At 41.7% G+C, this 243,793-nt stretch overlaps 3 protein-coding genes and 1 pseudogene across 25 annotated transcripts; 1 reads left to right on the forward strand and 3 right to left on the reverse strand.

The window, feature by feature from the left end:
• The first annotated feature begins 47,974 nt into the window (after positions 1 to 47,974).
• Positions 47,975 to 243,273, forward strand: ZDHHC13 (zinc finger DHHC-type palmitoyltransferase 13). 20 transcript variants are annotated; one of them, XM_063783900.1, is made up of 23 exons: positions 47,988 to 48,148; positions 73,815 to 73,960; positions 77,007 to 77,129; positions 78,418 to 78,495; positions 79,998 to 80,142; positions 81,538 to 81,602; positions 82,985 to 83,147; positions 83,386 to 83,511; positions 86,622 to 86,755; positions 89,768 to 89,868; positions 94,131 to 94,255; positions 95,129 to 95,191; positions 95,880 to 95,973; positions 97,127 to 97,210; positions 101,221 to 101,378; positions 103,539 to 103,636; positions 116,491 to 116,602; positions 183,058 to 183,104; positions 211,679 to 211,867; positions 221,970 to 222,133; positions 231,197 to 231,280; positions 238,224 to 238,395; positions 241,485 to 243,273. In XM_063783900.1, coding segments are annotated over exons 1-20 (2,079 nt in total). In that variant the 5' UTR covers positions 47,988 to 48,121; the 3' UTR covers positions 221,971 to 222,133; positions 231,197 to 231,280; positions 238,224 to 238,395; positions 241,485 to 243,273. The 20 variants fall into 20 exon arrangements, with proteins under 20 accessions (XP_063639979.1, XP_508324.4, XP_054518131.2 ...); XM_063783906.1 differs by having other exon boundaries at positions 47,993 to 48,148; positions 73,820 to 73,960; XM_063783901.1 differs by lacking the exon at positions 231,197 to 231,280.
• On the reverse strand, positions 113,214 to 132,783 carry CSRP3 (cysteine and glycine rich protein 3). Its single transcript, XM_009460060.3, has 6 exons — positions 132,675 to 132,783; positions 123,134 to 123,273; positions 118,933 to 119,101; positions 117,020 to 117,152; positions 115,756 to 115,849; positions 113,214 to 113,547 (listed from the first exon to the last, which is right to left on the reverse strand). The coding sequence occupies exons 2-6, from the start codon at positions 123,243 to 123,245 to the stop codon at positions 113,471 to 113,473; spliced, it is 585 nt and encodes a 194-aa protein (XP_009458335.1). The 5' UTR covers positions 123,246 to 123,273; positions 132,675 to 132,783; the 3' UTR covers positions 113,214 to 113,470.
• E2F8 (E2F transcription factor 8) lies at positions 154,894 to 172,525 on the reverse strand. 4 transcript variants are annotated; one of them, XM_508325.7, is made up of 13 exons: positions 172,315 to 172,525; positions 170,928 to 171,051; positions 168,675 to 168,953; positions 168,136 to 168,292; positions 165,554 to 165,868; positions 165,170 to 165,331; positions 163,046 to 163,183; positions 161,443 to 161,646; positions 161,053 to 161,140; positions 160,266 to 160,800; positions 156,555 to 156,687; positions 156,044 to 156,438; positions 154,894 to 155,663 (listed from the first exon to the last, which is right to left on the reverse strand). In XM_508325.7, the coding sequence occupies exons 2-13, from the start codon at positions 170,940 to 170,942 to the stop codon at positions 155,481 to 155,483; spliced, it is 2,604 nt and encodes an 867-aa protein (XP_508325.2). In that variant the 5' UTR covers positions 170,943 to 171,051; positions 172,315 to 172,525; the 3' UTR covers positions 154,894 to 155,480. The 4 variants fall into 4 exon arrangements, with proteins under 4 accessions (XP_508325.2, XP_063639969.1, XP_001173623.1 ...); XM_063783899.1 differs by having other exon boundaries at positions 163,046 to 163,108; positions 172,315 to 172,519; XM_001173623.7 differs by lacking the exon at positions 172,315 to 172,525 and adding an exon at positions 171,369 to 171,838.
• Positions 204,662 to 205,754, reverse strand: LOC466466 (proliferating cell nuclear antigen-like; annotated as a pseudogene).
• Positions 243,274 to 243,793: the final 520 nt, after the last annotated feature.

Consider the following 243,793-nt stretch of genomic DNA (forward strand, 5'->3'; position numbering starts at 1 on the left):
GTAGTTTTGATTTGCATTTCTCTGATGATTAGTGATTTTGAGCACTTTTTTCATATACCTGTTGTCTATTCCTATGTATTCTTTTAAGAGACGTCTATTTAGCTCTTTTGCTCATTTTTAAATTGGATTGTTGGTGGGTTTTTTTGTTTGGTTGGTTGGTTTTTGCTTTTGAGTTGTTTGAGTTCCTTGTATATTCCAGATAGTAATCCCTTGTTGAATAAATATTTTGCAAATGTTTTCTCCCATTCTGCTAGTTGTCTCTTCACTCTGATGATTGTTTCTTTCACTGTGCATGAATTTTTTAGTTTGATACAATCCTATTTGTCTAGTTTTGCTTTTGATCCATGTGCTTTTGAGGTCCTCTTCACAAAGTCTTTGCCCACACCAATGTTCTGATACAATGTTTTTGTTTTCTTCCAATAGTTTCATAGTTTAAGGTCTTATATTTGAGTCATTAATCCATTCAGAGTTGACTTTTGTATATAAGAGATAGGGATCTAGTTTAATTCTACTGCATGTGGATATGCAGTGTTTCCAGCACCATACTATGAGTATTTGTTCACTTAATGGTGTCCCATAAGTCTTATAGGCTTTCTTCACTATTTTTCATTCTTTTTTTTTCTCAGACTGGATAATTTCAAATGATCTGTCTTTGAATTTAGAGTTCTTTCTTCTGCTTGATCAAGTCTATTGTTGAATCTCTCTATTGTATTATTTATTTTATTCATTGAATTCTTCAGCTTCAGGGTTTGTTTATTTTTTTAAAAAATCCACCTTTTGTTAAATTTCTCATTCATATCATGAATTGTTTTCCTGATTTTGTTAAATTGTCTATCTGTATTTTTTGTATCTCATTGAGTTTCCTTAAAATCATTATTTTGAACTCCTTTTCCAGAAATTTTTAAATTTCATTTTTTAGCAGAGTCTGTTACTAGAGAGTTATTGTATTCCTTTAGTGGTGTCATATTTCCTTGCTTGTTTATGTTTCTTCTGTCTCTGCATGATGTTTCTTGTATCTGTGCATCTGATGGAACATTTACCTCTTCCAGACTTTCTAGAATCATCTTTGCAGAGAAAGACTTTCACCTGCAGTTTGCTCTTAGTGTGCTGGTTGGTGAGGACAACTCTGTTTTTGGGTAAGTTGAGTGATATAATCTCTATGCAGCTTCCTCAGCTGTATTCATTGTTGGCTCACTGAATAACTGTGGGTGCCTCAATGACTTAGGTTGTAGAAGTTTGTGGCGGTGGCAGTAGTGGTGGAGGTTGTTAAAGTCTTCATGAGCGAGGGCTTTTGGGGTCCTCTTATTCTTATTTCCCCCACAGTGTGGAGACTTAGCTGAGAAAATCCTTCTTGGTATCAGGTCGGACATGGCCTACATGCAGCTGCAGTGGTACTAGGTTCCAGGTGAAGGTGCTTAGAGCATTTGTGGGGCTGGGGTCCTAGGCTCAGTGTATCACAAACCTATTGTGGCACTTGGATCTTGTGGTGCAGGTTTGCTGTCTGTGTTTATTGGATGTAGGTTGTCCAGCAAGCCATGATCTGGGACTCTGAGGCACCTTTAGCAGTTTGGGCTCAGGGGCTGGGTTGTAGCTGCAATTCTACTTCTAGGGGCCAGGGCAAAGAACTGGTCTGACTCAGGAGAAGGAGTGCTCTGGAGGTTTGGGCCTGGGGAGCAGAATATGGCTGCAATTCGGGAACCTGAGCCAATAGGGCTTGGTGGCAACTCAGGTGTCAGGGATGAGGAACCATGTGGTGACTCCAGACCTTGGAGATTGGTGGGGTGTATTTTAGACTCTGTGAGGCCAGGTACAATGGCAGCAAGGACCCTGAAATGTCAGAGCACAACTGTTGTCTTGGCCCTGGGGGGCAAGGAGCAGCACAGCAAAGACTCCGCTTCCTGGGGAGTGAAGTCTGACACTTAACTTTTTGCAATACTCATTGTGTGAACTTTAAGAAGCTCCTTAACTTTCCTGGATCTCTATTCCTCATTCCTAAAATAGGACTAATCCTGTAGTTCTCCAAGGGTGTTTTGAGGGTCAACTGGTTAACTTTTGCATGCTTCATAAATGACGGTATTGGTTAGTCCTGAGTCTTCTGCATAATAACTGGTTGATATTGAATAAGCTATTTTCTCTCTCAGAGCCCCAATTTTGAAATCTGTTAAATACGTATAAGATATGCCTCATAGAAATATCAAATTAAATTGTAAATTAAACAATATAAAGCAACTGGTACAATGCTTAGCTTATAGATGCTTGATAAATAGTACCTGTTATTCTAATTCAAATTTCACTGCCAAGTTTTGAGTTAAATTTAGAATTTCAACTTCATCAAAATTTTACTGTTATATATTTAATGAGGAATTTTTTAAGGGATTCTGAAGCAGGGAGCACAAAGAGCAAGCTCTTAACATTTTGGCTTCTGGTTGCTGAAATATTTAATATCACATCAGATTGTGAAGGGATAGAAAAGAAATGTAATGTTACCACATTACGCCACTAGGTGGTAGTCAAGGATCATTGCTTTGTTAGTATGAGGTAACCCTTGACTGGCCAGCAGGGGGCCCATGTCAATGACATTGCTGGAAAAAGTTTGGGATCTCAAGCCGACCTGTGTGCCTGCACCACGTGCGTGGTGTGTGTGCCTGCGCGCAAGAGGGAATGGGGAGGGAGGGTGAGGACAGAGGGAGGGAACAGGAAGATGAATCCAAGTGAGACGAATGCCCTGTGAAGTTTGGGAACCGGTCTCTACTCACTGTCTACTTACCCACGCCAATTTTCTTTTGTTTTTCTTTTCTTTTTTTTTTTGACAAAGTTTCCCCCTGCACCCAGGCTGAAGTGCAGTGGCAGGATCATAGCTCGCATCTCCAAACTCCCGGGCTCAAGCCGTCCTCCCACCCCAGCCTCCCGAGTAGCCAAGATTATCCATCCCAATTTAAAGTAGAGCAATGAAGGGGACCCATGTAATTTTTGCAATCTGAGCATTCATGGATGGCAGCATGTACAGCAGCTCCTGCAAGTGTCTATTAATCAACCACTGAAATGCTGGTCTCAAATCCTGATCTACTAAGTCTGTGAATCCAGGTTAGGACTACTAATTTAATCTTACTGTCATGTTGCTTAACCTCACTAGTCAGTCCTTGGCTTCCTCATCAGTAAGATGGCTGTTGTGAGGTATTCAAGGTGCACACGTGAGTGCTTAGCACATGCTTAAAGCCGTGTGACATCAGAATGTGCCCTCTGTCATCGTCAGGACCATCTTTATTATTTCACCGACTTTCCCAGTCTTCCACAGGGTTTGTGAAGCTTGCTCCTAAAATCCCAATCCCCAAGGCCAGCAGGGTCTGAAACTGCTCAGCACGTGTCTGCCACGTTAGGCTTTGGGGCAGGGCAATAGCCTGAGGACAGCAGATGGAAGCACTGGGCAAAGACACGGTGCCTGCACCTGCTGCTATGCGATGGAGGGAGGGATGCCCCAGGTTCCCTTCTGTTCCTGCTCCTCTGTTAGAGCGGATACCTCATGTGAACATGGGCTGGAGACTGGATAGCCCTATAGAGATGGAAAGGGTTATTACCTCTGGTATAATTCTGTCATTTGTTGGGAAACAAAAGAGTAAGACTTACTGCCCATTAGGTCTCAGTAACAACAACTGATCTCCATGTCTTTCTGACGTTCAGGGAGCCCCAGTGACCTTCACGTCACCCTCTTCTCCCCAGGTTCCTTCAGGCCTGGCTGCCATCTGGCAAGTCCTGCCCGTCTGGTTTTCCCAGGCTTCCCTCTGCCAGTGTTTGGCCAGGGCGGGCCAGGGAGAGGCTGTAGGGACCAACTGCCAGGGGTGGGCAGGGTGTGTCTGACCCCACGGTGGAGGGTTGGGCAGCCAGGGAGGAGGGCATAGTGTGGAGGTCTGCGTCAGTGAAGACTTGGGTGCAGTGAAGGCCTATAGCTCAGGAGGCTGAGGGCAACTCCCTGAAGGTTGGGCTGGTCCCAGGCTTTGCTTGTTGGATGGAGGAGACCTGTGGGGCCTCTGTGTCAAACCAGCTCCTGTGTCCAGCCCAACTTTAGAAAATCAGTGTGGGGGAGCCAAGCTTACCCCAATCCACAGATAACTGCACAGTTTGGAGTTATGCTTTGAGAGAGTGAAGGGAAGGGCTTGTCGGGGCAGGATGTGTTCCAGAATATAAGGATCCGAACAGTGCGAGCCGTTTCTCACATCCCTCTCAAGTGCTAACCTACTCAGCCTCCAAGCCCATGCTCCGCAGGCCTCTGTGCTCTGCACTCCTCTCTCCTCTTTGCCTTCTGTAGTCCCCTTTACCTGTTAGGCCCCAGAAGGCTCCTGTTTTGGGGTGTAACCCAGGTCCTAGGGCACTCCCCTCATCTGAACTATGTAGCTGCTGCGCCTGTCTCCTCTGCTCCTCTAGGCTGAAAGCTCCCTGAGAGCAGGGCCTATGTTATTCATTCATGGATTCACTCATCCATTTCGTCAATGAATATTGATTGTGCACTCCTTGCTACTTGATAGGCCTTGTTTTAGGTGCTGGAACTGGCACACTGGGCGAGGTCTGAAATTCAGCTCCTGACTCCTGGCCCAGTGCTCTTCCCAACAGATTCCCATCCCCACCTACCTCACCCAGAGCCCAGCCTCCTGGATGTAGGTCAGGGAAACAGTGCCCAGAGCACCACCTTCCCCTTAGGGCCCTGATAGGATATTGCCTGCAGCATTTTCCAGCAGGCACAAAGGGCTGAGAGGTACATCTCTGCAATTTCCTTCTTCCCCTAGGACTTTCTGGGAACCACAGGGATATGCACTACCCTTTCCTTCCTTTTGCAGGGTGGCGACAGGGACCAGGGCCACACTCACTGGGCCTAGGGGCAACCCTGGTTCAGACACTCCAGGCTACATGACCACAGATGACTCCTGTAACCCCTTTAAGCCTTGGTTTCCTCATCTCTAAAAAGGTGATAGTGATACAGGAACTAGAAAGAAATTATTTAGGCAGATAGTGAGGGTAAGAGAGTCCTCAGTAAGGTTTCCTTTTAATAAAAAGCAGCCCCTAACTTGTTTCTTTTCTAAGAAAAAGCAACCTGAAAAATCAAGCTGCAAGCATAGATAAGCAAGCTAAAAGCTCACATAGGTAAATACTGGCAGCTGTGGCAATAGAAAAGGGATATCTGGAAGCCAGGTATATTCAACACGGAGGTTCCCTCTTCCCTTTCCTTTGTCACCACATGTGCAGTAAAAAGCAGGCAACATGGCACTGGCCAGGTAGAGACCCCATCTGCATAATAAAAGAATAGGGTGGGATGACCAGCTTCTTTGCATGCTATGCAAACAGCACACCTGGTTTGACCAATCTCTCATGCCCTGTGTCAATCAGACACTGCCTCCTCAAGCTTGTCTATAAAATGCCTCCATGCATTTCACCGTGGAACTGGAAGACACATTCCGGAGCCCCTCTCTCTGCAGGAGAGAGTTTTTGTCTTTTCTCTTTCTTTCACCTATTAAACCTCTGCTCTTAAACTCACTCCTCGTTTGTGTCCATGTCCTCGATTTCCTTGGAATGAGGCAATGAACCTCGGGTATTGCCCCAGACCAATGGCACCACTTTGATACCAAGAGTATCTTCTCCCTAAGGTGTTTTGAGAATTCTTTGATTCTGTGCCTTCAATAAATGGTAGCTCCTGTCCTCCCTGCCCCCACCCCACAAGCCTGAGGACTGAAGTCAACTCCCGTCCATGGCAAATCAGGCTCCAGCTTAGCAGACTCGGAGCTACAGGAAGCCCCGTCTCCCTCTTCTAGTGCTCAGCCCTAGCGAGAGTAACAACAATAATAATAGTTATTATAACAATGTTGATTTTTTTGATAGCACTTGCTTTCTGTCAGGCACTGTTGTAAGCACTTTACATTTATTAACTCATTTACTCTTTGGTACAATCATATGAAGTGGTATCATTATCATCCCTCTTCTTCAGATGATGAAACCTAGAGAGGTTAAGCAACTTGCCCAAGATCACACAGCTGATAAGTAGCCATTAGAAATGAAGAGACATGGTCGGGCACGGTGGTTCATGCCTGTAATCCCAGCACTTTGGAAGGCCAAGGCAGGCGGATCACCTGAGGTCAGGAGTTTGAGACCAGCCTGGCCAACGTGGTGAAACCCCATTTCTACTAAAAATACAAAAATTAGCCGGGCATGGTGGCACATGCCTGTAATCCCAGCTACTCAGGAGGCTGAGGCAGGAGAATCGCTTGAACCTGGCAGGTGGAGGCTGCAGTGAGCTGAGATCGCACCATTGCACTCCAGCCTAGGTGACAGAGCAAAACTCTGTCTCAAAAAAACCAAACAGAAATCAAGAGACATTCTGGACAGCAGTCAGGCTACATTTGCCTATAGTTGGTTGCCACATCAATGGCCAAGGTAAAAAGGTGAGTTGAGAATATACGAACTGGGTCACAAATGATGTGAACACAGCTAAGAACTTTCCCAGGACACCTGGACACCAGGCCTCTGCCGACTCACCCTCTTTTTGTGCCCACTGAGTTGTGCTGCCTGGCACCTGAAAGGGCACATCAATGTTCTGGAGAAGGAAAAGGGTGGCAGGAGAGTAACTGGTCTCTGCTCCCTCCTTGGGGCACACAGGGCTTCCAGAAATTCTTGCAAATGTGCCTGAGCCCACATAGGTGCTCTGAAGTAAAAACCAGAGAGCTCACTCACACCCCAGAAGTGTTCCCAATTACATTCCCCCATGAAAATTTTCTCTAATACATTTAACTCTACCCACCCCCCAAACTGCTGATGGCAATTTAAAATATTATTTTCCATTCTGCCTCTGTTCTCATTTGTAGAACAGGGGAAGCCAGAGAAACATGGGCTGAGGGAAAATTCACGAGGACTTAGCCACCTGGGAGGTGTTTCTCAAGAGCTGCCAGCGTCGTTGGCTCAGCCAGGGCTCTTGGCAAGATGGAGACAGAGCCAGGAGGGCAGGGCTCACGTCTGCTGTGTCTTGCTTCATTCTTAAGTTCTGTGTAAGAGTCCATTTGGAAACAGCTTCTGTGCTAAAAACAGAATTTGAGGGCTGTTGGGCTAGATAATTCCTAGATTCCATCTTGACTGCTACCTCCTAGGGCTCATTCATTCATTCCTCAAATATCACGCAAATACCAGGAGCTCTGCAGGCACTGAGGATCCAGCAGTGAATAAGAGTTACGGTCTCTGCCCTCATGGACCTCAAATACAATGTGAAAAAAGATGAAAAGTAAGAAAATAATGGATAAATGGAATAATGACACGTTATCATAGCTGCCATGAAGGAAATCAATAGGACAAGGTGATGGAGAGTCACTTGGGGGCTCCTTTGGATAGAGTGGTCAAGGAAGGATTCCCTGAGAAGTTTGAGCTGAGCCCAGGAGGATGAAAAGGAACCAGATTTGTCAAAAACCAAGGCAAAAACGTTCCTGGTGTAGGGAACTGCGAGTGCAAGTGTCCTGAAGCAGGAAAGAGATTAGAGTTTACTGTGGCTGGAGCAGAGGGAGGGAGAAGTCAGACCTAAGGGGAGGTTTATTGTAAGTACAAAGCCATTGGAGAGTTCTAAGCAAGGAAGAGGCACCATCTGATATTCTCATTACATTAAACAGATCACTTTTCTGTGGAGAGGAGAATGCCTTGCAAGGGACAAGGAGATCCACTAGGAAGCTATTGCAGAAGAGGGTGATAACTAGGGCTGGGGATGGCCATGGGGATGAGGAAAGTGGATGGTTTGAGGCAGAGCCAACTGGATTTGCTGAAGAACTGGCTGTGGGAGGTGGGTGCAGGGGTGAGAATTAAGTTTCCTGAAAGTGTGAAACAGACCCCGTTTTCCTACTTGGTTGATATGCCTGCTCCCAGAGGTGCCTCACCCTCCATCCTCACTCACTGGAATACTTCTGTTTGCTTTTGCCACTTGTCACACTGGCTTCTCTGTGCTCGACACCCCATACTCATTCCTACCTGAAGGCCTTGGCACTGCCTGGGCTGGTTGCCCTGAACTTCCCGTGGTTGGTAACTTCTTGACACTTGGGGCTCAGCTCAGCCATCTCCTCTCCCCTGCCCCAGCTGGCCTTTGTTGAACACACAACTTGTAGCCTGACCCACACCCTCCTCTACTCACTCTATTACATTACCCTGTTTTATGCTCTTTACTTTCATGATCTGGAAAGATCTTGTTCATTTATCTGCTTGGGATTTTCCCCATCTGCTTCCACTAGAATGTAAATTCCATGGGCAGGCAGCCCCTTGTCTGTCTCATTCAGCAGCTCTGAAGGGCAAGGCTGGCTGGGGGTGGCCCTGCAGTGCTAGGCCTCCTCCACAAGAGGGCGCCCACAAAGTTTCTTTTCTGCTTTTGTCTAGAAAATCTCTACCGGAGTAAAATGAACAGAAAACAGACTCAAATTGCACACTTTACCTAGCTGGGTACACATGCTCTCATTTTTTTTTTTTAATAGGTTTTTAATGTTTTGTTTGAGAGTTTAAAACATGTTTTTCTGTGGAACTTCAGATGTTACCCTGAGACAGGGGAAGGGGGGAATCATAGGGACTCCGTTCCCGTCGGGTACCTCTCCATCCTGTGCTATGCTTAGGCTGGCTTTTGCCCGAAAGAACCTGTACTTACGCCTCCACTAACTGTAGCCAGTGATCTCCAAACAATTGGGACATAAATTAACATTTCCTTGATCCTAAGACCGTACTTGGCAATGACCCACAGATTTCTCAACCAACTGGGTAACTCTGAGAAGGTTTCAGTTCAGTTTGATGAAAACAGGTGAGGGTTTAACCTATGTAATAATAAAGAACAGACAGTGCTGGTTGGTTATTCATCATTGCTCTAATTGGAGGTAGCTTGAATTAGTGGAAAGAGCACTGGGAGATGCCAGATGTGGGTGTGAGTCTTCTTTTGAGTCTTGGCTCTGTCCATTTCTAGCTGAATGACTATAACTCTGTGAACCTGTCTCCTTCATTTGTGAGGATGACCAAGCTTTCATAGACATAAAAGGTATTTTGTAAAGAAGCATGTAGATGGTGGTGGTAGCACGTAGCGTGTTTATAATAATTGCTGCTAGCACAGTCATATTTGAGACCCCCTCACACTTGGACTGAAGGTGCCCCATGAAATGTGGAGTTGAGAGGGGAGCTGAGGAGTGTCTGAATGTGTCACCTAGATAAGGAGGAGGGCCAGAAGTTGGTGCCTGGAACTGGGAAAGGAATCCAGGGAATCCCAGAGCTAGGAAAAGCAGCACAAGAGGAATGGGTCAGGCAAAAGGATGATTCTGGAAGAATATTTATGACTGTTTCCTGCTGCTGGCACAGGATGCATTTAATAGCTGGGGGTGGACTGGACATTTTCTAAATTTTTGTCTAATAGGAAGTGTGTTGGCTTTCATAGAGGAAGCTTGAGATACTTCTTCATCATTGATAGGCACTTGGATTATTTTTCAAATCTGCCTGGTCATTTTTATATTCTTTTGTTCTTGACTCATTTTTTATTCTTTCTTTCTTGAATTAGTGGAAAGAGCACTGGACCATGCCAGAAGATGTGGGTGTGAGTCTTCTTATGAGTCTTTCTTTAATATGTTTATTTAAACATATTAAACATAATTTTTCTATAGTCTATATGTATCCCAATATCTGAAGTCTTTGTGGGCCTGGTTCTATAATTTGCTGTTTCTGCTGCCACTGATTCATGGTGGTCTGTTTCCTTGCACACATCGTTTTGATTGTGAGCCCCTAGTTTTTGGAATCTTATGATAATTCTATAAGACTTGGCTTGAGGGTGCGTTTCTGTAGGGAAGATTCCTGATTGCTTCTGTCAGGCATCAGGACATACTGATAACAGAACAGAGTCCACTTTATTTTTTTCTTTTTCAAGGTCCACTTAAATTCAATTGATCATCTTGAGGGTTTTAAGACCATGTGTAAATTAGTGTCATTTCAGAATCCCTAGTTATGCAATGGTCAGCCAGTAGCACTGAAACCTCAGGGCACTATTTTCTCCCCCAACTACCGTAAATCAAGGTGGACACAGACACTTTTCCTTGCTGCTTAGTTATACTGTGCAGGTTTTATGTTTCGTTTGTTTTATTTTTCATCAATCATCCTTTTTCTCAGAGAGTATAGCTGTTTCTGAGTCCTGGGTTTATTCAGAGGGCTCTCTAATTTGACTCCCTGCACTGCATGGATATAAGGATTAGTGCAGAGTCACCCCTTCATTCCTAGTAAAGTCCTGTGTGTAACAGGTCTAGGCCACCAGACTGTACAGAATTCCCCGGAGTGTGTGATAGTTTCTTCCCATGTATTCACTTGGGTCTGACTTTACTTCTGGCCTTAGGTTCCTCTTCCTTTATATGTTAGATCCTCACAACAATCCCCAAAGGTATTTGTTTTAAAGATAAGTACACTAAGGATCAGAGATGTTAAGCAAATTTCCCAAAGTCACAAAGCTAATGAGTTGTTAAGCTGAGATTTGAATTCAAGCCTTCTGATGCCTCAAGCTGTGTATTTTCAGCTACATCCATCTCTTTAACTTGGAGGACTTAGTCTTGGGAAGGGCTGTCTCAGGGTTGACGCAGGTGGTGGAGAGGGCTATACATGGCCCTGTGGCTCCAGAGGATGGACCCTTGAGCAGTGGGTGAGAATTACACAGAGATAAATGGAGGCTGGAGATCTGGAGCAGCTTCCAGCAAGTGTCTGACAATGAGAGGGAGTGAGTTCCCCATCGCTAGGGGTGTAAGATGACCATCTCTTCAAAAAACCCCTGCCTGGGGTGGCTGCAGAGAGCAACTTCTGAATGTCCTTTGGCTCTGATAGCATTAGCCACTGTCATTCTCTTGGTCAGCCCTGGACATCCCTGGAGAGGATGACTCAGCCGTCCGTTTTAAACAGGGTAGTTCAGAAGAATACATTCCTGGTTATTCAAGTTTCTAGGGAGTCCTTGGGAAAGGCTCGGTTGATGAGGAAATCGTTGGGGGGTGATTAACAACTCTTGGATCAGCTCCTTCCTCCTTTGCCAGCCTCACTCAGCAGCCTTTCATAGGGGCCTGTTTTCTTCTAAACACACAGAATGAAAGAATGTGACACATCAGGTTTTAATCTTGGGTCTCAGCCCAGAAAAAAAATTTGAAACCTGAAACAAGTGAAACCCATTAATTTACAATTAAATTTCAAAGGGCTGTTCCCCCAAAATGCCAGCTTCCAACCAAATAATTTGAGCTCAGAGCTGTAAATTATGTGATGTGTTTTGTCCCCAGCCTGCGAAGTATGCTGGATTAGTAGCCCAGCCTGGGGCTTCCAGCTATCTCCTCCTTCAGACTGAAAGTCTAAACTATGAATGGTACCAGTAATGATTCCCATTTGTACAGAAGTTGCAATTGACAGAGCACTTCCATGTTACTCACATTTGAGCCTCCAAAGACTCCATGTGGGATAAGGCATTACATAGATGAGGAACACAAGTCTTGGGGAGATGGAAACGTTGAGGGACTTGAGCAAGACACACGGTTTCTAAGGAGCAGATCCAGGACCTGAATCCGGATTTCTTGATTCTCTTTTCAGAGAAGATAATTTAACTACTTTCATCAGTGCAGCCTCCTCAGAATAATTAAATCTTATACAGGAGAAGAGTTTAATTTTTATAACTGGAAACAAAAATGCTTCAATAGATCCTCTTAGGCTACAACCATTCCCAATATCCCTCCATTACTCCTCCCCTGTATCCCAGCAGAAAACCCTTTTAGGGCTCCACTGTGGTTATAACAATGTGCATTCCTCTTCTCACAAGTGACGACAGTGTCACGTGGTGGCTGAGCACACAGGGCCAAGTCCTGCCTCCTCTTCAGCTGTGGCCTTGGACAAGTTAGCTAACCAACCTGAAGCTCAACTTCACACTGCTGACCTTGAGGGGATGTGGTGATGACTAAATGACATAAAGTACTGGAGAGCTTAGCACAGTCTGCAGCATGTAAGTGCCCCATAAATGCAGATTGAACATAGCTATACAAAACAAGGACTGTAGGTCAAACCCCAGGACTGCAAAGACTCCATTCATTCCAGCAGCTTTGACTGAACACGTGCTTTGTGCCAGATGCTTCCGTGTCATTACTCATTGACTCCTCACAGCAACCCTATGAGGCAGGTGTTATTATTCCCATTATACACATGGGGATATTGAGGCTTACTTGCCAGCTACTTTGCTTTCATCTGTGTCAGAGCTGGGATTTGAATTCAACTCTGTGTGACTTTTGTTCCAATACTCTACTGTGCAGTATGCAGAGATTTGGATAGAGTACACTATAGATTAGGAGTGGTGACAGGAACCCCTAAATTGGGGTGTCTAGGGACTGGACCTGAGCTGTGGCTCTCCCACACTTGCTCTGCAGCTTTAAGCCAGACACATCAGTTCTCTGGGTCTTGGTGGCTTCATCTGTAATCCAAAGAGGTTGGAAAGATCATCTCAAAGATCCTTTTCAGCTCTGGCCTGCTAAGAAGCTCCTCAGATTTCAGAAAAGACTCACGGATATGATGCTGGAACAGAGGAAGCATATCAGTGGCCCCTGAAATTTCAAATCAGTTTTGTCTTTTGAACTCTGAGTTTCTGCATGAATTCAGAATCTGCCAGAGGAAAACTCTCTAATTATCCTACGGGGATTAGCCCAGCTAGTAATTATCCATATTATTTTTAATTGCATTTTATAAGGTACCTTTCATCCAAGATCTCAAAGGGCTTCTCAAATATTCATTAGCTGAGCCCCACCTCCTCCCTGTGTGGATATGAAAGACAGAGACTGATTTTAATGTCAGAAAGAAGATGTGGCAGGGAGAGAAAAAGGGACTGAGATCCTGGGAGTAATTTTACCTCTGAGTTTAAAGGAGAGAAGAGCAGAAATATGCCAGAGAAATGCTCACCTTTGGAAGGAGTTCATGGGATATTTGGTCAAGAGCAGATGGGTCAGGAAATGTTCCTCCTTTTTAAAAAATCAACTTCTGCCAGGCATGGTGGCTTACACCTGTAATCTCAGCACTTTGGGAGGCTGAGGCGGGAGGAATGCTTGAGCCCAAGAGTTCATGCGATCAACTTGAACTCCTGTTTTGTTTTGTTTTGTAGAGATGGGGTCTCACTATGTCCTAGGCAACATAGGGAGACCCCATCTCTACAAAACAAAACAAAACAGAAACAAAAACAAAAACAAAAAATTAGCCAGATGTGGTGGCATGTGCCTATAGTCCCAGTTATTTGAGAGGCTGAGGTGGAAGGATCACTTGAGTCCAGGAGTTGGAGGCTGCTGTGAGCCATGTTGGTGCCACTGCACTCCAGCCTGGGCAACAGAGTAAGACCCTGACAAAAACAAAACAAAACGAAAAACCAAAAAGAAACAAACAAAAAAAACCTTCTGTCTGTAAGTGCTTAAGAGAGGGTCATTCGGTTTATTGCAGTTCAATTCCATTGGATCATTGGCTTTATTTCACTTTAGACTTATTCATCATCAGCTGTCCTTTGAGCAGTCAGCAGCATTCAGACCTGTGCTACATAATGTGAAGGATGTAAGTGAAGCAAGATTGCAGATTTGGGCACATTGGTTTAAGCAGCAAAGGCCATAGGAACCTCCCAGGAGAGCCGTGATAGGCTTCCTTAAATGAATGGCTGAAGCCAAGGCCAAGATGTTCAGCATGTGGCCAATGGTTGCCACAATACTTCCCTGGCAGTAGGTAGAGAAAAAGTAAATCTGGGCACATATGCTAAGTCCAGCAACCTGGCTGACAAATGACATCAAAAGATCATTTTGAGTAGCTCATTATGGGGCCACTCCTCTCCTTCACTCCCAACTCCCCTCCACCAAGGAGTTACGGTACTGTTACTAAGTTCCCATCATTCTTGTTCCAATGAGTGGATAGAGGATGTCACTGTGGAGTCTGAGAAGCTTCACTCGGGTTGGATGAGGAGCCAGCAGTCTTCTCAGCTGGTCCATGAGTTCCTGAAAGACAGGACTCTGCCTACGTACTCACCATTCTTTCCTCAGCACACTAGCTGGGTGCAAAAGGGTGGATGTTCAGAACATATTTGCTGGCTAAAGGAAGGGATCACGAAGCTGCCACCCTATTTCTTGCCTTGCAACGTGGTCTGAAACAGCCAGAGGAGGATCCTTTCCTTCCTCAGCTTGGAGATGTCTAGATCCAGAGGACAGCCAGGGCCACACAGCTCCAGTGACTTCAGAAGCCAAAGATGGAAGCCATTGCTAAACTAGGTCCCAATGACCCAGTGACTGAGGGCCCCAGGTGAGGTGGTGTGGAAGGCAAGGCAGGTGCTGTGAGGTAGCAAAGAGGAAGACTGTCCTGGATACTGGGTCCTTTAGCAGGAAGGTTGGGACCAGTGGGGTAGGACTTTCAACTATTTCACTGTTGGGGGCACTAAGGGCCCTAGTTCCCTTGTTGGTGCTCTTGGGATAAAATGGCCTAGAGGGATGTGGGTGACAGAAAGATGCGTCATGGTCTTGCCCCTGAAAAGCCAGTGGTTTTATTTTGGAGATTAGACTCACACAGAGAGCAGTTAGAGCACAATGCAAGAAGGATACTTGTCTCTGACTAAACTGGGAGTTCCCTGTGTGGAGAGAGAGGGTCTTATTCATTGCAGTATTTCTTGTTGGGCCTGACAAAGGCCTGCGCACTTTTTCTGCTCCAAATTCACCTAATGGTTAGTTGTCAGGTTGCATGGCCTGAAAAGTTAAGTGGCATAAGTCAGAAAAGGGAGGAACGTGGAGGCCAAATGCTGGCGAAGGCTTGGAGAAGGAGGAAGAGCCACAGATGGGTGCTGAATAAGGGACAAGTGAAAAGCATAAGCCCCACTTTGTCAAAGAGCTTTCACATCACAAGAAATCTATGCAGTGAGGACAGCCATGGGAGGGGGCTGAGAGGTTCCAAGTGGCAAAGGAACTGCCTTGTAGTCACCCAGCAAGAGGACTTCCAAGGTTTTTGCCTGCCCAGCATCCATTTCTTTCTCTTCTGGGAATGCCACCCTGTCTTCACTCTGAGTCCATGCATTTCATTGTACAAGACGTCATCTCTGGACTTTGTGGGTGTGTCCAGGGCAGACCTGACCAGTTGGAGAACTGTACCTTCTTTGCCACAGGATTTGTTCAGGGATGAGCAAATGACTCAAGCTGGGCCAATGAGAACCCTCTCAAGAACTTTTTCTAGAACTCTTGGGGGAAAGACACTCGTTTGGAGGTTGCAAAGCTGGAATAATGTAAGGCTGGAGGTGCTGATGGTAAATCTGGCCACTGGATGGGGAAAGACTAGGTAAGGATGATGTTAACATGAAAGAAACCAGAGCTGCAAGACAAAGACTCATGATAATTTTTCAGATATATTAATCAATACATTTCTTTTTTATTTCCCTGTTTGCCACTTTAAGTTTCTGTCACTTGTAACTGAAAAAATCTTTGCTCATATGCTTAGCTGATAAATGATGTTGCAGACCAGATCCTGGGTCTCCTAGTTCTTTGTCAAGCTCCCTCCTGATGATTTTACCCATTCATCATCCATCCATCCATCCATCCATCCATCTTTCGTCCACTCATCCCTCCATCCTAGTCATCCATCCATTTACTAAATTATCCTTCCACTTATCCATCCTTCCGTTTATTCATTCATCATCCATGCATCCAACTCATATACATTTAATGTATATAGAAGTTGCTCAATGCACATTTTTGAATGAATTAATGAATAATTTGTCATGATTTATTTAATGGCAAAGATATGTCTACCTGCCTTTTAATCCTATGTAGAAATTGGTCGACAAAGGGTAAACCAAGTTATAAACTCAGAACTTGGAACTCTGTCAGGAAATAAGTCCCCCAAGGCAATACTGAATTTCATCAATGTCATCAGCACACAGCCAGACATGAGCCTTTCTTTGCCAAACATGATTTGGTCATGCTGATGCTGCAGCCCAAATGGGAGGGTCTGGAATGTCACTGACAAACATGTGGGTTTTCCTCTTGGAGGCGATGCTCATACCGTGAGCTGTCTAGTGACATGAGTAAGAATTGCCAAGAAGGACTTACTACCTATTTTGCTCTTTGTACCTCAGTGGCCACATTAGGCACAGAGCTGTCCAAGAACCACAGAGATGAGTGCCAACTCTTTCAGGATGACTCTGTAACACTTCAGTCAGAGCATGTAGAAATAAAGCAGTCACCTATTTCAAACTCCTGTGTTTCCAAGGAAAACTGCAACTCCCAGAGAAAAAGGGATATGACCAAGGGCACAAAAAGAATTACAAGGAGAGACTAGATCTGAACTCCTGACTTCCAAGCTGGTGCTTTTCCTACTACGCCACTCTCCATCCTTGGACCATGTTCCCAAACAGGTGGAGTACATCTCAAAGGGCTCGTTTCCTCTTTGGAAATGTGGAAATGTGGTCCAGGGTAAGCTGCAGGCACTAGACTATATTTCCTTTTTTTTTTTTTTTTTTTTGAGGTGGAGTCTCGCTCTGTCGCCCCAGGCTGGAGTGCAGTGGTGCGACCTTGGCTCACTGCAAGCTCCGCCTCCTGGGTTCACGCCATTCTCCTGCCTCAGCCTCACAAGTAGCTGGGACTACAGGCACCCGCCACCACGCCTGGCTAATTCTTTTTGTATTTTTAGTAGAGGCGGGGTTTCACCGTGTTAGCCAGGATGGTCTCGATCTCCTGACCTCGTGATCCACCCGTCTTGGCCTCCCAAAGTGCTGGGATTACAGGCGTGAGCCACCACTAGACTATATTTCAAAGATGTTCTTCACATTGCTGTCATCTGCTTGTGAACCACATGCCACAGTAAGGATGCATGAACATCACGGTCACAGGATTCATAAGATGGGACCTCAAGAGCCACCCTTCCCAACTTCTTTCTGATGTTTGGATGTCCTCTACAGCACCCAGTGGTCTGCTTGTCAGATTTATAGGTGGCAGAGACAAGGGGGAAAAGAACTGTGCTCTTGGTCCCCTTTCTCTCCTGACTCCTCCAGGACATAAATCCATCAGTTGCCTCCTCTCTCCCTCTTAAAATTTCTGCCTTTTCCTCCTTCAATCTTTCCTCTTGGTTAACAAATATTTTGGGTCTCCTCTTCTTTTTCACTTTATTTTATTTATTTAAATTTTCAATTCAGAGGTACACACGCAGGTTTGTTACATATATACATTGCGTGATGCTGAGGTTTGGGCCTCTAATGATCTCATTGCCCAAGTAGCAAACATAATACCTGATAGGTAGTTTTTCAATCCTTATTTCTCTTTCTCCCTTCCCCCTTTTGGTATCCCCAGTGTCTACTGTTTCCATATTTGTGCCTGTGTGTACCCAATGTTTAGCTCCCACTTATAAATGAGAACATGCATTATTTGGTTTTCTGTTTCTGTGATAATTCACTTAGGATAATGACCTCCAACTGCATCCATGTTGCTGCAAAAGACATGATGTTATTCTTTTTTATGGGCTGTATAGTATTTCAGGTGTGTATGTACCAAATTTTCTTTATCCAATTCACCATTGATGGGCACCTGGGTTGATTCCATGTCTTTGCTATTGTGAAGAGTACTGTGATAAACATACAGGTCTCCTCTTAAAGAAAATAAATTGATAAACAATAATTCTTTTGATTTTGCCATGTGCCCAGTTACCTTCTTATCACTCTCATTTTTTCCAACAAATTTTTTGAAATAGTCATTTCTGCCTGTTGTCCCTTCCTTATGATCTACCTGTTCCTAAACTTTTGGTATCTTCTTTTCTCTCAGGGGTCACTAATGACCTCCCCAACATGAAATCTTTTTGACATTTTTGGGTGTGTGTGTGAGACAGAGTCTCACGGTCGCCCATCTTGTGAGATCTATGTGTGATCTCGGCTCACTGCAACTTCAGCCTCCCGTGTTCAAGCAATTCTCCTAACTCAGATTCCCAAGTAGTTAGGATTACAGGCGTGTGCCACCATGCCCAGCTATTTTTTATATTCTCAGTAGAAACAGGCTTTCACCATGTTGTCCAGGCTGGTCTCGAACTCCTGACCTCAAGTGATCCGCCCTCCTCGGCCTCCCAAAATGCTGGGATTACAGGTGTAAGCCACTGCGCCCAGCCCTTTTTATCTCTTTTTAGCCTTAAATTTTCTTGTTGCCTTGGTATCATTTCCGATGTTGATCACCCAGTACTCAATCTCCCTTGATAGGTGGTTACCCCCATTCTCTTTCTTTGCCTTGGGCTTTGCTTCTGATTACATCTCTGTGTTCGCTTCCTTGGATCATTTGTTTTAAGTCTCTTCCAGAGACCCTGTCCATCCATTGATAGATTTGTCCATTCCATTCTTAATTGAGCATGAGGTACTGTGCCAGGAACTGGAGATTTAGAGTGAATCACACATCATTCTTGACCTCAGTGAGCTTACCTTCTATTGACAGAGACAGCTAAGTTCATCTCAACACCATGTGATGCTATATGCTGGACCAGTTACTTCATAGATTCAAAGAAATGCAGAAATGGGAGCTAAAAGGGACATAAAGATCTTTAATCCAGGTCTCAATTTTACAGAAGAGGAAATTGAGGCACAGAGAGAGGGCATCAGTCACCTGTGGGCCTACAAAGAATTGGTGAGGAGGTAAGAAAAGACCTGAAGTCTCTTCAAATAAATTCTTCAGAGAATGGCCAATGATTACTTTTCTAGTGAAATAAGACGGTATTGGGATGCAAAAAAGTATCTGGAGTTTGCTGTGAGTTACAAATACATTTCACTGAGTTCTTTCTGTAACCAAAGACCCACCATTGGACCCGTGTCTTTCTCCAAATACTCCAGCAAGAGGTCATGTGGTAGAGATCCCAGAATTGGGCCTTTTTTATCGAAAGGAAGAGAAACAATACTTACTCAACACGTAATCTGGGCAAGGAAATTAAGGCCCTAAAGTTAGGTGACTCACATCAATTTTAAAGCAAAACCAGGACTGGAACTCAGATTTCCTGTTCCTTGCCTCCTGTTCCTTTCATGAGGTCAAGAGCCACAAGCTGACTGTGTGAGCTGGAATGCTGGGCTACCATCTGCCCAGGGAAGAGGCTGTGAGCCTACTGAGTTTGGCAGCCCCCTTGAAGACCCTTTGTGTGCATTTGGATAAGAAACTGTGCCAATCTTTACCCCTAGACAGAGCCAGTGTCATGGACATGCAACCTGTGATGTTGCATGGGACCCCATGCTTAGAAGGACCCTGTGGTTGGCTTAATGTTGCCATCTTAAAATTCTTGATGATTTGTAAAAAATGAGGTCCTGCAAATTATGTAGCCATTTTTGCTCCCAGATTCTAGCTTTTATTATTGCCACTCAAAGCACTTCCCAGGTCTTACATCTGAGTAGTTCAATCCTCTCTGCCCATATCACTGTAGGAAGGGCTATTGGAAAGATCACCTGAAAGTGAGTTAATGCTAGGCCAGCCAGGTGCCTGTCTAGATGCCCTGGACTACTTCCTGGAAGGGTTTTTGCCTCCCTATGTTACCGGAAAGGGGTCTCAATCCAGACCCCAAGAGAAGGTTCTTGGATCTTGCACAAGAAAAAATTTGAGGTGAATCCATAAAGTGAAAGCAAGTTTATTAAGGAAGTAAAGGAATAGACAATGGCTACTCCATAGGCAGAGTAGTGGCAGAGGCCACTCAGCTGCTTGTACTTATTGTTACTTCTTGATTATATGCTAAACAAGGGGTGGATTATTTATGAGTTTTCCAGGAAAGGGGTGGGCAATTCCCGGAACTGAGGGTTCCCCCCCTTTTTAGACCATAGGGTAACCTCCTGAAATTGCCATGGCATTTGTAAACTGTCATGGCACTGGTGGCAGCGTCTTTTAGCATGCTAATTAGCATATAATGAGCAGTGAGGACAACCAGAGGTCACTTTTATCGCCATCTTTGTTTTGGTGCATTTTGGCTGGCTTCTTTACTTCATCCTGTTATATCAGCAAGGTCTTTATGAGCTGTATCCCGTGATAACCTGCTGTGTGATCCTGTGACAGTGAATGCCTTAACCTCCTGGAAGTGCAGCCCAGTAGGTCTCAGCCTTATTTTACCCAGTCTCTATTCAAAATGGAGTCACTCTAGTTCAAACGTTTCTGACACCTAGACGTTATGAAACTCTGGATCATGGTGTAGAGTGTAGAATTCATCTATCTAGCTTCACCAGACCCAAAAACCAAGCCATCTATCACTTCACTCCTTTTCTTTGGTTCAAGAGCTCTTGGTGGCTCTCAGCCTATAGGACAGTCCAGGCTCCAAAGCTAGTGTTCCAATATGGTTTCAATCTACCTTTGCAGCATTTTCTCTCAATGCTCGCATATAGTCTCTTCTCTGACCACAGTGTCTTCTTTTCTTTTCCCAGGTCCATCTTAGACATTGTGACCTCTGCACAAGGAAAAAGCTTTCCTTTTCCATTCTGGCTCACCATCCCCATCTTTCTCACCAGCTGATATTCCTCCTGTCCTTCAAGGCCCTACTGTGTTCTCATTTCCTCTGGAAAGGGCCTTCTGTGACCACCCCTTCTATATCCTCTCTCCCAACAAGACTGCACACTTATTGAAGACAGAGCCAGTGTCCCATCTTCGTACCTGCCCCTTCAAACCACACATCCAGCAATGGTCAGTGAATAGTTTCTGTGCCTTCTCACTGGAGGGGAAAAGCAAGAACCCCATTTCCTGATGAGGCTTGATTACATGCTTCCAGACCCAGCTCACCTGCTGTTGGAGGGTGAGTCAGGGAGGGCCTTGTCTGACCTGTTTCCCCAGCTAAGACTCTGGGATCACGCCTGTCTCCATTGCTGAGGGGACAGTGGGGGATGTTGGTTGGCTGAAACATTCAGAGAAGGGAGGCAGGTTCCCTAACAAGGCCGAAAATATGTGTGGACGATAGGGATAGAATTTCCAGCCTCCAGGAAGGATGATTACTGTTCTCTGGCTGACCAGATTTTATCCAGTTTGGACACCACATAATTACATTAAAATTAGGAGGTAGAAGGGGTATCAGGAAGAGGAGAGAGAGGGAAGTCATGCTAAATGGGAAGTGGCTACAGGAACTTGGAGTTAGCAAGCTGGAGAAAAGAAAGTTTGAGAGAAGGGAGAATCCTTTAATGTCTTAGACAAGGTGATCCATGTCTTTAAGACTGTTGAAGCCTGCCTGGACTAGCAGAGGTGGACAGTTTTGTGTGGTCTGTCAGGGCCAAAGTTGGTCCAAGGCAGCAAAGTTACAGGAAACAGAGTTCTGCTCAAGCAGGACTGTCAAACCTGGAAGAGTAACAAGAAGGAAGGAATGAGCTGGCCCTTCCTCATTAGGAATGTCCAAGTGAAGGTTCCAACCACAATGGTTCCTGCAACACAGCCCTCAATTCTGTTTCTCTGCATGATTCTCTCACTCCATTTCTCAAAGCCATCTTTAAAACTGTGTCTTCCGGCCGGGCGCGGTGGCTCACGCCTGTAATCCCAGCACTTTGGGAGGCCGAGGCGGGCGGATCACGAGGTCAGGAGATCGAGACCATCCTGGCTAACACGGTGAAACCCCGTCTCTACTAAAAATACAAAAAATTAGCCGGGCGTGGTAGCGGGCGCCTGTAGTCCCAGCTACTCGGGAGGCTGAGGCAGGAGAATGGCGTGAACCCGGGAGGCGGAGCTTGCAGTGAGCCGAAATCGCGCCACTGCACTCCAGCCTGGGCGACAGAGCGAGACTCCGTCTCAAAAAAAAAAAAAAAAAAAAAACAACAACTGTGTCTTCCTCCTTAAGCCTCAGATTCTACCCCAGTGTAAATGCATCAACGATGTTCCACTGCCACGGCCCCCATTCTGGTTCTGTCATCTCTGGCAACAGTCTCCAGCAGTCTAACCAGTGCTCCAGCCTGCCACCTAGAATCCCACCAATCTGCCTCTATGCTTCCAGAATGAGATTTCTAAAATACATATCTGGATCAGTTACACACCTGCTCAAAGCCTCCAGTGGATTCTGGATGTCCTTAGTAAGTGGGTGAATCCTTACAGTGACCTTCAAGGTCCTTCATAGCCTGACCTGGCCAGCCTATCCTATCCCGTTTTCCCTTACACCTTACACACCAGCAATACTGGAGACTCTAGATCCCATGCCCACCATGCTCACACTCCCCTCTGAGCCTACATGTGCTGTTTCTCCCTGCCTGGAAGACTATTTTCTTACCACTCCCCCGACCCCACCCACTCCACTCCACCTAGCTCTTTGCTATTTATCTATTAGGTCTTAAGTTCAGTGACACTTCTTCTGGGAAGCATTCCTGGATTCCCGAAGTCTGGGTTATGTGTCCCTGCAGTATATTCCCTCAGCAACCTATCACTAACTTTTGGCGCGCAGTATTATATGTGCCCATATTATTACCTGTACTCCACACTTCCTCTCCCACTAGAGGGCAGGGACCATGTCTTTTTGTTCACTCTCATCTTCATTGCCTAGTTTCTGACACATAGTAACTACTCAAAATATATTTGTTGAATAAAAGATTGTTCTTTGCAGAGAGGCTGTATAAGTGACTCCTGCTTTGGGCCCTTTCCACCTCCGGGTCCCTGAGGCTGTAAGACACATCTTTTCCTACCTTAAATGATATGTTACCATGTGTAACAGGAATTTCCCATGTTCACTTCCTGCTTCAGAGATTCACTCCAGGCTATGATGCAAGGGGCAGTAGGAGCTTCCTTGAGGATCCAGTATGAACAGTGTTTGGTTGAACAACATGATTACAGAAGAAAGACTCACTGGTGAAATGTTTGGTTTCCATAGCATGAAGCTCATTCTAGATACACATGGGAGGGTAATTAATTTCCTGCAAGGGGCTGGACAGACATCCTGCATCCCTGTATGTTATCTTACTTCTGTGATTCCTATAGAACCTGGTGTTACCTCATTTGGCAGAAACAACAGACAGATCATCAACAGCCAACAAAATATCTACCCCTCACACTTTGTACATGAACTCAAAATAGATCACAGATCTAAATGTAAAATGTAAAACTATAAAATCTTTAGAGGAGAACATGGGTGAAAATGTTTGTGATCTCATGTTAAGAGAAGAGTTCTTAGACATGGCACTAAGAGAACAATCCAAAAAGTAAAAAAAAAAAAAAAAAAAAAAAAAAATGAATTCACTGAACTAAAAACATTTGCTCTGTGAGTCAGTTAAGAGAATGAAATGAAAAGTACCAACTGAGAGAAAATATTTGCAAATTACATATCTGACAAAGGACTTGTTTTCAGAAGAAATAATTCTGTAAACTCAACAAACAATCTAATTAGAAAACAAACAGAAGACTTGGACACTTCACTAGAAAAGTGGCTATAGTTCTTCTGTATATAGTGGCTGCCACTGTACACAGATGGCAAAATAAACACATGAAAGGTGCTCAACATCACTAGTTTTTGTGGAAAACTAGTTATGATGCTACACACCTATTAAAATCACCAAAATAAAAAATACTAATAAAACAAATGCTGTCAAGAATGCAGAAACTGGATCTTGTAAAGGTTTTTGGTAGGCATGTAAAATGGTACAATCACTGTGGAAATCTGTCTGGCAATTTCTTTAAAAGTTAAACATATAAGTACTACTAGGTTGCCAAAGTAATTGCAGTTTTGCATTAAAAGTAATGGCAAAACCGCAATTATTTTTGCACCAGGCTAATATATGACCCATCAAGCAAAATCCTGAACATTTATGTTCACACAAAAACCTTTATACAAATGTTCATAGCTGCCTTATTTGTAATAACCAGAAACTGGAAACGAGCCAGGCATCCTCCAATGGGTGAAGGTTAAACAAACTGTGGTACATCCATTCCATAGAATGGTAGCCAGCAGTAAAAAGGGAATGAATTACTGATACAATGAAACAAGTTGGATGGATCCTAAGAATATTATGCTGAGTGAAAAAAGCCAATCTCAAAAAATTAGATATTAAAAAGATTTCATTTATAAGAGAGTCTCAAAATGACAAAATTATGGAGATGGAAAAGAGATAAGGGGTTGTCAGGGGTGTGGGAAAGGGAAGAGGGCTGTGACTCTAAAGGGGCAGCATCAGAGAGATCCTTTGTGGTGATGAACAGTTCTGTGTCTTGACTACGGTGGTGGCTCTACCAACCTATACATGTGCAAATACACAAAACACATGAGTGCATGCAGCAGCTGGTGAAACTGTATTGTGCCAATTGATCGGTGATGCATTACAGGTATGTAAGATGTCATCATTGCAGGTAGTAGGGTGATGGGTCCATGGGACTTCTCTATACTGTTTTTATAATTTCTTGTGAGCATAAAATTATTTTAAAATAAGACCTTTAAAAGGTAGTCTGGGATAGAGGCAGTGAAGGAAGCTCTTATATATTTAACTTGTGCTAGGTGTCTTAAGTGTGTTCATTTATTCAGTGCACTTATTGAGTGCCTTCTGTATACAGTGCTATGCCTAGGAATACAAAAGTAAACAAAAGGTTACCACCTTTTTGATATTTATAGTCTATCTCAAAAAGGTTAAGTAGCTTGTCGAAAATCACACACTGGTAAGTGATGAAGTTGAATTCAAACCTGCACAAAGCTAATGCTACCTCTAGCATTCAAGTACCATGTGGCCCTATAGCCCTCGTCCCCCTGTTCTCTTTGAGCCCCTGTTAACTCCATGTCCCCAGAATGTCCTAGAGCAATTAGTAATCCTTTTTCTAAGGCCAAGATTTTGACCCTGTCAGAGTTTTTGTTTGAGTTTTGTTTTTTTCTGTCAGATTGTCCCAGCCTTTTTGTCACTGAAACAGAAAGTTTCAGGGAAAGGCATTGGAACAAGAAGTGATTTTTGGCCAGGCACCGTGACATGAACCTGTAGCCCCAGCTACTTGGGAGGCTGAAGCAGGAAGATCTCTTTTGCCTAAGAGTTTGAGTCCAGCCTAGGCAACATGGCAAGACCCCTTCTCTAAAAAACAACAACAAAGGCCTGATTTTTGTTTCCATTTGTTTCTTTACATAAGACTTTGGACAGCTTTATTAAAATTTTAAAATTACTTATTATAGTTAAGAGTTGGTTTTCACAAATATTTCTATTGTTAAGTCAAGAATGAATACTTATTTTGAAGTTTCCATGAAAAGAAAGTTATATTTGTAAAACATAAAGACATTCTTGGCATCTCGCTGCAACCTCTGTGGAATGAGAGTAATTAGAGGTACTCAGAAGTGTTCCTTTTCGTTTTATATCCTGGTTGTGGTCTGTCTGACTCATGGTCCCCACAGCTTGTGCTGTCAACTGGGAAGTGTCTATCTCTCCTCCCTGGAGAGTTAACCTGCTCCAGTCCCATACCCTCTTCCCGCAGTAATTAAGTGTGTTGCAATGTCTATGTGCAGATGTCATCTGACCCTCAGGATGGGGTGGAACCAGGGAGCCAAACTCATGATCACTATTAGGATGTGGAACAAAATAATCCAAACAGTGCCAGTCATCAAGGAAAGACAGACAGGGCTTCCCCAGAGCACCCTTAAAGCATCAGCACACCATTCCTTTAATCCTGAAGTTTCTCTTTCTGTTTTCCCTTCCCCAGATGGCAATGGCTTTGTGTTTTCTGATTATAAAAGTAATAGACACACTTATTTTCTTAAAGCATATAAAGTTATAGAAAAGAGTAAAAATCAACCAGAATCTCACTATATCCTTCCAGATATATCACTATATCTTTCCCTTTTCCAGACCTATATCATATCTGTAAGTACAGAGGACAATATTTAGCAGGTTAAACAAAAAGTTAGTTAAAATAAGAAATGATGATAATAATAAAATATATGTGTACTTTAATGTTTTATTTTAACGTTATGTCAGTGGTTTAATATACTCTAATATAGACAGTCTGCTGAAGGGAGTTCACCTTTGTATTTCTTACAAAGATATCATTATATTTTGTTTTCAAGTTCTTGTTTTGGCTTCTTTGAATAAGAAAGAGAACTTAAAAACATTTGTGAAGCAACTCTGAGAGGGGAACCTTGAATTTTTATTATGTCACCCCCTTCCTTTTTAGCCACCTTACCTACTACCCACAAGACAATAGCTATTGAATTTAGTTCTTCAAAACATTCAACTTAGTTTTTTATAGCTTTTTTTGGTCTTATCTCCTTTTTCAGTGTACATAATATTTAACTATGTAATTACAGTAGCAAGTAAATTGGCATGAGGAGAACTTCATAGAGAACTATGCAACTGACACCTGGTAAGCACACGAGCTCCCTGCTGGGAGCAAAAGAGGGTAGGTGTGAAAGCTCACAGCCTTCCCTCCAGAGCCTTCCATGGGCCTAAGCATCAGGCTTTCCAGATGGAAGGGAGAAGGCTGACTCAACTGGGGAGTCAACTAAGTGGTTGGAGGTCAATTAGGAGAGTTCACACTCTATATAAATACATATACACTCAAAATAATTTATTTACAAAAGGTGGGATTGCATGTTACATGTAACCCATTTTTGTTTATTATGTTATTGACATAACCATAACTATAACTGACATAATCACTTTAAATGATTGCATATTGTGTGAATATGGCATCTTTACCTAGTCTCCAACTAAGATCTGTTAGACTTTTTGTTTTGTTTTGTGCTTGTTTGCATTTTTATATACTTGTTGGATTATTTCCTCAGGATAAATTCCTAGTAGTGGAGTTGCTGCATTAAAAGTTATTCATGTTACTGCCAGGCGCAGTGGCTCATGCCTGTAATCCCAGCACTTTGGGAGGCTGAGGCTGGTGGATCACTTGAGATCAGGAGTTTGGGACCAGCCTGGCCAACATGGTGAAACCCCGTCTCTACTAAACATACAAAAATTATCCAGGCGTGGTGGTGTATGCCTGTAACTCCAGCTACTCAGGAGGCTGAGGCAGGAGAATCAGTTGAACCCGGGGGGTGGAGGTAGCAGCGAGCCGAGATCGTGCCACTGCATTCCAGCCTGGGCAACAGAGCAAGACCCTGTCTCAAACAACAAAAAAGAAGTTAAATATGGTATTAAGATTATTGTTGCACATTGCTACCAATTCCCCAAGAAAATGTGTCCCAATTTACATACCTCTAGTAAAAAAAAACCCCAAATTTTCCTATTGACCTCATGGCTGTTCCCCTCTTTGCCCAGCTTCCTGGTGAGTAATAAGGACTCTCCAGTGGAAAAAGTTTGGAGGGTAAGATGAGCCCCCCTGCCTCCCCACAGAGGTGCCAAATGGGATGAACAGTGCCACTTAAATGGTAAACCCTTTAGAGACAGAAAATACTGGGAGTGGGGTAGGAGTGGAGTGAGACTACCTCTTTCTTTCCTGGAATCTCAGTGCAGCACGGTGTGGCAGAGAGGGCCAAGGATGAGATTCAAAGAGACCTGGTTGTGATGGATGGCTCTGTCATTTATATATAAATGACCTTCAGGCAAGTCATTTAACTTCTTGGAGCCTCAGTTTCTTCATCTATAAATACAGTTATCCTCTCTTAGAGCATTTATCCCAGTTGGCCTCACATTACAGTGATACATGTTCTAGCCTGACCATCAGCATGGAATTGCTGTCTTAATATGGGGAAGAAGCTGACCTTGGACTTTGTTCTTACAACTTGGGTCTTGTCTAGTTCCTAACAACAAGTCCTTGCTTGCTATTACAGTTTGGGTTTCTGCATTGTACTTGACAATCACATTGCCCAAATTGTCCTATCAAATGGGTCTAGAAACACAGCTGGAGACTGGGGTAGAAGGTGAGGGAAATGGAGAGAATTGTGCCCTAGTATGAAGGTACTATGTTGACAAGATGGTGGTTAAAACTGTGATGGAAAAGCATTGAAGCACGCCCTACGAAAGCATGACTGAGACACAGAGGCGTTAATCAAAGGGTAGAGCCTCTCAAAAGTGCATCTTCCTCCACACATGATAACTTCTTTGATCATGCAGTCTCAATTCACACTGCATTCTCTGAATGCCAGTTGGTTCCTTGCTGCATCAGTGATGTTCCCCTGTAAGCCCACAACGTCCAATCTTATCTATCTTCTTTGGTCCCTATCCCTTAGAAACTTGTGCATCAGTGGAAGTCATCTTCCTGATCTCTCAAAAATCTGGAATTTGAGGGAGTGGTTCCTGCACACTTTCTGCCTGGCCTTCCCCAGCTCCCTTCAGTATCCTTTTTCCAAATATGATAACACTAGAGCAGGCAACAAGTCTGAGACCTAGTGAATGTCCAGTCAAGGGATGGGATGTCATCAAATATTTTTAGTAGTCATCAAATATTTCCACTGATTCTCTTGAGGTGAGGAGGATACTGTCCATTGCCTGCACAATATCTTTTGCATCTCCCTTTCTTCAATTTCCATAGATAGTGGCTAGAGACCCCATGTCATTCACGAAGTAGTTCCTTACCCCATCTCTAGAGGATGACTCTTGATTGATCGAAACCAATCACAGTACCCTCATGCCCTTTGGCCATTCAGGTAAATGACCCAGTTCTGACCAATGAAACACAAGAAGTATATGTAGGGAACAGGGGAAGAAGGCCAAGTCTCCAAGACTTTCCCCCTCCCATGAAAACCAACACACGTATGGCATAACAAAAATAAAGAACCTGCATCCCTGATGGCATAGTTGAGCATGCCCAGTGTGAGCCAACACAGCAATACCAGCTCAAAACACTTCAGGTCATACTTTTTGTAACTTGCAACCAAATGCATTCTCAATCAATACATGTGGTCTCCCTCCCTTCACTGCAGAAGGATGATCCAGTCAATAGCCTTGTTCACCTCCCCATGGGGAGATGAGCAAAGAGCCTAAACTCTCTTTTCAAACATTGCACTCTCCAAAAGCCAACCCCATCCTCGATCCCAGGCTTCCTCTTATCTTGTGTGTATTTGGGGTGGTGATGGCAGGATAAGAGATGATGCTGGTTCTGCTTGCCTGGTCCCTCTCAATCAATCCTGCAGGAGTGGGGAACGGTTGGCTTCTTAGAAAATGGGACACCTGAAGGTTTCTATTCTCAACAAGGTTTTACTAGCTAATTCCAGATAAACCAGAATGGCTTCACTTTATATTTCACCTCCTACTCAAAAGGTCATACTTTTAACACGTTCACTATCACTGGCCCTATGGAACATCCACCTCTCCAGGGTTCTCCCCATGAAGTTGGAATGTGGCTTTGCCCCAGCATGGTACCAGTCATACTCTTGCTCTTCCACCAATGGCAGGGAAAGAACAAGTGATGAACACCTGCTCTGTACCCAGCATGGTCCTAGAAACATTATACATACCATTTTTACCTTGCACTTAAGAGCAAGAGCTATGACAACAGACAGACCTGAGTTCGAAGCCCTGATCTTTTTATGTGACCTTGGGAAAGTCATGTGACCTCTCTGAGCCCCTTTTCCTCATCTGTAAAAGGAGGATAATAATACCTGACCAATAGGATTGCTGAGGGGTTAAATAAGTTGTGTGTGCCTAGGACAATTCTGTTATGTATGTTGATTGTTATCATTATGATCATTCCAACACAACCTGCCTGATCTTGAACTCAAGCCTGCAAACACTCCTTCCTTCCTAGACCAACTGCTAGACTTTCACACATGCTGCTGGGCTCCCTGCCTGGTCCCAGCCCCCTCTGTCCTGCCTAGGTGTGCCTCTGGTTTGACAATACCATCTCTTTCAACAAAAGCAATTCCTTTAAAATAACAACTCTTGTTAACTTGGGCACTTATTAGATGTGAGGTACTATGCTGAACATTATACATGTATTATCCCTACTAATCATCCTAGAAAGCAGGTATTAGCATTCTCATTTTCCAGGTTAAAAAAAAAATGGCTCAGTGAGATTTAGCAGCTTTCCCAAGGTCACACAGCTGGCATGTGAATGAGCTGGGATTTTAACTAGTCTGTGTGCAACAAAGCCTGTGTTTTTTAGTCATTGCCTACAACCCCGAGAGGCAGAAGGGGCAAACGTTCTACTCCCTTCTCATTTCACAGAGAAGGAAGCTGAGTCTCAGAACATGTCAAGATCACACAGCTGGTCTGTAGGAGGACCACGCCTGCAACCAGATCCCAGTAAAAGCAGCCAAGCCAGAGTCATTTCAGGCACCAAAAGGTTGAGGGAGTATCTTCTGACTTCAAAGGCAGGAAGGAAAAGAGGAGACACTTTGAAATCTGGGAGGGGAATTTATAGTATTCACTTAGAGTCTTTTTGGCCAGAGTCCATAAAATATCTGTGGAGACAGGGATGGAGTTGTCCCTGTTCCTATCCTAAGTTGTCCCTGTTCCTGCACATGCATTTGAAATGCATATGTAAAGTGTACTGAGGTTTAGAGTTGGGAAATGCACTTCCTATCAGGGAAGACTTCCTAGAGGGATGCATTTTCAATAATCCTCAAAGGATCAATACAAAATTGAACAGGCAGAGTTGAGGGTGCCTGGATACCTGGCAAGTGTATAGTCCTGACATCAGGCCGACACATACTAGATGGTTATTATGAGCAAGGCAAGACAGTAGTGCACCGTTTACATGCTTAGTGATGTGATTTTTAAGCTGTCCTTAATGTTTAAGTTGTGTTTGCTTATGTTATATTATTGGGTGAATAAAGGGAAGAATTATCATCTAGCAGGGGTGTCCAAGGGAGAGAATACAGTTATGGGTTCTTAGTTTCTGTTTCTGGTTGAGTCAGTAAAGCCCCTTCCTCAGTCCTCTTTTCTGCTTATCACTAGACACAGAAAATAAAAACTATGGCTTCAGGCTGCTAAAAGCCTAAAACAAAACAAAAACAACAACAACAACAACAACAATGACGACAACAACAACAAAATAAGGTGGGTTGGACAAGCTTGATAGAGTTCAGACCTATGCTCGCTCACCACCCTGAACTTGACCTTCGCAATCTCCTTGCAATAGAAGCCCTCTAACTTTCTAAGCAGAGGTTTCCAAGACAGTCTCCCCATGAATTCGTGTTGGGAACATAACTTCTTTATTTAGTCATCTGCTTTAGGATTCATAAAGTGTTTTCCATCCATTATGTCATTTGATCCTTACACTGTCCTTAAGAGATAGGTGTGCATGGACTATTCTTATTTACAAATGAGGAGACTAAGAGTTCAATATAGGGGTGTCAAATAGGGTTAAATTCACAATTACTTCCTGAAACATTATATTAAGTATTCTGGGGTCAAGTCCAGGGGTTTAGCAAAAGCTAGTACTGTGGCCAATTAGCAATGTCTTCCTCGGGCACAGAAAAGGAGGATAATGGCACACACTCTGGCAAGTTAAGGGACTCAGTTCTCTGATTCCCTGCCCAGGGTCTTTTTCTCGCTGCATGTTCCTCTCAGAAGGCTTGTGGGAGGAGGCACAGGTATGTAGATCAAGGTGAGGAAATGGCACAGAGTAAATGCTCAGTGTGGTGGAGTGAAAAATGGCCCTCCAAAATACATCCATGTTTTTATCCTAGAATCTGAGCATTGCTTTATATGGCAAAAGAAAGGGGATAAGTCTTTGCGGATGTGGTTAAATTAAGATTCTTGAGGTGGGGAGATGATTCTGGATTATCCAAGTGGGCCCTAAACACAATCATGTGTATACATAGAAGAAGGAGGCAGAGAGGGATTTCACACACAGAGAAGCTGATTTGATTTGAAGATGGAGCAGAGAGATTTGGAGATGCATCCATAAGCTAAGGAATACTGACAGCCACTAACTAAAAGTAGGAAAAGACAAGGAACAGAGTTACCCCAGAGCTTTTGGCGGGTGCACAACCCTGCTGACACCTTGATCTTGGCCCAGTGCTACTGATATCTGACTTCTAGATGCCAGAGCTGTGAGGGAATATATTTCTGTTGTTTTAAGTTACCAACTTTGTGGTTATTTATTATAGCAGCCACAAGAAACTAACACACTCAGTAAATATTAATTTTCCCTCCTTTCACAATCTTTCTGAGTTCCGTAAAACACACACTCATACACAAACACGTTGTATTAAGCCGTTCTTGCATTGCTACAAAGAAATACCTAAGACTGGGTAATTTACAAAGAAAAGGGGTTTAATTGGCTTATAGTTCTGCAGGCTGTATAGGAAGCTGGCATCTGCCTGGCTTCTAGTGAGACCTCAGGAAGCTTACAGTCATGACATAGGGCAAAGGGGGAGCAGGCATATTGCACAGCAAAAACAGGAGCAAGCAAGAGAGTGGGGCGGGGTGCATACACTTATAAATAACCAGATCTTGCGAAAACTCACTCAACACCAAGAAGACAGCATCAAGCCATGAAGAATCTGCCCCCATGACCCAAACACCTTCCATCAGGCCCCATCTCCAGCATTGGGGATTCCAATTCAACACGAGATTTGGGTGAGGACAAATATCTAAACTCTATCACACGTTATATAACAAATAATATGTATTTCCATATATATTCCATTAACAATAGGAAAAACCTCTATGATGAGTTGAAATGTTTTAAGTAGAAACAAATGCTTACTAAGAATGTGCTTAGATGCTTGCTACATGAAGCTGTTTACTCTATGTGGGTACTAATTAAGAATCAGTCTGTCTGCTCCATTTTCTACAAGTACAGTTATTTGTCCGATGCTTTCTTCAGTCCATTTTCAAGCCCACAGATAGAATAGCAGCATCATGAACAAATGTGAGCCTTTCATTCTAAGAGAAAGGCTTTGCCTCCACAACCTGGAGGAGGTTTTTTGTTTGTTCATTTGCTTGTTTTCATTTTGAAGGTGTCAGGGCTGCAGTTTTCTTCCTCTAGGAAGAAGCTGGTAAATAAGCAGAAGTTTAGTGTGCCATAAAATTAGTACACAGGCAGAACAGTCCAAGGCCAACAAACTGAAAGCAATAAATCATGTAATCTCAGCTCATTACCTATGGAGCCTGAGTTAGAAAAGAAAATCCATTATGAAAATGACATTCTTAATAATGAAATCTTATTCATGGATGGATGGATGTTGGGGAAGCTGTGAAATGTGGCTTCGGAGAGGTTTGGAATGTTAATATCTGAGGATTCAGGAGATGGATGTTGTAGATAATCACAATGTAAATATTAGAATGTGAGTCACTGGGCCACTTGAAAAAAAATATTCTACATACACGTTACTCAGTAGAAAACACCTGTTGCAAGAAGTCACAGAAGACATGGAGCTGTCAGAAAAAAAATCATTGTCAGAAGAGCTTCAGTGAAGATTTTTACCAGTCTAGACATGCTTGGTAGCTGGTAGTTCTTGGTGCTTTATTTGGACTGGAGGAGATTTTAAAATCTATTTAACCCAACTCTTCCCCACCCCCCATGCCACTTCACAGATGAAGAGCCTGAGGCTCAGAGAACCTCAGTTCAGCAGTGTGTAATGAATTAGTGTGTGGTAGAAACTTTACTCCTGGGCCCATGCCTCTTCCCATTCACCATGCTGCCTCCTAGGACACCCCTCAACACACACACACACACACAGACGCGCGCACACACACACACACACACACACACCTGCTCACCTTGTCAGAGCCAGTATGGGCCTTATCTCCAGCCTTCCTTGTGTACTTGCTGAATCAAGTTAATCTATAACAGGTGTTTATTGTGTGGAATTGAGAATCTAGCCACTTTACGCTTGGCTGGATAAGAAAAAAGTGCTATTTAGAATGTGTTTATCTGGTTTATTAGACTCTACCCACTACTCTTGGGAAACAAGATTCAAGTTGAATTGGGGCACCAGGACATCTGGAAATGAGAGGACTTCAATAGTCCTTTGGTTGAACCAAGTCTTTTCTGGTCTAATGTAACTTCAAATCACTCTTGTCTTTATATACAGAAACCCTAAAGGAACCTCACTTGAACTGAAGCATCACACACCTTCATTACTACCTCAACCTCAACATGATCAAACTCCTCAATCCTAAGTAAATGCAATATTATATCCAACACGTGGGTGGGTATCCTGTTTTTGAGACAGGGTGACTTATTTCAGTAGCTGCAAAGTCCTGAAAACAATGATGGCTACTGTTTCAGTGTGGTTCTGGCAAGTCCTGGGGTAAGTACAGCTGATGAAGTCCCTCAGATGGGTACAGAGCAAGTGCTTAGCAAGGATCTCATGTAATCAAATCAACAACTGGGGGGGCAGTATCTCAGCAAGTGGTCACCAGTGTCCTCCCTGCACTAGATGGTGGGCCTGGTGATGATGCTTATAGTGGAGAGCCTCTACCTTGCTGCAGCTCCAGACTCCCCAGTAAATGATCAAATGGTAGAGGAAGAATGAGCAGCATTAATGAATATTTATTTGTTGATTCATTCATTCAACCAATCCTCCTGGGAATTCTCCTTTCTCCTGGCTTTGTGTTTTTTTGTGGAGGGAGTTTGAAGTAACACTTCTCTCCACTCTCTACTTCCCCCTCCCCCTCTCCACTCTCTACCTACCCCTCCCTCACCCCAAAAAGAGGAGAAAAGACTTATAAAAGAGTTTGGAAGACAAGCTTTCATACTCAAATGAGCCTGCTGTTTTTACCTCTGAGATCTGCCTACTTTTGCTCCATTCCACGCACTCGCACACTCAGATGCTTACAGTGGTCCAAGACTGCCAGAAATTGTGATTGGGCAAGTCTCTAATTAAGGGGGTGAAGTATCAGAAGCCTATTGGCTAAAAGACCTAAGACCCTTCCCTGATATCAGTTTTCATCACTAATGAAGCTGGTATTTTTATCTCTTTGTGTCTGACTTTTGTGTGTGTGTATCCTAATGGGTTCTGAACTTGGATGGAGAAAAGAAGATATTATTTATTGACCCCCACAACTCTGAAAACAATGAAGCATATGCTTCATGTATGAACTGTGCAAGAACAAACATCAGATTGAGTAGGACAGGATCCCATATTTCCATCTGTCACTGGGGGACGAAGAAAAATAGGGTGACCATCTCGCTTTGGTTTTAGCATTGAAAGTCTGGTGTCCCAGCCAGGTGTAGCAGCTCACGCCTGTAATCCTAGCACTTTGGGAAGTTGAGACGGGTGGATTGTCTGAGCCCAGGAGTTTGACACCAGCCTGGCCAACATGGAGAAACCCCATCTCTACTAAAAATACAAAAAATTAGCTAGGCATGGTGGCGTGTGCCTATAATCCCAGCTACTCGGGAGGCTGAGGCACGAGAATTGCTTGAATCCAGGAGGCGGAGATTGCGCCACTGCACTCCAGCCTGGATGCCAGAGTGAGACTCTGTCTCCAACAAACAAACAAACAAGAACAACAACCAAAAAAAAAAAAAAAAAAATCAAGAAAGTTTGGTGTCCCAGGATACCCCTCAGTTTCAGGAAAACTGTGATAGTTGGCCACCTACAAGGTAAAGAGTTCATTACAGAAAAATGCAACAATGTAATAAAGGAGCATGCAGAACCCTAAAGGGGGAACAAAGAAGGAACTCATGACTTCTTGGAGAGATCAGGGAAGCTTCCAGAGGAAGTGCTATTTGCCAGGGCAGGATGTGGGGGTGTAAGTGGGAGAATTGGATTGAGTAGAACTAGTTACTACCCTGGCTAGCTCTCTGGTATACCCAGGAGGTAAAGTTCAAAGAAGGTGGCCACTTTTTTTTAAGGTCACATGGTGAGTTAGCCAACCTGGAAACGAAATCCACAGTGCTAATTCCTTAAGCCAAGCCCTATAACTCTCAAGTTTTCTAATTAAAGAAATTCCTTCTAATTTGTCAGTGGATGATGAAGAAATCATACTTTATTCCTGTTATTCCTTCCAGGAGTATCTCTGACGCCCTGGAATTAAAATACCATAGCCTTGAAAAAACAGAAAAAAGAAATTCCCGATAGTCAAAGTATGTGTATAACCTGCCCAGGGACTGACTGGTACAGATGCATGAAGCTCACCTCCTTTGCCTCAAGAAATGGCAAACTCTATGGTGCAGTTTACAATCCAGAGCTTCCAGTGGCATCAGGCCGAGAGGATTTGGCCTGAAATCACATCCCTTTTTTTTTGGTTTTTCCCCCTTTCCTGTATTAGTCATGAGTCTACAGAAAAACAGAACCAACAGGAAAGACAACAGATGTATTTTCAGAAATTTGTTCATGCAATTGTCAGGACTGGCAAGTCTGAAAGCCATAGGGTAAGTCAGTGGGCTGGAGGCTGAATATTCGAGTAAGAGTTGATGTTGCAGTCTTGAATATGAATGCTGGAATTTCTATGGTGCCCTCTGAAGGCAGAATTCATTTTTCTCTGGGAAACCTCAGCCTTTGCTGTTAAGGCGGTTGGCTGATTGGATAAGACCCATCCACACCATATAAAGTAATCTGCTTCACTTTAAGTCGACTGGTTTTAAACATTGACTAAGTCTCAACTAGTGTTTGACCAGGCAGCTGGTCACCATAATCTAGCCAAAGTGACATAAAATTAACCATCCCATTTCCTCACTTCCTAGAAGGTGTTCCTGAGAGCACTTCCTTAATAAGGCGTTTGCATAATAATCCTCTTCTGGTGCTCAGCTTCTAGGGAGTCTGCACTGAGACAAATGGTGCTTGGTATCCTTGTTTGTACCTTGCTTGCCTATAGGCTTGCTTTTGTATTATCTCTCATTCTCTCTAGAAGCAAGTCATTGGGGAGTGGATTTTTGTCTGTCTTGCTTACTACTATTCCTCCAGTCCCTAGAATGAGACCTAGCACATTGCACATGGGCTGTCTTTTGCCTGATTGCTCTCAAATTTCATTTCCACTGCTTTGTTCTGCTATGGGTTTAAAGAGGCTTGGACACTGGAATTACATTCCCTGGATTCTCTTGCCAACCGGCTTTCAGATAGAAAGCCAGTGAGGCCTTCTATAAGCCTAATAAGGCACTGATGGGAAACCGGAAGACGAGAGGAAGAGAGAAGAGGCTCTTTTCCTGCTTCGGACTTCTGTTAGCAACCTTCCAACAGGCACGGAGAACAACGGGTGTTTTGGGCACTTTTAGCACCCACTAATGGAGCTACTTCCTCAGAGCCTAGGCAGCTCTCCAATCAACGTGCACAGTGCCCACCATGGTCTTGGCACCAGCCACCTGTGGTCAAAGCACCAGCCCAGGCCTCCCCGTCTCCTGGGTTCTAGATCTGGTAACAACACCTCTACTCTTTTGTTCCCACAACCTTAGGAATGGAAGCTTCTCTTGGCAGTTACTAAGCTCTGAGTCCATTTAAAATCGCTCTTTGCTCTCTCAACCCTTCCAACACTGTGTAAGCACTTTCTTATGTTAAATTCCCTCATTTAAAATATCTAGAGAGATATGTGTTCTCATGACTGGACCCTGTGAACCCTGGCTGATATTTAGGCCCTCAATAAATACTTGTTGAATATGCAAAATTTAGCCCCAAGTTTATATTCTTAGAATTCATAGTTCAAAAGAAAGAAACTTGGCTTTTGCAGCATCAATAGATCAAATTATATGAAAGTACTCTTATTGGCCCTGTTTTGGGCACATGCTCCCCCCCACCTCACCCCGACAATCCCCCTGGGCAAAATGATGGTGTACCTTGATTGGTCAGGCCTGGCTCAGGGACTCAGCCCTATGGCTCATAGCAGGCAGGATACTGAAATTGACAATCCCACCTAAACCACTTAGGGTAAGGGAGAGGCACTTCCCCAGTGGAAGATGGGCAGACAAAAAAGAAATTTTCCTACCACAATGAACTTATAGTCTTGGGGGATATGATTTCAAAATTGTCCTAATATAATGTGGTAAAGCACCAGGTGTTCTGGGAGCAGGGGGGAGCATTTATTCTACAAAGTCCTTTCATATACATGAAACAATTTGTTCCTCACAATGCCAACCACTATGAAGTTGGCATCCTCATCCTCACTATATAGAATCTTTGGCCTCCTATGATCTGTCTCTTTTCTTTTTGACTTCAAGTCCCTCTTTGTCAAGCTCCCTTAGCCAGGCCACCCCACCCTCAGCTTTCTTTTCATTCCCAGATATCTCAACCTCATTCCTTTTTTTAATGTAGAATTCTTCTGACTTGATGGCAAATAAGTTGTCCTTGGTCCCATAACAATATTGGCACCTATCACTATACAAAACACCCACCCTAAGGCAAACACCATACCATATGCTTTACACACATTCTCTCATTTAGTCTTCTTAACAGCCTTACAAAATAGTAGTAGAATTGCAGAAAGATTGTGTGACTTAGCCAAGGCTACTTGGCAAGAGCTGGGATATAAAGCTAGCTCTGTCTGGCTCCCACAACAGCAGCATTTCCTCCACTTGGTTCCACACCAACTGAGGGATGGTTGAAAGAGCTGGGGATGTTTAATCAGGGGGACAACACACTTAGGGGTACCATTATCCATTCAAGTATCTAATGGGCGGTGAAGTAGAAGAGAGAATTCACTGGAATTTTTGTGGCGCCATAACCAAGGAAAAAGGACCGATTATAAACATAAAAGTGAGGGATACTTGGCCGGGCGCGGTGCCTCACGCCTGTAATCCCAGCACTTTGGGAGGCCGAGGCAGGCGGATCACGAGATCAGGAGATCGAGACCATCCTGGCTAACACGGTGAAATGCCGTCTCTACTAAAAATACAAAAAAATTTAGCCGGGGGTGGTGGCGGGCGCCTGTAGTCCCAGCTACTTGGGAGGCTGAGGCAGGAGAATGGCGTGAACCCGGGAGGCGGAGCTTGCCGTGAGCTGAAATCGCACCACTGTACTCCAGCCTGGGAGACAGCGAGACTCCGTCTCAAAAAAAAAAAAAAAAAAAAGTGAGGGATACTTCTGTCCAATGTAACCAGTATGATAGAAGGTAGTGAGTATCCCACCACTGTGGGTATTCAAGGAGATAGTGCCAACAGCTTTTAAGGGATGTGGGAGAGTGAGAGAACTCTGACTCGGGGAGCATATTGGGTAGAGGATTTCTAAAGATCCTGCAACTATGAAATTACTCCTTGTTTTCTGCTAACCCCATTTCCTCAAGTTAGAATCCTTGCAAGTCTGACTCAAGATTCTGGATCAATTCCAGAGGGTAAACTGATTTTTTTTAAGTTAAGCCCTGTCACAGTAGTTCACACCTGTAATCCCAGCACTTTGGGAGGCTGATGTGGGAGGATTGCTTGAGCCCAGGAGTTTGAGACCAGCCTGGGCAACAAAGTGAGATCCCGTCTCTACAAAAAGTTGAAAAATTAGCCAGACATGGTGCCTGTGATCCCAGTTACTCAGGAGGCTAAGGCTGGAGGATCACCTGAGCCCGGGAGGTCAAGGCTACAGCGAGCTGAGACCATGCCACTGCACTCCAGCCTGGGCAACAGAGTGAGACCCTGTCTCAAAGAAAAAAAAAAAGTTAAGCCAAAAGACACGTTGGTTGGAAACAAAACAAAACATGTTGATAATATGAACATACCATAGGGACACGTTGTACATTTTTATGTGTCTTTAAGCATTTTAATCTGTCTCAGACTTTTCCAGAGTTTTTAGTTTCATGTTTATCATTTTAAAAATACTCCATTTTTATCCAATTAAGATGACTGTGCTTGTTTGAAAATAGTTTTACTGATTTTAATATTCTGCCTCAGACTCTTAAGAGAATTACAACAGGAGCTGAGCTTGTGTTCGGCACGTGGGATCAAGCCCTAACAGCACCACTTTGTTTGCCGTATGTGGCCTTGCCCTGCGTGCAGCTCTGAGGCTGAGCTCTTAACATGAAATGGGAAATAGAGCCCTTCCTCCTTCCTCCGAGGTTGTCCTGGGAGAGCTTGGCTGGTGGGAGTGCTGCATGAAAGAAAGGACCCGGCTGAGGCATGAGGTGAAGGGCTGACAAGAGGGCGGTGTGCCCACACTCTGAGAGGCATCTTGGAGGCATTTCCTTCTGTCTCCCTTTACCTCGCCCATGGGTCTATCACTCCAGGCTTTGTGCTAAGGGGAAGATGTGGGACTGTTTCTCTCGTCCTGAGGCAGGAGTCCAACTGTCCAATAGGACAATCTGCTATAAGTGTCCATAGATGTTTGGAATTGGGATCAAACTAACTTGGCCTTGGAGCTGAGGACTCATTTCTTTCTCATCTGTGGCATATGTGGAGCTACTGTTTCCCAAGCTCCATTTTGCAGATGAGGAAACCAAGACCCAGAGAGGTTCCCTGTCTTGCCAGAGGTCAGGCAGCTGGTCATGCTGTGTAAAGACTTGAAAGCTGGGCCTCCTGATGCCCAGCCCGGTGCTCCTTTCACTGCTTGCACAGTTCTTCCTCCATGTGCAACTTCCTGTCAGGCTGGTAGAGGACGAAGCTGAGCCAAGGAAGGGTGGGTTCTTGCCATAGGCCTTCTGTGGGTCTGTAATGTGGCCCAGCTGTGATCACAGCTGGAGGCCTGGCCTCTAGTGCCCTGGATCCAGGTCCCTAGTGACACTGTGTCTTGAACCTCCTTTCTAATTTGCCCCATCCTGGGGACATGCCAGCCTGAGAGCTCTTCCTGTTGGGGTCAGGTGTGGCCCCCACAGCCTTAAGACACTTGAGTTTCTGATACGGCTGGTGTCAGCGCCTGTGCCACGAGCACCACCATTGCTCCTCCAGCTTCCCACAGAAAGGGTAACTGGTGGGCCATCTTTCTCCTGAACCAACTCTGAGTGGGGGCAGGACGTGTGAAATTTGAAAATGAGTCATATGACTAACTGAAATTAGGAGGCACCATGCCCCGATTAACCTCAAATTTAGTGCTTCCTTCCCCGTTCCTACCCAACCATGTCCTAATAATGAGTTTCCTGACAATTTTTATCCCTCACTCAACAAGTATTTATAAAATACCTACCTGTGTATGTTCTGTACTAGGCTCTGGGGATGCAACGATGAACAGAAAGAACCCTTAACTCACAGACAAGCTGGAGGCAGAGGCAGAGGCAGAGGAGTAAACAGGCAGTTACAATATAGCAAGACAAGCACCATGCCAGAATGCTGAGGGGCTGTAGAGGATATCAGTCACCACAGCCCCGGGGATAATGGGACGTTTTGTACAAGGGGTAACATCCGATTCTTCTCCTCCTCCTCTTCCTGCAGAATTCCAATCTATCATTTTATTCAGTGTTCTGCCTCTCCTGCCATCATGCCTATTGCCCTTGCTTGCAACAATCCACATGTCCAGAAATCAGATACATCAGCAACTCGGTAGCCTTGGGAATGATCCCAGTGCCTTCTGCTTGGGAAATCCTGCTTTTGCCATGTTTCACCATCTATGCAAAGCACAATGCAGAATTATTTTATATAGAAACTGAGATGAAAGGTAACCATTTGGCCTCAGATGGTGCCACCTTCTGTATCTTGAACAACTTGCAACACAGCTGGCCAGCTTGGCCCATTACCAGGGACACCACTCTATCACTATAATTAGAGCAGCAGCCAACAAGAGATTAAACCAGCGCTTGTTCTTCCATGAAAGCAGAGCTGAGGGGAATGCAGCTTTTCTCATGAGCACAAGTAATTTAGTGTGTAGGGCAGGCTGGTGATGGAAGGAGAACAATTACTCATTTAATGTCACCTGTTGAAACTAGAAATGAATTTTGGCGAGTGGATCCTTGGTCATTGTATTTCCTGTAAAGTCATGAATATTCCAGAGCTAGGCTCTGGATTAAATTGGTCATGAGGATCAATGTTAAGGCCGAGTCTTCCCTAAGATTTCAGTTTTTCTCAGCTGCCTTTATAACAGCCAACATTTGTAGAGCACTTACTGTACTGCATATCATATACATTTTTTGTTTAACCCTTTTATTGAATCCTCTATGAAGTGGGTACTATTACTATTCCCATTTTATAGATGAGAACATGAAAGCTCAAAGTGGTACAGTCTCTTCCTGGGAAGATGCAGAAAGTGAGCCTCTAAAACCTATGACCTACCTTGATTTCCCCAAGTGTGTGTATTTGAAAATATCTTTGAAAAAGTAGCTGTATGAAGTTTTGAAAGGCCCTGAACCTGTGGCTAGTTCCTGGGCTCTGAACTTAATTTTTGTCAGTGGCGATATTGACAAGGAAACATCGCTGCCCTTGTCATTGAATGTTTTTGGCCTCAGCTCTTCAGTATTCTCTAGCCTGATATTGTCAGCCAATTGCTTAAACTTCCTGAGCCATGTCTACAAAGTGGGATGCTAATCCCTGTTCTGACTACTTCACAAGGCTGTTACAAATCTCAATCTCAGTGGAAGCAAAAGTGTTTTGCAAACTGTGTAGAGACAGAAATGAGATTTTTAAATGCAAGTCAACATTTTTGAGCACTTAGCTTGTGTTAGGAACTGTGCTAGGTGCTAGAAATGCAAATAAAAATGAATGACATATGTTTGTTTACTCATTCAACAACTGAATATTGAGCAGCTCCCATGGGCCACATACCGTGCCATGCACTGGCAATGCATCTGTGTCTGAGACAGGCCCAGGTTCTGTGTTCACGGCTTATGGTATGCAGAGAAGATAAATGTTCTCAACCTGAATGCAGCAAAGTAATAATGTTCCACAGGTGCTGTGATAGCAGCATTTCAAAGTGCTATGGGGCACCTAACAGGGCATCCTAACCTGGTCTAGGAGTCCAGGAAGACCTTCCTTGGGAAGTGATACTTAAATGTCTGCTGTGAGCACAGAGACTATGGGGAGATGGGTATATAAACCAATAAATACAAACTATGATAGCAGGATATAGAAGGTGGAGAAGGGAGTCTTGCCACATCTGTATCAGAGTCAAGGTAGATTTATTACACATTTCTGAGTGTTGCTGTGACAATTTGGACATAGCCATAAAAAATTTCCATAGATGTTTAAATGTATCACTGCAAGAAGATGACTAAGACTCAAAATAGTAACTACTGAAAGTAGTAGGAATACTTCCTGCTTCACCTTCTTCCTCTCTACACCTCCCTTGCATACACACACATGCACACACAGACACACACAGACACACACACACACACACCACCACCACCATATAAATCTGGTTAATCTGGCAAGTAAAATATAAAATGCACACCATGGGCTCCTAACCCAGATAGTAACTGTGGTTCTTAAAATATCTCATGACTAGATCTTGGTGATCTGTATATAAAATGAGTTTTTAACTTTTCACTGTTGAAGTTTTTTCATGAGTAGAAGACAAGCGATTGAGCAAGACTCCTAAGTAATCCCTGTCCATCTCCCAATCCCCAGCCCAGAGCATCTGTGAGTTGGGTTACAGTTAGAAAGCTGAGGCTGCCCAAGGGCTGGCGAGAGAGCCATACGGGGTCAGAAGAGTTATCCTAGCCCTACATTCACTGCTACTTTGGAAAGTGCATTGTTCAAGTCATTTTCCCTCCCTGAGCCTCAGTTTCTCCATGGGTGAATGAAGTTAGGAAAGACCTTTTGAGCTGGTTTTATGACTTTCTGAAGAGGACTCTCTACCCCACCTATCTCCCCAGGCTAAAGTGGGTTTCTGTATTATATTCTTGGCACTTTTCCTGTTTAGTATTTGCCATTGTCTCTATTTCTTTTTATCTATTTATTTATCTCTATCAGTATTTGCCTCCCTCGCACTGAATTCCAGAGGAGCAGAGGCTGTGGTGTCCACTACTTTACGCATATGTTTAGCCTGGACCTGGTGTACGTTCAGAGCTCAATAAACATTCACTACCTAAAGGACAGCAAGCACTCACCCCCCCAGCCCCTCTGGCTTGGTACCACAGAGCATCAGGATTTCCTACCTGGTGTTTGTGAGAAGCCCTCTGCTGCCAGATGTGTGGGGTTTTTGGACATTCCAAAGGGTCATTTTGTTGCCGCCATCAAAGTGATGACAACCACAAGTCCCTGGTTCAAAAACCATCCCTGTCCTTTCCACAGGTATGGAAGAAGGGAGGCCAGAATCAAAAGTTTAGTCAGAACAAAGTCAGCTGATGCTCATATTGTGACAAGGAGGATTAGCAAACCTTAATATGGGATTTTTAAAATCCAATAGTGGTTAAATTTTGTGAAATCAGCACATCTTAGAGTGATTTATGGAATTGAGCTGCCTTTAATGTCATCTTATAAACCATTTTTTTTTTCAACTGGGCTCATTTGTTTCTTCATTTATTTAAAAACCACGTCTTTTTAGCCTTTAGCATGTGCCAGACCTTGTGCAAAACATAATGCAGACAAATGGATGTCCACCAGCAGCCAAGTGGAGGCTGAGTGGAGGAAAGAGGTGGCCAAGTGGAGGAAAGAGGATCTACTTAAGAACTACAAGGCTGACTATAAAAAGTAAATATTTGTGACCCCATTTGATTAAAATCTGTCTCTTACTGCTAGACAGTAGAGTAAGCCCCAGGAAGCCACAAAACAGTTTTCTCTGTCTTTCTCAATACCGAATCCCCAATGCTGAACAGTGCCTGGTCCATAGAAGGAACTCAATATATGTTTGTAGAATGAGAGAAATAGTGTCACCTAAAAGAGACTTAAAAGTGCTGGGGGGACTGGAAAGGTAAAGCTTAGTCTCAGCTGGGAAATGACATGATCAGAGCGGAGAGAACTGTAGAGTTACTGCTTCCAGCCTCTGTTCTCATCCCTATTTTACAAACAAATTAACTGTCATTAGAGAGCGAAAGTGATTTGCCCAGGGTCACACAGTGTAATGAGCTGAATTTTGTCCCCCTTAAATTCATATGTTGAAGTCCTAACCCCCAGTACCTCAGAATGTAACTTTATTTGGAAATAGAGTCTTTAAAGGGGTAATAGTGTTAAAATGGGTCATCAGGGTGGGCTCTGATCCGATATAACTGGTATCTTTATAAACAGAGGAAGTTAAGATATGGCTACACACAAACAAGGAGGCTATGTGAAGACACAGGGAGAAGATGGCCATCTACAAGCCAAGGAGAGAGGCCTCAGAAAAAACCAACCCTGTCAACACCTTCATCTCAGGCTTTTAGTCTCCAGAACTGTGGAACAAATTTCTTTTGTTTAGGCCACTCAGTCTGTGGTACTTTCTTATGGCAGTGCTACCAAACTAATACACACACAAAGTGATGGCAAATCTTGAATTAGAAGTCGGGCCTGCTGAATCTCTATCCTTGGCCCTTGGCATGACAGTACCCAACTGGTACAGTCAATGCCCTCCCCAACACCCACTCCCAAGGATGACAATGGCAATGGTGAGAATAGTTAACATATACATTGTGCCTAGTATGTACCAGACCTTCCTCTAAGTACTTTACATACATTAGCTCACTTAATTCTCTTGACAGCACTGTGAAGTAAGTACTGTACAGTTATTATCTCATTTTTACAGATGAGGAAACCGAAGCACAAGTGACTTCGTAACTTGCCCAAGGGCATGCAGATACTAAGTGCTGGAGCTGGGATTCCGGGTCAGGCAGTGGGCTCCAGGAGCCTGCTTCTTCTACCATCATACTATTCTAGTGGGCTATGTCTACCAGCAAAGGTATTTTCTTTTTCTTTTTTTTTATTATACTTTAAGTTCTAGGGTACATGTGCACAACGTGCAGGTTTGTTACATATGTATACATGTGCCATGTTGGTGCTGCACCCATTAACTCATCATTTACATTAGGTATATCTCCTAATGCTATCCCTCCCCCAGCCCCCCACCCCACAACAGGCCCCAGTGTATGATGTCCCCCTTCCTGTGTCCAAGTGTTCTCATTGTTCAATTCCCACCTATGAGTGAGAACATGCGATGTTTGGTTTTTTGTCCTTGCGATAGTTTGCTGAGAATGATGGTTTCCAGCTTCATCCATGTCCCTACAAAGACATGAACTCATATTTTTTATGGCTGCATAGTATTCCATGGTGTATATGTGCCACATTTTCTTAATCCAGTCTATCCCAGCAAAGGTATTTTCAAAGTTGAGAGGTATTGGTGGCAGTTAGAGGCTATCACTGCGTTTGGCTTCATATAGCCATTAGACATGGATATGCTTAATCTGAAATAGCTCACTGGAAGCATAAAACATGAGCAGAGGGAAACCAGGAGCCTGACTAAGGAGTGGGGTGTTCGGATTTAGTTGCTCCAGAATCTTCCAATGTGTTAGGATATTAGTGCAGAGGCATTGAAACAGATTTTAAGCCTCCCTCAAGTTCAACATCTTCTAAATCAGACTTTGAAAATGAAAGAAACAAACTACTTCAGCCAAAATGCTTGCAGTAAGAAACCTGGGTTTGAATACTCTCTTTACTACTTACTTGCTGAGTGACTTGGGGTTTATGGAATCAGCCTGAACCTCAGTTTCTCCTCCCAGGAGATGAGGAAAATAACACCCATCTCGTGGATGAGACATAATGTATGAAAACACTAGCACAGTGCCAACACATAGTAAGTGATGAATAAATAAACCTTTTTTTTTGAGACAGAGTCTCGCTCTGTCACCCAGGCTGGAGTGTAGTGGCGCGATCTCGGCTCACTGCAAGCTCCGCCTCCCGGGTTCACGCCATTCTCCTGTCTCAGCCTCCCTAGTAGCTGGGACTACAGGCGCCCACAACCACGCCCGGCTATTTGTGTGTGTGTGTGTGTTTTTAGTAGAAACGGGGTTTCACCGTGTTAGCCAGGATGGTCTCGATCTCCTGACCTCGTGATCCACCTGCCTCGGCCTCCCAAAGTGCTGGGATTACAGGTGTGAGCCACCACGCCCGGCCAGAAAGCTCTTATTAGTTAAGCAAAATGACCAAACCCAAACATTCCTTCCTGTATGAATCCTCACCCAATGCCTCATCCTAACTTGTCGGAATTAATTGCTTTTTCCTCTGGCTTTCGGTGGAAGTTGCTTGCACTTCTACTTGTCACTCCATTTGTCCGTGTATTAATGACACGGACATCCTGTACATCCTGTAATGCCTGTACATCCATCCATCCATCATTCATTAAAATTGTGCTGAGCATTTTCCATGTCCCAGTGCTGTGTTAGACACTGGGAGTTCAGAGATGGATCTGACATGGTTCCTATCCTCAAAGGGTTTGGGCTTTTGGGGGCAAGCCAGGGCTGATGTGCCCAAAGGACACAGACACTAAAGCAATAGTAATACATCTACGATTTTATTGTATCATAGCAATATTTTCCATGGAAAACCCAGCACTTTGTTGGATTTCTATTTATTTATTTTATGATTTAGTATTATTTTTATAAAATAAGGAAGTCATAATGTTTTCAGATCGTTTTCAAATTAGCTTCTAAAGGTCTTAATCTGGTTCCACTTGGCAACAGACACATCTAAGGAACCATTACAAAGAACTGTGTTAAGTGCTGGGCTAGAAAAACCCCAGTGTTTACTCGGGGCTGAGGTAGGAGAGCCCCACTGCCCCACTGGAACGCCCCAAGGGAAGGAGCCATCCCTAATGCTTGCTTCATAGACCTTCAAGCTGGACAGGGCTTAAATGCCAGCTCCTCCAGTGCCCTCCACAAAGGGTCGTGGAGGTCAGGGGGGAGGTGCACTTCAAGTGGGAGGCTCTCGCCCACTCCCCCTCTAGCCTGCGCAGTAGAACTCATTTTTTGTTTCATTTGAGGAAACAGAACCTCAGGCGGTAGAGGCGACTTGCCCAAGATCACACAAATGGAGTGGAAAACATTTAAATAGCTAACATCTATTGATTCCTTTTTATATGTAACGCACTGGCTGAGGGGCTTTACATGCGTTTTCTCATTTAATCCTCCTGATAATTCCATGAAGTAGGTACCCTTATTTTCCTCATTTCACAGATGAGAAAATTGAGGTAAAATAAGAGACTTTCACAAGGTCATTTAGCAATTAAGTAGCCAAGTCCAGATTTGCTCTCAATAGATGGTGGTTGACGTTGGAATAACAGTCTGATCCTAACCCTGGACGCACATCTGGGGCCCGTGGCACCTGGGGCAGGGGCGCTCGGTCCTGGGCTGGGGCTGGGGGAGCGACCGGCACGGGCGGGCCGGGGGTGGAGCCTCTGGCGAGCTGTTCACAGCGGGCTTCCCAGGAGGTGAGAAAGTCCCGCCCCTAGCAGATGGAGGGCTGGGATTGGTTCTCCGGGACCGATTGACGGCTCAGGGCACGAGCGGGGACCGCAGCGGCGGAGGTGAGGGCGCCAGCAGGAAGTGGGAGAAGAGGCGACCCAAGGCGGGCTGGCGGGCTGGCGGCAGTCGCTACTTGCCTAGTAGCCTCAGCCGCTGTGGGCTCCTGGGGAGATGGAGGGGCCGGGGCTGGGCTCGCAGGTGAGTGCGGCCGGGCGGTGGCTGTCCTGGGGGCCGGGAGAGCGGCTGCAGCTGTGGAGGAAAGGATGGTGTGGGTGAGAGGCCGCTCGATGAGGGGGTTTCGGGAGCGGCGGGGCCTGGGTCTGGGAAGCGGGAGCCTGGAAACACCACGAACGATGCTGGAAATTCTCTCTGAGGTGACTGGGAAGAAAAGGCGAGGACTGACGGGTGAGGGCCCGAGCCGGCCCCTCCAGCCTCCATCCCTGGCCAGGGCGCCCCCTGGGGCCGGTACCCGGAGCCCGGCGGGGACCTCTGTGGGCCTGGGGAGGGGACTATGGCCCTTCCCGGGAGAGGTGTCAGGTGACACACCTGATTCGGACCCGCCCGTCTTGACGTTGGCCCGGAGTCGGAGCGGTTCTGTTGATTTCTTTTTCAGCCCTGGCGTCTTAGCACCCGCCTTCACCCTACCCAGTCCAGTTTTCGCTCCTGTTTCCGCATCCTTGCTTACTCCTTGAAATAATTAAGGCTGCTTGTTTAGGATGGAGGAAAGGGGCGTGGAGAGGGGAGGTACACCACAGCGATCTGCAAAATCTCAAAGGACAATATTCCGTGGAGGAGGGTTATATAAAAGCCAGACGGAGTTCCAAGGAAGCCAGGCGGGCCAGTCGGAGAAGTTACAGGAGGTAGATGTTGTCTCCAAGAAAACAAGATTTTTGTGCTTTTTGCTTATGGCCCTTTCCTAGTGCCTAGAGTACTGACTAGTATATTGTAGACGTTCACTTAATATTTATTGAATAAATGCAGAATTTCCAGGTTCAGCCAGTTTTAGTGAGTGCATAACCCATGTCAGATGCTTTCATATGCATTATTTTATTCCAGAATTGAAGCATCCTTAAGAAGATATTATCCCCATATACAGATGAGAACGAACACTAAAGCTGTCTTCAGCTGGAATCAGTTAGGCGGTAGATTCTCAGTTTGGGATGATTGGATTACCTGATCTCTAAAAACGTTTTTCCAGTCCCGAGAGTATTCCTCATGCTTTCCCTTTCCCTTCTTTCAGCAAGATCTTGTGTAGGTTTAAGTGAGGTACAAGATGTCTGGGGAAATGTCAAGGTGTGCTTATTGGTTATTCTTGCATTTTAACAGAAAAAAAACAGTTCTCAGGCAGACTGGATTTTACCAAAGGGTGTTGAATCTTCACATGGAAACAGTGCCTCATTCTTTTTCTCAGAGAGGCTCAAAGAAAAGTTGGTAGGAGTAACTATTGTGTCTTAATTACTGCCACTCATTTACAGAAGGCTTCAAGTGCTTAAAGTTCACTCTCTCATGCTGAAGGGAAGATTAGCCTTGTCCCAGTTCCATGGCCTATAGAGAGGGAGAGAATGATTTGGTGGTTGAATTTAGTAGGGAAAGGTAGAGAGATCATTGTCGTTGTTAATAATAATTGCTCTTGTTCACTTTTTCAATAATGTGAAGACCTCACCTCTGTATACTGCTTTGCAGTTTGCAAAATACTTCCCCATTTTTGATCCTCACTATAATCCTATGAGGTGGGGAGAAATGATTATTCTGATTTTAAAAATGAGAACAGAGGCTCAGAAAACTGGAATCACTTGCTACAAGTCAAATAGCTGCTAAGTGATAGAGCCAAGACTTCAGTCGTTCATTCAGCAAATGTGTTTTGAATGTCTGCCAGGCACCGTTTTAGGTGCTGTGATAAATTAGTGAACAAAACAGACAAAAACATTACTGCTCTCATTGAATTTGGTTCTTTTGATTCCAAGATCGGTGCTGTTGGATTTTTGCCAGGATTTGCCTATACAATCAGGTCTGCAGTTTCCTTTCTGACCTCATCTTTTTTTTCTTTTTTCAGACAGAGTCTTGCTCTGTTGCCAGGCTGGAGTGCAGTGGCGCGATCTCGGCTCACTGCAATCTCCGCCTCCCGGGTTCATATGATTCCCCTGCCTCAGCCTCCCGAGTAGCTGGGACTATAGGTGCGGACCACCACACCCTGCTAATTTTTTGTATAGTAAGATGGGGTTTCACCATGTTGGCCAGGATGGTCTCGATCTCCTGACCTTGTGATCCGCCCGCCTCGGCCTCCCAAAGTGCTGGCATTACAGGCGTGAGCCACCGCTCCCAGCCTGACCTCATCTTTTACTGTCTTGCTTGCCCCGGTCATCCCCAGCCACACCAGCCTCAGAGTCTTTCGCACTTACTTCTGGAATGCTCTTTCCTTGTGTGCCCACTTGGCTTATTCCCCCACCTCTTTAAAGTCTTGACACAAATGTCACCTCTGTGTGGCATTCTGTGACCCCGTATTTAAAATTGCAAGCCTTTTCCATCATCAGCACTACCAGCAACACTCCCTGGCCTCCTTCCTTGCTTTAGATTTCTCCTCAGCATTTAACACCATTTAACGTACTTATTGGTCTTGTTTATTGTTTCTTTCTCCTCCACTGAATGTTAGTGCTATAGGGACAGTGATTTTTGTCTGTTATGTTCACTGCTGTGTGCCTGGCATCTGGAACAATGCCTAGCACTGGTGAGTACTCTGTAAATACTTGTCAATGAATGAACTTGGAAACTAAACTCTGGTACTTCTGTTAATGAGAACTTTAATGACATGAGAACTTTTAATGAGTGTCACATATTTCTCTCTCACTCACTCGCTCCTTCTCTCTCACTCTCTTTTTATTCGATAATCTGGCAGGATAATGCCTGTCATTGGAGTTTAAGTGTGGTTTTCTGAATCTTGATTTTGGCTTAAATTAATGCCCACTGTAACTTTAACAATTCTTATATACAATTTAGAAAAATAATCTCATTCATGACGTCTCTGTGTGAGAAGTATTACATGATCCCTCAGAGCTTAAAGATGCCCTAGTTATTTATTGTGTAAGAAACCACCCCAAAACATAGTGGTATAAAACATGCCTTTGTCATGCTCATGGACTCTGTGTGTCAGGGACTTGGAGAGACTGCAGCAGGGTTGGTTTGTTTCTGTTCCACCATGTCTAGAGCCTCAGCTGCAAAGACTCATAAGCTGGAGATGAATTGAGAGCTGGGGCCAGTATCTATGAGTGTCTTCACTTACATCTGGCAGTTAACTTTCAGTAGAGACACCTATACGTGACCTGGACCTCTGCACAGTATAGTGGCTGAGTTCCATTAGTGACCATCTAATGAAAGAGCCAGGAAGAAGAAGCTGCCAGTTTCTAGGGCCTGAGCCTGCAAACTGCCACAGCATCACTTCTGAAATATATTATTAGTGAGGTAGTCACAAAGCTCAGAGTCAAGAGGAAGGGACATAGACCTTTACCTCTTGATGGAGAAGTAGCAAATAATTTTGAGGCTATGTTGTAAAAATTACCACACATGTATTCATATGTCTGTTAGATAATTTTCATAATATCTTGTTCTGCTTTTCACTCTTCTGTGGAGGACAGTGAGCTAGCTACATATCTCTTTCTTGGTATCTCTCTTTTTTCCCTCTTTAAATTTTTTTTCCCTATGTATCTTAATTAAAACAAAAACAAAAACAAAAACCTATTTTATTCTAGTATCTTGAGGTAGTTGTAGACTGGAATCCTAGGAAGACTAGAGGAAGTAAAATGGAATGGAATCATAGAATACTTGGAGCTGGAAGGCTTTTCAGTGAATTACCTAGTTGAGAGATTCTTAAACTGGCATATAGGATAAGCTTCAGGGCGTTAGTGAATATCTTGAAATTAGTGAACATCTTGAAAAGTTAGTTTACATGTGCAGTTGTGCATTTCTCTTAAGTAGAGAGGCCTTAATTTTGGTAACATTTTCAAAAAGGTCCATGATATTTGGAAGGTTTGAGAACCATTTATCTAGTCTAGCCCTTTAACTTTTCCCATGAATTCAAGACTCAAAAATAATAACTTAGTTTCCAAAGGTTCATAGCAAGTTAGCAGAGCCCAGGTGTCAGGGCTCCTGATGCAGTGCATTTTCATTGCTAGTCCAGTCATGATACGATCTTGTTTGATTGTTTGCTGCCACTTGGAGTCCACCCATTCTTTAGGTCAAGGTCTGAGGAGTAGTCTGTATTTTACTCTGCTCTGAAAATGGGGAAGGGAGTATATCCCTAACTAAAATATAAGTTCCTTGAAAACCAAGGACCTTGTCTGTTGTTCATTGCCATATTGCTGTGTCTACAATAGTGCCCAGCACGTAGTAGGCATTCAGTAAATGTCTAGAATGAATGTATTATGGAAGGAACTGTGTCTTATTCATCTTTTATCCCTGATTACCTACTTCTGTGATTTGTATAGGTGTTCTTTATATTTCCCTGAATGAATAATTGATGAAAACTCTTGGGAGTTGGCTGGCATCATGAGAATTTGCTTAGTCTGTTCTGTTACCTTAACATTGTAGGCAGCCATGTAGCAGTTAAGCTTCTTTATCCATGTAGTGTGTTTGTTCATACAGTAAATTCTTTACCAGTTCACAAGTCAATAGTGACTATTGTAATAGCTCACCTTAGGACCATGCAACATGAGACTTAGAAGGAGCTTTATGGGTGTATTGATATGTCCCTTTCACTTTACAAACGTAGAAATGAGCCAAAAATAGAGTAGATTATTCACCACTATCATACAGTCAATGTGGCAGTACCATGAATTTGGTTATTTGGCCCATGTCATCAGTGCAATCAGGAGAGATTAGGCTGAGAGAATACTGTGGAAGCAGGGAATCAATGTGTCTTCTTCCCTATCTTTTGAGACTCAAGGTTACCTGTCTTCTTCTCTGTTGTGTCCTTGCCCTCCTTTTCCTGACCTTGCTTCACAGAAAACTTCACAGAAAATAAAAATTTCAGCTCTCTTCTGTTTGAACATGGGGATAGGAGCTGGCGGCCAATTTCATATTGTCATGGGTCATGTTATTGTAGGATTTGACATGTATTTCTAAATTATATTCATTAACTAATAGCTCAGTGTATGTTCATGGCAAGATTTGAATTAAAGATGGTGGTTATAAATCTGCCTCAATTTAGCCTCTTGACAATTTTGAATTTTTTCCAAGGGGGTACTGACTTGTCAGATTGGATTAGATCATCTTTGTTTATACTTCATGTGTCTGATGAAGAGTTCCTGATCTGCTATTTTCTTATTTGCTTGTGCTTATTATTATTATTATTATTACCTCAATTCATGGCTTCTTTGTGGAAATCAGCTTAAGCTACTTGCTCATTTTGGGAGAGGTAATTTAGTTAAAATTTAACAATATAATTTGAAAATAATCTAATATATATTGTAAAATGCTGAAGGTCCTACTGTCAACTCTCTGTTTGTGGAAGCTTTCTCTGCCCCTAGGTTACCTTGTAAACAGAGTATAAGGAGTGACCTGCTTGGCATATCGATAAATGAGACTGCCGTCGTTAAAAATTAGTAAAGCTTTCCTGCCAGCAGAGGTGTGCTAAAAAGAAAAAATAAATTTGGTAAAGCTTTAAAAACTCAAATTTGTAAATTTTATTTTTCCTTTTTAAGTAAAAAGATAAAAAGTTATTATAATAGAAGCTTTAACATTTTCTCACATTACCTAGTGGGTCACTGCATATATGGCTTTGAGTGTACTTTCCTCACTTTGTAGATGATTGACTTCAAACACAAGCTTTGAATATAGTCATTTTTAGGTTTTAGTTTGATCTGCATGCGGGTAAACCATGACATGAACGGAAGATAACTTCTGTTTTCTAGTTTCTTAAAGTTGCCATTTAATCATATATAATCACATATTGCCTGCTATTATTATTTCACTCTGTCTCTGACATATCTCCCTTATTAGACTTAAATTCCTGGAGGATAGGCACCCATGTCTTATATGCCCTTAGCATAATTGTACATCATAAATACACAGTAATTAATTGCCGACTAAACAAATGTTCTTAATTGTGGATATTCTTCACATTAAAACACGTAAACCTCCTCAACTTTATACATGAAAAATAAAGCTGATGTCCTTAATGCCTTAACATAGTATAAGAAGCAACAAATTTGTATCTAGAATGAGTCAGTTTTCTGTGATGAAAAATCTGTGTATAAACAAAGGGTCAGGGTGGGGTGTGGTGGCTCATGCCTGTAACCCTAGTGCTTTGGGAGGCCAAGACGGAAGGATAACTTGAGGTCAGGAGTTTAAGACCAGTCTGGGCAACATAACGAGACCAGTCTGGGCAACATAACGAGACCTGTCTACAGAAGAATAAAAAAATCAGCAGGGTGTGGTAGTGCTTGCTTATAGTCCTGCCTACTACGGTGGGTCAGGTGGTAGGATCACTTGAGCCCAGCAGATAGGGCTGTAGTGAGATTTGATGGTGCCACTGCACTCCAGCCTGGGTGACAGAGTAATACCCCATCTCAAAAACAAAACAAAAAAGGCTTAATCTTTCTAACCTACAAAGGGAAACAGATATGTGCAATTCATTAGAAAAACAAGTAGACTATGAAAAGGCAATCCACAAAAGAGAAAATATGGAGAGCCAGTATACCTAACAACAACAACAACAACAAACAAAACACTCAGACTCATTAGCAACTAGGGGAGTACAGGTGAAAGATAGGATGCCATTTTTAGCCGTCAACGTGTCAAGGTTGTAAAAAGATTAATAATATTCAGTTCTGGGAAGGTTTGTAGGGAGAAAGAACACGTATATACTTTGCTATTGGGACTGTGAATTGGGGAGAGTATTTGGTCAGAATCTATTTATGTTTAAAATGCACTTTTTTTGACTCAACAGTCCTACTTTGAGGAATCAATCCTATAGAATTAGAATGCCCAGGGTGTTGATTGTGTATAGATTTGAAAGGCTGAAATCAACCTGTGTCTCTAACCAAAGGGGAATGGTTGAATGAATTATGCTAGATCTATATACAATGGAACAATAGTGAAATATTACTGAACTGCAGGACTGTACATGATATATTGTTACATGAGAAAAGCAAGTTGAAGAATAATGTATATAATGTGATCCTATTCTTTGTTCAATAAGTATAAGAAGAAAATGATTAAAAATGTGGATGTATGTATGTATATAGCACAATATTATATATGTTAAAATATATATACATAATGAGGGAAGATGCACCCAATTGTTAATAATGGTTATCTCTGGTGGTACAGTATTGAAGAGGAAAGAGTCCGGATTGTTAACCCTGTATTCACTTCTGTATTGCTAGATCTTTAAAATTAATATGTTATCATTTTATGGTTTTAAAATTCTAGTAAAAATTTTTTATATAAAAATACACTGATTTTTTTGTCAATCTTAGCTGCACTTTTTGTTATAACTGTTACTTATTGAGATTCTAGAAATTTTTAGTATAGTTCAACTCTTTTCCTCAACCCTTGGCCTTCTTCCAATTGAATATAATTACTGTGATATCAGGAAAAGCATCCTAAAGTAATGTTTTTATTTACATTTTTATCTAACTACCTACATGTTTATTTTTAGCTGTGTGTGATTCTGCGTGTATGTGGGGGGGGGGGTACTGATTATTTACCAGATAAATCAGAATTTACCTATTCAGAAAAGCAGGTGGACTGAAGAAGAAAAAGACCGGAATTCAAAAACCACCAAATCAGTAGCTGATTTACCTTTTTTCTCTCTGATTTGCCCCCAGCCTTGACTTGAGCCCTGGAAATAAGCATCAGTGCAGACGAGTGCTCTATGAGAAGCTATCTAGTTAAAGCTCAAGGAGCCGCAAAGGGATTTCCTGGCAGCACAGTCACCAGAAACACTGAGGGAGAACTCTCTGAACAGAGGAATTGTGACCCCAAGACAGTAGTTTTTAGACGTGACACCAAAAGCACAATCCATAAAAGAACAAATTGATAAATTGGACTTTTTTAAAATTTAAAACTTCTGCTCTATGAAACAGACTTTTAAGAGATGGGAAGGTAAGGTACAGACCAGGAGAATATATCTGCAAATCACATATCTGACAAAAGACTTGTATCTAGAATATATAATATAAAGAACTCTCAAAACTTAACAGTAAGAAAACAAACAGCTCAATTAAAAAATGGACAAAAGACTTGAACAGACACTTCACCAGAGAAGATACACAGGTGGCAAATAAGCACGTGAAAAGATGCTCAACTTCATTAGCCGTTAAGGATATGCAAATTAAGACCATGATGAGATGCCCCTATACATCTATTAGACTGACAATCCCAAGTGCTGGTGAGAATGCAGAACAATTGTAACTCTCATAGTTGTTAGTGGCAATGCAAGGTGATATAGCCAGTCTGGAAAATAGTTTAGCAGTTTCTCATAAATTTAAATATACCTAACATATGGCCAAGCAGTCTTATTCTTACAGAAATGAAAGCATGTTCACACAAAAGTTTGTCCACGAATATTTTTAGCAGCTCTATTTATGATTGCCAAAAGCTGGAAAACAACCCACGCAGACTGTTTGGATAGATTATCTGTGATGCACCCATATAGTGGGATACTACACAGCAATAAAAAAGAAGGAATTATTGATAACATACAACAACTTGGATAAATCTCAGCACCATTGTGCTGAGTGGAGGAAGCCCCTCCTAAAAGATTGTGTACTGTATGATTCCATTATATGACATTCTGGGAAAGACAGAATTAATGACAACAGATCAGTGGTTGCCAAGAGTTGGTTGGGGTTACGGGAGGGTATGACTGCAAAGGATGATGGTGGTGGTTACGTGACTCCATACATACATGTGTTAAAATTCATACAGCTGTATACCAAAGTTAATTTTACTGTAAATTAACTTTTTAAAAACAGTGCCCCTTCAAAATAATCCCTTGAGGGATTATGGACTCATTTAAGTAAAACTGAAAATTTTAAAACTTTCTTTTAAAAACTTTTGTTTTAGGTTTGGGGGTACATGTGCAGGTTTGTTATATACACAAACTTGTGTCATGGGGGTTTGTTGTATAGATTATTTCGTTACTCAAGTATTAAGCCTAGTACCCAGTAGTGATTTTTTCTGCTCCTCTCTCTCCTCCCAGCCTCCACCCTCAAGTATACCCCAGTGTCTGTTGTTCCCTTCTTCTTTTTTTCTTTTCTTTTTCTTTTTTTTTTTTTTTTTTTGCAATGGAGTCTTGCTCTGTCACCCAAGCTGGAGTGCAGTGGTGTGATCTTGGCTCACTGCAACCTCTGCCTCCCAGGTTCAAGTGATTCTCCTGCCTCAGCTTCCCAAGTAACTGGAACTACAGGCACAAACCACCACCCTGGCTAATTTTGTTTTGTTTTGTTTTGTTTTTTAGTAGAGACGGGGTTTCACCATGTTGACCAGGCTGTTCCTGAACTCCTTACCTCAAGTGATCCACCCACCTTGGCCTCCCAAAGTGCTGAGATTACAGGCATGAGCCACCATGCCCAGCCTGCTGTTCCTTTCTTTGTGTTCATGAGTTCTCATCATTTAGCTCCCACTTATAAGTGAGAACATGCAGTATTTGGTTTTCTGTTCCTGCATAAGGGTAATAGCCTCCAGCTCCATTTGTATTCCTGCAAAAGACATGATCTCATTCTTTTTTATGGCTGCATAGTATTCCATGGTTTATATGTACTACATTTTCTTTACCCAGTTTGTCATTGATGGGCATTTACATTGATTCCATGTCTTTGCTATTGTGAATAGTGCTACAGTCAACATTCACATACATGTGTCTTTATAGTAGAATGATTTATAGTCCTTTGGGTATATACCCAGTAATGGGATTGCTGGGTTGAATGGTAGTTCTGCTTTTAGCTCGTTGAGGAATCGCCATACTGCTTTCCACAATGAACTAATTTACACTCCCATCAACAGTGTATAAGCATTCCTTTGTCTCTGTAACCTTGCCAGCATCTCTTATTTTTTGACGTTTTAATAATAGCATTCTGACTAGTGTGAAATGGTATCTCATTGTGGTTTTGATTAGCATTTCTCTAATGATCAGTGATGTTGAGCTTTTTTTCATATGCTTGCTGGCTGCATTTATGTCTTCTATTGAAAAGCGTCTGTTCATGTTCTTTACCTACATTTTAATGGGGTTTGTTTTTGTCCTGTAAATTTAAGTTCCTTATAGATGCTGGATATTAGAACTTTGTCAGATGCATAATTTGCAAATATTGTCTCCCATTTTGTAGGATGTCTGTTTACTCTGTTGATAGTTTATTTTACTGTGCAGAAGCTCTTTAGTTTAATTAGATCCCACTTACCAACTTTTGCTTTTGTTGCCATTGCTTTTGGCATCTTTGTTATGAAATCTTTGCCCATTCCTATATCCAGGATGGTATGTCCCAGGTTTTTTTTCTAGGGTTTTTATAGTTTTGGATTTTACATTTAAATCTTTGATCTATCTTGAGTTGATTTTTTATATGGTTTAAGGAAAGGGTCCAGCTTCGATTTTTCTGCATATGGCTAGCCAGTAATCCCAGCACCATTTATTGAATAAGGAGTCTTTTCCCCATTTCTTGTTTTTATCAGCTTTGTTGAAGATCTGATAGTCATAAGTGTGCAGCCTTGTTTCTGGGCTTCCTATTCTATTCCATTCATCTATGTGTCTGTTTTTGTACTGGCATCATGCTGTTTTGGTTACTGTAGTGCTATAGTATCATTTGAAGTCAGGTAGTGTAATTCCTCCAGCTTTGTTCTTTTTGCTTAGGATTGCCTTGGCTATTCAGGCTCTTTTTTGGTTCCATATGAATTTTAAAATATTTTTTTCCTAGTTCTGTGAAGAATGTCTTTGGTAATTTGATAGGGATAACATTAAATCTGTAAATTGCTTTGGGCAGTATGGCCATTTTCATGATATTGATTCTTCCTATCCGGGAGCATGGGATGTCTTTTCATTTGTTTGTGTCTTCTCTGATTTCTTTGAGCAGTATTTTGTAATTCTCATTGTAGAGGTCTTTCACCTCCCTGATTAGCTGTATTCCTAGGTGTTTTATTCTTTTTGTGGCAGTTGTGAATGGGGTTGCCTTCCTGATTTGGCTCTTGGCTTGATAGTTGTTGTATTGGAATGCTAGCGATTTTTGTATGTTGATTTTGTATCCTGAAACTTTGCTGAAGTTGTTTATCTGCTGAAGGAGCTCTTGGGCCAATACTATAGGGTTTTCTAGATATAGAATCATGTTATCTGCAAACAGCGATAGTTTGACTTCCTCTCTTCCTATTTGGATGCCCTTTATTTCTTTCTCTTGCCTGATTGTTCTGGACAGGACTGCCAATACTGTGTTGAATAGAAGTGCTGAGAGCAGGCATCCTTGTCTTGTAAAAACTTTCTTTAAAATTAAAAATTTCTAAAAAATATTTAAAAACTGTCTTTTAAAAATGAAATTTAAGAAACTTTCATTCTTAAAACTTTTTGGAACTCTTGGAGAATTGACTTTGGCACATTATTTCAAATGTCTTCAATTTTTTATTCTCAATTGTGTATTCATCCTTAGAGAATGATTTTCTTTTTAAACTGAAAAGTTCACGGAAATAGGTTTGGTGATAAGGTAGGTGAAAGCTAGATAACTTTATTGATGGTAAAAAGCAAGATGAGATTAAAAAATAATAAGTCAGTTTTCATTTATAGCAATTTTCTAGGTACAGTTATATATCCCACAATGTTTCGATCAACGCCAGACCACACATATGATGTTGATCAGAGCAGTAGTTTATATCATCTAGCCTAAGTGTGTAATATGCTATACTGCCTAGGTCTATGTAAATACACATCGTGATGTTTGCACAAGAATGAAATAGCCTAATGATATGTTTCTCAGAATATATCCTCATTGTTAATGAAAGCATGGCTATATTTGATGTAACCCTCCCACTGAACACACCAAAAAATGCAGGGTACAGTATAAAAGCATTTAAAGTATTTTACCTTTTTGATGCTAGTGTAAACATTTTTTTAAAGATTCCTTAGGATTTTCTATGCATATGATCATGTTTTTGCAAGTAAAAATGGATTTACTTCTTTTCTAATCTGTGTGCATTTTTATTCTTTTTCCTACTTTATTATGCTGTCTGGTACTTTAGTACAGTGTTAATTAGAAGTGGTGATAATGAGCATATTTGCTTTGTTTCCAGTCTTGGAGTAAAAATGGTCTTGTACCATTCAGTGTGATGGTAGCTATAGATTTCTTGTAAATGTTCTTTATTAGATTGAGGAGGTTCCCTTCTTTTCCCTTGTGTTGAAAGATTTTACAAATTTTGTCATATGCTTTACATAAAGAATTTTCATATAAAGAATTTTGTTAAATGCTTTATTCTACTATGATGAATATATATTTTTTACTGTTATATATTTGAATATATATTTTATTCTGTTAATATGAATATTCACCTTATTTATTAATATGGTGGGTTACATTGATTTATTTTGAAATGTTTAAGCTGGGTTTGATGTATAGTCTTTTTTATATATTACTGGATTCACCTTACTAATATTTTGTTTAGGATTTTTGTATCTGTGTTCATGAGGGATACTGGGCCTATAGTTTTCTTTACTTGTAATGTCTTTGTTGGTTTTGGTATGTAGTGATTCTGCCTCATAAAATGAGCTGGGGGCCGGGTGCAGTGGCTCACGCCTGTAATCCCAGCACTTTGGGAGGCCGAGGCGGGCAGAAAACAAGGTCAGGAGATCGAGACCATCCTGGCTAACACGATGAAACCCCGTCTCTACTAAAAATACAAAAAGCCGGATGTGGTGGCACGCATCTGTAGTCCCAGCTGCTCGGGAGGCTGAGGCAGGAGAAGGGTGTGAACCCAGGAGGCAGAGCTTGCAGTGAGCCGAGATCGCGCCACTGCACTCCAGCCTGGGCAACAGAGCGAGACTCCGTCTTAAAAAAAAAAGAGCTGGGAAGCATTCTCTCTTCTGTTTTCTGAAGGAGTTAGTATTATTTCTTCCTTAGATATTTGATAGGCTTAACTAATTAAGTTATATGGGTCTGGAATTTTTTATGAGAAAGATTTTCATTATGAATCAAATTTATTTAATAGATAGTATGTTATTTATTACTTTTAAGATCCATTTTGATAATGTGTGTCTTTTAAGGTGTTTGTATATTTCACTTAAGTTGCTAATTTATTGACATAAAGTTGTTCAAAATATTCCCTTTTTATCCTTTCAAAATTTGTAGGCTTTTGTAGTGATGTCTCTTTTTTAAACCTGATATTCGTCATTGATACTTTTTCATTTTTCTTGATCAAACTGATCAAAGGTTTATCACTTTTATTGACTTATTCTTTCTAGAGAGCCAGATTTCGGCTTCAATGATTTTCTGTATTGTTTCTGTTTTATAGTTAACGAATTCCTTCTATTTTTATATTCTTCTTCTTGTATCCACTTCGAGTTTAATTTTCTTTCTCTAGATTATTAACTTGAAAGCTTAGATAACTTACTGTAGGCCCCCTTTTTTTTGGTCATATAAGCATTTAAAGCTACAAATTCCCTGTAGACACTGCTTAGGCTGCATACTAAGCTCTTTAAAACTGTTGTGCTGTTGCTTTCTGGCTTGCCTTATGTCTGATGAGAAGTCTGAGTGTATTCTTATCTTTGCTTTTTTGAACATATGTGTCTGATTTTTCCAGACTGGTTTTTTTTGTTTTTTTTTTTTTGAAAGGGAATTTCGCTCTGTCGCCCAGGCTGGAGTACAGTGGCGCAATATCGGCTCACTGCAACCTCCGCCTCCTGGGCCCAAGTGATTCTTCTGCCTCAGCCTCCGGAGTAGCTGGGACCACAGGTGCGTGCCACCATGCCCGGCTAATTTTTGTTTGTTTGTTTGTTTAGATGGAGTCTCGCTTTCTCACCCAGGCTGGAGTGCAGTAGCGCGATCTCGGCTCACTGCAAGCTCTGCCTCCTGGCTTCACGCCATTCTCCTGCCTCAGCCTCCCAAATAGCTGGGACTGCAGGCGCCCGCCACAATGCCCGGCTAATTTTTTGTATTTTTAGTAGAGACGGGGTTTCACCATATTGGCCAGGCTGGTCTCGAACTCCTGTACTCGTGAACTGCCCGCCTTGGCCTCCCAAAGCGTCCAGACTGATTTTAAGATCTCTTTATTACTGATTTTTAGTGATTTGATTATGATATGTCTTGGTGTAGGATTTCGGGGCTTATCCTACTTGGGATCCATTAAACTTGTAGTTACTGTGAGTTTATAATTTTCACCAAATTTGGAAGATTTTTGGTATAATTTCTTCAAATATAAAAAAAACTTTTTTCCTTGTCTTCTGGAACTGCAATTATACATCTTCAGTCATCTTCTCTCTGTGCTGCATTTTGGATACTTTTCCTTGTTGTTTCTTCAATTTAAATGGTCTTTTCTTCTATACTGTTTAATCTGCTGTTAATCTAATCTGGTGTAATTTGTATTTTAGAGATTGATTTTTTTTTTTCTCTCTTTTGAGACAGAGTCTCACTCTGGTGCCCAGGCTGGTGTGCAGTGGTGTGATCTTGGCTCACTGCAACTGCCTCCCAGGTTCAAGTGATTCTCCTGCCTCAGTCTCTCGAGCAGCTGGGATTACAGGCATGGGCCACCATGCCCAGCTAATTTTTGTATTTTTAGTAGAGACAAGGTTTCACCACATTGGTCAGGGTGGTCTTGAACTCCTGACCTCAGGTGATCTGCCTGCCTCGGCCTCCCAAAGTGCTGGGATTACAGGGAGATTGACTTTTATCCGCAGATACTCTAACCTGATCTTTTGTCATATCTTCAATTTCTTTGCTCATTTTGTTAATGTTTTCCTTTAAATACTTATACATACTTATATTAGCTGTTTTAATATCTTTTTCAGCTAATTTTGTCATCTTTATAGTTTCAAGATCTGGTTCTTTTCTTCTGGCTATGGATCACATTTTTCTTGCTTCTTGGCATGTTTAGTGAGTTTTGATTTGATAGTGGACTTTGTGAATGCACGTTGATGAGTATCTGGTATTTGTTGCCTGTCTTTAAAGACTATTGGATATTGTTTGGCAGGCGGTAGTTAATGTTGCTCAATTTGAGTCCTTTGAAGTCTGATTTTAGGCTTCTCTAGAGTGGTTCTGGTGTAGTCTTTATTCCAGATATAGTTCAGCCCTACTTCTAAGGTGTGGCCCTCTGACATCTCCACTGAATAACCCAAGGGATCATCAAAGAGTCTCCGCTTTGGCTGATCAGAGTTTGAACATCTTCCTGCTACGTATAAACTCCAGTAATTGTTCAGTTTACAAATCTCCATTTTTTGCCTATCCTTGTCAAGTTTCCCTGTATACATTACTTGTCCTAGTACTCTGCAAAGACTCAATGGGCCTCCTGTACAGATTTTTTGGAGCCTCCTTTTTTCTGGTTGGCTCACTTCTCTCTTGAAATGTGCCCACAATTGCCAGCTATCTCAGCCTCTCTGATGTCAAATTTCTGTCTCCTCAATTTAGCAAGGCTGCTGGGCTCTAAAACAAAGTGTTTTCCTCTCAGTGCCCATGATTGCAAAATTGCTGGGGTGATGGTGGGGCTCACCTTGTGTATTTGTTTTGTTTTTTTTTCTCATATCTTGGCAATCACAGTCTTACTGTTCTCATTGTCCAAAGTCTGAGTACAGGTTACTTCATATATTTTGTTCACTTTTCTAGGTTTCTTTATTATAGCAAGAAAGCAAGAGGTTAAGTGCAATCCTAGTTATCCCATCATGCACAGAAGTAGAAGGCTCTACTTCATTTTTAACTTAACATATAGCCAACAAGGAGTAACCAGAATTTATAAGGGCTACCATTCAAGAAGAAAAAGAGAGAAACCCACTAAAAACACAAAAATGGACAAATTGCTTAAACATGTACTTTATAAAAGAACTCAAAATGGCCAGTAAACATGAAGAAATATACAACTTGATAATTATAGGGAAATACAAATTATTATCACTACAAGATATGTTTACACATTCATCAGATTGGCAAAAGTTATGGAGTCTGATGATACCAAGTATTAGTAAGGATTAGAGCAACAGAAGCACTCATACCCTGCAGGGGAAAGTTTAACTGGTACAACCATTTTGAAGATGAGTTAAGCATATCTTCAAAGCCAACAGTTCCACTTCCAGATATATGCTTTTGAGAATTGTTTACATATATATATGTATATATATATATATATATATATACCCACACACATATATATACACACACACACACACACACATATATATATATATACCCAGAGACATGTACAAGAATACGCATAGCAATATGTTTTTTTATAATAGCCCCAAACTGGGAACAATCCAAATATCCAGCCATAGTAAAATAGATAAATTAATTGTAGTATGTTACTGTATTGGAATGTTATACAGCAATGAAAATGAACCTGTTGTAGCTTTCATAACAACATGGATGAAGCTTGTAAGTCTAATGTTAAGCAAAACAAGTGATAGAGAATACATATGATAGATTCCATTTGTACAAAGATTAAAAAACGTAAAGCTGAACTGTACTTTTTAGGGTTGCATACATTAGAGATAAAACTATAAAGAAAAGCAAAAAGTAATTATAACTGAAGTCAGGAAACTGTTCTTTTAGTGTGGGGATGTGGTGGAGCATAGCATGTGTCCAGGCAGTCTTCTAAGGTGCTGGCCCAGTTCTATATCTTGACTTAGGTGGTGGTTTCATGGAGGTTCATTTTATATTTATTCTTTACTCTTTACGAAAGAAGTCCATACATATATATATATACACATATGTGTTTTATATACTTCAGTCTTTATAATAAATCATAATATTTTCAGATATTCAGAGTTTAAAAATATGAGTCTCTTTTATATGGCTCTGAGGACAGTTTCAGAAAGGAAATTCTGAAAACATTTCAAGGCAATGCTATTGGAATAACTAATAATCTCCTGAGGAGACTATTTTGAAGATATAATTTCTGATACATTTATTTAAAAATCAGCTTTTTAAAAATTGTAGATAGGTAACTAAATTTGCTTATTAAGCACTAATTCAGGTCAGGTGTGGTGGCTTACACCTGTAATCCCAGTACTTTGGGAAGCAGAGGCAAGAGGATCGCTTGAGGCCAGGAGTTCAAGACCAGTCTGGGCAACATAGTAAGACTCTGTCTCTACAAAACTAAAAACTAAAAAATTAGCTGGGTATACCAAAGGATTATAAAACATTCTGCTATAAATACACATGTACACGTATGTTTATTGCAGCACCATTCACAATAGCAAAGACTTGGAACCAACTCAAATGCCCATCAATGATAGACTGGATAAAGAAAATGTGGCACGTATTCACCATGGAATACTATGCAGCCGTAAAAAAGAATGAGTTCATTTCTTTTGTAGGGACATGGATGAAACTGGAAACCATCATTCTCAGCAAAGTAACACAGGAACAGAAAACCAAACACTGCATGTTCTCACTCATAAGTGGGAGCTGAACAGTGAGAATGTATGGACACAGGGAGGGGAACATTACACACTGGGGCCTGTCAGGGGGTGGGGGGCAAGGGGAGGGATAGCATTAGGAGGAATACGTAATGTAGATGACAGGTTGATGGGTGCAGCAAACCACCATGGCACATGTATACCTATGTAACAAACCTGCACATATATCCCAGAACTTAAAGTATAATAAAAAATTAAAAAGAAAAAAAATATTATCTGGGTATGGTGGCATGCGCTGGTAGTCTCAGCTACTTAGGAGGCTGAGGCAGGAGGATTGCTTGAGCCCTGGAATTCGAGGCTGCAGTGAGCTATGATCACACTGCTGCACTCCAGCGTGGGCAACAGAGGAAGACCCCCTCCCAATAAATAAATACATCTTTTAAAAAAGTGGTAGGAGCCAAGATGGCCGAATAGGAACAGCTCCGGTCTATAGCTCCCAGCGCGAGCGAAGCAGAAGACAGGTGATTTCTGCATCTCCATCTGAGGTACCGGGTTCATCTCACTAGGGAGTGCCAGACAGTGGGCACAGGTCAGTGGGTGCGCGCACCGTGTGCGAGCCGAAGCAGGGCGAGGCATTGCCTCACTCGGGAAGCACAAGGGGTCAGGGAGTTCCCTTTCCTAATCAAAGAAAGGGGTGACAGACGGCACCTGGAAAATCAGGTCACTCCCACCCGACGGGCTTAAAAAACGGCACACCAGGAGATTATATCCCGCACCTGGCTCGGAGGGTCCTACACCCACGGAATCTCGCTGGATTGCTAGCACAGCAGTCTGAGATCAAACTGCAAGGCGGCAGCGAGGCTGGGGAGGGGCGCCCGCCATTGCCCAGGCTTGCTTAGGTAAACAAAGCAGCCGGGAAGCTCGAACTGGGTGGAGCCCACCACAGCTCAAGGAGGCCTGCCTGCCTCTGTAGGCTCCACCTCTGGGGGCAGGGCACAGACAAACAAAAAGACAGCAGTAACCTCTGCAGACTTAAATGTCCCTGTCTGACAGCTTTGAAGAGAGCAGTGGTTCTCCCAGCATGCAGCTGGAGATCTGAGAACGGGCAGACTGCCTCCTCAGGTGGGTCCCTGACCCATGACCCTCGAGCAGCCTAACTGGGAGGCACCCCCCAGCAGGGGCAGACTGACACCTCACATGGCCGGGTACTCCAACAGACCTGCAGCTGAGGGTCCTGTCTGTTAGAAGGAAAACTAACAAACAGAAAGGACATCCACACCAAAAACCCATCTGTACATCACCATCATCACAGACCAAAAGTAGATAAAACCACAAAGATGGGGAAAAATCAGAGCAGAAAAACTGGAAACTCTAAAAAGCAGAGCGCCTCTCCTCCTCCAAAGGAACGCAGTTCCTCACCAGCAATGGAACAAAGCTGGATGGAGAATGACTTTGACGAGCTGAGAGAAGAAGGCTTCAGACGATCAAATTACTCCGAGCTACGGGAGGAAATTCAAATCAAAGGCAAAGAAGTTGAATACTTTGAAAAAAGTTTAGAAGAATGTATAATTAGAATAACCAATACAGAGAAGTGCTTAAAGGAGCTGATGGAGCTGAAAACCAAGGCTCGAGAACTACATGAAGAATGCAGAAGCCTCAGGAGCCGATGCGATCAACTGGAAGAAAGGGTATCAGCGATGGAAGATGAAGTGAATGAAATGAAGCGAGAAGGGAAGTTTAGAGAAAAAAGAATAAAAAGAAACAAGCAGAGCCTCCAAGAAGTATGGGACTATGTGAAAAGACTAAATCTATGTCTGATTGGTGTACCGGAAAGTGACGGGGAGAATGGAACCAAGTTGGAAAACACTCTGCAGGCTATTATCCAGGAGAACTTCCCCAATCTAGCAAGGCCAACATTCAGATTCAGGAAATACAGAGAACGCCACAAAGATACTCCTCGAGAAGAGCAACTCCAAGACACATAATTGTCAGATTCACCAAAGTTGAAATGAAGGAAAAAATGTTAAGGGCAGCCAGAGAGAAAGGTCGGGTTACCCACAAAGGGAAGCCCATCAGACTAACAGCGGATCTCTCAGCAGAAACTCTACAAGCCAGAAGAGAGTGGGGGCCAATATTCAACATTCTGAAAGAAAAGAATTTTCAACCCAGAATTTCATATCCAGCCAAACTAAACTTCATAAGTGAAGGAGAAATAAAATACTTTACAGACAAGCAAATGCTGAGAGATTTTGTCACCACCAGGCCTGCCCTAAAAGAGCTCCTGTAGGAAGCACTAAACATGGAAACGAACAACCGATACCAGCTGCTGCAAAATCATGCCAAAATGTAAAGACCATCGAGACTAGAAAGAAACTGCATGAACTAACGAGCAAAATAACCAGCTAACATCATAATGACAGGATCAAATTCACACATAACAATATTAACTTTAAATGTAAATGGACTAAATGCTCCAATTAAAAGACACAGACTGGCAAATTGGATAAAGAGTCAAGACCCATTAGTGTGCTGTATTCAGGAAACCCATCTCACGTGCAGAGACACACATAGGCTCAAAATAAAAGGATGGAGGAAGATCTACCAAGCAAATGGAAAACAAAAAAAGGCAGGGGTTGCAATCCTAGTCTCTGATAAAACAGACTTTGAACCAACAAAGATCAAAAGAGACAAAGAAGGCCATTACATAATGGTAAAGGGATCAATTCAACAAGAAGAGCTAACTATCCTAAATATATATGCACCCAATACAGGAGCACCCAGATTCATAAAGCAAGTCCTGAGCGACCTACAAAGAGACTTAGACTCCCACACATTAATAATGGGAGACTTTAACACCCCGCTGTCAACATTAGACAGATCAAAGAGACAGGAAGTCAACAAGGATACCCAGGAATTGAACTCAGCTCTGCACCAAGCGGACCTAATAGACATCTACAGAACTCTCCACCCCAAATCAACAGAATATACATTTTTTTCAGCACCACACCACACCGATTCCAAAATTGACCACATACTTGGAAGTAAAGCACTCCTCAGCAAATGTGAAAGAACAGAAATTATAACAAACTATCTCTCAGACCACAGTGCAATCAAACTAGAACTCAGGATTAAGAATCTCACTCAAAACCGCTCAACTACATGGAAACTGAACAACCTGCTCCTGAATGACTACTGGGTACATAACGAAATGAAGGCAGAAATAAGATGTTCTTTGAAACCAACGAGAACAAAGACACAACATACCAGAATCTCTGGGACACATTCAAAGTAGTGTGTAGAGGGAAATTTATAGCACTAAATGCCCACAAGTGAAAGCAGGAAAAATCCAAAATTGACACCCTAACATCACAATTAAAAGAACTAGAAAAGCAAGAGCAAACACATTCAAAAGCTAACAGAAGGCAAGAAATAACTAAAATCAGAGCAGAACGGAAGGAAATAGAGACACAAAAAACCCTTCAAAAAATTAATGAATCCAGCAGCTGGTTTTTTGAAAGGATCAACAAAATTGATAGACTGCTAGCAAGACTAATAAAGAAAAAAAGAGAGAAGAATCAAATAGACGCAATAAAAAATGATAAAGGGGATATCACCACCAATCCCACAGAAATACAAACTACCATCAGAGAATACTACAAACACCTCTACGCAAATAAACTAGAAAATCTAGAAGAAATGGATAAATTCCTCGACACATACACTCTCCCAAGACTATAAACTAGGAAGAAGTTGAATCTCTGAATAGACCAATAACAGGAGCTGAAATTGTGGCAATAATCAATAGCTTACCAACCAAAGAGTCCAGGACCAGATGGATTCACAGCCGAATTCTACCAGAGGTACAAGGAGGAACTGGTACCATTCCTTCTGAAACTAATCCAGTCAATAGAAAAAGAGGGAATCCTCCCCAAACTCATTTTATGAAGCCAGCATCATCCTGATACCAAAGCCGGGCAGAGACACAACCAAAAAAGAGAATTTTAGACCAATATCCTTGATGAACATTGATGCAAAAATCCTCAATAAAATACTGGCAAACCAAATCCAGCAGCACATCAAAAAGCTTATCCACCGTGATCAAGTGGGCTTCATCTCTGGGATGCAAGGCTGGTTCAATATACGCAAATCAATAAATGTAATCCAGCATATACACAGAACCAAAGACAAAAACCACATGATTATCTCAATAGATGCAGAAAAGGCCTTTGACAAAATTCAACAATGCTTCATGCTAAAAACTCTCAATAAATTAGGTATTGATGGGACGTATATCAAAATAATAAGAGCTATCTATGACAAACCCACAGCCAATATCATACTGAATGGGCAAAAACTGGAAGCATTCCCTTTGAAAACTGGCACAAGACAGGGATGCCCTCTCTCACCACTCCTATTCAACATAGTGTTGGAAGTTCTGGCCAGGGCAATCAGGCAGGAGAAGGAAATAAAGGGTATTCAATTAGGAAAAAAGGAAGTCAAATTGTCCCTGTTTGCAGACGACATGATTGTATATCTAGAAAACCCCATTGTCTCAGCCCAAAATCTCCTTAAGCTGATAAGCAACTTCAGCAAAGTCTCAGGATACAAAATCAATGTACAAAAATCACAAGCATTCTTATACACCAACAACAGACAAACAGAGAGCCAAATCATAAGTGAACTCCCATTCACAATTGCTTCAAAGAGAGTAAAATACCTAGGAATCCAACTTACAAGGGATGTGAAGGACCTCTTCAAGGAGAACTACAAACCACTGCTCAATGAAATAAAAGAGGATACAAACAAATGGAAGAACATTCCATGCTCATGGGTAGGAAGAATCAATATCGTGAAAATGGCTATACTGCCCAAGGTAATTTACAGATTCAATGCCATCCCCATCAAGCTACCAATGACTTTCTTCAGAGAATTGGAAAAAACTACTTTAAAGTTCATATGGAACCAAAAAAGAGCCTGCATCGCCAAGTCAATCCTAAGCCAAAAGAACAAAGCTGGAGGCATCACACTACCTGACTTCAAACAATACTACAAGGCTACAGTAACCAAACAGCATGGTACTGGTACCAAAACAGAGATATAGATCAATGGAACAGAACAGAGCCCTCAGAAATAACGCCGCATATCTACAACTATCTGATCTTTGACAAACCTGACAAAAACAAGCAATGGGGAAAGGATTCCCTATTTAATAAATGGTGCTGGGAAAACTGGCTAGCCATATGTAGAAAGCTGAAACTGGATCCCTTCCTTACATCTTATACAAAAATCAATTCAAGATGGATTAAAGACTTAAACATTAGACCTAAAACCATAAAAACCCTAGAAGAAAACCTAGGCATTACCATTCAGGACATAGGCATGGGAAAGGACTTCATGTCTAAAACACCAAAAGCAATGGCAACAAAAGCCAAAATTGACAAATGGGATCTAATTAAACTAAAGAGCTTCTGCACAGCAAAAGAAACTACCATCAGAGTGAACAGGCAACCTACAAAATGGGAGAAAATTTTCGCAACCTACTCATCTGACAAAGGGCTAATATCCAGAATCTACAATGAACTCCAACAAATTTACAAGAAAAAAACCACCCCATCAAAAAGTGGGTGAAGGACATGAACAGGCACTTCTCAAAAGAAGACATTTATGCAGCCAAAAGACACATGAAAAAATGCTCACCATCACTGGCCATCAGAAAAATGCAAATCAAAACCACAATGAGATACCATCTCACACCAGTTAGAATGGCAATCATTAAAAAGTCAGGAAACAACAAATGCTGGAGAGGATGTGGAGAAATAGGAACACTTTTAAACTGTTGGTGGAACTGTAAACTAGTTCAATCATTGTGGAAGTCAGTGTGGCGATTCCTCAGGGATCTAGAACTAGAAATACCATTTGACCCAGCCATCCCATTACTGGATATATACCCAAAGGACTATAAATCATGCTGCTATAAAGACACATGCACACGTATGTTTATTGCGGCATTATTCACAATAGCGAAGACTTGGAACCAACCCAAATGTCCAACAATGATAGACTGGATTAAGAAAATGTGGCACATACACACCATGGAATACTATGCAGCCATAAAAAATGATAAGTTCACGTCCTTTGTAGGGACATGGATGAAATCGGAAATCATCATTCTTAGTAAACTATCGCAAGAACAAAAAACCAAACACCGCATATTCTCACTCATAGGTGGGAATTGAACAATGAGAACACATGGACACAGGAAGGGGAACATCATACTCTGGGGACTGTTGTGGGGTGGGGGGAGGGGGGAGGGATAGCATTGGGAGATATACCTAATGCTAGATGATGAGTTAGTGGGTGCAGTGCACCAGCATTGCACATGTATACATATGTAACTAACCTGCACATTGTGCACATGTACCCTAAAACTTAAAAGTATTATAATAATTAAAAAAAAAGAAAAAAAAAGTACTGATTCAGGGAGGTTTCTCTTTAAGGTATCATTTCTTTAGAGAATGCAATATAATATGTTTTATTAAAGTTGATTAATAGGAATCTATTTCTACTTGGAAATCTGAATAGCCTATGAGATTAGAAGATTGGTTATTATGTAAATGAGTAGTCAAAGATATCACTGTGATTAGGGTCACACTGTAGAGTCTTTTCAAAATGTATTTAGAATATATGTAAATAATATGTACATTTGGTATATTTGTGCTTTTAGGAAACAGAAACTTTGATCTTCCCACATCTTTAGCTGAAGGAGTCCTTTTCTCAAGTAAAACTAAGTCTTTGTTTAGGGGTGTTAAAGTGATTTAGTGAGCATCATTTGTGCTAAAGATTTTAACTCCCTCTGCCTGCCTGCTTGTCCACCAAATATTTTAGCAAAGTTGTCAACAAGTGTCAAAATTGATCATCTTAATTGATCATCTACCCATCTGCCCTAGAGGTGATAATGAACCCAAAAGGCTGTAGTAATGGAAAGGAGAAATAAAATGTATTCATAATCCACAGAACGGATAATTGATCTTAGATTTTTGTGGGCTATTTTTTTTTTTTTTTAATATTAGCGAATCCTGTATTGGTTTTCTGCTAAGGTCTAAGCTCAGTGTTTGAGATTAGGAACACTCAAATTAGTTTGAATGACAAATCTGAGATAATTGTTTAAAGAAAAATTGCCATATGCTGCTGCTTCTAATAGGTGATCTGAATGTAACATTTGTTGATTCAGCTAATGGGACTATCTTGGCAGTCATTCTTTTTACCCTCCCAAATTCTGCAGTCACTTCTGTATTAGTTACCCATTACTGCATAACAAATTACCACGCATTTAGTGGGTTAAAACAGCACCTAGTTATTAGCGCTGTGCTTTAACCAACTGAGCTAGCAGGCCACTGCGTAACACCTATTTATTATCTCATGGTTTCTGTTTGTCAGGAGTCTAGGCATGGCTTAGCTGGATCCTCTGCTAAGGGTCTCTCACAGTTGACATCAAGGCTGAGCTTGGGGTCCTCTTTCTAGTTCATTTGGTTATTAGCAGAATTCAGTTTCTTGCTGTTGTATGATCAAAGTCTCATTTTCTTACTGGTTGTCAGCAAGGACTGTTTTCACTCCTGAAGACTGCCCACAGTTCCTTGTTATGTGGCTCTCTCACAGGCCCTCGCATATCATGGCAGCTTACTTTTTCAAGGCCAGCAGAAGAATCTCTTGCTTCAGTTGGCTAAGACAGAGTCTGATATAACATGACCATGGGAGTAATTGTCTCATCACCTTTGCCATATTCCATTGCCCAGAAACAAGTCACGAGTTCTGCCTGTGCTCAAGAGGAAGGAATTATATGAGAACTTGATTAATTGGGGGGTTCGAGGATATTCTTAGGGTATGTCCACCACAACTCCAAAAAGTAGAGGCCTGGCAAACTTCTTACCAAGTCAGTAGCAATGGTCCTCTGCCCACTACAAGTAACAAGGTCCATCTGTGCCTTTTCAGATGACCTTTGTTTTATGAACAAAATATGTAATTTGGATTTTTTGTAATAGTAAGCATCTTTTCTACTGAACAGAATTAAGATAAAGAAAATCTTCCTTAGGATACACTTTTTTTTTCTTTTTTTTTTGAGACAGAGTCTCACTCTGTCACCCAGGCTGGAATGCAATGGTGTGATCTCAGCTTACTACAACCTCCGCCTCCTGGGTTCAAGTCATTCTCAGGATACACTTCTAAAACTCCAAAAAATGTAATTTATTAATATAGATATTGTTGATAGTAGCAAATGCTTCATTATGTAATTGAGTGTGACATTAATTCATGCTTTGTCAAATGACTCTTACTCTTCAGTGCAGGAATCACAGCCATGGCCCCCACCCTCCAGGATTTGGTCGATATGGCATCTGTGCACATGAAAACAAAGAACTTGCCAATGCAAGAGAAGCTCTTCCTCTTATAGAGGACTCTAGTAACTGTGACATTGTCAAAGCTACTCAGTAAGTCTTCCAAATGCTTTGGTTTATCCTTATGTTCTCTAGAATTAATAGTAATGTATGTGTAGTTCATGGAGCTTCATATGTTTACCTCTCTTAACTTTGTAATAGTAGTTAACACCAGCACCAGTATATTTGTCATACCAACACCACAGTACTTAGTACAGTGTACCTGAGCTGTTTATGTACCAGGACGTCCCATTAGATTGTAGGCAGCTTCTTAGCAAAAGCATGTCTTCATCTTTGTAGCTCCAGTGCTTTTGCACAGTTCCTTCTTGTGTAAGGTACCCAATAAATGTTCCTTGAATGAATGGATGATTTTAAATGACACTAAGCCAAACTCTTTATTTGAAACACAAGTCTAAGTCTTTTAAAATATACTACAACCTGAATAGGTAGATGGAATGAAAAATACCGACTTACACGTTTATAGATATTTTTAAAAATCATTTATTTCTTGAGTACTTTCCATGTGCTTGTTGTGCTGGATTAACTAGAAGAAATACGGTAAGGTAAGGTGGAAATATGTTCTCTGACCACTTGAAACACATAGTGTGTTGTTTTGCTTGCACTGGATATGGAAGTACATTTTGAAAGTTTCCCCTTAAGATCTCCATATGTGGGTATTTGCATTAAGTCAATTATTTCCAACATTTTCACCTTCATGGATCTTGTTGATTATTAAAATCTATCACACCTCTTGACATTGAGCAAATTTTGAAGTATTTTGTTCATCAGACTACATCAAGTATTAATCCATTTTTGTAGTAATCAAACATAAATCTGCCCAGCAGATTGCCCATCAAATAAAAATCATGCCAATCTAATCAGCCTGAGGGGAACTAATGTTACCATACTAACTTGATATAATTTCTTTCAGAAGCAAAGATGTTTGGAGATTAATTAGCCTGTTTGGCCTTGATATGGACTAATGTATTGTCTATGTTAATTAAAAAATATATTGACAATTATTTGAGTATTCTAATTACCAATTTATATTAACTCTAGAGGCCTTGGGAACCACTCTTTTAGGTGAATGTTATTTGATATTGTTTATATTTTATTTGTACAAAGATGAGCGTATTCTTAAGGTAAATATTTGCTTTAATTAGGATGGAAACATTTAAATCTTTCCCTGTTGCCCATAAAACTCTTAAGATAAATGTCAGAAATTAGGCTCTTTTTAGAGGGAATCTCAGTAAAAACTCACATTTTATGTCTTTCCTAAAATTTTCTTCAGGTCCTGGAACTTCTCAAGTGGTTGTCGGGAGACCTGTAGGTAGTATCTGGGAAGGGCATAGAGAGCTATGGAGTGTGTGTGTGTGTGTTTTCTAAACCAGCAAAACCTGAATGTATATTCTTATTATGTTTCTAAAACAAAGGGAGTATTTATTTTCCAGTAAAATGTTAAAGTTGACATTTAAAAGATGGAGAGTGTAAATGTATGTGTGTCATTTTCAAAAATTTACTCTTTTAAAAATGCCAAAAAGACACACACACGCACACACACACACACGCGTATTTTGGTAAGGCAGAAATTATTCTAATTTACAGTGTGAGAAACAGACAATTCTGCCATTTGGTTTGTTTTTTGATCCTTGCGGGCTTATTGAAACTTTCAGGTAGTTTTAAGTAGAAATAAGTTTTAAAGAAAGTGCTAAAGGATCAGTTGGGACTTCATAGAAATATTGCTAATAGGCCGGGTGTGGTGGCTCACGCCTGTAATCCCAGCACTTTGGGAGGCCGAGGTGGGCAGATTACCTGAGGTCAGGACTTCGAGACCAGCCTGGCTAACGTGGTGAAACCTATTAAAAATACAAAAATTAGCCTGGTGTCGTGGCACACGCCTGTAATCCCAGCTACCTGGGAGGCCGAGGCAGGAGAATCGCTTCAACCTGGGAGACAGAGGTTGAAGTGAGCTGAGATTGCGCCACTGCACTCCAGCCTGGGTGACAAAGCAAGACTCCATCTCAAAAAAAAAAAAAAAGAAATATTGCTAATAAATGATTTACCTCTTTATTCTCTATGAAATATGTCTTTTTAATGCTATAATTTCTCTATGAAATACCTCTTTTTAATGCTATACTATTTAACTGATTAACTAGTAGTTAAATCTCTCTCAAGCCCATCATTTCTTTTCTATTCCTATTGCTTCTCTCTTACTTTAGGCTCTCATTGTCTCTCACCTCTATTTATTGCAATAATCTCTAAATTGGTATTTCACTCTCTGTCCTCACCCTGCTCTAAGCAGCTTCCATACTGCCTCCAATGTGATCTTTCTTAAAACTCAAAGTCTGAGTGCTTTCCTCTTTAAAACCCTTTATTGGTTTCCCATTGAACTGTACATAAAGCTAAACTTCATAGCATAGCACAGAAGGCCCATGTGATCTTTGCCTATTGCGTCTGACCTCATGTCTCACCATTCCCTCTCATGCTTTATGCTTTAGCAATGTTAAATTGCTTTTATTTCTCTGAACATCCATGTCGTTTCACATTGCTGATTTTTGTACATGCTGCTTCCTCTGCCTGAAATACCTTTTGTCAACCTATAAAATATAGCTTAGTTTCATCTCCTTCAGGAAGGGCTAATCATTTGTTCCTCTGCTATACCTATATTCTTTCCATATTTCGTTGTGGAATTTATCCCATTCTAAGTTTGCTTTTAGTCTTTATCCCTTATTGTGAGATTATTGCATGGGCTTGGTTTGATTCAGGGGTAAGATTATTGTCAGGAATTGGCACCAGGTGTTTCTGGCACATAGTGGAGATCAGATGAAACTTATTGAAGGAAGGCAATGTAAGTTTAAAGTTTACTTAAGAAAGTCAAGTTCAACTCCAAAGAGATTAATCTGATCAGTACATAAACCAGGTTTCCTTTTGCTGTTTGGCTTTATACTGTGTCCTGTCTATGCATGTCTTTGTTAATTATTATATTTCTGTGTTGACTGAAAGGCAGTTTGGCTAGTGAAAAGATATAGTAAAGTGAAGAAATTTTGATATTTGAAATGATTTTAATTGTATCAATTATGCTTTTTTTTTCTTACTTGAGATACGGAATTTTTGAACGATGTAAAGAGTTGGTAGAAGCAGGATATGATGTCAGGCAACCAGATAAAGAAAATGTGTCGCTTCTTCATTGGGCTGCTATTAACAACAGACTGGATCTTGTAAAGTAAGATGGGATATATGTGTTAATTGTGTATTTATAATTTTAGACCTCTCCTTCATTTATCTTTTTCTTTAAGTATGGGTATTGAACCATGTGTAATCCTCGTGTAAAAGAACACCCGAAACTTTTTCTGCCACACACGTTGGTTATTATAAAGTTGAAAAGGACCTTAGAGACCATGCCTGGTTGATCCAAAAGGGAAAATTAGAGATAAAGCCAAGGGGGCCAATCATAAAGTTTAGAAAGTAAAAGTGAACATTTTTTAAAAAAGGAAAAGTATAATAAACTTTTTCAGAAGAGAATGGGAAGTCTCATCTAGTTTAGAAGAAGCATTGAAATATTTTACATTTTAATACCACGAAGAACAGATAGGAGATTTAACCTTTTAAAAAAACTAAATATAGAATATACTTTTAAGTGGGCATGTATTGGATTGTATAAAATATTTCCCCTTCATGAAGCACTACTGCCTACCCATTGTTTCTTTTAAACAGCTTAACGTGTAAAATGTACATGTGTATGTGAATGTGTGTATATTTTGTGTTATAGGATTAGATATTTAAAATCCTCAAAGTTTAAGAAATTTATTAAGGTTTAAAATGTTCTAACACACATGAATACTCACAGGCAAACTCCTCTTCTGTGGAAATAAACTGGCATGGTATTTAGATAATATGATGTATGAAGCTCAACTTTGAAGTAATGAGACTAATTCCTATAAACCATAGAAGAAAATCAGTCTCATTACCTTATATGTCCACCTTATACAGTGCCTCTCATCTCTGTACCCTAAATACAGGGCAAAACACTCAAAATGTCTAACTTTTCCAAAAGGATTTTAAATTAATTCTTTACTACTTACTTTTAAAATTCATTCCCACATAGTAATTCTACTTTTAAACTGTTGAAGGTGACATAACTTTACCTTTCTCCTTCCAGTCAAGTAAGAATATCTGTTTGATCCTAAACCTTTTGAATATAAACAATTTCAAGAGTGCTGCGGTAGTTAGACTATGCAGAGAGTAGTTATGATGTATTTGATATGTAAGTTATAATGGAATGCTAATTACAGCAGGACTAATTATTTACATCCTAAGGATGTTTCATCAGGGATTTGTCTGATTCAGCCATGTGAACCTTTCATATTTCTATAGATCTGGGTGTTTTAGGGATTATTACTATCATAATTTGTTCTCCAACATATTTATTACTATGAAAAAATTAGTATTTTCTTTCTCAATATGAAGCTTAAGTTTCAAATCTTATTTTCATTTGTGTCTGCTTTTAACAGGTTTTATATTTCAAAAGGTGCTGTTGTAGATCAGTTGGGTGGAGATTTAAATTCAACTCCTCTTCACTGGGCCATCCGGTAAGGTTTCTTTGAACGCTGAAATTAAATAGCCACATGTAGCTAGTGGTCACCATATAAAAAATCAGTTATAGACGATTTGAAAGGCTGTCTTTTCTTTTTTTCCCCCCCTTTATTTAAAAATAAATTTCAGCTTTAAAGAGTTTGCAGAAAGGATGTTTTCGATATTTAATTTAGGGCTTCATTATGATTATCCAACTCAAATATGTGTTTTATAGTTTCTTTTTTGTAATTAGAATAAATAATTTTCATACTTGGTAACATAAATAAAAATAGTAGTTCAGTGAACTGCAAACTCAGTCAGTTCAGGCTTATGACAGATGTCTATTTAGAAATTTACGATTTTATTTCAGAGGTGAGTTTCCTCTTAAATGTGAAGTATATCTCTATATCTTAGGGCCAAATGAGTCAACTCTTTTAAAAGTTGTTGCAGGATTAACAAGAAATTTTGAGTAGATCAACTTAGAACATTTATATTGTGTGGTCACTCTCCTTTTTTCTCTATTGTATATTGGCCATCTGAAACTGAAGTTAATAAGTCTTGAATACTTATCAGTTTCTTTTATTAATTTAAACTCCACTCTTGGTGGTTGGTGGGGTTGACAGGAATCTGAAACTGAAGTGAATAATTGTTCATGTAAGTCAAGGAGTTGAATCTTTTCTCCATAGCTAAGAGTTTTGAAACTCTAGGGTTACTTCATGCCCTTTAAGCTACTGAGGTACAGTACTTTACATGAAAAATGAACCATAGTCAAGCATAAGAAAAGCATATGAACATATAGCTCTTAATATTATCGCAGTAAACCCATAGTTTATGAATATTATATTTCTGTATATCTGGCTTATGATTTTTTGATTTTAAAATGACAGTGACATCTAAGTGTCTTAGAATCTTCATTGTTACCATGTCATAAAGAATTATTATTCACGTATGGTAATGTGTGAAGGTCAGGTTTAAGGTAGATTGGGAAGTTATCAAGTTTATCACTTGCACTCAAGAATGATTATCCAGGCCGGGTGCAGTGGCTCATGCCTGTAATCCCAGCACTTTGGGAGGCCCAGGCAGGCAGATCATGAGGTCAGGAGATCGAGACCATCCTGGCTAACACAATGAAACCCCATCTCTACTAAAAATACAAAAAATTAGGTGGGCATGGTGGCATGCGCCTGTAGTCCCCGCTGAGGCAGGAGAACCACTTGAACCTGGGAGGCAGATGTTGCAGTGAGCTGAGATCGTGCCACTGCACTCCAGCCTGGGTCACAGAGCGAGACTCTGTCTCAAAAAAAACAAAAAACAACGAGAATGATTATCCATATAGTTCTAAGTTTGCAGCATCTAAGTTAAAAACGTTTGGACAATCACCATTGTTTCAAAAATCTTACTGTTAGGAAATATTTTTTATATGTAACCAAAATCCCTCATGTCTTAGGAATATCAGTCTCTTCCTGACTTTTTGCTTTTTCTGCATGCTACAGAATGGCTTTTTGTCTTCTATTTGCAGACAAGGACATTTACCTATGGTCATATTATTACTCCAGCGTGGTGCAGACCCCACTCTTATTGATGGAGAGGGATTCAGCAGCATCCACCTGGCAGTATTGTTTCAACACATGCCTATTATAGCATATCTCATCTCAAAGGGACAGGTATGTTCTGAAATGTGTCTTATACTCCAGTTTTTATCATCTGAAGAGGTTGGGGAAATTATTAGTAGTAGTCTCTTCTCATTTTTAAAGTGGAGGTTAATGGATATCCAGATATTCAGATATTAGCCTCAGTACGTTTAGCTATTGAATACTGCTTTTCAGCTTCATTGGAGGGAAAAGGACAGGTCATTTAGCTCAGTAACGTATAATAGATGTTTCTGAAACTTGTAAGCTGGTAATAGTTTTTCTTATGAACCCAGTAATTTGCAGAGTTTCTCAAAAACATGACTTCAAAGCCTGTATTTTTCTTCTAGTTGGATATAAAAATGGTAGTCAAATCACTAAATTAACCCATCATTTGCTTTCATTATTTGAGCCAAAATGGGAGGCCAATTTGAATGTATGTTTCTTATTGTTCTCTAAAGTAATTCCATGAAAATTGACTTGCCTTGAGAGGCACAGGTTAAATTATAGGTTATTGTAAGTTTCACTGTCAATTATACTTGCCTGGAATATGTTTTCTGGTAGCAAAGTAGTTTATGTATTAGCAGACTTGCCTGTAAAAGGCATGAAAACGTGTTTGCACAAATGCTGTTGGAATGATTGTGCTCCCTTTAGATAAGCACTTTCTCTCAGACTTAGCTGATTGAAGTAGAATTATAACCTCCTAGGTTTCATTGTTGGAAAAATATAAATATATGAGGAAGAGTCCTGTCTGCTTCTCTTTGGGTGCCTTCCCAAGTCCTGTTCCTCCAAGGCCCATAAGAATCTTCAGAAGCTGAAACTGTTTTTCTTTGGCTTAGCTGAAACCATTGCTGTATACCTTAAACCTAGACCTGTCTTATTAAAAGGATTGTATCCTCATGGAAATATGATTTCCTTTTTTTTCCTGTGTTCCAGAAAATAGAAAGGAAATTTTCATATTTTACTATTTAAAACTTAATATGATAAGTCCAGAAAGACAAGTTGCCTCAGAAGATAGGGAGTTCACTATTTACTGGAAGTGTTTGAGTAGATACTGAATGACTTTGTATAAGAAATGATAATGCGAATTAATGTGTCAACTAAGGTCTCAACTAGGTGACTTTTAAGGTCTCTACCATCTCTTGTATTTGATGGTAGCTATCAACATTTTACTCTTTCCCTTAACTGTGTTCACATCATATAACACTTTACATTATATATTCAGATTTTCTTTTTAAAAATATTTTGTGGAAATCCATGGGTTTTTACCCTATGGAAGTGAGCAAAACATTCTTTTTATCAAATGATATTTGAGCCCCTTATGTAGAAATAATGGTAGTATTGAATGTATTAAAGAGATATTTCTATTAAGAGAACAAATAGACTTTTGAGTGTATTTACAGTTATGCTAATTGTCTTCTTTTTGAATAGAGTGTGAATATGACAGATGTAAATGGGCAGACACCTCTCATGTTATCAGCTCACAAAGTAATTGGGTGAGTTTAATTTAGTCCGCTCAATCTCATTCTTGGTTCCAACTATTTCTTTTCTGTGTATGTAATTTTAAGTATCTGTGTCTATGTGAGATGATAGTACATTGAAGAAAATAAGATTTTTCACACTGAGACTGTGATGATCGACTTTTAAGGTAGTTATAGTTAGAAAAGCAGCCTTGAAATACATTTTCTCTTTTCTGATAGCTTTGGCAAAAAGTTTGAAAGCTACTAATAAGAAAAAAATTTCCTTACCTAACAAATAGATATACCTTGAAATATACTTGTTAACATAACTTATATTTCTTCCTTTGGCTTTAAAAAAAAATGGCTATAATTTTAAATGTTCTCATAATTTGAAATCTAAGTGATAAATCTGCTTTCTGGAAAATATTAAATTTTGAGATTCTCTGACATCATTCTTGACTACTTTGAAAATATCATTAACTGAAAAGAGTCTGTATGTTCAGATCAGGCACTTACATATTCAAGTTTTTCTGTGTATTTATTTCTATAAACACATGATTAATGACCACTGTATAGTTCAACTTCTGGTATTTATCTAAGCAGATACTTGCGACAGTTCTCACTTTAGCAGTTTGTTTCTATGTTGTATTGAATCTCTGATTTTGCTTGTACTTAGGACTTCTGTTCTAGGAACTGTGTTAGTTCTAATGCTATTTCCTTTTTGTTCATGGAATGGTAGGACTGGAGGTAGAATTTTATTAAAAAGCATTTTCTCTTCTTTGCTGGTAAATCTGAAGTCAGGTATAATCTCTATAAAGATATTGATGGAATAAATAAAGTAGAATATTGTTTTATTAAAAGAATCTCTTCAGTGGTCATGAAGGAAGGAAAGGTATTGGTAAAGTAAAAATATTTTACTGAATTCTGTCTTCTAGTCCGTAACTTTCTAAGATATACAAATATTTTAGGACATAATTTATACCTCCTTTATTTAACAGTTGATTTGATGGAGAGTATGAAGTTAGCTCCTCAACTAAGACATACATTTAGTCTTTAATTGAATAATTGAATAAATAGCATAGCATTTAATATTGGCTAAAGTTAAATCTATATTCAAAGAAAAGTGTTAGCCAATAGAACAACAATATGAAAGGAAAAGTTTGAAAAACAAAAGCAGTTATTCCACTGCATTGTTAAAATTATCTATCTATATAGCAGGTCATCATTTAATAGATGTCTTTTTTTTTAATCTCCTATTAGTACCTAGAATAGAACTCAGTACAAAGAAGTTTCTCAGTTCTGAATACTTAACTGAATGGTTAATTGATGGCATTATCTTAAAAGATTCATAATTTGCATTTACTCCTTAAGTCATCATCTCTGTTAATGCCTCTTGGTATTTTATTATTTTGAGACAGGCCAGAACCAACTGGATTTCTTTTAAAGTTTAATCCTTCTCTCAATGTGGTTGATAAAATACACCAAAACACTCCACTTCACTGGGCAGTTGCAGCAGGAAATGTTAATGCAGTTGATAAGCTTTTGGAAGCTGGTTCTAGCCTGGATATCCAGAATGTTAAGGTATGGCCAGGTATTTATCTCCCTTAGTTTACTATATCTTGAGTTAGAAGATTGATAAATTAACGTAAAGATAAGCTATATATTTGTTTTCAGTTACCCCAAGATAGATATAAATGATAATAGCTGGCTATCCTTGGAATAATGTGTTGAGTCTATGATTCTGGTGTGTTTAAAAAAAGTTTAGCACTCATAATATATTAAAAATACTTTTAAACTTTTTACCCCACTCTTTTTTAAGGGAGAAACACCTCTTGATATGGCTCTACAAAACAAAAATCAGCTCATTATTCATATGCTAAAAACAGAAGCCAAAATGAGAGCCAACCAAAAGTTCAAACTTTGGAGGTGGCTGCAGAAATGCGAGGTATTTTCATATGGGGTCTTTTCTATGGGATAGATGACTTTTTTTGTTCATTTGGTTTTGTTTATTAAGGCATCAGAGGAAACCAGAGAGTTGGCTTTTTGCTGCATTATATCTTCTGACTATATCTTTCCCCTGCATCCTATTACCCAAAGTTGGAAATTTGGCACTTTCGTTGGCTATTTATTGTTGGTCCTCAACTAGATGCTCTAAAACTGCTTGTTACCTTATGAATATCATTGTGTACTTCCACATTTATTTAATGAATGTATTGAAATGCAAAAGGTTTTGATTTTTAGAGACACAATGGGAAAAACACCTTGTTGCAAGGAGTTTTATAGAAGCTTGTAGGAATAGTTTATTCCTTACTAAAATTTTATTTCTCGAAAAGAAAATAATAACATTTACAATGTTTCCTTAGAATCATAAGGACTTTAAAAATGATGGTGTTGAAAACTTTAGGCATATGATATCACTTCATGAAAGAAAACACTGGAATTTTGAGAGATTAAATCCAAATTTTATTCATTTTTTTAGCTTAGCAATTCTGAGTGGTGTTCCTCTAAACTTTAAAATGAACTGAATAATGGAAAACGTTAGAAACTTCAAGTTATTCTCATGAATGGCTAAGAAAATCTAAGTCATAGAAGTGAATACTATTTAAATTGTTAAAATGGAATATTGGATTGATTCCACTGTTTCTATTGTTTTCAAATATGATACCATCATCTTATTAATAATAATTAGTAATTGTACTTTCAGAGTGATTCTAAATTAACAGACACTGTATTCTTATGTAGAGGATCATCATGAATGCTACACTGCTTTTGCATTAGGCATGTGGAGTGGGGAGAGAAAGAAATAGTGGTTATTCCTCAGTCTCCTTTGCCAGCTCCTCCACTTCTCCCCCATCTCTTGTTGGTAGGGTGCCCCAGGATTTTGTTATTGAGCTTCCTTGCTATCTATTCATTCCCTAAATGCCATCTATATGTTGATAACTCCCATATTTGTCTCTCTAGTCTAGACCTTTCCATGCTCATATATCCAATTACCTACTTTACTCATCCGCTTTGATGTCTAATAGACATCTCCTGATACCCTCCCCACCCTTCCCCTGACTAAGCCAAGCCTTCCCCATCTCAGTAGCTGGTAACTCCAGCATTCCTCTGTCTTCGCCTTTTTTTTTTTTTTTTGTCATACCACATATGCAGTCCATTAGAAAGACGGGTTAACTAGTTCAGCCTTCAGTTTATGTCCAGAATCTGACCCCTTCTTACCACTCTACCACTGCCATGCTGGTTCAGCAGATGAATCTTCTAAAATGTAAGTCAGGTCATGTCACTTATCAGCTCACATTCCTATGATGTCTCCTCATTTCTCCCAGAGTAAAAGCAAAGTCTTTATGATGGCCTATAGGGCCCTTTGTCATCCAGGTTTTTATATACTATAAAATTCACTTAGTATATTTATTTGTCTATCTTCCCCAGCTAGAATTTAAGTGAGAAAAAGATCTTAAATTCATTGATGTGTCCCAAGTGCCTAGAATAGTACCTTGCATATAATATGCCCTCAAGTATTTGTTGAATGAATAGGGCAGCTTGTCTGTAAGAGTGTTATATCTAGGATTTAGAATTTTGAGATCCGTATTTAATTCTTATCTCTGTTCTGAGATTATGTTGCTAGGAGATTCTAAATTTACATTAAAAAAAATCTAAACTAGCCCATTTTGTGTCATCATGCCAATTGGAATAGGAAACATTTTAAAGATTTAATGTCATTTGAAATTATCCACTCCTAGATATGGCTTAGAGAGGTGAAAATGGAAGAAGAAGGAAGGAAGCCCTGCTTGCTTTCAAGGTCTCATATCTTGTCATTAAAGACTGCATTGCACAAACATGGGGCCCAGCTTCAATTCAGTCAGACTGTTGTTTCATAGAAGTTTCATTCTTTTAACTTTGCCAAAATAAACCTGAATTAGTAGCATCATGAGGATATATTTCAATCTTTGATCTCCATGTGACATTTGACACTGAGAACATCCCCCTTCTCAAAACTCTCTTCCCTGGATTCCCTGAAACCTTTCTTTCTGCCGGTTCTCATCCTGCCTTTCTGGTCAGTTGTTCTTGGTTATTTTTGGTGACTTTGCTTTTTTCCCCTTAAATGTTTGTTTTGGCTAAGATTCTGCCCCCTTTCTACCTGCACACAGTCTTTGGGATGTTATTCACTCACGGCTTTACCACCTATGTACTGATAAATTTCAAGTCTTCCAGAATGCTAGACCTACTTTTGACTGCCAGCTGGTTGTCTCCTAGATGTCCATAGGCATTTAAAATTCTACGTTCTCCAAACATAGCTCATCTTTTCTGCAGACCTGTTGCATCTGACCTTCTGCATTAGGGATGGCATGGTGCAGTGCCCAGGTTGGAGCTCTTATAGTTCCCTCATTGAGTCTTTTGTATTAATTTCTATGTAGTCCCTTGAGCTTGCTTTATGCTTTCCAATATAGAATACTGTTTGCAAGAAGTTATTTTGAAAAATCTTAGCTCTCATTAACAGTTTTCTAGAAGACCACCATTTCTTGTAGAGAAGAAAACAAAACAAAATATGTTTAAGTAACATTTTATAAAATGTAGGGCTTTTAAAAGGTTGTTTCCCACTTTGGGAGGCCGAGGCAGGTGGATCGCCTGAGGTCAGAAGTTCAAGACCAGCCTGGTCAACACAGTGAAACCCCGTCTCTACTAAATATACAAAAATTAGCCAGGCATGGTGGTGGGTGCTTGTAATCCCAGCTACTTGGGAGGCTGAGCCAGGAGAATCGCTTGAACCCGGGAGACAGAGGTTGCAGTGAGCCGAGATCGCACCATTGTGCTCCAGCCTGGGCAACAAGAATGAAACTTCATCTCAAAAAAAAAAAAAAAAAGATTGTTTCCAAGATGTACAATCTCTCAAACCTCAAATTTATCAATCAGCAATTTTAGAGGAAAACTTTGTGTTAGCTTTGTTGTTGTATTAATTGTTATTATATACTTTGGAAGTAGTTCTTATATTGCACTATTATTAGATACTTAAAAGGTAAAATCCATAAAGTTCTAAAATTCTGCATCTCTTAATAGCTCTTCCTGCTGCTGATGCTTTCTGTGATTACCATGTGGGCTGTTGGATACATATTGGACTTCAATTCAGATTCTTGGCTTTTAAAAGGATGTCTTCTAGTAACACTGTTTTTTCTGACATCTTTGTTTCCAAGGTGTGTATGTTAATTTTTGCAAGGCTGGTTATTGTGTTTCTGATTTTATTTCTTATTTCTGTTGTTGGTTAGCTGGAGTCACAGATTTTTATCATGCTGTAAATATTACTTACCATATAACAGCATCCTGCGGGTGGTTGGGAGGAAAGGGCTCTGGTAGCATATTATTTGGCTGAAAGCAAATTGCTCAACCCAGTAACTTGGTTGACTTGACAATTGGTGGAAAATAAATATCCTGGGTCACGTTTTAATTGTTATTTTTGGTGAATGATGGGGAGACTTTTGTAATCATTTCATAATTATTCAAGATTTTGTAATCATCTTGAAGCATTTTTGCTCATTTTTCAGAAATTGTTTCCTTTTTCTAAATTTATTTTAAGCTAGTTATTTTTGCTGTCAGTCATTTTTAGTTGAGTTAAATTGTGAGAGGTTATAAAATAGTAAATATGGTATGGTTTTATTTTTAGGACAATATTTATACATGATTATATATAGTTAATGGTTAAGAGTCAGACTGCTTGAATTCAAGTCAAGCTTTACCACATGACAGTCTGACATTGAACAAGTTGCTATAAAATGAGGGTTAACTGTTGTGATAATGCCTGCCTCATGGTTAACACATGTAAACATATAGAGCTATAGCTGACACATAGTACTCAATAATCATATCACCCCCCATCTCTTCTTCTCTCTTTCCTTTCTCAATCAAATGGCATCCAGTTCCTCAAATGAATATGGGTGTCATGCTTGGATTACTGTCATCCTCTCCTCACCTCCCATGTCCAACCCATTACCAAGTGTTCCCTACCTGCCTGTCTGCATCTCCACAACTCGCATCCTAGACCAAATCTCCTCACTGGTCTCTTGACTTCTTATCCCCCTGGAGTTTACCCCCACTTAGCAATCAAGGGAGTCTTTTAAAAAGCAGATAAGTTCTTTCTTTTCTCCCTGCTTAAAGCCCTCTAGTAACTTTTTTCTTGTACTCAGAACAAAATCCAGACTCCTTGCCTATGGGGTATTATGTGATTCATTCCCTCCCCAGCGACTTCCTCTCTTCCCCTTCTCCTCATTGCACTGTACCTTCTTTCTCACACATCAGGCTCATTCCCACCTGGGGCCTTGGCCCTTGCTTGGGTCTTTGTCTGAAGTGTTGTGACACCTTATCTTTTCATAGTTGGATATGTCATTCAGGCCTCAGTTCAGCTGTCATCTGCTTAGTGAGGCCGTTCCTGACTGACGCTGCTGCATCCCTGTTTTATTTTCTTGTAGCACTTAATCACTTTCCTGCAATGTAAAGCCCATAAAAGCAGGAAACTTGTCTCTGCTGTTAAACATTTTCATTCACTGAATGAAATAAAAATGTAATGATGATGATCCATAGAAAAGAATCTAAAAGGAAATACAGGGTTGCTCTTTGCAGATTATGATTATGAGTATTCCTCTGTCTTTCTGTCGCTTGCCAGCATTCTCTGGCATAAGCATGCCCTGCTTTTGTCATAAGAGCAAATGAAGTATTAGAGGAATCTTACTACTGTATCACCCAAGAGCAGGACAATTGGCTGGAAATGAATTAGAATTTAAATGTAATGTGAAAACTCAAATTTCTGAAAAATAGCAAAATGCCTAAAATTGTCTGCTATTCAGACAACTTGTAACTTAGAGATATTTATTCACTTTCCACTAATTGGATTAACTTGGGCTCTAAATAAATTTTAAGCCAAATCACCAGGGATCAGAGTCATCACTCCTTTTTTAGAGAGGAAGCAAGGGCTGGTAATATCTACTCCCCTAGGATAGGAACATTTGAGATTATGTTTGGTTATTCGTTTATTGTAGTTGAAGCCTACAGTATAAAAATGGACACAATTCAAATGTGAGTCAAATGCATATGACAACTTTATTCATACATCCCTTATTTCTCATAATCCTCTATAGGGTCCCAATTTCATGGAGGAAAGCAACAGTACACTACTATTGTTACAGGGCAGTTGCTTATTGATCTGGGCTGTTAACCTGACACCTGTCAGGAGTGGACATGTAGTGGTAGCAGGCTCTTGTAAATTAGTAGTTCATTGCATTACCTAATTGGTCAAATGCATTTTTTGCTGCAAGATCTCCGACAGACCATACCCTGGAGGTTGCAAGGGTTTCATTTGGCCTATTTTGGCAGCATGTTGACCATCTAAAGTTTGGATTCTTTAGTTCTTCTCAAATATGAACTTACCATTATTATGGTTATGATCCTGGTAGCTAATTTTTTTAACCCTTCATACCTACTGTTAATCATTGTTTTTTCCTGGAATAAATTTTAAAATATATTCAGGTAAACTATATTCATGCATAAGATGACTGTAGTGAGTATTTAGTGTAAAAGACATTTTCTTTTGAAACTGCAGTATTTTGTATAAATTACATGTGAACCTCAAGTTGCCTGTGACCCAAGTGAGATTGTTAGTGTTCTGAATACTAGTATCTTTTTTAGCCTTTGTGTATCTTTTTATATGAAGTGTCTGCTTCTCAAGCTGATTATAGGATGAATGTGCTTAAGGTTGTGTGCATCAGTATGCTTAACAAATATCATTTTAGTCTCTGGAAGAAAGCTTGCTAAATGTAAAGGCGAATCTCAAGTATATAAATTTTTGCATTATAGTGTATTTAAAAATATATGCCAAAAAAGAAATAAAAATATATATCTCAGTAGAAATACAAAAGATTCATTGAAAACATATATTAAATCGTTGTGAATTAAATATTGTATGAGTTGGTTAGAAGAACTAGAACATACACTTCTTGAGAGTCGTTGTGCTTTAGTTTTCTCCTGTGTAAAATGGGGGGATGATGTTGCATAACTCTATTACCACATGGAAAGTGACACATAGTAAGCTCTCAGTATGTGAAAGCTATTACTGTTGCTGCTGGTATTATTATTACTACCATTATTATTTAGGGAAATTTAGAACTAAAATTAATACAAGTCATACTAATAACTTATATTTATCTTTTTTCTTTTAGGTTCTTGGTTGGGTATAAGAACCTTGTATACTTACCAACAGCCTTTCTGCTAAGTTCTGTTTTTTGGATATTTATGACTTGGTTCATCTTATTTTTTCCTGATATCCTTTAAGCATCAATTTTGATGCGTATCTCATTTTGCCTTTAAAAGAGTAATGTTATTGTTAGGAATTTAGGTATTGGAAAAGGCCCAGGGAATGCAACTTATATTTGCATTCATTTAATGGTTCTGGATGAAGATGTTTAATGTTGAAAATCTACTTGATTCTAAAAGTAGTCTCAGAGTACATTATGGAAACAGTAAGTATCTAGTATTTATTACTCATAGGAGGGGAACAGTAGAATGTATTATTGTTTTACTTGTACCATAATTTGTTGGATTGTCTTGAGATTCCTTCAAGGTCAGATGGTTCTCGTAATTTGGTCAGCAGTTATAGTTAATTAATACATTTTCTGAGTACTAAGATGGACTGCATGAAAGGGATATTGGGGAAAATATGGCTTCCTCAGTAATGGTAAGTGTTAGTGATATTATCTAAGGCAATGATTCTCAATCCACGGTGAAAATAAATTTACTTTGCCACTCAACATATATGTAAAACAAAGACTGTACTCCTAATATATGCTTTACTCTATGGTGTTATTTCATCCCATTTCCTTTTTAAAAAATTTTAATCATGGCCCATTTAATTCTTTCATGACCCACTAATGAATAGCAGCCTGAGATTAAAACAAAAACAAACAAACAAAAAAACTCATCCAAGGAATAGGTTTATTACTTAAGGATCAGGGCCCAGGACCAAGTCCAGCTTAGGGGTGTGTTGTTCTCTTAGTGTTGGCCAAGTCCTGTCACCTAGAAATGGAGAGAGGGGTTACTTGGGCTCTAACCATTTGTGACTTCAGGTAGGTGGAAGGCATTTTCAATCTTCCCACCTCTTGCCGGACTCCCTTCTCCCCTTCCAAGGACCCTGGGAAGCCCTGATGGCCTTGCTTTGCTTATGGAGTAGGAGAAGAAGGAATGTTGTAGATAGAAATATGCCTTTCAGTGTATTCATTTAAACTTCCACATGACTTCTCTTTCTGGTAATAGCATTTCCGAAAAGAAAGAACAGAATGTTTATGAGAGACATGCATAAACTGAATTCAAGAATATTTTTTCCATAGGAATAAATGTGAAATGAGATGGCCATAGGAGTTCTCAAAGTACATATGTCCACATCCATTATAGCATGTTTTTCCTTTATGCTCCTTTTTATTTCTGAGCATTATCTGTAATTTAATTTTTCAGATTTCTTTAAATGAATGGCACAGCATACATTGGGGCCATTTGGCTTTTTTCAAAAGATTTTATTATCTCTTCTTTGTCTCATAATTACCGATTTGGTGGCAGTTTTTTAAGCACTAGCCTTATTACCACCACTTAATGAAGGCGTGGATGATATTATTATTATGATAGAAAAATACATGATTTTATAAGTAGTCATGAGTGCATCAAATAACAGCACAGGATACAACAAAATCACTTGCAGAAGACTTAACGCTCATAAATTCTAGGGTAATTGACATGATACTGAGGAAGGAAAGATAGCTGATATTTTTGTTTACCAATCCATATGGCAGTGGAATAAAACAGTTTTAAAAATGTGTTTTTTGATAAATTTTTAAAATTTGAGAAACATGTCAGATTTTGCACAAATATTGAATTATTTCAAATTTGTAGAATCAAAGTCATAAATGGTTACAGCCCAAGTAACCCCTCTCCCCATTTCTAGGTGACAGGACTTGGCCACCACTAAGAGAACAACACACCCCTAAGCTGGACTTGGTCCTGGGCCCTGATCCTTAAGTAATAAACCTATTTCTTGGATGAGTTTTTTTTGTTTGTTTTTGTTTTAATCTCAGACTGCTATTCATCAGTGGGTCGTGAAAGAATTAAATGGGCCGTGATTAAAATTAACAAAAGAGAACTGATTTCCGTAGATAGACAGAATCTTAAGATGTTGGAATGAAGAAGATGGATGATTTTATTTGCTTGTACAACCTAAAGCCCTTTGTTCTAGGCAACCATATGAACCTGCTACTTGTGAGGGCATATAAGTCAGTAGGTGGCATACTTCACCATCAGAACAATGTTCTTCAAACTAAATTTTAAATCTTGGAACTGCCTTGTGGATGAACTGAGATGCCGCCCTGGGTTTAGGCTAGCTTTGTCTCAGGCTGCCGTCTGGATTGAATAAGGGCATCTGCTTCCGCAGATACTGGCCTATTAGGGGAAGACATTCTGGGGCACTATGGAAGAAGACAAAACGATTTTGAGTTTTAGCTCTTTTCAGACTAGTTATGCACCATTGGGGCAAGGTACATAATTTCACCAAGCCTTAGTTTTTCTGTAAATTGGAGATAACAGAAACAAGCTCATGGTGTGGCTGCAAGGATTACTATAAAGTGCTCACCACAGTCCCCGTGGCAAAATTGGCATTCTATAAATATACCTAATATTTTATTATTAATTATTCTTATGAATAAAATTGATGTGGAAGGCTGCATGTTTAAACTAATTTCAAGGGCAATTCTAGGTTGGCTTCTCAGATGATCAGTTTCTTTTGGTACCTTTTATAAGTTCAGCAAGTAATGTCTGGCTTGTACGAGGGGGGATTGAGTACAATAAAACAGAACCTTATTGATGAGTTTGAAAGTAAAATTCAAACTCAGGAGAGAAATGGTGAATCACTGAATATAACATTTGTGATATTGGCTGTAACTAACTGAGTTAAGTTTAAGAGGGATAAATACATGTAAAGTCCCATACTGAGTTTCAGAAAATCAGTTATACAAGTGCATGTTATGGTGAGCTATGACATAGCTTCTGGTCAAGTGCAAAGGAACGAGGAGCTGTGACTAAATGCTCAGTGTGGCTAGTGATGCAGCTGTCAAGAAAGCAAGTATATTCTCACATAGTATTACAAGGATTTGAGTGTCCAAGCAAAAGACAACAGCAGCTTCTCTGTCCTCTACACTGGTGTTTGCTCTGTTTTGAATTATATCCTTTTAAAAGAGAGAATGACAAATGGGAGCATGAACAGAGGAACATGACCAGGAAAATGTTATATAAGGACAGTGTTGCTATTTATCTTGGGGGTATGATCACAGTCTTCCAATTTCAAGTGTTTGGAAGTCTATCATTTGGAAGCCAATGCACTATGTAGAATGGGCACTCAATAAAAATGTATTGAACCAATGAGGGGATAAGCTTATGTAGGTTAGATCTAAAAGACAGCTACAGTGCAGATCTAAAGGATCTAATGAATGAAAATCAGTTGGTTGAAGTTATAGAAAGGCACATTTTAGCTCCATATTGAGAGACTTAACTGCAAAAGTGTTACCAGCTTACTGGGAAGGCTGTGTGTCTATAAACTATAGTCCACATCTGAGTGCCATAGATAAAGCATTCTTAAATTCAGGGAAGGGAGAGGATGATTCTCTCCAGGGAATCAGAAAAGATTCCAAGGAAGGAGGGAAAATATAAGTTAGGTTTTAATCGCAGTTAAGACTTGGACACCCTAAAAGTGTGGTTTTAGAAGAAAATGAGGGGAAGTAAGGGACATTTTAGGTCAGTGAACCACACAGGCAAGAGCACCAAAGCAAGGAGTGTCTTCAGCTTCTATGTGAGGTGATAGGGTGTAATTCACTTTACTTGGAGAGTGGTGATCCAATGATTCCCCTGCCATTTGTTTTGTAAGTTAATCAAAATAGGAGTCGAAAATTCAGTCAGCTCAGCATGCAAGATCATTACATTATGAAACTGAACGTATTTTTGAGAACTGAATGTATATATTTTGAGTCGTGTGTCGATCAGGATTTCATAAAGAAATTATGTGATTCTTTCACAAAGGATCTTGCCCTATGTACCTTTAATAGTGTCTTTCTGCAAACATGTATCTAATATATAGGGAAATACTTTTATTTGGAATCTCTGAATCAAGAGGGTTGTTTCTTTGAATGATTTTGTTAAAATGATCAAAGAATATTTTTCTAGATGCTCACAGGAGAGCCACAATTACACCATTAGAGATAAATTTATTTGGTCTTGAGTGTTTGTCACTTTTCAGGATGTTCCTCATAAGTTGCAACTATTCCTATCAAGTATTTAATATGAGCTTCAACTAATAAGGAAACATTAATTATTAGCCAAGTAGGAACAAATTCCAGTAGGATTAGAACATAGGATGGGAAGAGATTTAGGGGCAGGGACATGTGTGCATAAGGAAGGTGAGATTCTTAGGTGCCAATGATGAAATTTGCTTACATCATAATTACATTATTTTTAAAGGAAGTTTGGTGTATTCCTTAACTTGGCTTTAACATTTAGCAGGAGCCCCTTTCTATTTCAGTTTCATTTTCAGCATAGTAGCCTTTCTATACTTTTTCTATAAGACTTGGGCAACTGATCCAGGCTTCACTAAGGCTTCTGAAGAAGAAAAGAAAGTGGTGAGATTTCTTCATTACTGATATTTTTAATAGGAGGGTTTGTAAACTTTAGAAAGTTTATATGCACATATGCAGATGTGTTGCTTTTTGTTACGGCTGCATGACATGTGGGGTGATATAGCAAATATTAGATTTCCACTCTTACAGTTTTTTCATTTATGTATATGAAAGTTTTAACACATATTTTTATTTTCTGTTGAAGTAATACCCCACCAAGACTTTTTCAGATGTGATTCCTTTTAGGAATATGATCTCCTACTTCCTTGTAATAACATTTTCATAATGGTCATTTAGCTTACATTTCCCCACTTAATAAATGGAGAGTAACTAGTCAGTGACCAGGGAGAGTCCTTCTACTTATTGGCTGAGGAGATGCTCCTCCTCTTGCTCAAATGTGAAGTTGTCAGATGACATGGCATGTTTTCCGTTGCTCATGAATGTTTAGAAGTTGGAGAATGTTGTCTTTGTTACCTAAAGCCAGTGTTCCTGAAAGACCCAGCCCTTGGTGCTTGTAACTTTCAGTTTTGATGTATACTGGTGGGTTTTTCTTTTTTAATGTGTGTGTATATGTGCATATTTATTTTTCTCTAGCAGATCATAACTGGGAGATGATTGCCATTCACAGAGATGAGGTGATAGGTGGGAGTGGTGGGGTGGTGTAATTTTTATGCATCCTAATTTATTAGCTGTTGGTTGAAAATGCAACCTTGAAGAGTCACATCATTTCAAGCACAGAATGATTTGGTGGCAAGTATTCCAAATTGCTTTTCTAACTACTTCAGTTTGGAGCGAGAACTGTGAGAATGGTGTATAACCGTGCATAATACATTTTCCAATAAAATGTGGTAATAGGTCAAACTTCATGTCTTTCAGAATATCATCACCCTTGCAGAAACTGGCTCTCTGGACTTCAGAACATTTTGTACATCATGTCTTGTGAGTTTTTTCATATAATTTTTTTCTGTAGTGAAAGCAAATTCTTGGTAACGTTGCTGATGTAAGCATTTGTCAGATCTTCATGGTATATTTATACACCTTTGTTTTTACCCATTTCTAATTTTACATTTCTGTCTGAACAGCTTTCTGTCTTGAACATATGGCAGAATGATGTTTATAATCTCTTGAAGTTGTCTCTGGTTACATCTCTCCATGAATTATCCATCGTGCGTTTTATTTGCTTTTCTCTGTCATGAAGCATATATTAGAACTTACGTCAAATCAGAGGCTCATAATGACCTTAGAAACCACTTAGTGAAACCTCTCATTTTGCAATTGAGGAATCAAGGGAGGAAGTAAATTCTCCCAAATTATTGGTGGTGCTAAAAATGGAACTTGGGTTTCCTTCCCTTGGTTGAGTGCTTATTTTGCTCTGTGGTACTGCCTCATTTCTGCTTAGCCAGTGTGAACAGGCTCTGGAATTCAGATCCCACTTAGTGATGTCCTAATCAAAGTAGACATATGGAAGTAAATACTAATAAGGCATTCCACAGCCTCTGTGTGAATTGATGGTCTATTTAGGATTTGTGCCAATGCCTCTGTGACCTAAAGTTAAAATTTTGCTTGTGATTTGTTACCACTTTGAGACACTGGTTTTTGCTTAGGCCTCTCTTAATTGCCCACTTAGATAAGGAAGCCATTAAGGTCACTCCACTGCCATGTATGCAACTCCTGTGTGGCTCGATATGATCAACACTGCCTGTGGACTGGACGGTGCATAGGTGAGAGATTTAATTTTTCAATTACTACTGTGAAGTTAAGCATATGTTTAGTTATGACTCACAGAAAAAGTGGAAGGGCATCCTAGGGCTCCATTTTCAATATTCTAGTATTCCAATAGCAATGAGCCCATGCATCGTTATTACGCTACAGGTAACATAATATTTGCACATGCATCATTCTGTTTGGTAGCCACAGGCCTGTGAAGTAGACAGAAAAAGTATTATCTCCATATTACTTGTAAAAACGCTAGATCAGAGAAGTTAAAACACTTAACTTACAGTGACACAACTAGTAATACATAAGCCTAGGTCTCCCGATTCCAAAGGGTGTTGTTCCTTCTGCTGGGTTTTGCTGCTCCAGGAGAGGGTCGGACCATGATTGTAGTAGCTGAGGAGTATTTGTGTCATTAGCATTGAAATGCTCCCATCTCCAGCATTGAGAAGGCGGCGTGTGCAAGAGAAGACTTAGTTGCCTTGCCCTTCCCGCTTTCTTCCCTTCTGTAGAAGTTTCTCAGATTGTGGGTTGCCACTCTTTGAATGTCCAGTAGCAACATGTAAATTTGTTGCTGCTCCTCAGTTTCGTTTTCTGTGTTCCCCCTGATTAAGTCAATCCTTGATATTCAGAGGTGGTGCTTTTACAAACATGTTACATGGAAGGAGGAAAGATACCGGGTATGATTTGTCCAAAATCCCGCCTGGTTCCCTTACTTCTGTCACAGGATAGGACAGCCTAGAAAAGTGTTTGCTTAGTTAACTTTATTCTATTCCAGAAGTTGTACTTTTACAGACATGTTGCATGGAAGGAAGAAAGAGACAGGGTATGATTTGTCCAAATTCCTGCCTGCTTCTCTTCCTTCCATCACAGAACAGGCCAGCCTAGAGCAGTGTTTGCTTAGTTAACTTTATTCTAGTCCAAAAAAGTATCTTCTTTTAAGTAAGCAATGAATAAATATTAGTTCAGTTAACATGGACAATTGACTGTGACATATCAGAAATGTGTGGTTTGATTTAATGGTGCTTAAAAGCAAAGCAACAGCTTTATTTCTGTTTTACTTTGGTGAAGACTTTTGACAGGAAAGTGGTTAAGGAGGTCTTATGTTGAAAATCAGAAGAAACGAAAATATTAAGTATGTTTTTTTTCTTTTTTCTTGAGGTTTTGGCAACCATCACTATTACATATTCTTCTTGTTTTTCCTTTCCATGGTATGTGGCTGGATTATATATGGATCTTTCATCTGTAAGTGTAAATTTTTCTTACAACAAGCACATACATCTACACCCATTTCTACTTTTCCTTGTAAACCCTTGTATATCACATTCTGGCTGGGTGACTATAAACCATACTCCTAATAAAAACAAAGCAAATGCCTCTAAGACTCCCTCAGCATTGGGAAGCTGCAAGAAATACAAGATGAGGTTAGTTCTCAGTACTTTAGGAAAAAAATGTGATAAATTTGAAAAGTAGTCAAAAATAGAAATTCATTTAAGGCAAGTGCAGATTTGCTCCCCAGTGAAGAAGGAAAGTCAGCTGCTGAAGTACAAAGCTGGAGGTGATAACTGAATAAAACAGGAAAAAAAAAAAAGGTCAGTGGTAGAGAGGTTGGGGGATCGCTGTCCAGTCATTAAGGAACAAACCTCTGAAAGCCCATGCCATTTGGTAAGTATCAAGTTGAAACTGAGAACTGATGGGAATACTAACAGTTAAAAGGTTGGAAATAGTAACTTGGAAGAAAACATTAGATCACTTATTCTGTGGCCCTGAGGAAGGAAAAAAGCTTTCAGTAGCGGTTTAAAAGAGTAAATAGGGGTCTCACATAGGGAATGACAGCCAGCTGTTCTGAGGTGGTTGACTAAGAAGGACAGGGTTTAAATTGAAGCAAGAAAGATTTTGGCTATGTCTTAAGAACTGCATGATTATGTTTTTCAGACCTTGGAAATAGGTTACCTAACTGGAAAAACCTATAGTGCTTGTAGTTTATTTATTTGGACTTTAGCTGTTTATTATTTATTTATTTTAAGGCTTTTGGAGAATTGGGCTCTAAACACAGAGGCTTCACTTCCATCCACCCTCCTGTTACATTCTTGGTCAAATCTTAGACTTTACCAGTAGGGTACTAGTTTGTTGCTTGAGCTGAAGTCTGGAGTAATTCCGAAAGACATTAAGAACGTTATTTTCCCCTTAGCATCCTAAGCCCAATACACATACACATTTTTCCTCTCTTTCTCTCTTCTGTGTCTCTCTGTCTCTTTAGTTTAAAATTTTTGTTAGTTTTCGAAAGGCAATTCTTTGTACACTTGCCCCCCAGGCTCCCAGTTTCCCTCCCTAGAAATATCAAGTATTACAAATTTTGTTTTGTTTGGGGTTTCATTTTTAGAGATTATTAACTAGTATCTATGTGTAATGAGTTATTTTTTGCCCTGCCATAGGCATGGAGGGCTTCAGTTACCTTGTCAGACCCTTTCCTACCTGACGCCTTGAGTGTCTTTGATCACTAGGCAATGCTTTTGTAGCTAAATGTGACTGTCACCATTTTAAATAGGTCTAATAGTCAGAAGGTTGTAATCTCTGAGCTCAGTTCTTGTCAAAAAGGCCACCAGTAACCCTGAGCATTCTATTTTTATTGTAATTAATTTTAATTTTATTTGTTTGTTTTTTGCTTATTTATTAATGTATTTTTTGAGACAGGGTCTCACTCTGTCGCCCAGACTGGAATGCAGCGGCACCATCATGGCTCACTGCAGCCGTAGCTTTTTGTGCTCAAGTGATCCTCCTGCCTTGGCCTCCCAAATAGCTGAGACTACAGGTGCCTGTCACCATGCCCAGTTAATTTTTAAATTTTTTGTAGAGATGGCATCTTCACCATGTTGCCCAGGCTGGTTTCAAGCTCCAGGCCTCAAGTGATTCTCCTGCCTCAGCTTCCCAAAGTGAAGTACTGCACCTGGCCAGCATTCGATTTTTAAAACTTCTTAGATTATGTCTTATGGTGTAAAAAGTAAAAGAGTTTTTGACAGCGCTTGGTTCTATTGAGAAAGCTGCCTTTCAAGGCCTGACAGTAAAGCATATTCCTGGAAAACCTTTGTAAGTTGGCACATAGACCAACTTGTCTCTTGGACTGGATCCTATGGGAGAGGAGCCAGAGTTTACACCACTCCTGCCTCTCTTCTCTTCTCTCTCTTTACTAAAAATAGTCACCTTTGTTTGGCATCTATGACCAGCATAAGACTGTATTGATAAGGACAGAAGCGATTTTCCATCACATTCAGTCTTTCCAAGTTAGTTTTTTTATTACACATTTTGATTCTTCCCTTCTCTTTGTCTTTTTTCTCTGGCTCTGAACCAATTTTCATATTACATTTTGTTTCATAAGAACAGTCCCACCTTATATTCACTTACAACTGTATAAACTAGCTGAGTGTATTTTGTTACCTTTATTCCATTTATATTCCAGCAATATTTCTTTACACTGAATGAGGGCATTGTGTCATTTATTATTATTTCACAGACAAAACATGAACTTGTGCTCCATTTCTCTAATGAGTCCTCACTGTTATCCCACCTCCCTTGTTTACCATTAATGCTGTATTACTAGAGCCCTGCTCTATACTCTCCTTCTCATGTGATCCAATAGCTGCTACTTCTGTACAGCCTCCATCCATTTCATCTTTTGTAAGGTCTGTTTACAAGGTGGACAGTAAGTGACTCCAAAAGTGTCAGCATCCTACAAGTTACAGAAAGAAAGATTGTAGATTACCATCAGGAAGAACTCTGTAACTGTCAGAGCCATCTAAAGATGAAAACGATTGACCTGGAATGATGTGAGTTCCCTACCATTAGCCACTGGCCAGCTGATAAGAATGTATTAGCACAAATTAAAGTGTTACATTGCATAAGATAATGTACGTGACAACTTGCTGTTGTATCTTTGATATTAAATCTGAAAACCAGTATTCTGAAAACTTCAGTGTGAGATCATGCTGTATTATCAAAAGAATTCCCAGAAGGGAGCAGTAGAAATCCATAAACTGAAAGAAAGTAGATATTCTTTCCCAATCAACAGCTGTTTTCTCCACCTACTGTTGGAAATTATATTCTTCTTTGTGACATCAGGTGCATGGGATGCATCTTTCTTTGCCATCCTAATGAGATGCTCTAGAGAGAGTGTAATTTGCCTTAACTTGTACCTTGATTGCTACTCTGTGATGATTGCTCTTAGAATGCTTCTGGCATATATTCATGAAAGATGGTTGGGAATCAGAGACTTAAAGAGAAAAGAAAAGTAGATTTTTAGGATTTAAATGGACAGTTGACAGGAAAGTCATAGACTCATTTTCTTCCTGTCCCTGGAGTTCTTCAGAGCAGCATTGGGAAAATGTCCAAAACTGTTTATCAAATTGTCAGAGGCATTTATGAAACCTCAAGGTGCAAATCAACAGAATTATCTTTTAAAAATAATTCACCCTTTATGCATGGGCAGGGTGCCTGTAAAAGTCATTGGATTTACATAACCTTGAAGATCCGTTCCCTTGTTTCTGCTGCTTCCTGTGTGTATTTCTCCTTACTGCTGCTCCTAGCTACATGGGTTAGGAGGTTGATATGAAAGGCCATAGTAAAGTTCTTTAATTGGCACATCTGGGGAGAAACTGAGCTGTGACCATCTGAATCTTGCTCTATATTCTTTTCCCAGGTGTATCTGTCTTGTGAGTCCCTTCATCTGGCCTTTCTTCCTCTGCAGATTTAGTTATGGTGTCAGTGCAGAAGTATACCCATGCCCAGCTCCCTGCATGCTATTAGATTGTATTCTGATGATATCTAGGTGCTTGTGGGATATCTTGTGCCCACAGCAATGGCCTGTTCATCTGAATGCTTAATAAGAGTTTATATTCAGTCCTGTAATAGACCCATAGTTGCTATAAACATGAATAAGGTAGGGAATGTTCTAAACAAATAATTAACTTCAGGCTAGTATATCTTATGCTGAATGCTGATTTTAGTAAAGATTTTATGGACCCTTTTTGCTCTTTCTTCACTGTTAACTACTTATACAGTGTTATCATAGCCTCAATTAACACTGAGCCACCATTTTGTTATCTTTAGTTTTTGAGCTGTCACGTGGAAAATGAAATCCTAAAATTGAATCATGATCTGTGCCATACTTTCTCTTCTCCCTATATAGAACTGCAGTGATTTTATCTTCTTGGAGACTGATAAGTAGTTTATTGCCTTTTTTTTTTTTGGTGAATTCACAGATTGGTCCAGTCATTGTGCCACAACATTCAAAGAAGATGGATTATGGACTTACCTCAATCAGATTGTGGCCTGTTCCCCTTGGGTTTTATATGTCTTGATGCTAGCAACTTTCCATTTCTCATGGTCAACATTTTTATTATTAAATCAACTCTTTCAGGTATTTATTTCTCTTCTTATAATGGCTTTGAGTAAAATTTCTAAAACTTGTAGTGAGACAGCCTTGAATTTAAAATCAGAAGATGCACATTCTGTTTTTACCTCTGTCACTGACTCTGTGGGTCTAGCCATGTCATTTAACCACACTTGAATTTCAGGTATTTTGTCTGTAAAATGAGGATAATAACGCCTGTCTACTACATTAAACCACAAGATGGTTTAAAGGTTAGCATAATAAATTATTAGAGTATGACCTAGGAGTTACCTAATCTGACCTCTTTATTTTACAGATAGAAGTACAGAAAGGTAAATTGAATTGCTCAAGGTCACCCAGTGTGTGGCAAAATCAGAACTGGAAACTTAGGTCTTCTGACAGTCCCACTCAAGGGCTTTTTCCATTGTACAGTTAAATTATATGTTGTGTGTAAGCATAGTATAAACTGTAAACCATCATGCAAACGTCAGATGATTGTTTTCCCTCAGTTTTTCCAGCGCTGTTTGTTACCCTTATTACTATGCAGTGTTTAAATGGATAAGAGTGGTAAGAAATGAAAAATACATCACTAACCAGTGGTCATAGTAATTACATTTTCAGAGAAGGCCATGGCCATTAGAAAGTTCAAGCTCCAGGGCAGTAGTCACCTTCAGCTTTCTCCAAAGCTTTAGTCCCTTCCCTGCTGGCTTCCATCCCCTATGAGCCTAACCTAATTCTCATTATTGCTGTGTCCTGCCCATGTGGAATGGGCAGCAGGTGGTCATCAGTCTGAATCAATTACTGTAAGACCTCAGATAATTAGAGCATTACTCAACCAAAGCAAAGTGTATTCCACTTTTATGGGAAAGTAATCAATCTCAAAACAATAATAATGATAATAATAACAAGAAGAGAAGGAGGAAGGGAGGGAAAAAGAAAGAAATTAAAGAGAAAAAAGAAAATGTTTAGGGATGAAATTGAGTTAATAATATTGACTAAACTGAGGTTTCTGAACATTCCTCTCACTCTTCTATCACTCTGACTTCAATAGACTCCAGCAGCAAGAATAGATACTAGCATCTGTGATTATTAGTATTATCATTTATAATACCTAGTATTTATAATGCTTTGAGACATTGTTTCTAATTATCTTTCTTTTTTTCTGGAATCTTAGAATAAGTACAAGTATATGAGATGATAATATCCTTAATTTTTTAGAAAAAGGTCAATAAGGCAAAAAATGGACTCAAAGTTTCAGATAATTTTCAAAAGGAAGAATTCAGAACAAAGCTGTTTTCTTAATGAACAAAACAATCCAGTTCTTTGAAAACGTTCATTTCCTGAGTGCTCTGGGTAGTCGTGGCTTTGACTGTAGCAAGTCAAGATGAGTGTCTAGGTTGTTGGTTAGGAGCATGGGCTTTATTCTCACACTGACCAAGGAGTCAGTCCCGGCTCTCCTACTCTAAGCTGTGTGGCTTTGAATCAGTTACTTCATCTCTCTAATCCTCTGCATTAGGTATTTGATTTTATTTACTTATTTATTTGTTTATTTTTTGAGACAGAGTTTCGCTCTTTCACCCATGCTGAAGTGCAGTGGCGGGATCTCGGCTCACTGCAACCTCCGCCTTCCCGTGTCAAGTGATTCTCCTGCCTCAGCCTCCCAAGTAGCTGGGATTACAGGTGCCCACCACTACGCCCAGCTAATTTTTGTATTTTTAGTGGAGACGGGGTTTCACCACGTTGGCCAGGCTGCTCCCGAACTCCTGACCTCGTGATCCACCCGCCTCGGCCTGCCAAAGTGCTGGGATTACAGGCGTGAGCCACCGCGCCCTGCCGCAGTTAGGTATTTTAAATAGATTATCTCAAATCCTTAAAATAATATGATGAGAGTGGTATGATGAGCTGCTTTACAGATAAGGAATTTGAGGTTTAAATGAGATAACTCTGTGAGTAGTTATGGTTTTTAATGATTTAAGAATTTTTAAGTTACCTTAATTCTCAGTCTTCCCCATGTTTTTGGAATTAAATGTTCTTTACTTCTGATTAACTTTTTCTTTGGCCCTTTTCAAGGAGATACTAAGGAGAACACACAAATTGAGATAATTGCACTGATACTGATCTTATATTGTTTTATTTATCTAAAAGTTGCACACTGAATGTGTGCAACCTTCCACCCTTCTTTTTCAGATTGCCTTTCTGGGCCTGACCTCCCATGAGAGAATCAGCCTGCAGAAGCAGAGCAAGCATATGAAACAGACGTTGTCCCTCAGGAAGACACCATACAAGTAAGCGAGACCTGTTTTGGATGCTGAGTCCTGTGGAAGATCCCTAGTCACTGGTTTCCTAAGCTGGTGCCACTACCCATGGCCATGCTGCTGTTCTGTAATTTGCCATCTAGTACAGTTGACCCCCCTTTTCTTAGAGAAGCTTTAGTGATGGGGCGAGTGGTAAAGTTGTGAGCCCCACGGTGGTAAGAATTTGAGAGTTAGTTTACTGGACACAGCACAAATAGTAAGTGACTTTGAAGTTTTGCCAAGGTGGGGAATCTCTCCAGTCAAGCCACATGGTCACAAGGTTGTTTGTTGCTGGCGTGGAGTTGATGTGAGATAATTAAGTGTATGGCTGAGAGAGCCAGCCACAGCGTGCTCTGTAGAGAGCGTTCACTTGTGTGCTTTGCCAGGATTTTCAGCCTGGCTTTCTATCACCACTAATTCTTCTAGCCCTATGTTGAATGTGCCCACTTGTACCAGGGAGAAGCCAATTTTTCAGATTTGGATTTGTTCCCCCTGGAGCATTTGGTTGTATAAAACACGTTTTCAGTTGAAAATGAGAGTATGTATAGAAAGACCTTCATCTTATGATATGAAAGATTGGGCTTTGAAGCTTATCTCCCTGCCACTTATGGCAGGGTCTTGGAAACTGGGAGTGCTGCAGAGGTGACCCAGAGCCCTCTGGGGATTTGAATGCTCGCTGCATATCTCATGAGCAGTCTATTTTAAAGCATGCTGTTGGTACAAGATGAAACTGTTAGGCTGTTAGACAAGGGGATCAGAGACTGGGATATAACTACAATGTGTATTTAGGAGAGGAGAGAAATTGACTTAACTGGGAAGAGATAGCTAAAGCAATGGCGAGTGGAAAGGAGCGTAAACTTGTGATGATTGTTTCACATTGACAGTGATAATAAAATCCCTTTCTTTGTAGCTAAACCAGAGGAATAAATGTTTACTCCACTAAACTATGGAAGCCTGTGATAGAGTTGGAATTTGAAGCTGAGCCTTGAGAGGTGTGGGGCAGGGCACAATGGAGTTGGGAGGGAGGAAGGGCATTCCAAGCCCTAGAGAAGAGTCTGAATAGAGGGACACATGAGAGCACTAGAGCACGTTTGCTGAGTGATGGCAGCATCAACTAGAGGAACTCAAGGGAAAACCTGAGTCCTGCCCAAACCAAAGATTTTACTTGTTTTCCTCCCCTAAGTTACTTTTACTCAGTACAGTCGTCACCCTTTCTCCATGAGGGATATGTTCTAAGAACCCCAATGGATGCCTGAAACTGCAGATAGTACTGAACTCGGTATATACCATGTTATTTCAGTCTGATAACCCAACAGGCAGGTAGTGTAGACAGAGTGGAAACACCAGACAAAGGGATGATTTATGTCTCAGGCAGACAGAGCTGGATGGCGTGAGATTTCATCATGCTCCTCAGAACGGCATGCAATTTAAAGCTTATTAATTGTTTATTTCTGGAATTTTTCATTTTAATATTTTTGGGCTGCTGTTGACCACAGGTAACTGAAACTGAAACCAAGGGGAAGGGGACACTATTCTAACTAGCTTTTGAGCCAGGCCCTATACATTTCTAGCATGCGTCCCCACTGCCAACCCATCAACTCCACATAGCCTTCTTCCCAGGAAGTTGCCCTCTGAGTAGTGTTGGTCCTTTACTGGCAGCAATGCCATCATCCCCATGCAGAACACAATCTTCTAAACAGCAACGTAGTCATCCTCATGGACAGGTGTGTTTTGATGTGTGTAAGGGATTGGGTTAGGCACTTAAAAGATAGAGCATATGCGTAAAAATGAGCATTTCTCATAACTGGAATAGATAGTGGTACTTCCGAAATTTAATGGAGAAAAAATGATGCCTAAGACAGTGCAGTCAGGAAAGCTCCAGTGGAAATGTGGGTATTGGCCTGAGCCTTGAGAACTGGTAGGACTTGAAAGGATAAGGGGGTTCCTGAGCTAAGTGTAGAGCAGTGTGCATTCCAGGCCCACACATCTATGATCATGGGAAAAATAGAGCCAGAGTAGCTGGAGCAGGAGATTTATAAAGATGCACAGAGGAGCTAGAACTAGAGGGATACATTGTATAGAGCCTTGAATACAAAGAGGAGGAATGTTTATTTGAGCCTCTAGGCAGAGGAGTATCTTTAAAGGGTTTTGATTGGGAGGTGAGGGGCTATGACTATATCAGGGTTTTTGGAGGACAACAGTCTGCAATATGCAAGATGAATTAAAAGGAATTGAGACAGAGAATTCATTTAGAGAGTTACTTATAAGGTTTAGGGAGGCCGGGCACGGTGGCTCATGCCTGTAATCCCAGCACTTTGGGAGGCTGAGGTGGGCGGATCACGAGGTCAGGAGATTGAGACCATCCTGGCTAACACAGTGAAACCCTGTCTCTACTAAAAAAATACAAAAAATTAGCCGGGCGTGGTGGTGGGCGCCTATAGTCCCAGCTACTCAGGAGGCTGAGGCAGGAGAATGGCGTGAACCTGGGAGGTGGAGCTTGCAGTGAGCCGAGATCACGCCACTGCACCCCAGCCTGGGTGACAGAGCGAGACTCCGTCTCAAAAAAAAAAAAAAAAAAAGGTTTAGGGAAAATCCCATCTTGTTGATTACAGTTGTTCTGGCCTATGTGGCCTTTGAGGTAATCAAGGTCTGAATTAGGGAAGTAGGAATAGAAAGAAAGAAACTTATTGATGTCAGTGGCCAGTCCATGAAGTGGGGAATCCAAAATGAAGTGATGATGAAAAACCCAATTAAGTGGCTGAGCGAGCAGAAGCCAGGAAATCTCCAAATATAGATTCAGGTCCAGAAATAGGCTTCAGTTTTAAGGTACCAGAAGCCCAGGAACTATCTGATCTACCCCATCTACCCCTGGATTTCTGCAAGATGTTCAAAGGACATTGCATATTATAGATTCTCCATAAATGTTTGTCAAGCTACACAGGAAATATAGTAAGACATGTTCTCTTTTTTTTTTTTCTTGGCAGTCTTGGATTCATGCAGAACCTGGCAGATTTCTTTCAGTGTGGCTGCTTTGGCTTGGTGAAGCCCTGTGTGGTAGATTGGACCTCACAGTACACCATGGTCTTTCACCCAGCCAGGGAGAAGGTTCTTCGCTCAGTATGAAGAAAAGCAACCCAAAACTCTCAATCTGATTTGTTTTTGTTTATGCCGATGCCCTGTAGTTTGAAAGTGAAGTAAAGATTTAGAGTTCACCTAAGTCCAAAGGAAAACACGTGGCTTTTAAAACCATTAGGTAAAAAAAGTTCTCAATAAAGGCATTACAATTTTTTAGGTTTAGAAAGATGGACTTTTCTGATAAATCTTGGCAGACATCTAAAAAAAAAAAACCATATTTTTCACAAGAAAATGCAAGTTACTTTTTTTGGAAATAATACTCACTGATTATGGATAAAATGGAATATTTTCGATACTATATTGGCTGTTTCAAAATAGTACTATTCTTTAAACTTGTAATTTTTGCTAAGTTATTTGTCTTTGTTGTATCTATAAATATGTAAAAAATATTTAAATAGATGTACCTGTTTTGCTTTCACACATAATAAAAATTTTTTTTTGTAGTTGAGACTTGGTTTCTGACACTTAACACTTCTAGAGTCTTAAATTAAGATGTACATAGGTCACAAATTAGTTCACAGTTCCAGGAATGAGTTGAGATTATGATTAATACCAGTAAGCAAGATTTAATTTGGTTTTTCATCTTACTTAGAAAATAGAACATAGAAAGTCTTAAATATTAATTACAACTTTACTTAGTACCCTCAAAATATTAGACTGATATGACTGTAATTACCAATTTCCCTTGTTCTACAGGAAATGCTAATTCAACTTTAGTATAGTATTTATACACCCCTGGGCATGGCACCTTCCTGCTGAGCAACCTCCCTTGGGTTCCTGTTGCTCTTGGGGTAAAAGCAAAAATTCTCATTGTGACCTACAAAGCCCTGAAGCATATAATCCTGTCTTGTTTAGCAGTGTCAGTGGAGCATGTTGTACTCTAATCATGTGGCCTTTCATTGCAAGGATCCGTTCTTTCTTCTACCGGAGATAAGAGATGCAGATAAGGAAACTAAAGCCAAAGAAGTTTTTATCTTCTCCAGGGTCACAGAGGTACCAAATGGGGCTGCCACTCTACAGTCACAGTCACCTAGAATATCATGTGACACATAGTATTTGTTCAAAAAATATTAGAATTTGTTTAACCAATTTCAGGGTTTTAAGCAAGAGATGATGCTATCAGAATTGTGTTTGAAGACTGTGCTTCTCAATTGGAGTACAGAAGAGCTTTTTCAAGGTATATTCTCTTTCTCCCTTCTTCTCTCACCAACTCCTACCAAGTTAGTGTTGTGGTCCAAATGGTCCAGAGACATTAGATCAGAGTCACAGGGCCAGGGTGGGTGTCTAGGGCTCACAGTTTAAAATTCAGTTTCTCCATCTCAGACCTTTCAAATCAGTCTCTGGGGAGAGAGTGCTGGAATCCTAATGATTCTTACATATGCATACTACTGTTTGAGAATCATTTACTTAAGGAAACTTACCTTCTCCATTCTATACATTGTGAAACATTAAAGCTTGAGAATCACTGCTTAATAGGTATGCAGTTGTAGTGGTAAAGAGACCAGATTCTAGGGACCCTGGGTTTGAATCTATGACCTACTAATTACTGCATAAGTTACTTTTAATCCCTTTGGGCAAATGACATAAATCTCTAGAAACTCAGTTTCCTCATTTGGATTATGTAGATAATAATAGTAAACAATTTGAAATGTCATTATGAAAATTAAACGTATTAATGTTTAAAAGTGCTTAGAATTGTACTTGGCATATAGTAAATGTTCAATAAATAAATGCTGGCTATTAATTGAGAAGTCTAACAGAAAACTGATTACCAGAAAGATAAGCTAGAGGTAGAGAAATGCACCAAATCCAGCCTTCCGTGCTCTGTGTTGTATGTTCTAGGGCTAGAATTCTGCAAGCTACAGTCTCCCTGCCAGATGACTTCCTGTTAAAGTCGGCAGTAGACTGCAAGGAGGAGCAGAAAAGGGACTTATTCCATTCTTCTTGCCAGCTCTTCCTCTCAGTGTTGCTCCAACGATGGCCCTTTGCCCTGCAATGACATTTTGGAACCAATGTCTAACTTTTCTTCTTCCCAAAACCTACTTCATTGTGCCCCATTAGAAGTACTAGCAATAACCAGGCAGGGCTCTCTCCTTTGACATCTGACTTCTGCCCCGGGATACTTCTTCTCTGGGCATCTGAATTATGATAACCCATCTCTTCTCTTAGTTTCCCTATTCCCAGGAGTGATAGCTGCCTCTAGCAATTACTATCTCTATGTTAAATCAGTGTGTTCCCTTGTTACTTTTTCAAAAATAATAGCACCTGTTTAGCTAATTCCCTCTACTATATTCTCTTTATTAAAATAACTAGTGTGGTTTCTGTTTTTCTGGTGAAACTTGACAGATACAGAATATTAGAAATAAGCTGTTAATGATGGTCTAGGCAAGAGGTAATGAAGGCCTGAAGCAAGATGATGACAGTGGCACAGAGGAGACCCAGCAGGCCCAGATCACAGAGTGGATGCGGGGAGAAAAAGAGGAGTCAAAGATGGCTTTGAAATGTTGAACCCAATGAATGAGAGGTTGAAGATGCTACTCTGAGAAATAAGGAACACAGTGTGGGGAGACTAGGTGATGAGTTTGGTGGCTGGGATCTACTGAGTTTGAGGTACTTGCAGGCTATCCAGTGGGAAAGTCTAGACGGCAACTGGAAAGAGGCCAGGGCATGGATGGGAATCACCTGCATAGATGGATAAGATTGTCACAGGGGAGAGGTAGAAAATAGATGAAAATGGAGAGTCACCTTCCTCAAATGGAAAGATGAATGCTAAAAAGATACCAAAGATGACATCTAATGCAAACAGACTAAAAAGTGTGAGAGGAAGGCGAAGGGCAGGAGCAAAAGCTTATGGAATATGGATTTAGGGAGCTGGAGAAGGAAGAAGTAACTAAAAGGAGATCGAGTAGGAGGACAAGAAAGTAGTGTCAGCCAGACACAGTGCCACTCCTGTACTCCTAGCACTTTGGGAGGCCGAGGTGGGCAGATCACCTGAGGTCGGGAGTTTGAGACCAGCCTGACCAACATGGAGAAACCCCATCTCTACTAAAAATACAAAATGAGCTGGGTGTGGTGGCACATTCCCGTAATCCCTGCTACTCGGGAGGCTGAGGCAGGAGAATCGCTTGAACCTGGGAGGTGGAGTTTGCGGTGAGCCGAGATTGTGTCACTGCACTCCAGCCTGGGCAACAAGAGGGAAACTCCACCTCAAAATAATAATAATAATAATAGTGTCATAGAATCAAGAGAGGATTCATTTCAGAGAGGAAGCAGTCAGTTGGCAGGAACTAAGGAGCAGCTTGAGCAGAAGTTGAGAATAGCTGATGAAAGACAAAAGAGTTTGTGATTAAGAGGTTATTAGGGCCAGGTGCGGTGGGGATTGGCAAATCACTTTAGGCCAGGAGTTCGAGACCAGGCTGGCCAACATGGTGGAAACCCCATCTCTACTAAAAATACAAAAATTAGCCAGGCATGGTGGTACACACCTGTAATCCCAGCTACTCAGGAAGCTGAGGCAAGAGAATCGCTTGAACCCAGGAGGCAGAGGTTGCAGTGAGCTGAGATAGTGCCATTGCACTCTAGCCTGTGCAACAGAGAGAGACTCCATCTCAAAAAAAAAAAAAAAAAAAAGAGGTTATTAGTGGCCTCAGTTATTAGTGGTGGTTGAGGATGGAGAGTAGAGGCAAGGAAGACTAAAGAGTCTAAAAGACTAAGGACTAAGTGGAATCTAGTCTTACTGCTTGGCTCTGAAAGGAGAGAGGAGACGGCAGTAGCTTGTGGCATAATAGCAAGGTTTAGTCTTTGTTTTATTTTAAATCCAAGACAAACCCAATCATGTTTTTCAGGGCCAGGGGAATGTGACTGTTATGCTATTTTGCCATAACTTTATTCCTTTCTTCAAATATGTATATAGCCACATTGGAGACAACAAATTTGAATCTCTTTCACAAATATCAGGCAAAATCTTGATCATGCCCCCTGTGACTTAGGATGGACGCTGGCACCATGAGTGGAATCACTTGGATGTAGCACAGTCTATATTTCAGGTGTGTAGTAGTCACGGGAGCTCATGCAATAATAAATATCCTCCCAATCTCAGTGGCTTCACACAATGTTTCTTTCTCATGTCATGGTCTGTTTAGCTGTTAGCAGGTGTTCTTCCATGCAGTGACTCAAGCTGCTTCCCATCTAGTGGCTCCACCATTCCTAGGGCCTCAGTATCCACTGGACTTCTGCATCCAGACATATGGAAAGAATGGAGACTCTCCTGAAAGGTCATGGAGGCCAGGACTTCATTGGGCAAACTCAGTCATGTGTCTCAGTGAACAGCAAGGGAGCCTGGGAAATGTAGTGGAACAGCATGCCCAAGAAGTGGAGGGGAAATACAACTATTGCTGAACCACAATAAGCTTCTTCCTTTGTTTTGTTTTTTTCTAAACTCATTCAGTCCAGTATGTAATAAACTTTTAGATTCTAGCAGAATTTGCATTTAGCCTGGCCTATACTCTCCCCTATTTCATTCACTCAACAAATGTTTATTAGGTGTCTTCAATGTGTCAAGCACTGTGAATGGCTTGACACGTCACATTCTTACAAGGAGGCAAATAGGAATTCAAAATTTCAATATGATGACATAAGTGCTATGCTAATTACATACCGGCTATGGGAGTACAGAGGTAGATTAATTCTGCCCAGGTAGTTCAGGAACAATTTGCAGAGGAGATGGCATTTGACCTGTGATTGGCTTAACAGGAGTTCACCAGGATAAGGAGTTGGATTAGTGGGTAGAGATGGGGGGAGGTTCCCATCTTCCAGGAATTCTAGGCAGAAGGAACAGCATTAGCAAAGACATGATGGGGTGAGGGTACTGGGCATGTTTGGAAAGCTCTGAGTCTTTGAGTGTAGCTGGAACTTGTCTGGAAGAGATTGTCTAAAGCTAAGTTGAAGGGGTAAGGCCAAGGCCAATTTGTGAAAGTCTTTATGTGATACACTGTTATGGGCTGAACTGTGTCTCTGCAAAATTTATTTGTTGAAGTCCTAACCCCCAGTACCTCAGAATGTGATGGCTGCATGTGTAGATAGGGCCTTGAAAAAGGTAATTAAGTTACAGTGAGGTCATTCAGGTGGTCCCTAATCCAATATGACTGGTGTCCTTCTAAGAAGTGGAGATTAGAACACAGACACCCACAGAGCAAAAACCATGTGAAGACAAAGGGAGAAGACAGCCATCTCCAAGCCAATGAGAGAGGTGTGAGAAGAAACTAACACTGCTGACACCTTGATCTCAGACTTCAGCCTCCGGAAATGTGAGACGATACGTTTCTATTAAGTCACTCAGTCTGTGGTACTTTCTTATGGCAACCCTAACAGACTATTACACATCCTAAAAAGAGGGATGGAGGGGATGTATTCTAGAGACATTTGGAGTCAGAATCCAGGAGACTTGGGAAGTGAGGCAAGGTCAGGTGAGGAAGAGAGCAAAGCTAAGGATGGCTAAAGTTTTTAGCTTCAGATTTCCTGGGTAGACGGACGGTGGGGCGAGTCACTGTGAAATGCAGCAGAGGAGGAGGAGGTTGCATTGTCCTGTGGTCATTTCTCAAATATGTGTTACCCCTCAGCAAACCTGGAAATCCCATGCATAGTGCCAAGATCGTGTACTGCTTTTAAAGCTCGTGTAGGGCCTTGTCCAAGACACTACATAAACAGCACTGAATAGATGCTCATTTCAAAGAAAGCCTTTCCCAGGGGACTTGGAGGGTGGAAAAACCCATGGTTTAGCCAAGTATTTTATAGTTCTTATCACTAGATTTTCACTCGTTTCATGTATTCCACATAATTCAGAATTGCACAGTGCTGGGGGAAGTGCTGTGGTTGTTAAAAGCAGAAGCCCAAGAAGTGCTTGAGCTGCTGAAACTTGCTGAAGAGGCAGAGAAAGACATTTCTAATTGGCTGCATTTCATTTGCAAGGCTGGCAAATTTGACGTAGAAGTCTTAAGAAAATTGCTAAACCCCAGGGAATTGTCCTAGAATAAAAGAAAATCATCCTCATGTCATTTATAATACAGAGGCAAATGCCACGCTTTGTTGTCATTTCTGAGTTTTCACGAGATGTGTAACATTACAAAGCCCCACGATAGGACAAAAGGATCAACTCTTCAGCAATTTTATTAGTTTTGATTTTCCTTTTAGATTTTGCTATCATGTTCTCTATTTTCTCCCAGACCCCCTGTTTTCTTCTCCATTAGCAGTAACTAGAAAGACACTTGGCTGACAGATTCTGAAAGACTGCTTTCCTTTGCCCATTGTTTCTTCCTTCTCACTCCTTTCTCAGTTGACATCCAAATTTATTATATTCTCTGAAGCTCGTTTTTTGAACTAGCTTTATGTTTTTGAAAGTTTCTATCTCAAAGAAAAGATCTAGAGCCATACAAGATAGCATTAAAACATTTATTTATTGCCTCTCCCATTCCAAGCATTATAAATAATAAAGCATTTGTTATAGATTAAACTTTACATAATTTTCTTCCAAAGGCCTCTTCTAACATTCAGTAAAGACCTGATCACTTCTGAGGAGAAACACATAATGTACAACTACAAAGGAGAGGCTATTTGGGGAAAGGTATCCATCTGTGCAGGATTACTTGGCAAGTGTTTTAGGCTCGCAAAAAATCTGAGAAATGGCGCACCTCTTCATTCTTTCTTTTCCACTTGTTGTGTAAGGCCTCCAAACCCAATACCCGTGGGGCCAAAATTTTTGGCATAGCAAACTGTGAATGAGAAGAGGATGAAGGGGGAGACAATGCATTGGTTAGTGCCATTTTTTTCAGGGCTTTCTGTCTGAGCACAGTCCTTTTAATTATTAGAGACATCCTTTTGATAGATTTATGCATAAGTTCGCCAGGCACGGTGGCTCATGCCTGTAATCCCAGCAGTTTGGGAGGCTGAGGCAGGCAGATCACCTGAGGTCAGGAATTTGAGACCAGCCTGGCCAACATAGAGAAACCCTGTCTCTACTAAAAATACAAAAAATTAGCTGGGCATGGTGGCATGTACTTCTGATCCCGGCTACTGGGGAGGCTGAGGCAGGAGAATTGCTTGAGTCCAGGAGGCAGAAGTTGCAGTGAGCCAAGATCACACCACTGCACTCCAGCTTGGATGACAGAGCAAGACTCCGTCTCAAGAATAAAAATAATAATAATAAAAAGATTTATGCATGAGCTAACTTTTTAAAATAAATTTAACAATACTTATCTTAGATCTGTTAATAAAAATTGTTTACACTTCTTGCCACTTTACTAAATGTGTTTGCAGATATTTTCTCATTTGAGGATTGCCTGCCCAGCCTCGTCCCCTGTTGCCTCCCACCTCTGCCTCCCTTCCTACATTCCAGGCACACAGAACCACTTGCAGTACCTGGAATGAACCATGATGTCCCAGCTTAAGTGTCTTTGTAATCAATGATCCCTCTTCCTGGAATGCCCCCTCCCAAACCCACATTCACCCATCAAGCCTCAGAGGAAGCCTGTCTTGTGAGAAGCTTTCCCCATTACCCCAAGGTGGTTCCTCTCCTCTTTTTAGGTGACTGCATTGTGAATGTTTCTCTACTATAGATTTTTTTTTTCACTTTGAAATGCAATTATTCATTTACATGTTAATTTCCCTACTGACTTCGGCAATATTTTAGGGTATTATGAGCTATGAAGGCTGAGGACCCCGTATGTCTTCTACTGCCAGGAGACGGCAACCATCTGTCAGATAGTGGGCTAGTTCCCATCCTGTGTCATCACAGGAAAAGCTTTGGCAGCTGATATGGTTTGGCTGTATCCCCACCTAAATCTCATCTTGATTAGCTCACATAATCCCCACATGTTGTGGGAGGGACCCAGCGGGAGATAATTGAATCATTGGGAGTGCTGTTCTCGTGATAGTAAGCCTCACGAGATCTGATGGTTTTATAAAGAGCAGTTCTCCTGCACTTGCTCTCTTGCTTGCTGCTATGTAAGGTGTGACTTTGCTCCTCCTTTGACTTCTGCCATGATTGCGAGGCCTCCCCAGCCATGTGGAACTGTGAGTCCATTAAACCTCTTTTTCTTTATAAATTACCCAGTCTTGAGTATGTCTTTATTAGCAGCATGAGAACAGACTAATACAGCAAACTACAGTTATGACTTATAAAGTCTTCCCTCTTAACTCCCTTTCCATTGCTCCTCTCACTTCATTCCAACATACTTCTTTGCAGATTCTTGAGACACTATCATTAAGTGATGAAACTCCACTGAGCAACAGAATAGGCCTAGGCTCAGGGGTGGAGGACGCATTGCCTTGGCCCTAGTGCATCCCTTCCTTTGATAGTGTCAAGAAGGAGCTAAGCCTCTACTATTTCTCCACAAGACCAAGGGATTATGGAGGCAGCGAGAGGCAGAGCCGCAAGGACCAGGAGGAAAACCAGATCTGTCCCTGTGATCACTAAGTAATGTGCAACATCAACAACAGAACTGTTAGTGGGGGGTAGGCAGGAGGGAGATAGACATGTCGTGATAAACTCCAGTGAGGCCAAACTGAGTTCACCCTCCTCCAGTCACCAGGTGAACTCAGGTGAACAGATGGTGTTTCGATTTTTGGAAGGGGGTGTGGTGTTAGTTGTCCTGGCCTGAGGCCTCTTCCAAGACCAGAGGCAGGGCACTGTTTCCTCCTCTTCCCTTCCTCTCTCCCCCAGGTGCCTAACTTCCCGAACCACTGAGCATCTGAAAGCATCTGGTCTCTGCCAGGTGCTCCAATGGAGAGGACCAGAGCTGGGTCAGGTGGGAGATTCCCTCCCCTTAGGTGGTTTTGCTCCTGAGAACCCAACGCTGCCCAGGCTGAGCAGCCATACCTCCTGGAAGACACGGGAAGACCTCCAGGCGTGAACATAATTTCCTCTCCCAAGGGCCCTTTTAGGGAAAACATATTTCAAGAAAGTCTCCAGAATCACTCACCTTTGCAATAAAGTTCCCCATCTTTGTCAGTGACATTTGTGGACTCCAGACTCTTCCCACAGATGGCACAGCGGAAACAGGTCTTGTGCCAAGGCTGAGGGGCACAGAAAAGTTGCATATTTAGTGAGGTAGGCAACACATTCTGTTTCCATTTCAAGTCCCTGACCAGCAGCATCCAGAGGAGTGACACGTATTAACCATTTGCTTACCTAATGGGCCCCATAATTTCTCCAGGGGTTTGGAGAAAATGAGATGCTATGGCCTTAGCCAGCACTTCTCAGAAGCCTGAAAATGGATTTGTCATGGTGATTTGCATATGTTTTCCTTCAGAATAGACTAAACGGGAAAGGGCTTCCCCAGGCCAAAAAGATCCAAGGAACAAACTGGTCAGAGAAGGACTTGGGCTGGGGGCACTGGGTGATGTTTATGTTGAATATAAAGTTAGAGAAGGAAAAAAAATAAAGAAATCAGGCAATTGTTCAGGGAATTCAACCTTGTTTTAACTCTCTGGTTTAATTCCTCTGTGTAATTCTGAGGCAGAGTTGCATAATTTAGATGTTCTAGATCTCCATCCTCCTGCACATCTGCGTGTCTACCAGGTACAGCCCAGGGCTTCTCCTGTGTCTTCAAATGGCCAGTTTTAGGGTGGAGCCTGCCCTTGTGTTTGAAGTTAGATGCTCCCCACAGCCCTTCCTCCCACCATGTGGTATAAACATAATTTTTCTCTTTCCTCAGGTCTGACTCCTTTGGTGAGTACCCAGGCTTTGGGCCTGAAACTGGAACTTGCAGAGCACACATGCATGAGTGTCTCGGACATCTGATGACTTTCCTGAGAGCCAGGAAGTTCGTAAGTGAGGATGCTTCTCACTACTGTGAGGCATCTGCTATATGCATTGGTCACGGTGGCAGCAACAGGTTGAGTTAGGCAGTGGTTGGTCTGGGGCTGACATCTTTTGGGGGGATTGTGGACACTGGAGGGTAGATGGGCTTTTGCTTTGTATCCCAGAACTTTCAGCTGGGTGCCTTCCATCTAGTAGAATAATGCTTGCTGCATCAAACTGCACCAGTTCCAGCTTTCAAAGGGCAATGCTAGATGACAGACAGCCCCAGCCTGGGAAAGTGGCTGAGGATGTGTGGTTTCTAAAGTTGTTCTGGGAGCTAGAGAGAATGACAGCTGCTTGCAGCTCCCAATTTTTCTCTCATTCCTCCCAAATGGCCTGGTGGAGATGAGCAAATTCTGTCTGGCTCATACAGAAGGTCTTACCTTGCCACCTCCCATAACCTTCTCAGCAGCATAGACTGACTTGCCACATCGAGGGCACTTCTCGGACTCTCCAAACTTCCCAGTGAATTTGGAAGGGTTGCTGGTGGTAACTGAGCGTGCCGGCTTTGGGGACCTGTTGGAAATAGACAAATGAATGAAACGTAGATTTCCCTTGGCAAAGAGTAGAAGAGCTGTGTGGCCTTGAGAAAGTGACCTCACTTCCGTGTGTCTCAGACTCCTCATCTGGAAAATGGGGATAATGATGGTGTCTTTCTCATAGCGTTGTTGAGAGGGTTAAATGAGGTGACATTTGTAAAGCACTTAGAACAGTGCCCGCCTGGCATGTAGTAAGGGCTAATAAATGTTTGCTAAAATGGGTTTAGAGCTTTCCTTTTTGTTGTAAAGCACTTAGCAAATGTTCTAGTTATGTTAGCTTGTGTTATTGTTGTTGTTGTGTTGTTATTACTACTGTGCTTATTTGTGTTTTTCTGGACCATTTGCAAGGCCACTTCTTTCCTTTCTAAAGAGAGTTGTGAAAATTACAGAGCAAGGTGGGATTTTGACAATGGGTGCTAATCAGTTCCTGATGAACCACGGTCCATGAGCTGATGCATTCCTTATCACAAGCCAGGCTGTCGTCCTGCCTCCAAGGGTCACCTGTCCCAGGAGAACAATGTCCAAAATAGAGACATAATAATAGCCTCTCATGTGTTGGTATCTTTTGGTGTTTGCTTGTATATTATATCACTTGAGCTGTACCACAACCCTATAAGGTAGGCAGGGCTGGTTGGAGGAGAGTGAGGATCAGAGTGTGACTGCCCAAGGCCAGGCAGCTCATGAATGATGGAACTAGGAGGAAATCCTAGGTCTTCAGACCTTGTTACTCTTTGTGCAGCATCACTAGGAAGCCCTAATGTTGAAAAGTGAACTTCAGTCAATGTGAGGCAGAGAATGCAGTGGTATATTTTCTTCCTTAACAAGAGTCTCCATTTGAGATTGAGTAATAAGAAAAACTAACAAAAAGAAGTTTTCTCTCTAAGATGACTAATCACACATCTCTCCACTTTTCCATGCTCTCCTGTGGCTTACTCTCTTTTGAAGGGATCAGCTGATTCCTCAGATGGCTGAAGTGCTCTCTGGGGGAGGCCCTCCATGGGACACTTCCTTGGTTGGGCTGGGCCTTTCTGGCCAGTCCCAGTGCAGAGCTCAGCCTGGAGGCCAGCTGGCCAGAGAGTAGTGTCAGGCCAGTGGCCATCAGACTTTCCTCAATTCTGGGCTGGAGGTCAATGTGGTTATCAAGAAAGTGGACCCAGGGGACCAGACTGGTGGATGGAGGTGGCCAGAGTAATGTCCCAGCTTCCCTAGGATAATGTGGCGGGAACTCTAGCACTGTATTGGCAGCCAAGGAACCCCCAGAAAAATCATGATTGATTGTTTACTCTGAAGCACAGCCCATCCTTGCAGACACACTCCGCCTGCCATGTGGACATTTGTCATCTTACAATCCAAGGGAAGAAATCTTTTCATGACAGGCACACAAAGAATGGCCATTGCTGACCTGCCATATTTGTGTGATTTACACAGAAACTCTCAATGGGGAAGAAAGGAGACTCCATGCAGTTTTGCAAAGGTCAAACAATGGAACATCTGTACATCCTGGGTTTTCTCTTGACATGCAAACCAAGAGCCATGGTGTAAAAGTAATTGCCCTTTAGAATGGCAAATAATTTAAAGAGAGTCTTTGGAGAGATGACACATTGTTCGAACTTGGTCAGACTGAGTATTCCTATTGTTGGCAAGTCAACAATAGAGTCCACTCTCCCACTTCCAGAAAACGTTGCTATGGGAACGAAATGAACTGTCCTGATAATTGGAGACTTTAACAGGCAAGGGGGAGCAGGGCAGTAACTCACTGTTGGAACTGCAGGCCGAGATGCTCGCCCGTGTCTGTGCTGAGACAGCCAGCGCCTTGTCCATACCCGATCCCTTTGGGGCCATATCTGCGCCCATAGCACACCTTGCAGTAGATCTCCGACTCATGAGCCGCGACTGTCGTGCTGTCAAGAGCCTTCCTGCAGGCCACTACCAGGAAAAGGAAGGGTCATGGGATTGGAATTGAAATCCTTCTCCCCTTCTTTGCACCCCCAATGCCATGCTCGGGGCCAGAGACCCAGCATGAGGGGCCCCTGAGCCAAGAATACAATGTTGATTCCTGACCAGAGTATCTGCCCTGAGTTGTGCACTCCAAGACAGTCCCGATCTCACAGATGACAAAATTGGGTTCAGTGGTTCCCAGCTGGAAAAGCGTGGAAGCTAGCATTAGAACGAGATATATAGTCTCAGACCTGCTAAGGACTGCATCCCTGAGTCTTCCCAAATGACATCAGGGAAGTGTGTGTGTGTGTGTGTGTGTGTGTGTGTGTGTGTGTGTTTGTGGGCGCGCGCGTTGGCAGGGGGTGGGTTAAGGCAGGAGAGAAACTTACTTTTTTCTTAATCATAAAAGAATAAGGATTGAGCACTTTCTGTACTTACCATAGCCTTTGAAGGACACTGTGATATTCAAGCAGACAATTATCATTGAGGCTAATTTTGGTCAAATTCTGGAAGCAGAGGAGGTGGGGAAGGGGGTAGACCTGCCTTATTAACTCCTTAGGCTTCTATTGGCTCAAGCCCCCTGGTTACTGTAGATTACCTAATGTAAAGTATCCTCCAGTATAAGGCAATCAAGCCCTCATTTTTCCAAAGAGAGGATTTATAGAAAGATTTATTTTGCAAATTTAAAAGGAAACTTTTAAAGATATAAATAAAAATGTCAAATATCTACTTATAATTTTAATTTAGTAATATAAATCAACAATATATTGATTTGGAAAGGTTACTTTTTTCTAATCCCACATAAATTTGGGGAATAATTATCTCCAATTCTGTCTTTGCATCTTCAACATCGGCATCTCCCTCACCACCAGAATCATTTCTGGGGGCAGCTGGCCCAGCTTTTCTGAGCAGCTCACCTTCACTTCTATCTGTACGTTTAAAGAGGCAGCCCTGTTTTATACCTGAGTAGGAGGTTGTCACCTAGAAATTGCATCTCAACAAGAAGGACCTATTAGCATAGCATTAGGGCAGATTTTTTAAAAGATATAGAATTTCCACCATGTAATGACTTGCTACATTGCTTTGCAACAATGATTCTTAAAGGTTGTTTATAGTGATGCTCAGTGCTTATAATAGGGAGATAATATCCCCAGGAATAATAATATGTGTGCATTAAATGTATTTGCCTTTTAAAAAAACATTTCCATCAAATGATCCCTATAAGCAATCCAGCATTGAATGAGGTTATTTCAGGCTAATATGCCTTCTTCAAATGATATTATCTTTTTTAAAAAATAAAGTAATTGAATATGGGAGTGGAGGAAGAAGATAAGGTTGTAGATGAGGTAGGATTAGCCAGGGGCTGATGAGTGTGGGGCAAGGGAGTTTATTCTGGGACTTTATTTGACTATTCTGTCAACATTGTATGTGTTAAAAAATATCTGTACCAAAAAAAAGTTTAAATCAGTAAATAAAATAATTGGAAGACTGTCTTACAGCAAGAGAGACTTTATAAGGCTTTAAACACAAGGCATATCTTTTTTATGAAGATGAATTTGGGGGGAGAATGCCTTATATTGAGACATAGAAGGTATACACTTGTCTCTACCCTTCTTGTTACTGTCAGTTACCAACCTCCACAACAACTGCTTGCATATTTGCTGATGGTCTAGACTCTGAGTTCCTTGAGGGCAAGCCTGTTTTGTCTTAATATTCTGAGAATTTAGCACAAGGCCTGGGCCAGAATTAGTCCTCTGTAAACATTTATTGAGTACATGAATGAATGAATGAATGAATGTGTCAATGTAAATCAGTGAGTTGTTCACAATTATACAATAGTAAGTTGCAGAGCCACGGCTTACCTCAGCTCTTTTGACTCCTAGTCCAGTGCTCATTCCCATCACTCCAAGACTGCCTATACCCTAAGGTGCCCTGGCCAATTCTGTAGCCACTCCCTGGCTTCTGATGAGCTTTTGTGAACAGACAAAGGAGAACAGTGCTGTCCAATGCTGTGGCCACAGCCACATGCTGTGCTGTAAGCACAAAATGCACATCAGATTTCAAACACTCAGTACAAACGCAAAAATCATGTAAAATATCCCACTGATCATTTGTATATTGAAGTATACATTGAAATTATAATGTTTTGGATATATTGAGTTAAATAAAATGTTTTAAGATTAATTTCATCTGTTTATTTGTACCATTTTTAAACTATGGTTACTAGAACATTTAAATTTACATATGTTGCTGCATTATATTTATTTCTTTTGGACAGCAAACTTACTTTCTAGATTTCATGATTAGTCTAGAGATTTAATTGTGAAGATTTATCTAGAAGTCAGGGGAACACTGGCCTGGGCACAATGTAAGGTAGACCCTGCGTCTCTGAACGCCTTTTCCAGCAGCTACAGAGTTGCCTGCGGACGGACAGGTGATTATCTTGTGGTAATAATATAGAAAAGTGTGCTCCTCTCTGGGGCTCTTCTACCCATCGTTCCTGAAATGTATGCTGCTCAAATCCTCATCCCATCAAAGAGTTCTCAGGAAATATCAAAGGGTTAAAAGGGATGTACCAAAAAATGCTCAAATCTCTTCTACTATGACTCCTTTGAACAGGGCATCTTCCTGCTACCTGGGAAAGACAAGACACCCTCTACTATGGAAAGCTTCCCTACAATTTCCTTTTCCCACGCAGTTACCAAAGTTGATCAAAGGAGAATACAGGCCTAGAAGCCTGGATTTCCATATAAAGACCCCCCAGTTTTCTCCTTGTAACAACCTGTGCAGTAGGTATAATCATCTTTGTTTTATAAATGGAGAAATTGAGGCTCACCATGGTAAAATGACCTGCCCAAAATCTCAGTGAGTACATGGCAGAGCCCAGACTCAAACCCGAGTCCCTTTTACTCTAATTCTAGAATTCTTTCTAATATTCCTAATCCTGTTTTTTAAAGAATGCTAGCTGTCTTTGGACAAAAGCCCCAACAGATGGAGTCCAGCCCTTGGAGTTCTTTTCAATTGCATGGATGCCTTGCAGCTACCGGGCTGAAGCATGGGGGTGCTGGCAAGGCTGTGGGGACTAGTCGGGGAGGGGGCTCGCCAAATATCCAGCAGAGCTAGCCCTTAAGTCAGACCTCCTGGAGAGAAGCAGAGAAGGTAAGTGGCCATTTTAAAACCAAGGCCAATTTTCTCCCAAACAGGACTAGCTGCCAGGAAACAGTATACAATGCAGTCATGTCAAAGAGCACTGGACATGGAGTCTAAAGGTAGAGGTTCATGTATAAGACTCTATCGCAGATGCACATGACCCGGGCTTAGATGTGAGAAATGACTTATCGAAAGTCACGTGAGTCAGGCAGGGCCAGACTGACAAGGTCTCAAGGTTCTCAAGGTTCTCAAGGTTCAAGCCACAAGGTCTCAAGGTTCTCCCTATTTTTGACACGTGTGAGTCAGTGTCTGGCGGGTAATGGTCAGGATTTCTTTCATGCAGTTACTGGTGCCCAGGCCCTGAAATGCTTCCCTCTCTGACTCTTACATACAGAGTTGGCATGTGTTGCCCCCCTGCCTGACATAGGTTCTCTCTCAGGCAAGACCAGTCACAGCTGGCTTCAGTCACAGCTGACCAGAAGGGGCAACATAGACAGCCAAATCCATCCTGGCTTCAGATAAGTGCTGGCTTCCTTTCTCTGCCAAGTCACATGTTGTCAATGTCGCCATGGGGTCAAAGTTTTCCCTACAGAGAGCAGTGACAGGCTAGTTTGTTCTGACGTTGAGCTACAGGAAAATGAATGGCCTCTGAGCTGGGCAAGCAGTTGAAGCAAGGGTATTCAGGAGAGCACCATCTTTTCTTGGTGGAGCCCAGGAGTTAAATTTCTAACCAGTTCCCAGGTAATGCTGATGCTGCTTGTCCCAGGACCACACTATGGGAACCACTGGCATACAGTGTTTGTGATTCAATGTGAATTTTGTGATGCTGTCCGGATGCTGAGGGGCCCCCAGGGTGTCCACCCAACTCACTGCAGTGGAAACACGTCTTGTGGAAACTCCTTCCATTGCACTGGATTTCTTCTGCATGGTAGACGGTCTTTTCACAGGCTCCACATTTTGCGCCTCCGCCCCAGTTTGGCATCTTGAAGACTATCTGGTCAAGGTCAAGTCTAAGGGGACATAAAGCAAATACCCTACATTGAAGTGGCCCCAGGAGTGAACCAATCTCTAATAGTGCAGTGGTCTGAAGACCAGGGTCCAGCCCAATTTTTTTTTTAGTGTTTCATTTATTCATTCATTTAGCAAACAGCTACTGTGTGCTAGTCGTTAAATAAGCTCAGACACTTAGATGGCTTTGGGTAATCACTTTACCACTTGGGAACTCAGTTTCTTCTCCTGTTAAATTTCAGTAACATCTATTCCTATGTATCTCACAGGGCTCCCGGAAGGAATGAATAGGCTAATTTCATGTACATAAAAGTATATACAAAGATCGTTTTTTTTTCATCTCAAGTTTAAAAAATTATCCCATCAGAACTGGGAATCATCTGTGAAGATGGTATTTTCTTCTTGTCTAGCTAAGAGCTTCTCAAATCACCTTAGACCTTGCTAAATGCAGATTCTGGTTTGGTAGATCTGGGGAGAGGCAGGAAATTCTGCATTTCTAACAGACTCCAGGCAATATTGATGCTGCTGGCAGTGGACTACATTTTGGGTAGCAAATTCTTAGCTTATCTTGCTGATAGAAAAGCATATTAATAATATATAAAATCTCCTATTCCAAGTTATTCCTCATATCCATACATTCCTTTTTAAGAATATAATCACCCAGGCTATAAGATATATTGGCACTACACTAGGTCAGTAGTTGGAAACTTGCTTTCTGCTTTCAGGGCTACCCTCTACCTGCTGTGCATATCAGGATGAACTGCATAGCTTAACTTTATACCTGTTTTCCCACCTATACAGTTATTCTTTCCCCTGCTGCTTCAGTGTCCTTTAGAAAATCAAACGACATGATGTGCAGGAAGGTCCCACAGAGTTCACAGTGCTCAACAGGAGCCAGACCATGGTGCTGACATGTCCTTCTGCACCATTGGAGACATTCAGCTACAAGGAGCTGCTAATAGCCACAGCCCCAGGACTGTCATTGTCTCCTCACTACAGAATTACATTTAAGAGATATTAGCCAAAGAAAATTATTTAAAAAAAAATTGTCCTCTGTATTTTTAGTAGAGACGGGGTTTCACCATGTTGGCCAGGCTGGTCTCAAACTCCTGACCTCAAGTGATCTGCCCGCCTCGGCCTTCCAAAGTGCTGGAATTACAGGCTTGAGCCACCGTGCCCGGCCTAAACAAAAATTAGCCAGGTGTGGTGGTGGGCACCTGTAATCCCAGCTGCTTGAGAGGCTGAGGAAAGAGAATCACTTGAACCCAGGAGGCGGAGGTTGCAGGGAACCAAGATTGTACCACTGCACTCCAGCCTGGGCAACAGAGCGAGACTCCGTCTCAAAAAATAAATAAATAAATAAATAAAATAGTAATAATAATTGTCCTCATCTGCATATGTTTTTAGTATGAATCCAAGTTTTCAGTTTCCTCAAAGCAGAACTAAAATAAGCCATTGATGTTAAATGAAATTTCTGAAATTCAGCTGCCCAGGGGAGCTGAATTTTCACTGGGATCCTCTGGTTTCTAAGAAGCCTAGTGTGTCATGACATGGAGCACTATCCAGCCATTCTGAGTGGCTGCTTCTGACCTTCACTTTCCCTTCTGGGAAGCCAGTCACCTTCTTATAATAGTTGGCGATTAACACTAAGCCCTCCTGGGTCAACTGGTCTGGATTGTATCTCACGGTCTCATAACAAAGGCAGTTTTTTGCTAAGAAACAGAAAGTAAATAGCAAACAGACCGCTGAACCTGATACTAGGTCTAGAAGGAATGTTTCTGTCTAAATATTCCCCCAAAGAGCTTTTCCTGCTTAGAAAAACTGTGAGGTTAGCCAGGAACATCCTATCCTTCCTCTCACAGAAGTAGGATCTTCTGCTAATTCAGTAAAATTTTAGAAAAGAACTTTAAAAAAGGAAACATTGGGCTGGGCATGGTGGCTCACACTTATAATCCCAGGACTTTGGGAGGCCAAGGCAGGAGGATCACTAGCCCAGGAGTTTGAGACCAGCCTGGGCAACATAGTGAGGCCCCTGTCTCTACCCCACCCCCCAAAAAGTTACCCTGGTGTGGTGGCATGCTCCTGTAGTCAGTCCTAGCTACTCAGGAGGTTGAGGCAGGAGAATCACTTGAACTCAGGAGTTCTAGGCTTCAATGAGCTATGATCACACCACTCTACTTCAGCCTAAGTGACAGAGTGAGGCCCTGCCTCTAAAATAAATAAATAAGAATTTCTTAAAAAATGGAAGCATGTGGTTTTTCTATTTCTGTAGTTCGGGTTGTTTAGGAAACTAGAAGGAGTAATGGATTTTGAGTTGAAAGACTTAGAATTAAAACTCACATTCATTCATTCATTCATTCACTCACCCTGCATTTACTACCTGCCTATCATGTGTCAAGTACTGCACTAAGTACTCAGTGACAAAAGGGGGAAAACTTATAAAAATGAGTAGTTTGTGACCCCTGGCATTGAGAAGCCCATGTTGTAGTGAGAAAAATAGACAAGATTCAGATGCTCTGTACCAGAGAAGAGTCTTGTGAGACATGCTACAGAAACTCAAATGACAGAGTGGCTCCCCACGTTTAGTCTGGGGATAAAGGCAGTGAACTGTTGGAGGGTCACAGAAGAGACCACATTCAAATGGGGGTTTGAAGGGTGAATAGGAGTTCACCAGATACAGAAAAGTGGGAAGGAATAATGCTAATGAAATCATGCAGAGAAAAGAGCAAGCAGAAAGGCATAGAGGCCTAAATAGCCTCTAAAATAGCCCAGATTTGTTTATTTTGGACTCCATTTAAACTACAGACTTTCAGGGCTGGAATAGATTTTTAAGATTGCTGGACCCTCTCATTTATAACCAAGGTGTATTTAAAAGTAAGCATTTAGGGATATTTTTCTTAGCCAACTTCTTTTTATACAATCCATTCTTCTCTCATTAAAGATGTTACATTTTCTAGAAAAGAATAGACTCACATAATTTTGCTCATGTTCATTTTGATCCTGAGTTTCAGCATGATACAAAATAGAGGAGAAATATAATAAATTTCCTCCAGGAACATGGCAGTGACACTTGTAAAATTAATGATATAGAAATTTTCAATGAAAACAACCTTAGGTCAAATTTCTCATTTCAGATTTGCAGTGGAGATTTCATTGGCATGTCTTGCAAGTTAATAGGAGACAGAGATACCACTTGGGGGATAAAAATACATATATATCTGTGTGTGTGTGTGTGTGTGTGTGTGTGTGTATTCATTGCCTAGGCATACTTTTCAAAATGAGAATAGGATTACAGATAATATCTCCTTCACAAACTAATGTATCCTAGCACTGGTTGTTTTTAAGTGATCATAAATATCTGACATATATCATCAGGACTTGAAATTTAAAATAGAAATCTGTAAGTACTCTATTAATGATGCTCAGTTCCATTTCTGAAGATGGGAATGTAACCATGGAGGCTAAACAGAAGATGTCTCACAGGCCAAAAAGTAGAGGATATTTTAAAGCATCCTGAATCCAGGCCAGGCATGGTGGCTCACGCCTGTAATCCCAGGACTGAGGCCGAGGCGAATGGATCATGAGGTCAAGAGATCAAGAACATCCTGGCCAGCATGGTGAAACCCCATCTCTACTAAAAATACAAAAATCAGCTGGGTGTGGTGGCATGCACCTGTAGTCCCAGCTACTCAGGAGACTGAGGCAGGAGAATCACTTGAACCCAGGAGGTGGAAGTTGCAGTGAGCTGAGATCGCGCCACTGCACTCCAGCCTGGCGACAGAGTGAGACTCCATCTGAAAAAAAAAAAAAATAAATAAATAAATAAATAAATAAAAAGGCATTCGGAATCCAGAGACATGGATTCTAATCTCGACCTTGAACTCGGGTAAAAAATGTTGATAATAGTATCTCCTGGACAGGACCATTGTGAAGGTCATGGAAATATGATGGAATTTAAAGCAGTATTGAGAAATTATTTTTTCCCACTTCACTTTAGGTTACTCAAATGGCACCAATGTGCTAATTAAGGAGCTATGATTTGAAATCCCAGTTAGGTCCTGGCTTATGAACATAACCTTTTCAGCTTCCCACATTGCTTTGGAATTCTTGTGTCCCAACACTCCCCTAGACAGTCCCAGAATGTGAGTTTACCCTGGCAAGGTACCAAGGGATGGGCCATTTGTTTATCAGCGTTGCCTGGTACTGGCAAGGGTCATTGAAGGTGGGATACAATTATAGGCTTGCCCGTCACTCAGCCCTGTTTGTCACCTGGGTCACAATCTCCATCATACCACCTGGCACGACTCTCTGGGCCAGTCCCTGAGATGACTATGTTGTCAAAGACAAATCATGGGTCAAGATTGAAATGGGGGACAGTCTGGAATTTACAAGGATGAGATAGAATGGACAGCCCTGTGACATCAACTTGGAAGAGGTTGGACTCCAGATTTGGATACTCAGATCCCAGTGAGAGACTACCTTGTGCCTGCTTTTAAACTAAGATGTAACTAATACCATAGAAGAGATTATACTAGGAATGTGCTTCAGTGGGGCAGTGGGAAAAACACTGGATCAGGTGCCAGAGGCTGGAGTTCTAGTTCCATTTTGCCTCTTCGAAGCTGTGTGATCTGGGAAAACCATTCAATCTCTCTGAACTTCAGTGTCTTCACTAGAATGAGGGCAATAATCCTTTTTATTTCACTGTTGCTGAGAGGACCCTATTAGTTCAAGTACTGTCATATCATTCTGTAAATTGTAGAATAATATAAAATGTGAGAACCAATTGGGTTCTCCCACAATTTTAAGTTGTCATTCATCAATCTGAATTTTCAAAAGAATAACTAAACTGTGTATCTTGGGCACATTCTTCCTAATCCAACTATTTCTCCCTTCCTCCCTCCCTCCCTCCCTTCTTTCCTTCCTTCCTTCCTTCCTTCCCTCCTTCTTTCCATCCTTTTTCCTTTCCTTCCCTCCCTTCCTCTCTCCATCTCTTTCTCTCCCTCTTTTCCTCTTTCTTTCTTTCTTCTTTCACTACCAACTATAAAGCTGAGCAATGATGAGTCAGGGCAAAAGCGGTGGGTACATAAAATGAGCACCCAGGAGGGAACTTTAGGCCGTGACTTTGGGCAGAGACCTCAAGCCACAGTGCCACAATGCCACCGTTTTCAGCTCAGTGCTAGCTCAGTTGGTCATCCTACTAGATGCCTGATTTCCTGCAGTGAGTTCAATTGTCTACACTGGCTGAAGCAAAGATTTTGGATCATAGGAACACATATATATATGGAATCTAAGCGATAGTAATAGTCATTTCTAACTTTATTATTGAAGTTAACATGCCTGGAGCACTGCCCTTGGGTATCGTTTAATCTTCACAACAACCCTTCAAGGTAGGTACTATTATAACATTTACTTTACAGATGAAATGGAGGCTTTGGGAAATTACATTAGTCCAAGTTCATGGGACTGATATGTGTCACATGAATAGATTGGAACTTACGTTTCTCTGACTCCAAAGCTTTACATATATTATTTTATGTCAGTTGCTTTACATATTTTATTTTTTAATACTTACAACAGCTGCCCAGAGCAAATTTTATTTCCATTTTTATGGATAAGAGAACTGAAGAGAGAGCTTAAGTAGCTTTTCCAAGGTCACACAGCTAGTAATTGGAAGAGCTGCCATTCAACCCCCCGTTAAGCTGGTTCTGTATCTCATGCTCCTGTTTATAACACTGGGGAGAGGACAAGGGTCAGCACCTCCATCACCCAGACTTCCCAGTTGATGGGAATTGAGACGTGACCAATCCATCGTCTCTCCATGGGACACAGAGGGTACTCAAGGGTGGGACTAACAGGGAAACTGAATTCATTCACTGAAATCAATGACTTTCTGAGTTACGGCTGTTCAACATGGAAAGGGCTTCCTTGGAACTGGAGATTTCTTCCGCACTATTGATTTTCAGCTGAGGTGGGGACGGACGTCCAAGTGGCTGCTATACAGTGAAGTCCCTTCAAGGGTCCTTTAAGCCCTGAGACAGATTTAAGGATCTGAAAAGTGATTGAAACCTCACTTTGCAGAAAAGCTGCCCAATGGGGTGCCCTCTCAAACCCTCTCCTTTATTCACTCTTAATTTGGGTAAGAAAGATGACATAGCCACAGTGAAAACCATGGGCTTTGGAAGAACCAAGCTTAAGTTCAGAAACACTAACTGTTGAACACTGGGCAAGTTGCTCAAATTCTCTGACCCACTGTCCTCAATGCATGTCCTCATGTAAAGACAATATGAGAAGGCTTGTCTGGGAAGGTTGTTTTCAGGTTAAAGGAGATAATAATAGGTAAGACACCATATAGAATTACTTAATACATAGCAGGAATTGAATAATTGTAGTTACTTGCATCATGACTATTATTGTTGTTATTACATTATCTCCAGTTTTCAAGTCTGTTCTTTTAGAACAAACAACTCACTCCCTGCTTGTTTTCCATGGCCCTTCTGGTTCAGACTGTGAATCAGCTTTGTTTTTCAGCCTTCAGAGTGTGCCGTGCCCCAGGACAGCTGTGCCTGGGTCGGGGTGAGAGTCGGTCCCCTTGCGTTGTTGGATTGGGTTGGAGGCAGCATGCCTAGCCAGGGGCCCTGTAGTCTGGGGAGCTCATGCCCTTCAGTTCTCGGTGTAGGACATTCAAGGTCAGTGGCTGCTTCCTCCTGAGCTTCTGAACCCAGATATATGACGTCCTCCGGCCAGAGGCCCTTTCACAGAGCCCAGGAAGAACAGGTTGCTCATTGCCAGCATGGAAATAAACCTGAGTGTTGGCTCTCAGCCCCTTTTAAACTCAGACATGGTAGACATACATTAAATGAAGGCTGTAGAACATGGGCATCTTACACCTTTTGTGAAATTATATCTGAAGCGTGGCCAGCTTTTACTTCCCAAAACTCACTCTTTGTTCTATTTTGACCTCTACAATTTATTTCTAAAGACCACATCATATCCCAGTTTACCTCCTGGCTCTGCCGCTTTCTCAGCCATGTGATGCTGGGCAATTCCTAAGCTTTCTTGAACTTTAGTTTCTTCCTCTGAAAAATGAGTTTTGCATAACTTTTTGTGACCCTTAAATAAGCTAGTACTCGTTCCATGCCTGCCTAGGCCATAAACGACCATCAAATCATGATCAAACCTTTCCCACAGTAAAGCTCAGAAAAGGCTCCATCCTCAATGCCCTTTAAGACCATTACTGTCTCCCTTCCTGCCATTCTTCACTGGGATGAATAACTGCAGTTTTTCACATTTGCAGGCATCACATTTCTCTTTGTGCATGAAGCCCAACCCTCTATACAGTATTTATTCACAGATATCTGAACAGCACACTTGTAACTGGAAATCTGTCTGCCTCAGAACTTGTATTTCCTGTGTATTATATTCCTAGACCTGGGTCTTTCCTCTTGTAAAACAAATTAATTATCTTCTAACTCCTGGTCAGCTTCTTACCACTTTGACCTCTGGACTTTTATCAGCACGCTTGTACTTAGCAGGAAACCCCCCCAAAACCCACTGGGTTTGGCTGTATGCCTTTTCTCAACGGCCTCACATATTTGTATGGTTATATTAAACTTTACAAAAGTACTTTCCTACACTTTATCTCATTCAATTCTCACAAGTCCCTTTGATAGAGGTAGGCTACCCTTAGTTTTATTGTTCAGAAAATGGAAACTCAGATAAGTTAAGTGATATTCAGAGCTATAATTTGAACGGGCTCTATAACCGATTATCTTTATTTTCTTCTTGAATATCCCAGGATTTCTGAGTTTCTATTCTATCAAGATTCTGTCTCCACTTCCTCCAAGGGAATTTTGGCTATTTGCTGGCTGAATGCTGCTGCAGCTCCCTCTTCCTTCATTCCTCTCTTCCTCCCTTCCTCCCTCCCTCCTTCCCTCCTTCTCTCTTTCCTTCCCCCCTTCTCTCCTTCGAAGGAGGAGGCCCCTTGCCCTGTGTCTCCTGTTTCTGATGGATGACACGTGTGTCTGGGCTGCAGAGCACCTGTCTGCCTGAACCCCAGGGAGGACACAAAGCCCTGGGGCTCAGCTACACCTCCTGCCCAATAGCCTGGGCTCATTGCCACTGACCACAAATGACTGAGTTGTTCAGAAAGGGAACAAAGCCAAGTCATAAGACTCCCTCACATTTTCTGGATCATAAAGCAGTTCTACATGCATTGTGATGAATTGTATGTACCCAGCATTGAGATTTAATCCCAGATGTAAACTGAGGACACAGGCCATCCCCAATTTCCCACTCTTCGTGCTATTCACTTATACCCTTCCCTGCATAGAGCTGCCTCTACCTCCCCCCAGCCCTGACATAGGAGATGGTCCATACATGCTTATTAAATTACATTGAATTGTATTGCAGAGACAAGGTTCCTCAGACCAGTAACTCAACTCCTCCTTCTTGGAGGAGTCACCACCTTGGCTCAGGAACAGGGCAGAAATTAGAGTCGGCAGCTTGGATCTTTCAGCAGCATTTCCACTCAGACCATTGCTTAAAACCTCTTCTTATTCTCAATCACACCTATGTCTGTCATTCACTGGGATATTTTAAAAAGTCCTTGACTAAAACCTAGAGGAAACAGTGGGAATCCTAACCATTGGATGAATTATCCTCCCATTTAATAGAGCTTTTAATATATTTCAACATAGCAATGTCTTTTTGGGGTCCAGTTTTGATTAATTTCAAAAGATTAAAAGCAAACTTGTTGCTGAATATCTTTGGGATACAACAGTCTATTTAAAATCAACAAGCCCAAAATCTCAGTCATTCACCACGACCTTTTGAATAATACCATTCCAGGTAAATTGAGCATGGGAAAGCTGTCTTATATATTGCATCTAGTACAATCGCTTATCGCTTTGTATCTGTGCAGTACTTTACAGTTTGGAAAAAATGTCGCCAATTTATATTGATCCTTGCAGAAGAGGAGACCAAGCCCCTGAGGGCAGGAACCTTCTCAAAGTCTGTCATCCATGAATAATATGGTGGTTGTAGGACTAGAAGGTCAGCAGACTTTCTATTATTTCCTCCCGCTTTCCAGTTATTCCAACTAAGATGACAGGAAATGTAATTCCACCACGTAAGTAGTTTTATAATGAGGATAATTCTTTACTCATTTATCTGCCTATGAGGTCCCTTAAGCCCCCCAAATATTAACCATCCTTGCAGGAATTTTTTAATACCTGCTAGATCCACACCAGAGTCAAGTACAACTTGAGCCTCCTTGCACAGAACCAGAGAGGGTGCTGGCACTTGAGACGTAAAATGCGCCCTTACTCTATGGGACCCTTTATAGTCCAAACCAGCCACAGAACCAACCCACCTCCAGCTCAAATGTCTGCCTTGCTCCACTCACCTGCCTGTGTGGACTCCGTTCAGCTCAACTGAGTCTGAGGGGCTCTTGTCGTCTTTAAATATATGAAGGCTGTCACCAGCCTTGGCCTGCTGGGGGAAGGGCAGGAGGGAGGCCAAGGGAGAGGGTGAATGAGACGTGAGTAACACAACTGCTATCAGGGGCTGAAAATAGACTGTGACCAAAGCCCTGAGTTTTGTCTCCCCCAACCCCCCAGCCAGCTGTGAGCCTCTTGGAGAACCGTATCACTTGGGTTCTATTTGCACTGCCAATTGCTTATGGCACCAAGGGATCAATTTATGAAGTGTGTCATTTCTGATCAAGTGGTTGGAACAGGAACAAGAGCTAAGGGTTTAACATCGAAAATCATTTCTCCAGGCCCCCACCCCACTGACCTTCCTGGAAATCAATGCAGGGTACCTGCAAATGAGTCATGTGCCATATCTGGGAGCCTCTGGAACTTAGAGCCACAGGTCACCACACTCGTGAAGAGAACTCAGAGCTAAAAATAAGGGTGATGGGTGTCTGAAACGATACTTAGATAATCTCTTCAAAGAAGCTTGGGGGAAAAAAGGTTGGCACATCACTTGGGACCTGTCACTCCATCTATCCTAGGAAACGAAGTTTTCTCTAAAAAGTTTTGAGTTACTTTGTTATTATCCTTTTCTATTTAAGAATTTGATACAGCAGTGCATATTTATCATCATCAGATTATATTTATAACATCTTGATATGTCTCTGTAGACCCATATTTTCTTTGGAGGTCTAATTTTTCTTTGTCTGGAATTCACACCGTTTAAATTTGATCAAGCACCAGGGACTGATATAAATTATGGCATTGAAAAGCTGACAAGAGGTTCAGAGATGTGAAGACCAATTCTTCATGTTATAGATGAGGAAACTGAGGCACCAAGCCCCTTCCACTCATGTTGACCCGGATGTTGAGGTAAGGTACATGTAGAACCCAACCGGGAGGTTCATGATCCAGCCTTCACATCAGATATTAGCCCTTTGGTTACCTGCCCACAAAGCAATTGTTGAAGGATAGAATATTTCACTGTCAAGAAGGTTGCAGTAATTTCACAAAGACGGCCGTGGCATAGCCTCCTATGAGATATCCGTGGTCAGTGTTTTCACTAAATGGCATCTTCATCATAGAGACGAGGCAATCATGAGGATTTTAGAAAGTTAAAGCTAGAAAGGACTTTAGAAATCGTCTAGGATAGTGGCTTTTGTTTGTTTGTTTGTTTGTTTAGAGAAATGGTTCCGTTCTGTTGCCTAAGCTGGAGTACAGTGGCATGATCACAGCTCACTGCAGCCTCGATCTTTTGGGCTCAAGCAATCCTCCTGTCTCAGCCTCCTGAGTAGCTGGGACTATAGGCGCACACCAGCACGCCTGGCTAATTTTTTTGTAGGGATGTGGTTTCACCATTTTGCCTAGGCTGGTCTCGAACTTTGGGCTCAAGTGATCTGCCCACCTCGGCCTCTCAATGTGCTGAGATTACAGGCTTGAGTCACTGAAACTGGTCAACCAATAGTAGCTTTAAAATTTTTTTGTGTGTGTGTTTGCATCAGAATACTTTTTTCTGTAGATAATCTTAAGAGGAACATCAGTATATAAAGCAGATAAAAGAGGAGCTTCCAGTGATGATGAGCATTTTTTCATGTGTCTTTTGGCTGCATAAATGTCTTCTTTTGAGAAGTGTCTGTTCCTATCCTTCACCCACTTGTTGATGGGGTTGTCTGTTTTTTTTTTCTTGTAAATTTGTTTGAGTTCATTGTAGATTCTGGATATTAGCCCTTTGTCAGATGAGTAGATTGAAAAAATTTTCTCCCATTTTTGTAGGTTGCCTGTTCACTCTGATGGTAGTTTCTTTTGCTGTGCAGAAGCTCTTTAGTTTAATTAGATCCCATTTGTCAATTTTGGTTTTTGTTGCCATTGCTTTTGGTGTTTTAGACGTGAAGTCCTTGCCCATGCCTATGTCCTGAATGGTATTGCCTAGGTTTTCTTCTAGGGTTTTTATGGTTTTAGGTCTGAGAAATGCAAATCAAAACCACAATGAGATACCATCTCACACCAGTTAGAATGGCGATCATTAAAAAGTCAGGAAACAGTTGCTGGAGAGGATGTGGAGAAATAGGAACACTTTTACACTGTTGGTGGGACTGTAAACTAGTTCAACCATTGTGGAAGTCAGTGTGGTGATTCCTCAGGGATCTAGAACTAGAAATACCATTTGACCCAGCCATCCCATTACTGGGTATATACCCAAAGGATTATAAATCATGCTGCTATAAAGACACATGCACACTTATGTTTACTGTGGCACTATTCACAATAGCAAAGACTTGGAATCAACCCAAATGCCCAACAATGATAGACTGCATTAAGAAAATGTGGCACATATACACCATGGAATACTATGCAGCCATAAAAAATGATGAGTTCATGTCCTTTATAGGGACATGGATGAAGCTGGAAACCATCATTCTCAGCAAACTATCGCAAGGACAAAAAACCAAACACCACATGTTCTCACTCATAGGTGGGAATTGAACAATGACAACACATGGACAAGGAAGTGGAACTCACACACCGGGGCCTGTTGTGGGGTGGGGGGTGGGGGGGGTAGGGATAGCATTAGGAAATATACCTAATGCTAAATGACGAGTTAATGGGTGCAGCACACCAACATGGCACATGCATACATATGTAGCTAACCTGCACATTGTGCACATGTGCCCTAAAACTTAAAGCATAATAAATAAATAAATAAATAAATAAATAAATAAATAAATAAAGAGGAGCTTCCATGCATAAGTTGGAGTTGAACAATGAGAACACATGGACACAGAGAGGGGAACAACACACCCCAGGGCCTGCTGTAGGGTGGGGGATGGGTGAGGAGAGGGAACTTAGAGGATGGATCAATAGGTGCAGAAACCACCATGGCACACGTATGCCTATGTAACAAACCTGCACACTCTGCACATGTATCCCGTTTTATTTTTTTAGGAGAACAAAGGAAAAAATAAAGTTATAATTAAGCATTAAAAAATAAAAGGAGCTTCCTTGCTTGAAATGAATGCTGCACTTTGACCGTCACGTCTTGCCCTCTTTGCACATTCTGAACTTGCCTTTACACACCTCCCCACAACATGATGTGTAGTTTCAGTTTTGGATTGTAATTAGTTTTGTTCATTATGGGTTAGTACTTACTTAAACCTAATGATAAATTTTAGTGCTTTCTTCACTCAATTACTGTTTTGTTGTTGTTGTTGTTTGTTTTTTGAGATGGAGTTTTGCTCTTGTCACCCAGGCTGGAGTGCAGTGGCGCAGTCTCAGCTCACTGCAACCTCTGCCTCCTGGGTTCAAGTGATTCTCCTGCCTCAGCCTCCCAAGTAGCTGGAGTTACAGGTGCCCACCACCATGCCTGGCTAATTTTTGTATTTTTAGTAGAAACGGGGTTTCACCATGTTGGCCAGGCTGATGTCGAACTCCTGACCTCAGGTGATCCAACCAACTCAGCCTCCCAATTACTGTTCTTTATTTACTTTTTGTACCTTACATTTTTAATTCTGTGTGTGTGCGTGTGTGTGTGTGTGTGTGTGTGTGGTAAATCATTCTCGATGAATTCATTGAGAGAGTCTGCTGTAAACTTACTGAATTATCACATAATGTAACAAATGCCATAGACAGGCTGGTTTAAACAACAGAAACTTATTTTTGCACAATTCCAGCAACTGGAAGTTCAAGACCAACGTGCTGGCAGGGTTGGTTTCTTCTGAATGTAGATGGCTGTTTTCTCTCTGTATCTGCACACGGTCTTCCTTGTGTATCTGGGTCCTAATTTCCTCTTCTTACAAGGACAGCAGTCATATTGGATTAGGAGCCACCCATATGATTTCATTTTAACTTAATTACCTCTTTAAGAACCCTGTCTCTAAATACAGTCCCGTTCTGGGCAACTGGGAGTTAGGACTTCAACATACGAATTTTGAAGGGACACTATCCCGCCCCTCATAGTCTTCATTTTGCTTTCACTTGAATGCTAGTTTGGTTAAATTTAGGAATCTCTATCCAAAATAATTTTCAGTCAGACCTTTGAAAACTGTCTTCAACTATTTTTAGTAACGTACATGACAGTTCTGGTGCCAGTCATATTCATGTTCCTTTATTGACTTGTCTTGTTTCCTCTAGAAACTTTCAGGATCTTCTCTTGAATTTTATGATAATTTCCTGTGTTATGGCCTTTTAAATTTTATTTTGCTTGAAATTTAGTGGATGAGTTCAACTTGAAAACTCACTTTTTTTCCTTTAGGAAATTTCCTTTTATTATTTCTCTCATTAATCCTTCCCTCTATGTAATGTTTCCTCTTGCTGAAACTCTCATTAGAAGTTAGAATTTCTTTGTCCTTTTATGTTTATTAAGGGAGAATTCCTTAGCTCAATCTTACATGGAACTAATTTGCATTTCCTCCATGTACATTCTGCTCAGCTCATCTACTGATTTTAAAATAATTACATTTATAATTTTTAAGATACCTAATTTTTTCATATAGCCCATCCTTGCTTTATAAATGACATATCATCTTGCATCTCTCTGGGGATATTCATTATACTAACTTGGGGGAAGTCTTCTTTGTTTGCTCTATCAATTATGTTTTCTTGGATATTTGTTCTTTTGTGTGTTGAGTTTGGTGTTTCACCTTCATAGTGCTGGTTTTTCAACTATATTTGGGATTTTTGGATATGTGTTTACCATGTCATTTGAGAATTTCTGTTTTCCTTTTGGTGGATACCACCTCTGATTAAAGGAGCTTTCCCGCAGGGACTGTGGGACACGGATGGAGCCTGCTACCAGGTGTGTGCAGTGGCAGTGTGTTTCCTGGGTGTGAGCTGTCCCACTCCCTCTGGAGGTCACTGGTTCTATGGGGAGTTCCCTGGGATTTCTGGCCCCTTAGTCTGGAGCCACACTGGAAAGTGAGGAAAGCTCCTAGCCCTGGACCCATCTTCTTATCCATCACCCTTGTGATAGCCCAGGGTGCCTTCCACTCTGCATGTCCAAGTTTGGGGTGTCCCAGGACAGCTCCTGCCTCGCCACACGCTGCTACACTGCTGTGGCCAGGCCTTCTCGCTCTGTTAATCCACAGCCTTCTGCTTTCTCTCTGGAATTCTTTGAAGTTTCTCACTTGTTAATGGACACTTCTTTTTATGGTGTTGTTTTCAGTGTTCTCTCTAATTTATTTTCTTTTAAATCACTTTCTGGAGTTCTAGGGTCTGTCGGCATTCTCCAGCACTGTGCTGTCCAACACAGTAGCCATAACCACATGTGGCTATATAAGTTGAAATTATTTAAGATACATAGAATGTAAAAGTCAGTTTCTCAGTCACAGAAGCCACATTTCAAGTGCTTAACAGCCGCATGTGACTAGTGCCTCCACAGTGAACAGCATAGCTATAGAATGCTTCCATCACTGCAGAAAGGTCTCTTGGACAGCACTGCTCTACATCTTCTGAATCTGAAAAGTGAAGAAATTCCTAAATCCCTTTTGAGATGCTATGAGGAATAGGTGACAGTAAGCCCGTGTTGTGCACACAGCAGGGTGCTCAATCAGTACAAGCTGAACGTCCACTCAACGGCAAGTGTATTGGTGGTGCTGGGACTGGAACCTGCTGTTTCTGCCTCATTGTTCCCAGAATTACCATAAACAGGTGAATCATTGAGAAACAGAGGGCATGAAGGAGACCAGGCAAAAGCGTGAACCAGGACAGTGAGGGCGACCTGAAATCACATGCCTTAAAACACTGCCTTTATACCCCAAATCAGAAAAAGAGAGCTCGATCAGAAACAGTGATTTATTTAATCCTCACAAGAACTTTGTCAAGATGGCATTATTATTCTTCCTGGTATGAATGAGGAATGAAATAAATGCAGTCCATGAAAATGAACTAAATCTCTTACGCCACATAGTTAGGTCAACGGGAAATTCACGGCGATGTTAGGACTAGAATCCACTGCTTCCTCATTCGTATTCCTTAGGATAACTAAAAATTAGTAAGTCAGGGGGAAACACACATCACAAAGGTGATGAGGAAATTCAAACCCAGATCTAACCCAAAACCCTTCCACAACATGGTTCCAAAATGTGTTTGATTATGGTCCCCTCATAAAACATCTTTGAGCAATACACACATGCACAAACACACACACAAGTTTATGTGTGTGTATATATATATATGTGTACACACACACACAGGTTTATGTGTGTGTGTGTATACATATATATATACACACACAGTATAAAACATATTCACAATGATGCACTAAAAAGATAATAAATAGAATACAAGTCTCAATCTTTTGTCTCATACTCTAGCATTATTTCTCATATTTCCTAGGGGGCTCCCCACCTCCTACTTTGGGAACCACTGATCTAAACCATGCCACATAAAAGAGGGAACATTTTGTAAGAGGGACTTGCAGGCTTGGGAATCTCAGCTTCCATCTGCTCATCTAAACCGCTCTGAAAAGAAACATAATTGGACCATAATGTATTCAATGGCAGCCACATTCTTTGAGTAACTAGGGCTTTTCACTATTTCTATGCACCAGTGGTCTGATATTTGTCACTGGCTCTTATTTCAAAAAGAGAATTAACTCTAACCTACCATTCAGAGGTTGCTCCTGACCATGCGTTGCGTCTGTGAAAAGCATGGAAATGGGCAAAGCAACACGTAAGTGCATCAAGATGGTTCTTTTTTTCCAAGAAATAATAACAAATGTCATCTTTACTGAAATGAAATGAGACTTGATGAAACAAATGGCTCATTTATTTACATCATCCAGATTTTTAAAAACTGGCCTCCTTGTTTTCATGGCCATTCACTGCTTGCTGTGATGACAGTGTTTTCAGCTTAAAAGCACTATGATGTGTTTGATTCTCTTTTGGGTGCAATTTCTCTCCTCTGTGTCCCTTTATCTCTGTTTCTGCCTCTCTCTGAATCAAAGGGAAGATATAGGTGTTATTATCCCCTTTTTATAGATGAAGAACTTTGTTTGAGAAATTAGGTTACACAGCTGGTATATGGTAAAGTCAAACCTTGAACTCAGATTCTCTGTTCCAGAGCCAATGCTCTGACAGAAATTTTAACTAGTAGAATTGCTTTAGTCAGAATTTGATCTAGTTGGCATTATGTAGTTGGGAGAGAGGACAGGGTGGGGCTGAGCACCCGCATAGCCAAAGTACCAGCTTGACTTTATCTTGCACTGAGAGATTAGCAGGGTTTTACAGAAACAGTCCGACAGATTCAGAAGAGGCTGTGCCTACATTTGCTATTCAGCTGGTACAAAGCCTTTAGGAGAAGCCTGGAGCAGCACAAATCCCCTAAGTGGGTATCACAGGGCCAGCAAATCGACAGAAGTAAATCAAATTGCAGAGGTTCAGAGTGGATCAGTGGGATTGTCTTAGGAGGTGTTTCCATGGGCTGTGTAGTCTTTATGACTCTTCACCTGTGTCAACAACAGGCACTTCAATGTCTTTTGAATTTAGCCCTTCCTTTGTGCCTCCTCTTCTTATTGCCCCAGTTCAGATGTATTGCCTAGACTTTTTCAGAAGCCCCCCACCCAGGTTTCCCACTTCCCTTCCATCTGTTACACCACCACCAGAGTCATCTTTCAAAACCTGGATCTGATGATGGCACCCTTCAGCTCGCAGACTTCTGTTAGTGCCCCCTTACTATAAGATCATGTTAAAAATTTTGACATCATTTTCAAATTGCTTCATCTTGATCCAGATTAACTTTCCCACTTCTTCTCCCACCATCCCACTTTCCTTTATCCTATCTACCAACCTCTTCAGTCTAATCACTGTTCTCCAAAAATAGCCAGTACTTTCATGCCTCTACGCTTTGCTCATGCTCCCTCCTCTGCCTGGAATGTCCTCCGCCTCCTTCACCTCCTCCCTCTGGTGGAATCTTCCTCATCCTTCAATAAACAGCCCAAATGGCCTCTTCAGGGGAAGCCTCCATCCCTAACCTTTCCAGGTAGGATGTGATACTCTGCACTGGGACCTTAAAACATGCTCTCATTATGGGGAACTTTGTCTGGTTGTATGCGTGTCTTTTTGGATCATTAGATGGTGAACTCCTCTGTAAAAAAGAGAGCATCTTATTTGTCTTTGGGTCCTCAATGCTAGCACCTAGTAGGCATCTAGAAGTTGAAGTTGAATTTATTCATGTAGCTGAATAATTCTGAGAGGTCTTGAAAGGGCTAAATTCCTACCATATCTGAGATAAGCTGCAAGAGATAAAGCACAAATTCAGCAAAAAACATTTACTTACTTAAGTCTATAGCCACTCCATCTAAACATAAAGATTGGATGCGTTTTTATAATAGCTGGGAGCCTTTTTTTTTTTTTTTTTTTTTTTTTTGGCTTTCCCAATAAGTTTGTGCCGTGTCTATAGTGTAATAACACTGGATTAGAATGAATAGTTATGGGTTTCTAGTCTTAACTTTTCTATTAATTAGCTGTGTGCCCTCTGACAAGTCAGTTCTCCTTTCTAGTTCCTTATTTACGGAATATTCGTGTGAGGCAAATGATTCCTAAGGTGCTCTCTTTTTTTTTTTTTTTTTTTTTTTTTTTTTTTTTTTTTTGAGACGGAGTCTCGCTCTGTCGCCCAGGCTGGAGTGTAGTGGCGCGATCTCGGCTCACTGCAAGCTCCGCCTCCCGGGTTCACGCCATTCTCCTGCCTCAGCCTCCTGAGTAGCTGGGACTACAGGCACATGCCGCCATGCCCGGCCAATTTTTAGTAGAGACGGGGTTTCACCGTGTTAGCCAGGATGGTCTCGATCTCCTGACCTCGTGATCTGCCCGCCTCGGCCTCCCAAAGTGCTGGGATTACAGGTGTGAGCGACCGCGCCCGGCCGGTGCTTTCTAATTCCATAATTTGATAATTCTTATTTTCCAGTTAGGAAAACTAAGTCTTTACTTCCCTTGGAGCATGATGGAGCTTAACCAACAAAGGGTAAACTTTCTACATTGTCATAAAAACATCTTTGTCCTACTATGACCCTATTACCAAAAAATGTGGGTATTGGAAATGGTACAAGGTATTTTATGAAGTGAGAACTCCTGATATGGGGAAAAACAAAAACAGAAAAAGGCAGACACAGCTAACAACCAAAAAAAGTCCTTATTGCTAAAACATCAGAGTTCTGCTCCTTTAAAGTTGGAGGCCTCACATCAGGAGAAGAAAAAGACCTCAGAAAGATTAGTTGATCTTTTGTGTTCACAAAGATGAAGGAGTTAAGTCGTCAAGCGCCCCCGAAAGATGGTTTGGAGTTAAAGGAGAAGATGCTTGCATGTTGAGTTTAAAACTCGGGTCCTCGGGGAATGCATTCTACAAAGTGACACAGGTCCAAAGAGAATCAGAATCTTCAAGGTGGTGTGTGCAGCGGTGTCACTGCCCCTTAATGGATGCTGTGACAATTACCCTTTATATAAGAAGAAATCTGAGAGCCCCCCCAATATTCTGAAGTGCTGTATTCCAATTCTTAAAGATAGTCTTGGTCGGACGCGGTGTCTCACGCAGGTAATCCCAGCACTTTGGGAGGCCGAGGCGGGTGGATCACCTGAGGTGGGGAGTTTGAGACCAGCCTGACCAACATGGAGAAACCCGGTCTCTACTAAAAATACAAAATTAGCCAGGCATAGTGGCGCATGCCTGTAATCCTAGCTACTCTGGAGGCTGACGCAGGAGAATCGCTTGAACCCAGGAGGCAGAGGCTGCAGTGAGCAGAGATCATGCCATTGCACTCCAGCCTGGGTGAAAAGAGTGAAAGTCCATCTCAAAAAACAAAACAAAACAAAACCAGAAAGATAGTCTTTATGTTTTAGAGCAATTTTAGGTTCACAGCAAAATTGAGTGGAAGATACAGAGTTTCCATATATCCCCTGCTCCCACACATGCATTGCCCCGCCCACTATCAACACTCTGCACCGGAGTGGTACATTTGTTGCAATCAATGAGCCTACAATGTTACATCATTATCTCCCAAAGTCTATAGTTGACATCAGAGTTCACTCCTATGGTTGTTCATTCTGTGAGCTTGGACAAATGTATAATGACACGTATCCACTATTATATCATCATACAGAATAATTTCACTGCCTTAAAAATCCTTTATGCTCCATCTATTCATCTCTTCTTCTCCACTAGCCTCTGTCAACTACTGATCTTTTTACAGTCTCCATAGTTTTGCCTTTTCCAGACTATCATATAGTTGAAACCACAAGGATTGTAGCCTTCTCAGATGGGCTTCTTTCACTTACCAATGTGCATTTAAGGTTCTTCCATGTCTTTTCATGGCTTGAGAGTGCATTTCTTTTTAGCATTGAATAATATTCCCCTGCCTGGATGTGCCACAGTTTATCTATCTATTCAACTACTGATGACCATCTTGGTTGCTTCCAAGTTTTGGCAATTATGAATAAAGCTGCCATAAACATTTGTGTGCAGATTTTCATGAGGACATAGTTCTTGTGCAGACATTACTGATATGGGTAAATACCAAATAGTTTGATTGCTGGATTATATGATAAAAGTACATTTAGTTTTCTAAGAAACTGCCAAACTGTCTTCCAATGTGCCTGTGCCATTTTGCATTTCCATCAGCAATAAATGAAAGCCATCGTTGCACCGCATCCTCACCAGCGTTTGGTGTTGTCAGTGTTTTGAATTTTGGCCATTCTAATACATGTGTAGTGGTATCTCATTGTTGTTCTAATTTGCAATTTCCTAATCACATATGATATTGAGCATCTTTTCATTTTCTTATTTGCTCCCTGTATATGTTTGGTGAGGTGTCTGTTCAGGTTAAATTGGGTTGTTCATTTTCTTATTCTTCAGTTTTAAGAGTTTTTTTTATATTTTGGATAACAGTCCTTTATCAGATGTGCCTTTTGCATATTTTCCTATTTTATTCCAGTCTGTGGCTTGTCTTCCCATTCTCTTGACAGCATCTCTTGCAGGTTTTTTTTTTTTTTTTTTTTTTTTTTGCACAACACTGCAAAAATGTTCTTCCTTTTTAAAATATACCTTTTCAAGCTAAATTCCACTTTTAAATTGCTTTAGCAGAAATATTAACTATCCAGAAATGTCTTCCCAGTCCACAGAAATAGGATTTATTTTATTTGTATTTCCTGAACTTATGAATTAGTAGAAATAGAAGTTGGAAAAATCACCTGTGTTCAAATTTGAGTTATAACTTTGAATGTGCATTTCAAATATTCATTGAGGGAGTGTCCTGGGGTGGCAGACTTCAACCCTGTTTCCTAAATTTTGCCATATCTGATGCCATAGGTTAAGGGACTTCAACTAATATCCCACAAATGCATAGGATATGACATTTATTTCTCACTGAGTATACCTACTGTCACGGCAACCTTCGCCAGCTGGAATGTAGACTAAGTAGATGGTGAGGTGCTTAGTCTGAGGAACTAAGTGTATGTGTGTGAGTGAGGAACACTTTTCTGAGAAGATTAGCTGGAACCTAAGAAAGGTTTCCTGTCTCCTAGAAGATGGCAGGATTTTGCCTCATGAGTATTTGTGAGAAAGTGGTTAAGGCAATAAGGAGCTCTGGTCACAGGATGACATGGTGCTAGGAGGGGGCCAAGTATAGAGTATGACAACTGTGGATCTTTTTATATATGTGGTCCCTTTTATAGAGGCTGAGATATGGTGCTGGAGGCTGTGTTATAGTTATTGTTGACTTGTTTGGTGATGTTTCTCTATGAGTTTCTTCTAGTGAGTTGTCTCCAAATGCTAGAATTTGAAAGTACAATAAGAAGTTCCAGAAGCTATAGGGCCAGTACAGGTAGACCACAAAACTTGATAGCCATCAGACCCTATAATATTTTCAGTCTGTAAAGAAAGACTGCATTATGCATACTCTCCTAGACCTGTGAAAGGAGAAATCATGAAATAACCTTCATTAAAAAATTTTCCTAGCATAGGCTAAGAAAATCGAGTATCGTGTTCTATTGTGGCAATTGGCATAAATATTGGAAATGAAGATCATGTTCCAGGGATTGATAATCTTAAATACATGCCATGTGAGAAATAGTCCAAGGGACCAGGCACATTTATTCAAAGATGAATTGGTGATGGTAGGAATATGAAAACTTATAGCAAACTTTCAAATATCTAATGAACTGTCATATATATTAGGAGGGAAGAAATTTGTTCCAAGAAAGGGAAAAACTAGGACCAATAGACATTGCAGATAGATAGACTGATATTGTTTCAATGTAAAGGAAAATTAGTGTCTGAGAAGGTAGTGCATCCTTTTTCAATTTACAGCAATTGGAAAATGAAATAATGTTTACAGCCCATGGTGAAAAAGAGTAGCACAGCGGTTCCCACCTGCCTAAGGGCTGAGATGATTAATATCTTGCCAACCTGTAACCCAGTCCCAGCACAGTGATTGAGAAGCTCTGCATTGATGGGATTGCTGGTCTCTGAAAATAGTAAATTCCCCACCTTAGGAACCCTTCAAGTAGAGCCTGGAAACAACCTGGATGGCGGTGTTGTAATGGCAATTTTAAAATGCTTTTAAATGTATGTACTTTTTATTACAGTTTCATAAGTTCTGACAAATGCACAGATTCACATAATCACCACTGTGATCAACACACAGAACAGTTCTACCATCACCCCAAAATTATTTTGAGCTACTCTTTTGTAGTCACACCTATTCCCATTCCTAAGCTCTTGCAACCACTGATCTGCTCTCTATCCCTATAGTTTTGCCTTTTCCAGAAGGTCATATAAGTGAAATCACACAGTAGCTAGCCTTTTGAATAAGGTTCCTTTCACTTAGCTTAGTGCATTTGAGATTCATCCACACTGTTGACTCATCCATGGTTTGTTCCTTTTTATTGCTGAGTAGTAGTTGATTGTATGGTTGTGCCACCATGCCCATTCATTCACCAGCTGAAGAATACTCGGGGGACTTCTGGCTTCTAGCCCAACATTTTAGGAGATTAGAAGTCATCACTTTAGGCCAGGTGTGGTAGCTCATGCCTGCAATCCCAGCACTTTGGGAGGCCGAGGTGGGCAGATCACAAGGTCAGGAGATCGAGACCATCCTGGCTAACACGGTGAAACCCCGTCTGTACTGGGAAAAAAAAAAAAAAAAAAGCTGGGCGTGGTGGCAAGCACCTGTAGTCCCAGCTACTTGGGAGGCTGAGGCAGGAGAATGGCGTGAACCCGGGAGGTGGAGCTTGCAGTGAGCTGAGCTCCTGCCACTGCACTCCAGCCAGGGCGACAGAGCGAAACTATCAAAAAAAAAAAAAAAAAAAAAAAAAAAAAAAAAGTCATCACTTTATCCTAACAAGTAAAAAGCTGAACAAACTGAAAACTAACAGCTCTTCTTAGCTCCATGAAGTAATTGAAATCACAGGACAAACCACTCTCCCCAATTTGGGCAGAGAATGGATCAAAGAACCCACAATTTACTGGAGCAGAAATCTCAGTGGGAACTAGTGTTGAGTTAATTTAACCAGTACATTATAGCTGGCTTTAAACAAAAAATTACAAGAAAATGCTAATAAGCAAGAAACAGAGTTTGAAGAGACAGAGCAAGCATCAGTATCAGACTCAGAAATGACAGGGATGTTTGAATTATTACAACAGGAATTTTAAACAATTATGATTAATATATTAAGGAGTCTAGTGGAAAAAGTACACACTATGCAAGAACAGATAGGTCATGTAAGCAGAGAGATGAAAATATTAAGAAAGAATATAAAATAAATGTTAGAAATCAACTCTGTAATCAAAATGAAGGACTTTGATGGGCTTATTAGCCAACTGGACACAGCTGATGAAAGGATCAGTGAGCTTGAGGCTATGTCAATAGAAACTTCCCAAACTGAAAAGCAAAGGAAAAAAAGACTTATGATAAGTGGAACATAATATTCGAGAACTATAGGACAATTATAAAAGATTTAAAGAACATACAATGAGAACACCAGATGAAGAGAGAAAAAGAAACAGAGGAAATTCTTGAAGCAGTAAAGACTGAAAAGTTCCCAAAATTAATGTCAGACACCAAACTACAAATACAGGAAGCTCAGAGAACACCAAGCAGGATAAAGGGCTGTTACTTGGTTTGTTTCCAGTTTGGGGGCAATTATGAATAAATATGCTACAAATATTAATATACAGCATTGTTTTTTGTACACATAACTCTTCATTTTTGAAGGTAAATATCTGAGTGGAATTTCTGGGTCATATGGTAAGTCTATGTGCAAGTTCATAAGAAAATCCCGAATCATGTTTCAAAGTGCCTGTGGGTTCCCACTAACCACGTCCAGTTGCTCTGCGTCTTCACCAGCATTTGCTGTGATCAATCTCATTTTGCTGTTTCTTAAGTTTTAGCCATTTTAGCAGATGTGTAGTGGTATTTCAGTGTGATGTTAATTTGCATTTCTCTAATAAATAATGATGGTGAGGTTTTTTTTATTTTTTTTTAGACGGAGTCTCTCTCTCTGTCGCCAGGCTGGAGTGCAGTGGCGGTATCCCAGCTCACTGCAACTTCTGACTCCCTGGTTCAAGTGATTCCTCTGCCTCAGCCTCCCAAGTAGCTGGGATTACAGGCATACGCCACCACGTAGAGCTAATTTTTGTATTTTTAGTAGAGACAGGGTTTCACCGTGTTAGCCAGGATGGTCTCGATCTCCTGAACTTGTGATCGGCCTGCTTCAGCCTCCCAAAGTGCTGGGATTACCGGCGTGAGCCACAGCGCCCGGCTGATGTTGAGCATTTTTTAATGTGCTTTTTTGCTAACTATACATCTTGTTCAGTGAAGTGACTATTCAAATCTTTTATCCATCTAAAAAATTGGATTGTTTTCTTATTGTAGAGTTTTGAGAGTTTGTTGTATATTCTGGAAACAAGTCAAAGGTGCTGTTAAAATCATCTGGAGAATGTTGACTTTTGTTTATTTTGGTAGGCAACCAGGCTGGTTAAGTTCATACCACAAGTTGTGTCTTGCCTTCTGAGGGTGGTGGTTCCAATGTCAAAGCCAAGAGGTAAAGAAGGAAAGAAAAACCCAGTAAGCTCCCTGGCATACAAGCTATTCTTCTCTCAGGTAATAGTGTTTGTATTCTGCCCAGAGATTTTAGTTATCATCAGTGGAGGAGATAGGCTGTAATGGGCTTACTTTGTCTTGTTTAGCACTAGTTCTGTAATGGCAATTTAAATACTGGACAGTGATTTTCCCAGATCATTAGTCATCAAACCTAGCAACAAATCAGAATTACCAGAGACCCTTTGTTTGTTTATTTACATATTTTTTTTGAGACAGGATCTTACTCTGTCACTCAGGCTGGAGTGCCGTGGCGTAATCATGGCTCACAGTATCCTCTACCTTCTAGGTTTAAGTGATCCTCTCACCTCAGCCTTCTGAGTAGTTGGGATTACAGGCATGCACCACCATGACCAGGTAATTTTTAAAATATTTTTTGTAGAAATGGGTCTCACTATGTTGCTCAGGCTGGTCTCAAATTCCTGGGCTCAAGTGATCTTCCTGCCTGGGACACACAAAACGCTGGCATTACAGGTGTAAGCTACCATGGCTGGCTTCCTGGGAAGCTTGAAATAATATAGATTTAAGGGTTCCACCCTAGACCCATCTCCATTAGAAGCCCAAGAATCTGTCAAAGATGCTTTCTGGTGTTTCTAATACAGCCAATCTGGGACTGATTTGGGGGCCCAAAGTCAGGGTTAAGCTTGGAAGTTTGTGAAGCCCTGGATAAGATGATCTCCAGGGTCCTTTCCAGCCCTGAGATCCTTAGGCTCTATATTATTCAGAATATCCCATTCACAAAGATGCTTGTTAATGAGGTGCCATTCTATTCATTTCTCTCAAAATTTCAGCTGAAGCTGTAGATCACATAGGTCATCTTGACAAAGGTCCCAGAGAAGATTAAAAATATGTAACTGATAGCAAGGTCAAGATATTAAAACCAAAAGGAGAACGGATGGTCTCCCAATCTGTAAGATTAGTTTCATGGAAATAACAACTTCTTGCAATAATAGCAGCAATAAAATTTAAATCTGCCTTATATAGTGTTTGCCAAGAGGAATATCATGTGTGCTCAAGTCCGAAGATTAGTGGTTTCATTAAGAGCCTCCTTTCCTCCCTAGGATTAGCTCTTTCCCATACATTTGATAAAACTCTTTTGGTTGAGCGCAGGTTCTGCTTATGTGCTAGGAATTGCCAGAGAGTTTGAATTTGCTTTTCATAAAAATTTATTTCTAAGGACCTCAGAAATCATCTCCTTGGGATCACTTCTATAAGGATGCAAGAGGAAACCAGCCCTGACAGGTTAAGTGCCTTATTAGCGAGTCTGAACTGGGGCTTGAAGCCAGATTTTGGCTCCTAGGTTGTGCATGTCTTACTTCTCTGAGTTGAGTCAAGTGAGATGTTGGATGCAGAGCCTCTGAGCATGTTAACAACAACAGGTCAGATAGCTGCAGTTGGCAGTGGCTGAGCTCCATGCAAGGCATTTGTAAAGGGTGCTTTGACCTAAAATGTTTCAGCTCCTGGATTTGCAGCTATGAAAATACTGGCAACTAAAATGGCTCAGAACTTGCAAAGTGCCAACTTGCTGGCACATTGTATTCTCTGGGCACTGGGAAGTGGATGGCCCTTGGCTGTCTCTGGAAATTTTTTCGCCCCATTTCCTCTCAAAAGTGCCACATGGTATTGTATAGCCAGGGCTTAATCAGGTGAAGCAGAATCTCTATGAGTTATGAAGTAAATGATTTCTTATAGAAATCAGATCTTACACAATTGTGAGAGAAACTGGGGGAATAAATGTTGGAAAGGGCTCGTTGGAAGATCGGAGTCACAAACCAGACAATCTGAGAAGCTGAGCATGTCCAGCCACCACAGAGGGACTGTGCGGGAGGAGCTGGTGGTAGAGGAATATATTGGGGGTTGGTGCCTCTGTGGGTCTGCATGGAAGCTTCTGGTGACAGGGCTGGAGCAGCTGCTCTTCAGCAGGACCCGCCCTCAGGAGGAGGCGGTGGACAAAACCTGGAGGACAGCCAGGCAGCTGGAGTCAGGGGCACTTTTGTGTCGTCATTGCATCACATTGCCCTGGCCTTCTGAGAGGAATGGTGGTTGTTTCCTTTCTCCCTCCAACATGGTGTGCAAACTCCTCTTCGGTGCTCAAAATCACAACCATAACATGAAGGGGTTTTCGTGAAATGTTCTGGCTTAAGCAACTTGATACGGAATAAATCACCTCAAGTTTAGAGCCTGAAATAGCAACAGCGGTCACGCCTTGGGACTAATGCCATGGAAGCACTGTTCTCATTTGCCATGAACAATCTGGAATCAGCCTGCCTCACCACAGTCTGAACACGCATGACGATGCCAGGCGGCCTGAGCTCTGGAGTGCGGGCCTCATCTCCAGGCACAGCTGCACGCACACGCTGGCGCTGCACAGGGTCTGTCCCCCAATCTTTCTGAAATTAACTTCCTCAAAATGGGGCCAATAATAACTACCTCGCAATATTCTTTGGAAGTAGATATAAGAGTAGATGCTCAATAAAAATTATTCCTTTTCTCTCCCAAGTGCCACTTGTTCCCCTGGGTCATATAGGACCTGTCCTCTTTCTCAGAATGTCTCCAGGTAGAAATGACTTTATCAAACTCCAACTTGTTCAACCCGCCTTATTTTGCTGTTGTTCTGTTTTGTTTAGTTTTAGGCTTTGAGCAGCCTGAAGCTATGGTTTTTAGTTTCTGTCTCTAGTGATAAGCAGAAAAGAGGGGTGAGAAAGGGTCTTTACTGGTTCAACTAGAAATAGAAACTAAGAGCCCATGAGTGTATTCTCTCCCTTGGACACCGCTGGAAGTGTTGAATTTTGATAATGAATATAGTATGTAATTTATATTTAGCATTCCTGGCATTTCATCGTGGTCCTAGTTGCAAGTATCGACAAGTTCCAGTTTGTTGGATAGTGATAAAAAACACTGATTGGCACGGGAAACATCTGCCATCAATTCATAGCCTTTTCCCGCAGGAGAGGGATGGAGCCCTTCTTAGGCAGTTAGACCAAAATCTATTGACTTGGACATGCAAGATCTATTGGTTTAGAAAAGTGAGTTTGGTAACATAAGTTCCCTGAGGATCCTTCAATTTTCCTGGGTCAGAAGAGATAAATTACGATTCCATAAAGGTATTTTGCCATATAGGAGGGAAGCAAACATATATATGTACTCATGAATCTTTACATATAAATACATATCTGTACATATTCATATAAAGCAAAAGAGATGCTACGTATAATATTTTTAGATATATGTACTTAAAGTCATATAAAAACATATATACATATACATATCTATCTGAGATATAAATAATACATAAGGTAGGATAGAGGGGCAAGACAAGTAGAAGCTGATATCAAAGTTGGAGACAGACAACCACACACAAAAAAAAGAACTTGAAAAGGAAAATATTCTGGAGCCATTAATTTGAAAAAGATGTGGACCTATACATTTATTAGCCCCTGAAGGCATTACGGTATCATAGGTGGCTTAAACTGTGTTTGTTGAATTTGAATTTAACAAAGCAACAGTGCTCATGAATTTCTGAAATGTGAAGAAAAGTTTAAATTATAGTCAAAGTACAGTGCTCTATTTAGGAAATGGGGAGCTATATTATCATTTTAGAAAGATTTTAATTCATAGTAACAAAATTGTTCTTATTCAGGGTGAACTTCTAGAAGATTCACACATAGAGGATATTTTTATGAAACAAAATAGGATAATATAGGCATTGTTTTGCACGACACAGTGCTGAGCATATTGTAAAAACTAGTAAATACTTGAAAAAGAATTCAGTATATACAGGGCCTTTTAAAAATGCACTTGATTACTTGACTGCTGGAGGACACGATAATATATTCCTTGCCTACATTTTTCTACAAAATGTTGACAATCATAACAAGTCCTCATTTAGCCGCTGATTTGATTGACTCAAATGGGAGACTAAAATGTAAAACTACTTTTTAAAAAGTTGACTAAGAAATTGATACCTTTTGTCAACCTAAAATAATAACACATTTCCTTTGAGCTTATCTCTTATTTTAAGCCCTCAAGATATGAAAACTACTACTGATAAGTACTGTAAAGAATCTGCAGTCAACTCACATTCTTTTATGTAATTAGTAGGATTGCTCAGGCAGCTTATCTGCTTTAAGTTCTGAAAATCTCTTTATCCTTTATCTTCAGAAACACTAATCACTTGGGAAGGACAAGACTGAGAGAACTTGCTTTAAAGTCGATTAAAAATTTTTTTTTTCATCAAATTCTATTGCTTGAGTTTCCTGGGTTTCTTGAATCTATTAGTTCAACTACTTCCCTTTCTGGTATCTGAAATTGTACTTTACATCCACTTGAGCATAGGTGAGTTGCTTGCATTTCCTGGTGAGATAAGCATTTCTGAAGGCCTTTTCTATTCATTCTTTGGCTGACTTTTGCCAGGCCCAGGGAACAGGGAACAACTAGTCTGAGAACTAGGAAGCCTTTGCTCTGGGTTTCCTTCTGTGATCTGGTAAGAGCCCTTTGGCTACCAGCCACAGAAATGACTGGCAACATTAAGCAAAAGAAACTCTTGGAAGGATAGCAAAGGCCCAGACTCAGCGGATGGTTGAAAATCTGGTTTGAAGATGGGCTGGTGCCATGGCCACTTCAGAGGCTGGGAAGCAGGAGCCTCAGCAACAGTTGCAGCAGGGACAGACAGCAAGAACAACACTGCTAGGATGAGATGGAACATCCAATCCCGGGGGGCTGGCCTAGGCTAGATGACAAGTCCACTCTTGCTAGACATGGGTGGGGTTCCCAATTACAGTCCACTGGGCTCCATCCAACATGGAAAATGTCATTCCTTGGAGGAAATAAGGAGGCAGTTTGGGAAAAGAAACTTTTCCCATTGCATGCTGGCCAGATAACTTTGTCCACTACTGTGCTACTACCTAGTATCTTTAAAGTTGCTTCCAGCTTTGAAAACAAATGGAGAGTGCTTCTCCCATTAAAGCCGTTGGAATTACCACGTCTTAGGGATGTTTCCTTCTATGAATGCCTATGAAACCAATGAACAATAATAGGACAAACTGGAAGACTTTTGTGAACAATGGGGGTTTATGTGGCTATAATAGTTATCTATTGCTGTATAACAGTATTAACACAAACTTATATCTTAAAATACATCTTTATTGTCTCATAGTTTCTGTGTGTCAGGAATCCATACATGGCTTAGTTTGGGTCCTCTGTAGGGTCTTATAAGGCTGCAATCAAAGTGGAACTGGGAGCTGTGGTCTCATCTGAGGCTTGACTGGGGAAAGAGCCACTCTGAGCTCATTCAGGTTGTTTGCAGAATTTGTGGCCATATGCAGTACTGATTTGTTTTTTGCTGGTTGTTGGCTACAGCCTGCCTTTTGCTGAAAGGCTGCCCACAGGCCCTTGCCACTTTGGGCCCACCGACATGGCTGCTTTGATTCCTAAAAGCCAGCAAGGGAGAGAGACTACAGCAAGATGGGCACCACAGTCTTACGACATGTGACCACATAACCACACACACAGTCACACGCCCCGTCACCTTTACTGTATCCTATTGGTTAGAAGTAAGTTACAGGTCCCAACCACACTCAAGGGGAGGGGAGAACACGAGGGTGTAAACACCAGGAGGTGGGGATCAAGGGGCAACCTCACAAACCTGTCAGAGAAGCAGTACTGGGTGGGACAGTGTCCACAGCTGCCTGGAAATCTAACACCTCCTTTCTTCCTATGCGTCTAATTTCCCCAGAAGGTAATTCTTTATGTGGAGAATTGATGAGGGGAACAAAACAAAACCTTGGCTTCCAATCTCTCTAGCTCAACCACAGAGGAGAAGTGGGAGGGAGATGTAAGAACCTCCTCAGAGACACAGCAGCTGTCTGTCTTGGTGTTTCTCTCATAGTTCCGTGTAACCAATTAAATCTAGTAGCCTCTACAGAACTATATATTTTGTCTTTATCTACCATTGGGCAACTTATCTTTTCTCTTTATTGCATGGAAATGCTTTATTTATTCATGTGTACATACTATCTTTCTCAACTATAAGCACCTTGAAGGCAGGGGCCATTTCTTAAATCAGAGACCATTCACCTGTTCTCTAAGAAGGATAAAAACAAAGGTACTTTGGAGGAAATAGTTCATATTGGTTCTCTAGTGGTGGAGGAAGAGGGGTTTCTAGGTCAAGGTGCAAATCTGCCCTCTCCTAGCTGTACTTGGTTGTGCAAACAAAACATGTGTATTTGAAAGGGCTGACTTTATTAATGCTCAGATTACCCTGAATCAATGTGCTTGATTCCTACTAGAGCTGCTAGGCATGTCTCTAGAAGTAAATGGGCAATGGATAATGAGGTCCAATAGACATGAGCTGAGACTTGCATACACTAGCAGTGTGACCATGGACTTGTTGCTTTAATCCCTGTGAGCCTCAGTTGTAGCTCATAGATATGATACATTTAAAACGTATAACCCTGTCTACATATAGTAAACATGTAGGAAATAGATACTATGATGCTCCTTTAAGACCCTAGCCAGGGAAAGCACTTGTCAATTCTCAAGGTGCAGTTCTTCCCATAACAAACGGGTCAAAGAGATGCGCACTTAACACACTGGAACTTGTCCCTTCTCTTGGAGCTCCTGGGGGTTCTCCAGGTGTGGAGGACATTAGAATCCTTACTGCTGTTTTCCTGTCCCTGGAGCTGGGCCATCCAAGAAGTATGTTAAGAGAGCTGGTACAGACCCACCTCTGTGTAGAGCAGGAAGCGTGGGACAGATGCTGGTCACACCAGGGCCCCTAGGCGCCTACCTTTCATTTCTAATCTCGTGGAGTGTGGTAGGAAGCACATCGGACTTAGCTAGGTGTTCTTGGCCAAGCAACAACCTCTCCAAAGCCAATTTTACTTCTGCAAAAGTGGAGCAATCTCAAGGGTCAAAATGGGGGACAGAATGTAGAAACATTCTATAAACTTTGCATATCTAACGGAACCCAGCATGGATACTCTTTACTAAGAATTTGCCTCTGTGATTAGGTAAATTTTCATTTTCTCCCAACAGTGCTTTAACCAGCCAAATGAAAATGCTAACTATATTTTAGAAAAGTTTTAATTTGAACAACTTATGATTAAAAATACATTTTATAAATAATTTTTCCATAGACTTGATTGAGGATTGTTGCAAACTTTACAAAAAGATACACTGCAACAACAGATTAAAGAAATTACAAAAAATATAGCTATACCCCTATTTAAAAATACAACATTATACATCACACAGCATTTTCTTTGTGCAAAATGTTTAAGGGAATGCTGTGTTAGGCATGTCAAGCATATTTACTTAGAAGGAAGTAAACTTTAATACAGTTACTTTGCATAATAGTATAGGCATAGCTAAAATAATGGATTTTTCCCCCTAGAAGTTAATATATCTTAGAGTTCAACATTTTACTTTTATTTTGTAGGATTGAAAGCTAAACTTAGCTTTATACAAATGTGTGTGTGTGTGTGTGTGTGTATATATATATATATATGTATGAAAACAAGTATCTGATTTCACATTGAACAAATCCCCAACGTATTTACAGTATTTTCAGAGACTGTGTTCTCCAAATCAGTCTGTGTACATTTTCTCTATTAAACAACTCTTTAGAAAATTAAACTAAGCCAACATCTGTTGATTAATGGACATCCTCTGTTGAGACTTCCAGTTTTCGCTGTGGGACAAAGAGAGTTCCTAAGGAGGTTTTATTAGCACCCTCAAAATCCATGCAGGATGAGTTGGTTGGCTTGGTGGGTCCACCTGGGGTACGGAAGAAACTTTCGGCCACTAATTGTGACCCTTTGGGTGTCACAGGAACAGGCTGATTGGAAGGAGAAGAATGGACAAAAGAAGTCAACCACACACAGGTACATAGTCTTACCAGACTTGGAAGATTGGGCTGGATGAATGTATTGCACATTGGGAAACTGGCGTATCTTGAAATTGGCGAGGGAAGCTTTGGTGAGTTTTACATTCTCAATTATTTTTGTTAGGGGAGAGACAAAAATCTCATGATAACCCAGTAATATGGATGCCTTGGACACTCTTCCTGGGTTCTGGAAGAAACGTAGGCCTTCAATCTCCTGACTTTCCCATCCTTTCCCTCTCCAAAGAGGAAAAGCAAAAGCAAATCTCTTATGACACGGATACTTGGGGCTTAGTAATTCCAGGAAAAATTAAATTAAGTAGAAAGCCTCTCACCTGTTGTGCCCCTGTCACAGCAACTGATTGTCCATTTGGCTGGCTCTGGCCTGGGACTGGTGAGTCATAGTTGGTGGCCCTTCCTTGCTGAGTGCCTGCATTTTCTGGTACGACATTAACAGACTCTATTCTTGGAGACACAGGAACGATTCCAGGCCCAGGGCTGGCAGACAACTGCACATTGGGTGAGATGAGTCCCAAGTGCTGCAGGGTGAAGTTTACAATGGCTGAGCTTGGGTTCTGGATGGGAACAGGGTGGCTTGAAGCAAGAGCCGGGCTGTTCCCGACAGGTACAGCTGCCACGGAAGTTGGTGAGACCATTAGCTTCAACGGTGTTACATGAAAAGAGGGAAAATTAACAGCAGTGAGTTCAGATGATGTCACTGGAATAACACCTGGAAGGAAAAGGGGGAAGATATCTTAAAAGCACAGGCATTTATCCAAGAAGTTGACAAGGCTTAAGTGAACTTGAGACCGGCCCACATCTGGTTAGTGTTTTATGTGCACTCACCTGCAATTGGGGAGCTGTAAATCCTGTGGTTTGGTGAAAGAGCACCTGAGTTTTCTTTACCAGACAAAATGGACTCCGCCCCCAGGGATGAGCACTGGGTGAGAGGGATTAGGTATCCTGATGGGAACAAGGTCTAGAAAACAAGGAGGAAGCGTTTATTTTACACACACATACAGGAAGAAAAATGGCCACGTGCCTCTTTCAGGACTAATATCCCTTGGTGGTTGCCTCATTGGACCAAAGCCTCCAGCGGAGTGGGCTGCAGGCAGGCTGGTCACCTGACTCCTAGAGAATACCCTCCCACCCTTTCCAATGCTTGCCCCAAATAATACAGAACGTTTCTTAAATGCCACCTGTGGTCTTAGGACACCTTTGGATGATGGCACTGACCCTGCTTAGGGGTAAGGATTCATCCAGCACGCCACTCTTAAACTGATAACCTAACTCTTGCTACTGGACTCCTTGGTATGATGTAGTAGTAATTGATTGTTCTTGGATTATATAGAACGGTATTTCCCAAAGGGCATTCTGAGGGACCTGAGGTCCATGGGTTGCAAACAGGCATTACCTGATTCTTAGTCAAATATAATTGGAAAATACTGAATTAAACAAAGTCAAATGGTGTCTTTATTAGAGAATTTCCAAGAGATTTTAATGGTGGCATGCCTTAAAATTCTCCAAGTGGGGCACACAGCAGGTAGCATTTCCCAAACTATTTGGCAACTATATTTTCAGTAGGCAATTAAGGAGGACTAGTATTCCAAGGAAACACTTTAAATGACATTGATTTAGAGAAAGGGGGCTAAACTATTGGCCATGTGCCAATTCCCACTCCCTGCCTGTTTTTATAAATAAAGTTTCATTGGAACACAATCATACTCATTCATTTATGTACTGCCTATAGCAACTTTCCTGCTACAATGGCAGAGTTGACTAGGTGCGACAGAGCCCATATGGCCTTAAAACCCAAAAAATGCCTACTATCTGGCCCTTTAAAGAATGTTTGCTGGCCCCTGATTTAAAACAGAAATTATATAAGTAAAGATTTCTTTCTAGTACTGCTTGCTCTAATGATAACAAGCAGTCTTAAAATACGCAAAGTACACCAGAGTTAAAAAAATTACAAATAAGAGCACTGATTAATTCATATTAGAGACGCACATGCCATTGAGCAAAAGCTTTAGGCAATAAAGTTATATGGCAACTAGAAAAGGCCCAAGGGTAGGGTTGCATGTACCTCCCAACATGCCTGTTAGATCACTGTACTTTTCCAAACAGAAAAAGTTTACATGGGTGCCTGAACTGCATGAAAAGTCTGCTTTAGCCTTACCATGAGCGGGACTGGCAAAAGCTAAAAACTGCTCTTATAAACTAGGGACCTCCTTTTTTCTTCCTTCAGACCTTTCTTCTCTCCATTGTCAAAACAAGTTTAATCTAGTTGTTAATAGGTCTTTTCCTTGGGAACCAGGAAATTCAGAATCCACAAAGCTATAAGTATACTACAAGCTTTTAATTTTGTTTCTTAGGTACTTGGTCCCACTCAAAATCTCTACTAGTAGGTGCCTTGAAAACTGCAGGAAGAGAGAATTTTTAAGGGGCAAATTTAGGTGCTTTATGAAGACCTGCTCTCTATTAGCTTTAGTTATATTCTCTCATGGTACAAATTATTCTGATTGCTGGTTTAACTCTTTCAAGTCTTCAGTAAAACCCACAATAATAGAATAATAATTTTTAAATTTCCAACAAACTATATTCATTATAGAATCTTTTAACCTATAATGCCAATTCCCTTTTTTATAAAATAATTAGAACTATTAAATTGCCGAATGAATCTGACATATTTGAACTTGAACTCTTCTAGCCTACAGTAGCCCTTCCACCCCTTCCTCCTATCATGTCATCTTCATTCCTATCATTCACTACCTGATGTTTGTGTTTATTTGCATATTTATCTTCTTTCCACCCCTAGAAGTATAAATTCTCAGTAAAAATTTGTTGAATGAATTAACACATGAATCTCTCATTGTCTTTGTTTTGCTCAGGCCATACTAAAATGAAATGGTTAAAGTGGGCTGGGCATGACGGCAAATGCCTGTGATCTCAGCACTTTGGGAAGCCAAGGCAGGCAGACTGCTTGAGCTCAGGAGTTCGAGACCAGGCTGAGCAACATGGCGAAACCCCGTCTCCACAAAAAATAAAAAATTAGCCGGGCATGGCAGCACACCTGTAGTCTAAGGTACTTGGGAGACTGAGGTGGGAGGATCACTTAAGCCTTGGAGGTCGAGGCTGCAGTGAGCTAAAATCATGCCACTGCACTCCATTCTGGGTGACAGAGTAAGACCCTGTCTCAAAAGAAAAAAGAAATGGTTAGAGTTGCAGAGATATAAAAAAGAAGCAGGAGTATATGGAAAATCTCTCCACTGAAAATCCTAATCCTGAATAACTATGTAAGCAAAAGAAGACCATTATTAAATCATACCCATTGGCCAAAAGAAGTTATGGACCTCCCAGAATATTGAAACCTTGTGATTTCCCACTTGGCATATACATTAAATACAAAAGGATACTATGTAAGATAATAGATGTTTTGAATGGTTACCATGAGGCCATCCTCAGGGAAGATCTGACAAACTCTAAGCTTCCTCTTTAATAACAACGTAACAGATAATACCTTTCAGCTTATAACACGTCTTAAAAGGATCAAACCCTTTTATGTGTATCATCATGGAATAAATTCACTTAACCCCACAAAAACTATCATATGCCCACAGGCAAGTACCCAAAAGCAACTGCCACCAAAGGCAGGTGCTGGGTTAGATTTGATCCAGAGCACAGTGCTTTATATCCAGTAGGTGATGAGGAAAAACTGGTGGAATAAATTCTTTACCGATGCGGAAAAATAAGACATAGAGAAGTAAAATAGCTTGTATTAAGAGCAGGGGCAAAATGAGAGATTAACTTTTACTTGCACATTTAGTGGTATTTATCGGATGATACAGTAATGTCTCTCATATATAATTGTCCTAAGGGAGAAAAATGAGATACTGTATGTAAAAGTATCTATTATGTCTGCTATATGTGGGTAGGCATCGAATAAATATTAATTCCCTCCTGAACTAATCTCCACTTAGGAAAAAAATTTGTCTAGCATGTCAAAATCTCTAGAAACCAATACATGAACTATATCTACAGTTTGCCAAGGTCAGTTTGATTTTTCTATTTACATGAAATAGAAATTTTGATTTAAATTTTAGGTAGAAAGTAAAAACGGGGAGCAATTTATCTTCTAGGCAACAGATGCCAGTTACATGACATCAAACAAACATTAGGTAATGACTCAGAAAGCAGGAGTTACAGGAACCCTATGCATCCACACGTTCATTTGGGGTTACGTCTGCTTGTAAATTATTTAAGACTTTCATGACAGGTGTTTGCATTCCAGTGTGTGATGGAGAAATGGACTTAAGGACAACCACCCATGGTACTTTAAAAAGAGAGCAAATAATCCCTTCCTCCAAAGGTTAAAAATGTCCCTGCCTTCATCCCAGCCAGGGGATTAGCTGTTGAGGGCCTCACTTGGATTATGGGATGCTAAGGAACAGTTCCTTGTCTTCTGAGAGAATGCTCTTCGGTAAATTTCACAAGCCACCAATCTTCCTGTAATAGACTAGGGAATTCCTAAAGCTTTATGCAGTTCAAGGCTGTACTTACTGTGGAGACATTTTCAAGTCCTTTTAGGTCCTCTTTAAATTTCTTTTTGGAACCACTGTCCTCGAGCATGCTTGCCCTCTTTGAGCCTCTTTCTCCAGCTGGCTCCCTGGTTCGGCTCTTTGCCCCTTGCCTCTCTGGTGCTGGCAGCAAGCTTCCAGGCCTGGTAGAGGCACTGGCCTTTGAGGTATCATTGGCTGCCTTCTCAGTGGTGGCATCTGTGGAGTCTTTTGATCCAGTAGCTTTAGAAGAGTGGGTGGTGCACACCGTTGGGCTCAGGCCTTGGGGTGGCGTCACACTTTGGTGGGCTTGAGTGGGCTGCAGGTAGATGGCATAGGATGGGCCTGAAGGGGCCTGAGGTAGGATCAGGGGCACTGCTGATGACAAGGGGCTGGGGATCAGGGGAACCATTCCCAGGGGCTGGATGAGGGACGGTGCTGTCAGCTCCATCTCAGCATTCACTGGGGGGTCCAGAGGGGCTACTGGTTTGCAGGGTCCAGATCTTGCCAGCTGTACTTTCACTTTCTGTCTGGATTCACTGAAAGACAAGATTTAATACACGACATGATGGATATACATTTTTTCTGAACTGTTCTACCGCTTTAAGCCTCATATTGAAGCCACGCTTTTATGGAACATGCAGATAATTTCTGTAATGAGTGAGTATGAGATACAGAAAAGATTAGCTCTCCAGTTCAAGGCTAGGGCTTCTTCTCACATAAAATAAGTAATCCTAACAATGTAATGTAAAAGTAATTCATCCTGTTATTAAAGAGCATTGCCAACCTACCTTGATTGCTCTTCTAACTGCATTTTACAAATAGCTGCGAGCTGAGCCATTTTACTTGGGAAGGGTGCAGAATTCTGAGAACTCTCAGCTGGTAAAATAGAAAGGAAGAGAGCATCGATCAAAGCTAAAGAACAAATGTTCACACAGATGAAACCTCACTTAAGTCAGAGGAACAGAAAGTGTGCACCTCCCCTCAAAGTTGCATAGCGATTAAACAATAAACCCCACAAATGACTTTTTAAATTTATACATTAGTTAGGCTTCAAGAGGGTTTGGGTATATAGATATTGAAATAATTCTCTGATAACTATTGCAAGGATCAAGTAAGCTGAAAAAATGAGATAAAAGGGAATTCTTCCTAGCAGATCCCTGACATTCCTGAAAACATACCTTTGTTGGTCTTGATAGGGCTACTGGGCGCAGAATTTATCTTTCTCCGATCACTTTCTATACTCTTTACCAATTTGATAAGAGATGGGTGTCGAGTAAAGTTTGGTTTCCCACGTGTGGAAAAGAGGTTTTTGGCACAGTTCTCTTTTGAAGACCGTCTCACCTCCAAATCAGAGGGAGTAAAATGAATGACTGGGCTGGAGCCTGAAACAGAAAACGTCTGTGTATTAAAACCTGGATGGCTCAGTTTGCTTTTGGGATATGAAATAAAACAATTTTAGGAATAAAAGTGGCAAGTTACAGAGCACCGACCATGTGCCTATCACTGTTCTAAGGGCTTTACAGAGAAAGCCTTGTTTATCTTATTAAATGGATTCTGAGACACAATATTTCCTACATTAGCATTTCTGAAACTGCACTATATCTTATAACCAGTGGTGTGCTAGAGTGTAGTTATTAGTGATTTTTCTTTCTTAGTGATATAGAAAGAATTGTGCATCTTACAATCAGTGAAGTCTTAGATCTGATGAAATATGGGTGATCCTCACAGCTCCATGAGGTAACTGTTCCTCAAGAAATGCAGCCCTGTGTCGGAGATGAGAGCTCTGACCCACACAGACATTAACCTACTGGCTCAAGGTCTGTCAACTGGGAGCATGTGGGCCTGGGATATGAACCTGGTCAATATGGCCCTGGAACTTTCACTCCAAATTCCTGCACCAAAGGACCTCTCTCTGAGATTATACCAAAATCACAGTAACTCCACTGAGGTGCCATTGTTCTTCCCATTTCACCAATGAGAAAACTAATCCTCGAAGAAGTAGCTTGTCTCAGGCCGCAAAGCCAGAGTGGCAGGGCTGGGAATGGAACCTAAGTTTCCCTCTGTCTTCATGGCCCACGTTCTTGTCATTTTCAATGATTCTGGGTGGGGATCTTTGGTAGAATGCAAAATGTCAGCATCGCAGAGTTAAGATGAAGGCTAGAAATATCTACTTTGATACCAGAGTGAACTCATTTCATATTCTCGATGGGCACAGGTTCTGTTGTGGTCACTGTGCTGCATAGCAGCAATAGTGTTTTATGCTTTGTGGTGCTTTCAACTTTCCGAATCCTTTCACATACAGATTCTACTTCTTGAACACAGGGTGGGAGGTTGTTATGGATCTTGGTTAGCTGATGGAGCCAGTAGCCAAACTTTCTATATTGCCATTCATCTTGAATCATCTTTTCAATCATATATATCTTTTCCATGTGGGGCGGTGAGTAGGAAGGGGAAGGGAAAATATCTCCCAATGTGCATTAATTCAAAATAATAAAGCAGGATAAAGAAAATGTGGTACATATACACCATGGAATACTATGCAGCCATAAAAAGAAATGAGATCACGTCCTCTGCGGGACATGGATGGAGCTGGAAGCCATCATCCTCAGCAAACTAACATAGGAATAGAAAATCAAACACTGCATGTTCTCACTCGTAAGTGGGAGTTGAACAATGAGAACACATGGACACAGGGAGGGGAACAACACACACCGGAAATTAAAAATTAGAAAAACACACACACAAATAATAAAGCAAAGGGTGAAATAAAAAAATACATACCACTGGTATTTGGACTGATTTCTGGGCCGGTCCATTTGAAAGCTGGTTTTCGGCCTCTTTCCTCTGTAACATGAACTTTCTTGATAAGATCCAGGCTACTCAGAACATTAGCTATATCATACAACCTCCTAATTTTTGCTGGGAAAAAAAGTATATATACCACTTAATGGAATAATGAAAAGATCAAAGAATTTTCCTTCAGAAGGACTTCATGTATATTCTAAGAGCTGTCTTAACCATCAATGTCAGACAGAGAAACATCTGCCTCCTTTTAAGTTCTTCTGGTGATACAACTTTAATTAAGATAAAAAAGTTGTAAATATTTAAAAGACTCAATTACTGCTAGTACTCAATGTTGAAATGACAATAGCATATGTTGACAAAGGAAAAACGACTTGATGAGATCACCCTATCTGAAACTATGTTACAGACTGTTTCAAAAATAAAGTCACCATTCCTGGGTATCTTCTAATGAGGATTCAGAAGAATTTTATGAACAGAGAAGTAAAAGTATCTGTGATAAATGTCTTACTTTTCTGCTTGTAATAGCTTATAACAAAATTTATTTACTATGGCAGCATGGAAAATTCTGTACTCCATCAACATGTGTAATTTTTTAATACTGTCTATGTAACATGCAAAACATAGATCTGTGAACTTGACAAACCTCACATATCTTAAAGAGTTTTGTTACAAAAAGACCGTTTTTTACTGCCATCTTGATAGTACAAATTACAAATCGAGTCTCCTTCCTAGCCGTATCAGAAGGTTCTGAATTCCCTGGGGATTCAGTAACTTACACCTCTGCAGTTCCTGGAATAGTTTTCAAGGCTATGACTAACCAGTGAAACAAAGATGAAAACTATCCGGTGACTCACAAAAGGCAAGGAAACCCTCAGTAGTATCAGGACGTGTTTTCTGAAATTGCAGATCTCCCGATCTCCCGAGCCAAGTGCTCCTCCCCATCCTCTGAGCACTTCTTTCCACACCCTTCCTGCAAAGTCTGGTGTAATGGTGAGGGCATAGCTCTTTTGTTAGGAATCCAATCTACAGTCCCTTCCCAATTTTGAGCAGGTAATCTAGCTAAAACCATTCTTTCAAAATGGCAGACGACCTGTGCTGCATGTCACTTCTGGGGACAATTTTATGAGTCATTTATAAACCCTCTATAATCAGCATCAGTGGAAGGAGACCAGGGTGCAGACCCACTTTACAATTTACTCTCATTTAGAGCTTACACAGAACAGATTCTTCTAGTGTTTACTTTTTTTTTTTTTTCTTGAGACGGAGTCTTGCTCTGTCCCCCAGGCTGGAGTGCAGTGGCGCGATCTCGGCTCACTGCAAGCGCCGCCTCCCAGGTTCACGCCATTCTCCTGCCTCAGCCTCCTGAGTAACTGGGACTACAGGTGCCCGCCACCACGCCCGGCTAATTTTTTTGTATTTTTAGTAGAGACGGGGTTTCACTGTGTTAGCCAGGATGGTCTGGATCTCCTGACCTCATGATCCGCCCTCCTCGGCCTCCCAAAGTGCTGAGATTACAGGCTTCAGCCACCGCGCCTCGCCGTGTTTACTTTTGAGAACAATGTTACAATATCAAATCAAGCAATGTGTCAAATAAGAGTAGTGATACTTGGCCAGGCGCAGTGGCTCAGGCCTGTAATTCCAGCACTTTGGGAGGCCGAGGTGGGTGGATCACGAGGTCAAGAGATCGAGATCCTCCTGGCCAACATGGTGAAACCCCGTCTCCACTAAAAATATAAAAATTAGCCGGGCGTGGTGGCGCGCACCTGTAATCCCAGCTACTCCGGAGGCTGAGGCAGGAGAATTGCTGGAACCCGGGAGGCGGATGTTGCAGTGAACCTAGAGCTCGCCACTGCACTCCAGCCTAGCAAAAGAGCGAGACTCCGTCTAAAAAAAAAAAAAAAAGAGTAGTGATACTTATGTGTCATAACAAGTTAGCTAAATCAATATTATCATGGCTTCTGGGGAGAAGTGAAGATATAAAAACATAATTAGAGAAGATCTGTTTATGCACCTATGTTTCCTAATTTGGAAATGAGTTTACGACTGAGATTTTATTGTTTAAGAATAGGTTCAAAAATCAATGGCAGTCATGACACTTACTTTTAAACTTGCTTTTATCCAAATCTTCCACATGGTCCTCCCCAATTAAAATCTTGGCAGCAACTTCTAGGCTTACTATCTGAGGCGATGACACCAAAAACAGCATCACAAATTTCTGGCTCATTACCCTTAAAGACTTGTCTTTGCGGCTGTTTACAGAAGCTTTAGAGAAGGATGAGGATTAGAGAATTAAAATTCATAAAGGGACAAGTGACTTCTAAAGTAACAAGGCTAAAAATACTACCACCTGATCATACAGCTGACAACTGTGGCATCTGAACATTAAAGGCAGCAGTAGCTTTAGAGCCGTGTTCTCCACAGAACCTTTTCCTTAGACAGAGGACAAATGCCATGCCGCCTGGAGTTTTCACTACCATCTCTCACCTGCCCGAAATTCCACTCCAGGGAGTTCCACAAAACACATGTCTGGGTGTCCATTTGGGCCAGTGTTTGATTTGATGATATGATCCTCTATACTGTAACTCTTAATAAAGTCAAACTCTTGCTCATATTCTTTCTTTTTGATCATCATAATCTGCTCGGCGTACTTATTCTCCTCCCCGACGCTCTTCAAGGTGCCAAGGGTTTTGTTGAGATTGTGTCGCCCGTGCCAAGTGTACCTGTTTTTGGCGAGGCGGCTCACCATATGTAAACTCTCTAGGACGTTCACGATATCGTAAATGCGTCGACGTTCAACATCTACAAAGAATGTGCAATTGTGTGTTACAGATTTTTGTAACGTGTTTAGAATTGAATAGCTTTTTCTTCCATGGTTTATTAGTCAGTAGGTCCTGGATAATATCACTTTCCTAACTGTAAGTGAACATACTCAACAAATACTGTGAAGATGAGAAAGACATGTGCTTGCTTTCCAAGGGCACAAATCATATGAATTAGAAAGGCAACATTTAATGAGGGCCTAAGATGTGCTACACAGCTTTAGGAAGTTTTCACCCTAAACTTGTGAAGTAGGTATTATGATCTGCACTTTAAAAAGGATGAGAAAGGCCGGGCGCGGTGGCTCACGCCTGTAATCCCAGCACCTTGGGAGGCCGAGGCGGGCGGATCACGAGGTCAGGAGATGGAGACCATCCTGGCTAACATGATGAAACCCAGTCTCTACTAAAAATACAAAAAAATTAGCCGGGTGTGGTGGCAGGTGCCTGTAGTCCCAGCTACTCAGGAGGCTGAGGCAGGAGAATGGCGTGAACCCGGGAGAAGGAGCTTGCAGTGAGCCGAGATCGCGCCACAGCACTCCAGCCTGGGCGAAAGAGCGAGACTCCGTCTCAAAAAAAAAAAAAAAAAAAAAAAAACGATGAGAAAACAGAGGCTCAGACCAGCTAAGTAGCTCACCCCAAAAGAGCTAGCAAGTAGCAAACCAAGTCTTTAAAACTCTACATCTCACACCTTCCAACCGCTTCCAATACAAACACGTACACACACACCCATCTATAATGATCATAAGATAGAAACAAAATGCTGAGATTTCAGAAAAGTATAAAAACCATGATGTAGTTTTTAAAAACTTACATAAAAATAAAATATGCCCTTTTGGGTCTAATTTTGCTTACTTTCTAGCTATCATTAACAATATGATATTAGTAATTCTGTGACTCTCATCTATCTATTTAAATTGGGTTTTCAATATTCTGTAATGTTAGAATTCTCTTCATTCAAGAAACTTAATTTCAATTTAAATATTTGATGAGATCAGCCTTTCTGGAAAAGTGATCAATAAACACTATTTTAATAAGGGTGCATCCTACTGACCTCTTGCTGTTCCTGGAACCTGCCAGATATGCACTTGCTTTGTACCGGCTGTTCCTTCTGCCTGGAACCCTTCTCCCTGATGTCCTTACAGCTCCCTACCTTGCTTCTTTCAAGTCCTTGCCCAGATGTCACGTTCTCAACGAAGCCTGATCTGACCACTTATGGCAAAGCACCTCCCCAGCACTCCTGATCCCTTGATCCTGATCTACAATTTATTTTTTCCACTATGCATGTTACCTTCTAGCATGTATTATCCTTGCTTACTTCCTAAATCCTTTACTCAGTATCTATTGCCCCACTAGAATATAGGTTCTAAGAGAGAAGAGATTTTGCCCTTTTTGTTTATGGATGTATCCCAGGCTCCTACAACATTGCCTGACACATAGTAGTAGAAGATTAATAGATATTTGCTGAATTAACAGGTATATCCTACCCAGCTACCATTAAGCATATATGAAAAGTAGATGAATCTAAACGGTATATTCTTAAAATGTGAAATAAAGTTGATATTTACAAACATGTATTAGAAGGGCAACTTTTCTTCACGGGGGTGATTGCTTTGTATTAAAATGTATTATCTTGCACAGCACATCACTTCACAGGTTTAAATTAAGATACCCACATGACTCCAAAGGTACCCCAAATTCACCACGGGCCCCTTTTTAGCTCCAAATAGATTCAGGTCTTTGAACAGAGGAGTAAAAAGGGGCAGGAGGAATAACTTGTGCCCAACACAAAACATTCAGAAAACTAGTCCTCAGAATAGTGCTGAAGGTCCAGGAATGCACAGGTCCTGTTCCCACTCACAGAAGCTGATCCTCAGCGTCAACTAGGAAGATAACCATTCATCAGCCTGATTCTTCAAGAACAGCAAGGGAGAGCAATGAAGCAAAAGTTCACAGTTGTAACTTTGTGAAACAAGTCATGAGACAATATTGCCTTTCTTTAAAGCTTCAGAGACAACTGTAGTCAGAAGCAACCTCCATTGTGACTTTTCTGCCTCCAAGATTTGCTGAAATTTGCAACTACTTGCCTTCATTCTTATATTAGAAGAGGGCTTTAGAGATAGAAAATTTCCATGCCGGCTTATTTGTGTCATTTACAAAAACTGGCTAGATGAGCGGGGGTCTGAAGGAGTTAAGTCCATAAAGCCACTTTAATTATTAATTCTTTCAGTGAGTTCTTTGCATACTTACTAAGTTCCTCTGCCACTTCGTCAAGGCAGATGTCATTATTCACAGCAGGGTTGGGATAATTAGGATATCGTGCTAAGAACTTATGACACAATAATCCTAAACTTTTCTCTTTTCGACTTGGTTGGGATTTCTCAAATTCATCTCCAGATAAGTGTTCCTACAAAGGAAAAGGTAAACAATGTCTTATTCTAAAATAAAGTTTGACAGATTTATTAGGGGCATCTGTGCTCGATGACTAACACCAACTTACACACGCTTAGCTTCAACAGCTGCAAAGTCTGGATGGGAGAAAAGGTTAGGGGGGCCAGTACATAATGCTTGGCAAACCTGAAAGGAAAGCCTGAAACGAAAATAACGCAAAGGTTCAGAATTCCCAGTGCTATATTTCTTGGGGTCCAAACCTTTCTGGTGCTCCGAAGGAAGTTAATAACAGCCTTCGGGTGGTGATGCTTTAAATTGCTGGCACTTCTCTAATAGCTACAACTCCCCCCCACCCCCAACAAATTCCCCAGCCTCCAACCAGTCCTCTGAAAACCTACGTGTATACAGTCTTTGGCCTCAGGTAATCCACTTCTGTTGTCAAACAAACCCCTTTTCTGATCTCTGTTGCGGATCTCAGGGCTCACAGCACTGATGAGCATTTTCAGGTTGGCTGTCGGTGTCCACGGCTCTCCCTGAGAGCCTTCCTTGGGCTTGGTAGGTGTGGTTAAAGGGGCAAAGTCAGGCTGGATCTCTGCCAACACGATATTTGCTGTGGTGGATTCTTTCAGAGGTGTTTTCGTTAGTCCCCTTTTATGTGGCTCACAAAAGAGATTTTCCTGGTTTAAAAAATGTAAATAATTAAATCCATGGTAAAACAGGATTTATCAGACAGCTTGGATTCTAGAAATTGCATAACGAATAGAGTCATGCCAAGGAAAAAATGTCTAATGAGATTGTAGAGTTGAGGAAATTAATAACTGTATTCTAATGGTCATGTGATGTGTATTGTCAATTCTAATAATTACATTTCCCATTTTTAATTTTGCAATAAGGCATAAATGTTTTCACCTTATGTTTCAACCACTGAAAAAACAACTTTAGTTAGGACTTATAAGTTTAATTGTATTTTGAAATAGTTTTAGATTTAGAGAAGAGAAGCAAAGACAGTATAGAGTTCCCAAATGTCCTTCACTCAGCTTCCCCTAATTGGACTGACAATGTTAAATGATCAAACTCCTAGAAATGACTTTTGTTTACTCATGGCACTGTAATAAGTAAAGGCCTACAGGGCAGAAATTCTTATCCACCTAGCATAATGGCTGCATGCAGTGGGTGCTAAATAAAATACCACTGAAGAGTCAGAGAAACAAGGAGACAAGAGTGAGGGATAGCATATGGTCAGATTTATCAGGGAAATCTAGAGTGTCCAACAGCAGGATTTCTGACCAGAAAAGTCTGCTCTTTGAACATCCACTCCCTCATTTTACAGATAGAGAAAATGGGGCCCAGAGAAGTAAAATGATTAGGTTGGTGCAAAAGTAATTGTGGCTTTTGCTATTGAAAGTAATGGCAAAAACAGCAATTATGTTTGCATCAACCTAACAGCTACCTAAGACCACAAAGCTAGATCCTGGCAGAAGCAGGATAGCCACTGAGACAAAAGGGTAAATTAACAGCAGTTCATAAATAAGGCTAATGGAGACTATGTTCCTTCCAGTTTTGGACACCAGGGACTTCACACACTACTCCCATCTTTATCTATTTTAAAGAAAATGCTTGGAACAGCAATAAGTAAAATAATAGGCAGACCAAATAACTTTAAGAATATGGACAAATGGGACATGTTGTGACATCTTGGGTTTATCAAGTGCATTTCCGTTTGTATGTTCATGGAATCCTGCATTCTTAGCTCGCAGAAGAGAAGATGCAGGCTGAGGGAGGTCACACAGGAGTGGAACCCGGATATTTTCACTCCAAGTATGGTGCTCTTCTTACATGGAAGTCAGTGTGGTGGACCCAACAGGAGCTCCTTGCCAGTGTGTGCATCTGAGATGTGCTGATCTGAGAATAGGCTTTTTCTTTGCCTCAGATTATCAGAAGCAATAGTAATTCTCTTATTTGACTAACATCTAGAACTATTAGGAAATGTGCATGTAAGTTCACTTTTTTAAACCTATTAGTAGTTGGACACCCCCCACAGACAATTCTTTTGTAATTTTACAAAATGTTTGCCCCCTAAACAGAGCATTTTGCAGACCCCATAAATAAGCTGCCAATTTGGTAAAAAATTATCTTAAAAAGAAATTCAGTCTCCAATCATGTCATATGCCCTTTCTGAATTCCAAGTTGTTCAAGAATCCTCAGAAATGTTGTAATGAAACTAACGAATTTTTGAAGAGGGGTAGGTTTGCCCCTTTACACTCTTTCTAGTTTTTAATGATTTGGTAGCTGTCTCAGACATAAAGAGAGAAAAGGTATTTTTAAGAGTAATAAAATTTGTTAGTTTCATTACAACATTTCTCAGGATTCTTGAACAACTGGAATTCAGAAAGCACATTTGACATGATTGGAGACTGAATTTCTTTTTAAGATAATTTTCATTTTTAAAACTATATTAATTAAATTAGTATATATTTTAAACTATATATTTTTGAAACTATAAGATAAGGTTCATTTTTTCCAGGTTTTTACAGAGGCTAACCAAGGATGTGGCATTAAGAAAACACATTGGATAGGGAAAAATTATGGAGTTAAATCAGGATGATACTGAATTTAAAATTGCAATGATGAATACTGAAGTTATAAAGTACCTTTTCATTCTCCATTCTGTAAATTCCTCATACATTTAGAATTTAAAAATGAAAAATCTGGAGTTCCTCCCCAAATCCCGATGGTTCAAGTAGTCCAATCAATTGTACTAAAAGTTTTAATATCCTTAAAGAAAAAAGGAAATCGAAAAAGTTAGAGAAAAACAAGAACCAAAAGATCTGTTGAAAATTCCTTCACGGACAAGAGGCTACGGAAACAAAGCCTAACGAAAAATGACAAACTAGATTTACATTTTATTCTCGACCAGATATCGCCCCACTGAGCGGAGAACGCCAACAAATGCCAGTAAATTCCTTCAGCAAACGGATCGGCGGTCCTAAGACTTCAAGCAACCCACGGAATTTCTAGTGACAGCCCTCTCCCATCTGTAGAAAAGGCGAGCCATTCTCCGGACCCCAGCGAATACTTTAGGAAGCACCCACCTGTTCGCAGATCAGGGCTCCGGACTAAGCGCACGAGCCCAGGTCCCAGCTGAGCGCACGCGACCCCAAGTAACTGGGTACAAGTCTGCATCTAGATGCCTGGATTTCTCCCCTTACACACACGTGCACAGGCTCAGCAGTAAAGTCGTGGGAGGTCGCTTGACAGGAAAGTTCCAAATTCAGTCCCAAAGCTCCAAGTATGCAGTTGGGCATTTAAAGAGTCTTATAATTAAGACTTTTTTTTTAATTTAAAAAAGCGCTTCCTTAAAGATACAAAGCACTATTTACTCCCTGTTCGGGTGGCCAGTTCACACCACGGCGTTAGACTCCACCTTGGAAGGCTGTATTTGCCCAATAAGGCAAGCAGGTACAGTCCCCCGGCCGCCACTCGCTCGGTGCACTTCCCCCAACTTTCGGCCAAAGGCCCCTCCCCCAGGCCCTGTCCGCCCGCCGCAGTCCCGACAGTTCCCGGACAGCATCATCGTGGTTTCCAGGACAACAATTCCCGACCAATCAGAGGGCCGGAAGCGGGCCTGCGATTGGCCGACGGCGCCAGGGGCGGGGCCGGACCTTCCGCCTTCGATTTAAAAATTTGGCGCGGAAAGTCGGACCGTGGCCGGCGCCTCCCCTTAGCTGCGCGGGGACTGAGCGCGGGCAAACCCGCGCCCGGAACCACGGCATCCCCGCCCCTCCCCCTCGTTCGCCCCCGCCCCTCTGCGCGGGAGCTCAGCTCCTCCCTCACGGCCCCCGGCGAAGCGGGAGGCGGGAAACGGCCGCCGCCGCCGCCGCCGCCACCCTCCCGAGACCTCTCCCGGTGCCGTGTCGCCCGGGCGCCGCGCCCCTCTGCGTCCCGTTGACCTGTCAATCCACCTCGGCGGGAGCCGGCGGGGGCTGAGCCGGGACTCGTCAGCACCGCTGCCCCTCTCAGGCCCGGGAGCCCGCGTACCTGGCAGTCAGTCAGTCTTTCCGCAGCGCCGAGGTGGGTGCCGGAGAGAGACGCCGGGACCGGGACTGGCGGGCCGGCTGGCGGGCAGAGGGAGCGTGACCGTCCAGGAGCAGCCAAGCCCCCGATTTGAAATTAACCCGCTCCCGGCGCGAGCCGATACCGCGGGCGGGGAGGGCCGCTCCCCTCCCCCACGCCCGCTCGCCCCGGCCCCGGCCCCCGCGCGCCAATCCAAGCCTCCCGACCGTAGCCGCCGGCGAATCGGTGCAGGCGCCGCCCTCCACTCCCGCCTCTACGGCAGAGTTGGGGGAAAAGTTCAGCAACTTTTTTTTCCTTTTTTTTTTTTTTTTGCATACACCCCCTCCCCTTGCTCAAAGTTGGGGAATAAAATTTGGCCCGTCCGGGGCTCGCGGGCTGGGCCGCAGGCGCCCTGCGATTCCCCGCTTGGGGCTATCTCACCCCTGCCCAGCCCCAGGCCGGCTCACCTGCCCTCGGACTCCAGCCGGACCTCTCCGCCTTGCACCCCTGGCATGCATGATTGTGCTGCCCACCGTCTGCCCCGTGCCTCGCAGAAACTGGCGCGAGGAGGGAGAAGCTTGGCTACTGGTGCCTAAGCTCCGTGGGCGCTGGGCCTTGGCTCAGCGGTGAGAACTCAGGTGGAGGAGGAAGAGGAGGAAGGCGGAAAACCCTCCAACCCTGTCCCCGCCGTCTTTCCTCAGGGTCTCCCACCCACTCCTCCCTTTCTCTTCCCTGTTGTCTTTCCCTCTTTTTCCGGTCTCCGAGCCTCAGGCAGCTTTAGCCTGGTTCCCTGTAGAGCCCTAGCAGGGTGGGGGAGACACTTCGATCCTTCGTCCTCACTTTGCAGAACGGGACACCGAGGCCCGGGGCGGCGGCGCTGCCTCGGCTGCACCTGGATCATTTGCGCCCGCGTTGGCTCCCTTTGCTCTCCTCTGCCTTAGACTTTTCTGCGGACTGGTGCTGAGTGTTGCCCAACCGCGCCGAGATCTGGGCGCCGGTCTCTCGATCTGGACTCGGTTTGGCTCGTCCTCCTCTGTAATCGCGTGTCTTTAGGCTCCAGCAGGGCCCGGGGCCAAGGTCCCCCACTCCCACCGCTAACTTGGGGATCAGTGACTCTCCCATTGCTGACTAGCAGGGCGAGGCATTTTTATTTTCTGCGAAACGCGATGAGGGCGGGGATGCTATGATATTGAGGCTGGGGTCGCAGCGCAGCAGCTGCCGGCCATAGGGCCAGGGGTCTCCGTGGCGAGCGAAGGCTCATCTCCCCGCGGAACGCGCCCGCAGGCTTGCGGGGTGGCCGTCCTGGAATTTTGGCGCCGTCGTGTCCCTGTCCCCCTTTCGTCGCCAGCTGAGGTGCAGGTCTTGCTTAAGAAGTCGCTTCGACCTGAAAGCAGGCCTTTCAGGTACTGTGCAGAGGGGCCACTGCCTGTAGCTCGCAGATTTGAAATAAAGCAGAGGTCACTATACAGGGTTCCACCGTTGCTAGCACTGAGCGACTGGTTCTTACTAAGCCCAGGTACCCCTTTTTTGGAGCAAGGCTGGGTTCTAAATGTATCAACAAAAAGTGGGGAGTTGGTGCTTCTGCTTTAGCCACTAGCTGTTGGCCAGATTGTCATCTCCCCCAACCCCCTGAATGGTCAGCGCTCCCAAGAGTGCATTGATTCAGCTATGCCTAATGTACCCGAAGTTATTACAGCCCCGGAGTCCTGTGGGCCATAAATCCCTTTTAAAGTTCTTTAGAAGCAGTCTGCCTCATGCACCTGTGTTCAGAGATAGTGACTAATTCGTTCAAATCTGTGATCTACAGGGCCATTCATGCTGCAGATGTCTGAGTGACAATTACCTGTAAGGCACATCATGCAGGGAGCAGCCACCTCTGGTGACACTTGACAGATGGCCTCTCTTTTCATACTCAGCACAGGTGTGAAAGCATGGGTTATGACTCCGAGAGGGAAGCAGCATTTTAAAGTGACAAACCCAAGGTCTAACTGTAAGTGACAGGACTGGGATTTGAAGCCAAGGGTGTTTAACGTCTCAGGGCTTTCCACTGAAAGCTGTGTTCACCACTGTGCGGCGTGCTTGTCCTTACTTGCTTCATAGGATAGTTGTGTCCCATTTTATAGAGAAGAAAACTGAGGCACAAAAGGGTTAAACTGATGGCCAAGTTAGCTATAGAGCCAGAATTAGAATCCAGGTCTACCTGCTCCAAGTTCATACATCCCATTCCACTGCCTCTGAAAGTTCCTATGAGAGCAATGTTAGTGCCAACTCAGGCTAGCCCTTAACCATTTCAACCCCTCCCTAAACACACAAAAAAACAGGAAGGTGAGAGTGTAATTCTTGCTTACTGATAGTTGTCATGTCTTACTGAAGGAAGTGAAATTATAGTCAAACTCATTGAATATGTTGAAAAGTGGTTTTATTAAGAGTGAAGTGATACAGTTTTGAAGTCTTAACAACACTTTCATGTAATGAAAGGTAATAAAGAAAGAAAGGTTCTACTCATCACTGTGTAGAGTATCAATTTGAAATGCAGCATGAGTGTAAAGGAGGGAAAAGACTACTGAAAACTTTTATGTTTACTGCATAACCAAGAAGGAAGGATCAGGGCATAAGCTTGAAACTTTTTTTTTTTTTAATTTTCCCATCAATTATGTTTCCCACTTATTAGTTACATAATCCAAGGGAATATTTGTGTATTTGTTTCTGGTCTTTTGTTCATCATGTTGTGTAATCTGTGTCTCACTGAAGTTAGACCAGTTTTTCTACTCTGTGCTGTCGCCCTTCTGGATTGCACAACTCGGAGGGCTGATACGTTGTGTAACACGTTCAGCATTAAATAAAGTATTATGAAAAAAGATATCAAAGGTAAGGAGGAAAGATAGGCATCACCGGGGCGCCTACATTCAAAGGTAACATTTGGGATTTCTGAAGCATGTCCCTTTTCATCATCACCAAAAAGACAAGCAAGACCTTCCCCTGCTGAGCAGGGAAGGATGAAGGGCTAAGGAAGGAGTTCTAGCTAATGGGTTTCTTGACCTTTTCTGTCTGTCTTGCTGCCCCACCTCCTAGGTGCTTATATCACCAACTCTGCTTCCTGACCTAGTGGGGCAATTTGGGTTTGTGCTTTATCTGCAGTACGTGTTGGCATAGATACCACGAAACAGCTCTCTGGAGCTTAAAACTGCACAAATCCCTATGTGCTGGGTTGGATTGTGGCTGCTCACAACTAGATCTCAGCTATTCCTGGTCCTTGTACTAAGCCTGCAAATGAATCATGCTGGGTCTAGTCTGGGCAGGGTTAAAGAGGATGGATACAAGCAAGGGACCCAGGAAGTGGGCATGCCTGGAGCTGGCTTGTGCTGACTGTGGAGCTAGACTAGGTCAGAGTAAGTCCCAGGCAGCAGCAGGGCTGTGTGTGAAATCCCTTCAGACTCTCCTGTGACCTCCTGTGGGAGATTCCTGGTGGGCCCTGATGTATCCTGATGAGCCCTATATAGACATTTGCAGCCCTGGACTCAGTGGCAGCAGCAACAGTTGCTGCCATTTATTGAGCAATTACTGCTTCTAATTTCCTTTTTTGTTGTTTTTTTTTTGAGACAGAGTCTTGTTCTGTCACCCAGGCTGGAGTGCAGTGGTGTGATCTCGGCTCACTGCAACCTCTGCCTCCTGGGTTCAAGCAATTCTCCTGCCTCAGCCTCTCGAGTAACTGGGACTACAGGTGCGCGCCACCACGCCCGGCTAATTTTTGTATTTTTAGTAGAGATGGGGTTTCACCATATTGGCCAGACTGGTCGCAAACTCCTGACCTCATGATCTGGCTGCCTCAGCCTCCCAAAGTGCTAGGATTACAGGCGTGAGCCACTGCGCCCAGCCAGCTTCTAAATTTTAAAAATACTTTGGGTATAATAGAACACAAATTTTTCTGAGAGTCCTCATGCGAAGCTGGAGTCTGAGTTCTGTTCTCATTTTATTATTGCACATGGAATCTTAAAATTGTCATAATGTCATGTAATCCAGTGCTTATCAGTGGGTTGGAAAAACCTGCTTTTCCAGGTTCTAGGACATTAAAGAAGTATATGTAGAGATTCCTAGGAGTAGGGTTCAGGAATTTATTACCTAAAATATAGTCCTACTGGAGCCAGGTGCTGTGGCTCATGCTTATAATCCCAGCCCTTTGGGAGGCCAAGGCGGGTGGATCACTTGAGGTCAAGAGTTTGAGACCAGCCTGGCCACATGGTGAAACACCGTCTGTACTAAAAATACAAAAATTAGCTGGGCGTGCTGGTGGGGCCTGTAATTCCGGCTACTTGGGAGGCTGAGGCAGGAGAATTGCTTGAACCCGGGTGGTGGAGGTTGCAGTGAGCCAAGATTGCACCACTGCACTCCAGCATGGGCCATTAAGCAAGACTCTTGTCTTAAAAAAAAAAAAACAAAAGTCCCATTCAATGCAGGAATCCTATAACCTTCCTGATCAATCAATGATTGCTGCTCTTTGCTTAAAGCTGGTAGTGAAAGGTAACTGTGCTGATCCCCTCCAGGCAGATTTATCACATCCTGTTCTTGATCATACCCCTATATAGGCACCTCTGTTATGGATGCTTCCCACCTACACCACTGTGTGCTCCTTAAGGCAGGGAGAGGGACTTCTTCACCTCTTGGTCTTTCCAGTGCCCAGCAAAGTGCCGGACCCAGAGCAGGGGCTTGATAGGTGTTGGTTGATGGAGTAAAATTCTACTCTGGAATGTTATCCCACCAACCTCAGATGATACCTTGTCTTTTAATCTCTTTATCTTCGGTACTGAGTTCAATGCCTGGCACGCACTTGGTGTTCCATAATGCTAGGAAAATGAGCTCGTAATTACCACTCCCTTTTAAATGTCAGGTTTTTTACTTTAGCTAGGTTCTTCGGTTTTATTTATTTACTCACTGAAAAATAGTATACTGGGTGCTATACTATGCCCCTAAACCCTGAATTAGGTGCTAGGTATACACAGTGAGTGAAAGAGATAAAGTCCTTGCCCTTTTGGAGTTTATATTCAAGCAGTAGAAAGTGTCTGGTGCAAAGTGTTAGCTTTTATGGTATTTTTTTTTCCTGTAAGTGTGAGATTTCTCGCCATTCCTCAATTCAACAAATATGCCTTTTTTATTTTTTTAAAAAAATAAATGTTCTATCTCTATAGTACTTTTTAAAAGTTTCTGTAGATATTTTTCTTCCCTAGGAACCCAAGTTTTCTTCTCTTCTCCTTTCATCCCATATGTGTGGATCACTTGCTCCAAGCCTAGGGACTCAGCTAGGCACCAGCTACAGGACATGTTGGCTGCCCTTGGGATCCCAGCAACAAAGCCAACTCTTCACTTACTCCCACTCCCCCTCTCTCTTTCTCCCTCTTCTGCAGAGATGTGGACTTCATCTGGACAAATTGTCTGCTTCTCTGAGTTCTTCAAGATTGTGGCCTCTTAGTCACTGGAGGATGCCCTGTTTCTCCTGGAATGATACTGAAGTTGGCATAAGTGGGTTCCTTACACCTCAGTGGCCGTCAGTCATTGTGAATTCAGGCACTGAGAAGACAGAGCAGGCTCTTGATCAGCTGTGTCAGGCTGGGGGCATCCCCCATATAAGGTTCTAGACAGTCACCAAACATTCTAATAATCCACTCCTCCCTGAAATCTGAAATCTGCCTGATTTCTTCCAACTTCTTGGCACTAATGAATACCCCTTAAAGTTACGGTTTTCAGGATATGATTTGACCTAATATGCTTCATGATATCCAGATATATTATGGTAGAGTTTTATTGCTCATTGAACTGCTTTATTGTACAATACAGAGACAGAATAGGACCTACACAGATTAATTTTGTTGACAAAACAACTTATTTTCCAAAAGAATTAGATAGCTCTCCTCTAAGCCTTAATCAAAAATGTTTAGACTGGGTGCAGTGGCTCATGCCTGTAATCCCAGCACTTTGGGGGGCAGAGGTGGGAAGATCATGAGGTCAGGAGATTGAGACCATCCTGGCTAACACGGTGAAACCCCGTCTCCACTAAAAACACAAAAAATTAGCAGGGCGTGGTGGTGGGCGCCTGTAGTCCCAGCTACTTGGGAGGCTGAGGCAGGAGAATGGTGTGAACCTGGGAGGCAGAGGTTGCAGTGAGCCAAGATTGTGCCACTGCACTCCAGCCTGGGCGACAGAGTGAGACTCCATCTCAAAAAAAAAAAAAAAAAAGCTTAATAAAAGCTCACAGCAGTTATCAATATGGAAATTGACTAGAGTATATTAATCCACGTGTGGTTATAGTTATTAATGAATTGCATTTGAGTTTGCCCACAAAATATATAGTTCTATATACTCTTTTACGATAGTGCTAACATGGAACATAGTCCATGATTGATTATATGCTCGGCCATAAAGCGAGTCTCCATAAATTAAAAAAAAAAAATCAAAACCATACCAGCCATACTCTCAGCCACAGCAGAATAAAAATAAAAATCAATACCAAGATGATCTTTCAGAAACCACACAATAACATGGAAATTAAACGACTTAGTCCTGAATGAGTTTTGGGTAAACAACGAAATTATGGCAGAAATTTAAAAATCTCTTGGAAATACATGAAAACAGAGATACAACATACCAAAATCTCTGGGTTGCAGCAAAAGCAGTGTTAAGAAGAAAGGTTATAGCACTGAGCGCCTACCTCAAAAAGTTAGAAAGATCTCAAATTAATGATCTAATGTCACACCTAGAAGAACCAGAAAAATAAGAACAAGTGAATCTCAAAGTTAGCAGAAGAAGAGAAATAATTAAAATCAAAGTGGAACTGAATGAAATTGAGGCCCCAAATCCATACAAAGAATTAACAAAAACCAAGTTGGTTATTTGAAAGGATAAACAAGATCAGTAGACCACTAGCTAGATTAATAAAGAAAGAAGATCCAAATAAGCACAATCAGAAACAACAAAGGTGACACTATGACTGATCCCACATAAATACAAAAGATCCTCAGAGACTACTGTGAATATACCTCTACGCACACAAACTAGAAAATCTACAGGAAATGGATAAATTCCTGGAAATACACAATCTCCCAAGGTTGAATCAGGAAGGAATTGAAACACTGACCAGATCAATATTTAGTTCCAAAATTGAATTAGTAATAAAAAATCCTACCAATCATAAAAATCCTGGACCAGATGGATTCACAGCCTAATTCTACCAGACATACAAAGAAGAGTTGGTACCAGTTCTACTGAAACTATTCCTAAAATCAAGGTGGAGGGACTCTTCCCTAACTCATTCTACAAAGCCAGCATCACCCTGATACCAAAACCTGGTAAAGATACAACAAAAAAAAGAGAACTACAGGCAAATATCCCTGATGAACATAGATGCAAAAATTCTCAACAAAATACTAGCAAACTGAATTCAACAGCACAGCAAAAAGTTGATTCACCATGAACAAGTAGACTTCATTGCTGGGATGCAAGATTTGTTCAACATATACAAATCAGTAAATGTGACTCACCACATACGAAGAATTAAAAGCAAAAGTCATATGATTATCTCAATAGACACAGAAAAAGCTTTTGATAAATCCAACATCCCTTCATGATAAAAACCATCAAGAAGCTAGGCCTCGAAGGAACATACATAAAAATAATAAGAGCCATCTATGACAAACCCATAGCCAACATCATGAAAACTGGAAGCATTCTTCTTGAGAACTGGAACAAGACAAGGTTGCCATGCCCACTCTCACCACTCCTATTCAACATAGTACTAGAAGTGCTCACCAGAACAATCAGACAAGAGAAAGATATAAAAGGCATCTGAATAGGAAAATAATAAGTCAAACCATCTCTTCGTGGACTATATGATTCTATACCTAGAAAACCCTAAAGACTCTGCCAAAAGGCTCCTGGAACTGTAAACAGTAAAGTTTTAGGATACAAAATCAATGTACAAAAATCAGTAGCATTTCTATATACCAATAGCATTCAAGCTGAGAGCGAAATAAAGAACTCAATCCCATTTACAATAGACACACACACACACCCCTAGGAATACATCTAACAAAGGAGGTGAAATAATCTCTACAAGGAGAACTACAAAACACTGCTCAAGAAATCAGAGATGACACAAACAAATGAAAACATTCCATGTTCATGACTTGGAAGAATCAGTATCATTAAAATGGCCATACTGCCCAAAGCAATCTACAGATTCAACGATATTCATATCAAACTACCAACATCATTTTTCACAGAATTGGAAAAAAATTCTACAATTCATACAGAACCAATAAAGACCCCAAATAGCCAAAGCGATCTTAAGAAAAAAGAACAAAGCCAGAGACATCACATTACCCAACTTCAAACTATGTTATAAAGCTACAGTAACCCAAACAGCATGATACTGGCACAAAAACATACACATAGACCAATAGAACAGAATAGAGAACCCAGAAGTAAAGCCACACACCTACAGGCATCTAATCTTTAACAAAGTTGACAAAAATAAGCAATGAGGAAAGGACTCCCTATTCAATAAATGGTGCTGGGATAGCTGGATAGCCATATGCAGAAGGATGAAACTGAATCCCTGCCTTTCAAGATATATAAAAATTAACTCAAGTTGGATTAAAGATTTAAATGTAAGACCTCAAACTAAGAATCCTACAAGAAAACCTTGGGAACACCACTCTGGACATCAGCCTTAGGAAAGAATTTATGACTAAGTCCTCAAAAGCAATTGCAATAAAAACATTGACAAGTGAGACCTAATTAAACTAAAGAGCTTCTGCACAACAACAGAAACTATCAACAGAGTAAACAGACAACCTAGAGAATGGGAAAAAAAATGGCAAATTATGCATCCAGCAGAGGTCTAATACCCAGAATCTATAAAGAACTTAAATAATTGAACAAGCAAAAATCAACCCCATTAAAAAATGGACAAAAGACATGAACACATCTCAAAAGAAGACATACAAGCAGCCAACAAAAATATGAAAAAATGCTCCACATCACTAAATGGAGAAATGCAAATCAAAACCACGATAAGATACCATCTCACACCAGTCTGAATGGCTGTTATTAAAACGTTAAAAAACAACAGATGTTGTTGAGGCTGTGGAGGAAAGGGAATGCTTATACATTGTTGGTGGGAATGTAAATTAGTTCAGTCACTGCAGATATCAGTTTGGAGATTTCTCAAAGAACTCAGAACTACTATTCGACCTAGAAATCCCATTACTGGGTATATATCCAAGAGAAAACAAATTGTTCTACCAAAAAGACACATGTACTTTCATGTTCATCAAAGCACTATTCGGAATAGCAAAGACATGGAATCAACCTAGGTGTCCATCAGCGGTAGATTGGATAAAGAAAATGTGGTACATACATACCATGGAATACTACACAGCCATAAGAAAGAATGAAATCATGTCCTTTGAAGCAACATGGGTGCAGCTGTAGGCCACTGTCCTAAGTGAATTACCATAGGAACAGAAAACTAAATACCACATGTTCTCGCTTACAAGTGGGAGCTAAACTGTGGGTATTCATGGACATAAACATGGCAACAGTAGAAACTGGGGACTACTAATGAGAGGAGGGAGGAAGGGGGACAAAGGCTGAAAAATAAACAGTTGGGTACTATACCCACTACCTGGGTGATGGGATCATTCATACTCCAAACCTCGGCATCCTGCAATATACCCAGGTAACACACTTGCACATGTATCCCCTGAATCTAAAATGAAAGTTGAAAAAAAATTAAAAATTGGAACAAGCATTTTTATTTAAAAAAATAGATAAAATAGTGTTAAGCTTTGTTACAGATTCAATCTTTGAGATAACAATTTAAAATTGTTTTAAAGTTGATTTGAAGAATACAAAATGACATTACTTTTAAATTATTTTTCCTTTTTTTTATTTTTAGAGACACCGTCTTGCCCTTTTACCCAGGCTGGAGTGCAGTGGCGTGATTATAGCTCACTGCAGCCTTGAACTCCTGGTCTCAAGCAGTTCTGCCTGGGCCTCCTAAAGTGCTGGGATTACAAGTGTGAGCTACCACTCCTGGCCTAAGATGGCTGCTTTTAAAGAAATCAGGGTCTGGAGGACAGAGAAGTATCTTCTAGTCTGTAATCTTTCCTTGAGATAGGATAAGATGTGGATGAAAATTAGGACTTTGTGGTGAAACAGACCTTGGTTGGTTCAAAGGCCATCTCATCATTATAGCTGTGCATCCTTAGGCAAATGACTTAACCTCTCTGAACCTCCTTTCCCCCCACTCCCTAAAATTGGGATTAAAATATACATCTTCATGGGCTATCATGAGGATTACATGAGATAATAGATGCAAAGTACTTAGCACAATGTTTAGCACATGGCAAGTACTTAATAGCTATTATTATCATATGTTGTATATAATATAATCCAAACCAATCCAGAGAAATGCGTATCTGCCTTTGTGTTTATTTTTGCTTTCTCAATCACTTCGTAGAGATTTCCAATAGTTAGATTGTGTCTAAGAACCTTTCGCGAGGAAATCGTTTCTTCTAAGCAGCAGAATCTGTGTCCTCCACCCCCTTCCCCGACCTCCCACTGCCCCTACTGCAGGTGCAGCTATGTTCAGTGCTCAGCTCAGAGAATGTCCAGTGTCTTTGGAATCCTTACAACTAGAAGCCTGCTTTATCTTTTTTTTTTTTTTTTTTAAAGGAGAAATGGCTTGAGAAAGACATGTTGAAGAGGAAAAATACGTTAAGGTAACATGTTCTTATCTATTACTAGAATTAGTCAATGCATCATAATTTAAGGTTTCGTATCTAGTTTATTGGCTCGATTAGTAAATATCACCTCTCTTGTGCTTCACTTTCCTGTCTCTTTGCTCCCAGCACAGAGATTTCTTAACTGCTTGAAGTACAGGCCCAGGCATAGAATTGGATTTGGTTAACACTTGCCAACTGGCTTAGAATCTGAAGACTCCAGCTCTAGTTCCCGACTCTGACACCTACTAGCTCTGCAACTTTAGGGAAACCACTTACCTCTCTGAGCCTCAGTTTCCTCCTCTGTGAAATGGGCTGGTAATATCTATGGCATAAACACTTCATTGATGGTATGGGACCAGCTGAGGCTACATGTGTAAAAATATTGTTTGAAAATGTTAATTGCTATTTGATTATAAGGACATAGTCTTATTAATATGATCAAATCTCTTGCTAGCTTATTGGTTTTCATAGTAGGAGATGTCACTTGCTGTGTGATCTTGGACAAGTCACTGAACTCCTCTGAGCTGCACTCGTCTCCCCTGTAACATGCGGAGTGTAGACTTGATTACTTAAATCTCCCGACATCGTACAAGTCTATGCTGATGCCGAGCTTTCCTTGAAAACTGGAAAAAGTACAGGCTTTGAAGTGTGATGGACTGGGGTTAATCCCCTGCTTCGCAGCTTGCTTTCTTTTTGTCTCTCTGTACCCATAAGGATTATCTCAGAATGATCTGGATATTTTTGAAAAGTAACAGCAGCTTGGCTGAAAGACAATTTTGTCCGTAATAAGACATCATCTGTGAGCAGAGTTCTGCAGTGGCAGAAAACGGATCAGGCAGAGATTCAGGTTATAATTTCCAAACTCCAGTGGCCCACTTGGTAGAACCAGTTTGCATTTGTATGTTGAATTTTTGTTGACTAAATAACAGTGATCCAAGAGCTGAGATGGTTTATTGGTCCTCTTGGGGAGGGCTGTATTGCTGTCAAGGTGTGGATAAAGCATTTCAGGCAGGCCTGCCGCTGGCCCCTGGCCCAGTGGTGTACAGCTGTGTCAATAGGCCTTTGAAGTCCACGCACACCAGCTGACTGGTCAGCAGCCCCTGGGATGGTCTCTACAACCTTCGTCACAGGAAATTGGGAAAGGCATGTGGAAGCTAGCATTGCTGGAAGGGGAGGAGAAGAAAACTGTTGGGATCTTTGATGAAAACATGGGAGAAATTTACCGAAATTCACAGGCTGAGCCCATCAGCAGGATCTGGGATTGTTGATCACTGCTCTCCTTCTTTCTGGCTCCAGATCAATGTGATGAGCTGGTTTATCTTTATTCTGACTCGAATATGTGCCAGCTAGCGCTTCTGTGAGGCCTCAGTATAGTGATAGTATGCTGGAGGCGCTGGTGGTGCTGCAAGATTCACAAAGAGCTTCTGAATCATTAAAACATGAACAACCCCTGTTCAGAAGAATTTTAATGCAAAATATTTTTCATTTTTATTTGTTCGTCTTTTCTGATATTCTGCATTCTGGGGCACTGGCCTCTTCCCCGCCCCAGGATTTTCCCCATGTGCAGGTGCTTCATCATCACATGATCTCATTTAATCTTCACAACATCCCTGAGGTATGTTGTCTTCAATCCCCCTTTGGCAAAAGAGGAAATGGAAGCTCTGATTAAAACTTGGTGACGATAACACAGCTTAGCAGGAAACCCTGAGCTGTCTGACTCTCAAGCCTGTGTTGGGAAATCCTGCCCTGTGCTGCCTCTTGCTGCAGAGATCCTATCTGGATAAAGTGCTGGGTAACCAGGAATCAGAACCTCTGGAGGACGAGTATGACTTCTTTTCTGTCCCTGCTGCTCGAGTTCAAACCCTCACCATCCTCTCCTCCTCTTCCCTGTTCTTGCTCTGTACCTCCACTCCGTCACTGAATCTTGACACTTTGGCCCAGTGTCCCCCCTTGCACCCCTGCCTTTTCATTCTTACCCTTGTTGCCACACACCTGGGGCACTGCCGTAGCTGGCAGCTCCCTTTGTCACCAGTCTTTCCCTTTTTCATCTTTTCCACTAACCCTGCCAGACTCATCTTCCTTTAACACTGCTTTGTCCTATTTCATTTAAAATATCCCAGGGACTCATGAGATAAAGTCAAGACTCAGTACTTGACCTGACACAGCCCCCAGTCCCCCCAGGTAGACCTCAAAGCTTCTACATTTGTCCTTTTTCATGCTGCTGATAAAGACAGACTTGAGATTGGGCAATTTACGAAAGAAAGAGGTTTGTTGGACTTACGGTTCCATATGGCTGGGGAGACCTCACAATCACGGTGGAAGGCAAGGAGGAGCAAGTCATGTCTTACATGGATGGCAGCAGGCAAAACAGTTTGTGCAGAGAAACTCCCATTTTTAAAACCATCAGATCTTGTGAGACCCATTCACTATCATGAGAACAGCATGGGAAAGACCCATCCCCATGATTCAATCACCTCCCACCAGTTCCTCCCATGACATATGGGAATTGTAGGAATTGTGGGAGTTACAATTCAAGATGAGATTTGGGTGGGGACACAGCCAAAACATATCAACTCCTTTCCAGCCTTGCCCATCACTTCCTGCAATAACTTGATGTTGCCTGGGATTTTCTCACTTCAGCATCTTTGCTCATGAGGTATCTTCTGCCTAGAATGTGACCTTCCCACCCAACCTCCCCTCTGCTAAAAATCTCATCATGGTCTGCCTGAAGTGGCCTGTCTTTAATGAAGCATTCTCCAGTCACCTTGCAGGAATGATCCCCCCACCTTGAACACTTTGAAACACTTAAACAGTACTTCTCATATGTTGCTTCACTGTAATTATTTGTGTGCCAACATTTCCTCCCTATATACCAATGTGATGATGGAACCCATGTGTGTGTATCCCCCACTGTGGTCATTAGCATAGTGCCTTATATGTAGTGGTCCCTTTGTTGTATGTAAACTAATGAACAGTGAAAAGCAAATAATAAGAAATAAATCATTTATTGTTTCCCATGTGTCAGACAGTATTCTTAGTGCTATTCAAAGTAATAATTTAATTCTCGCAATAACCCTAAGAGGTAGATGATATTGTGTCTCCATTATAGAGATGAAGAAGCGAAGGCATGGTGAGCTGAGCTAGTCAAAGAATTAGTGATTGACCCAGGATTCAAATCTGAGCAATCTGCCTCCAGGACCTAGACTCCCGCTGTAGGTAGCTTTCCAGCACTCTTTTTCCTCTACTTAGAAGGTCCTGGCAGGCTAATAGGTGTACTCCTATAAGAGCTGCCTTGTGGGCTTATGGATTTCTCATTCGTGTCAGGTTCCTGAGGGCCTGAGAATGGTTAGCATCCAGCATTTCTTCCCTAAGCCAGTACACGAAGTCTTGCTCACCTCGGCAATGTGCATCAGGCAAAGTGGTGAGAGAATGGAAACACCTCCAAGTGCTGAGATTCCCCAGATGACAGGTGCTGTGTAAAAATGAAGCAAGTTTTTCATGTTCTATAAAACATGATAACTTCATTACACAGTAGTCAGGGTATGGGCCTATGACTCCTATAACACTCCACCTTTGGCATGAGGTGATTACTTGGTTAATAATCCTAATCGGCCTAGTGCGCATACCCTGTGTTTATCACTCCCATCTTATAATTAACTTTTATATTTTCCTTAACTTTACAACTCAATCTGTGCACCAGAGTGCCTGCAAACCTATATTTATCTAATTTAGCAAACATTTGCATGCACTGCAATTAGACTCACATGTTGTGTGATCAACGTCCTTTGCTAATTGCATAATTCCTTTTGAGTTTAATCATCATATGGCATTCTTTTTTTTTAAATGTCTATGTAGTTTGCTGTTGGTTATGATCTGCATGTGAAATCTCAGGCTGAGGCACCTGCAATCACAGAACCAAAGATATTCGAGAGCCAAAGACAAGGGAGGAACTGTGTTCCTTGTTGACAGGTGAAGAAATGGAGGCTCAAGGAAGCTAAGGGATTGCTTATCTAAACAGCTCATTATTAAGAGTTTCTGAAGATGGGAAAGGATAAATACATTTGCAAATAATATCTCCCAAACCATCCCAGTGTGGAAATTCCATCAATAATTGAAGTCAGTCCTGACTTAGCATGGAGCTTGAGTCTGGACACAATTAGTCTGGCCCTAAAAGAAATCAGGTTATGGGCAAGGACAAATCTAAGGATATTCTGGAATTATAACCCTTAGCAATTGTTTTTCAGCTTTGGGCTGCACATTGCCAGCAGATATTTTGGTATAAGGAAGGTTGGGTAAACTCTTTTCCCTTTCTTCTGCCTCTTAAAATTGTTTGTTTGTTTGTTTTATTGTAAATCTAGATTAGAATAGAATAGAGGTTTCAACCAGGAATTAGGGATTGGCCTAGAAAGAATCACAATATTGGAGCTGAAAGTCTATTTAGCTTGTTTTATAATAAAGTTCAGAAGGGCATATCCCAAATCACAGAGTTGGTTGCTCACAGGTCTGGGACTTGAGCCCCTGTCTCTTCAGTTGATGTCCAGGTTTTTCTTACTGCAGTGCTCTACTAATCAAGAGACTAAGTGGACAGAGTGCTCCTTGTCCTCTCCTTCCCTCATGCAGCACCTTTACACAGTGGCTTGGATGCCTGGTGCTAAGCAAGGGTGTATGGATGCAGATGCCCAGACCTTGATCTAAGCTAGGATGCAAAAGCAAAGGATGCAAAGGAGAAGGGGACCCACCAGGATGGGGAAGGCACCACTCCCCAGTGTGGAGATTTTGAGCTCAGAGAGGATTTAAGAGAATGCGATGGAACCTAACACAGTGCCTGGCCCATTGTGGGAACTCTACTGATATCTGCCAAATGGACATGTGTACTAGCAAGGGGATGAATGTAGGGTTATGAGGTCAGAAAGATAAGGACAGACTACTGCCACCTGCAGATTTTTTTTTTTGCTTGGAAGGCAGAGGAAATCATGAAAGGATTACCACAATGGACTTTCATCTGTTTATCTGCCTGGGAAGAAAGACCTGGTCATTAATGTGGAAGCACAAAGAATCATTGGGGGCTGGAAAATACAGCCCAGCAGTATGCTCAGAAAGAAAAGGAGACTGGGTCTTGGCTTCTGCCATGTCTCATAAACTGGGAAACCTTTCCATTGCTGCTGGCAGCAATAGAGATTCCCTGATCTCTGAACCCATGGCTTGCTTCTACAGCAGTACTTGCCACCCTCTGTCAGATACATCCTCTGCATCTTTGGCTCCTACATAACATCTAGAGAGTAGTAAGTGCTCAGTTAATGTAGGTTGAATGGATGAATGGATTGGACACTGTTGAAATGTTCAACTCTCGCCAAGTCAACAGGGCAAGGTAATGTATGGAATGGCCAAAGTAGTAATAAAAATATTTGAATAGCCTAGATGGATGGACCAAAGCAATAATATTAAATTTATCTAGAGGAAATGTAACACAAAGTCTATATTTAGCTTTAAAAATGTCAATTACCCAATCAAAGAGTGGGTGAAATATGAAGGATTGTAGTCCATATTTTAAAAAAGCCATCAGGGGTAGGTCTTAGTGGACCATAAGCTTAACATGAAAAAGTTTGTTATGTAGCTGCTGAAATAGTGTTGAAGTTCATCAGTAGAAGTCTGATCCAGATCAGTGCAAGTGACACTACCTGCAGTTTTGCTTATTAAAATAAAAAATTTTTAGAGATGGAGTCTCACTAAGTTGTCCAGGCTGGAGTACAGTGGCCATTCACAGGTGCGATAATTGTGTACTACATCATTGAACTCCTGGCCTCAAGCAATTCTCCTGCTTCAGCCTCTTGAGTAGCTGGGGCTGTGGTTTTTCAGCTGGGTCAGGCCACCTCTGGGGCAGAAGTTCACTTGGGGTTCCTTTTTTTTTTTTTTTTTTGAGATGGAATTTCGCTCTTGTTGCATAGGCTGGAGTGCAATGGCGCGATCTTGGCTCACCGCAACCTCTGCCTCCTGTGTTCAAGCGATTCTCCTACCTTAGCCTCTCAAGAAGCTGGGATTACAGGCATGCACCATCATGCCCAGCTAATTTTGTATCTTTAGTAGAGACAGGGTTTCTCCATGTTGGTCAGGCTGGTCTCGAACTCCCAACCTCAGGTGATCCGCCCACCTTGGCTTCCCAAAGTGCTGGGATTACAGGCGTGAGTGACCGCACCTGGCCTACTTGGGATTCTATTAATAGCCACACCTTACCCTGGGTCCAGTGCTTTAGTTTACAAAGTGTTTTCCCAGGCATTATCTTGTTACATTCTTCTAATGAGGTGGTTTGTATACTGGCAAAAGGCAAGCTGACTTGCTCAAGGTCACCCAGCCAGTGAGTGGCAAATCCTAATCCTCCTAATTATTGTCTATATTCTTTCTGCCACATCATGCAGCCTTTATGCAGAACAGAGCCCCCACTGTGCAGCCTCTAGAAGTGAGGCCCGCACGATGCTTGTCAAATGCTGTCAACAGTGGACACGCTCAGATGGGCACCTCGCAATCAGCCAGACTGACAGTGATGGTTCACAAACCACTTTTCCTAACTGAAAGGGGCTTTGATGGGCCAGCTCACATTACAAGCACAGTGATCTTGGCCTCTTTCAAAACTGACAACAGGCAAACATTGAACATCACTTTACCTCTGAATGAGCCCAGGAAAGGACAGCTCTCTTTTTGAGACAGGGTTTTGCTCTGTTGCCCAGGCTGGAGTGCAGTGGCATGGTCATGGCTTATTGCAGCCTCGACCTCCCAGGTAGCTGGAACTAAAGGCATGCATCACCATGCCTAGCAATTTTTTTTTAATTTTATTTTTTTTTGTAGAGATGAAGTCTCACTATGTTATCCAGGTTGGTCTCAAACTCCTGGGCTTAAGCAATCCTCCTGCCTCAGCCTCCCAAAGTGCTGGGATTACAGGTAGTGAGCCACTGCACCCGGTCAGATCTTCATTCTTAACTCCTCATATACTATAGAAAGGATTTGTGAGCTGGGGCTGTAAACGGGGACAGAAGAAAGGGAAAAGAGCTAACATTTTTCAAGTTCCTATTAAGTCCCTGGCTCAAGACATTTTCACATTTATTTAGGTTTCCTGTTTTTAATGCTCTACCTGTCTCTAGCCTCACTGCTTACCCTGGTCACCATTTGACCCCTACAGTCTCCTGGCATTGGCTGTCATAATATTCACTCATATCCCTGTGGTCTTTACCAGTGGTTGTCTATTCTTCGAAAAAAGACTATGAGGTGGGTAGGATAGGGATTATTCTCTTATTTTACAATGAGGTGCAAGAATGTCTATCTTTTATCTATCTATCTATCTATCTATCTATCTATCTATCTATCTAATCATCTATCTATCATCTATCTATCCATCCACCCATCTAACTCATCCATCCATCCATCCACCCATCCATGCATTTATTCATTGAGCAAATATTTATTAAGATAATTCTATGTTATAGGACGTATACAATGCACTGTAGAAACAGATGTCTGGAAAGCTCTTAGAGGAGATGTATAAACTTATGAGAAAAGGAGGCATCATAGTTGGGGCTTTTAATTAAGGAGGGTGACACAGATGATGGGATGTGTCATGGCAGGCCGTGACCAGTAGGTGGCACTCGTGGTCCCAGAAGGCTCATGAGTTCTCCAAAGCCAAGCTTTCATTTCCTATTCATTACTGTGCTTAAAATTAAATTCTAAGACATATCATTGAAAAGCTGTATTCAATTTGATTTAAATTCCATTTATTTGCTGTTAATTGTTCCATGCTTTTCTAAAAATGGTCAAATTAAATCTAGTTGTGTCAGGGCTTCCTGGATAAGTGAAAGTCACGTCCAGGAAATTCAGACTCCTAAGTAAGTTAGCACCTCCACTGATTGGCATTAGGTCCCGAATTCCTCTCTTAGGAAATACTCATGAAAAGTTAATGCTATTGGAAAAAGATCTGGAAGGAGACACTCTAAAATGTTAGTTGCGATATCCCCCAGTGGTGGTAGTACAGATGATTTTTAAATTATTTATTTATTTATTTATTTTTTTGAGATGTAGTCTCACTCTGTCGCCCAGGCTGTAGTGCAGTGGCACAATCTCGGCTCACTGCAAGCTCCGCCTTCCGGGTTCACGGCATTCTCCTGCCTCAGCCTCCCAGGTAGCTGGGACTACAGGCACCCGCCACCACTCCCGGCTAATTTTTTTTTGTATTTTCAGTAGAGATGGGGTTTCACCGTGTTAGCCAGGATGGTCTCGATCTCCTGACCTTGTGATCCGCTCGCCTCGGCCTCCCAAAGTGCTGGGATTACAGGCGTGAGCCACCACGCCCGGCCTAATTTTTAAAAAATATTTGTCTACTTTGGCCGGGCGCGGTGGCTCACGCCTGTAATCCCAGCACTTTGGGAGGCCGAGGCGGGCAGATCACGAGGTCAAGAGATCGAGACCATCCTGGCTAACACGGTGAAACCCCATCTCTACTGAAAATACAAAAAAAAATTAGCTGGGCGTGGTGGCCTGTGCCTGTAGTCCCAACTACTCGGGAGGCTGAGGCAGGAGAATGGCGTGAACCTGGGAGGCGGAGCTTGCAGTGAGCCGAGGTTGCGCCACTGTACTCCAGCCTGGACGACAGAGTGAGACTCTGTCTCAAAAAAAATAAATAAATAAAAATAAATAATAAATAAATAAATACTTGTCTACTTTAGGCATTTTTTTACAGTCAGCATGTGTTGTTTATTTTAAATTTTTCTTTAAAGTGTAATCTACAACTGGAAAAGTACACAAATCTTAAGTGAACACGTAAGTTTTAAGATATATTTATATATACATATAGCCATCACCCAGCTTAAGATACAGAACATTATGAAAACCCCAGAAAGTTCCCTCATGTCCCTTCCCAATGACCCCCACCCCTCAGAAACCACTGTTCTGACTTCTACTGACACAAATCAGTTGTGACTATTTTTGAACTTCATATATACGGAGTCATACCAGATGTTTTCTTTTTTCGTGTCGAGACTTTTACTCAGTGCTATTTCTTTAGGTCGATGTGTATAAATATATAAAAACTTACCAAACTGTTCTGTTGTATGTAGCAGCATCTGTTCCTTTTTCATTGATGTGTAGTGTTCCATTGTGTAAATATATTACAAAGGTATTTTTATCATCAGAAGAAAAATTTACTAAAAGTGGTTAAATATAGACATGGCAACTGCTTCTTTGCTGGAGGCCAGGAAGACATTTCAATGGCAAGGTAATCCTCAGGGGATATGGATTTGGACAGCCATGCTGGAATTGGCCTGGGCTCAGAAGCACTGGGTCTTTAAGAAAGAAGTAAAAGGAACTGTGGGGGGTCAGGTGTTCTGACTGAAGAAACATTGAGTTCATTGTTCTATGGTGGATAGGGCTAGCTCTTGCTCTCTGGCTGAGTGTTGGTGTCTGCCTTTAGGGCCAAGTTACTGGAGTTCTCCGTCCTCCCTGAGCCCCAGTTTTCTAATCAGTAAAATGTGTAGGCTTGCCATATTTATGGGCAAAAAAAAAAAGAAAGAAAAAAATCAAGAGAGCCAGTTAAATTTGAGTTTCAGATAAACAACGAACAATTTCTCAGTATAAGTATTTCCTGAGCATTGCATGGAACATATTCATACTAAAGAATTATTCATTGTTTATTTGCAATTTAAATGTAACACATTTTATCTGGCAGTGCTAAAAGTGAGTGTAATACAATATCCTGCTTACACAATAACATGACTGTTTGTGAGAAAGTGTTTGAAAACAGAATAGTATGTACAGATGAAAGAACATGGAGAGGGCCAGAAAGGCGGGGAGGAGAACCGCTGTGCTTGGGATTGAGTCCTGTGGGCCCCAATCAAGACAGGAGTCTTCCCTCTCTCATCCACCACCAAGACCCCAGTGCGCAGCTCCATGCCCATGCTGGAGAAGGAGACACTGAAACATTCTCTGTTGAACAACTGAGTGGATGTGATTTCCATCTCAGGCCTTTACCTGCTTTTGACCTTAGGTAAGCTATTTAATCATTCTGTGTTTCTTTTTTCTTACTGCATTATTCAGTTAATACTTCAAGGGACCAAATTCTTTGCTGGGTAGAGGGACTGATGAACTGAGGTTTCCACCCTCCTGGAGTTTGTGTTATTAATATAAAGAGGGATGAGAGAATGCAAATATGTAAACAAGGAAAAAGAAAATTTCTGATGGTAAAAAATGCTGTGATGGAAATAAGGCTGTGTGATAAGAGAGGGTCAGCAATGCTATTTGCATGGTTGGTTGGGGAGGGTCACTCTAAGGAGGTGACCCCCCGCAGAGCCCAGAGGAGGGGCATTCTGGGCAGAGGAAAAACAGGTTTTCTTACCTGAAAATTGAGGGTGAGAGGACCCTCTTCTAACAACTGTAAAGGGTCAAATGAAGGAAACTTGCCTTGAGACATTTTCAAGTTTCCTACAAGTAAAAGAGATCATGGACTTTTCTTCTGGAGTCTCAACCTCAGTCCCCAGATGACCTAGAAACTCAGAACGACAGTATTTGATTCCTTGGGTGTAATGCAGAGCTCAATATACTCAAAAACTGCACCGTAGACCAAACTGTTTCTACCTGTCGGTGGGGAGATAAGTACAAACATTGAAGGTGTTTAAAAACTTGGATAGTGCCATGACATTCAAGCACATATTGTATTTTGTAGATTTCCCCCATTTCATTTTTCTGTTAATCAATCTATGATAGACTGGGAAGAAGAAGAAGAAAAAAAACCAACTGGTTCCTTAACCACAGAAAGTTTGAAAATTGGTATAGTGACTTTCGAGTCAGAAAAAGCTGAGATTTATTACAGTTCAATCTTTTACTGGCTGGTTGACCTTAATTAAGTTGCATAATCTCCCTGTGCCTTGGTTCCTCCTGCAAAATAAGCATAACAGTGCTCACGTGTTAAGGCTTTGGAATTTCAATGCAGTAACCTGTGTAAAGCACCTGACACAGTAACTGATGCAAAAATGTTAACTCCCACTATCATTATTACTAGTATATTACATCCATTCATTCAGTTAACAAATAGTACCATTTACTGAGTGCCTACTATGTGCTAGGCCTTCTCCTAGGAATAGGGGTACTATAAGAACCATAAAATCCCCCTCTCCCCAGTTTACATGGGGGAGAGATAATAAATGAGCAAGCAAAACAAATGATCTATCAGATGGTGGTAATTCCTATGGAGACAAAACAGGGAAGGCAGAGAGGGGAGAGAAAGCCTCACTGAGCAGAGAGGAAAGAGGTAGGGAGGGAGCCCATCAAATGTCTAGAGAGTGTTCTAGGTGGGCAGACAGAAAGTGCAAAGGCCCTGAGGTGGGACCATATCCTGCCTGGTGTGTTCAGGGAACAGCAAGGAGGACAGTGTACCACAAACAGATCAGAGAGGTGAAGAGGGGCAGAGATAAGTCAGAACAGGAGAAGGGGCTTTGTCCTCCTGGCTATCCCTAGAACCGTGGGTTCAGCAGACACTTGAGAAGGGCTTGGTTTCTTGGTGGGAGCTTTCTCCCTGGAGGCCAGGGCCTTGAGTCTGTGAGGGGCAGGGGAGCCTGTGCCTGGTTTTGTGATGCTTCCCATCCCCAAATCCAAGCTTGGGGCCTTTAACTCTTCTTGCTGCAATGCTAAGCCTGAACTGAACAGTAGTTCTTACCAGTTGAGCCCACACTGTAGTCTCAGATGGATCTTTTTCAGCTGAAATAAGATCAATTCAAAAGCTGCTTGTGAAATCAAATCCAGATTTCTGTCACCCATGCTTTTCAATGTGCACAAGCTTGTTAGGTTCTTAATATATACAGTTGGTCCTCATTTTTCACATATTCTGAGTTCGTGAGTTCATCTGCATGCTAACAGTTATTTGTAACTCCCAAATCAATGCTGGCTGTGCTTTCATGGTCATTCTTGGACATGCACGTTGTGAGAGCAAGTGAGACACCTGTCATGCACATTCGCAGCTGAGGTCCAGCAAGGTGACACTTGCCTTCCTGATTCAGTTATAAACGAATGTCCTTTTCACGGTCTGGTTAGTGCTATGGCTTGTGCATTTTTGTGCTTTATGTGGGCGATTTTGCTGTTTAAAATGACCCCCATCATAGTATTGATGTGCTGTCTTGTGTTTCTAAGTGCAAGAAGGCTGTGATGTGCCTTATAGAGAAAATATGTGTGTTTGAGCATCGTTCAGGCCTGAGTTGTAGTGCTGTTGGCTGTGAGTTCAGTGTTAATCAACAGTATATAGTATATTAAATAACGTGTCTTTAAACAGAAACACACATAAAACAAGGTTATGCATTGATTGGTTGATGAAGATGTGACCAGAGGATCACAGGAGCCTAACCCCATGACTCCCCTAGAAGCAATGGTTCAGGATTCGTTAGTTCAGTGTTAGTGGTGACGTTATGGAATATAACCACTGTGAATAACAAGAGTCAACTATATGCAGCTAAACTGTTTTCCTGTGAAGTACAATTTATACTGTTATAACAGGGTCTAGGAATACCAGTTTTACCGCACATCTGCCAGCATTAAAGCATTAAATGTTATCATTAATTTTTTTTCAAATTTGATAGGTGAAAAGAGTATATAGGCTTTTGTTTGTTTGTTTTTTGAGACAGGGTCTTGCTCTGTCACTCAGGCTGGAGCGCAGTGGCGCAATCATGGCTCACTGCAGTCTCGACTTCCTGGGCTCAAGCGGTCCTCTTATGTCAGCCTTCTGAGTAGTTGGGACCACAGGTATGTGCCACCACACCTAGGTAATTGTATTTTTTTGTGGAGACAGGGTTTCACCATGTTTCCCAGGCTTGTTTTGAACTCCTGGGCTCAAGCAATCCACCTGCCTCAGCCTCCCAAAGTGCTGGGATTACAGGTGTGAGCCACTGCACTCAGCCTAAAAGTATGTAATTCTAATGTGTGTTTTTTGACTGGCAGCAAGGTTGAATGTTTCTCCTTGTTGGTTAAAGTCCAGGCCCAGTGCATTTAAGACAAATTTCCTTGAGTCCTATGTGACAGGCAGAAAGGATTGAAGTACTTCTGGGTCATCCTGATGGCAAGAAGCCAGCACCAGGGCTGCACATGGCAAGTTATTTTATTTCAGGACTTCCATGAAATAAAGGGAAACAACAATTGATTGAGTCCCTAGTGTGTACAAGTCCTGTGCCAGTCTTCTACATCCAAGGAGGTTACTTTACCCCTGGGATAACACAGCCAGCTCTGACATCAGTGCTTCTCCTCATAGTGGTTAGAGCAGAGCTTTTGGGTCAGACTGCCTTGATTTGAAAATAAATATAACCAACTTACTGGCGGTGTGATCTTGGGCACTTTCTTAACCAGTGCTCAGTTTCCTCATCTGTAATGATGGAGTTGATGATAATAATACTATCTTACCTCATAGATTTGACATGTGGATGAAATGAGTTAGCACATGAAAATCACCTAGAACAAAGCCCAGCACACTGTAAAGCCTCCATGCATGTTGGCTGTTGTTATTAAGTACGAAGAACCATTGTGGGGCATGGCGAATACATAATCCTTGTCCCACAGAAGCTTGCCTAGGAGACAAGATTTGCACCCTTGAAATGAAACTCTTTCCATGTTGGCAGGTGTGGCTTAGCAGAAAGAACACCACCTGAGGTGTCAGGAATTCTAGCTCTGCATCCCATTTGCTGATTTCTTGGGCTTAAATCACTTTACCTCTTGGAACCGCAGTATATTCACAGGTTAAAAATATACCTAACCCTTAGGATGCATTCTCACATGTCTCATTTAGTCTTCACAACATTCAAATGACATCAGTCTTAATGTTCCCATTTTACTGATGAGGAAATTGCAGCTTACAGGCTGAGGTGTCTTGTCTGAGATCCTGTAGCTAGTGAGAGGAAGGCCTTTTGATCACAGTCCATTGATCTGCTTACCACCCCTGATGCCTCTAATATAAAATAAAGGATTTGGTCTGGAGGCCTCTCTAGCCCCTGCCAGCTACTAGTCTGTGACCATTTAAGAGGGAGAGTGGTGGGTTAGGGGACTTAGCTTACTTAAGAGGTACATCTTCATGGTTGGTTAAATCTACAAATTCATCTTGATGCTGTCACTTGATGCTTTACTTTTTTTTTTTTTTTTTTTGAGACGGAGTCTCACTCTGTCACCCAGGCTGGAGTGCAGTGGTGCCATCTCGGCTCACTACAACCTCCGCCTCCCTGGTTCAAGCGATTCTCCTGCCTCAGCATCCCAAGTAGCTGGGATTACAGGCATATGCCACCACACCCGTCTAATTTTTTTGTATTTTTAGTAGAGATGGGGTTTCACCATGTTAGCCAGGTTGGTCTCAATTTCCTGACCTCGTGATCTGCCCACCTCAGCTCCCAAAGTGTTGGGATTACAGGCTTGAGCCAGCTTTACATTTTTTGAATGTTACCTCTCTCTTAATTTCCCCAGAATGAGTGACTTTCAGCCAGTGTTTCTGCATTGACTTGTTTTCTGGCTGGTGGCTCTTTTGCCTGCCGGTGGGAGCAGGATCAACACATGTGTTCCTCTTCCCTCCTCCTTGTTCCTTCTTTCTGCTGTTGTTTCTGAAGCTGCAGTCAATGAGCCTTCCTCGGGAGTTGTTCTGCAGCTTGAACAGTTAAGCAAGTCTAATCTTTTTGTTTGCAGCCACCTTGGGCAATTGGCTACTGAATATGCTGCCTCTGCTAGCCTTGCCTGCTTGCTGGGAGAATTAAGTTCCCTCTTCCCCAGCAGCTCTGATACTGAGTAGCAGAGCGCACGGTGGCTAACACATCCTCATGACATAATCCCTACCCTTTGGCAAGGTCAAACATTGCTTTGCTCTTTGATACCTGCAGACCAAATGCCATAATTACCTTTTTGTCTTGATAGTAACTGGTATTAGGTTTTGACTTCTTGCTTTTTCCTCAAAGTCAAGGCTATTTGGCTGTCACGGGGCTACCCATCCTGAGCCAGTAGAATCTGAAATGAACTTTCTTTCCTTATTTGCTATCACTGCAAGTGGCAGCTCTATGAGAATGGCCTTTCCAGCTTGTAACTGTCACCTCAGCCCTTCCCAGGGCCTTGGCTTGTCAGGGGAAGAAGGTTTATGTGTGGTATTGTATTAGGCCGCTCTTGTGTTGCTATAAATACCTGAGACTGGGTAGTTTATAAAAAGAGGTTTAATTGGCTCACTGTTCTGCAGGCTGCACATAGTGCCGACATTGCTAGGCTTCTGGGTAGGTCTCAGGGAGCTTTTACTCATGGCAGAACGTGAAGTGGAAGCAGGCACATCACATGGCGAAATCAGGAGCAAGAGAGAGAATAGGTGGGGGCGGTGGGGGGGAGGTTAGGTGCCACACACTATTAAATGACCATATCTCATGAGAACTCACTATCACAAAGACATCACCAAGCCATAAGGGATCCGCCCCCCAACCCAAACATCTCCCACCAGGCCCCACCTCCAGCACTGGGGATTACAATTCAACTTGAGATTTGAGTAGGAACAAATATCCAAACTATATCAGGTATCAATGGTCCTTTTCTTGCTGAGTTTTTCTCACTGGTTAGCAATGAAGAAGACAAAGTTAATGGCGTGTGTGTGTGTGTGTGTGTGTATGCACGTGCAGAAATGAATACACCCATTCACTGGTAAACAAATAAGAATCAGAATGCAGTGTCATTTATTTCGTGAACTTCTCATCTTTTGAGGTCCAGACCAGGGACCACCTCCTCTATGAATCATGAACTGATGCTTAGACTTTTTGTCCTTGTCCTGCTCCTGGTGTGGGCATTGACTATAACTGTTAACATCCCTATATAGTAATATATCTCTCTACAGGCTTGTTTTTTACTCAACTATGGACTCCTTGAGATCAGAGACTAAATCTTCAGTATCTTCATTTTCTGATTGTTTGGAAGAGAGCCTAGCACAATAGGAGTTTAATAAATGTTTGTTGAATGAATGAATGAAGAGTGGGTAGATGCCTCCTGTGTGTCTGGGTAAGCCATTGTGCCAGCTTATTCTCTTAGTGGTTACAGCCAAAGCTGAATGTCATCCATCAAATGGATTCTGACTTGCAAACACTAAAAAAGCACATTATGATGAATGTCACTTGCTCAGCCAAACCCCATTACAAAAGGCCAGTGGACCGCAAATGTAACAGCCTCTAAACCCAAACTGGGCAAACAACCCTCCTGCTTGGAACCTAAACTGAACCGAGTATCTGTCATCTATTGAAATTTCCAACTGAGCTAAAGTTGTTCCCTGCCTCCCTGAACCATCCCCTCCGATGCCTCCTGGCCAAATTTTACTTGGTAAACTAGTTGCAATGGGAATCAAACCTATATTTTATTCCAGAACAAAATAAGGAGTTTAAAAATATTTCCATTTCTGCATAAACCAATGCTTCATTTCATTGGCATTCTGCCCTCCTGTGAGTCTGGTTATCTTTTGGATCAAATAATGCATCATTTGACAAGTTATGATGGCCGTGGAAGTGGGCAGGACTACTCCCTTGTTTTCAGAGGACAGATCTAAAACCAACTGCCCTTGTCCCTGACACCAGGTTTGGTGTCACCAGGTGAGGGTGGTTAATTCCTCATCATCTCAAATGCCCCCATCCACAGGGAGCTTCACTGTTTCCAGGGCATGTTCAGAGCCACTCTTTCACTCAGTCCCAAAAATGGCCCTGTAAGCTGGGTGGCCCAGGATATCATCCCCATTTTAGAGATGAGGACATGGAGACCAAGAGAGGAGGTCACACACACACTTGCCCAAGTGCTAGAGACAAGAATCAAACTTTATTTTGGGGGATTCCAGCTCGATTTCTCTTACCTCAATGACTCAACCATGCCCTCTGAGCACCCAGCCTGCTGCTCAATGGCACATGTATGATTTGGTTCCCCAAACATCTTCCCCAAGTGAATGTGTGCTCCAACTTAAAGAAAACTGTTTAATGGAAGACCGTTTTGTCTTGTGCCAATTCCTCACTTTTCCTCCCTCCACTGCCAATGCAAGTAAAACCTTGGTTATTTAAAAGTCAGGTTTATTAAAGTGTAATTTACACAAAATAAAGTATAATTGGATGGGTTCTGAAAAAAGCATACACTCCTGGAATGATCACCAATCTAGATAAAATATTTTCATCACTCCAAAAAGTTCCATCGGGCCCCTTTGCAGCCCTCCTTCGCTACTCACAAGCACACTGAGGTAAATGAATACCAGCTACTTAATACAGTTAATTGTAATGTCTAGTAACTAGAACTCAGTCCAAGTAATACAAGAAAGAAACCAGTCATTTAATCTACCAAACACAAAATATACCTTGCAGCATTTACTGGGGATGTTTTAAGGTCTTTCTTTACAACTTCAGGGCCTTTTTGCTTTCTTGGTTGGGTCCAACATCCATGGAATTTAAGACATCTTAATCCTTTAAGGGAGTGAAGTCACAAAAAAGGGTATTTATATTAGAGAATTTTTTTTCACAACCATACTCCAAGGGCCCCATCACGCATCTACTGAAACTTCCAAAGCCCTTGTAAAAGATGCCCTAGGCTGAAAAGAAATGCTACCTCTATAATCTTATAAAGTCCACAAGACTTTGGGCACATTAGGCTTCTGAAGAGTGTTGATTTTTGCTAACTAAAATGACAAAATGATGAAATACATAGGATTTGTTTTACTCTCCCCTGTTCGTTACTTGAGCACAGTTAGAATAAGAGCAAAATAAGCTTGACAGATTCCCCCCAAATAACTGGTACCCTACTGTGTTTGAAGTATTTTTGACCTTCACCAGGGTGCTCTAGGCTAAAAAAGCATTTACATGAAATGGTAGCTTTAGCTGATAATTCAGTAGATACTTGCAACAGTCCTGGTCCAAACGAAAGCACTGAAATTCAGGTAACTTTATTTAAATTCAAAAACAATTCTTAAAATTGCATTTAGAGTCAAGACCTTTTTGTATTAAAAAAATCACAAGACGTATTTCTAAGTAAGGCAAAAGTTAGTTCTAGGTTAACAAGACCAGATTTGACTTTAGACTTTATTCTTTAAAAAATTATAGAGAATACAAAACCACGCAGCTACATGGAAACTGAACAACCCGCTCCTGAATGACTACTGGGTAAATAATGAAACGAAGGCAGAAATAAATAAGTTCTTTGGAACCAATGAGAACAAAGACACAACGTACCAGAATCTCTGGGACACAGCTAAAGCAGTGTTAAAAGTGAAATTTATAGCATTAAATGCCCTTGTCAGAAAACAGGAAAGATCCAAAATCGATATCCCAACATCACAATTAAAAGAACTAGAGAAGCGGGAGCAAACAAATTCAAAAGCTAGCAGAAGACAAGAAATAACTAAGATCAGAGCAGAACTGAAGGAGACAGATACACGAAAAACCTTTCAAAAAAATCAGTGAATCCAAGAGCTGTTTTTCTGAAAAGATTAACAAATTGATAGACCACTAGCCAGACTAATAAAGAAGATGAGAGAGAAGAATCAAATAGACACAATAAAAATGATAAAGGGGTTATCACCACTGATCTCACAGAAATACAAACTACCATCAGAAAATACTATAAATACCTCTATGCAAATAAACTAGAAAACCTAGAAGAAACGGATAAATTCCTGGACACATATACCCTCCCAAGACTAAACCAGGAAGAAGTCAAATCCCTTAATAGACCAATAACAAGTTCTGAAATTCAGGCAGTAATTTATAGCCTACCAACCAAAAGAAGTCCAGGACCAGACGGATTCACAGCTGAATTCTACCAGAGGTACAAAGAGGAGCTGGTACCATTCCTTCTGAAACTATTCCAAACAGTAGAAAAAGAGGGACTCTTCCCTAACTCATTTTATGAAGCCAGCATCATCCTGATACCAAAACCTGGCAGAGACACAACAGAAAAAGACAATTTCAAGCCAATATTCCTGATGAACATTGATGTGAAAATCCTCAATAAAATACTGGCAAACTGAATCCAGCAGCACATCAAAAAGCTTATCCACCACGACCAAGTCAGCTTCATCCCTGGGATGCAAGGCTGGTTCAACATACACAAATCAATAAACGTAATCCATCACATAAACAGAACCAATGACAAAAACCACATGATTATCTCAATAGATGCAGAAAAGGCCTTTGATAAAATTCAACACTCCTTCATGCTGAAAACGCTTAATAAACTAGATATTGATGGAATATATCTCAAAATAATAAGAGCTATTTATGACAAACCCACAACCAATATCATACTGAATGGGCAAAAGCTGGGCGCATTCCCTTTGAAAACCAGCACAAGACAAGGATGCCCTCTCTCACCACTCCTACTCAACATAGTATTGGAAGTTCTGGCCAGGGCAATCAGGTAAGAGAAAGAAATAAAGCATATTCAGATAGGGAGAGAGGAAGTCAAATTGTCTCTGTTTGCAGATGACATTATTGTATATTTAGAAAACCCCATTGTCTCAGCTCAAAAACTCCTTAAGCTGATAAGCAACTTCAGCAAAGTCTCAGGATACAAAATCAATGTGCAAAAATCACAAGCATTCCTATACACCAATAATAGACAAACAGCCAAATTATGAGTGAACTCCCATTCACAATTGCTACACAGAGAATACCTAGGAATACAAGGTGTGTGAATGACCTCTTTTGGGAGAACTACAAACCACTGCCCAAGGGAATAAGAGAGGACACAAACAAATGGGAAAAAATTCCATGCTCATGGATAGGAAGCATCAATATTGTTAAAATGGCCATACTGCCCAAAGTAATTTATAGATTCAATGCTATTCCCATCAAGCTACCATTGCCTTTCTTCACAGAATTAGAAAAAACTACTTTAACTTTCATATGGAACCAAAAAAGAGCCCGCATAGCCAAGACAATCCTAAGCAAAAAGAACAAAGCTGGAGGCATCACACTACCTGACTTCAAACTATGCTACAAGGCTACAGTAGCCATAACAGCATGGTACTGGGACCAAAACCGATATATAGACCAATGGAACAGAACAGAGGCCTCAGAAACAACACCGCACATCTACCACCACTGATCTTTGACAAACCTGACAAAAACAAGCAATGGGGAAAGCCTTCCCTACTTAATAAATGGTGCTGGGAAAACTGGCTAGCCATGTGGAGAAAACAGAAACTGGACCCTTTCCTTACACCCTTATACAAAAATTAACTCAAGATGGATTAAAGACTTAAATGTAAAACCCAAAACCATAAAAACCCTAGAAGAAAACCTAGGCAATACCATGCAGGATATAGGCATGGGGAAAGACTTCATGACTAAAACACCAAAAGCAATTGCAACCAAAGCCAAAATTGACAAACAGGATCTAATTAAACTAAAGAGTTTCTGCACAGCAAAAGAAACTATTATCAGAGTGAACAGGCAACCTACAGAATGGAAGAAAATTTTTGCAATCTACTCATCTGACAAAGGGCTAATATCCAGAATCTACAAAGAACTCAAACAAATTTACAAGAAAAAACAACCCCATCAAAAAGTGGGTGAAGGATATGAACAGACAATTCTCAAAAGAAGACATTTATGTGGCCAAAAAACATATGAAAAAAAGCTCATCATCTCTGGTCATTAGAGAAATGCAAATCAAAACCACAATGAGATACCATCTCATGCCAGTTAAAATGGCAATCGTTAAAAAGTCAGGAAACAACAGATGCTGGAGAGGATGTGGAGAAATAGGAATGCATTTACACTGTTGGTGGGAGTGTACATTAGTTCATCCGGTGTGGAAGACAATGTGGCAATTCCTCAAGTATCTAGAACCAGAAATACCATTTGACCCAGCAGTCCCATTACTGGGTGTATAACCAAAGGATTATAAATCATTCTACTATAAAGACACACGCACACATATGTTTATTGCAGCACTGTTCACAATAGCAAAGACAGAACCAACCCAAATGCCCATCAGTGATAGACTGGATAAAGAAAATGTGGCACATATACACCATGAAATACTATGCAGCCATAAAAAAGGATGAGTTCTTGTCCTTTGCAGGGACATGGATGAAGCTGGAAACCTTTATCCTAAGCAAACTAACACAGGAACAGAAAAGCAAACACCACATGTTCTCACTCATAAGTGGGAGTTGAACAATGAGAACACATGGACACAGGGAGGGGAACATCACACACTGGGGCCTGTTGGGGGGTTGGGGGAAGCAGAGGAAAAACATTAGGACAAATACCTAATGCTTGTGTGGTTTAAAATCTAGATGATGGGTTGATGGGTGCAGCAAACCACCATGGCTTATGTATACCTATGTAACAAACCTGCATGTTCTGCACAAGTATCCCAGAACTTAAAGTATAATAATAAAAAAGAAATTATAGAGAATAGAGAAAAATAGGTTATTTACAGAAAATTATACTTACATATGTACTCAGAAGCATAAATTTGGTGACAGAAAAGACTTTATTATATACTGGCATCCCAGAAGCAGTTCTGAAAGAGCTTAGTTTTATTTTCTTGAATTTTAAGAATGCCTAAGATCCTTCTTCATTTTCAATATTGGGAGGCAGGTAATATTTACTTTAAATGTCCCATATGGCCTGGGCATGGTGGCTTATGCCTGTAATCCGAACACTTTGGGAGGTCAAGGAGGATGGATCACCTGAGGTCAGGAGTTCAAGACCAGCCTGACCAACATGGTGAAACCCTGTCTTTACTAAAAATACAAAATTAGTCAGGCATGGTGGCACATGCCTGTAGTCCCAGCTCCTCAGGAGGCTGAGGCAGGAAAATCGCTTGAACCTGGGAGGCAGAGGTTGCAGTGAGCCAAGATCGCGCCAAAGCACGCCAGCCTGGGGACAGAGCGAGACTGTTTCAAAAAAAAAAAAAAAAAAAGTCCCATATTAGCAATGTTATACTCTACAAGTGGTACGTCTGCAGACATACCGAGTGTCACTGTAGAAGAGCGTGGAGTGGCTTTTGTGAAGAAGTTCAGGTACATCAGTGCAAAAGTTAGCTGAACTAGTTCATTCATCTCTATGGCAACAGCTTCCTTCTCTTTATCAACATTACTTATTTGTGACAATTTAATGTTTCCATTTGCAAGTTCTCCAGTTGCAGAAAATTTCACTCCATCTTTTGCACAGGAAATTACAACAACATCTCCAATATGATTGAGATCTCAGCATATGCATGCAAATTCACCAGCAGGCATCTTTACTACACAGCTGTACTCTTGTTTTGGAATTCCAAGTTGTTCAATATCCAAATCCATTAGCTTCATTTTATAATCCAAAACTTTCTCCTGATTTAGTGCTTCAAATACTAGTGCTAAGTTGTCTGCATTATCTTCAGCTCCTAACGTCATGACATCTTCATTGCCAGCACAGTTTAGTATTTTGAACATACTGGATAGGTTCATGCCTATGGCCAGGTTGTAGTCGCAGCAGCACGTGTTGAAGCCCTTGGAGCAGTGGGTGAGCTGCCACGAGGAGATGCAGAACGAGTCTATGCTGTGCACATTCAGCTGCTTGAGCTGATGTCCCGGCAGGCCTCACTGATGAGGTCCTCGAGGGCCTCCAACACATTCTTCAGGATGGAGCCCTGGACCAGGTGTACCTCGAACATGGTGGAGTCACAATGACATGGCTACAGGAAGGTGCAAAGGAAGAAGGTCTAGGCAGTTTTGGCTTTATGAAGCTCAGAGCAAGTGGGCAAACGCCGTGGGAAGAGGCTGAGACCTCAAAAGATGATGACAAGTCCACTATGCCTGCAACTGTTTAATCAAGACTTGTTTTTTTAATGAAGAGCTGGTGCGGGTTCAGGAGCACGAGTGGTGGAATTCACAGATTGCTATCCTCAGAATACCTTACTGGCAGAAACCCAGGAGCCATGCTGGGATCCACACCCACTCCACCTCCTGCCCTTGCAGTTTCTGCTGGCATCACTGGAGACAGTGGAGACTTGTCCGTTACTCTGGCGGGGATTGGACATGCCTCCAGTGGGCTGTCGCTCCAGAAAGCAGAGAGCAAAGGAAGCCTCTGGCTAGGCTGTCACCAGCCCCTGAGTGGATGCATCATGCCCAGGGATTGGCAGTGAGTCATTGAAGCCCCAGGCTGGTGGTAGCCAAGTTCCTTGAAGCCTTTACCTTGCGTATTGCTGAGTGGCACTATTGTAGGCAGGAGAGGAGGGCCACAGAGGCATAAAGGCTGTCTGCCCCCGAGCTTCTTCCTGGGAGGACTGCAGGTACCTAAAGTGTCAGAAAAGCCATTAGTGCTTCCTCCCCAGGTGTCCGCAAGTGTCCCCAGTCATCTGAGAGATGATCTTAGGAGTCACTTGGAGGACTATTGGGTTTTAAATGTAATAGTCATGCATTTTAATGTCTCTTCTATTTATGGCAAGTCATATAGGTTTTCAATCAGTGGTCATAATGTTTTTTTTAAAATAATGTTAAAAAAGTGAATCTGTTTAAAGAAAATTGTTAAGGGAAGCAGCATAGCATAGTAGTTAAGAGAATGAACTCTGAAGACGGATGCATGGTCAGACTCCCAGCACCACACTTACCAGTTATGGGACAGTGGGTAAGTACTTCACTGTGCTGCAGTTTCCTTATCTTTAAGGAATGACAGTAGTACCCACTTCCTGAGTTAGTTCATGTAAGCACTTACAACATGTCCCAGCTCACACTAAGCATCACATAGGTAACTGTTAAATAAAATGCAGTGAATCAAGGTGGTAGGGGAGTATAGGGCAAACATAATGAGGATGGGTCTAGGACAAGAGAAGTTTGTAGGAATGTTTGTCTTCTGCAATTCTTGCTCTGACAGTTGGGGGCCCAGGGCCCAGGGAGCAGAAGGGCTGCATCCAAAGTCATAAACTGACATAGCATGGCAAGGCAGAATGAAATCCCTGCTCACTTGACTCACTATCAACTACAGGGCTGCAGAGGTGGCCCCTTCTATGGAGAAAGCAATTTGTCCCATGGGCCACTCAAAATGGCAAACATAGTCTCCAACAGAGGTGACGCAGACATTACCTCAGAGGCAGCCTTGCTATCGCTGACCCCTCAGATGGATGCAGTTTCCCATAGCTCCTACTTGCTGATGAGATGGCCATGGCCATAAAGCAGTCTTCCAGAGTCTGTCCCAGGTAGATCTCAGGCCTCCATACGCCAGGGCCAGGCAATAGAGGTCATGGCCGGAGCCTCAGGACCTACCACAGAGCTGGCCCAGGGAAGCCTCTGAAGGAATGTTTGAAGACTCACCAAATGAATGAATGAATGAATGAATAAACATCCCCATTACATGGATCAGCTGATCAGCTAAGCAGAGGATACGCATGTGCCCAAGGGCCCTTTAGGTGCAGTGTGTGTTGTTCTTTCTGTGGGTGAGGCTGTTGAGGTATGTGTCTACAGAAGGTGCTAGCATAGTGCTGGGTGTGTCATACACGAGGCCACGCCCTACACTTGTGCAAGTTTTCTGTGACCTCTGGGATCTGAAAGATCAGTATTTCCTAGAGTTGAGCAACAGTGAGGTTAGGGGAGTTTGAAGGAGGGAATGGAGGTGTGACATTTCTGGGGCCCGGGACCCAGGGAAGTAAGAAAGATGGTGTTTATGAAGGCACTTAGCTGCAAGGGTGAGGTCCTATAGGCAGGTTTAGGGCTTAATGACTATAATCACTTTGGCATGAGCAGCTGACATGGGCATCTCGCTATACAGTTTACCTAAAGCACTGCCACTCCAGTTTCATCACTGGCTCCTCAGCACTGCATGAGAGCAGAGCAGTTATTGCAGTTTCTATTTAAAAACAAAGCCTGCTAAATGGCAAAGCTGGATAGAATCAGCTCCTCTGAGCCCATGTCCAGTATGATCTCAAGCCAGGTTGCGTTCTGATTGTGTATATCCCAGTAACCAATCCTGGCCATGACATGGTGCTTAGCACATGATTCTCATCCCCTACCTCCAGGATTGTTTGCTGATGAGTCAGTGACCAAATGAATAGTGCAAAGGAGAGACAAGAGACCTGGGGTGAGGGCAAAGGGTGTCAGGTCGGGGCTGAAGAGCGCAGGAGGAAGAAAGGGCTGGAACGAATTCTCTGAAGATGAGCTGCTTCTTTCATGACTATGTGGGCCAGGCCAGGTTTCGGCTCAAGCCTCTCCTTGCTTTTAAGTTATCAGAAAATTTGTCATTGGTTCCCTAAATATTGAACGTGTTGGATCCAGAGTTCTCACCATGGGCCACAAGGTGCCATTGAGCTGGCTGCCCACTGTCTTCTCTCTTCCACTCTGTAGCCCCTGGAATGTCACTTCATTGGCCGCCTTTTGCCACTTCTAAAACATTCCAGCATACTTAGGCCTCAGGGCTTTTGCACTTGCTGTTCTCTCTGCCTGATATGCCTTTCCCCCACTGTCTACCTCAAATGTACCTCCTCAGAGAGGCCCTCTCTGCCACCTTGCCCCCTTGGCCTACCTTGTTTTTCTCCATAACACTGATCACTCCTTGGCATTTTATTGTATATGCATTTCTGTCTATCTACTGGAAATGAAGCATCACAAGGCCAGAGATCTTTGCCTGCTTTGTTCATTGCTGTATGCCCAGTGCCTAGCACAATGACTCGCATATATTAGGTACATTAGGCATATTAGATTCAAATTAAACGTATTTGAATGAGTTAATGTGGTTTGAAACTTTTACCTCTCTGAAGCTTCTAGGTGTGCTACTTTCACAGGAAGAGCAATCCTGGCCTAGGATGCTACTGCCTACAAAGTGGCAGAGCTTCTACTTTATTAGATTCACTATATCCTTAGAAAAGAGGAGGCATGTTGGATAAGATGCAGCCCCAGCCCCCCAGCCTCTGCCAAAACCAACGTGTCCCAGTCTGAAGCAGATTCTAGTTGAGATGGATGGTGGACTGGTAGACCAGCATCCCTCTGGCCAGAACAGACATGGATGGCAGGACTGGGAAAGGTCAGGACTGAGAATGGCTGAGATCAGGACATCAGGGGTCAAAGATCAAGACAGGGGTCTGGGGCTGGGGCTAGGGCTGGGAAGAGCCAATGGGTCCTTGGTGGGCATTTAGGGGAGCTGGGTAGTTGATATAGTTTGGCTGTGTCCCTACCCAAATTTCATCTTGAATTGTAGCTCCCATAATCCCCATGTGTCATGGGAGGGACCCAGTGGGAGATAATTGAATCATGGAGGCAGTTTCACCCATACTGTTCTCGTGGTAGTGAATAAGTCTCACAAAATCTGATGATTTTATAAGCGGAAACCCCTTTCACCTGGCTCTCATTCTCTCTTGCCTGCTGCCATGTATGGTGTGCCTTTTGCCTTCTGCCAGGATTGTGAGGCCTCCCCAGCCACGTGGAACTGTGAGTCCATTAAACTTCTTTTTCTTTAAAAATTACCCATCTCAGGTATGTTTTTATCAGCAGCATGAAAACGGACTAATAGAGTAGCCAACGTTTCTGAAATGATAATATGGGCCCAGTTCAGGTGGCTTCTTGTAAGCTATTGATACTTAGGACTTCTCTGCTGGTCCTACCTGGGCATGAAAGGTCCATTTCTTGACAGGATAAACAGCAACAATATTGTAATATGTAAAGATCCTACATATCTGTTATCTCATAACAACCATGTGTAGTATGTTTATTCATTTAGGTAACAAATATGTGTTGATCCCGTGTAAGAACCAGGCACTGTAGACGTTGCCTCAGTCACTGTCTTAGTCCATTTGTGTTGCTATGGACTCAGGTATACCTGAGCCTGGATGATTTATAAAGAAAAGAGGTTCATTTGGCTGACAGTTCTGCAGGCTGTACAAGAAGCATGGAGCTGGCATCTGTTGATGGCTTCTGGTGAAGGTCTCAGGCTGTCTCCACTCACTGCAGAAGGGGAAGGGGAATTGGTGTGTGCAGAGGTCATGTGGTGAGACAGGAAGCAAGGGAGATGAGGGAGGTGCCAGGCTTTTTATAACGATCAGTTCTCCTGGGAGCTAACAGAGAACTCATTACCTCAAGGGGGCACCAAGCCATTCACGAGGGATCCATCCCCATGACCCAACACCTCCCATTAGGCCCCACCTCCAACACTGGAGATCAAATTTCAACATGAGGTTTGGGGGACAAACATCCAAACTATAGCAGTCACATATAGGAAATCTCTACATTTATAGGGGTAACTAACACTCCTGCAACAAAATAGATGATGGTTTACTAAAATACATCAGCTGCTTTATCATCAGTGCTAAGAATAGTGGTTATTACACGGTAGATGCTCAATTAATATTTTTGAATTGCTGGATTAATATGTAGGTTAATGACTTCACTCATTTACTGAACAAGGAAGTAGCCCAGAAAAATCAGATTTGGAAATCTGGCTCAGGGTGGTTTTACTCTTGAGACCAAATGGTTCTCTCTGATTCTAAGGACTTTGAAGCTTTACAGACTTGGTATTAATACATTTCTAAACTAAAAATGCCAAAAAATATTGCGGGGAAGTGGTTAAAAGCTGCCAGCTTTTCATTTTTCCAAGTAAGGAGATGGAGAAAGATATTACCGACGATTGTTATTTCGTAAAAGGGCATTTAAACACTTCAGTTGTGTGAAGGGTGATCCTAGAATTTTAAATCATTGGATACATATTGGTTCTATGAAAAAGTTACTACATTGTTCTAATTTTTTTCCCATTTCACTGAGGATTGGGGTAAACTTCACTGATTCACAGTGAAGAGACAGGTCCGGGCTCAGATGGGCATTTGGGAGCCTCTGGCCTGGAGGAACCAGTCACTCAAGTTCTTTCCTCTCTCTTTGTCTCTCTTTTTAGTCCTCTTCCCTTTCTTCTTCCTTTCTCACCTCTTACACACAGACACACTTAGACACACTGAGGCACATTTCAAAGCTCCAAAGAGAAGCAGACCATGTATCAGAGTTAGACCTCTGGTGGGGAAGAAAGACAACCTCTCCTGTTCTGAGCACTGCTTTCCCAACTCTAAAAAGAAAACGAGAAGGGGGTGGGGGTGAAGGGGAGGAGAATCTTCCCTACCTTCCCATCAGCCTTCTTTATTATATCTGTTCAAAGTGAAAAAAAAATGGTTTTAAACTCTCAGTGTTAGTTTATGACCCCTATTAATCACATGCAATAACCCTCCCAATTATTAAATTATGGAGACATGTGTTTCCTCAGCCAAACAGACTAATTATTTACTGAAATGAATTAACATATAGAAAAGCCTCAGTTCTATGGAGGCTGAAACTTTGCATAATGAGTTTATCAGCCTTAAAAGCAGCCCAGACGAGCTTTTTTTTTTTTTTGGTGAAATAAACACACTGATTATAGTGAAGCTTATCCGTGCTGGCATCTTGCCATTTGCTATTTCTTTAATAAACACCGGTTGAGTTGTGTATCTGTTTTCACTTTCATTTATCAAGGCTCCCCTTTGCAATTAACAGCTGTGGTAGAGGTGGGGTGGGGGTGGGAAAGACATGTTCTTACCAGCCTCCCCCTCCAGGTCCCCAAAGTTGCTCATTTGGGGCTCTCTTTGTATTTTAATAGGCTTGCCAATCAGCTGACTGCAGCAGCAGCAGCAGCAGTGATGCACAGATCTGATCTGCGTTGGCAATATACTTGTAATTCGGACATGCATCTCCAGGACACCAGCCTTAGCAGGAAGGGGAGCCAATCAACGGGAAACAATTATGCAAATTTAAAATGTAAACTCTCTGGAGCCCCTGCCACAACCTGGTAAGAGGATAAAGGTCTGCTTTCCATTCCTTTCTCTAGTGACAGCAAGCTCTCTTCCCACATATCTTCCAGGGAGATTCCTAAGTCATTTAAGCATCTGCAAAATGGCCCCATGGACACGTGGTTTGGAATGAGGATTTATGGGTAATTATATCTAAAAAACTCTTATTTTTCATGGTACTCATGAAGCCACTCAGTCTCCTACATTTTTTTAATCTAGTGATTTAGGGACTGTGTCAAATGTTCACCAAAGGACATTCAGATCATTCATTCATTCAACAAGCATTTAGTAATGTATATTGCAAAATTGCTGACAGTAGATTTTAAATGTTCACACTCCTCCCAGAATGATAAGTATGTGAGGTGATGGACATGTTAATTAGTTTGATTTAATCATACCATATTGTGTACATATATCAAAACATCAGATTGTATCCCATATATATATACAATTACTTGTCAATTAAAAATAAAATTTGAAAAAAAATACAGGCATGTATTCAAGGGTGCAATACTGGGAGCTCCTGGAGCTTATAGTTTGGTTACTTTGTTTATTCCTTAAAAAATAGATATCAAACATCTACCAGGAGTGAGGTACCGGGGTAGTGTGGAGAACAAGACAGATGAGGTTCCTGCTGTCATGGAGCTTGCCCTTGGGGATGGGTGGGTGCAGGAGCATGGCATGAGGCTGCTGATGTGGTTCTCAATAAGAACCATGACTCCTGGCAGTCACAGCCTAGCTCTTGAATGTGGTGTGGACCTAGAGACTTGCTTCTGAGAAACAGAATATGGCAAAAGTGATGGGATGTCACTTCTGATTGGGCTACAAAAGACTGCCTTTTATCTCAACAGCGTTCTCTGTCTCTTGCCCTCTCACTTGCTCTGATGAAGCTTGCTGCCCTGTTGTGAGATGCTCTATGGAGAGGCCTACGTGGCAAGGAACTGAGGGTGGCCTCTGACCAATAGCTCATGAGAAACTGAGGCCTCACTCCAGTGTCCACAGGGGTGAGCTAGGAAGCAGATCTTTCTAGTGGAGGCTTGAGGGCACTTGTAGCCCCAGCCAAAACCTTGATTGCAGCCTGTGAGACTCAAAGCCATAGGCTCTAGCTAGCCACTCCTGGATTCCTGGCCCACAGAAACTGTGAGATAGTAAATGTTTTTAATGTTAAGTTATTAAGTTTTGGGGCAATTTCTGGCTTAGTCAGTTCCGAGTGCTAAAACAAAATACAATTGACTAGGTGGCTTAAGAACAAACATTTATCTCACATGGTTCTGGAGGCTGGGAACTCTGAGATTAGGGTGCTGGCAGAACCAGTGTCTGGTGAGGGCCCTGTTCCTGGCTTATAGATAGCCACCTTCTTACTGTGTCCTCACATGAGTAAAAGACACAGAGCTTTAGTGTCTTCTTTTTTTTTTTTTTTTTTTTTAAGATGGAGTCTCGCTCCATCGCCCAGGCTAGAGTGCAGTGTGATGATCTCATCTCACTGTAGCCTCCACCTCCTGGGTTCAAGCAATCCTCCTACCTCAGCCTCCCAAGTAGCTGGGATTAACTGATGTGTGCCACCACACCCGGCTAATTTTTTTGTATTTTTAGTAGAGATGGGGTTTGACCATGTTGGCCAGGTTGGGTCTCTAACTCCTGACCTTATGTGATCCTCCTGCTTTGGCCTCCCAAAGTGCTGGGATGACAGGCATGAGCCGCTGCGCCCGGCCATCTTTCTCTTATAAGGATGTTAATCCCATCATGGGGGCTCTTCCCCTATGACCTCATCTAAATTGAATCACTCCCAAGAGCCCCACCTCCTATTGGGAATTAGGGCTTCAATATATGAATTTTGGGAAGACACAAATAAATAAGCAGCCCATAACAATTTGTTTTGTAGTAATAGATAATAATATGGTGGCTGGAGGTGGGGAGTGAGATTATAAATTAATGGGTAAAAAGGAAGATATGAGCTGGTGAAAAGGCAGTGCTGAACATGAATGAAGGGTGATAGACATACTGAAGAGTGACAGGGTGGCTGCTGAGAATTTGAGTCTCAGGGCAGGACAGACCCTAAAGGTCCTTTGTCCAATACCCTAGATGAAGCCAGTGTGCTCTGCACATCCCTTCCAATGGGCATCCAGCCTTGGGTCAAATACCCCAAGTGAGGGGGAAATTCACATCTTTGTTACTCTGTCCCATCTTTGGATGTAAAAAATACTTGCTGTTGGGCTGGAATTTGCATCCCTATGGTTTTGTCTTCCTGGTCCTGGTCTTTCTCTTTGAGGCCATTCCTCCTGTCTGGTCTTTTGAGCTCCTATACCCTAAACAGTTGTCCAGCCTTTCTCGGTTGGCCCTCTAATTCCCTGACCCAGCTCTCCTTTCTTTCCCAGACTGGCTTTGATCTTTTGATACTGCTTTTGGCCTTTCTGACTTGACTGCCTTTCACACTTCCCTTCCTCTACCCACTGGGTCTCTTCCCACAGTCTCTGCTTGTTCCTGTGGTCTTGGGGTCCCTGTAGCTTTAGTTAGGGATTCTGCAACTTTGGTCAAAGGCCCCTCACAGCATCATGCCAGTCCCCTCCCTCACATGGCAAGCCCTTCTTTTCACAGAAAATGGTCACCACGTGCCAGTTGAACATTTTCCTCTCCTGCTAAACATGCCCACCTCTTTGGCACTTCACCTCCTCCTCCTCCCCAGTGACTTCCTTCCTCCCCTCCCTTCTCTGCCAGCCTCAATTATCACTTCTGCAGAGGACTTCCTGGGGGGTGGCCCTCTCTAGTCAGCTACCTGCTAGACATTGTCCTGTGAGATCCTTAAAGCCCCTGGAGCTCAGTGTGCCTTCCTTCCTGTCCTCTGACAAATATCCGCTGATGCTGACACTGGGCCTGTGCCCCTTCTAATAATCATCCCCTTTCGTCCCCTGCCTGATGGGCCAGAGCCTCCTGTGTCTCCTGGTATCCTACACTCTAAACTCAGGGACACCCTAGTCTTTTTCTCTTTCCTCCACCATCCATGACTAAATCTGTCATCTGGTTTGCCTTTTTTTTTTTTTTTTTCCTTCTCAGGGCCTCTTTCATCTTCCCCTTCCTTCTGCCACCCCTGAGGACCAGGTCTTTATCAGTTCACCCCAAACTATAATAATCCCCATCCCCCAAATAATTTATTACAGGAGACAGTGCTGGAAACTGGAAGTATAGAGACAGGCAAAGCAGATCTGGCATCTCTCCTCGTGGAGCTTGCAGTGAGCTTGTTCATGCATGTGTGCATTCACATATTCATTCATTCATTCATTCATTCATTCATTCAAACAGTTATTAAACACCTTCCATGTTACTTCGTCTAGTTGTCTCAGATTCCTGATAGTTGGAGGTAACTTTCTAACTTAGCTGTAATGAGGGGGGCAGTTTCCAGTAAATAGCTTGACAATTGCTTTGATAATTAGCAGCAGTAACTGAGAAGGACTGCCTGGAATGTCAGGGATACTTTCTTTCTCCACCCCATAAAAACGATGAATCTGAGAATTTCTGGGCTGCTGGTCTTATCTACAGGTCTGGCTGATTACAAGATGCCCTGCAGTGATGTCTCAGGAAAGGCCAGGACTGGGAAGGCCAACCCCCAGAGCCTGCCTCTACATTCTTGAGACATTGTGGTAGTTCTCCCATCCTAGCCCATCTTCTTCCCATCACCTGCAGCAGATCCACTTCAAGCACGTGCGTCATCCTAGGTAACCTGGCTGTTGGAGATGAGGGTCCTGGCTGCCAAGAAAGGAACTAAGACAAGCAGGCAGTGCCAGAGGGACAGTGTCCAGACAGCTTCTTGCAGGCTCTCAGGGAAGTAGTTCAGGCCACAGGTGGGAGGAGGCAGTGAGGAATGATGTGGTACAACTGCAGGCTGTAAGGTAAGTGTGTGCATGCTAAGTAGGCTGAGTTAGCGAGTGTGATACCAGGGTTAAGAAGATGCAGATTTGGGCCGGGCGCAGGGGCTCACACCTGTAATCCCAGCACTTTGGGAGGCCGAGATGGGCAGATCACCTGAGGTCAGGAGTTCGAGACCAGCCTAGCCAACATGGTGAAACCCCGTCTGTACTAAAAATACAAAAATTAGCTGGGCATGGTGGCGCACACCTGTAGTCCCAGTTACTCAAGAGGCTGAGGCAGGAGAATCACTTGAACCCAGGAGGCGGAGGTTGCAGTGAGCTGAGATCGTGCCACTGCACTCCAGCCTAAGTGACAGAGCAAGACTTCGTTTCAAAAAATAAAAATAAAAATAAAGAATATGCTGACTTGGGGGAATCCCAGAGTCTTTATCACTATCTCCTTTGTGTCCTTGGGCTAATTAATTAATTTCTCTGAGTGACATTTGTTTCTTCATCTTAAATGGGACTATTGATACGAGCCTCAGAAGGCTGCTGGAGTTTACAGGAGATAATGTGAGGAATTGCCTGGCATGGGTGGTCAATAAATGGTAGCTGCTTATTATTAGTATGGTTAGGCTGATTTCGAGGGTAGGGTTGGGCAGGAAGAACCAGAAAACTGGGGAGGAGCCAGAGTCCTCACAGGGCATTTAAATTCAGGCTGGGGAAGCCAAGATCCTTCCACAAATGCGCAGAGCAGGTACAGGGATGGAAGCGGGGCAAAGCTCAGGTCAGAAGTGGGTGGGAGGTCAGAGAGGTGGGAGAGTCCCTGGGCAGTTGCCGGGATTTTTTTCCTGGATTCTCAGCAGCTGCCTTGGTCAGCTGTTTCCTGGAGAAGTTGGACAGAGTGGGCAGGAACTGTCACTAGGGCATCAAAATTACTCTTCCCCTGGCTTGGGCCAGAATTGTTTCCAGAACAAAGCAGAAGCTCCAAATAACTGTCAAGTGGCCGCTGGATTAGACTGCAGGGCTTGGGGGCAGGGAGCCAGGCAAGGCCATCTAGACCTGGCCCACAAGGTGGGAGGGGATCCCTCCAGGGGGATGCCCCTCCGGGCCCACCTGGAAGCCCTGCATCTCCTCTTTTCCTGGCCAGACCCTTCCAGGTCATGCTCATCTCACCTGTTTCAAGGATGCTTATCTGACAACTCTAGTCCTTAAGGATGAATCCTCTCCCAGACTGCCCACAGCAGTTTCTCTCTGTTTCTACAGTACCAGGCTAGCTGCTTTATACACGTTGTAGCATTTATTTGTCAAGGCAGCCACGCGAGGTAGACGTTACAACCATTTTACAGAGAGGAAAGGTGAGGCTCACACAGATTAAATAACTTTGCCAGCCTCCTGCAACTGGAAAATCTCAGGGCCAGGATTTAAAAACAGGTCTGCCTGGCTCTAAACTTCAAGAGACCAAGATGTTCCACTTACTATGGCTGAGTAACAGATTACTCCAAAATTTAGGATGAGACAATTTATCAAGCTTATAGATTCTATGGGTCATAAATTCAGACAAGGCACAGCAGGGATGACTTGTTGCTGCTCCATGATGTCTAGAGCCTCAGCCAGAAGACCTGAAGGCTAGAGGCTACACCCATCTGAAGGCCCGCCCACTCCCATATCTGGTGACTGAGGCTGGCTTGAGGCTGGGGGCCTCAGTTCCTCTCCACATAGGTCTCTCTACAAGTCTCTCTGTATGGACTAGTTTGAGCTTCTTCACAGCATGATGGCACTGCCTCTGCCAACCCGCAAGTGAGGGTCCTTCCAAAAAGAACCAGGTGGAAAGCACCATCTTTTAAGATCTAGCCTCAGAAGATGTGCAGCTTCAGTTTTGCTACATTCTACTTGTCAAGGCAGTCACAAAGGCCCATCCAGACACTAAAGAAGGGGAAATAGACTCCCCTTTTTGATAGAGGAGTAGCAAGGTTTTGAAAGATGTGTGATCAGAACTATTATGTGGCTGATTACTTTTGGAAAACTCAATCTGCTGCATGAAGGAACCTGAAGAAACATATCCATTAGATGGTGAGCTCATGAGGACTGACCTTGTCCTAGACTTCTTGGTAACTCTCATAGGCCCAGCACATTAAGATACACATAGCATTTGTTGAATTAAATGAATAAATACAGACTGTCCAAGTCAGGCTGTTTTGAGGATTTTATTATTATTCTTCCAGTTTTGCATTTACTGCTTTCTCTTTTACGATTAAGCTGAAATGGTCCATCTAATGTAGAGGTTCTTTTGCTTCAAGGTTTGTTTCTTCCATCAGAGATCCAGCAGGATACCATTTTATTATGGGCATCTGCTTCATGTTTTGCAGGAGTCTGTAGGAACATTCTTGAAAGTCTCAAAGACATGCCTTCAAACTTCCATCAGGGCCTTCAATTCTTAGGACAGCATTACCCTTCTGCCTTGCCCAGCTATGATCAAAGCATGTTCCCCCCCCCACTTGGAATTTGCATGGACTCTGCATGGAGGTGACAGGGGATCCTGCAACGATAGTCTAGGGGCTTGTTGTGGAATAAGTATAGGCTTCAATCATAAAGGGAGAATATGGGTAAGACCAGGATAGTGATCCTTTGCTAATATATGTATTTTTTGTCTGTCTTTCCTTTTTTCTTCTTTTTTGTAACTTTTCCCCTCCCTCTCTTTCTCCAAAATGCAATTCTGGCTTTGTTTGTAGCTCAGTACTCCCCAAACTGATCTCCAATTCTGTGAAAAATCACAGCCCTGCCTTCATCTTATTGCTCAGCGTGCTGCTGCTGAGAGTTGCTGCAGAAGGAACTCTGATCCGGCAGCTTAGCTGGATGGGTAGAGCCAGATGGGGAGTGGGAGGAGGGAGAACATAGGGAAGAACAGCCAATGGATGCTGGGCTTAATACCTAGATGATGGGATGATCTGTGCAGCAAACCACCAGGACACATGTCTACCTATGTAACAAACCTGCACATGCTGCACATGTACCCCTGAACTTAAAATAAAAGATGAAGATTAAAAATTAAAAAAAAAAACCTTTGGTCATACTTTCAGAACATTTTCTCTCTTTCTCTCTCTCTCTCTTTGTGTGTGTGTGTGTGCGTATGAGTTTGTATATATACACATACACAGGTACAAAATATTTTTAACAAAATAAATATGGTTTATACTTTACAAACGGGTAACTGGCTTCCTGTGCCTCCCCTGATTTAACTATGAACACATATTTTCATCAATAAACATTCCTCTTTGGCAGTGATATGAAGAGTGATTATCCATTTTATGGGTGTAGCATGATTTATTTTACTAATCCCTATTTTAGGACGTTTAGATTTTCTTATTTTCTATTAGAGTCAATAGCATGATGAACATTCTGTCAGCTAAATCTCTTTATCTCTTTTTTCCTCAGTATGTATTTCTAAAATCATAATACATTTAGTTAAAGGATATATATACACAACGTGCATATATATGTATGTATATATATTAAAGAACTTTTTTTTCTTTGAGACAGGGTCTCACTCTGTTACGCAGGCTGGAGTGCAGTGGTGGGGTCTCAGCTCACTGCAACCTCTGCCTCCCGGGCTCAAGTGATCCTCTCGCCTCAGCCTCCTGAGTAGCTGGGACTACAAGCACGTACCATTAAGCCTGACTAAGTTTTGTATGTTTTGTAGGGACAGGGTTTCATCATGTTTCCCAAGCTGGTCTCCTGAGCTCAAGTGATCCACCCACCTTGGCCTCCCAAAGTGCTGAGATCACAGGCATGAGCCACTGTGCCCAGCCTAAAGAACATTTCTGAAAAATCTTAAAAACTGTCTCCCAAAAAATTTGTAATTTATGTAATAGCAGCAGTGCTTGGGGATGCTAATAAATCATCATTAACACTTAGTGCTTTCCATGTGACAAACACCTGTAAAGGTTTTACAGACATCATCTCAATCTCTCCACTGACCCTAAGAGAGGACATCATTATTTCCATTTCATAGGTGGGAAAACTGAGGACCAGATGGACAAAGTAACTTCCTCAAAGTCATGCAGCCAGGAAATGGCAGATATGCGATTCAAACCCAGCTCAGACTGACTGCAAAAACCCTCCTCTCCTTTACCTACCCAGCCTCCCACTTGCACATTCATAAAAACTGGTATCTTAAAAAGTACCTGATTTTTTTTTCACTACCAAACTAAGTGTTCTCACTCTTTTTTGGCTGCAGTTTCCACAGACTGAAGAGGCTCTAAATGACTACGAACAGATTTTTGTTGCCAAAGAATTAATTTGATCCTCCACCCCCTCCCTCTCACTCAAAAAGCACACAACAAAATGATTTTAGCAGCGGGGATAATTACAGAAAATGTGGTATTAACTCAAATGGAATACAAATATTTTAGATTTTTTATTGTGCTCCAAGACCACTGGAGTGGAAAGAAAAGAGTGAAATATGCCTCAGCAGACATAAGGAGAGAGCAGACACCAAGCTGAGAACCCTACGGTCACTCTCTGTGCTTGCACTTTTGATGATCTCAAAGAGAAGCAATCTTGTGATTTGAGCCTGGATCATAGCAGGAGCTGAAGCCCGTTGGAATCACTGGGTAGACTCAGAAGGAAAGGCTAACCTGGCAAAGACACAGGTGAAGGCAAGGCCCTCCTCCTCTGGCGCCTTCCTTGCCTGGCTGCTGTCCTTTCTCTCTGATGTGCCCTTAACCTCAGCCCCATCTGGGTTTAAACTTCAAGGACTGCAGAAGACCCTTGATGAAGTGTTGGTGGCTCTGCAGGGCAAGCCATACTCACACCAGTAGTCCAGGTTATAGACCTGTAGAGGCTGGAGGACTCCATCAGTTAGTTCTCCTTGACATGGACCTGTCTTGTACTTTCTTTACTTTTTTTTCTTTAGAGTCAGAGTCTTGCTCAGTCACCCAGGCTGGAGTGCAGTGGTGCAATCGTGACTCACTGCAGCCTTAAACTTGTGGATTCCAGCTATCCCCCCACATCAGCCTCCCAAGAAGCTGAGACTACATTACCCCTGGACAATTTATTATTTTATTTTTTTAAGATATGGGGTCTTGCTGTGTTTCCCAGGCTGGTCTCAAACTCCTTACCTCAAGAAATTCTCCAACTAGGCAGCCTTTTTGCCTCAGGTCTCTTTGCTCCTCAAACCCACTAAGCCTTTTTTCTGCCTTAGGCCTCTTTGCATTTGAGTTCTCCATATCTGAGAGCCTACTCTTTGCCTAGATCTTTGCATTTGTACCTACTTCTCTTTACTGTCATGTGAAATCAAAAGTACCTTCCTCAGTTTTCCCTGACTACCCTATCTAAAGCGGGACTCCGCTGCCCCAGCAAGTAACCCAATGCCTTTACTTATCATCTTTATATCACTTACCACTACCAGACATTTTTTTTGTTTACATGTTGTTTACTTGCTTAGTACTTCCTCTCCCAAATGTAAACGCTAGGGGTTTTATTTGCTTTTCTACTTCTGATCCTCAAGGCTTAAGCCAGGCCCTGGCTTAAGGGATGCAATGCATTTATTGAATAAGCCAATGAGAACAATATTGCCAACTTTATAGTTTTCCTCAGAGGCAGCCTTGAATATTGCAGACACACCTATACTTTAGCCTATACTTTAGAGCAAGGTTCAGCAAACTACAGCCCATGGGTCAAATCTGGCCCACCATCTGTTTATATAAAGTTTTATTGGAACACGGTCATGCTGATTTCTTTTCACACAGTGTCTATGGCTGCTTTCACTCTGCAACAGCAGAGTTAAGTAGTTGTGACAGAGATCATACGGTCTGCAAAGCTGAAAATATTTACATCTGGCATTTTGTAGGAAAAGTCTGTGAACCTTTGCTTTAGAGGGAAGATTCCCTGGATTACCACAGACCTTTATTTCATGTGAGTTGATGCCCTGATGGTAAGATGCCACATTGCTTTCTCTCACAGAGGCCTCTTTCATGTCAGCATCTTTAGATAGGCAACTCAATCTTTCTGTTCATGAAAATATTGGCCTTGGCAATCTGCTTAATTCAGGTGGAAAACTACTGTGACTGGAATTATCCAGAGAGCAGAGATCAGTGTGTTTTCTCTAATTGTTAATTATGAGAATGACACATGGTATGGGCCACTCTGCTTGTCTGTCTTTTTATATAGAGGAAGGGTTTAGCAAGGCACCTTGGTGGCATGAAAGATAGACTTTAAGTGTAAGATTTTATTATTTTTATTATTTCCCTTTGCTTAGATCTCTATAAGAATCATGTTTCCAAGGCAGCACATGGTTTGGGGAAATTGGAGAGAATACTCCCGATGGAAAGGGATAACATCACAGCTGCCACAACAATGCTATCCAGTGAGCAAATGTCGGATGTTCAGAGGGACCAAGTCATCTTGATTAGAATCGTGGAGGTATGAGTTTCAAAGTGGAATAATCTCATATTTAATAAATTTGCAATCTCTTCACAGTGCACTGGAAAAGGGAACATGCTTAAAATAATTCCAGGGACTTGGCTCCTGGGCTTATTCAGATATCGGAATGATTGTCAGGGACTGGTTTATTGTCTTGCTAGGATGAAGTAGATGCTTTTGAATCTCTTTTCTATTGTGCATGTCTGTGGGAACACATGTTTGCTCTTCTTTTTCACCCAAAATATTAAAAAGCTGTTCAAATTGCCAGATCATTTTCTCCAAGATGACACTTATTTATTTACAAAAATCTTTAAAATGTTATTACAAAGAATGTGTTTATTGTAGAAAAACCAGAACACATAGTTATTTTAATACAAGAAAGCAAAAAAAAAAAAAAAAAAAAAAATCAAACCACCTCTCTGTGATAACCATTGTTAATATTTTATTATAAGCCCTCCCATACTTTTCCCTATGGACTAAAATAAAAAATACATATGTATATATATCCATGTATGTGTATTAGACATGCATAATACTATAAATACTATTCTCTAATCTGCTTTATTTTTCACTGAATGGCATATTATGGATTTTTATAGTCTACTGAAATCAGAATAATGTGGTGGTTGACATCACATGCTCTGAAGTCTGGTTGTCTTGTTTGAGATCTTGACTCTATCAATTACTAGCTGTATGATCTCGGGCAAGTTACATAATTGCTATGGTGCATCAGTTTCCTCATCTGTAAAATGAAGATGATAATGATGGAATATACTAACTATATGATAATGATGGAATATACTAACTATAGGTTGTTGTGAGGGTTAAATATGTTAATGCCAAAAAAATTCCATAATACAGTTCCCAGCATATGAGATGCTCTTGTTAAATGTTAGCTATGATTATCTTTCCATGTTAACTCATGTATTGCCACATCATTATTTTATTGGCTGCAGATGATACTAATGTATTTATGTATGGGAACATTCTTTTCTGCTTTTCATTTGGTGTATGGTTGTGTATATGTGATTTAATGCTGGTCATGCTTTAATGCTGTTATTTTCTTTCTAACTTTTATTTTAGGTTCAAGGGGGACATGTACAGGTTTGTTATATGGGCAAATTATGTGTCCCAGGGTTTGGTGTACAGATAATTTTGGCCTCCAGGTAATCAGCATAATACCCAATAGGTAGTTTTTCCACCCTCGCGTCCATGTGTACTCAATGTTTAGCTCCCACTTATAAGTAAGAACATGTGGTATTTGGTTTTCTGTTCTAGTGTTAATTTAGTTAGGATAATGGCCTCCAGCTCCATCCATGTTGCTGCAAAGGACATGATTTCATTTTTTAATGGCTGCACAGTATTCCATGGTATATGTATACCACATTTTCTTTATCCAGTCTACTGTTGATGGGCATCTAGGTTGATTCCATGTCTTTGCTGTTGTGAATAGTGCTGTGATAAATATATGCATTCATTTGTCTTTATAGTAGAGAATATACTCCTTTAGGCATATACCCAATAATGGGACTGCTGGGTCGAATAGTAGTTCTATTTTAAGTTCTTTGAGAAATCTCCAGACTGCTTTCCACAGTGGCTGAACTAATTTACATTCCCACCAACAGTGTATAAGCATCCCCTTTTCTCTGCAACCTCACCAGTATCTGTTATTTTTGACTTTTTAATGATAGCTATTTTGATTGGTGTGAGATGGTATCTCATCGTGGTTTTGATTTGCATTTACCTAATTATTAGTGATATTGAGCATTTTTTATATGCTTGTTGGCTGCATATATGTCTTCTTTTGAGAAGGCTCTGTTCATATCCTTTGCCCATTTTTTAATGGGTTTATTTGTTTTTTTTTCTTATTTATTTGTTTTAGTTTTTTTTTAAAATAGATTCTGGATAGTAGACCTTGGACAAATGCATAGTTTGTAGATATTTTCTCCTATTCTGTAGGTTGACTGTTGATAGTTTCTTTTAGTGTACAGAAGCTCTTTAGTTTGATTAGGTCCCATTTGTCAATTTTTGTTTTTGTTGAAATAGCTTTTGAAGTCTTTGTCATGAAGTCTTTGCCTGGGCCAATGTCAAGAATGGTATTTCCAAGATTTTCTTCTTGGGTTTTTATAGTTTTAGGTTTTACCCTTAAATCTTTAATCTATCTTGAGTTGATTTTTGTATATGGTGAAAGGGAGGGGTCCAGTTTTAAATCTTTTGTATAGCTTGCCAGTTATCCCGGCACCATTTATTGAATAGGGAGTTGTTTCAGTCCATTTTCACACTGCTATAAAGAACTACCTTAGACTAGGTAATTTATAAAGGAAAGAGGTTTAATTAACTCACAATTCCACATGGCTGGGGAGGCCTCGGGAAACTTACAATCATGGTGGAAGGCGAAGGGGAAGCAAGGCACGTCTTCATGGTGGCAGGAGAGAGAGAGTGAAGGAAGCCACAGATTTTTAAACTATCATATCTCTTGAGAACTCACTATCAGGAGAACAGCATGGGGGAAACTGCCTCCATGATCCAATCACCTCCCAACAGGTCCTTCCCTCGACATGTGGGGATTACAATATGAGATAAGATTTGGGTGGGGACAGAGCCAAACCATATCAGGAGTACATTCCCCATTGCTTGCTTTTGTCAGCTTTGTTAAAGATCAGATGGTTGAGGGTGTGCACTTTATTTCTGGGTTCCCTAAGCCTTTCCATTGGCCTGTGGTCTGCTTTTATACCAGTACCATGCTTTTTTTAGTTACAGTGGCCTTGTAGTATAGTTTGAAGTCAGGTAGTATAATGCCTCCAGCTTCTTTACTTTTTTTTTTTTCCATAGGGTTGCTTTGGCCATTTGGGCTCTTTTTTGGTTTCAAATGAATTTTAGATTTCTTTCTTTCTTTTTTTTAATTAAAAAAATACAGAGAGGGTCTCACTCTGTCACCCAGGCTGGAGTGCTGTGGCATGATATTGGCTCACTGCAACCTCTGCCCCCTGGCTCAAGCAGTCCTCCCACTTCAGCCTTCCAAGTAGCTGGAACCACAGGCATGCAGTACCACACCTAGCTATTTTTTTTCTTTTGTATTGTTAGTAGAGATGGGGTCTTGCTGTGTAACTCAGGCTAGTTTGGAACTCCTGAGCTCAAGCAGTCTGCCCACCTCAACCTCCCAAAGTGCTGAGATTATAGGTGTGAGCCACCGTGCCTGGCCAGATTTTTTTTTCTAATTCTGTGAAATGCTGAGTTTTGATGTACATGAAATTGGAGCTGTATGGCGCATCTGAAGAGACAGCACTGAGGAATCTTTTAGCCCTCTTGCTAGAGAGGTCCTGACGATATTAGTGGGAAGGGAGAGGAAAGGATGGAAGAGTTTGTAGCTATGGATCTCAGCAGATAAGAGGTGATGCAGTGACTGTGCATGAACTTTACAGGGTCTGGTCTTGACTCTACTACTTTCTGAGGATCATATGCAACTTAGCCTCTCTAAGTCTTAATTTTCACATCTGTAAAATTAAGATTTTTTTGGTATCTACCTTTTTGGGTTCTTATAAATTAGATCATTCATGTGAAGAGTTTAGCATTTGTCTGGTACCTGGCAAAGTCTCAGTAAATATTAGATATTATTATTTGAAATTGAGGGTTATCGTTAAAACATGATGTATTCATGCATGAATATACATTCACATAGTTTAGCTATGAAACAGTCAGTTGATAAGTTGTACATTTATACAGGTATACTCTTTTTCCTTCTCTTTCCATTGGTTTCTTGCTACTGTGCCTCAAATTCACACCTACTGTTTAATACTCAGCTTTGTGATGCTGGGATGGGATTCTGCAAACCCTTTTTCCTTTTGCCAAATGGATCCATGTCAGATTCCGCTATTAGAAGGTGCTATGTGGAGACTGCTTCCTGGAGAAGAGAAAAGGGATATGCCTCTTCCTGTTTGCTTCCAGTTCCTGCCAGCATCACTCCAACAATGCTTCTTTGCTTTGGCAGTGGCAGTTCATTTCAGCAGAGCAGCTGGCTCCAGTCTTCATTTTTTTCCACACTCTCAGAACCAGTCCCATTGTCCCTCCTTGGAGATCCCAGCCCTGGCCTGTTGGCATACCTTCCTCAGAGGTCTGGGCTCCATCTCTGTGAAGGGTTCCTTCATGTCTCTAGGTCCTAGTAGCCCTAGACTCTTCCCTTTGTTCCTCCAGCCATGGTGGCATAGCCACTTTGTAGTTATCTCTGTGAAACTTCAGCATTATCCTCTCTGCCATCTCAGTTCTCCAATTCCTGGTGAGCAATGATTTACACTAAATGATCTCTGTTAAAATTTCTGATGTTATTTTTGTTTCCTGAGTGGAAACTTCACCTTCCCTAAATAAACCAGTTGAGAATCAGTTGAGAAGGTAAGATTCATTTTATGAGTAAATGTGTCAATGTTACTCTGAAGGAAGAGTGCTGGGAGTCTAGTCTTTATCCTGATTGTACTTATTGTATAATTCTACTTATTGTAGGAGTACCGGAGCCAGCAGACCACCTGGGCCCTGAAGATGCCCTGGAGGCATGGCTTGGGGGGACTGTGCTTTGTGGGCTACGGCTGCTTCCAAGAATGCAGGCAGGGATGAGACCTCACTGTGAGTGTCCACATTTGGGAAGCAGAATAATCCTTTAAGGCAGACAAAGAGGAGAAGGAGGATGGAAGGAGAGAGGCCTGGAAGAGAAAGGACTACTGTGTTATCAGAGGCAGAATGCAGGGTGAAAAATTGGTCACCAAAAGCCGGCAGAGGGTGGGGTGTGGAGAGGGAGAGAGTCACGGAAACTATTAGTCTTGGTAATAGGACAGTTTCAGCCTTTCATTATTTACTGATAATAAAAAAGGCCTGCACAATAGATTGGTCAACACCATTTTCCTGCTTCATTGGTTTCCAAAGGGATTTGATGCTTCCCTACTGAGAGATTATTTCTAGGAGCCCGTTTCAGGTCACTCACCATAACGTCCTCACTCAGTGATCAGCTGTGTTTGTCTCCCTGTATGTCTGTCTGTCTCTCTCCATTTGTGTGTCTGTTTCTTTCTTTCTCTTTCTCTGTCTCTCTGTCTTTCTCTGTCTCTCTCTCTCTCTCTCTCACACACACACACACACGCCCTCAAACACACACACACATACACCCATGCTTCTTTATCTATATTTACTGGGAGCATTGGAAATCCTGCCCCAGCAGTGGTCCTGCCCAGAGGGGATCTGACCAGCCAGGCTTCAAGAGAGCAGTGGATGAGGCTGCCATTGCCCTCTGACCCTCAGCTGTCTGGCTGCACAATAAAGGATGCCTTTATTGAGTTCAAAGAGCCAGGTGGTGCTGCTGATGGGGAGAAGGCAGAGTGACTCTGGATGGGAAGAGGTGGATGGCTCTCACCACCAGGCAACCTGGTGTGGGGTTTTATGAGCCGAAGCAGAGAAGCTCCTGCCCCTGGCTTAAAAATTGACTATCCTGGCTAAAAACAAAATATTCCCTTTGCTTCTTCAGAGAAGATTCAACAGGAAGGACAATAGCATCTAGTGCCTCCATTGAGATTTTTTAAAAATAAACTTTTTATTTTGGAATAATTTCACTTTTACAGAAAATTTACAAATTAATACGAAGAGTTCTCATGTTCCCCTCTCCTAGTTTTCCCTATTGTTAACATCTTACATCACCACAGTACGTTCAGAAAAACTAAGGAACAAACATTGACAGGTTACTATTGTTAGTTAAACTCTATAATCTTTATTCAGGTTTCACTAGCTTTTCCATGAATGTCCCTTTTTTGGTTCCAGGATTTCATCCAGCATATCAGATTACCTTTAGTTGTTGTGTCTTCTTAGTTATAATTTTCCAGTCTTTCCTTATTTTGATACTTTGATAATTTTGAGAAGTATTGGTCAGGTACTTTATATAATGTCCCTCCATTTGGGTTTGCAAAGTATTTTTTTCATGATTACACTGGGGTTATGGGTTTCTGGGAGGAAGACCACCAAGGTAAAGTGTGCTCTCATCACAACCTGTGGGATGTACCCAGGTGCTGTCCACATGATTTACCTGTGGTTACACCATGATTTGAAGGCAGAGGGCAGGCTCTGAGAAGCCTCCTACAGGATGAGGGTCTTGATTCAGAGTCCTTCCCTCTGGATGCACAAGACCATGGATTGCTGATCAAGAAGGACCCTGCAAAGCTGGAGATGGGGTGGAGTGGGGCAGTGCTGCACATGGGAAGAGCAACAGGCTAGAAGCCAGGTCTGTCTGACACTAGTCCTGACTTCACCGCTTCTGAGCTGCGTGATGTTGAGTGAGAGTCTTTAACCTCCCTGGCCTCAGTTTCCTCATTCACCAATCAGTATGTAACCCCTTCCCCTCCCTTCCTTCTAGGGTTGGCAACTGGATCAAATGACATTAGATTTGAAAAGACTTTAAAAAGTATAAAAGACAGTACATAGATGGGAAGTCAGTCTTTGAAGCCTGCTTCGGATTTTCCAGCATTTCTGCTCCAGCAGGAGGAGAAAGATTTACTTTCTATTTACTTATCACTGTTAACAAGCAAACACATACAAGTCATATGGGGGGGTGTGTGTGTGTGTGTGTGTAATCTTTTAACCTTTTTAAAAGTCTGATTTATTGAAATATATTTACATACAGTAAAATTCATCCTTCTTATGTGTACAGTTCTGAGTTTTGACAAAAAATACAATCATGTAATCCTTACCACAATTAAAATAGAGAACACGAGACATAGAATGCTTCCATAACCTCTTCACCCCCAAATTCCCTCACACTTCTGTCATCAACCCATTCCCCTATTCTTAGCCCCTGGCAATATTGACCTGTTTTTTGTTCCTATTTTCTACAATGTCATATGAATTGAATCATGTTGCCTTTATTGTTTTTAGTTTTAAAAACAACATTATTGAGGTATAACTGATATACAATAAAATGTACATACAAAAGTATACAACACGTAAGTCTTGGTTATGTATACATTTGTGATATCATCCCCACAATCAGGATAGTGAACATATACCCATCACCCTAAAAGTGTCCTCAACTTCTACTGTCACTACTTTTCAGCAAACTGATGGTTCTCTGCATGTACTCTGAGGCACAATGCTCACTCCCACTGTTATGCCCTCCTTCAGGTGGCTTTCTTTCCCTTAAGCTACCACCTGGCCCTTTTGATCTCTCCAAATCCTGCCCATCCTTCAAGTCTACGCTTTAGCCCTCCCCACCACCCAATGTCTAAAGGGTCCTTTAAAGTTATCCTTTGAGAATAATTCAGCCCACACTTGCTACTTCCTTCTCTACTCCTAATGTACTTACAGACAACCTCTCATTGTGGTCTTTCTTTATATAACAGTGTTTGTATCTTACTGTCCTAAGGTGAGTGGCCCAGTGTTTAGCAGCATGGTCTCTGGGGTTAGATAGTTAGGTTCATATAGTTAACCTTAGGCTCCTGTTTAACCTCTCTTTGTGTCATTTTTCCTTATCTGTAAAATTAGGAAGACAATACAGTATCTACCACAAAGGGTCTTGTGAGGATTAATTGGGCTTATCTGCATAAAGCACTTAGAAAAGAATCTTGTTATACAGTAAGCACTTAATAAATGTCCACTGGCTTCATCAGTACCATTACCGTTGAAAGCCTTTTAACAGCAAAAACTACAACTCTCACTGTGTCCACAGTTGTGGGCTTGTGGATGGAGCTCAGATATTTGTTGGGCTTTTGATCAAGGGACCATTCCAGTGAATCAGAAAGTTCCTGTGACCACTTAACATATTACACGCTTGCTTGTGTACTGCTCTTAGATGATATAAAAACAAATCAAATTCCCAAACCAAAAAGCTGCACTCTTTTGTCTGGGTAAATACAGCTATGACATGTCTATTTCCATGGTTTAGAATATCACCAGTGGGAATCTACTGTGGAAAATTGAGTACAACACTATCATCATATGATTTGTTTTGCTCATATTTGGCTGTGCCATTGGCTGCAGAGCCAGGCAGTGAACTCCACACAATGAGGAGCCTGTGAAAACGCAGAGAAGGCAAGAAAGGATGCAAACATTTAGTGAGTATCTACCTCAGTGGTGTGTCAGAGTCAGTTGTATCAGCTTGTAAGAGATGATTGTTAAATTTGCAGGAGTTTTGTGAGCCAGTTATTAAACACCATCATTATAAAAAATATATACACTTTAATTAAATAAATTAAAGACAAAGGCAATAAATAATTATACTCAAGTTGAGTATAAATACTCAACTAATTATTTTACTATTAACTACATTCTTGAGGCTACTTACATTTATTGCATCTGTGCAGTGAAAATACTATATAATTATATGCTATTTCCCATCTCTTGTGTTTGGCGATGTCACACTAATAGCTTGAAACTGGCCATGGGAGGAGTATTTACACCACAGATATTGGTAAATGCTTCAAATCAGTGCCTTTGATTCTTAGATGGTTGGTTGTTAAACATTTACTAGCACATCACTGATATTATATACCAGGCATGGCAGTTGAATGTTTTTAGTTAAAGGAAACAAAGGACCACTCAAGTTATTTCAGCTAAGGTGAAGAGAGGCTTATGGCAAGGGTGTTTATTAAGAGGAACGGGATATAGAATATCTTGGAGATTCAAGAACAGGCCCTACCCCAAGGCCTTATTTTCAAGAATGTCATATAAATTAAATCATGTTGACTTTATTTTTTCCATTTTAAAAATAGCATTATTAAGGTATAATTGATATAGGGTCACTCCAGTGGCCTCAGAACAAGGCCTTGAGGTCTGTGGCCTGGTTCACTGCTGTTCTCACAGTACCTGCTTCTTTCTGTCCTGGTCTCAGTGGGCTTCTTTCCCTTTTACTCTGCATTGTTTCTCTGTTATAGCTTCTACTTCCTTCCTTTTTCCCATATCTTTGGCTTGTATTGATGAATCATAGCCATTACAGCATTTCATTATTTGCTCCCATTGAAGGCTGTGTTATTCTCTTCATTTGGTTGCATTATTTCTGAGAGAGAAAATCTAATTGATCCAACTCATTTTTTTTTCTTGCAGGGCAGCATCAGATGGTAGCTGGCTTGTGGTTTACCTGGCCTTTGGTTAGATAACTGTGCCTGATCCCCATGGCCAGGAAGGAAGGTAGGGTCATGTACTACAAATTTTGACCTTGTACATGAGGAATATAAAGACAAATTAGCCACTGCCAGAATGACTAAAATTAAAAAGACTGACAAGGATGGTGAGGATTTGACACATTGCTCCAAATTTCAGACAGTGCTAATGAAAATGAAGATCTGTACAACAAAAGTACAGGCCTACCTCAGAGATATTGGAGTGTTCAGTTCCAGACCACGCAATAAAGTGAATATCACAATGAAGTGAGTTACACAATTTTTTTGGTTTCCCAGTGCATATAAAAGTTATGTTTACACTATACTGTTGTCTACTAAGTGTGCAATAGCATTATGTCTAAAACATGTACTTAATTTAAAAATACTTCATTGATGACAAATGCTAACGATCATCTGAACCATCAATGAGTTGTAAACATTTTGCTGGTGGAGGTTTTGCCTTGACATTGATGGCTGCTGACTTGATCAGGGTGGTGGTTGCTGTAGGCTGAGGTGGCTGTGGTAATTTCTTAAAATAAGACAACATTGAGGTTTGCCATATTCATGGACTCTTTCACAAAAGATTTCTCTGTTGCACGTGATGCTGTTTGGTAGCATTTTACCCACAGTAGACTTCTTTCAAAATTAGAATCAATCGTCTCAAACTTTGCTATTGTTTTATTAACTAAGCTCACATAATATTCTGAATCCTTTGCTGGAATTTCAAAAATATGCACAGCATCTTCACCAGGAGTAGATTCCATCTCAAGGAACCACTTTCTTTGCACATCCATGAGAAGCAACTCCTCATCTGTTCAAGTTTTGTCATAAAGTTGCAATAATTCAGTCACATCTTCAGAATCTACTTCTAATTCTCTTGCCATTTTCACCACATCTGCAGTTACCTCCTTCACTGCAGTCTTGAACTCCAAAGTTAATGATCTTAAAGTCATCCATGAGGGTTGCAATCAACTTCTTTCAAACTCCCGTTAATGTTAATATTTTGACCTCCTTTCATGGATCAAGAATGTTCCTGAAGACATCTAGAATCCTTTGCAGAAGGTTTTCAATTAACTTTGTCCAGATCTATCAGAGGAATCACTATACATGGCAGCTATAGCCTTGTGAAATACATTTCTGAAATAATACTTGAAAATTCAAATTTACTCCTTGATCCATAAGCTGCAGAATGGATGCTGTCTTCGCAGGCATGAAAACAACATTTATTTTCTTGTACATCTCCATCGGGCTCTTGGGTGACCAGGTGCCTTGTCAATGAACAATAATATTTTGAAAGGAATCTTTTTTTTTTCTGAGCAGTAGGTCTCATCAGTGGCCTTAATCATTCAGTAAACCATGCTATAAACAGGTGTGCTGTCATCTAGACTTTGTTATTTCATTTATAGAGCACAGGCAGAGTAGATTGAGCATAATTTTTAAGTGCCCTAGGATTTTTGGAGTGGTAAATGAGCATTAAAGTCACCAGCCGCATTAGCCTCTCAAAAGAGAATCAGCGTGTCCTTTGAAGCATTGAAGCCAGGCATTGACTTCTCTCTAGCTATGAAAGTCCTAGATGGCATCTTCTTCTAACTGAAGGCTATTTAGTCTACACTGAAAATCTGTTGTTTAGTGTAGTCACCTTCATCAAACATTTTAGCTACATCTTCTAGATATCTTGCTGCAGCTTCTCCATCAGCACTTGCTGCTTCACCTTGCACTTTTATGTTATGGAGATGGCTTCATTCCCTAAACGTCATGAACCAATCTCTGCTAGTTTCAAACTTTTCCTGTGCAGCTTCCTCACCTCACTTAGTCTTCATAGAATTGGAGAGTTAGAGCCTTGCTCTGGATTAGGCTTTCGCCTAAGAAACTGTTGTGATTGGTTTATCTTTCCAGACCACTAGAACGTTCTCCAAATCACAAAAGGCTGTTTCACTTTCTTATCATTCATGTATTCACTGGAGTAGCACTTGAAATTTCTGTCAAGAACTTTCCCTTTGCATTCACAACTTGGCTGTTTGGTTCAGGGGGCCTAGCTTTTGGCATATCTCAGATTTTGACAGGTCTTCTTCACTAAGCTTAATCATTTCTAGCTTAAAGGGAGAGATGTGTGACTTTTCCTTTTACTTGCCACTTAGAGGCTATTGTGGAGTTATTAACTGGGCTATGTTCAATATTGTTGTGTCTCAGGAAACAGAGAGGCCTGAGGAGATGGAGAGAGATGGGGGAACAGCTGGTTGGTGGAGCAGTCAGCACACACACACCATTTATTGATTATCTTCACATTTTTGTATGGGTGCGGTTGTGGTGCCCTGAAACAAATGCAATAGCGACATCAAAGGTCACTGATCACAGACCACCATAACAGGTATAATAGCAATGAAGAACTTTGAAATATTGCAAGGATTACCAAAATGTGACACAGAGAGATGAAGTGAGCACATGCTGTTGGAAAAATGGTACCAATAGGCTTGCTTGATGCAAGGTTGCCACAAACCTTCAATTTGTAAAATATGCGATAACTGCAAAGTACAATAAAATGTAGCACAATAAAACAAGATATGCCTATAGTTAAGTTCTACAAATAACTATTCAGCAGTATCTACTAAATCTGGCTGTATACCTGCCCCGTGATCCTATTCCTATAAATATCCAAAAGAAATGTGTGCTTTCTTCGATGGCAGGATAAGTGCAAGAATTTTCCTAGCAGCACTAGTTGTAATAGTTTCAAACTGGAAACTCCCCAGAGTCCACCCAGTAAAATGATGGATAAATGTCAAAAATATTATGCTGTGTGAGAGAGGCCATATTCGAAAGAATATATCTATTCAAGAGCAGGTAAAATTCATTAACGTCAAAAGAATCAGAATAGCAGCCACTCTTACAGGAGGTATTGACTGGGAGGGGGCATTAAAGAACCTTCTGGGGTTCGGGAAATGCTTTATCTCTTGACTTGGGTGGTAGTTTCCCAGAAGTAAACACTTGTAAACAGTCTTTGATATATACTTAAGATATGGGCACTTTACTATATATCTGTGTGTTAGTCCATTTTTGCATCACTATAAAGGAATACCTGAGATTGGGTAATTTATAAAGAAAAGAGGTTTAATTGGCTCATGGTTCTACAGGCTATACAGGAAGCATGGTGCTGGCATCTGCTTCTGGGAAGGCCTCAGGAAGCTGACAGTCATGGGAGAAGGTGAAGGGGGAGCAGGCACATCACATGGCCAGAGAGGGAACGAGAGAGAGAGAGAGAGAGAAGGGGGAGGTCCCAGGCTCTTTTAAACAACCAGATATCGTGTGAACTAACTGAGCGAGAACTCACTCATCACCAAGGGGATGGTGCTAAGCCGTTCATGAGGGATCTGCCCCCATGATGTAATCATCTCCCACCAGGCCCCCACTCCAATATTGGGGGTTATATCTCAACATGAGATTCAAAGGGGACAAACATCCAAACCATAGCAGTAAGTCAAACCTCAATAAAAAGTAAATTACGATAAAAAGAAGAATGAATTATGATTATTGTCCCCAAGAAGTTTATAGCCTTCTAGTAGGGGTGATTGACATCGAGAACACAGAAGTGTAGTTGAGAAAAGTAACTGCTCATTAAAACATGCATAAAGCATCATGTCATGTGACTCAAAGGTTGGAGCAACTGATTCTGCCTCTAAAAAAGAAAGAAATTCTTATTTATTAAGTCTCTAGTATGTGCCAGGTGCTTTAAATTACCTCATACTCTTCTTACAGTATATGAAAAGAAATTTGACTGGGCTTTTGAGTGATACTTTTGAGTATGGCAACGTAATGAAAATAATTGTATCAGAATTGTGGAACCATTTATGATAAAACCCTTTCGTAACTGTGATTTGCTTCTGGAGGCTGCTTCAACAAATTATCATGAACTTGGTGGCTTAATGCAAGAGAAATTTATTCTCTCAGGGTTCTGGAGGCCAGACTTCCAAACTCCAGCAGGTCTAATCTTTGCCTTTGTTGTCATTTTGCCTCCTCTGTGTGTCCCGTATTCTATGTATCTGTCTTATAAGGATTCTTGTGATGGCATTTAGGGCCTACCCAGATAATCTAGAATTATCTCCTCATCTCAAGGTCCTTAACTTAATCACACGTGCAAGGACCCTTTCCCCCAATAAGCTAATGAGCACAGATTATAGGGATTTGCGGTAGATATTGGTCTACCATGGATGGTTTAATAGATTCATAATATGAGCATGTTTATTTTAAAATGAGTAAGTGTTTGCCAGGCAAAGAGGGAAGGGAAGCCTCTTACAGAGAAGAATTCCTGAAATGTGTTCCATGAGGATTATAAGATATTTCACTGCATACTTGCTCCTGGCCTCAAACCCCTTATTTATAGGAGTAACGTGGTCATGCATGCATGCAGGCACACATGTAGATTTGGTTTCAGCTGAATTTTGGACTAGTCTTCAATTTCCTGGAGCTCTCCTGAAGCCACCTTGTAGCCCACCATTTTCCCATTTTCTTTTCTTTGTTTTGAGACGGAGTCTCTCTCTTTCGCCCAGGCTGGAGTGCAGCGGCGTGATCTCGGCTCACTGCAAGCTCCGCCTCCTGGGTTCATGCCATTCTCCTGCCTCAGCCTCCTGAGTAGCTGGTTCTACAGGTGCCCGCCACCACGCCCGGCTAATTTTTTGTATTTTTAGTAGAGACGGGGTTTCACTGTGTTAGCCAGGATGGTCTTGATCTCCTGACCTTGTGATCCGCCCGTCTCAGCCTCCCAAAGTGCTGAGATTATAGGTGTGAGCCACCGCGCCCGGCCAGCAGCCCACCATTTTCAAACCACAATGTGCCTCTCCAAAGGAAATGGGTTTTGAACTATTATGTGTGTCCTGGACCTTGTTTAGCTACAATCTCTTTTCAAACAAAAGCACATTATGTACAACTGATAGAAGGGCAGCTGCCTTGGCTAAAGCCTGAAGCGCCATTCCTCTCTCTTAATGTCCTGGTCCCTTCTCCAAAGCGCCCATTTGAAAAACCATTATTGTCTTAGATCAGGGGTTGGCAAACGTTTCCAGTAATGAGCCAGATAGTAAATATTTAGGGCTTTCCAGTTCATATAGTCTCTATTGCAACTATTCAAGTCTGCTGTTGTAGTACAAAAAGCAGCTATAAACAATACAAAAATGAATGGGCATGGCTGAGTTCCAGTAAAACTTTATGGATAGTGAACTTTGAATTTCACATACATTTTACATCATGAATTTTTTTTTAAATGTTTTCAACCATTTAAAGATGTAAAACTTATTCTTAGCTTGAGGGCTGCACAAAAACAGACAGTGGGCTGGATTCAGTCTGCAGACTATAGTTTGCCAGTTCCTCTCTTGGGTAACAGCATCTGACCTGTGGAACTTTTAAGATTCAAAATCTCAGCACTTCAGCATTGGAAAGGGCCTCAAAGGCTACTAGTCCTTAATTCCCACCATAACATCCGATTCCTATGCAGTGCTTCCGATATTGTCATCCAATGCCTCCTTGGTTGCCTACGGCTGCAGGGAACACCACCTCCTGAGCCAGCTCCACCCAGGCTGTGCCGATTGCTAGAGTTCTTCCCATGCAGAGCGGCACCTGTCTCCAGTGACAGCGTCTACAGGATACAGTCAGAACGGTGAAGCACAATATTAACACATCAGGTTAATTTCATGCTCTACTTGTCCTAGGCTGATATTAACGAAAATTAAATTTTGTGCTAATAAGCCTTAGCGTTCAGCATGCACGACACAAATTTGTGATTTCTGGCAAGGGTGGTTAAATCATATTTATGCTATTTGTGTGGTGCCCGAATAACAGGGAAATACTATTACCAACAATTAAACTTCCAGGTTGACAGATGTCCCCTTGAGCAGACATAGCTGAGTGCAAATGGAGATTTTTTTCTTAGCAAGTTGAAGGCAGAAAGGACATAAACCAGGGAGCTGCAGTTAATTTTCAATTTCCTCCTTCCCTTTGGATGTCTAATTTTGAATGTTTGACCAATGCAAATGACTACCCTGTGCCCTGCTTCTGTTTCCTCCTTTTTTCTAGCTTTGAAAAGTAAAATTTCTACAAACAAGAAGGAATATTTTCTTCTTTCCAGGAATCTCTGGGATACCTAAATAGCATTCTTCCCAGTTGCAGGTAGCTTTTTGTGTGAGGGCAGTTGACTAGGAATTTAAAGAAGGGTGGTACTCCCTAGTGATTTGCAGAGCGGGAGAAATAAGAGTTGGAAGGGTGAAACTAGTCTGACTCCACGTGTATTTTCCTCTGCAAGAGAGAGATGCTTGCCCTACCTTGTGGTCACAGCATCTTGCATTTTCTCTGTGCTTTCCTTGTGATTAGTCAGTTGCTAGCAGATGGGCTGTGTAAATGCAGTCCCATAGGTTTTATTTCCTGGAGAAGGGAAGAGCCACTCAGTCCCCCGGCTCCAGATGGATCTCTCTCCACAGTCCCCCATGCTTCATCTTCATCCACAAGGAGGCACCAGGGGAACTGAAAGTCTGTAGGATCTTAGGCACATATTTTATCTAAGACCCGCCGAGTATCCTCAGAGTCAGGCTCTTGTGGGGATCTTCTGTTCTGAAGAGGATTGTGTTCTTCTGTTTACTAGGCTTCAGGATCAGTTCTGGGCATAGGGACAGGTAAGGCCTTACATGTCTTCTGTCTGTAGGGTGACCAACTGTCCCAATTTGCTTGGAACTGAGGGATTTTCTGGGATGTGGGACTTTGAGTGCTGAAATAGAAACAGTCCCAGGCTGAGTGAGACTGTTAGTAAACCTACCTGTAAGGACTGATGGGACAAGACAGGTGGTCCTAGGCCATGGCCTGGTAAGTTGCTAATGGTCCCCTAGGATATTTTGGTGATTGCTTCCAGATTTTGGTGAACCCACCTCATGAGTCTCTCAGAGCCCAGATCTATTCCTTTCTTATTAATTATCCGTGTGCCCAATTCTCTCCCACAGGAGCTGAAGAATTCACATTTGGGCTGATGGGCCTGGGGTAGGGATGACCAACAGACCACATGCTTCTTGTCTCTTCTACTCCCTGATCCTCTGATAGACAGGGCTAAGTGATCATCCACTCCTCCCACCCTCCAGCCTCCGAGTGGGCCACTTTTCAAGCATGGAATTCCAGGTGGGTGCTTCCAATAAGTTGGCACAATAGATAATACTTACTTGCTGTCAGGCTCAGACATTGCTCCAGAAGCAGATATGATCCAAGGGACCATTGCAGATAGAAACCCATGTGCAGAAAGTAAGGCTTAGCCAATGAAGTACCTCAGGCATCAGGTCAGGCAGAGAGTCTGAGGACTGCAGAATCCAGGAGCTATACACGTAGGATAAGGCCAGCTGAATCTGGATTGGCCCAGGACAGAGCCTGGTTTCCAGGAGGCTATTCATATTGGATGCCGGCCCCGCACAAAGAGAACACGTAAGCTGGCTTCAAGGTGTTTGGTCAGGCGGGACATCTGGTACTAACTAGATTTGAGCTATGCCCTTTCTTTCCGAGGTGCCCTGGCTAAGCATCCAGCCAAGGGGCAGCCAAACAAGCCCCTCTGCCCACTCCTCACTCTTCCTACTCTCACCTGAGTGGGTCCAGTCTCATGACAATAAAGGAATGATGCTCACATGCATAGGATGCTACTGTGGGTATGTCCAGGTCTGGAGTGTGGGGGTGAGTCAGCCAGCTCAGACTGGTAAGGCAACACTGGTTGCTAAAAGAGTAAAGTGCTGTAACTTCTGTTGGTTAAAGAGCCAGTGCCCTGAGCCCCTGGAGGTCCCCACCCCTCCCACTCCACCTATTGCCTTGGCCACCTGCCCTTTCATTCCAAGACTTGCTCTTCACCATCCAGCAATTGAAGGGGTCATGCCTGGCACAGAGGCATCTCCAGGACTCCTCTGTTGGTTCTGATTTAGAGTGTCAGCACTTTCCAGTATGGTGTGCTGTTCCTAAAGCCCTGGCTGTAACTTCTCCTTTTTTCTCCTATCCAGGAAGGCACATCAGAATGCCTGTGATAAATATTAAGTATTTCATGTTTGCATATAGAGCCATTTTTACATTTGCCCCTTTATTAGTAGTAGCAAATAATAATATGAACTGACACATCTGTAATGTTCTAGACACTTAACATGTGTTAACTTGTTTAATCCTCATAGAAGCCCTGTGAGCTAAGTACTATTATTATACTCATTTTACAGATGAGGAGACTGAGTTATGGAGAAGTTATCTAATTATATAATTAGCCTAAGCTAACACTGCAAGTTAGCAATAAGTAGAAGTCTCCCAGGGCCCTCCCATGCCCACACAAAGCACGAAAAGCAATAGAATGTGGTCTTGTGGATGAGGAAACGGAGACTCAGCAGGCCATGGGTCAAGGTGACTAGAGCAGCCCTTCGTGTGAACTAATGCCTGGAGACCAGACAGGCCAGGACAGCTCTGTGAATGACAAGGGGACAGGTGATGATCAAGAACAGATTCCCTCTCCCTCCTCCATGCCTTGGCAACCTCAAACAGAACAAAACAAAATGACCACCACAAGGGAGGAGACATAGTGAAACACCGGACTGAATAATATCGTATTAAATTGTCTGAGATTAGATTTCTCCCTGCTGTTATACAAAAATACAGGTTACATTTCTTGCAACCATTTCTACTTAACTTTTCTTTCTCTGCTGGGTTCTGGGAGGGAAACTTCAGTCAGACTTGTCACCTGCCCAGGCTTTACCCAGGAAGTGAGCCTCAGTCTCATCTGCTCTCAAATGCCCAACTTATCCTGCCCCGGGGCCTGGCTGGACCAGGGGTTGGGGGGTGAACAGTGTGCAGGCCTCCTCCTCAGGGGCCTCCCTGCATTGGAGATCATTGATTTGCTTGTTCCTTCTCCTCTCGCAACAGCACCTGCAGTTCTTATTTCGTGGGGAGTGGTAAGGAGTGGTTCAGACTGGTCACAGTTTCTTCCAGGTCTGTTGTTTACAGCATCAACTTCATCCCCAGGCTGCTTGCAGGACTCAGGCAACTGACGCTCAAAAGCCCAGGTCTTGTAGCTCAAGAGTCTGGAAAGGTTTGCAACCCTAAATTCCAAGGGTTTGGCTGTACAGCTCTCCTCTGTTCTGCTGTAATCACCCAATCAGGAGGCAACAGGTGCTTCATGGTCCAATTTAGTAGCTTTAAGAGATACTGGAGGAAAATACATCACTTAATATCATCCAAGTACGCACCTATTTGCCATTCCTAGGTGACTCAGCCTGGGCAATATTCCCGCCTAGGCTCCCTCAGTAAAATACCAACACACCCTGTGGCTCAGTGATGCATTGAAGTCCCAATTTAGTGACACCTTATTTACAGATTTTTCTAAATAAAATTGCTAATACAGTCAACCCTTCATATTCACAGGTTCTGTACCCTCGGATTCAACCAACCAAGGATTGAAACTATTTGAAGGAAAAGAACAATAATAATACAAATAAAAGCCAATAACAATATAACAACTATTTACATAGTATTTACATTGTATTAGATATTATAAATAATCTAGAGATGATTTAACGCATATGAGAGCATATGCATAGGTTATATGCAAATAGTATGTCATTTTATATAAGGGAGTTGAGCATCCACAGATTTGGGTTTCTGCAGGGAGCCCTGGAATCCTGTGGATACCGAGGGACGATTGCATATTTTGAGAACCGAAGCCCGGTGCTGCCCTGTTGCAGCTATGAAGTATCCAGGTCACCTGGAGAAAGCTGACATAAGAGCAGGCACACAGCAGGAAGCTTTGATCCACATCCTCTCTCTGGCTGCAGGCCGCAGCTCTTGTGCACCAACTCTGACCAATGACTAGGACTGGCTGCTTGGAGTACAGCTGTATTGAGAAAGATTCTGAGGCTGGGTCTGCATTCAGCAGGAAAAAAATGAAGTAATTGTTTGGTAATGCCTGACATAGGCCTAAGAATGGGGGAAAGGGTAATCCTCCTGCCAGGTTTTGCAGACTTTTCTCAAATTCATTTTCTTTAGAGATACGATAAGAACCCGCCCCCCGCAAATGGGTAAAAGGCAAAGCCTGGTTTCCATTTTTTTGTAAAGCCTCAGATCACAGGGGCACCTGAGCCATTAGTGTCCCAATGGCAGGGCAAGGCAGGCATGTCTGTTAATCTCCAGTTTTTTGTTTGCTTATTTTCTTCTTTAAACTGCTTACAATTTCTCTTCTTTCATCCTCATTTCCACAGGAGGTGTAACACTGTGGACGAGTGGGCAACTGGCTCTTCAGGCTTGGAACCAACAGGGGGCAGCAGAGAGCAGAGAAGAATTGGTTGGCTTGGGCTGACCCAGACCTAGGAAAACTTCCAATCTTCTTCTTCCCTCAAAACCGAATCCTTGTGAACTCACTCTTGAGACTATTGTCCACACAAGTGGTGTGGTCCAAGGCCACAGCAATAAAGGTCTGAGGGAGTTCTTTGGGGTTCAGGTGGAGAAAAGCCTGTGCTGGATGCCAGGCTGCTCTGAGAACAGGAAGGAAGATAATAATGTTAACAGCAACAGTTACAATTACCCAGCCCCTGTAGGGTGCCAGGCCCTCTGCCAAGGTGCTTTCTTTTCATTCTCTCAAAGACTACTTGAGGTGGGGAAACCCCCAGTTTACAGATGAGAAAACAGGGTCCCAGAGTGGTTAAATACCTTGCCCATGATCACGTGACTAAGGGAGGGCCAAGCCACATTTTAGACTCTTGCCTGTCCTGCCGTCTGTGTTATGGTGCCCTTCCAGGAAGGAGGCAGAAAGGTGCACGTGGAGTTAGAATATCCTTGGGGAGTGTCCCGGACCCAAGGGAAGGCAAACGGTCCTTCTGGTACAGACTGCTGTCTCGTGATGGCCACGGGTCTCCTGACAGATTTAGCCAATTCACTGGCTCACAGGTCCATGCACCATCCTCAGCAGAGCCGGGGTAAGGTAGCTGGGCTCGAACAGCCCCAGAAAAAGGCAAAAAGAAAGATAACAGAAACTTGTATGGAACTTTCAAGTACTCACTGTGGAAGTCATTGATTTATCTGCCTACTGTGAGAGTTACATCACGTTGGAAGGTCACATTAGAACGCCCCTCACCTCCTGCAGCCTCAGCTCCACCCTGGGCTCAGAGATCAATCCTGGCCTTATTTAGGGAAGCACATCCAAGCATATTTGAAACTTTTGGGATGGGCTTGGGGATACTGGCACCAGGGACATCTTGCTGTCAGTACTGTCCTGATTCTGAGAACTCCACTAATGCCACATTCCTCAATCCAAGCCTGGATCTAGGACTCAGGCTGCTGCCTCACTAAATGCCTTATCTTTTGGGTCACTGCAGGCCAGGGCCCTGCCTTCTTTAGCCAATGTCTGTTTCCCTCATCTGGCAGTAGGACATCAGTCTACCAAAAGAGTCACATGTTCATATCCCAGCTTAGGTCCAAGTTGTGAGCCAACTTCATTTCTTAATGTAATCACTTTTTTGGTATTGCTTTTTTTCTCTAAAAAGTATGTATATTTTCTGATCCTACATGTAATATTTTCTGGGCCAGTTGCAGTGGCACACACCTGAGCTACTCAAGGAAGCTGAGGCGGGAGGATCCCTTGAGCCCAGGAGTTTGAGGTTACAGTGAACTATGATTGCATCACTGTATTCCAGCCTAGACAGTTAGCAAGACCCCATCTCTTAAAAAAAATTGTTAGAAAATACTTTAAAGCATCAAGGAGAAAAAAATTTCTCCTATCTTTCTGGATTCATTTTTCTCAACTGCGCTTATTACTATCTAACACCGTCCTTTACTTAGGTTTTCATTTTTTGTCTCCTTCTCTAGAATGGGAGCTTGACAAGATGAGGGATTTCATGTTTTGTTCACTGCAAGTTCCTTAATTCCCAGAACAATACCTGGCACAGTTACAGAATGAATGAATGAATTCATAATGCCATGACATCAGATATAATTTTATTTAATATTATAGAGGGAACATTTTTCAATGTCAATAAAATTTTTTCAAAAGCATCATTTTAAATGGCTGATAATAATCTAGGGTATGGATATCTAAGCATGTGTTAAGTATGCCTTCAGTTTTGGATACTGAAAGATTACACAGATTAATTTGATTCCCCATTTATCAAGCTACAGCAGGGCCAGGCTCACTTTGTTGTTTGGTTTCTTAGTTTCTTGTTCCTGGTCGAATGAAGAGATGAGACTGGTGAATTACGGAGAACTTCTGTCACTGCCCTCTCTAGCCTTGGCATAGCACTGTGGCTCCTCTCTCCAAATTTCTAGGTGATCCAGCCGGCTGGGCTCTATGTACTGAAGCGTAGGTTGCCCAGAGTAAGCAGAATTGCTAACAGGATGCTATTATGGTACTCACCTGTGTGGCCTTGTGGGGGTGGGGGAACTTACCTTTGTTCCTGTCCTCCTCTAGAAAGTCAGTTACATTTCTCTTGCCTCCCTCCCAAGGATGATTTCCAGCGAAGCAAATTAAAAAGCAGTGAAAAGCCTTTAACAATTACTCAGAAATCTATCACTTCAT

Source organism: Pan troglodytes, chromosome 9 (assembly GCF_028858775.2).
Source record: "Pan troglodytes isolate AG18354 chromosome 9, NHGRI_mPanTro3-v2.0_pri, whole genome shotgun sequence".
In the NCBI taxonomy this organism is placed as follows: domain Eukaryota; kingdom Metazoa; phylum Chordata; class Mammalia; order Primates; family Hominidae; genus Pan; species Pan troglodytes.

Coding starts and splice junctions, on each gene's coding strand:
- E2F8 (XM_508325.7), bottom strand. Junction 161,647..163,045: donor AATCAGTCCAAATACCAGTG/GTATGTATTTTT, acceptor TTTCTGTTTCAG/GCTCCAGCCCAGTCATTCAT. Junction 161,141..161,442: donor CCCTATCAAGACCAACAAAG/GTATGTTTTCAG, acceptor CTATTTTACCAG/CTGAGAGTTCTCAGAATTCT.
- ZDHHC13 (XM_063783900.1), top strand. CDS start 48,122: ATGGAGGGGCCGGGGCTGGGCTCGCAG. Junction 83,512..86,621: donor GGTGGCTGCAGAAATGCGAG/GTATTTTCATAT, acceptor ATCTCTTAATAG/CTCTTCCTGCTGCTGATGCT. Junction 183,105..211,678: donor AAGAGGAAAAATACGTTAAG/GTAACATGTTCT, acceptor GTATTTTAATAG/GCTTGCCAATCAGCTGACTG.
- CSRP3 (XM_009460060.3), bottom strand. CDS start 123,245: ATGCCAAACTGGGGCGGAGGCGCAAAATGTGGAGCCTGTGAAAAGACC. Junction 119,102..123,133: donor CAAGACGTGTTTCCACTGCA/GTGAGTTGGGTG, acceptor TTTTCCTGGTAG/TGGCCTGCAGGAAGGCTCTT. Junction 115,850..117,019: donor AGGTTATGGGAGGTGGCAAG/GTAAGACCTTCT, acceptor TGTGCCCCTCAG/CCTTGGCACAAGACCTGTTT.